The 274,916-nt window shown below is 38.8% G+C and overlaps 1 protein-coding gene across 2 annotated transcripts; it reads left to right on the top strand.

The window, feature by feature from the left end:
* The first annotated feature begins 31,796 nt into the window (after positions 1-31,796).
* On the top strand, positions 31,797-201,599 carry Teh1 (tipE homolog 1 phospholipid transfer protein). Of its 2 annotated transcripts, XM_083124785.1 has the most exons (3): positions 31,797-32,572; positions 88,117-88,146; positions 201,299-201,599. In XM_083124785.1, the coding sequence occupies exons 1-3, from the start codon at positions 31,797-31,799 to the stop codon at positions 201,360-201,362; spliced, it is 870 nt and encodes a 289-aa protein (XP_082980911.1). In that variant the 3' UTR covers positions 201,363-201,599. The 2 variants fall into 2 exon arrangements, with proteins under 2 accessions (XP_082980911.1, XP_082980912.1); XM_083124786.1 differs by lacking the exons at positions 88,117-88,146; positions 201,299-201,599 and adding an exon at positions 72,463-72,547.
* The last annotated feature ends 73,317 nt before the right edge of the window (positions 201,600-274,916 follow it).

The following is a 274,916-nucleotide window of genomic DNA, read 5'->3' as shown; positions in this document are numbered from 1 at the left end:
AAATCAACTCATGCATATTCTTCATGTACGTACGCTTGGTAACAAGAAACAGTATTTTTTTTTCTCTTCAAGAAATTGTTTTCAATTTTTTGCTAGGTGACCCAACAGGAGTGGACGAAATAGCTTATTTATTCAAACTGGAAGCTTGCTTTTTTTCAACAATGGAAAACACATTATTTCCAGTAAAATATCGACTCAACTACCTAGAATGGCTACCACGGGCTTGGTGACTGAATACTAAAAACTATCGAGCGACTTACTTCACAGCAGTGTCACTTAGTTTCAACAAGAACAGTTCAAGGCTTCCCGGGTGTCCTGCAAGGTTCGGCATTTATTTTTTTAATAGCAAGCAGATGAACTGGCCTTACAATATGAAGACCCCTCTCACTGTGTCGGTTGCAGTTATTTTCTGGTAATTTTGTCTTGCCGATGGCGTTGTCGCTTTGTAATCATACTTGGAAGTTATTTTTTTTATTTTGCTTTTCGCGACATGTTCGACTAATCGTGACAATACGTTTCAACCTTTCTGCATAAACGTTGAAACGTTTCAACAAATAAACGTTGAAACGTTTCAACAAATAAACGTTGAAACGTTTATGCAGAAAGGTTGAAACGTATTGTCACGATTAGTCGAACATGTCGCGAAAAGCAAAATAAAAAAAATAACTTCCAAGTATGATTACAAAGCGACAACGCCATCGGCAAGACATAATTACCAGAAAATAACTGCAACCGACACAGTGAGAGGGGTCTTCATATTGTAAGGCCAGTTCATCTGCTTGCTATTAAAAAAATAAATGCCGAACCTTGCAGGACACCCGGGAAGCCTTGAACTGTTCTTGTTGAAACTAAGTGACACTGCTGTGAAGTAAGTCGCTCGATAGTTTTTAGTATTCAGTCACCAAGCCCGTGGTAGCCATTCTAGGTAGTTGAGTCGATATTTTACTGGAAATAATGTGTTTTCCATTGTTGAAAAAAAGCAAGCTTCCAGTTTGAATAAATAAGCTATTTCGTCCACTCCTGTTGGGTCACCTAGCAAAAAATTGAAAACAATTTCTTGAAGAGAAAAAAAATACTGTTTCTTGTTACCAAGCGTACGTACATGAAGAATATGCATGAGTTGATTTATTTATTTCTTCTTCTCTCTTTCCGAAGGCATACGCGCTTCTTATTCAAGAACCGGAATATTTGTGCCTTTCAAATCGAATTTAAGGAGGGAGTTCCATGACAAACATCTACTGAAGTTTTTAAGATGAGCCCCGCAGAGTTTTTTGCATGTCCTCTCCCAAGTTAGTGTCTCGTACTTGTGTTTTCGGTTTCCAGTGTGGACAGGTTAGAAGCAAGTGTAGTGAATAAGAATCCCTCGGACCTAATCCTTAATATATATAATATTGTCATTATTATCCTGCTGAAAATAATGTTATGATAGCCGTCGCCATTTCAGAGTGGCAAATGTTTAACTCTATTAATTCTTGAATTTTATTTTAGGTTAGGCATATTCAACAAATTCTTTTTTGATTACAATGCAACAATATTTTACATTTCAACGTTTTTGTAGCCGTCTAAACATTTGAGAAAACCTTTTTTTGGTTACCAAGATAATAGAAGAAGAAGAGAGAGAGTGATTGAATAATTTTGAGAACTTCTTAATATTGGACAGTGTAACCACTATGTTGTCGATGGAAACGAGGCAAGAACAACATTACCACTATGCTATCGGGGTGAACAGCATTTTTCCATTATCATTTGTGTCCACACACAAAACTTCGTGTCTGTCTGCATCCATACCTAGATCGAGAAATTCAAACCATGCCTCAGCCCCTTGTGTCTTATTTAATTTTTTACACTCATCAAAATATGTGCTTAATAAAATGCCTCAATCGCACGAGCTATGGCATCCTCTGTAAGCATCCAAGCAACCACATGTATAAATTATAGTCTCCCACACATAATACTCTTTCATGTCCAAATAGATTCGCTTCCTCCACCATCAGGGCAGTGGGAGCTCGTGTACCATGAGGGGTTGAATAGACCTAAAAAAAATCGGTTGGGATGGAAAAAAAAATAGATAGAAATCTTTCTCAGATCAGAATAGCCTTGTATTTGCTGTCCTCGGGTTTAAGAAGCCTAGTTACTTAGTTGGTTGTTTCCCCCCTGCACCTTTTCAATTTTTGAATAATCACTTGTTAGTTATGAACGCACCGTTGACATCTTGTCTGATTATTTATGTGTTTGGGTTGAGGCTCCGTATTTGCTCGCAACATTTATTTTCTTCTTTTTCTTGTTATATGATTTTTACATTAGAAACAACAGATTTCCATTAACAGTATTTCATGTTATGGAAACATTTAAGTCTATACGCCATCGGAGGTGGGATTGCAACCTACGTCATCCGACAAAAATCAGAATCTGTATTGTAACATTTAATTGCTCAGGTCATTTTTAAATATGTACAGCTATAGATAAACATTGTAACTTGAGCCCTCAGAGTCGTAGACCGGCAAAAATACACCTCTGTTAATCGCCTCGTGTGGGGAAGAGAGACAATTGTAGTTGTTGGTGTAATGCACTTCGAAGCAGACGTGTCCCACTTTTTCAATTTCATCAAAACAACCATTATTCATCCTCATCGTTGCCATTAGCCAAAATAGCCTCGCGTTACAATTTTCGTAGTGATCTCCGTTCGCCTCTTGGCTTTTCGTAGATTAACAAAAATCGTCTGAAGTTTGAACTCTCATCGTCAGTCCATATGACAATGCTTGCTGTTTAACTAACAGTATTCGAATCTCTGAGGGGCCGGGGCATTCCGCATTTACCTTTGCTAGAAAACACAGTGCAATAAATATTCTTTTTAAGTTATGCAATAATTTTGACATTATATTCATGTCCATTCCCCAAGACTAGATTTATATACACAACCAACTCGCTCTTGCAATATATTATCTGACGCGACATTGTGAAAAGTTCTCGTATGTTCGCGAAACAGGAAATACACGTCATAGCTTCCGTGAATCGAAAGCAAGGTTACTGGGGCACGCAAAATACCGTAAGAAGTATTATATATTCCAAATGCAGGCATCATCATTTTTCTCTTGCACAAATAGAATAATCGGGCTGAATTTCCAGTCTAAAACCACCATGTTCTGGCAGCAAGTATCAAAAACTTGTGGTAATTTTATTATATGATAGGAGGTGAGTGAAATGGTTGTTGCAAGTTATCTTTTAAACCCAGTACGTGTGTAGGAAAAACTGCGTATAAGCTGTCTGTGTGTCAGGTGGTCGTGTCGTTCGCTAGTTGTATGTCACAGCTTAACCCGTACTAGGTAATATTTTTACATGAGGTAAGTTGTCATTTCAGTATAATGTTTTCAGAATTGCTTTTCGATAATGTTCGGTACTTAATTTAATCAATTGTTAGACAAAGCCTCTAGCTGTAGAGCCTATTTGCAAAAAAAATAAGTTTGGTAACACTACTCGTCGAAAGCAGCTCAAACAGTGTTGCTAGCTGTAGGTTAATTTTCCCCGTTATACAATTGCAAGAGGTGAGTTGCTTATAGCCTATCTGGAAGGCTTGGTGTGTGTGTGTCCATGGCTTATGTCGTAGGTTAATAAAATTTGCAATAGATTTTGTGTGTTGGCAACCGTCAGCCCTTACATGTGATATAGCAGCCTTACTTATTGTAAGACATAGTGTGTATGTATGAGTGGGGGAGGTTAGTTTAGTTCACGATAGATCGACCTGTCACGCTATGACCAATTTCTGCTTTTGAGTCACCTGTAAGGCTATATGTGGGTAGGTGAGGGAGCTTAGTTTAATTCACAATAGATCACATTTTAAATTTGCTCACTCTCTCTGTGTCTGTGTGTCATCAGGCGGTCGTGTCGATCGCTAGTTGTATGTCACAGATTAACCTAGGTACTTCAAAAAATAAAATTGTGTGTATCTCATGTCGAACTAGAAACAAAAAAATCAAACATTAAGCATGCATGCAGATTAATTAAGCTGTAAATTTAAAATTTGGCCTCCCCCAAATCGCATTTCATACATACATACATACATAGGACCCGTGGCCCACCTCCCAAGAGGTTTGGTTAGCATGCAATAGATCAGTATGCAATTTAATATTCTTGTCTAGTACGTTGTACTTTTTTGCAGTGCAGGTGTATCCCGGTGTCAGGCTGGTGAAAAAAAATAACATTCAACCGAGTAGACAAATAGTAGTGTTCAAGTTCAGAAGATTCAACAAATACCTGTCTGCTGCTTTAAACATTCATTTGATTAGTTAACCACTCACCACGTGGTCATACACCACACCACATATTACACCTCTCTAAGACGTGGTGCAGACACCAAATACACTACATGACACCCAAAATCAACAAGATAGGTTGCACCGTGTAACCAACTAAACGCGTGAGTGTAGTCAAAAAATGTAGCAAACTAGACGAAGCTATTGAATCAAAATAATCACGTGGCATTTTTTGAATCTGACTTCACCCACCCCTTTTTTTTTAATCCTTAATCGCAACAATAATTAACCAACTTTTTAAGTTTACTCTATGCACAGATAGATTAATCGGAGGACTGGGCATACAGTTTAAAATAGAATCGGAATCCAGTAGGTATCGAACCCAGAACCCTTTGATTACAACATGACAACTTATCGACAAGAGGAGATATTTTTTTTGGTGACGTGGAGTACTTTATCTTTCGAGGAGTCAACATTATTTCTTACTCAGTCGTCATATAACATAAACACACGCAAACATTCACATGTGCTTTTATTATTTTGTGTTCGTTAAGTACAAGTATATTCTTACATAAATTATTGTTTAATTTAATAAATTGTAAACTCGGAGCCTGCTATACTAACACTCCTTCTGTCTATTGAAAGCAAATGTTGCGTGCATGCGGAAATAACACAGAAAAAAATTGCAGATGGAAGCAATTTAAAATCACTGGGGCAAGGTCAGTATTACGAGAGCGTAAAAACACGTGCTTTCATTCAACTTCGACAAATAAGAATGAATGTGTGCATACAGAACACATATGCTTTCTTTTCACAGTTGTAAAATCATATAAATTGTGCATGAAGTAAGTTGCGGGAAGGCTCTCTCTTTTATGTCTGTGTATATGTTGTACAATTAGGTACAAGTATTGTACAATTAGGTACAAATTGTTGTACAATTATTTTCCCCAGTTGTCCAGTTGGAGTTGGGGGGGCATAACACTGGTATTATTTGTAATCACAGTGCTTACTCATGTATTTTGTTTAATATTTTATTTCAAATTCACTGTCAGAAACTAGTGTTGTTAGTTTCTGCATGTAGGTTTATTTACTCTGTTGGTTGTCACTGTCAAGTTTTTAGTATTCGTACAGCATAAAAAGCTATAACCCCCCTCTCAAAATATATACATTGTATACGCCAAGATGCCCAATAGCCTGGCAACACATCATGAAAAAACATGCCAAGAAGACCCAGTGGGTTTATAAGTCAGTGCTGCCAATTCCTATTTGTAGGTTAGCTTAGCCAGTGAAAGATCATATAGTAGAATTTTTGTAGAGTGGGTGTTTGCGAGTTCCACGACGCCTTGCCCGAGGATACTCTATGCAGTGTCATCCTGATTGCAGAGAAGTCCTTCGCCTACGACGTGAAGAACGAGAGGGTCACAGAGCAGTTTTAAAATTCATAAAAAATTGCCACATACTAAAAATCAACATCCAACACATTTTAGGTTATATAAAATTTGTGAAAACCTTATAATACTAAAATATTAAAACAAACAGAGTCCCTTGTAGGTTAGTTCGGTGCGTAAATAAAAAAATGATAGGTTAAGTTATATCACTTAGGATCGTAAAAAAAATTAAAAAATCGTAAAAAAAAGGATAGGTTAAGTTGTATCACGTAAGATCGTGATATACCTACCAAGTATAAATGGAAAAAATGAGTGCAGTGAAAATTTGTACTAAAACATCGCTAAACGCTATAACATCGACAAAAAATTGTCAAAATATGTCAAAAACTTATATTCGATTGATAAAAAAAAATACCTACAAAATATGATCCTCAAATGATGACGTTCAAACAGTGCATAAATAAAAAAAATGATAGGTTAAGTTATATCACTTAGGATCGTAAAAAAATTAAATAATCGTAAAAAAAGGATAGGTTAAGTTGTATCACGTAAGATCATAATATACCTACCAAGTATGAGTGGAAAAAAAATGAGTATAGTGAAAATTTGTACTAAAACATCGCTAAACGCTAAAACATCGACAAAAAATTGTCAAAATATGTCAAAAAGTGATATTCAATTGATAAAAAAAGAGGATACCTACAAAGTATTGCGTTGAAACAACTAATATACACAATATAATACAATGTTAACATATGTAATTTGGACAATTCCAATATTGCAACCCCTACATAAATAGGTTTATCAAACTTGATCTTTGTTTTCTTCATGTTGAAAAGTGCCATGTGCTCATCATAAATTCTTCTATAATTGAAGTTGGGCTTTGCAACCAATTTTTTGCTCAGGCTGGGGTCAGTAATTATTTTAACATCGGTATGTTTTCTGACATTTTCAATTGTTTTGCCATATACAGAATTCACCATCAATTTAAACAAGCCCTTATCAAATTGGCTCTTTGCAGATGTTCGAAGCTCTGTGTTTGTATCAATGTATGGTTTCAACCATTTTGAGTGCCTGAACCTCAAAACTTTGCCAATTTTGGTCACTTGGACACCATGATGCATCAGGAACTGGAGGTTTTTGTAATATATGACATAGCCCTGTTTCGGCTCTAGAGTCATCATGAGCTTCTTCTGTTTAGAGCCAGGTGAGCACTGAACCTCAGGAATTGGGGACAGATCAGAAAATTTATTGTGCAAATCATCAGGAATTGTCAGATCAACCTCTAAGAAGAGGCCATAGTCACTGTCATCAAAATCCTGAAGATCTTCAATGTTGAAATCTTCAACCCACTCAAGCCCTGCATATGGCAGTTTATCCATCATGGCATGACCATAGAGGCTGTTTGCATCTACATAGAGTATATAATTTGATGGCCGTGCTGGATCATAATCGGGAATATATTTGTTATTTGCTCTGGCATATCTCTGAGAACATTGCACCATGCCTCCTCTTATACATTTCTCCATAAACAGATACTTATCTTGATCGTGGATCAGATCCAATTGCATTTTAGTGTTCAAAAACGTTGCGGCCCATGCTAGGCCCGGGGCACTGTAAAAATATAATGGATCCAGTCCATAATTTTGCATGCAAGATTTTCTGAATGTCTGTATTATATCTGCTAAGAGGGTGACATCAAGTTTCAAATATGCCATGTGATAATCACCAAATGTCTGGCAATTTAAATTGTTCCACATCAACTTGGCATGGTGATAATCTTCATCAGTGATTCCAGATCCTCTGATTCTACTGTAAAACGCTTCTTGTGGAGGCAGGGAACACTCATCAAATTTAGAAAAATCTGTGACATAGTCATATGGATATACACCCTTCCGCCTAATTAATTTCAGGTCCTGATTTGGAAACATGGCACGTGTGATTTTGAATTGATCATCAGATAATTGATTTGCCAGTGTAGCCAGGCTAGCAGGTAAAAATCTGTAAGAATCAAGAAATCTTATGTGAATAGGAACACCATCAACTTTAATTATCTTGCTAATGGATATATATTTCTCATCATTTTCAGCTAAAATATTTAAATTCTGCTTCTCAAACCCCTCGTACCTGATTAAATGATGATAATCATAATTGGATGCTCCATGGCAAAATATGGGGATAAATCTTGGTCTCTTGATCTTAATATTGCAGCTTTTACACAGGGCCATTAAGAATTTACCATCTGTATGAGAATGGTGATGAACCTTGATATTTGTATCTGAAAATTCACAATCACATACCGGGCATTTTTCTGCTTTGTTGAAATCTTCAATCTGATCCTCTGTTAAAGGCAACATAGGCTTTGATATTAATAAGATGTTAGATGCTATGTCACGGCACACATTTTCTATTCTATGTTTAAATTTTTTGATGGCATTTGGTCCCACGTATGAATATTTTTTAATAACAACACCATCCTGTACAACCACACAACAAAAGCTGGAAGGTTCATGTTGCTGGTATGGTGTAATTGAAGATTCTTCTGGATCTGGATTGCAGAATGCAAGAGGTTTGAGGTTCGATTCAAAATCACAGGCAATATATACTGGGTGTTCCAACAAGGCTTCAAACTTTTTGAATTTGCAATTTTCACTTGGATTGGGCATCACCATATGAACAGGTTTATGGTTCCCACAATATTTCAGATGCTCAATTAACTTGTTTTTAGCAATTTCTGCATTTTTTTCACGAACCCCATTTACCATTTTTTGACCATCAAATACAGTTAAACATCTTCTGCACAACTTGAATATTGTATTGGATTTGTCTAGTTGTGTTCTCACTAAAGCTTCAAGATTATGTATCAGAGTGTAATGATTTGTGCCATCCCCCTCAATTAAGAGCAGATCAATCGGAACAGCAGATTCATCATCAAGTGTACTGATTCTGAGAGGTGCTATCGGGCAATTGCCAGTGGAACAAATAAATACATTAATAGATAATTGTTTGCCATTGATGTGCCTGGCCTTTTTTTCAAATTTATCAATATTCTGAACAGACATTGGATATTCTAAACCCTCCATTGCATCGTCAAAATCGTGTTCATGTTGTTTGTAATAAGTTATTCTCTCAGGATGCCTTGAAACTGGATACAGAGCAGCTAAAATACACCACAAAAAGCATTTCTGGTCATTATTTTTTATATTAACCACGGCTTGTTTGTTTTTGATATTGGCAGGTAATGGCAGATATGTAGAACCTTTTAATGGGCTGAATTCAGAAATATTAACATATAACTTGTGCGGAGAGCCGCATAGGCTCCATCCAGACTCTTTTGCCGCAAATTCAGAGTGTTTCATATTCAATTGATTTATCAAGCTGCTTATTATTGTGTCTGAATTTGCATTTGAATAAACCGGTACAGTTTCTGTTATGTGGGGCTGTGTAAATTTTGTGCCATTTGGTTTCTTATATTGTGTAAACAATTTGAGGGAGAGCTTATAAGAGCCATTTTGTGCATTGAGAATTGCCTGGAGATCAGAATTTCTACTGTTCAAAAAATTCTTAATGTCACATCTTGGCTCTGATTTAAAACAGTGATCCCTTAATTGGCCGTTAAAACTGCTACGGATGGGTTCATAGCGTGGCTGCTTTGCTGCTCTGGCATTAACAGGTGCTTCGTGCTTTCTTTTCAGACCAGATGTAGATGGTTGTGTTCATGATTGTGCAGAGCAAGTATCTTTATGTGTATATGTGAAATATTGCATGTTATATTTTCTATGGCATTTGGGGCATATTTTTGTGGGAGTTCTGTATTTGTCTGGGTTACAAATTTTTTGGTGCTTGGCCCAATTGGGGCTGGATATATTTTTATTGCATTGATTACAATGTTTTTGATTCGGCATTTTTGTTGTTGTTTATTATATACAATTTCCTGGGTTTCAATTCAAAACTTTATACTGAATAAAAAATATCAGTTGGGTTCAACACTGTGCTGTGTATGTGTGTGTATGTGTATATGTGTGTATACACTTAATATTTTTGGCTTTGGTATTTATATACAATTTCTTGGGGTTCAAATCAAAACTCTATGCTGGATAAAAATATCAGGTGGATTCAACACTGTGCTGTGTATGTGTGTGTATGTGTATATGTGTGTATACACTTAATATTTTTGGCTTTGGTATTTATATACAATTTCTTGGGGTTCAAATCAAAACTCTATGCTGGATAAAAATATCAGGTGGATTCAACACTGTGCTGTGTATGTGTGTGTATGTGTATATGTGTGTATACACTTAATATTTTTGGCTTTGGTATTTATATACAATTTCTTGGGGTTCAAATCAAAACTCTATGCTGGATAAAAATATCAGGTGGATTCAACACTGTGCTGTGTATGTGTGTGTATGTGTATATGTGTGTATACACTTAATATTTTTGGCTTTGGTATTTATATACAATTTCTTGGGGTTCAAATCAAAACTCTATGCTGGATAAAAATATCAGGTGGATTCAACACTGTGCTGTGTATGTGTGTGTATGTGTATATGTGTGTATGTGTACGTGTGTATGTGTGTGTGTATGTATATGTGTATGTGTGTATGTGTGTTGATATTTTTGGCTTTGGTATTTATATACAATTTCTTGGGGTTCAAATGAAAACTCTATGCTGGATAAAAAAAAGCAGAAATAGGGCACAACTTGGCCACAAGTAGACCGGAAGTAGACCGGAAGTGGACCGGAAGTAGACCGGAAGTAGACCGGAAGTGGACCGGAAGTAGACCGGAAGTGGACCGGAAGTGGACCGGAAGTAGACCGGAAGCGGACCGGAAGTAGACCGGAAGTAGACCGGAAGTGGACCGGAAGTAGACCGGAAGTAAATATGTGTGGGTGGGTGTGGGTGTGTGTAGGTGGGTGTGTATGGGTATGGGTATCTGAGGGGGTTCATACTTTCTGAGGGGGGTCATACTTTCTCATGGAATCCATGAGGGTTTTTTTACAAAAATCTTGGATTAGACGGGGTTCCACACTTGAGCAAAAAGCTCATATGGGCATGTTGAGCTTGTTTTAAGTGTGGCCAAAGCTGCTTGAGGGGGGTTCATACTTTCTGGTCCTGGTTATAGTATCAATACCACTACTCATATACTTTACACGCACACGCGCGCACACGAACACACAAAACACAAACACAGATACTTGCAGTAACACGTATCTCGTAATCCCTGAGTATTTGTTCTATATTTTTGCCAAGAAATCGCTGTATTCGCCCTCTCTATTAGCATTCATGTTAATTGGATAATATCCATTATCTAGTGCTTTTATCTGAACAACGTTTCGAGAGCACCTCCCGAAAATGTATAATCAGGGTGAGTTACAAGTCAGGTTACATAGGAAGTTTCTTTCTGTGAGTGAAGGAAGCTGCTGACAAAGGACGAAAGGGTTGAGGTAATTTTTCTGATTGGCCCCCTCGATCTCCAGACCTGACACCAATGGATTATTTCCCTTAGGGTAATTTAAAGGCGGTTGTCTCCTCAGCTAAGATTTAGAACATCCAGCATCTGAATGAAAGCATTGCGTAATGTGCAGACATGATTATGCCGGACGTTCTGCAAAAGGCTCTGGTGAACTGGAAACGTCGCGTGCACAAATGTATTGATGTTCAAGGCGCACACATTGAAGATATATTATAAATCCCTATGTAACCTGACTTCTGACTCACCCTGTACTTTGAAAAAACAATGTTGCTAGGTGCCAGAACGTGAGAGGATACAAGGTCTTGACAATTTTAAAAGGGAAATCGGGATCGAATGTCAGTTCGTTAGGTACTTTTTGGTACCCAAGTCGCTTGTGGGTCTCTACGATGGCGTAGTGGTAACGTCGCCGCATTTTAATCAAGGTGTCTTGGGTTCGATGCCCGGTGGAGGCGCATTGTGTTTCGCATCCCACTTTAAACTGTAGGTCGAGTCCCGATTAGTCTAGCTGGGCATACAGTAGTCGTACAACAAAAAACTCAAACTGCAAGTCGCTGGTGAAAGCGAAAGCAAATAGACTGTGTCAAGTTTCGATCTGCCACACAAATCCTTCTTCTTCGCCGTTAACAAAGATGTACTTGCGGCTGTGGGTCAGGAAAAAGAAACATGCTAACATCCGTTCACCGCAAACGGCTTATTATTCATCAGAGATCAAATTAACATTTTCACCAATTAGATGAAACGTGCTCGCATGTGTCAAGGTCGTCCTGTTGACGTGGGACTTCCAGGTGGAGAGAAAGAGAGAGCTTGTATATTCAGACTTCGACACGAACGTCCTCCCTCCTCTCCCAATCCTTTGGGGAGGGCTTGGGAGGCATGAATGATTAAGGACCAGCGAGGACAAACCAAAAAAGTGCCGAGGCCGTATCCTTTCGCAGAAGTGTTCAGGAGAAATCAATACTCGGCAGATGGACGAACAGGTGTCAAACGATGGTCTACAACACCCATTCGATTTGAGTGACCATATGCGGATAAAATTTTATCAGGATATCAGATAATTTTCTATCCGAATTTCTATCCGGATATCCGTTATCCGAATTTTGTGGCCATCAATAATTTGAAGTGGTTGTAGTTTGACAGACACAGTAGCCGTAGTGGTTAAGTCGGTAGGGCGTCTGACTGCCACGCGGGAGACCACGGTTCGATTCTCGGAGTGGATGATCCTGTACGAATTCTATTCTTGTTTTCAGTGTCTCCAGAGAAGACAATAGTGAAGACGTCGATGACAAACATGACAGCGATGAGAGGGACGAACTCTTTGATTCAGATATGTCTTTTGTTTTGATTTGATTTGATTTGATTTGATTTAGTTTATTTTACTTCGCGTTTTGTGCCTCTTGGCTAATTTGCGAAGATGGGGATGAGTGATGAAATGATGAAATTGATGAATGGACATTCACAAACAACCAAGCCCGACCGGGATTCGAACCCGGGACCCTTGGCGTCGCAGCGCGATGTGCTAACCACTCGGCCACAGGGTCGGGCATATGTCTTTTGTGGTGTGTTGTTTTTTTGTGGTGTGTTGCCTACAGGTGTGCATTACACTAGTGACAATCTCATTTAGTTTGTGAACAGAACGAGGCACGTGAAAACAATAGCCTGCCTTAATATTATAATGAAGTTATGCACCAAATTCCAGCTTGTTATGAATTATAGTTTCCTTATTTCGTGAAAATTTTCATTGTCCGCCATTTTTCAATGTGGCGGGCTTAGCGTAAGAGAGATCGCTGAAAGCTTTTGGTATGTTCTTACTAATGTTACTAAGATGTTATATACCAAATTTCAGCTTGGTATGAATTATAGTTGCCTTATTTCGTGAAAAATTTCATTGACCGCCATGTTTCAATATGGCGGGCTTAGCGTACGGGTGAACATCGGGAACTTTTGATATGATGTTAATAATGCTATAAAGACGCTACATACCAAATTTCAGCTTGTTATAATTTAGTTTCTTTATGTTTCCTACTTTGACCACTATATTAGCAAGAATATAATTTTGCAGTGAAATGAACGTAGCACAACACAATCTAGAAGAAAGAATTGAACGAATGCCTGCTAAAAACATGGCAGCGGGTCCCTTATGTGTCTACGATTGCGTGAAATCGTCTCCTTTGAGTCAACATCCAAGTCGCCAAGAGCGCTTCTCCAAGCAATAAGAGACGTGTCATGTATTGCAAAAAGAAGAAAAAAAGGAGGGGAGAAAGAAAAATCTCCACTTCCGGTTTCTAGGGTTCATCGACCTCAACAAGCTGTGCGAGCAGATTTTTTTCCTGCAACCCTCTCCCTCCCCCTTCAGCGAACACCCTGTGGTGAAGTGGGAGGGGGAGAGACAAACACTGAGTCCTCTCTCGTTGATGAGAACACTCGAGGACAGTTAGCGGGTTCGGATCGGGTTGCTCCTCCTCGCCCAATCGACGTCATCGTGTCTGTTTACACGGAGGACTCACGGTGGCGCAATTTGACACTTAGCCAGCTAAGAAATGCGAAAAGGGGACATGCGGTGCAGACAATAACATATAGTGGAGAAATTGTGAGATTCTATATGCATATATACAGGGTGAGCATAAAGTCTTGCCCTGATTTACAAACTTTTATTGCTAAAGAACTATGCTAGATACAGATATGCGGTTTGTTGGAAATGGTAGCTTAACTCATAACATTTTGTTATCAGTGCACTTCAGTACACTTCGACATGTGCTCCCTTTGTTACCCTTAGAACGTCTAGGCGATACTCAATTTCTCTCCATGTCTTTGTCAACATATCTATAGCATCCCGTATTCGTGTCTGAAGAGTTTGCATATCAGGAACTGGTGAACTAAACACTGTGTCCTTAACGTAACCCCATAAAAAAAAGTCAAGAGGTGTAATGTCCGGCGAACGCGGTGGCCATGATATGGGACCGTCTCTACCGATCCATCTGTCTGGCAAGGTGTCATGCAAGAACTGGCGAACAGTTAACTCCCAGTGTGGCGGTGCACCATCTTGTTGAAACACTACCCATGGTTGAAATTCCTGTAACTGAGGCGCAACGTTAAAAAAATCATAATCAGGGAAAGACTTTATGCTCACCCTATATATATATATATATATATACACACTGTACCTTCTTCTCTGGCAGTACGCAACGATACGCCATACCGGCACCTACTTGTAGGTGTTTATGAACATACAACAATGTTATGAATAGCTATGCTGAACACAAGAACAAATCAACTTGAAAAAAAGCTCTCTGTCTGTCTGTGTGTGTGTATGTGTGTGTGTGTGTGTGTGTGTGTGAGAGAGAGAGAGAGAGAGAGAGAGAGAGAGAGAGAGAGAGAGAGGACTGAGCCCATCAGGTTGGAAATTATTTATACCCATACCTTTCCTGCATATTGTTCATTCACAGGGCCCGCAAAAATGCTGAGCGACACTTTCGCAGTCCAATTATTCTGAAAGCTATGCAAAATTCGAAGTTTCCATTGATTTTCTAACAATATTTTATGCTAAAACTATATTTTGTGATTGCATTACAGGTATTTTTAAATTCCGATGTGAACATCTTGAACATCTTCAAGTAAAACTCTGCTAAATTGATGCTTATAATGGAAGTGGAATATTCACCCACCAATATGAATCCTTTGTATAACGTTTAATTGTTACAATCTTCAAGCATGGGTATCGGTAAGAGTATCGGTATCGGTTTAAAGTGGTATCGGCTCAGCCGATACATAGAAGTGGTTGATTCTGTTACATGTCAACAAATGAAATAAATGTCCACATTATTGAAGATTTAACCTGGATGCCAATTAAAATCTGAATATAGCATTATGTACAGTCACCGGTAATAAAAATCGGACAACTATATTCAGAAATACTCGCTTCCCTGTTGCCTAACTCTACAGCGATAAGTCGATTTTATTAGCAATTTTTTTTGCCGGTTACTGTACATACATGATATATTATATTACATGCCTATATGCAGTCACACATCAAAAATATATCAGTTCTGACACCATAGAAAAGATTTCAGACCGAAGCGACACGTGTGCAGACGGAATTAATCACAGGTACTCACTGTGCGAATTAAGCTTTTTGATTGATTGATTTGGTTTATTTTACTTCGATTTTCTGCCACTTTTGGCTAATCGCGAAGATGGGGATGAGTTATGATCTGATGAAATTGATTAATGGACATTCACAAACACCCATATCCAGGCCGGGATTCGAAACCGGGACCACTGGCTTCGTAGCGCGATGTGCTAACCACTCCGCACGGAGGTCGGCTTAAGCTGCTTCCTTTGCCGGGGGAGGGGGTATGAACTCAGTGGGGCATTTGTGGTTTCATTTTGGGAGGTACATTTGAGGAGGGGGGGGTGATATGCAAATTTATATCTATGTTACCAATCAGTATATCGGTATACTCTTGCCTTGCGGTTCTGAATAACTTAGAATTTTGGTTAAGCTAGGCCATTAAATCTTGTAAATACATTTACACGTAATTTAGAAATACTATATTTACATTCTAATAAACCCAAACTCATACAAAAAACGAATTATATAACTTCATAGTAACATCGAAAACTTGACAAAATTGCTATTGCCAAGTTCAAATTTAACGTCAGTCTAACTTACCTACAAGTTTCTTGTGAACACTTTAATAGATGAAAAATATGAGCACTAACCCATGAAAAATTAAGTGGAAAACAACGTGCTGTTGTCTCGGTTCTGTGAGATTGACCAGTTCTAGAATAGGGTCCTTCTTTAATCCACAATGCTGCATAATTTTCGAGAGGAAAATTGACGAGTACCTGGAAAGTAAGGCATTTCTTGTATGGAGTGGTCGGCGTATTCCCCCGACCTTAATCCCACTGAAAATCTTTGGGATGGACTAGGGCGTGCTGTCTCTGCACGTTTACCTCCTCCAGCCAGTCTCAGAGAGTTGAAAACTGCCGTAATGGAGGAATGGCCATTGCTCGCATCTGCGATGGTTGATCACCTCATTTAAAGCATGGAAAATCGTACATACCATATTACTGTAAGTTTTGTTTGGTTTGTTTGCCTTTGAACATCATTATGTTAATGACCAAAATTGTGACGTCATCATATAACATACTAAAGGTAAACATTTTCTTTCATCTCTGTACACAATTCTTATTTTATTTAATGCATAAACACATTTGCTACCTTCATGTGCAATTTTGTGTTAATCAAAGCTTTACTTTTACATTTTTGTTAATTTTACCATCGCGTGCTTAACTTTTGGAAGCGTGTTTACTTGATGACTGGATCATTAATTGACACAAATGATTTATTAATTAATTTATTATTGTTACATAGTTAATAATTGTTACACAATATGTTTTAAATTCCATTTTCTTAGAGGGGGATAAAAACATCTCTGACGGGGATAAACATAATTTTCTTTTGCCGGGGATAAATCTTTTTTGGGGGGAGGGGATCCGCGGCATCCCGCCGTTAATTCGCATACTGACGATGTTCAACGTGTCTTTTCTTTCTGGACATAATTCACAATCCACAAATATGCGCAACGTCGGATATTCACGAATCAGACTACCAACATGTGATCTTAATCGAAAACCACTAATTTACATTCGCTCGAGGTCGCATGAAGATCAGTTTTCCGGTTTTCGTGTTACACGTCATTCCGACATTCAATTATGATCCACGCAGAACGAGATAGGCTTATCTGGCACAAAGGTGTGAACAGTTCAGAGAAGGAACAAAACAAAACAACCCCTGCATTAGGTGATATTAGATTATATGAAAAATACACAAAACTTAGATCAATAGATTGAAGGTCATTATTGTGTTTAGTTGATATTATTTTACTTGTTATTGTATAAATAATGTTTAATAATATTCACAGCGTTTGATTTGATAATGTTTCTATATTTATGACAATGTATTGGTATAATACGATATGAAGTACACGATGTACACTATTATTTTTATAAGCAATATAATGCTGTAGAAGGCTTTCAGCAGTATTGAGCATTTAAAATAAAGCAATATCAATAATTTTTATAATCAGTTATCCCAATTCATGAATGAATGACCTAGCCAGCTAATTTCTTCGACAAGTTGTTTCTATTCCCTGACTATGGCGGCGCCACTGAGTGTACTCTTTTTTTTCATTAATAGTTTCCGTCTGTAGTAAAATTATCCAGTTTCGAGCATCTAGAAACCAAGGCTCTGACAAGTAAGGGAGGAAGCATATGAACCTACCCACTCTCCTTAGAATGCACAGAATAATTCAGAAAAAATAGAAAATGAATCACGAAACTTTCATGTGTTACTTAAAGAAAGAAGTTCAAATGATGCTTTGATGCAGGCAGTATACAACAGAAGGTAGATACAGGGAGCGAATTATCCTTTATAAAAGTTAAAGTCGATGTGCATTTTATGGAACATATATACGGACAGGATTTCAAAGAAAATATATGAGCAAAATTTCTCTCGCTCGATATTTCACCTTGGAACGCATGGTAAACAATATTGTTGCATTCAAACGAAAGCGGGTTGGCATACAGTGTTACCATAAATTCAGTCTTTCAAGAATGATTTCCTACAATTGAGTTTTTCTGAACAAGGAAAAGAACACTTGAATAGAATAACAGTTTTGATGGGAAAAAGGCGTCAGAACAAAAAACAGAAGTTAGTTCCTGTGGATCTGCATTGCGTACGGATCATTTAAAGATGTGCGTGCACCTGAATGTCATGTGAATGTAAATGTATCGCGATCGTGTAGAAGCAATTCAATTGCGTGCAGTCATTTTATTAAATTATGATTACAGTTCGTTAGTGGAATCGCTCCTTTCCAAGACTTTTGGGTGCGTTGCGCCACGTCATGAATATGTATGCATGAATTTTGAATTTTCCATTGTGCGAGGGCGGTGCAGTTGAAAGTTGTGTACAAATCTCCTAGTGACGGCTGAATCTTCTGGATCACTTCCAATGATGCTGCTCTAGGAATCTCCGGTATCTCTCGGAGTCTCGGATAGATGAATTCCTCTGGAGGTAAGAACCAGCATATTTGTCGTTTCAAGTAACCCACAGGAAGATTATCGTGGAAGGATACGAGCTTATGCTGGTTACATAACAAAAGAAATGTTAATCATCTTCTGGGGATTGGATATTAATCCATCCTTGATGTTTTGCTCATACTCTTTGTGAAATTAATTCATAGATGACAAAATTACCATTCCCTTTGATTGAAGAGTTTGTTAATAGTAAAAGTTAGGCGTCAAGTGAACAGACTTAGACCATTGAATTTCAGAAAGAGAATTAAAGATGCATATGCAAAATGATCTTATAAAATCTGCTTTGAATGTCATACTTGGTGTCCTTCAGAAGTCACCTGGCCAGGTTTATGTAAAGTTCTTTGGTTGAGAATCTTCATTTAAAAGTATATTTTTAGAGGATAATTAAATAATATATCACCTAAATTGCACATCCTTCATGCCATCAATTATGTTCACTATAAGTATGTTCTCTTTTATATGAGTGTTCCGTTTAAATCTCCTTAATTTCAATTAATTACTGTGAACGAAGTACGATGAATTGTGAAATTACTGTAACACCAAATGAAAGGCTAGATCTTTAAGTTTTGTTTTCATGACTTGAAGTTGTCTTTTTGCTCACTACGCAGCGCCACGGTCGCATAAATAAAAATGGCGACTGTTCAACAACGCGCAGGCATTGGTGTGGTATGCTGTGATAAAATCTGTGTTTGCAACGCAACGAAATTTCAGACGAGTGTACGGAGGAGTTGCACCTGATGCTAAATCAATTAGGCTGTGGTTTAGTAAGTTTCTAACAACCGGCAGAGTCCTAAAACAATCTGGTGGAGCTCGCCGTCGTGTGTCAGAGGAAAAGGTGGAAGAAATTCGACCTGATCTCACTCCGCTGGACTTCTTCCTCTGGGGTTACGTCATGGATCGTGTGTTTTCGACTCCAGTGAATAACATCCCAGAGTTAAGAACCCACAGAGGTGATACGATTGCAACAGTAACAGTGGACATGTTGGAGAGAACATGGCAAGAAGTTGAATACAGACTGGATATTGTTCGTGCTACCAATGGGGCACATGTGGAGGTGTATTACTGTGTGGAAAATAAAATTTATGAGTTTCTCTTCAATTCTCTGAAATTTCATTGCTTTATCATTCATACTTTCTTTTCTACGATTAATTGAAATTATGGAGATTTGAACGGAACACCCGGTATATTTTCTTTACGTTAGACCTTCTCTTCAGAAGCGTTTAATAATTGTTTTAATAAAAAGTAGAATTTATTCTTAAGCCTACATAGAGACCATGAATATCGTATCGCGAATAATTCAATAACTTACGAGGTTATCAATTTTGTAACAGTCAGAAATTCTATGTTCTCCTAATTCATTTCTTCACTATACATCTTATTAAGATCGGAAAGCATAGGCGTAACTTGCAAGGGGACTGGGGCACAGATCGCACCCAGGATAGATACTCATTTTCAGTTGCACAATATCTTGAACATTGCACAGTGTATGGCAATGTATACACTTTAGCTGAATGGTATTTTTCTGCAATGAGACATTTGAAAATTTGGCTAAGGTCAAGCATGAGGCAAGATACCATTGAACATATAATGGGAGATTGTAGTGAACTGCAAAGAATTCTTCAGGAGAGGAAAAAGAAAAAGAAAAAAAGCACTTATGTAATTTGTGTAATATCTTAGTTTTTTCCCACGGAACGAATCGCAATTGCTTCTTAGTGCTTTGCCTTGCAACATTATAATTTGTTCATTACCATGAACACTGGATTACCCAATAATAACACACTATAATTATACCTTATTTATCCGAAACAAGAAATGTGTTCTTTAATGCAACCATTTAGTGTATTTATTCCTTTCATAAAAGTAACACACGATGTAAACACAATACCACTTCCTTTGAATATGATGAGGATCACCTGTTTTCCAGGGGCAATGGCCATGATGATTTTCATAACGGATAAAAGCATGAATAATATTTGCCCCAGTTAGCCCACGTTTTGTTCATTAATTTTTATTCACGCGTGTGGTGGCGATAGATCTTCGCACGAATCAGTGTGACGTAATTTTTCAGTAGTCAATGCCCAATCAATATTAGCCTGCCTGTTGTGGATTATTATGTAGTAATGTTAAATATTTATGATAATACAAGGCTATTGTAAATGATCTTCCCGATTTCAAAGTTTAATAACTGACGTTTATTTATTCACAATGGCATGCAACTTATGTTAAATGAAAGAATAACTCAAACAGTTTTTTTTTTACATACATACGTGTTATGTTCCATGTCAAAGGTGCTCAATATGAGTGCCTTTTGTAATTCGGCACACATCAATCCGATAGTCAAATTCTTGCCACACTCTTCCCAACATCTCAGAGTCAATGGACGCAACTGCTTCTTGGATGCGTACTCCAAGTTCAGGTAAGTTGTTAGGTAGGGGTGGCTCACACACTTGGTTCTTAACATAACCCTACAAAAAAGTCGCACGGGGTGATATCTGGCGAACGGGGAGGGGGGGGGGCAAGGAAGCAGAACCTGATCCTCACAACTAGCTCGTCCTATCCATTGATTTGGTAACCTTCTGTTGAGTTCCCTCCTGACATCCCGGTGCTAATGTGGGAGTGCCCCGTCCTGCTGGAAAATAAAATTTTCCATGTCCTCTACCAGCTGCGGGAAGAGCCATGTCTGCAGCATGTGAAGGTAGGAAAGTCCGTTTACAGTGTCCTCCTCGAAGAACATAGGGCCATACACCTTGTTACAGGTAACCGCACAAAACATGTTCACCTTGGGGGAATCACGGACGTGTTCTTCGTAAACATGGGGATTTTCCAAAGCCCAGATCCTCACATTTTATAAGTTTACTTTCCCCGAAAGGTGGAAGGTAGCTTTATCACTGAAGACAACCAACTCAATGAAACCACCTCTTTCCATAAGGTTTTGCATAGCAACGCAGAACTCAAGTCTCTTATCCTTGTCTGTAGGTTTAAGCACCTCCAAAAATTTCAATTGGTAAGGTTAAAATTTCAAACGTTTTCGCAGAATCTTCCACACTGTTGTTTGCTTCAAGTTCAATTCTCTGCTTTTACAAACCGTTGATTTTTTGGGGCTTCTGACGAAAGTCGCACGCACACGCTCAACTGTTTCATCACTAACTCCTGGCCGGCCTGTTGATTTCCTTTTGCAGATACACCCACTTTCTTTAAATTGTCTGTACCACTTCCGAATTGAGTGCGCACTTGGTGGATCATACCCGAACTTCGTCCTAAAACTTCGTTGCACACAAATAACTGCCTGTTGTACATGAAATTCCAGGACACAAAATGCTCTCCTGTCTACATTTGAAGCCATCTTGATTTACTGTCGCCCTAGCGGCGGAATGCGTAACTAAACATCAACTTTGCCAGACAGTAAAACTTTTTGAGTTTTTACTTTCATTTAAAGTTGCATGTCATTGTGAATAAATAAACGTGAGTTATAAACTTTGAAATCGGGAACATTACATTACAGTTGTGTTCTACTTAAACTTAACATTGTAATTTTGAGTTCGTTCATGTTGCACATGGTCAACTGTTTAGTGTGTCAAAGACAATCAGTATCAGAAGGTCAAGTGGGTATAGAAGAATTCGAGAAAAATACCGATGCTGTCTTTAAAAACGTTGTAAGTGGTTGTACAAGGAATTAACATTTTATTAAGGTTAAGTCGAGTTTTACTTACCACGGCTTGCGATAATCATCGTCTTTTACTCACGATATTAGGAGCGAATGGATAATTCCTAAAGCAGACGTGGAGGTACATAACAATATAACATACTGCGACAAAACTAAGGAAATGATAGTATTACTTACCAACATGAAGCCATCCATTTTCGCCCTGTTTCATCTATTGGTGCAGTCTTCCTTGTGGAACACTTGTCCCATCCCATTGGCTGATCAAAAATCTAAAACATTAGAGAAATTAATAATCAGGAATGTATTTTAAGACAAAGCCTTATAATACGACATAAAAAATATAATGGAAGTTGGGTAATGCACCAAATCTTTATATGGAAAAGGATATCCACTGGGAAAAAGATGTTTGAAACGGACCACAAGAGAAACAAATTTTAAATATGGTCAAATGTTAAAAAATAATTAGGCACCAGCTCCATTTCCTCAGGAGCCAGCATTTGTTTTTTGTTTTTCAAATATGGGCCAAGAAAGCCATTAATCCAACTAAGATAAGCTATGAAATGTGATCTTAGAACATTTAATTTTTTACTTAATACAATATTGGATTAAAAGTAATTAATTCTTGCACGAGAGGGGCCTTCCTAAAGAAGTCTCGATCTGTAACAGCATGAATAATATGAAATACATTCTAATATATGGCCGACACTAACATATTGATGCAAATTCTAAAATTCGGCCAGCTACAGTGTAAAAATTTAAAATGGCGTATTTATTATTCTGATTTCGTGACGAATTATAGCACACATTGCACTCGATATTTTTTAAAAAGGTAATGGAAATTTCTGTAAACGAACTCGAATTATTTTAAAAAATGAATTAGAACTGAATTTTAAAATACATGCGCGAGGTGAAAAATTTCAAGGCTCTGTATATAAACACACACACAACACTATATATACCGGGTGGTCCATTTATAATGATTGTATGGAATATCGCATGCAGAATGCATCCAATCGAAAAATTGCACAGAATAAAAGTTTGATACTTTTGAGGGGGTAAGTCAATGCCGCAAAAATTTCGTCGCCACCACCCACCCCTTAGGGGGGTGGGGGGTAAATTTGAAATCTCAAATGGAACACCCCCATTCGTTTTACATATTTGGATTCCGTGTTGAAAAAGAAGATTTTTTGTTTGAAAAATTTTGTAAAAAGATTGCAAACTTCTAACATTTATAAACATTTGGTAGTTTCAGATTCATTTTGTTCCCTTTATGTAATAACGGTTTTGGTTTCCGTTGAGAACATTGCATAAACGAATTTTATTCAAAAAATGTGTGCAAGGAATTCGATAAAAGAAAATTGTTTGCAATTTATATTTTTTTGTGTAACAATAATAATATTAATTTGTTCCAACTCTTTGGTTTCAAGGAACAATTTCATATGAACAACATTACTCACTACTCCATTCAGGCTCAAGCCATGTTGGACTCAAAGTTTCCTGGTCTATGGATACGACGTGGAGGACCCGTTTCTTGGCCAGCTCGTTCACCCGATCTCACGTCGCCTGATTTCTGCCTTTGGGGACTACTTAAAGAAAATTGTTACCACGAAGTTCCAACAACGCCAGAAAACATGCGGCATGAATTATTATGCTTGTGCCTCTATCACTCCTGACATTTTGGGACGAACAGTGTGGAGCTTCAGACACCGTGTTTCGAAATGCATTGAAGAGAACGGTCATCATTTTGAACATTTGCTCCTTTAAACATTTATTTGTGTACCTCAAATGAAAACTAATTTGTAGGAAGATACTTAATTTTGTTGTTCATATGAAATTGTTCCTTGAAACCAAAGAGTTGGAACAAATTAATATTATTTATTGTTACACAAGAACATAAATTGCAAACAATTTTCTTTTGCCGAATTCTTTGCACACATTTTTTGAATAAAATTCGTTTATGTAATGTTCTCAACGGAAACCAAAACCGTTATTACATAAAGGGAACAAAATGAATCTGAAACTACCAAATGTTTATAAATGTTAGAAGTTTGCAATTTTTTTACAAAATTTTTCAAACAAAAAATTCTTCTTTTTCAACACGGAATCCAAAAATGTAAAACGAATGGGGGTGTTCCATTTGAAATTTCACATTTACCCCCCACCCTAAGGGGTGGGTGGCGGCGACGAATTTTTTGCGGCATTGACTTACACCCTCAATAGTATCAAACTTTTATTCTGTGCAATTTTTCGATTGGATGCATTCTGCATGCGATATTCCATACTATCATTATAAATGGACCACCCGGTATATGCATGCAGGAATCATCTGATATAACCTAAAAAAGTTCGTCACTCATCCTCATCTTCGCGATTAACCAAAAGTGACAGAAAAGCGAAGTAAAATAAACCAAATCAATAACTTACCTAAAATATGGGGAGGTCGCGACCTTCACATAGATCTGGGTTTGGATCTAGTGCCGACTTAAAATATCCTTGGTTTCTACAAGTATGTGAAAGTGACATGGAAGAAATCAAAACAGATCTTCGTGCTAACGTCTTGCCTACGTCAATTATGATGAAACCGATCACTTTCATTCCCCGATCAAATACATTGTCGTGACAGCTGCAGTAGCAAAAGAAAAAGGGAGGGGGGGGCGATTTATGCATAGGACCAAAAGTTCTCTGGGCGTGTCAGTTCACGTTTTCGGAAGCTTCTCCAATGCGAATTTCAGACGACTTTTCCAATGCTGATAGCGGCCGGTTCTTCCAAGCACCGCACTTGTTCGTGATTTTGTTAGCTGGCGCATGTTTTCCTAGATGATTATCAAGTAATAAGGGAAGGTTCGAGATATCGACACCGTGATCTCCAGCAAGTGTTGCCAGCCTCTATGGGAAGTTACTCTTTGTGCTAGCGTGACACACTGGAAATACAAGGATCTTGGGCCCGATCCAGTGCTATTTGCTTACGTATTTCTTGCAGATATCACAAGAGATATACAAAAGCGACGTAAAAATACAAATACCCACAGAAGAATGATGTCAGCATTAAATATCTTAGCAAGGGTGTCGATTGGTTGATTGATTTGGTTTATTTTATTTATTTATTTATAAAACCTTCACACTACAGGCAAATGCCCATTTATAGTGTTGTACATACCATAATTACGAGTAATTGACATAAACAAATAATTCGTACATGACTCTCTCATGACATGAATATATAAAATTGTATATAAGATGGATACATAACTCTGTGATTACATAAATATAAGTTATATATATACACACACAAACAAACGTATATACGTGTACCATTGTTATTAAGTTATATAATGACTCTATATATATACATATATATATATATATATATAAGTATATAATGTTGCCTAAACAACAAGATAATTGCACAGATTTACATTGTACGAGTATTTAAAATATTTGAGAGAGGACACAGACTTTGAATGAAGTTAAGGCATTGAGATAAAAATTAGAGTAAACAATTCAGTGATTAACGTATTTGCTCGTCATCTTTCATATTACATTGAGAAGATGAATATAGTAGTAAATACATGAAAATAAGATAAAAATACAAAAGGTTGACTTAAAAATATATAATGTTATATAGTTAATAATGTTTGTGGTATTATGCACATTGTGTGAGTATCCTGTTTGATCTACTCGTGATTACGGAACTATTACGTGTTCTGTTACATCATAGTATTTTGCGCTTTTCTGAAGTAGGTCTGGCGGTCGAATTTAAATTTTAGGGTGCTTAGAAAGATGTCCACTGGGTACCTTGATTTTGTAACTTCGTTAAATGATTTACACATTCTTCGAATTGAAGCTGCATCTCCAGATTTCGTTTGGGCTCTGGAAATTTGGAATAGGTCTTTACGCGGCCTTACTTTGCTGTGCGGCACGTAAAAATTAATTTTCGAAAGAAGACGTTCGGAGTCTATTTTATTTGTGAGAAATTTGTGCAGAAAAAGTAATTCATGGATCTGTTGCTTTTCTGCAACTTTTGGTTAATCGCGAAGATTTGATGAAATTGATGAAGAGCACTCACAAAGAACACCCATGTCAGGCTCAGGGATTCGAACCCGGGATTTCTGACGTCGTAGCACGAGGTGTTAACCACAACCCAAGGGAGGCAGGCTTGTCCAGAGAGTACCGAATGGTTTCTGATGAAATAGAATTCACTAATGCGAGTGTCAAAATACCGAAAAGAATATATAAAAGACTCGCGCACCTTCGACGTGGCCTTCGCCACATCTCGTGCACTCGCCAACATGGTCCGCTTATTTGAAAAGTTTTGAACGTAATGTTATGTGTGTACGGACTCTAATATGGTACAAATATTCAGAATGTTTTAATTGTCTATTTTCTTAATAATAAACTGGGTTAGTAAAAACCGCTTCAAGATAGTTAGTTATCTACACTAAATTGGAGAAGCAATATTTACGTCTATGTCGTTTTCACATTTTTCAAAGTTATTGAAAAACAATTGTTTTCCGTCATTCCCCTCAAATTCCTACCTCTTCTCTGTAATAAATTCTGATGCTCATGTTTTGAAATTCGAAAAGTCTGGCATAATTACCTTAGAGTATTTTTGGGGGTGAAAATAAACTTTCTTTAAGTTCCCCAGCAACGTCCGTTTCTATGGACAACAAACAACACGACAAGCTCTAAAGAATTGTTTGTTATCATACCTAAACATTTAGCTAAAACAAGCACAATGTAGATATTTTCGCATTGAATATAACAATGTATACGCAACTCTATCTGGACTGAATCTTCTTTTCATGTAGATGTCAGTCTTGTTTGAGGCATCTTTTCAAAACCAGGAGTTCATTCACCTGTGTGTGATCTGTGAGAAATGTAATGTAGCTAGACAATAAAGAATTGAAGGAAACAATGTGTGCTGCAAAAAATGCCCGTGGAAACAGTTGCTAAGGACGTGATAAAAGGGCATTTTCACCCTTAAGGAAGGGCAAAGTGAGCGATTTCTTAATTTTCTCGGCCTTTTGGGACGATTTCATGGGGGGGGGGGTCGTAATCGGGCATTTTTCGCCTCCGGGGCTTCCTTCATGGAGAACATTTATGTCAGTGAGTCAGTGAGTGGTGGGATTGAGGCTTTATATATATTGGACTCGCGTACTTTCGACGTGGCCTTTGGCCACGTCTTGTACGCTCGCATGCATGATCTTCGGCCACGTTGGGGGCGTAATCATGTTATAGTAGATGGGGTAAAATGTCTGCATGTTTTATTGGATGAAGCCAAACAAGTGTATAAGTTCGCTAATTTGAAAAGTTTAGAAAGTAACGTTATGTCTGTATGGGCTCTAATAAGGTACAAATGTTCAAAATATTATTGTCTATTTTCCTAATAATAAACTGAGTAACTAATAACAGTTTCAAGATAATTAATTGGATGTTTTGCAATTAAACGAATTCAATAGCGACACTAAATTGGAAATGCAATATTTACTACGTCTTTTGTCATTTTCACATTTTTAAACGTAATTGGATAATAACTGTTTTCCGTCATTCCCCTCAAATTCCTATCTTGCCTCTGTAGTAAATTCTGACACTCGTATTTTGAAATTCGAAAAGTCTAGCATAATTCCCTTACAGTAGTTCTCGGGGTGAAAATAAACTTTCTTTAAATTCCCTAGCAACGTCCGTTTCCATGGTGAACAACAAGCACGGCAAACTCTCTAAATAATTGTTTGTTATTATACCTCTAAACATTTAATTAAAACAACCACGATGTAAATATGTTCGCATTGAGTTTACCAATATATACTTTTCGCTTATTTGGAAAGTTTTGAACGTAACTCTGTGTGTGTACGTGCTCTAATATGGTACAAATATACAAAATATTCAAAATTGTCTATTTTCTTAATAATAACGTGAGTAAGCAATAACCGTTTCAATATAGTTAGTTAGATTTCTTGTATAAACGAATTCAAGAGCGACATTAAATTGAGAAAACAATATTTACGTCTTTTGCCATTTTCACATTTGTAAACATAATAGAATTTTTTTTGTTTTTCGTCATTTCCATCAAATTCCTACCTCTCCTCTGTAATAAATTCTGACACTCATATTTTGAAATACGAAAAGTCTAGCATAATTCCCTTACAGTAGTTTTCGGGGTGAAGATAAACGTTCTTTAAGTTCCCTAGCAACGTCCGTTTCCATGGACAACAACAAGCACGGCAAACTCTCTAAGTAATTGTTTGTTATTATACCTCTAAACTTTTAGTTAAAACAACCACGATGTAGATAATATTTTCGCATTGAGTTTACCAATTTATATGTAATTGTATCTGGGCTGAAACTCCTTATTATGTAGATGTCACCCTTGTTTGAGCCAGAGCCACCTTTTCAAAGCCAGGAGTTGATTCATCCGTGTGCTATTGATCTGTGATAAATATAATGTAGGTCTATCTCGACAATTAAGTATTTAAGGAAACAATGTGTGCTGCAAAAAATGCCCGTGGCAACGGTTGCTAAGGACGTGAAAAAAGGGCATTTTCACCCTTAAAAAAGGGCCAATGAAGGGATTTCTTAATTTTCTCGGTCTTTTGGGACGATTTCATGGGGGTCGTAATCTGGCATTTTTGGCCTTCATGGAGAATTTTTATGTCAGTGAGTCAGTAAGTGATGGGATTGGGGCTTTATATATATTGGACTCGCGTACTTTCGACGTGGCCAAAGGCCAGGTCTTGTACGCTCGCATGTGTGACCTCTGGCCACGTTTTGGGCGTAATCATATTATAGTTGGGGTAAAATGTCTGCATGTTGTATTGGATGAAGGGGAACAAGTGTTTAAATTCGCTAATTTGAAAAGTTTAGAAAGTAACTCTATGTGTGTATGGCCTATAATAAGGTACAATTATTCAAAACAGTATTGTCTAACTTCTTGATAAAAAAGTGAGTAAGGAATAACCGTATGTTTTGCATAAACAAATTCAATAGCGACACTAAATTGTAAATGCAATATTTACGTCTTTTGTCATTTTCACATTTTTAAACTTAATTGGATAATAATTGTTTTTCGTCATTCCCCTCAAATTCCTACCTTGCCCCTGTAATAAATTCTGACGCTCGTATTTTGAAATACGAAATGTCTAGTATAATTCACTTACAGTAGTTTTCGGGGTGAAAGTAAACTTTCCTTAAGTTCCCTAGCAACGTCCGTTTCCATGGACAACAACAAGAACAGCAAGCTCTAAGGAATTGCATGCCATTATACCCCCTCAACATTTAGTTAAAACAACCACGATGTAGATAATATTTTCGCATTGAGTTTACCAATGTATATGTAATTGTATCTGGGCTGATACTCCTTATTATGTAGATGTCACCCTTGTTTGAGCCACCTTTTCAAAGCCAGGAGTTGATTCATCTGTGTATTGTAGATCTGTGAGAACTGTATAATGTATCTCGACAATTCTTTCGACGTGGCCTTTGGCCACGTCTCGTACGCTCGCCGACGGTGGCCGAGAACGTTGAGTGTTCGGCTCATAATCTCGCCAATCGAAATCCAGGGTTGCACTCCTGCCCTGGGCGTTTCTGTATTTCTGACTCTCCATTCATCAATTTCAACAAAACATAATTTATCCTTGTCTTTGCAATTAAACAAAAATTGCAGAAAAAACTATATGAAATAAATAACATGCAAAACAAATTTTAGTCCTACGCTGTCACAATTATGTTTGCCTCCCTTCTGCATCAGAAGCAAAATTTTGATTATTTTTCCCTAGATGATTGATTGAGTTGATGTTGTAAGTCCACTTTATGCACAGTAAGGCTAATTGGGACTGGACCTACAGTTTAAAGTGGAATCCGAACCACTATGTGCCTCCGCCGGGTATCGAACCCGTGACTCCTTGATTACAAGGCGACGACGCTGCGACTGCGCCATCGGGGAGGCCCTTTTACCCTAGATAAGTTGAATTGAAACTTCACCTATCCTCTCATCTTCAGGTTACAGGTGGTGGGGATGTAACCTACCACTGGCCTGTAATTATACTACAAATCTAATGCGCTTACCTGCACCGCTCCTCTCAAATTCTGTACAAATTTTTGTTTCATTTATTCTATTTTTGAGGACAGGGACTAAATGTGATTCAATTTTACACTGAAATGACTGTACTGTCGCAGGTTTGATCCCCACCACCCGCAAATATAAATTGATTTACCTGAAGACGAGAGAAGAGGTGCCCTATAAAAACGTAGTGTTAGAATAAGTACAGTTAGAAGCACTTGACAATAGATAAGGTCCAATTAACATTGCGTGCCATTTGCTAATGTAGAGCAATTGTTACTAACATTTAGAAATAATTTGACACTGTGGTCTTTCAAATTATCGTATTCCAGTAATTTATGAGAGTGTAGGTTCACAGATTTTATTCAATATCAAATTTGGCGGAGATTTTGCATCAGTTTTTTCGTCAGTGTGATTGATTGGTGAAGCTAGTTTTCAGTCCACTTCATGCACGAATCTAGGCCTACAGTGGAATCCGAGCCACTTTGTGCCTCAACCGGGTATCGAAACCAGGACCCTTCCGTTACCACCACGGCATTGCATTTGTATTCATATTTTCACTTTTGGCTAATACCAACACCAACATGAAGTAAAGGGACACAGCTATATTTGAACATCAAATGATATGATGTTGTCTAAGTATTATTGTGAAGGGGTGAACTTTTGTGAATACTAACAAATGTCAACCTCCCTTCCACGTAGTAACCCCTGGACTGCATTTTGCGGGCTAACGAGGCTCTTGCGTCATAGTCAGTATAATCTTCTGTTTTTTTTTTGTTTTTTTTGTTGTGTCGTCATTTTATGTTTGTGACTTTCCCTTCACCCAATTCATCCCTATCGTCGTGATTAACCAAAAGTGGCAGAAAAGCGACGTAAAATAAGCTAAATCAAAGGAATCTTCGTTATATTTTATTTTATAAAATTAACGATGAAAATTCACAAATGTTAACGTTGGCGAGATTCTTCTAAACACGTTTTTGTCATTGAAAGTTACAGCCTCCCCGATGGCGTAGTGGTAACGTGATTGCGTTGTAATCAAGGGACCCTGGGTTCGATATCCGGTGCATGCACATTGCATAGTGGTTAGGATCCCACTTTGATGTAGGTTCAGTCCCGATTAGCCTATCCGTGCATAAAGTGGACTTAAAACAACAATTCAAACCAAGCAATTCAAATCGTTGAAACTTACACAGAAGGTAAGAAACATCAGTGACAATAGTGCGTACAATGACCTTGAGCCGCGGTGGTCTAGTCGGTAAGGCGTCTGTGACCCGGGTTCGATTCTGGGCGTGGGTGATATAAGGTCGGAATTGTTTGGCTTTGTCTCTACGCAAAAGCGGCTCTGGGACTCACCAAGCCTCAAATCAATGGGTACCTAGAGGCAACCCTGGGGGGTAAAGTCGGCCGATCCGTGGTGCTGTTTACATCGCTTAAAAAATGGCCGAGATCGAGAATGTGTGGAGACCTACCACCACAACCTCTAAATGTGCTTTCATGGCACGGTGCTACATGCACGGGAAACTTTACCTTGCCTTTACAATAACCTTGCAGTCTTCTGAGAAATCGGTACAGAAATATCATCACAGCTGTGTCCTCTTTCAATACTGTAACAGGGTAACAACTGAAAGTTTAGAACAATTTTCCGATAATATTCGACGGTTGGCAACCCTGACGATGAAGGGGGAGAAAGAGAGAGAAGACTCTCCAGCGTAAATGGACTTCTATGAATGAACACCAGATGTCTCGCGTCGGAACCTGCGCAGCCACGACACGTGCCCCGACCGCCCGAGCGGCGTTCAGTCTTTGTTGCCCGTGGCGGGAAGCTGGGATGGTGAATCCCTTCCGCGCCGCCGTCTTTACGTCATGAGGAGCAGCAGCTCTGAGCTGCTGCTTGAGCAGCAGGAGCTCCGGAAGAGAAAGTTGCTGGAACTCACCCAGAAGAAACCGAAACCTCCCAAGAGAACTTGTCGCCAGAGGATCTGGTTCTACACCACGTCCTTCTTCGCCCTATGTCTCGTCGGCGCCAGTTCCTCTTTGCTCTTTCTGGTGCCGCTGTACGTGGACCCAGCCGTGTCCACCATACTCGCGGACTTCCATCCGGAGCCTGTGACCTGCATCACCTCCAGAAGAGACGATCTTCTCGGGATATTCAACTGCACGTGGAGCTCCTGCAGGGAAGGCTGCACCAGCGACGTCTACCGTTGCATCCACGTATTCGTCAACTACTCCTTCCACCCCTTCGCTGGCTACGCCACGCCGTCGACCACCCCCAACCCTCCGACCACAACCGAGGACGTCCTCTCCATGAGCCTGGAGGACGCCATGAACTACCCCTGGAACGTTTCCTACGCGGTTCTCCTCGTCAACATCAAAGGGTGTGGATACCCGCCCGAGATCCACTGCGATAACTTCACGGACCTTTACGGTGTGGAGGGTATGGTCTTCCCTTGTTACTATAGTCGGGAGAACAACAGCATTGTGTTGACCAAATACGACCACGAGGAACAAGTTATGTATATTGTCCATTATTTCGTTGTGCCGTTTATAGTCACTGTGTTATCGTCGGTGGTTCTATGCGTTATGCACTGCGACTACCACTGCCGGCGAAGACGAAGAAGGACAAAAGTTGAAGACATGAGGTAAGTTACAACAATTGTTCCATTATTGTCGCAACAATACATATTTATAATGTTACAGTCCTTGTTCCCGTATATTTTACGTAATGTTATGTAGCCAAACGTGGGGGAGGCATTTTGAGGGGGACGTTCTTCTGCCACCTCAAAAAACACTGCTTTAATTTGAATTTATCCGTTGCTTTGACTACCCTGCAGCAGCCTTAATTGCAATTATTCAGTTCATTGAAAGTTAAGGTCACTGAAATTAGGCCCATATATACTGGCACCAAAACCATGGATCTGCAAATTTTGATTCTTTCACATAGTGCAGTTTGTCACTACTTTTTGTTGATATATTCCTATGCCATAACATCCATAAGTAGGTACAGTCACCGGCAATAGAAATGGGACATCTAGATTCTGAAATACTCTCTTTCCTGCAAGGCGTTAGGTGTGTTGCCTAACTATACGGCGGTGACAGAATTTGTCATTGAAAATTTGTTATTAAAAGTCCACTTATCGCCGTAGAATTAGGCAACACACCAAACACCTTGCAGGAAAGAAGCTATTTCAAGATCTAGGTGTCCCATTTTTATTGCCGATGAGTGTACATATTCTAGCGATGACAACATTTATCCAAGTGTAAAACGAGTTTTTTTCTGGTACCTTGAATATTAAAATGCTTCATCTCAGAAGTAAGATTTGCACATTCGTGGTTTTAGCAATGGTGTGACAATAGGTGAAATATGTAATTTTAGGTTTACCACTCATTTTACGAAGTGAGGTGTGGCCCTTGTAACTAATAATGGCGAAGTCCCTACGAATTTCTGAAAAGAAATTATTATTGTTGTAATCTAAGACGGAATAAAATTCTGTTGTCAGAAAACACTAGAAAAACGTGGAGAAGAGGGATACAAACATTTTTTTTTTCAGAAGTAAAATGATGATATTATTGGCCATAATGTACATCAGTAGAGCAGTCAAAAATGGAGGAGGCGAGTTAGGCAGGGGCACCAGACAATTTCTGCCCGTCCATATTTCTCAAGACGGGCATATAATATCCTATATGTCAATCTTGCCTACCGCATTCTTTGTCTGGTCTACTGATTTCCATTATGGCCAAGCTACCTTTAGCTTTTTCTGAAGAGTTTTTTGTATCCTACGCTGATTATGGCCCCTTTTGTCCCTTATTGAAACCATTCCTGATTCAAATCCAGACCACGCCGACTGAATCTTCTCCTTTCTTAAGCCCCTCCAGGCAAATGCTGAGATAATACCTTTAAAGTGGGGCTCGGACGTTTCCATTCCACCAATATCTTTCCCCCTTCCTCTCCACTTTTTTTTCGTCCAACTGTTCACGGTTTTCACAATGGCCACAAACAGGTGACGTTAAAAGAACTAGTTCACAAACTAATCAATTCCTCTTAACGAAGTTCGAATCTACGTTCTCTCTAAATGACTTGCGCTAAATTAGTGATGTCCGGCATATCTTTATGTTCCCTTCCATTCCAGCTTTTTCACATGAACTTTATAAATTTTCGCCGTTGTAAATTCCATAAATACGTAAAAGTGAAGAAAACTGTGCACATTTAAATTAAGAACGTAAGACATATGAAAATAAAACACCCTGTGATGCAAACCGCGTTTAGAGGCTCAAAGCCTGCGTGGTCATAACATAATTTACCATGGTCGCTATTGTCTGACTTTCGAGACCAGAGTCAGCTACTGTTGCTTACAAATTGCTCGCTCATTTGTTTTCGCGATGCTGTGTCAACACCGAAATTTTGGATTGGACCCGTGGCCTCTCGCACCAAAGACGAGAACACTAACCATTACGTTACACGGGAACTAACATATCGAATATTTGTTACTTTAATTTGATAATTTGGTGTTTTAAGTTCACTTTATGCACAGTAAGGCTAATCGGGACTGGACCTACAGTTTAAAGTGGAATCCGAACCACTATGTGTCTCCACCGGGTATCGAATCCGGGACCCCTTGATTACAAGGCGACGACACTACCACTGCGCCATCGGGAAGCCCTAATATTTGTTACTAATCATGATCTTCTTTGTGTGTTCCCGCAGTTACCGTGGTATCGAACCTGGGACTCATTCAAAAGATTATTGAAATTCAAATATGAAATTTATTTAGAAAGTAATAATTTATGTCCATAAAATTGCCGATTTTAATATCCATTATTATGTTATGGTACAAAATTAGATTATATATAGGTGTTAGCGCACATGAGTAAAAGTTCACGAACTTTTCAAAAAAATTGAAACTTCATAAGAATGGCATGTATTCCTTAGGCGGGTTTGGTGCGAGGAACATTCAGCCGCTAACAGTCACTAAAACTAATTGCTAAGGGTTTTAAACCTGGTACTCCTAACATAACAATTCCTCTTAGTTCTAATAATGCATACGTGGTTATGTTAGGAGCGCCAGAATTAGATCTCTTAGCAATTAATTTTAGTGACTTATCAGCTGGATGTGCTCCGCACCAGAACCTTCCATATGTACTGTTGTAGTACAAATATGGAAACAAAGATGTCACCAATGTTTCTTATTAAAGAACAAAACAAAAGATTCTTCATTTATCATTTACTTTAACTGCCTTTCAAAAGATGTGTTGGGAATTTTTCTTCATCGCAGATAATATCTAAGAGTCTACTAATTAGCCTGTGCGATGTTCTGCATTTTATGTTTGGTCTTAAATGTTTAAAATGCGTGATAAGTTTGGTATATTGTTTAGATTTCAGGTACATCTACCGTAAATGTGGATATTTTGAAACAGATGGTCACAATTTTCTTAAAAAAAGAAAAAACAACATATCCGATATACTTAAAAGCAGAAGCAAATAGAAATACTTGGCCATTTGGTCTTCCCGACAGCACAGTGGTTAATTATACTTTAAACCTTGTAATGTAGGGGGTCTGTTGTCGATTTCACGTGCGAGCACTTCACATTAGTCGGGTTCCAAGTTGAAACGGTAGGCCTTTCTTGGGCTAGATTATAAGTCGATCGCTTTATGCATCACCAGTAACTGGATTTGAATTTAAATCCGCATCTATGAATTCGAGTTGAAACTTCAGGTTACGGGAACCCAAAAGATCTGAACTAGTAATATTACTCCATTGCAGATATTGTAGCAACTTATACACAGGAATCTTGTCACTTTCACGACAGTAGAAGGCACCTTTATCTAAAAATACTAAATTTGAATTATAAATGTATATTTTAATTTCTCTAAGGTGTATCTAAATTTGTCGAATCTTGCTCACAATGCGTTATTCAAATAATTTAGTATGTATTTTAGAGCCTTTTTATATTTTCTATACCCATCTTGTATTACTTTCACTTGTACTTGTGAAAGACTCTAAACTCGAATAACCAGATATATTTAGTAATTTTCTTAATACTATAACAAGATATAATACCCGATCCTCAGGATACAGGTGCATATTATACAGTACGTACAAAACAAAAAAACACACACACACATTAGTGTTTGGAAGAAAATGTTATTTTTTTACTTGAAAAGCAAAAATAACGAAATTGAAGCAAACAGCAAAAACAAAAATATCAGAGTTTTATATAAAGGTGTAAATGAATTTAGAAAGGGGTGGCAACCTAAAGTAAACTTCATAAAATATAAAGATGGTGATTTTCTAGCTGACCCAAGCGATATTCTAAATAGATGGAAGAACTACTTTAATGACCTTTTAAATGTTCATGTAGGAGATAAATCAGAAGTAAATGAAGTGCACACAGCAGAACCTTTAGTTCCAGAACCTAACTTGACTGAAGTTGAAGATGCTATTAAAAGGCTAAAGAATAACAAAGCACCTGACATTGATTTAATACCAGCTGAGTTAATTAAATATGGTGGAAATTCTTTAATATGTCAAATTCATAAATCAATTTGTTTAATATGGAATAAAAAGAGATTCCTCAACAGTGGAAAGAATCCATAATTGTTCCTGTGTTTAAAAAAGGTGATAAAATGAATTGCAATAATTACCGTGGAATTTCTCTACTCTCAACAACATATAAAATATTATCTAACATTCTTTTAACAAGACTAACCCCATATGCTAATGAAATTATAGGTGATTATCAATGTGGATTTAAACGTAACAGACCAACTACAGATCAAATTTTTCACATCAGACAGACACTTGAAAAAAAGTGGGAATATAATCAAAATGTCCATCAGCTATTCATTGATTTCAAAAAAGCATATGATTCGGTCAAAAGAGATAAATTATATAATATATTAGTAGAGTTTGGAATACCTAAGAAGCTTGTTAGTATGATAAAAATATGCACCAGTGAAACAGAAAGTAAAATTCGTGTGGGTATTAATATGTCTGACAAATTTACAATTCATGATGGATTAAAACAAGGAGATGCATTATCTCCATTGCTCTTTAATTTTGCCTTAGAATATGTTGTTGGGAAGGTAAAAGAAACTAACGAAGGACTAAAATTAAGCGGTGTGACTCAGTTGTTAGCATATGCAGATGATGTAGACTTATTAGGGGATGATATAAATACAATTAAGAATAATGCTAAAGTATTTTTCAAAACTGCTAAAGAGATAGGTTTGGAAGTTAACAAAGAGAAAACTAAATATATGCTTACAGGCCGAAACCAAGTGTTAGGTAATAATCAAAATCTAATTATTGATAATAACTCGTTTGAACCAGTTTCCAAATTCAAATACTTAGGAGTAATATTAACAAATGAAAATTATATTAAAGAGGAAATAAAAAGTAGGCTTAATTCAGGAAATGCATTTTACTTCTCTCTTCATAAACTTTTGTCTTCTCGTTTAATATCTAAGAAACTAAAAGTTAAAATATACAAAACAGTAATTTTGCTTGTAGTATTATATGGATGTGAAACTTGGTCCCTTACACTGAAAGAGGAACATAAATTGAGAGTATTTGAAAATAAGATCCTTAGGAAAATCTTTGGACCTAAAAGGGATGAGGAGACAGGTGAATGGAGAAGGTTACATAATTTAGAACTACATAATTTGTATTCATGTCCAGATATTATTAGAATAATTAAATCAAGAAGACTTAGGTGGGCAGGCCATGTGGCACGAATGGGAGAGGAAAGAGGAGTTTACAGGATTCTTGTTGGGAAACCTGATGGTAAGAGACCTGTAGGAAGGCCAAGACGAAGATGGAGGGACAACGTTGAGATGGACCTAAGGGAAATTGGTAGGGATGGAAAAGAGTATATAGATCTTGCTCAAGGTAGGGAAAGATGGACGGCCTGTGTTGCTGCAGCCATGAACCTTCGGGTTTAAGAAGGCTAGAGAGTTAGTTAGTTAGTTAAGAAAATGTTATTTGTAACGCAGTTAAAAGTAACAGTAACTTCTTCTGAGGATTTTTAACTAGCTAGTTTTAGAAGTATCTGCAACAGAGTTACTTTTGAAATTACTTCTATTATTATATTACTTTATAGTTACTTTGCGACACTTACATTCTTAACTTGAACATTTCAAATGTGGGGGAACAGCTAAATTTGGCAACTCTCTTTCCAAGTATGTCTCTTTTCTGTATCTTAAGGTGAAATATATTTTTGTGGCATCGTCTAAGGCAAGGAAGCATGTGAATAGGTGTATAGAGAGATTTATTGATTGATTTAGTTTATTTTACTTAGCGTTTTGTGCCTCTTGGCTAATTTGCGAAGATGGAGATGAGTGATGAAATGATGAAATTGATGAATGGACATTCACAAACAACCAAGCCCGACCGGGATTTGAACCCGGGACCCTCGGCGTCGCAGCGCGCTGTGCTAACCACTCGGCCACAGGGTCGGGCGTGTATAGAGAGAGAAAAGGAAGGAAGAGAAGAGGGGGTGGAAACTAAATCAGCACAAAGAATTACTTTCCATGCATACTTAATACAAATTAAATATTAGATTAGAAAGATACAGGATTTGAATAAAACGTCTGAGCGAAACACTGAAAAAGTCTTAACCCTCAAAGGACTACAAGATCAAAAAATTCAGTTTGAGAACAATTTACACACACCCACACACAATTATTTATATATATATATATAAAAGGTAAAGTGTTCCCCTGTGCTTATCACCACGCCATGAAGGCGTATAGGGGGTGTGGGGGTAACGCCCCACACTTTCTTGATCCGGTCGTGAGTGGGGGTGATGTGATCAGCATCACGCCCCTGACCGCCTTTACCCCCCAGGGTTTCCCCCAGGTACCCATGTTATTTGACGCTGGGTGGGCGCCGGGGCCGCTTCCAACGTTAGAAAAGTTCCTGGATTTGAACCGGCCGGGGATCGAACCCGGCACCTTGAGCATGGTAGTCAGACGCGTTACCGACTGAGCCACCGCGGCCACCATATATATATATACTTTAAGCTCATAGTGTTCAGTTTGAAAACAATTTACACACACACACATACATATAAAGTCTTCGTGAAACTGCGGCCTGGTAAATTACGTATTTTCTTAGAAGTCGATGGCCCGATTCCAACAATTTTAGTTGTGAATACCTAATTACTCTTAACATGAAACATTAACATGTACCCTTGAAATTAAATATTTTTTTTAGATTTGTTCCAAATTGATTTGATAAGATCCAAACCTCTACGGGTGTCCAGCGGGTATCGAACCCGGAACATCTTGATTACGAGGAAACGACACCACTGCTACCCTATTGGATAGGCCAAAAACTAAACGTTAATAAATAATTATTATTGCATAATCCTGAAGAGTAATAGTTCAAATGTGTGTGTAGACTTGTTTAAAAAATTAGATTCAAATTTATTGTCAACTAGTGGATTTTCTAGTTTCTTCAGGCCAACATTATTTAAATAATTTGGTAGTGTAGATTTTTATTATCTTAGAATATTTCCACTACAAAATAGTTGCCAATGAAAATTACTGGCAAAATAAAATAGGAATTTTAGGAGAGCGTCTCGCAGCCCGGTAACGGATCGCGGCTCGGCGGTTGAGTAGCACCGCTGGAGAGCATAACTCTCTTAGAAAATTAAAGCTTTCGGTGACTGGTCGATATTATTGAACAAGCCATCGGAGTAAAAAAGGCCGAGGAATGATGTTGCTAAGGGAGCGAGCTACCTAAGGGCCTCTGAGCAAAACCACGTTAAGGATTTGTAATATGTCTTGAGGGTAATACGCTGTTAAAATTAGTGTTAAGAACGATTATGTAAATCAAATAAATTAAGATAATATTTCAATACTAACGGATAGGTACAAAATCCAATACACAATCCTATCACTAATATAAATTCTATAAGAACCCACTAGCGTGTCGTCATCTTCACTCAGCATATACGCTGATCGACCAACCAATCTTGATAACATTTACGCTTAGGGAAGGTAAGGGGGTAACCCTTTACGAAGACACCAAATTTTCAACCTCACTTCCAAGAAGTACACAATTGACGGCATTTTTGCAGACTAACGAGGCTCTGGCGACTGGACTGACGGCCAGTATAATCCTCTGTGGGACCGGTGTTGTGTGTTGTCCCTTTGTGTTTGTGAGTGTTCTTTCATCAATGTCATGATATCACCATTCATCCTCATCTTCGCAATTAGCCAAAAGTGGCAGAAAAGCGAAGTAAAATAAAACAAATCAATCAACTTACCCTTAGATGTGGCAAAATGGCCCTTGGTTGCAATAGAAACGTTTCTACCTTCACTTTCGAAAAGTTATTGAGTTACCAAAAAGTTCCCTTTATAATATAGCCAAAGATAAAGGTCGTTTGTTCTGTTTCATCCAATCAGCGAAGGTGTTCAAGTAATTGTCTCACCTGCATAGTTTTGTCATTTCATGCCTCTAATATGCTAAACCCTAAATTGAACCATCTGTTAAAATTATAAAATATTACTTATATAATAAACAGAGAACGTGTTTTAAATTGTTTTCAAAAGTCAATCTTTGTTTCAAGTACATTTTATGCTCAGATAGGCTAATCGCGACTGGAATCAAAGTTTAAAATGGAGTCCGAACCACTGAATGTTTGCCACACCAGGAATCGAAGCCGGGACAGTGCGACACTGTTAGCCACTGGATTTTCAGTAACAGTAGCAACTTATTATATTTTGCTGTTTTATTTATAGATGCGAATCTGAATAAGATTAACGACATGCATTTGCCAATACACGCTTTCTTTGTTCCGTTAAGGCATATTTTATCTCTTTTAAGATAATCGTATGCTCTTAGGTCTATAAAGAATATACCTTTTCTGTGGTATAACCTTCAATGCATCCGGGCGAAAGTGTCTGGAGTATAATTTGACGTCACATATCTGACACCCACCACTACGTTCTCCGAGGCTACTATATTCATGCATTCTACTTCAATGTCCAAAAAATTCACTACATTTTTAGTAATCCCGAAAAATAAAATTCCGGTATTTTTGTGAACTTCAGGCTTCACCTAGATAGGTGACTGAGTGCGTTAACTCGTCGACTTCCGATCTTGTCACAGGAGTTCCACTGTTCGAGCACAGGCCTAGGCATGATAGTTTCTTGTGAGTGTCCCTTCATCGATTTCATCTATTCATCCTTATCGTCTCGATCACCAAAAAGTGGCACAAAAGCGACGCTAAATAACAATAATACAAATGACAAATTTACACAGATTTTCTCATTGCAATTGGCGAGAACGAATGATAAAAAAGCCCAAAAATTACATCTATAGCTTTTTTCCAGTCTTACGGCGGCCGCTCTATATGCTGGCAAGGGAAGTGGGGAGCGGGGAAGCGACCAATCCAGCGCGATAAGAAACGCAGCAGCCTGTAGAATTAGGTGCACGTAGTAATAGACGTCGTAAATCTCGGCGTCACCACCGTTGTCTGGTTGGTCTGCTGCGTATTCCACGCTCCCTACTTCCCTTGCCAGCATCTATACTCTGTCTCAGCTAACTGTGGAGCAGGCAAACGAAAACAAGTCTCTGCGTAAGTAGTGACGCGAGACAGCCCCACCAATGAACGCATGAGAGAAACGGAATTGCGTGGAGTGGGGGGTAAGCGACTGCAGTTACCAGCCTTCCCAGCAGCGTGTACCGCATCGCTCTGGCCACTCGATTTCCCTCGCTTCTCTGACGCTATGCGCGGCCTTGCTCCACAGTTAGCTGGGGTAGAGTATAGAGCGCCCGCCGTAAGAGTAGAAAATACCAATAAGAAAGAAAGAATATTCAACAAAATGCTATAAAGTGAAGAATCACCTTGCGCCTGACCTTCTATGCAACCCAACGAGCAGTAAAGTTAATTGGGTTGCATAGACCACAGGTTACAGAGTTTAGCTGACGTGAATTTTTATCACTTGACGATGTTTCTACGATAAATAAGTTATCTAACGACCGAGACACAAAAACGAATTTGCTTTTCGTCTTTAGCATTTAAATACAAACTAAAAAGCAGAGGAAACTTGTTGGCAAATTTGCTACTTTATTCAGATTGTTCAAAATAACAATGTTCTGTTGACACAACACGAGAAGAGAAAATACGTACTTTATTAAACCTTAGCAGTCATTTCCTGAACAGCATATTCTAAATTAAATGGGGTGTAAGGGGTGCTCCTTCCACGTAGTGCACCCAATAGTAAACCTCACTTCCACGTAGTACACCCTGGACTGGACTAACGAGGGTCTGGCGACTGGCCCCATGACCAGTATAATTTTGTTTGTGTTGTCCTGTGTTTTGTCCTTATTTGTGCTGAGTGCTCCTCTACAGCCTCAGCTTTTAACGAAAGTCAGAAGATTTTAATATTTTATGATTTTAGTTCTACAACGTTAGAGTTGTTATGTGTAACGATAAGAGGCTGGACCCCGTATAATGTGACGGGTGCAAAATAGCCTTAGTGCTGACGCACCCAAAATTTTAAATTCAAATTCAAATCTAAATTAAATGATTTCAGAGGAATGAATTACCACGGAATTTTTCCCATGGTGGAACACAAAGCCAGACGCCACTGAAATATTTATATTAAAGACAGAGGTTATAAAGTTCAGTTAAGTTTGTAGTTCTGACCTAAATCAACAAGTGGCAAGTCAATTTCGAAATAAGAGAGGAAAAGGTGGCAATATGGAACCTCATTTTGTTTGTGAGTTATTTTGTCTGAACTGTAAGCTCAAATTTTAAATTCCTGGTATGCTGATCTTCAATATTCTATTGGCTACCTATTCCAAATTTGAATGTACAATATTCCAGTTACAAGTAATCCAGATGGAAAAATTATTGAGGACAAGTAGTCATCACATCCAAAAGATGCTTGTAATATGAACCCTTCAATTTTGTGAAGTAGAGCGTATAGGAAATTTTTAAAAATTAAAAAAATAAAGATAATTTTGGAAGAGTATTTTATGTTTAATGAACAAAGTTATGTAGGCTATTATAAATATTTAACGCATACAATAGATGATAGAAAATAATGAACCAAAGCGTAGTCAATTCTGATTTTTTAAATCTGTCTTAAAACGTTGCACATATATGCATCCCTGTCAGCACAGAAGCATATAAACAAAACTTTCTAAACCCGGTTCCATATTACCAGCACTATGAGAGTCCATAATACAAACATTGCATCTTACCATTCAAACGAACGACACTAAATATATGTAAACAGGTTTAAGTGTGTGGTTCTAAACATCACTTGTAAACCATCAAAAATTGCAGACAAACGAGGTTTTTTGTACCCTTCCTAAGGTTTGAAATTCGACGAAAGACAAAAGCGCTTCTCGAACACCCGTCATTGCACAAATGGTGAATGTAGCGTTCCTATGACCTTCAGGGCAAACTAATGAAGAAGTGACAAGTGTCATCACTAGAGTGCAGCAGCGTCTACTTCAGGGGTTCCATATTATCAGCAGGTTTGCACATACAATCTTTTCATCTATGGTCTATTCTTTATTGATCTAAAGAGAGCATACGATTATCTTAAAAGAGATAAAATATGCCTTAACGGAACAAATTAAAGGGCGTATATGCAAATGCATGTATGTTAATCTTATTCAGATTCGCATCTATAAATAAAATAGCAAAATATAATAAGTTCCTACTGTTACTGAAAATCCAGTGGCTAACAGTGTCGCACTCTCCCGGCTTCGATTCCTGGTGTGGTAAAGGTTCAGTTGTTCGGATCCCATTTCAAACTTTGATTTCAGTCACGATTAGCCTATCTGAACATAAAATGTACTTTAAACAAAGATTGACTTTTGAAAATAATTTCAACCACGTTCTCTGTTTATTATATAAGTAATATTTTATATTTTTAACAGATTGTTCAATGTAGGGTTTAGCATATTAGAGGCATGAAATGACAAAACTATGCAGGTGAGACATTTACTTGAACACCTTCACCGATTGGATGAAACAGAACAAACAACCTTGAAATAAAATGTATAAAATACTTCACTAATTGTGATACATTTGTAAGAATGAAAAAAATCTCTTTTACGAATGTCGCTCAATAATAATGTTAGGTTAGCCGCAACGGAGTGGATGGCACGACAAATAATGGAAGTAAACAAATGAAGTGTCCTTAACGGTACCATCTCAACGTTCGCGTGAATAGATTAAGGAAAACCGCTGCCACAATAGCTCAAAGGAGGAAAAGGAAGAGCTTGGAAATACTTCCAGGAAACATGGAATAAATTCTATTTTCAACTCCAGCGGCGCACGGAGGAGTAATGCAGTTAGATGATCCGGCCAGACGAACGGAATCGACTCAGTACACACTTCCATCTCGTGGATCTTAACGAACCGTGACCAATTTGCAAAATATGGCAACGCATTCCGAATGCACTGAATGCGAACGGTATACGTTTGCAGATAACAAGCCTGTCTGCGATTTCCTTCCAATTAGCTAACAAGCGAGGACAAGAGGAAACGGGCTCCTCAATTCGAGCTTCAAGGAGCGCCGCGCGAACTCTGAACTCGTTACGTGTAGTTAATTAGTAGATCCCCCTCAGACTCCTCTTCTCATTAACAGATTGAAGCCGAATCGTCGTTTCGCAACTGCATCTCGCTTGACGACGACAAAACATGAAAACAGGGACTACAGCAGTTCTTGTATACTCTTAGTATAAGATTCTTGCAATCTTGGAGAATATTATCTGTCAGATAAATTTCTTTAACAGCATCCTGTCTTCGACACATGCAGAATAAATTTATAACTGCACCTTAATTTTAGAGGCAGGATTCAGATACCCATGTTTTAACACATCATTTCTCGTACAGTCGTGACCATCGACGCAAGTACGCATGGGCCAATTGGACGAGTTCAATCTAGTATTTGCACATAAGATTGCGCATTTCTTATTTTTTTAAAAAAATATCTTCTTAAACACCATACTTTTTGAAGAAGCGATATTTTTAACTCGATTTGCCAAAGAAGTGATATTAATCCACATTTTAGTAACTGTCTCACATGTTTTGCGTTCTTGGGGTCGAGTGTTTCATTGAGAAAATCACGTTATTAGGCACATAAATGGAACAAAGGGGGAATAAATACACTGTGCAATCTCAGGAGCTTTTACTCTAAGTTCTTACAGTCGATGAATTTTTTCACATGCGAAATAGATTAGCTCCTAAATTCAATTCGATAGACTATGTTACATTTCGAGAAGGTATCACAGGTCCGATTCCTCGTTGGGGTGAGTCATATGTGTAGGTCGATTGGTTAAGTGTCTCCGAGGGATGTCGCCTCTATCAATGCACTTGAAGGGGCAGAACGTGATGATCATCATGGAGACCTTATCTATGACCAAGTTTGAGAATATGGAAAGTAATTAGAAAACTAAAGAAGAGTATCCGCGTTTGGCGGCGATGTCTAAAAATGGCCCCCAATTTTGATTCACGCGAATTATGAGGTGGTCCTGTCCTGTATCCACAAATCATTCATAGAGTTTGGGTAAAGAGTGTGCCAAGTTTCATGCTCGCATCATGAAAACTCACAACATTTGTCACCTACCTGCAGAACTGCTAAATTTTCCATCTGTTTTAAATATTAGGTATAGTTCTGGACAAACTTATAGAAACTCACACCTTACCTTCCTAACAATGTTGACGAGACGTATGGTCACCACAAGTCCAATCAGTGTGAGGAATTCTTGTAAAGAGTTGCACGTGAGCATGTCTTGGCCACATACGTCGTCAATTGTGTGAGAGAGGTAAGGGCAGAGTATATTTAAGTTTGTCCAGAACTGTAGTTCAGGAAGACATTAAGCCTACTATTGATATATAGTAAAACGTTGTTGTCAAAGCATAATTAAATATCTGAGGTTTTTTTTCACAGCGTAATATAATTGTGTTTAAAACACACTATATACTGCAAATTTACTTATGTGATTATTTGGACTTCTGCCACTTTTGTCTAATTGCGAAGATGAGGATGAGTGATGATATGACGAAACTGATGAAGATACAGTCACAAAGAACACCTATGCTCAAGCCTGGATTCGAACCAGGAACCTCTAGCATCGTTACGCGCTGTGCAAAGTCGGTGCAAGTATGCTTTTTGTACCAGTAAATGCTTGTGCAACACTGAGTAATTCATGATATAATTATTCTGCTATTTTATGATCTAGGACATGCAGTTACTGAAAAGTATTTTTTTGCAGTCAAGCATGTAATGAAGTACACTGCAAACGATAGTGACAAAAATGTCAAACTAGATCATTCAAGGACTGAATAAACACCGTGGCACAGATTGTTAATCATCTTCTGCGACAGAACCCGAAATGGAATCCCTTTGTAAGCAAGTTCTTGCGGGAAACTTTGAAACAAAATAAACAGAACCAGTTGCAAGGCCGCTCCCTATATTACAACGCTAAAGTTCTCTTCAATCCAGTGGTTTCGAATTGCAGAAAATTCTCCTCCCAGTCACGAGTTGTCATCCGCAGATATTTGAAAACTCTCCAAACTCCAGACAGTTTGTTGCGCTCTGAGAAAATTTGCACGCACTTGGAAACATTCGCGAAACTCAAACAGCATGTTTGCAAATAAGTAGGCGAGACGGCCGTCATCTTTGTCCTCAATAAGCGCCGCATCCTCGGACGAAGTTTCGTAGAATTTCAATCATGCTAGGCTAACAAGGCGATAAAGTGGGGCAAGCAACTACAGACAGAACGGAAAATGTTAGCCTTTGACAACTGGACAACGTGACTGCATAGCATTCAGCGCAATATTCTGTAACAGCGTATACATCAAAATAAAAAATCCAAAAATTCTTCACATTTTCGTGACTTTTCTTTGACACTGTTTTTTGTTTTTCTTAACTTGTATTTAATCGACACCTTCTTAGGTAAAGTTCAAAATTAACAATTAAGAAAATACATATTTTTATTCAATGAAAACTCTTACCAAAAGGTCGGTTAAAAGGAAAACTGAAGTTGTACTTTAACAAGAGAATTATAATTGCTTTTTCTATTAAAGACTTGACTGCATTTGGAAGACTAGCGAGCCTCTGGTATCTGAACTCACGGCCAGTATAATCTTCTGTGGGGCTCGTGTTGCCGTTCCTTCATCCAATTCAACTTTCCACTATTCATCTTCATCTTCGCGATTAGCAAAAAAGTGTATAAAAACGAAAGTAAAATAAACTAAATCAATCATTGTGATAGCAAAAATTCTTGAGCAAAAATATAACGTCTTCACTTCTTGACCTGGCTCTTGATTTCTTTACTTTTCTTGACACTCATGACTTTCTTAACTGGTAGGCATCCTCTGTAACCTCACCATATTCTTGTGAAGAGCTCTAAATGAAAAAAAAATAAAACATTTACTAATACGCTTAAACTTGCTACAATTCCTTAAACTACATTCCTGGGCGTCAGAGTAGAACACAGATCTTACAGATACACATATTCTGATTACAAGTAGAAAACACGTAACGCGCCAGAAAAACAAGGGAAAGAAGACTTTTGTTCAGAAGGGCAGACACATTTAATATGCCCATATATTTTAAAAAGTCATATTTTGGATAATAAATCTAATATCTAATATCTATCGGTTATGGAGGCGAGAGTCCAGACGCCAGTGCCTCGCTAGCCTGAAAAATGCAGACCAGGGTGTAATACGTAGAAGGGAGGTTGACACTTGGATATCTTTGGAAAAGGTCACCCTTTACACCCCTTGTGTCAGTTTTGAAAGCTGTTACGCCCCCATATAATTTAAAAATATAATGTTAAATATAAATACAAATACTTGTCATATAAAATTATGACGTTATAATTTGGTTGATGCAATTTTGTAATCCATTCCGATGGTTATTGACTAACCTTGAAAGTTTCAGTGTGATGTAAGTTGATTTAAAATGTGTGATTTTGTTCGTGTAATGAAGCAAAGATTATAAAGATTAATACAGCTTTTCCGTGAACAAGAATTTGAGTTGTGAGTGCAGATTGGGTGGAATTATTATCGGCGGAAGTTTTATGGAGTCCTGACTGTGTGATATTCTTTACAAAAGGCCTTAAATTCATCCCACGTCTGAGGTTGCCTCAAAGGCTGAAACGTCATCTGCACGAAGGAGGAAGAGTAAGTTTATTTACAGTGATAAAAACAGAAAACACAATATTCCATGGATGAATACTATATTTCCATTTGGCCCAAACCAAAATCAATTATCTCAAATGTTAATTTGATTTCAAAGTACGCCTTTTGTCTTGACGTCAGCAGGCCGGTTTTGCAGAGGTCCTACCATCCCGATTATTGTATCAGAAAAAGTCCTTACTTTGGTCGTAAACACGAGGAGAAAAATCGACAAGCGGCCGCAGATATGTAATGGGGTTTCATGGAAAGATCTCGTCCGAAGAGTAATGCCACGGAGCGGCTTCCCGTCACGAACCTCCAGGCGCTCTTATCTCTGTAATTCCGCCTCGATCTCTCGCCAGGGGACGCTAATGATGCTTCTTTGACTTTTCGCCCGGTCGATGGCAACGGAGCAAACCGCAAAATTATAAAGTAGTTCACGATAACACAGCGTGTACTGCAGAAGCAAAGTCGTAATTCTGTAGTAATATAAAATAAAAAGAAGATAAGTTATGTCCCAAATAAGAATCCTCAAACGCGTTTCGTGTTCGGCTCGCGATCTTTAAAGTGAAGGTTCTCGGTTCGTGAATTTGTTTTTCAATCGAATTTATTAAGTTATTACGAAGATATAACGTGTGTCCATTTATTGTCTCGTGTATTTAAATACACTTATTTAAGTCGATAGAGAAGAAAAGCAATGGAAGAAAATGGTTAATGAATGAATGAATGAATTAAAACTTTTGGTGCATCAGCAGATATGGCCATTTTGAACCCTTCAATGTATAGAGGTTAATATCCCCTTATCTAAAATCCTTACCTGAGAGTTTAAACAGGGGTGTAAAATCACCTTGAGAAAGCTTGTAAAGGGGTCAGCACAGGATATACACAACACATTAACAAGGTAAGGAAGGACTTGAAACTTCCTCAGAAATACTGATAGAGGCCAGTTCTTCTCAAAAAGCTAAAGACAGTTAAAATACCGTCGTCATCTCCCAACAGCGATGATAAACAGTTGGAAAGATTAAATGAAAGAAAATGGTTAAAAATGCAAGGAAGGGTCAACCGTTAGCCAGAGCGACTGACAAAACAGTTCAAACTAGCAACTAAATATTGCAACTCCATCCTTGTATAGGTCCGTTTATCCGCGAACTACAACAGAAATACAAAACTTCTTTGAGCTACAATAAAGACATGTTTTTCCCCTTTGAACAGAATCAGATTTGTGATTATTGCAAATATAATGGTCGTTAGAGTGGCGGCCATTTGGAGGGTATGGGGGGCATTTACCCTCCAAACTATTTGCCCCCACATTCTAAGCTGTGTCTACCAAGAGAAAATAAACCTACCTTACCTACCACCCAATCGCTTTAAACTGATTAGTATCTATGAATCCAGGGATCCTAGGTTTGAAACCTGATAAGGTATTTTATTCTTTCATTTTTTCCCCATCAATTCACTATTCATCCTCATAGTTGCGATTAACCTGGAAAAGCGACATCATACAAAATATGCAAGAAAAGGTTAGATGTTCCAACTTAAAACCTAAAAGCTTTAATATTCGGATAAGTCAGATGCATTATAGTAGAGCATATTAAATATGTGATACATCTAGGTTCTTGGCTGACACTACAGCTGTCAAGGAATATTTCTTTTTGGTAAATGCATTTTTGTAGGTCCTGAAGTTTCAATGCCTGTAAATTTGAATTCGAAAAGAAACCTTTACACTCATCATTAAATTGTTCAATTTACATTCATTCTTGATGATTAAGGTCGCCGCTCTCTTTATGAAATCATGGGTGATTATTTCGTTGAGCTTTTGCCTGGGCGCGCATGGGGGTCGACGTGCAAGAGAATATTTTATCGAATTTTCCGTTCGTCTCGGGAAATAAAAATATATCCTGGAAGTCGTTCTGTGTTTCTTTGTCTGCCAGTTTTGACGCGGAGAGGAGGGTTTGGGAAAGTTTTTATTGAGGTTTTATTGCACGAGGTGCTTCCTGGTTGGACGGGGAGCTGTTACCATTTTCTCACAAGCCAGGTGAAATGTTCGACAGGGACGATAATGAATTACGTATCCTCGCCGGCGTAAAATAGGGTTTAATCTCGGGAATGCTCTTTCATATGGTTCACCCAAGATGAGAAAAACTAGTCCAAACTTACGAACCAAAGTGGATAGTCATTTGTTTAAAGAAAATTGTTACTTAGTGTCTTTTTTTGCCACTTTTCGTCAATCATGATGATGATGATGATTGGCTTGCTATATTTTACTTCGCTTTTGTGCCACTTTTAGCTAGTCGCGAAGATGAGGATGAGTGATGATGTGACACTCACAGCGAACACCCATTCTCAGGCCGGAATTCGAACTCGGGATGCCTATCGCCTCAGCCTGCTGTGCTATAGACAGCCATTTTGTTTTATCCTCTCGCTTACCCTTCAACTTGCGACCGAGTGCCCCCGTATTACCATATATGTAACTTCCCTCCCTTGCGTTGTTGTCAAAAAAATCAACAACGTTAAATATTGCGTATACTTTCACGGTGTACGGTTTTTCTTTTCATGATGACGCAAACATTTGGCACTGAATAACGGCGACGTCGGCGTGTTGAACAACGCCGCACATTTCGGCAACGCAGGGGCAGGATTACAGTGGAAGCAGCTGATTGCATCGCCACGCTCCTTTCGCTCGCGTACGGTTGAAAACTCGAAGAGGGATGATAATATTTTAACAGAACTATTACTTCTTCTTCTTCCTGTTGCAGGTCTGGGTAACTAAAGTCCATTCTGCGACTAGAAAAACTGATAATTCCATAGGCAATATGGTCTTCCTAAATTTATTTTTACCTTTGACCTGTAACTTAATAATTTTCGAGGCAAACGGCTATCTGGCATCTTCATAACATCTTAATTCCACTTTAATGATATTTCAAAATTTCTTCAACCATTGATTCGACCTTCCATTCGTTTCGGAAATTAGAAACCAGACAGATATTAAGATGACAAAATTATATTTCACTTGAAAAAAATTCAAAATCGGGACATGACCTACAATTCAAAGTGTGATTTGAACCAGGGATTGAAATCTGGACCTCTTGATTACAACTACGTTCGTATTTTGTTTTTTTCAGTCGAATTATTGCTTCAGCCTATTTCCGAAGAAAGCTGTTTAAGTTCCAAACTTTCAAAACTATCGCCATGATTTGATTTTAAATCCTACATTAGCCAACATCCGTACTGGAATGTTTAGCGTACCGTCCTACGAAACTCAAGGATCACAGGTTCCAAATAGGTTGGGACAATTTTAGAAAATTCTGACTGTAGGAAGCATTTTTGAGGAAAAGCGGGCAAACAACATTTTCTGAATGTATTTGATGTGCTGATTACAAATATTTTGTTTGCCACTCTCGAATTTGGTGTTATATGTTTCAAATCTCTAAAAAACAAAATGACGGCCATACGAAATGAGTTCCAAATAACTCTTGAAGGAGCAGAAACAAAATAGTGTTTTTGGTGTCAAACATTATGTTTTTGGGCATGCTGAATCCAAATATTATGTTTTATAATCTGAAATTTTAAGGTATGTGCTCCAAATCGCTAAAAAACAAAATGGCTGCCATACGAAATGAGTTCCAAATAACTTTTGAAGGAGCAGAAACAAAATAGTGTTCTTGGTGTCAAACATTATGTTTTTGGGCATGCTGAATCCAAATATTATGTTTTATAATCTGAAATTTTAAGCTATGTGCCCCAAATCGCTAAAAAACAAAATGGCGGCCATACGAAATGAGTTCCTATTAACGTTTGAAGGAGCAGAAATAAAATAGTGATCTTGGTGTCAAACATTATGTTTTTGGGTATGCTGAATCCAAATATTATGTTTTCTAATCTGAAATTTTATGCTGTTTGTTCCAAATCGCTAAAAAACAAAATGGCGGCTACGTGCATCCATGCAATGTTTCGTATCCATACTTTTGAACTAGGAATAAAACAGTGTAACAGTAGGTTTTTAATACAGGAAAAAGTATAGAACATTGCTAAAGTAAACATGCAAAATAATAATATTATTCAAAGGATAAGACCATATTGAAATGTTAACAGTACCAGGGTATGATAAATCCGCACGTTATCCTTATTCAACCTTATTTTGCCTACAAAAATAGTATAACATTTTTCTAGTCACGGATATTTATGCACTCCTTAGTGCCAGTATCTGCACATTTGCAAGCTGCAGTACATACAAGCTGGCCTTTCCTGCAGGAACATGTAGCGGATATACAACCACCCAAACATCCACAGGTGACAATGTCGTAGCAGGATTGTGGAATTGGTGGCAGCGATTGAAGTTTTGGAACGAGCTGTCCATCAACCATTTTCCATCCCAAGATAGTAGGTGGTGGTAACACAGGTTTTGGTATGACCGACTGCCTTCATACCATGGCTTGATAGTGGGCCCTTTGTACATGTAACCATAGAGCATCGGTAGTGGGGGGCAGTGCTTGTGGTGTTTTTCCTTTGCTGAACAGCTTTACATTCGTCAACACCAAGATTTAGTAGATCATTATTATTAGTGTTAAATATTTTCCATGCTGTCTTCTTACTGATCCCAGCAATGTAGGATACTGTGTCGCATCCTGTTATGGCGTGGAATGGGATGAGAGCTTCGAAGACAGGATCCGTAAATGAAAGCTTCTGCCTGACTTCATGTACTGGAATGTATTATTATTATTATTATTATTATTATTATTATTATTATTATTGATGTTCCTGCTCGCAACCACAATTTCGTACATCTAATCTTGTGAATAACGCTACCAATTGCACTAATACATCTGCATCACGTGCTGAGACAACAATGTTATCAGCACCAGAATGAAGACAGTGAAGTACAATGCGCGTGTCCGCCTCTTCGTGGTTTGCCTGCAATCCTTCAATAGATAAATCACGATTGTTTGTTCGTACGTCATCCTCCTTGTGAAATCCACCGGAAACCACAAATATTTTGTCTTCAGGAGCATTGTTGATCAAATGATTAGAGAGAAAACAGACCAAATCTTTTTTATTCTCCGAGTTAGCAAGAAAGTCACTGAATTTGTTGGGGATTGGCACGGATCCATTTTTTATTACTCTCCTTACTAAATGAGCATGTTTCAAGCGCCTATCCCTTGTTCCAGCCTTCATTGAAGTTGCGTTATACCGATCGAAGGTGACATCAGTCCTCTTAAAGCTTCTTCCCATAGAAAGAACAAGGTTAAGAAATACATCTGCCAATTGACCAAAGTTTAAAAACTCCTGCAGGCTTTCCAAGTGCAACAACTAATGCTTGACCATCTATTATAAGGCATGACGCAGACGGAATTGATATATCAGGTGGACAAATTACATCCTTGGTCATCACATCAGCTAGAATGGCTTTGTTTCCTGTTCTCAGACAGGGAGATTGGAATTGGCATTAGATCATGACACAAAATACGATTTAGATCCGCATTACCACATGCCACATAGGCAGTTACGAGGCGCTGGAGAATATTCCTGTCAGTTTTCAAAATGGTTTCCTTGCCACTTACTACCAATTTAACTTCATAGAGGGACTTGAAGGTCTTTGCATTTGACTTATGTAGAGGATCACTTAACTTGACTTGTGTGTGACTTTTACCAGGGACCATCATCCTTTCCTTCACGAAGGTGTCTAGCTTTAACTGGCCCAGTGTTTCAGCTTTGAGGAGAGTATCTTGAATATCTGAAGTAGCTAAATCCATTGTTTGTGGCAATGTTCGGGAGGAACTGATAAGAAACATCTTAAGATGGCTCACAGGTGCAGGTCTTTTCAAATTTATAAGTGGACCCATGGTTCTATGTTTCTATCATTCTGAAATAAAGTAATATATATATATATATATATATTATAGGTTTAGTCATTTTTGTGGTTCTTTTATTTAAAAAAGAGGAAAAAACTACAACAATTTTGAAAAATGATTAGATAACATAATATTTGGATTCAGCATACCGAAAAACATAATGATTGACACCAAGATCACTATTTTCTTTCTGCTCCTTCAAAAGTTATTTGGAGTTCATTTCGTATGGCCGCCATTTTGTTTTTTTAGCGATTTGGAGCACATAGCTTAGCTTAAAATTTCAGATTAGAAAACATAATATTTGGATTCAGCAAGCCCAAAAACATAATGTTTGACACCAAGATCACTATTTTCTTTCTGCTCCTTCAAACGTTATTAGGACCTCATTTCGTATTGGCGCCATTTTGTTTTTTTTTAGCGATTTGGAGCAAATAACTTAAAATCTCAGAGTACAAAACATAATATTTGGATTCATCATACCCAAAAACATAATGTTTGACACCAAGATCACTATTTTCTTTCTGCTCCTTTAAAAGTTATTAGGACCTCATTTAGTATTGCCGCCATTTTGTTTTTTTAGCGATTTGGAGCACATAGCTTAAAATTTCAGATTAGAAAACATAATATTTGGATTCAGCAAGCCCAAAAACATAATGTTAGACACCAAGATCACTATTTTCTTTCTGCTCCTTCAAAAGTTATTTGGAGCTCATTTCGTATGGCCGCCATTTTGTTTTTTAGCGATTTGAAGCACATAACATCAAAATCGAGAGTGGCAAACAAAATATTCGGAATCAGCACATCAATTACATTCAGAAAATGTTGTTTGTCAGCTTTTCCTCAAAAATGCTTCCTACACTTTTTACAGCCACATTTCTGAGAATTTGCACCAGGCTAAAACCTAGGCAAGCCATTTTGTATGAGGATGAACGATGATTAGATGAAATTGATGAAGTTTCGTTCAATCTGGTAGATGGCATGACAATCGCTTATATGAATTCAATTCTGGAGACAAACTGTTCATTATAAGAAAACGTAATAATTGAATGAGTGAATGAGTTCAAGTTTTTCGGTGCGTCGGCACGTATGACCAGTTTGCAGCCTTCAAAGCATCTTCTTATCTAAAACCCTTAACTATTTAAAAAGGGAGTATAAAGAGCTATAAATGCAAGGTAGTAAAGGGACCTGCACAGAACATACACAGCTCATTAGAACAGTGGCGTACCAAGGATTTTGGAAATGGGGGTTACATATATCAGGTGGTTATAATTAAAGTGACGGTGTTCAGAGTGGTACAGCACGGGCTGTAATGAGAGTAGCAGTCTGAAACTTCGTAGATATGCTAATGAAGCAATGCGCTCGCGAATTATGAAAAAAAAAAATAGTTCCAATTCTCGCCACCAGGGTAAAAAATGGCGCTGTAAGCAGTCAAAACTTGGTATAGTTACAGGAAAAACACTATAAATCGCAGAAAACAATACTCTTTGTAATAAAATATCGCTACAATTTCACTATTCGAATTACATGAACATTACTAAAGGAAAAAGCAACAAGCGTCACCAACAACAACCAGGGAGCTCACACAATGGTTAGGCAATTTCACCGACTTTGACGTCAGAGTTATGGAAATTTCCACGTTTTGACTGCTTACAGCGCCGTTTTTTACCCTGGTGGCGAGAATTGGAACTATTTTTTTTTTTTTTTTTCATAATTCGCGAGCGCATTGCTTCATTAGCATATCTACGAAGTTTCAGACTGTTACTCTCATTACAGCCCGTGCTGTACCACTCTGAACACCGTCACTTTAATTATAACCACCTGGTACATTTTTTAGTAGTTAATCTTCATTTTGTCATTTATTCCTGAGCTTAGCGTTATCTTTTATTAATACTTGGCCATGGGGGTTTATGACCCCCCCTTGGGCACGCCATTGCATGAGAAAAGTAACGATATACTAAAGACTTCCTCAGAAAGTGTAAGAGGCCCGCTCTTCTCAAATAGCTAAGAACATATGTTAAAATACTATCACATCTCTCAACAGGATTACATTAGAAAAGTGCGTTTTTTGTACAGGATTCGTCCTGTAAATTGCGTTCTTATTGAGATGACTTCAGTGAGAGTCAGAAAAATATCACACAGACTACTCTTCTCTGAATTATGAATACTAACAAAACTTCTGTGAGTCATCAAACTCCATACCTCTTTGGAGCCTACCGCTTCAATTAGAGGCCGGAAACGAAGTTCTGGACGGCGAGGGAAAGTTAAGATGAAATTGCAGTAATCTACGAAACGACTTTAGCTGACTTTCAAGTAAATTACCAACGAGTGCTCGAGACACTTCGAAACTTCGTTTTGGATAAGGTGTAAGGAAGTGACTAGCTTTAGTTCTCAAGATCGCGTTCTCTTTTGATTAGATCACTCAACTTCCTCGTCTGGTTAAGTAACCGTGCGACCTATTTACACTTACCTCAAGTCTTCAACCCTTTAAGTCCCCTTAGTTCAATTACGTTGATTAACCAGGTATAATTGATTCTTTTAATGGCTCAAATTGTTCATCCCTTTTGTAAGTCAATCAAGAAGTCTCAAGGAAAAACTTGCGCATTTCATAACCAAAACTTTGGCATACATATGACAATTTAAGTTGAAACAGATAAAAAAGAAAACCTACTCATGAACGGATTCCAAAGGTTATAGTGCACCTTCACTTCACCAAAAGCTCTTTCTTCAATGCTAGTATATAAGCGACCAGGTCTGGGTTATATGCAGGATGAAATGCTTGTAATCTTAGAAATTCATATGCTGAATATTTTCTTCAATTTTGATAATTTTGCGTTGCATTTATATTGGGAATGCATCTGTTGGGAAAGGTTCTGCCGGGGAAATTTTATGCTGGGAAAGGATCAACCGGGAAAGGCTCTGTAGGAGAAAGACTCTGTCTGGGAAAGGCTCTGTCAGCGAGAGACTCTACCGGGAAAGGTTTATTCGGGGAAAGGCTCTGTCAGGAAGAGCCCTACCGGGAAAGGCTCTGTCGGAGAAAGGTTCTGCGAAGAAAGGATCAACCGGGAAAGGCTCTGTTAGGGAAAGACACTGTCGGGAAAGGCTCTGCGAAGAATGGCTCTACCGGGAAAGGCTCTGTCGGAGAATTACTGTCAGGAAAAATCTCTGTCGCGGAAAGGCTCTGCCGGGAAAGGCTCTGTCAGGGAAAGGCTCTACCGGTAAAAGCTCTGTCGAGGAAAGGCTTTCTCGGGAAGGGCTCTATCGGGAAAAGGCTCTACCGGGAAAGGCTCTGTCGGGGAAAGGCTCTACCGGGAAAGACTCTGTCGGGGAAAGGCTCTACCGGGAAAGACTCTGTCGGGGAAAGGCTCTACCGGGAAAGACTCTGTCGGGGAAAGGCTCTGCCGGGAAAGGCTCTGTCAGGGAAAGGCTCTACCGGTATAAGCTCTGTCGAGGAAAGGCTTTCTCGGGAAGGGCTCTATCGGGAAAAGGCTCTACCGGGAAAGGCTCTACCGGGAAAGACTCTGTCGGGGAAAGGCTCTGCCGGGAAAGGCTCTGTCAGGGAAAGGCTCTACCGGGAAAGACTCTGTCGGGGAAAGGCTCTACCGGGAAATACTCTGTCGGGGAAAGCTCTGTCGTGGAAAGGCTCTAGCGGGAAAGGCTCTACCGGGAAAGGCTTTGTTGGGGAAAGTCTGTACCGGTAAAAGCTCTGTCGGGAAAAGGCTCTAGCGGGAAAGGCTCTACCGGGAAAGCCTCTGTCGGGGAAAGTCTCTACCGGGAAAAGCTCTGGAGGGGAAAGGCTCTACCGGGAAAGTCTCTGTCGGTAAAAGGCTCTACCGGGAAAATCTCTGTCGGGGAAAGGCTCTGTCAGGGAAAGGCTCTACCGGTAAAAGCTCTGTCGAGGAAAGGCTTTCTCGGGAAGGGCTCTATCGGGAAAAGGCTCTACCGGGAAAGGCTCTGTCGGGGAAAGTCTCTACCGGTAAAAGCTCTGCAGAGTTAAGGCTCTATCGGGGAAAGGCTCTATCTGAAAATACACTGCGGGGAAAGGTTCTGCCGGGAAACACCCTGCAGAGAAAGACCCATGGTCAAACTGAGGATTACCCAGACATAAAGTCTGCCATTAGAGGAACGAACAGTTAAGTCATTACGCACAAAATCATTTCCCGCTGTAGACCACAGCCACAGCGAACAACACAGAAACATCTCCCATCAAGCGCAAGTACAGCGGACGACACCCGAGCCAATCCTCCCCCACTCTTCCACTTGTGGATCCGGTCTCCGCTTTCACTTTAGGCCACCCGCTTGCCTGCGTGATAAGTAACTTTGTCGGGGGCCATTTTTCGAGCCGAAACGACGGAATGGGACGAAGGGCGGTCGGGCCTTAGCGCCGATTCTCAAGGAAGAATTAAGGGTCCCCGCCTCACCAAGGGAGCAGTACGTCTTGCTCTATGTCACTTGATCCCTCCTCCACTTCGGCTCTCGCAAGCCCGAGACACACTACCCCAGAAGTTGCGAGGCTCCAAAAGTCAGTGAATTGTTTATATGTGGGCCAGCCGGCGGCATTACAACATTCCAGTGGTTTTTTGTCTACTTTCAGGGCAATAAATCCAATGCTCTTCTCCAGCCAAAGTAATCTACGTCAGCCTTCATCACAAGGCGAATTAAATCTGCCAATCTACGTCGTGCGGTGGCTAACGTATTGCTCTTGGAACCTGGAGTCCTCGGCTAGAATCTTCCATCAGACGCGTTAATATCATCATAATTAATATCGATGGAAAGAAACTGGTCTCTGTAATATTCGGTTTGACGTTGTATCAGTTTCACTCAATGGCGGAGTAGTTATCACAGCAAGTTACGACGCCAGGGGTCCCGGATTCGAATCCCGGCATGGTCATGGGTGTTCTTTATGAGTGTCCCTTTATCAATTTCATCATATCATCACTCATCTTCATCTTCGCGATTAGACAAAAGTGGAAGAATAGCGAAATAAAATAAGCCACATCAATCATTTAACCATTGGGGTATAAGGGGTGTCCAAGAATTTTATTTCAGGGGGACTCATCACTTATAAGCTGTCGTCATCTGAAGGCGAAAAAATGGGCGTAGAAGCCCTGAATATGAATTTCTCAGTATATTACAACTTATTATGCAAGATGTTTAATCCGCTGTGGAACTAAAATTAATTGCCACTATACACTATTAAAATTAGATTTCGGGGGAGCTTCAGCCGCCTGAGACCCTCCTGGCTAGGTGCCTGGGTGACCTTCGCAGAATGCTCCCAAAAGTCAACCTCTCTTCCACTTAGCATACCCCGGTATTGCAGGACAACGAGGCTATGGCGTCTGGACCGACAGTCTGTAGGGCTGTGTTTTGTTCTTATATGTGACGAGCAGCATTTTTTAACCTAGTAAGGTGAATTTAGTTCTTAGAGGAAATTGTTGATTTTAGCTATGGTTGATTTGCTTTATTTTACTTCGCTTTTTGTGCCACTTTTGGCTAATTTGCGAAGACGAGGATGAGTGATCACATGATGAAATTGTTGAATGGACACTCACAAACATCCATGCCCAGGGCGGGATCCGAACCCGGGACCCCTGGCGTCGTAGCGCGCTGTGCGACGTGCTAACCAATCCGCCACGGCGCCCGGCTAATTTTAGCTATGGCAAGGTACTTTGGCCCATATAATATGACGGGTGCAAATAGCCTAAGTACTGACGCACACAAAAGTTATATTTTAATCTACTTTCTCATTGTATTATTGTAAATATAAGTTTTCTTTCTCATGTCTATTCTTGTATTAAGGGTCACGAAACAGGCCTAACCATTCTATTCTATAAACTGCGCAAGTGGAAAAGTTCAAAAAATATAACAGTTTCTAAATAAACAACAACAAATCTTGCTACAAGAGGAGTTGCAGTTTTTCCTTGCAAGTTCGAAATTTCGATGTGAGCTCTTTGAACCAGTCTTGAAAACTTTTTCCTTGGTTCAAATTAATTTATTGATTTGTTGTTTTAAGTCCATCTTATGCACAGATACGCTAAACGGAACTGGACCTACAGTTTAAAGTTGGATCCGAATCACTCTGCAATGTGCCTGCACCATGTTCCTTAGTTCAAGGGGGAAATTCCAATAGGATGGCTACACTGCTTATTTTTGTTCCTAGGCCGTGGCGTGTTTCTTTAAGCGACCGGAAATTACGTCAGCAGGCGATTGAGATTCAAAATCGATTCTCTTGGGTGGGAAGGCTCGAAGGGATAATCTTGGATTGCCTGAAAGCCCTTGCCTTAGATAGCAACCTCTTCACTTTAAGGTGTCAAAGAAAGGGACGACCTAGACCTATAGGTGGCGCCTCGTGAGGAAAGTAGTATAACACATAAAATTCAAACAGTGCTTAAAAGGAGACGAGAGGATACTTGTCGGAGACATGTCTGGTGAATGTAAGATTTAGGGAAGCTTTCAGACCGAAACGACAAGCGTCGCGGTCCCCATCCAGTCTGTACGAAAGCATTCACTGCGCATGCGGTACTAACAGACAGAGACAACACAATGCACTATATTCAGAAAACGACCCAGTCTGAGTCACATGCAAAGCTTGTCGTGTCACTCATTACGGGAGGCTGCATTCATTTCTGAAGACTGAAGACGTGAGGCGCCGGCCGCCGTGGCGGAGTGGTTAGCATGTCGCACAGCGCGCTACGACGCCAGGGGTCCCGGTCTCGAATCCCGGCTTGGGCATGGATGTTTGTGAGTATCCATTCATCAATTTCATCATATCATCACTATCTTCGTAAATTAGCCAAAAGTGTCACCAAAAGCGAAGTAAACTCAATCAATCAATCCATGAATCAATCTACGTGAGGCTTGTCGTCTGTCACGTGTCGCTTTAGTATGAAAACTACCTTACAGAAGCGAGACACTACTTGCCCAGAGACTCCAGCGATTCCCGAACAGAGTGTAATATCCATTAACAGGGTATTCTGTATTGCGAATTGCATTAAACAAATATACTAAAATTCATACTATTTAGCCATGCAACTTTCAACAAACCGATGCAAAATGTGCAATGCAAATTGTAATGCATTATTTGATTGAAAATAAATAGTACAATTAAACTGAAGGTACCAGTATGAACAATTCGAACAGTCATACGCTCAAGCAGGAGCTAAAATCTTATGGACTCATGTCTCTCTCCTATATGTTGAACTGAACTGAATGTACACACATTATCACAAAGAAACACCCATGCCCGCAACAGGACGTGAACCAGAGTGTCTGTAACAAGATTGTGAGTCCAGTATGATCATACGTACAGTCTGAGACTTTGTTTATTGATTGGTTTTTGTTATTTAGCGTCTCTTTTCCTCCACTTTTGGCTAATCACGACAAACAGGATGAGTGACGATGTAACGAAATTGATGAAGGGACACTCACAAAGAACATTCATGTCCAGGCCGGGATTTGAACCGGAATCCCTGGCGCGCTGTGCTAACTACTCCACCACAAAGTGGATCTGAATTGAAAATTCCTACTTGAGAATGTTGGCATTCTTTCTCCACACCGAAGTCACTTGACATTTTTGTATTCGCTTTCCCATTGAAATTTCGAACAATCCCAAGTCTTAACCACGCCAATCCTATTCAACCATTTCCTCCATTCCGGATTATTATGTACAGTTCTTTAGTAGATAAATACTTCACACACGAAAGCAAAGTCTTTAAACAATTTGCTCCCTTTGGAACAATGATGGGGCTGCCTTAAAACGCAAATAGTTCCATCCGGGTGTTAACGTAAATGAGGGTTTAATTTAGGGTGAAATCCATACATTTGCCATATGCTATTTCACAGACGTCTCGCGCACAACTTCGCCCATTGAGAGTGATATTGAATTACCAGAACATTATCTGCGTAGACTTCTGTTGCACATATCGTCAGTGTATGTATTTTCTGTGGATGAAGCATGAATTGATTTGCTGAATTGTGGGCATTTTTATACAAGCAAGTTTATTTGTTGCCGCTTTCAGCTGAAGTGTGTCTATTTCATTTGGCTTTCAAAATGTCTGGGTTGAGGCGGGGTAAATATATTTGTCCTGAATGGTTCAGTGGGTCTTGTAAATGGATCCAAGGGAAAACTAGCCAACTCGTGCTAATATGCAGTTACGATACAGCTTCACACTGACAAATAAGACTGCATTGAAAGATAATTGCATTAGAATGTATTGTTTAGCGTAAACCGAGCAGAATTGGAATGCATTGGAGATCAGATACAACATCTAAGTCTGATCTGGCGATGGAGAAGATCTGACAGTTTTTGCAACGAATTGAGCTCTACATCCCCTGTTTGGGTGGCGCTTCGTCGACAGAGATGAACAATATTGGCCAGGCCCCTCCCTCAAAGAAGGACAAATATTCAGTTATTTTCGTTAATATTGTCAATATTGCATGCATCGATTCGATTCTTTGAGTACTTCCTTTATATGCTGTATCGACTCGAATTCAAGACGCGGCAGGCTCGTGGAGAAGACAAAGAAAAAACGAAAGCACGAAAAATGGCTCAATAAGGTGAGAGTGGCATTCCCAATGATGTCATCACAGTACGCTGATTATTTCAGGATCCTAAAATAGCCAGCTGAAATCACAGGCATTTATGAGGTGTTAATCAAACGATCTGATTATTTGGTCTTATCCCCTAATATCAAGCCTTGTCTGCTAAGAAATAATGTACGTTGTCAGAAGACGTCATTCGCCTGCTCGACCAAACAGCCTACCTAACTATCAATCGGACATTCGTGAAAATATTTCCACTGCAATCTGTACCAGGCATCTGTGAAGCAACGCCGCGCATAACGGTAGAGACAGGGAGAAAGCGAGTGGACGCAGCAAAGCAGTACGCGCTGCTGCAAACGGCTGATAGATGCAGCCGCGTCGCCCCATGCACTCACTTTCCCCTGTTACGCGTTCATTGGTCGAGCCCTCTCGAGTTGCGCAGAGGACTCGCTTTCGTTCGCTTGCTCCAAAGATTCCCGGGACACAGTGTAGGCTACAGGCGTCTGGAAGGAATCGTCCCTGTCTGTTGAGAAATTCTGCTGCTTCCTTGTGAGTAATCGGGTGGAATTCATTTTCCAATTCGGTAACTCAGATTCGACCATAAGCCATGGAACAGGGGCAAATTCCTTTGAACGCCGTTCCGACGGAAGCCATCGGCTGCGGATGTTTGCCCGGCGGTTGGACGAGAGCCTACGTCAATCAAGCGCGGTATCCGGTTTCTCACGAAACGGGAAACCCAATCGCCTAGAATACGAGGCGAGAGACAGGGTGGAGGAGAAAGAAGAAAGACAGAAATGGAAGAATAGTGAGAGAAAGCAAAAAAGGGGAGACTCGTAGGCAAAGGAAGGAAGGATGTGAAAGGAAGAAAAGGGAGAAGTGTTAGAATGAGAAGAGGGCGAAGAGAGAAACAAAGATAAAGGATTCTCAAAAGACAAACAAGGACTGGATCTACACCGAAGACCTAACCCTTGGTTGCAAGGCGACGGTGTCACCACTACTTCATCAGGAAGCCCTAGAGGAAAAGGACAGAGGATTGAAAATAAGAGGAAGGGAAGAAATGGGGGGAAAAGGCAGACTGAACGAAAGAAGGAAAGATGTGAATGAAGAAAGAACAGAAAGACAGAAAAGGGAGGGTGAGAGAATGAGAAACTAAAGATGAAAGCACTAGATAAGGTGGTGTAAGAATGATTGATTGATTTGCTTTACTTTATTTCGCTTTTGTACCAGTTTTGGCTAATTTGCGAAGATGGGGATGATTGATAATATATTGAAATTGATGAATGGACACTCACTCCAGGCGCGATGTGCTAACCACTCCGCCACGGGGGCCGCCGGGCAAAAGATAAGGAAAGGATGCTGAAGGCGTGCATGATCGTAAAAACAGCTGCACAGTTAAATATTTAGGAAAACATTTCTCGGCGAGGCAAACAAGAGAAGCAAAAAAAAAAGTAAAGTGTTCCCCTGTGGATAGCACCACGCCATGAAGGCGTATAGGGGGTGTGGGGGTAACGCCACGCACTTTCTTGATCCAGTCGTGAGTGGGGGTGATGTGATCAGCATCACGACCCTGACCGCCTTTACCCCCCAGGGTTTCCCCCAGGTACCCATGTTATTCGACGCTGGGTGTGCGCCGGGGCAGCTTCCACCGTTAGAAAAGTTCCCGGATTTGAACCGGCCGGGGGATCGAACCCGGGACCTTTAGCATGGTAGTCAGACGCGTTACCGACTGAGCCACCGCGGCCACAAAAACAAGAGAAGCATATTAACTTTCATTGTTGTTTAATATAATGTGGCCGCGTCTGCTATTACAATATCTCCAATCTCCCGGAAGTCCCGAATTACAAGACATTAGTTACTCGAAAACGTGCAAGCATTGAAACTAATGCAGAAAATTCCTTCATAAGGCAAAATATACTCGTATATGAAAATTAATCCTTGAAATTGCTTTCGTCTTTTCAACCAATTTGGCACTTTGGGGAACTACGAGACCGTTATCAATCTTGGTGAGCTGATTGACAAAAATTTCAACCGGAAATATACTGATGTCAGGGGGGATAAAAAAGCATTCTTTTATTTAAAAAAATAATTATTGAATATTTGTTTAAATTTAAATCGGACATTTTTTTATTTAAATCGATTTTTCATTTTTTTAAAAAAAAGATATGCTTAAAATTGCTTGCATGGATTTTGGCACCATACATATAAATATGTTTTTGTTGGGTTTTTTTTACATAGAAAAGCTTTTTCTAGTGAACTGCTCTGTAAAATATTTGAACAGTTTGATTGAAGCAAATAAAAAGTGATATGTAAATATACATTTTTCAGATACATTTTCCATATATGAACTTGTTAATGAAAATATAATAATTTCAGTAACGTTCCTTCCAGTGAAAATAAAACATTGTGGATGTACTCTATAATTGTAACTTAATATTTTTCCGAATATTTGTAGCTGAATTTTGGCAATTTTTATAATGATAGTTTGCAAATTGTCAGTCGCCATTTTCATTTGCTGTTTAATGATAATGACACTATTTACGGTTTAACATGATCAGTATTTTGTATATTTTTCTACAAAAAATATTTGCTTATTTTGCCTAAAAAAATTATTGACTTTTAAATCAAGATAAATTTAAGTGTATTTAGAGTTTACATATTACATTTCCTTTCGTATGAGCTTCACCCCATCAGTACATATATTTGGTTCCCTTATCCTTTCTTCGAGCCTAATAAACACCATTAAATGATTACGAGATTAATAAAATTTCACCAAAAGTGATTCTGATATCTAGAAAATCCTTATCTACATTATTCTACAAATTAATATTAAAGTGATTTAAATCACGATTTAAATCAACCTGGTTTAAATCGATCCACCTTTACTGATGTTGTATCAATTACGCTATATATTAACATATTTCCGCTAACAGAGATCAAAATACATATTTTGCACATTAATAAATAGCAATTATTCTTATTAGTATAATATTTTTTGAATAAAGTACAAGAAAGGTCTATGAAGTCTGGAATGCTACAAACAACATAATATTTTACATTTAGTATTCTTGTAGGACATTAAAAATTATTAACAGTTTCAACTGAACACAATTTTAAAACTTTTTGTTTATTATTGGATTGTGTATGTTCAGTTTCCTGATTTTCTCCTTATCATTGTTGTTTTACGATTGTTTATGTTGTTTATGCTTACCAGCCTAGTAATCGTGCGAATTTGTTTATGTCAAATTTAGTCAATGCTACCAAATTTGTTTTAGTAATCGTGCACATTTGTTTGTATGAAATTTATTAAATTTTACTAAATTTGTTTTTAGTAAGCATGCAAATTTTGTTTCAAATTTACTCAATGCTACCAAATTTGTTTCTTAGTAATCGTGAACATTTTTTTGTATGAAATTTATTCAATTTTACTAAATTTGTTTCAGTAAGCATGCAAATTTTGTTTCAAATTTAATAAATGCTACCAAATTTGTTTCTTAGTAATCGTGCACATTTGTTTGTATGAAATTTATTGAATTTTACTAAATTTGTTTTTAGTAAGCATGCAAATTTTGTTTCAAATTTAGTAAATGCTACCAAATTTGCTTTTTAGTAATCGTGCCCATTTCTTTGTATGAAATTTAGCAAATTTGTTATTTATGTTAACGAGCCAATATTTGTTTTAGTAATAGTGCTTGGTCATTTCCCTAAAGTCACCAAGTAATTTGGTCAAAATTACCAAATATCGTCAATATTTTTCTTCTTTTCTTTACTTGAGGCTACTAAAATGGTTAACCAAACGTGCTTTAGTAATGTAAATTGTAATAGAAATTCAATTTAATAAATAAAACGTTATGGAGATTTTTTAAATCAGATTTTTCAAGTATTTTGTGGCAACGGAAGTAAATAATTCTAAATATGCCAACTTGAAAACGAGCCTTGACAGTTTTCTGTATTTTCCACTCCAAACCATGACCAATATCATCTTGAAACTCGGCAAACATAGTTGCGTATAGATTTATGTCAGCCTCGCATAAGTTACGAGGGTTTCCTCCACACCCGTCCCCTCGGTGCCAAGAAGGCAAAGCAGGAATTGATCGCAGAAGCGACTGCGAATTATTTATGGGCGTACTGCGAGCGCCCAATGGGCTTCATTCTTTAATGTTCGTGTCCCACAAGTCCCATTATATGTCAGACGGTTCTTGCAAGGAGCCTAGAGAACATGGTGGCAGTTTCTTCCCCTCAATATGCATGTCTTCGAGTAAGGAGTTGCCACCAAAGGGAAGACAAACTCTCTTTCTTTCGCTCCTCCCTCCCCCTCTCTTTCCATTTGAAAGCCGCTTTTCTGTATTTGTAGATGTTGGTACACACTCTCTGCTTCCGCTGTTCACTTGAAAGTAACAGTGCGTGTTTCAGAATCAGGACTGAAACTTTCAGCCCGAAGTTCTAAAACTTTCATACAAGCAGCCTTCGTATGATTGACACGCAATACAGGATGACTCAAAAGTCACGCATGCGACAATTCCACCAGTGTCGAAACAATCATGTAGGCTTGTATTTATGTTCCGTAGAATTCTGGACACTGTGTCCGGAATTCGCCTGTCCCTACTCTTTACAATGTGCACATTGAATTTCAGGTATCCTTAAACCGTAATACCCAGTGGATTTAAGTCAGGTGATCGAGGAGCCCATTCCACTGATCGCTTGCAACCAATCCAGTGCTGAGACTTTTGGACCACCCTGTACCTCTCACTTCACATAATAAAAACATACGCGCGTTTCCATTCTGCATGGCGTCTGACTGCTACGCGGGAGACTCGAGTTCGATTCCTGGGGTGGATGATTTCAGCAATTCCCTCCATGGAGTGGTTTAAAAATTCATACCCTGACTAAGATACCAAGCTTAATTTTCGTGCGAGGGATAAAAAATAATGGTGGCTGCTATGGACACATATATCCTCTATCATGATCACCAGGTCACCGTAATTTATATATGAAAGTTATAAAAACAACGAAATTCAGCAATTAATTAATATTTTTCCTACATCAAATTTAAATAATTTAATGGCTCAATTAGATATTCTGTTACAGTACAACGAAGTTAGAGCTTTAAGATTTAAAGTTGTACACCCAACGACATAAGTAATAGTAGGAAAATTATCCACTCAGTATGTTATCCACAATATGATGATCATGAATTGAAATAAAAACGTCAATAGAAAGAGGTAGACGTTTATTCAGAATTTTTCATCCATGGGCTGTAAGCCAAAGTGACCATAAAGTGTTTCTTTGTGAAAAAAATTAAAGGGATGTTGAGGAAATTTGGGTGGTTAGGGGTGTGTGGGTAAATTACTGTGCAAAGGACATCTACTTTGCATCAACAGAATTCTATTCCTTAAAGCAACACAGCATGCGGAATAAGAAATCATGAAAATAATGATGGACAATATGTCTACTATCATCTTTGCCGTTGATTGTACCAGAATATATGGAAGACACCTACATGTCAAACTTTACCCTCCCTTCCACGCAGTACATCCTGGACTGCATTTTGCAGACTAGCGAGGTTATGGCGTCTCACAGCCAGTATAATACTCCGGGCGTTTGTGTTGTGTCGTCCATGTATGTTTGTGATTGTCCTGTCATCCATTTCATCTTCGTCACCATTCCTACTCATCTTCGCGATTAGTCAAAAGTGGCCGAAAAGAGAAGTACAATAAAACAAATCAATCAATCAGAATATGTAGGACAATTTAAGCAACATGCATTTTACACAATAGAACATACAGGAAAAATGGCTACTGATTGCACTTGCGATCACTGCAGTAGCTCACACTGCAACACTTCAAAGGGGCTGTATTCCTTTCTAAGATCTACCACGAAGAAGACTATCGATTGGAGGAGATAGTCGCATTATTTCACGTCGACCTCGCGTGATTGTACTCGGCTGGGGCTTCCTTCTCTTTTATTTCCCTCCCGATGGCGGGTCGACGCCATGATGGTCACGTGACGTCACCCGTGAATGTTTTTTCCCGATGACTCTGCCCCTGGCGGGAAGATTCTAATGCTACTACATCTCTCTTCGTGGCCTTAACATGGCTTCTAATTGAACGGTTGCAGTCAAAGGACGTTTCTGTGGCGTATGTGAAGTCATATTTGATTGATTGATTTGCTTTATTTTACTTCGCTTTTTGTGCGACTTTTGGCTAATTTGCGAAGATGGGGATGAGTGATGATATGATGAAATTGATGAATGGATACTCACAAACACCCATGCCCTGGCCGGGATTCGAACCCGGGACCCCTGGGGACGTAACGCGATATGCTAACCACTCCGCCACGGGGGCGGCTGAAGTCACTATATGAAAATGAGTGTTGTGCATTTTGTAAAGTGCAAATGGGTTTGCAACGATCGTGTTTGCTGTTTAAAACAGTCAAGGTCCGTCATCCGTTACGAAGGCTGGCATTTCGGGGGGGGATCAGCTTTGAAACTACCATTCTGACAATGTACCGGGTGGGCCATAAGTCAGTTGTCACTAGCAATCGTTAGGCTTTGTTTTGCCTAGCGTAGTGGAAGTCAATTGGGAACTTGGCTAGTGCGTATCACGCATAAGTCAGTCGACACTAGCAGTTATTGGAGTCTCGTGTGAGGTTCTGTGTGACACTGATTGTTTGTTTTGTGGTGTTTGTATTTGTTGTTATTGCACCAAATGCATTTTTGACAACTGACTTATGACCCACCCGGTAGTATGCGATTTCCGTAAGTCTGGCCTCCCTGATCGCGCTGTGGTAGTGTCGTCGCCTTGTAATCAAGGGGTCCCCAGTTCGATACCCGGTGGAGGCACAAGTAGTTGGATCCCGCTTGAAACTGTAGGTCCAGTTCCGATTAGCCTTACTGTGCATAAAGTGGACTTAAAACACCAAATCAATCAATCAATCTTCCTTATCTTCGCAATTAGTTAAAAGTGGCATATATACGAAGTAAAATATAACCAATCTCAATTCCACCTAACATGTTCATGAGGAATACAGGCTGGCGAGGTGTACCGACTGGATCCACAATCGGAATAATACTATGTGAGGTTGTGTCCTGTGTCTTGGTCTTCTGTACTGAATGGTACTCTATACACTTGGCTTTATGGTTTTATCCAACACCCACCTCATCTCTTTTTCACACGTGCACGCAGATAGGCCTTACAACACCACAGCGCCGGCCTTTGTGGTGGAGTGGTTAGTCAATCTCGAAGATGAGGATGAGTGATGATATGATGAAATAGATGATAGGACACCCACAAAGAACACCCATGCTCAGGCCGGGATTTGAACCCGGGACCTCTGGAGTCGTAGCGCCATGCGCTAACCACTCCGCAACGGAGTCCGGAGAGAGGACCATAGACGGGAAGGGACAAGACAGTATGGGAACCGTCAGTGTCGTTCCCTGTTTATGGAGAACCTTTCACATCGAAAGTACCCCTCAGAGGCATTGGTGCATGTAAGGACAACGAAGTTAGTAATAAGTTGTGTACACTTGTAAGTTTCATTGTATCGTCTGCAAATATGGTGTGTAAAGAAACAAACTGCCGGAGTACTATCGTGAGGTGAGTGTACTTTACAAAATACAATATGTTGACATCGCACATAACATATAATTCTAGCATTCACTTTGGGCGACTTACTTACGGTTGGTTGATTTGGTGTTTTAAGTCCACTTTATGCACAGTAAGGCTAATCGGGACTGGACCTACAGTTTAAAGTGAAATCCGAACTACTTGTGCCTCCACCGGGTATCGAACCCGGGACCCCTTGATTACAAGGCGACGACGCTACCCGCGAAGATAAGGAAGAAATGATGGCATTGATGAAGGGACACTCACAAAGAACACTCATGCCCACGCCGGGATTTGAACTCCTCCCCCCCCCATGTCTCGTAGTGCGCTGTGCTAACCACTCCGCCACGGAGGCCGACAACTGAGATTAGTATTTCCTTTACACACAATGAAATCGAAACGAGTTGGCATCACTGCTATTCTCAGTATTATTTCCTCATAGTTGGCAACACTGTCCCTTTTGGTCTTCCCGCTTGGTATGGAAGAGTCATAAAGTGCTCAAATCCGAATGAAACAAAGCCGGTCGTGTTTGCACCGTCATGATTGCAGTAGTGGAGAGTCTCCTTGCTCCTTGGAAGATGCTGCAAAGTGGAGAGAAGATGAGATGCTTTAGCATCTTGCTCTCGGAGATGAAGATCGCAAGATGTTGGCACTCTCAAGGAATGCGAAGTGAAGCATGCTACAGAAATTGTATTCGTGAATATTGATTCGCTCCTGCTCGAGTGATAAGTTTAGAATCCTCGCCTGTCTGCTAATGTCTCTGTAGCATGAAAGGATCTCGCAAAGGCGTTGGATTTTTTGTTATTAGGGATACATAATCATGTTTTTTGAGGGAGGGTTGTCTTGAGAAAATATGGCACGAGATCACAAAAGGAAGCACGAAAATTGTACCAAGAAGTTGTAATAAAATCCACATTGTGTGAGCAGCCTAATGATGGAAGAGGGATCCTTAATAAAGCTTGATGGAGTTTCAGTGTTGAATCCAGATACTTTCTTCTGGTACGAACATGAAACTTCAAGGGGAAATGACATAGACACCAAATTATACATAATACTAATAAACAGAACACCATTATTATTAAATCGCCCCTTACCTCTGATGTGTAATTATAATAAATTAGTGCAAATTTCGATAAGACAGCTCAAGCACATAACCACCATTCTACAGGAATGTCTTGACTAACTAACAGATTAAAAACCTGCAATAATGGAAGCTTACATTACACCAGCCCTGCCGGACGATAACTTAAATTTGTTTATTATTTTGCCTTGAAATAATAAAAGGGATTAAATCAGTGCTTATTATTACGAAAAAGCCAGAAAAAGCACGTTCTACGTTAAATTAAAGTAAATGAAAGTAAACATCGTTGCCAAATTTCTTAGTTGTTGTCCATGTTCTAGGTTATTGAAATTTTTGGCGGGGGTGAATATTATATTTCCGGAGAGAATTCCCCCCACTCCACCCGCCGGGCCAACTCCTGCATTCAACGCTGGTTTAAAATCATGTGGGTTCCAATAAAATAAAAAGTTATTCAAGTCCCACCATCAAGAGACATAACGGAATTAAGTTTCTTAACAGTTTCTTCTTTGTTTCATGTACTCGTATATAAAATCACAATTTGTTTAAGGATTGGTTCCTTAAATGAATTAAATACGCCTCTGTCGGCGTCCGTTGAGTCAATATTAACTTACACAACAACGTTTGCAGAAAACTAATATGTTAGAGGCATCAGATATGACGTAATCAATATGGCGACAGGAAGAATTGCTTCCAAGATGATATCTTCTCACCGTTTGGAATAAAGCTTAATTTTTTAAAAAAATATTCACTACCAAAAAAATATACACGTTTTCTCTGTTTGTTAATCCTTCTCTTGGGATATTTTTGCCATTTCGTGATACGAGTATTTGACTCCTAGATAACTTCAAAGGAAATGGAATTGATCAGTGAAATCAAAAACATTAATTTCATGCTTTTATGTACGGTAGATGTCACCTTCAACTGAACGTCTTTCACTGGGTAACTTATCAATTATCTAATACTTTTTGTAAGTTGTGAGAATATATAAATCAATAACTTTTGTATATTAATTTAATTCTGGATGTAAATTCTCGCTCACAATTTCCATCTTCTAAATCTTACGTAGATTTTACTGTAACTTCCTTCCATCTACAGTGTATTTTTCTATATATATTATAAATCAATATAGATTGTGTTATGTTAATATTTTTCGGTTGGAATATGTTTTGACCATTATGTAACATCTTTAAGTTATTATTTTTATTCTTCATAGCGCATAATAATATTTCTAAGGCATATTTAGAAAAGTAATGTATATTTCGTCATTTTAATGCATACTTTCTTTCGTATTTTGCCATTTTTAGCGAATATGGGTCCTAGCGCTTCTAATCGAGCAAAATAAAGCGTGAAAAAATGGTTAAAGCTTAACGGAGGACATGTGGAAGACTGACACGCTCCAATGGAGTCTCATGCGGGATTTCAAAGGTCTGTTTCTCAAGTTTTCGTGAGTTGTTTGTGTACACTTTAAATGTCTATTGATTCTCTACAAGCAAACAAACACAACTTAATTGTAAGTTTATTTAATATACGTACATTCGTTCATACTCTAGTCCGTACTAGTCTATATTTAATGCTAAGTAAGTCTTGAATAAATTTATGTCACCTCTTTTCTTGCTACGCAGTTCGAAACAGCGCTACACGAACTTAGCCATTCGGGTAAATTAGTGGCTATATAACTCTTCTCAAGGTCACTCGAGACGCCAATAGACCAGAAGTGTGCTGCAAGTAGTCGTTTGCGTCATCTTGTAGAGCAAGGAAGTCGATAACATTTTCTTGTCGAACATTCTTACTCAACATTCTTGAGCCTACATGTAAAAGATATGTTGCCTTTATTACTTGTTCGCCGACGCGCAAGTCCCAGGGAAAAATTGAAGCTTTTCGCGTTTTGTCGGCCAGTTTGATCACTTGCCTTATTTAGTAGCAGGGTGCGAAATCCTGAGGGAACAGGGGGAGGGGGTTCCCCCAACCAACAATTTTGTTATAAAAATCCGGGGAGAGGGGTTCTTGTTACAACAACAAAGGTAAGCAATTAGTTTAGACTTCAAATACATTTTACTAAGGATAATATAGGAAAAACACACCAAAGAACGAAGGATATGTGTATGTTTGTGCTTGTGAGTGTTGCATGTTTTCTATCGCTCTCGCTCTCTATCTCTCTCTCTCTCTCTCTCTCTCTCTCATTCAAGAGACTAATAACAATGTATGCACAAAAAAGTAAAACAAGAATGCAAGACGAATGCAAGTATGACATCAATTTATACTAAATATAAAATCAAGCAAGAATTAATCAAGAACTTATATACAGGGTTATTATAAATGAAAGACCCATTTTCAAAACGTCATAGGTAGGGAAGTACAGATCCAAATTAAACAAGCTATATACCAATGGAAAGAGGAAGGTTCAAAGTTTCTGGCGGGCAGCGGCCGGCGGGCTGTGGTGGTTGCGGAAGCGGCCGGTAGAGTTCGCGAGAGGACCGTCTCTGTCAGCAGATATGCTTACGCGTGTGTGGAACGAGTTTGGCTACCGCGTCGATGTTTGCCGTGCAGCCAATGGTGGCCACATTGAACAATTATAACAGTTACAAACATTGTGGTAACAAACTTTGAACCTTCCTCTTTCCATTGGTATATAGCTTGTTCACTTTGGATTTCTACCTCAATAAATATGATGTTTTGAAAATGGGCCCATCATTTATAATAACCCTGTATAATAAAATAATTTCAACTATTTTGTAATTTACTGATATTAATAACCAGTTTGTAAAGGAATTTGTTTGCTACTATGTCAATATCTGATGTATTTAAAAGTAACCAATGAATTATCGCGCTACGACGCTAGGGGTCCCGGGTTCGAATCCTGGCCTGGGCATGGATGTTTCCGAGTGTCCATTCATCAATTTCATCATATCATCACTGAACCCCATCTTCGCAAATTAGTCAAAAGTGGCACAAAAAGCGAAGTAAAATAAAGCAAATCAAATCAAATCAAATATATATTGTTTTGTATGGCCCACGAGTCTTCAATGATTTCACACCCTGCTTAGTAGTGAAACAATTTCCTCTTTTCCTTGTCCAATGAGCAGTTCGGCATAATTCGATTGTTTTTAATAGAATTTTCTATTTCTCCGTATTTAATAGCCTTTAATTGTTCTTAGCGAAAGTGAAAACTGTCCTCATTAATTATAAAAAACGTTAATACGAGTGCATCGCAATTCCGTTGTATAAATTACACAGTACTATAGATGACCATATAGTTTTGCATAAAGTGCTCATTCATTTAATTTCTGCGCTCGAATAATGAAAATTTGCATTGATGTTACATAATGCCACTTTTCTGCCACTTCCTGATAATCGCGACAATGGGGATGCGTGATGCTTAAATAAAATTGATGCAGGGAAATTTACAAAGAATGCCCATTTCCAGGACGGGACTCAAAACCAGGGAACCTCCGTTGCTAGATCGAAAGTCGATTATTTAACGTACTCGGCCACCTTGTCGGATATTTGGATATTGAAAAAAAGACTCGCGTCTGTTCTGCAGTATGTACACACACTTGCATAGTATCAACTTATATCTGGATTTAGAACAAGTGAATGGAAACCATAGATCTTTTGTTTTTCTTTAAATATGTCTTATGAAAATCACCATTGTGATTGGTGGATAAAGAGATTTGACCTACATTCTCAGCGTCCGAAAATTTGCTTCAACATAATGATTATTCGGACAGCAGTTGGCAGGCATGGAATGAGAGAGAGAGAGAGAGAGAGAGAGAGAGAGATAGAGAAAGAAGAGTTAATAAAAGTATTGTCCTTTCCTCTGTGACCTCATTATTATGGAACCACTGACTAGCTACCCTTCATGTCTCTTTTGTGCAATTTCCGCTAGAGCGAGAAAGAAAGAGTTATAGAAAAATAGAGAAAAAGAAGAGAACAAAAATAGAGAAAAGAAAACAACAAAAATGGAAGAAAGAAAGGAAAGGGGTAGAAAGAAAAGAGAGAACAGAAAGAGAGGAATAGGAAAATAGAAGACAGAAAAGAGAGATGAAAGAAAGGAAAGAGATAGAAAAATAGAAGGAAGAAAAGAGAGAAAAAGAAATAATGGAAAGGGATAGAAAAATGGAAGATAGAAAAGAGAGAAAAAGAAAGGAAAGATAGAAAATAGAAGAAATAAAAGAGAGAAAAAGAAAGAAAGGAAAGAGATAGAAAAAATAGAAGAGAAAAAGAAAGAAAGAGATAGAAAATAGATGAAAGAAAAGAGAGAAAAGAAAGAACGGGATAGAAAAATAGAAGAAAGAAAAGAGAGAAAAAGAAAGAAAGGAAGGAAAGAAATAGGACAATAGAAGAAAGATAGAAAAATATAACTATTTTTTTAAATTTCTCATCGGGAATCGAACACGGGACACTCCATCGCGAGGAGTATGTGGTAGTTACCCACAAATAAACTCTTACTGAATGTTGTGCAATCGCTTGGCTTGACAGCACTGGAGGATATGAAACCGTATTAATTCCCAGGTAAATCTTACTGCGAAGGAGCATTCTTGACGTCACTATGCATCTTCAACGACCAGACCGCTTCGGGAAATTAGCCTTCGATTCGAGCCCCAGATTGATTTTTCATCTTCGGACTCTCGAAGTAATTTCTTTGATTGGCTTCGTCGGCGAAGGATGACAACTCGGGTGACCTTCCGACGACGCTGTTCCTCGAGACCTGCGAACTATCGATTCACACGTAACGATGGAGAATCGATCCGAATTAAGGACGAGCTGCTTCGATACGCAACTTTACGACGGTGACTTCGCTGTTTTGACATCGCTGGGGTTGTCAGGACCAATTTCCACACATTCCGGGTCAACCTCGAAATCTATGGCGAAAAAGAAGTTGCTGCGATGGTATGGAAAGATTACTGTAATACCAACAGTTATCGACATAAAACATCGTACTTTCTCCTTTTTTAATCAGAGAATCTACCAAACATACTCACGTAAGCATATAGAAACGAGATTATGCTAGGATTAATTTTTCGATCGAATCTGAGTAGATATGGGCGCACACAGAAATTTCCCAGAGGAAACTCCCTTTCAATTTGGCATGTTTAATAAAATGTCATTAGAAGAAACGTTTTAAAGTTGAGAGAAAACGAAAGACATGAATAAAGCGGTACAGAATGACAGAAATAAGGAGAATTGAAAAAGATAGAGAGAGAGAAAGGGATATATAAAGAAATGTTACAGACAGAGAGTGAGAAAGAACGAAAAGTGGAAAGTATGAGAAAGGCAAGCGATACAGTGAATGAGAGAAAGAGAGAGGAACAAAAGTGAGGAGGTGAGAGAAAGGGAGAAAGTAAGGCACAGAGAGAGAGAGAGAAAGAAAGACAGAAAGAGAGATAATAAGAAAAAATAGAGAGAGAGAGAGAAAGGTAGAAATTAAGACAGAGAGAGAGAGAGGAGAAACAATAGTGCGGAGGCGAGAGAAAGCAAAGCATAGCTAGATAGAAAGAGAGAGAGAGACAGGCAAAGAGGGAGAGGAGAAACAATAGTGAGAAGGTGAGAGAAAGCAAAGTATAGATTGATAGAAAAAAGAGAGATAGAGAAAGAAAGAGATAGAGAAAGGGAGAAAGCAAGGCACACAAAGAGAAACAGAGAAACCAAAGTGAGGAGGCGAGATAAATGCAGAAAGCAATGCACAGATAGAGGGAGAGAGAGAGAATTGACGAAGCGAGAAATAGACAGATAGAGAAGGGGAAAGTGAAGAAGAAGTTTAAGAAAAAAACGAGAGAAAACATGGGAAAAGAAATGACAAAATGGTCAAGTATAATGGAAGTAAGAATGAACATGGAGATACTAAACGTTTGGGGAAAAGTTCAAAAGCTAGAAAAAATACAGGGAAAGGTAAAAGAGATAAGGGAGGGACATTTGAACATTTTTTCCTTATTCCAATAGAAGGAGTGTCAAGTTTTAATGGATTCTGCGTTTCTGTACGAGGATTGTAAAAATGTAAAAATGTACTTGTAAAATGAACGCACACAAGGAACACTCTTACTGAGGCAAGGACTGGAACCTGGAACCTTCTGCAGCGAGATCTGGAGTCGAGTGAGACGGCGACTGTCTTCTGAATCAAGCATCTAGACATGACGTTCATAAAACATGTAGAGAATAAGAAATACACTTCGTAATTGTTTGAGAATTTCTGACATTGCAACTGAAAGTACTTTGAATGAATGAATGACTTATTTTACTTCGCCTTTCTGCCACTTTTGGCTAATTGCGAAGATGGGTATGAAAAGTGATAACATGAAATTGATGAAAGGACAATCACAAACACACGTGGAAAGGAAATAAGCCCCACGGAGGTATACACTGCCTGCGAGTACAGAGTTTGCAAGAAAGCAGTCCAGCTGAAAATTCTACGGCGACAACTTTCTGGAGGGGGCGTGCCCCTTTTTCCACGTACGAGCGACAGAATCGACAGGAATAGACATTTCCTGATTCTAATCCTTCTGGAACACCATCTTCATTAAAAATTGTCGTATTCAATTAGTGGCTGCGACTTCTTGTAATCCCCTGCGGGGGTTCTCGCGTTTCAGAACACGAGCATATCGGTTGCCGAAGGAAAAGAGAGAGAGAGAGAGAGAGAGAGAGAGAGAGAGAGAGAGAGAGAGAGAGAGAGAATATCTGGGGCGGGTCCAGGCAACCATCTGTTGCCGAGAGACACCAGTTGCTACGGGTCACGTGATTTATCCCGACGACGAGGATGCTGCGATGGAAGAATTTCGCCTACGCACTCTTTCGGGATAATCAGCGTTGCCAACTACTAAAAAAATATCGCTAGTTCTCAATATTTTTTATGATTTACAAGTGTTTGGAAGGAACAGTTATTTTTTTCAAGCAATGATACCAAAAAGACGTGTAACTTCAATCACCAATCAAGAAGAACTATTAAATCGTAATGGGATGGAGGCTACCCTTTGAATAGTTATCAGTAATTGTCAGTTATTTCATGTTATCCCCTGTATTTCAAATACTCCTTTGTAGCTTTTAGTAGTAATTAACAAAATTACGGTTTTGAAAAAGATTATAAATATAATTTTGATTTTCATACATACAAGGTGGGACATAAATCATTTGACACTAGGAGTTATTGACCTCTTCAAGACTTCAAGAGTCCGATTTATCATTATAATAACAAATGTTATTCTGTGGCATTCCGTATTTCTACTTCTAATTTAACTTAGCACATCCATCTTTGTTTGGACGGTTGTATGTGCATGTACTTCGATCCAGTGTTTTTGAATGTGGAATTTTGGCAAATGTGATTGAAGAAAGGGCTGAGCCGATACCACTTTGAACCGATAACGATGCCGATACTCTTACCGATTCCCACCGATAGTTGAAAATTGCAATAATTAAAATTTGTTCAAAATATTGATCAATATTGGTGTGTAAATATTCTTCTACAATTATATGCGTCAATTTACCAAGAAATTTGCTTTAGAATGTTTAAGAATTACATCAGAATATTAAAATAGATATTATGTAATCACAAAAAACAGTTTTTCATACAAAATTGGTGCAAAATAAGAAGAAAGTTTGCATTTTGCATAATTTACAGGATAATTATACTTCACGAAAGTGCCGCGTGGCATTTTTGCGGACCCTGTGAAAGACGAATATGCAGGAAAAGTATCTATCGGCTGATATCGGTAGATGAATTGCAACCAATACTTTCCGATACCGATACATCAGCATCGGCTCAGCCCTATAATTATTATTTCGTTCAGTGTTTTTACTAGTATGTGAGGTACGCGTATATATGAACGAATAGCAGTGATAGCAGTGTATATACCTATGGGATTCGATAATAAATTCTATGGTTTTCCCACGTCTGAGCTAGTCTCAGAATTGGTCGATTCAGCCTCAGTATTCGCCGCTGAGGGAAGGAAGGGCCATTTTTCTATTGCCTACACACCGATGAAACGTCACAAGTATCATTTCTTCATCACAAACGCCAAACTTTGTAGCAATCCTGAGCAGCGTTCACTCTGTTGACTGGGTTGTGCTTTCACAACAAACCATACGAAACTCGCGGGTCTCATGCTTCCCTAAGCAGTCCTCATTGCTTGATTTCTGCCACTTTTGGCTAATGATGAGATGATGATAAGTGATGATAATACGAAGGGACACTAACAGGCCAGGCCGGATTCGAACTTGGGACCCCCAGCGTGGTAACGCTGTGCTAACCTCTCCGCCACGGGACCCTTAATTGCGACAACTTTGCTGTACCTATGAGTGTAGGTAGTACTGATGGGTTACTTGTGTGTGTAGGTAGGTTAATGCCGTATTTTTTATATATTTAATTAATTAATGTCCTCAACAGTAACCTCCAATTACAGAAGGCATATAAACATACACACATAGTGGTTTATACACAAAAAAGAACAACGGATTATGGATAAAGGTAGTGTTAATTGCTTACATACGGGTGTTGGTAGCAGGAACGGCGCTACAGGGGGGCCGAATCCCCCCAAACAGGTCTCAGATCCCCTGTAGCCCCCTACATTTTTGTAGTACGATAGACGCATTTCGACCGAAACTTAGTAAGTAGAAGTTTACGTTTTCCATTGGCTGTGCATCAAGTGCATTTACTAGTTCGGTTATAATTTATAATTACTTCATTAGGACTCGTTCTAGAATAAAGGGGGCAGCTGGAGATACACCAGGGTAACAGTGGTTACTAAGAAATTGGCCAATCTTGCTACGAAATCTGCTGCTTGCCTGGTAGATGGACGTATTCAGTGGCTATAAGGTAGTTTATTATTATTATTATTATTATTATTATTATTATTATTATTATTATTGTTGTTGTTGACGTATACAGTAGCATCTATAAATCGTATTACTGTACTTCAGAATAGGTCTAACTGATGTTAGTTTTATAAGTAGGACGACGTTCAAAATCTAAAGAAGCGTTATGTTTCTTTTCTGTTTGTTAGTTCGTCATTCGAGTACCGACAATTGCGTGAATGCTTGTTATCTCATTGGTTTCATCGTTATTTCTACCTTGATCGTTGCAAATATTCTAGAGGGAGATAAACGATGTTAAAGTATCAAAGAGTACACAAACGACCCAATTCTTAAAGGTTAAGAATTAGACAGATTAAAATTGGGCTCCCAGCCCTAATAGTCTAGCGATAAAACTGCTGCCTTGATATCAACGAACCCCGGGTTCGATCCCCGTTGGAGGTAACATTCCATTAAGTGGTTCGGATTTCACTAGAAGCTGTAGCTCTCGTGCCGACTAGCCTCTGTGCATATACTGGACCATAATACAAATTCAATTAGCTAATCATTTCAATACGGTGCGAAAATGAGCACGCTTGGGCAATTTTGTTGCTCGCAGTCCTAGTCCTACATGTTACTTAATTTTCATTTGCTTGGTTGGAAAAAAATCTGCAGTGCCTACAAGTGGCAAAATTTGATTCCGTGCAGGAGAATCGATATTTAAAGCACATCTAAAACTATTGGTCCAATTGTGATCGGTATTTATGCATAATATATTCTGAAATAAAATTATAATCTTGAGCAGTTACTTTCACTAATCAAAATGCCCAGTGCAAAAGTTGCAACTATATTCATTCCTTTTATTGTCAATGTATTTGTCTCCTAGTGGAGGTAAATTTGTAGTGAAGATATGTTTGTTACTTGAGAGTGGCGCCTCCAAAGTGGACAATATTTCTCGCATCCCCCCCCCCCCCATTTTTAGCCCTAAGTTCTGAATTCCAGTCGTTGAACAAGAAAATATAAGATAACATCTTTCATAATATTATTTCATCATGGTTGAGAAAATGATATCATTAACACACTTTTTATTTCAAGGGTGGTATTGCTTGTTTGATGCATACTTTATTAAGTTAGTATCCCTTTTCTGAAGTACGAAAAGCTGCAATCTTTCGCAGCTTCCTGATGTGATTTGGACGGTTTAGAGTTATGGTAAACTATGAGACAGAAAGGAATTTAAAATGAAGACCCTTCAGCAGCTGATTGAAATAATTGAAACAATTAAAATTGCCTTTCACGAACTTGTTAAACTTTGTCTTATTGAACTCGCATCAACGGCTGCTTGCGGCAGATCAGAGGTTACCTTCGTAATAGAATTGGTAACGAGAGGTTGAGTGCTCCGTCTATTCTGTCATTTGAGAAGGAGCTTGTAAAATCTTTGGATTTAAACATGGTTGTAGCTGCTCATAAAAACAGACGTATCTTATCCTAGTTTCTTGCCATGGTTCATTTTCTCATCTTAGCAAGAAAGTACTCACACTCTGACTCTACATAGAAATAGTGTTACGTGTAGTACCTAGGTATTTATACGTATATCCAGCGAGTTGATAATGAATGTAGTTTTATGGTGAATTTTGTACGGTTCGTCTGGATAGTAAGTCTATGATATTATTACATTCAATAATGACTTAGGAAAACAATACAATTATTGCATTTTATGTGACAATGGATTCGTGCCTAAAACTACTTTTGTATATGATAAAACAAAATGCAACATTTCAGTGATTTATCTTTGAATTTGTCTAAAATATATCACCAGTAAAATTATACCGTAGTAAAGTATTAAGTAAATACCTTTTAGCCAGCATTAGTTAGCCCTCCGAGAATTTGACTCTGAAATCTGTAGCCCCCCACTTATTTCAGGCTAGCGCCGTCACAGTAGGTAGTATTATTGGCGTATTTACGGGCGTATGCACTATTTATGGTTGACTTACGAATGTAGGAAGTGTTTGTTAATGGCGTATTACGGACATATGTAGTTTTAGTGTCGTACTTGCCGACGTGGTAGCGTTAATGGCACATTTTCGGTTGTAGTATTGAAGGCGTACTTATGAGTATATGTAGCATTAGGAAACTTTTGCTTTTGACATAGAATTTTCCTCTGTCACATAGTTGTCAGCGTAACGCACCATGAAGCCAGATATCACAGCTTCGAACCGTGGGCATGACGTAATATATTCGATGTATTCGACAAGAAAATGGAAAAAGGTATACGTACCTGTCTCTGCATAGCAGCTGAAGTTCTGCAAAGAATGGTTATGGTCGTGACTGTACAAAGAGTCCGACTCGCGACTCGCTTCAACACGTTCTTGCTAAAATCGTATTTCTCTCTCTCTCTCTCTCTCTCTCTCTCTCTCTTTCTGCAGTGCTCGTAACTGACTGGCCACTGACCCCCGTTCTCCCAGACATTTATTCCAATCGAATTTACTCAATAATGCCGACTCAGTTACCTGTAGTCTCTTCCTTGATTGCGATTGTTTACACCTGTTTACAACGATGGCGATCAAGAAAGCTTAGCAATGTCTGAACAAGGCGTTCCTCAGATATTTCCTGTCTGGAAACGTGATGGCTAAATGTATGGGATTTGGAGTTCTTTGTACTTAATATTTTCAATGTTTTTATAGATTGTTACGGATAGGTTCGTGGGAGGGACATGTATATGAAGGTTATTATTAGTAGAACAAAACAAAAAACAAATTTTGAACAAGTAATATATTTAATTGAAAACTATACGTAAGTCCGAAACATTCACATACATTGCAGCTCGACACAAAATGCTAGTAACAGAATATAGTATCTGTCTATGGTTTCTCATCATCTAGCCAAGAAACTTCGCCAGATCCAGTAGTCATACACTAATACCTAGGCAGTATCAGTATTGATTCTCTGAATTTAAATACATAGAAGAAGTTAAGAACTCTGTTTAACATGACTGATTTAAACCATGATAAAATCTACAATAAAGATGGCAACAGTGCATGACAATTTTGAACTTGCAAGTTGGAAACACTGACCTATTCCGAACCTTTTTTGCCTTGTATAAAGAGCACTTGCCAAGCGCCCGAGTTCTTGTTTTCGGAGCAGACTCCCAGGAAACGACGGTCAACAAGATTTCTTTAAAAATTTCCGATGCGACGAGGGGAATCAATGGAGACGTAAATGGTGTAGCCCGCACCCAGCTCCCTCCCTCCTCCCCACCTTACCCTATTTGTACGTCCAGTTTGGCCTAAAACAAAGCAGAATCGATGTTGAATCTAAAGAGAGGTCTAAAACCTTTCACGGATGACCTAGTTTCTCGAGAACTTTCATCCTATTAGGTCATGAAATTTGAAATGTTCACGTCAGCGTAATTCCCACCGACTTGGCATCCTTAAGAAGGTTTCGCCACAGCGCCACAACCGAGTACTTCACACAACACTCCAACCACCAAAACCTACAGAATGTACTTCTGGTCCGGTTCATTTAGACATATTTTGGGGCAAATCTGGACAAAATAACAAAATCGAAGTATATCTGAAGTAATCCTGAAAATTCCCAAGATTTCCCGCTCCGAGAAAATACGCCATCTTGAGAAAACCTTAGCCATGTTAGATTACATGCATCATGTTTTTAACTGTATTTCTTATACTAGTCAGCGTTGAGACTTAATTTTTAAAAAAAAAACACATTATTTTGTACATTATACTCTATATAAAAGGTTATTGCCAAAAAGCTGTTTTTTATAGTTAGAAAATCAGTGCAAAGTAAACCGTAATCTTAACTGTAACTCTTCTGCAAATAATAATAATAAAATATGTACAGCAGGTGTCCCAGGTTCGAATCCCGGCCTAGCATGGGTGTTCTTTGCGAATGTCCCTTCATCAATTTCACCATATCGTCACTCATCCTTATCTTCGCGATTAGCTAAAGTGGCAGAAAAGCGAAGTAAAATAAACCAACTGAAACAAAACCAATAATAATAATTGATTGATTTGCTTTATTTTACTTCGCTTTTTGTGCTACTTTTGACTAATTTGCGAAGATGAGGATGAGTGATGATATGATGAAATTGATGAATGGACACTCACAAACATCCATGCCCAGAACGGGATTCGAACCCGGGATCCCTGGCGTCGTAGCGCAATGTGCTAACCACTCCGCCACGGTGGGCGGCCCAATAGTAATAACATTATTAATAAATAAGTGTGGTCATTTTCCCATAATTTCAAAATAAAACTTTTAAAAAAATTAGTGGCCAAAAAAGTAAATTTAATTCGAAAATAACATTTGAACATACGTTTTGTTTTGTTATCAATTCTGTCCAAGATAAAACCTACCTGTACTAGACTTTTCATTTGGTATGGGTTGCGATGAAAACTTCCCTGATGGCGTAGTGGTAATGTCGTCACCCTGTAATTACCTTCCTCACCTCTTCACAAAGTGTTGATAATTTCACTGTTTTCATTTCCAAAATACAAAGATAACAATACCACGTGGTGTTGCTAATTTTAGTGTTTGATTTACCAAATAGTAATAATAATAATATAAAATAATAATAATAATGAATGCTGCAGCAATAGTAGCCTACTTACAGTCCCACTTGGCAACACGAATGAAAGCCACGTTTTCCAGCAGTCCTTTCCTGTCCTATTGAGCTACCTCACCATCAAGGGTTAAACATTCAACACTAGCAAGACTGATTCAAGGTCAGATCTACAGTTATATTGGTGGATTAGTATAACTGTTCTATGCCTGAAGAACAGCCCATTTCTGCTCGTGACTGTACAATCAACGACATATACTGCCTTTCAATTTTCGCGGTAAGCATTCTACCATAATTACCTATATTCGAAGATCAACAGCAATTTGTATACATCTGTGGTATCAGTACAAATCAGCGATTGAAGCTATATAAAAAATGAACACCGATTTATCATAAACCACACGACGTAAATACCGTAAGGATAATTAGAATTGTTTGTTGTAACAACAAATACAATTAATAATATTTCACGTTAAAATCACCTTCAAACCGTGTAAAGACAATGAACCTTGCAATTACTGAAATACTAATATTTTCATTGTTAAAAATGGAACGGCCATTCGTTGACTCGAAATGATGGCATTTCATCGCCATGCTTATCTACAGGAAAAATAATGCCATGCCTAACTCTGTTCATTAGCTTGATTACATTATGTCAATCACAACGAATACCCATGAAATGTTTTCTCCCCCATGTTTTTAAAAAATTCGTGTTTAAACGAAAGCTTCTGTTTTTCGATAGTTTAACAATTCTTTAAAATCTTGACACTGAGCTCATGTAAATATTCTTACAGTTATCATCACTAGTGCATTTTTACACTGAAATATTAATCAGAAGTGTTTGTACCAATCTGGTCGAAATGGCACCAGTAGGATTGATTTCGGTTTGTCTATAAAGTTTTGACAGGGTCCTGGAAAAAAAATTTTCGTCCTACATTTTACTGACATTTTGAACTCTGTGTCTTGTCGGAACTAAATGATTCTGTACGGGGGGGGGGGGGGGAAGGCTTTAAAAGTTCGTTCCCGTTTTATTTGGTGCCAATGTATAATATTTGTCTGTTTGTTTCAGTATGTCACATATACACAACCTTGATTTTACAAAAGGACAAATGAAGCGCATTTTTTGAGACGGGTACAAGAAAACATTTTACTCTTTTAAAGATTTTTAAAAGATTACTATATAAGACTAACCCTTACGACTAATCAGTGATGTATGTCTACACGTTAAAAAGGATTATCTACATTTAGACTAATCAACATCAAGGGCGTCCGCAGGATTTTTTCTCAGGGAGAATAGAGTCACAGAAACTTTTATTATTATTATTAATATTGCTATTATTACTGCTATTACTGTATCTATTTTTGTTGTTCTTATAATTATTATTACATTACTATTACTACTACTACTACTTATGATTGATTGGTTTGTTGTTTTAAGTCCACTTTATGCACAGTAAGGCTAATTGGGACTGGACCTACAGTTTAAAGTGGGATCCGAACCACTATGTGCCTCCACCGGGTATCGAACCCGGGACCACTTGATTACAAGGAGACGACGCTACCACTGCGCCATCGGCGAGGCTCGTCCTATACTACTACTTATGTCTTTGTAAATTACATACATTTGTAATTTCCATATTCTGTATATCTATATACAATTTGCGTAACTGCATACTTAACATTAATTCATGTAGGACAAGAATCTGTTTTGTATAGTTAGATTATCAGTGTAAAATAGACTGTAAGCTTAAACGTAACCATATTTCAAATAATAATAATAATAGTTGCTGTAACTTACGGCCTGTAAGTCGCAGAAAACAATACTTTTTGATATAAAATATCGCTACAATTTCACCATTTGAATTAGATGAACTCTTCCCAGAAATCTCAGGGGGGGGGGGGCTCAACATGGTCAACATGATCAACATGATGACGAGGGTTAGCTTAACAATGTACGTTGTACAAATGCAATGGAATTTATCCTGCGTTTCAATTGAAGTACATTGTGCTCTTCTTTACAATTACAAAGAATTCTCTTGCAGTGTCAAACAGAACATATCAAATATTCTACTGATTGGTTGTAAATGTACTACTCTCGTCTCACAATTGCCACGTGCTTATAATTTGCCTTGTCCCAACAATCGATGCTTGGAGGAGAATTCAAGAATGTGTTGGTCGATTACGTGTAGACAACGCAATGCACTTCAACAACATTAAGCTCCCTAAATGTTGCATGGTTTCAGACCACTTAAAGTCTTCATCTAGCTACATATGACGGTTTACTATTATTATGCTCCATTTATAAGTTTCTCGCGAGCAATTTCGCATACATAAGCAATTAAGATCTGTATTTATATTGATTTGTGTTTTCTCTTTGAATATACAATTAAGTGATACTGTGAGATCCAGGTTTACATTCTATCATGTTTCAGAGATTCAGATACGTACACATTTAAAAAGCAATATTTTCTGAACTACTAATTGTTTTGTTACCACATTTATTACATACATACACAGGGTTTTTTTTGGTGGTACGTAAAGGTATACCGCTCTAGCATCTTTTTGTAGGTAAAAATAAAGCTAATAATATTTTACTTTACTTAAAGATGTATGTATGTATTGGTGTGTGACTACATGACTGCACAATCACTTATGAACATACCACAATATCTTGAGAAGTTGTTATGATGAACACAATAAGGGACCAATTTGAAGAGTATCGAAACCTTTCTTCCCTGAAAAAGTACTGTGTGTGCGTGTGTATTATTTTATATAAATGTATAATATACACATACAGCTCTTCAGGGTGAGTCAAAAGTCAGGTTACCTAGGAAGTTTTCCTTGTCTCGTTAATTGTCCCTGAATGGTTAAATGTCCAGTTTCCTGGTGCATGGATCGGTCGCCGTGGTCCCGTTGTGTGGCCGCCGCGGTCTCCAGACCAAAGGATTTTTTTTCCTTTGGAGTCATTTAAAGACGCTCGTCTGCTCAGTTAAGATTCAGAACATCCAGCATCTAAAGGAACTCATTGCGTAATGTGCAGACATGATCATGCCGGACGTTCTGAAAAAGGTTCTGGAGAACTGGAAACGTCCGTGCACAAACGCATTGATGTTCAAGATGCACACATTGAAGGTATACTATAAATCCCTATGTAACCTGACTTTTGACTCACCCTGTAGATCAAAATATGTATGACTGCATCTGGTAAGTTGTTTTTAATTTTTTTATCGATTCAAACATTTGATTATGTGTATATTATCTCTTCACAAGCTCGGAAAGACTAACAATATTATTTTAACATAACATGTTTCGTTATTACTGAGGTAAGTAGTTGAAATGCAAATACATAGTTTTCTTACATGAGTGTATTAATGTTAAATGCATGTGTGTGTGTAGATTTTATTTGGCTGGTATACAAACTTCACAAGATAACATTATGACATGAAACAGTCATAACATTGTGTTAGTTTTTATTAAGTGTTTTTGTAACTTTGTTTATGGTGTCTTGAATATATTAAGACATCATTCAGTGTTGTGATCACATGATAAAATTCCCTGCCACGAGCTTTAAACGTGTGTGTTTTTCTTTTGTTCGTTTCAGTGTGCCAAGAAAGATTAAAATTGACGATAAGTAAGTGTTGCATGGTCGAGTTTCTTCTTCTCCCTCCACTTTTCGAAATTTGCATTTTATCATTTTTGCACGGTAACACTTGCACCATTCATCACCACTGTGCATACCTACATATGGTCACTTGGTAGAGTAGCTCATTCTATCTGCAAACGATCACACACACATTAGAATGAAGTATTGCACGCTCTAGAAACACTTCATTATCACTACCAATCACCACACCTCAATATTGTAAATGGCATTTCATGACTGGGAGATTAACTACAGTATATACATGTTGAAGTTGCTTAATCTTCTGCATTGCGTGGTTGTCTTGCTCTATGCTGTGGTCTTAATCTCTCAGTTATAAAGTAAACACCACACCCTTCCTCAAAAATATATGATAGATTATGTAAATCTTAGAGGAATACTTATTGGTGCATATTTACCATACACTGTTTTAAAAAATTGTGTTAAAGCGACAGTGAGGACAAAGTTTGGTCAACGTTTAACCTCAGTGGTGTTAAAATACCACAGATCAATGGTTAAAATCAGCACCATATTACAAATGTGGTGTGGACCTATTGGGATCACCCTCTATGTAGCTTTAACACTTGTTTTTACAGTGTACTTATTAATGTAAATTAATCAGCTGAATTTACCAAAAGTATGTTTTCTTTACATTGGCAGAACAACGTGTAAAATATATATTTCTTGCTGACTTTTAGTTACCATTAACATTACTTATACGGTAACATAACAAAAGAGGAAAGTTACCAAAAAGGGTGGAATTTAAATGATTTTCTTTAATGTTTATGGTTATTAAAGAAAACTAAATGGTACTACAAGAATAGTACCTCTCCTATCTTTGAAATATACTTTTCTTTTAAAAAAAGGAACTAATGTATTCAAAACTAACTCCATGTAGCTAGTGGCGTGTCCACAAATTGCGTAGGGGTGGTCACCTAATAACCTTTACAGTTTGACCTATAATTTGTCACCTCTTCCATCATTTGACGTTCATTTTTTTCAGGGAAGCAGGGCCAAAGTTCTTTGAGCTTGAGTATTTTGCAATTGATAATTGATGCTTCCCTCAATTTACATAACTTTGTCAAATGCTTTAATGAAATCTAAAATTGCCAATTATCCCAGCACTCAGTTCTGTGTAAAAGTTGAAAGAGAATTGTAATTGTGGTACTTGAATTTAAAAAAATCTCGTATAGAATTCTTCGTAACACAAATAAGTTTTATTATTTTCATAAATATTTTTTTTAAAAAATAGAATGCATTTAGGGACGGATATTCCAGGAATTTATGTGCGAAATTACTATAATTGTAAGGAAAAGCTACAATTTCTTTTGTTGCACAACATTTCACAATCGTTTCCATATCCTAATGTTCTTCTTTTGAACTGAGGCATAGAGTCCACAAGGACTCCTATCCCATGTTTCCTTATTCATAGGAAATGTGTTTGCTCTCTGTTGTATAGTTATTGGCTTTTAAAACAGTGACATACTACTTTAACACTTGAAAACGCGTATGGACACCATTTCAGTGCGGTAGTGACGCAGAGTTCCTTTTACATTGTTTAAAAATATTAAGACGGGTTGACGTGTTGCTAGGGTCCGTGGCGGAGTGTTTCATTGTGTTATTTCTCTTATCTATTTCTTCAGTATTCGTCACCATCGCTGCGAGAAACCTTCAGAAATCACCAAAGATTCAAAGGCAAATTAGGACCTGGAAAAAAGGCCATGCAATATGCAATAGCATTAGAAACAGTTTACAATTAAGTTGCGATATAGTACTGTGAGAAATGTTTCCGTCACAAGCAGGTCTCGGTGTTGCGGAAGGAACAAGCTAAAGATGATGAATCTCGAAGCGCAACTGCTATTGTCTGAAGTTCGTAGCTTCCGAGAGTCCTTGTAAAGTGTATATTGACTGTTGGAATGAAATATTGCTTTCGTATCGACGTTACCGTGAGGAAACGACAAGGTTAGAAAATCTCTTCCTCCCTCTCTGACCCATTTAGCTTCTTATTCGTCTCTTTCACGCTGCATATCTCTGTCGATGCACCCCCCCCCCCTTTCTCACTTCGTCTCGGTCGCTCTCTTTCTACATATTTCTCCCATCGTCTCTTCCTTTCTCTGTCTCTGTTTCCATCTCATTGTCTCTGACCATTTCTCTCTCTTTGTGCCTTCATTTTCTGTCTCACACATTCTCTGTGTATATACATCTCTCTCTCTCTCCTTTTCTACTTGTTTCTCTTTCCTTTAGTGTTTGTCTCTGTATCTCTTTCCCAATATTTCTATCTCTTTGTGCCTTTCTTTCGCCAGTCTGTATCTCTCCCTCCCTTTCTCCTTGCTCCTCTCCTTCTATCCCTCTTTTCGCCATTCTGCATCTCTCCCTCCTTTCTCGTCTTCTTGTCTCTCTTTTCGCCATTCTGTATCTCTCCATCCTTCTCTCCTTGCTTCTCTTCTTCTGTCTCTCTTTTTACCATTCTGCATCTCTCCCTCCTTTCTCATCATCTTGTCTCTCTTTTCACTATTCTGTATTTCTTCCTGCTTTTCCCCCATGTTCCTCTTCTTCTGTACTTTTTTTTCGGGATTCCGTATCTCTCCCTCCTTCTCTCCTTGCTCCTCTTCTTGTCTCTCTTTTCGCCATTCTGCATCTCTCCCTCCTTTCTCCTCTTCTTGTCTCTCTCTTCGCCCTCCTTCTCTCCTTGTTTCTCTTCTTCTGTCTCTCTTTTCACCATTCTGTATTTCTCCCTGCTTTTCCCCATGCTCCTCTTCTTCTGTATCTCTTTCCGCCATTCTGTATCTCTCCCTCCTTTTCTTTACCTCTGTAAATCTCCGTCTTTCTCTGCCCTATCTATATTTTTCTCTGTTTGATTCACACACTCTCTCTCTCTCTCTCTCTCTTGCCGTCGGTGCATGCTGCCAAAGGATTCTGGCAGCAATCAACGAGAGGTAATCTCACAGAAGCCCCGAGGCTCGTGGACCGATCGCTACAAATCGAGTTGTCACCGACGCTAATTTTCCACTCGTGAGAGACCCCCATTGCTACATTCCGCACATCCCTTCCTGTCTACCGCTCACTTTGTGCCGACTGCACCTCCATGCCCTTTACGTCCTGTTACGTAAAACTGCTGAAAAAAAAGCGTTATAACACCTTTCCGGTCCGTAACAAGATTACATAACTGGTTTCCTAACTAGGGAATGTATCGAATAAAATACAGGTAGGAACAGGAGTTGCATTCGAATCTCTGGAATACCTTGCCATTCAGTAGCGTAAATAACACGCTCTGCATCCCCCGCAACTTTCAGTTGTGTTCCGCTACCCTTTTCTTTAAAAAAAAAGCTCTCTTTTCTAAAATATTAATTCACGCCTACATTAGGTGTATACAAATATGACAATACATACATGTAATTTAAATCAATGTAAAAACTGGCACGGAAGGTTAAGACAACAAACTGTGAAAAATATGTTTTTATTATATTATAATTACATACAGTGTGGTATTTGTAGGTGGATGGGGGAATTCTCCCCTCTGGATATTTGTCCCCCACCTCTCTGCTTGATAAATTGTATCCCTGGGGGGAATGATATTTTGGGGGCAAACAATAAATTAGTGGCAAATTACTCTGTCAGACAACTGGAAGCTCTAATACGAGTAGGTGAACACAGATGTTGCCTCAAGCGCTGCTCCATTCTTGGAACTTTCAAACAAGTAGCCAGGGTTGAAGACCACCTCCCCTCTTCCCTTTTCATTGTCCACGGAATTTGGCAGGAAAATGCCACCGCAATCAATGTGAAAGTTACAAATTAGTTGTCACGTGACTCGAACTTGTCACTACAGAACGTCTGTATTTGTATAAGTGGAACAATAGTGCACGAAGATAGCTTACATGGAATTTTTGACGTGAGCGCGATAGCCCTTTACGAAGTAGTTTTTTAAAGAACAAGTGTGCTCTTTTTTAGAACAATGAACTAGATTTCTTTGTAAAGCTAGAATGTTAGTGGAAAAAGTTAGTATTACGAGTTCCAGACTGCAATATCAGGAATCTGCCTTCAAAATGAACGAAATCTGGTGGTGGTGAAGGCTGTGTTGATCAAAGGATGGGTTCTGAAAATTTGCAAGTGGATCTGCACAAGAAGGCAGGGGTATTAAAGTGGCGAGTTCCTTTTGATTGTTGGTTGCCTGGGAAAAAATTAACAAATGAAAAATTACACGGCCATGGCTTGATATATTTGGTGATGTTCACATTACATTATCTTTCAACATCACTGAAGTAAAACACATGGGCCGGTCCCCGTGGCGGAGTGGTTAGCACATTGTGTTACGACGCCAAGGGTCCCGGGTTGGAATCCCGGCCTGGGCATGGGTGTTTGTGAGTGTTCATTCATCAATTTAATCATATCGTCACTCATCCTCCTCTTCGCCATTAGCCAAAAGTGGCAGAAAAATGAAGTAAAATAAACGAAGTCAATCAATCAAACTACAACCTTGGTGACAATGAAGTTCGACCAGAAAGGAATACGTGATTAAATGCACAGAGGCATAGGCGGTGAAATGGGTGATCCGCAGAAGTGACGCATGTGTGTAAGAGGAGGCGTGTGAGCAGGCAAGAATCGTGATCCCAGCATGTTGCACCCAAGGTCACGTAAAGAACGAAAACGGGGAACAATACGCGTGACATTGAACTCCGATCAGGCACCAGACCCATATGGAAAATTCCAGATAGTGGCGCATTCGACGGAAGCATGACGTCACGGACACGATAAGGGAGTCCGCCGTATATAAGCGCGTGCTGTGCACCGAGGAACTGCAGTGCATCATCACCATGGCCAGGGGCAAACCTATTGACAACACCGTGAGGAGAAGAGTGGTGGAGTTGCAACGGGACGGACTCAGTGAACGGGAAATAGGGCGCCAACTGAACTTACCCAAGTCAACCGTCCACTGCATCATCAAACACCACCAAAATACGGGTACTACAGAGCCAGGTAAGGCCCCCGGTCGAAAACGCCTGCTGAGCGTGTGTGACCTACGGGTATTTAGGCGCTATATCCAGACCAACAATCATGTTTCTGTGGCCGAATTACGACTGTGGACTCGAGAACGCTTTCACATTGAAGTGTCAACCAGAGCCATTCGCCGTTACCTACAGCGATGCGGTTACCGAGTGTACAAGGCGAAACGTAAACCCTTCCTTTCCATGTTGAACAAAGGCAATCGACTACGGTGGGCACAAATGTACCGGGGATGGACATTTCGGCAGTGGAACAGGGTTTTGTGGACGGACGAATCCATTTTCAATGTTGTGTACGGGAAAATACGGAAAACAGTCATTTGTCGGAAGGAGGAACAGAATGAAGCAAAATGTTATGCACGTCGGGTACAGAAACCTGCGTCAGTGATGGTATGGGGATGCATGACGGCATCTGGGGTTGGCCCACTACACGTCTGTGAGGGCATTGTGAATGCACACGCCTATACACGCATACAGGAGCGGCATCTTCCCACAGTGCGAAGGCACATGTTCCACAGGCGGCGTCTCATCTTTCAACACGACAATGCCAGGGCTCATACAGCGCGGCTGACAAGAGAATGGTTGACTCGCCATCACGTGCGAACTCTGCCATGGCCACCATCGAGTCCCGACCTCTCGCCCATTGAGAATGTGTGGCGTGTTCTTAAGCGACGTGTGCAACAGAGGGGACCCACGACAGTGGCTGCTCTTATCGCCTGCCTGCAAGAGGAATGGCACCGCATCGATGTGGAATACCTTGAACGACTAGTCCGCAGCATGCCCCGACGCATTGCCACAGTTATTCGCCGACGGGGCGGCGTCACACCATGGTAAACAGGATCCCCTCTAACAGTGGTCGAACTTCAATGTCACGTGTAGATGGACGAAAATGTTTTATTTTGTGTGGACACCATACATTGCTGCGTTGCAGCGGAAATTTATGTTTTCCTTTGTTCCATGTAGCCTGCTGAATAAAATATGTTCAGCATATGCATGTGTTCTCCTTCTTTCACAACGCACTCCTATATTTGTGACTGGTTGAACTTCATTGTCACTAAGGTTGTAAAACACATTGGCGAGTTGGAATGTGGTATCCTTTGTTGGAAATATTTTCCAGTTTGAGCATGCATTGTCAAGTTGGTAGCTAAACACATTTATAAAATATAATGACTAAATGTACAGAAGAATCGATATTGAATTAATTCTCTTGATCAGTTCCGTAACAATTGATTATGAAATTACGTACACAATGATGGGCATTAGATATATAATAGTGGTCATCGCTATTGTATTGTATTCAAGGAGCGTCAGACTAACTAGCCGTCACTTGGCGGGGGCACTCGCTCACATAAAAAAAACCGAGCTAATGGAACTTGTGTTAACCTCCTGGGACCTGAGAAGCAAGTTAATGAGTAATTTTTATGTTTTCGCAAATGTAACCGTAATTTAGCATAGTCGTCTTAGGCCCTATTTTTATCGGGTGGAAAACTTTTTGATTCTAACCCCCCCCCGCCCTAAAGTTGTGTCGAAGTTCGATTCAGATCCCCAAAAGTTAGGTCCAGACTATAGATTTCTGGGGATGGGTCTCAAAATCTCACTTTAAAAATTGGAGGCTCAGTCACGATTAGCTGTTCTGATCATAATGTGGACTTGGCCATTTTTTTTTGTCAAGATACAAATTTAAATCGGCAATTTTTAGCAATTACTTAAAATATGTTTTGTTCAAAGCTCTTTCTTTTTTTTTAAAAAAAAGTTGAGTGTCATAAAACGAAGTGTGGAGTGACCCAATTTACCATTTAAAATTGTTGATATAGCCCCGCCCCTCTGCAACTCCTCTCCTCTTGACGGCCACAAACATATGTGTATGTAGCTACACACACACAGCATATAAGGCATTATCTCATGCTGACTTTAGAGTCTAGACAGTATAATCCTCTACGTCTCTTGTTTCCCCTTTAATACCAAAGAAGTGAGACGAGGATTGTCTTATCGGCGCAGTGGATGATCATATATTAGGTACTTAAAGTATACAATTTAGACTTAATATTTCGTTAACCCAATCTTTATTACAAAACATATTAGTACTTATACTTTCCAAATATAAATAATTCAACAGAAATGTATATGGATTATCTCCCAGTTAACATAGTTTAATATGTCCCATTTGATAGTCAGCAGTCAGTAAGTAAAGGCTACACGAGTCCAGAGCTAATCGCAGCCCAGTCCAAAACCCCCCACAGCCAACCTGACCCGGAGCAATCCACCTAAAAAAATCTAAACTAAAACAATTTCCTTTTCTTGCACTTTTAAGAACTCAAAATAAATCAATGGACTTTAGGTAAATTACACCCGGCCATGAGGGCCTATAAAGGGTGATAGACTGTAATGCAATATACTCAGCCTGTCCAGCCAGTGTCCAGTACGTCTGAAGTCTCTCGTAGTCGGCAAGGATCTGCCACGCTAAACTTCTCGCTCGACCAGCGCAGAAGCCCAGCCAATGGCAGAACCTTCCAGAGTCACCTGTCTGTTGAGTCTCCATCCGTCATTCATGAGCAGTATTACACTATGGGCTTACAATGATGGAAGCAAATTCTTTTTCTAATTTGGTCAAGTCCAATTTTCGAGCCCGATCGCTTTGGATGCTTAACAGCGTCAGTCCAGTCAATCTCACTCTTGCCATTATGCTTTTCAAGTAATTTTTTATCAATTTAGCTTGGAAAACTACCTCTCAGCTGATGATGACGTCAAGGGTCAAATACAGCATATAAACAATGCATACGTCAGGAATGCTACTAGCCAGAATTTTATTTTCTATCAACGTTGCTGATGTTCGACATGTTTCTTCTTTTGATTTTAATTGTCACTACATTCCGAAAATAAACAATTTCTGTAGCTGTAGTGCAAGATGCACCTTTCCAGATATTTCTCCCAGAAATTAGTAGCGGATTCAACTAACTGTCTGTCGGTGTTTTTCGTTAGGGCAGTGGGGCTTAAAAAGATGGAGCTTTCTTAGTTTCATACTCTGAAATCTATCGTTTGCTTGATTTACTAGAATATCTAAAGCACGGTAGAAAAGCGCATTTTCTTGACTGAAGTAATCAATGACTTGAACTATTCAGCTAATGAAGGTTTTCTTCTAATCTGGTAATTCACTTTCTAGTTTTCTAACGAATAGCATTTTCTGTTTGCAGTTGTAGGGGCATAAAAATATATGTTTGGTTGAAAATATATTTTAATGCCGAATGGAAAACTTTTGCTACTCGTCTTTCTTAATTTATTATTCTTATTGCCCCCACGAAGAGGCATGCTCTCTATCTCTGTTATCTCTGCTCTTGAGTAAAAGTAAAGCATAGATTTTTCCGACGTATTTTCGAAGACGTTTACACAAATAAAATGCAATAAACGACCATCGAGGGGAACAATGGAGTTAAGAAACCTCAAAAATGGTTAAAGTATAATTAAAACCTACAAATATATCTTTAAATAATTAATAAAGCCCCCATAGGCTTATATAAATGCAGAAAAAACACTGTTTTCTGGTCCTAACTGAAGTGAAAGGGGCCACCAGTATATTTAGCACCATATTTAAGGTTTCATAAAGTTTTGAGACCTGGATCCCAATGATGTCGCGAGAGAATTTTGGTCTAGAGAGCTCAAGGCTGAACGAATTATTTTAAGGCTCCTGTACGATAGCTTTGGCTGCTAAAATTCTTTCTTTTTCTCCCTCTCATTCTTTCTAGCTTTCCATCTCTCTCCGTTCTATCTCTCTCTCTCTCTCTCTCTCTCTCTCTCTCTCTCTGTTCCTATTGTCTTTCTTCCTTTATTTTCCTCCTCTTTTCTTCTGTTTCTCTCTTCCCTTCTTCCTTTCTTGCTCTCTTTCTATATATATATATATATATATATATATACCTGTCTTTTTCCATCTATCTCCGACTTCTTTTCTTTCTCTTCTCTCTTCTTTGCGAGAGATGTTTCTTCTATCTTTCTTACCTTCCTCCTCTACCCCTCTCTCCTTGTGTGATATTCTGTTTCTTATTTCTTTCTTTTCTTCTTTCTCTGACTCTCTTTCTCTCTTCCATGATATAAACACATTTTTTCATTTCGGTCTTCCATTATCTCCCTTCATATCTCATTATCCCTCTGTGTGTTTGAAAATTTCTCATATGAGCTCTTTGGGAGGTTTTAAATAGTTCATGGTGGGATGGAGCCCTCCATCGGCCCTCGGTTGCGACGCCTCTGCCTCCAACCAGGCATAGTCTGTGATCGCAGACACAATTAATATACCGGTACACCTAAATATTACATATAAATTGCGTGGGTGGAGTAAAAGTTCATTTCTGTACCAAAGCTGTGTTGAATCGGGGGTCTACGCCACATTCAATCCCATAACGTCATCAGTGATGCATCTCATTTCCTCTCGCTCTCTTGTTCCGCAACAATCCACCCTTACCGGGTCGCTTCTAGCAGGAAAAACCCAAATAAACAACTTAATAGGCTCCTTAGTCCTTGGTTCCCATCCCGTTCCTCACCAGAGCGCTCGGAACCAAAGAATCAATTCACAGGCAAGAACTTACTGAATTAATGTTGCAGGGTGATGGCTGAAAACTCGCAGAATGGGCTTTATACACTTATTTACAATTCAACAAAACAAGGCTCGGATTCTTCCAATAATTCTCTAATTTACATATCTCTAACTTGAGCTCCACGGCAGAACTGCCAAGTGGAAGCTAAGCATCGGCGGAACCGCCTCGGGATGCTCTTTCTCATGGGAGGCCACTGGAGACCAAAGATCACTCTCCCTTACTATCCAGTTCATAAACACACTCTGTCCTGTCCTCTGTCAGAGGCCATATTTATACTTCCTCCCTCGTCGCATGGGGGAGGGCTGAAAGTTCAAATCTTATTGGCTTTTTTAAACTACACTGAACCATGGAAGAAACCCAAGCATACAGAGTTATACACAAAACACAAAAAAGAAACAAAAAACAGTGACACTCTCTCCCTCTCTCAAGTACCCTTACGTTCGACTACCAAGTTCTGCAACAGCTTGAAGACAAAACACCCCATCGTCCCATTAACAATGAGGACACCCATTTCAGATAAACAGAAACAGAACGTATTGTTACTGGTGAAGCCCTCGCGAGAATCACGCCCTGGACGTTGTACAACAATCGGCCTCCTTTCAGCTTCCGCCACTCGACATTTCCGCCCTTTGTGACGTCACAAACAGGACTCTTGCGAGACTAGGTCAGGAATTTCATTTCGACGTTTACAGCTGAATCGCAAAGAAGGAATGGGAGCAGGATATTGTTAGTAATACAATCCTGCATACGGTTGGTCCCGAGATAACGGCCGAAAGTAGGTTGTCTTTCTCCTCTGGAAAAGAGAGCCAGAAAGGGAAGTCAGCTAGTGTGAATGCTAGAAATAAGCAGCTTCCCCTTGTGCTAGTTCAAGTTCTTCTATTCCTAAAGGGAAGTTCATGTGTCCGCCATCGGTGTGTCCTTTCTCATAGTCAGTACTTCATTTTTAACCTTTATTTATATTCTTCCCTGTACACTCTTCTCCCTTTCAATTCTATCCACCTTTTGTTCTATCTTTCCTTTCTCACTCGTGGGCCTCCGTGGCGGAGTGGTTAGCACAGAGCGCTACGACACCAGGGGTCCTGGTTTCTAATCCCTGCATGTGCATTCGTGCTTGCGAGCTTCCTCTCATCAATTTCACCATAGCCATCGATCCTCATCTTCGCGATAAGCCAAAAGTGGCAGAAAAGCGAGGTAAAATACTTGTAAACCAACACTTCCATTCTTCATTACTTCTCCATGCCTGTTTCCCTATCATCCCCATTTCTTCCTTCATTATCGTTCTCTCTTAAAGCGTTTCTTTCTAGTATTCTGTATTGAAACACATTTATTAATTAGTTTTTTCTCTTTTTGTTATAAAACGTTCTCCATTTCCTGTATTTTCTTTTGAACACATTTCTTTCTTTCCTGCCTCTTTCACTTACAAGTATTTTCTCTTCTCTCTCTCTTTCTTTCCTATAACTTTTCTATCACTTTCTCTCACATCTCTCTCCTTTTTCCTTTACCTTCAGTCTCTTCCTTCTATATCGAGTTTCTATATTATCTATTCCTTCTTATCTATCATTTACCTGTCACTTAGTGGGCTCCTCGATGGCGCAGTGGTATCGTCATCGCCTTGTAATCAAGGGGTCCCGGGTTCGATATCCGGTGGAGCCACATAGTAGTTCGGATCCCACTTTAAACTGTATGTCCAGTTCCAATTAGCCTTACTGTGGATAAAGTGGACTTAAAACACCAAATAAATCAATCGGTCACTTAGTAACGCATGAATAGTGAACGCCTTATTTCGCAGATCGGAGGGAAAACTTCTATTCCGGTGGAAATGTCGCTTCTTACTTAAGTTTGAAATCTGTGTGACACTTGTCGGTTGTCTGGTTGATGTGAAAGCTCCCTCACAGGTGTGACATTACTTTAAGACTAACCCCCGTATATTTTTTTAAAAAAAATATTTTCCCCTTTCGAACAAATTAGCCCTGAAACTCTTCCTACCTTCTCTCACTGAAGAGATAAGTGAGGATGACAATTCTCAAAGAGAAACTGAAGAAGGAATTCACTTAGGGAATGGATTAATTAAAGAAAGGTCCTGAGCAATGCAAAGCCCGCCTTTATATTTCAGTCGCAGCCCTCCCTTTCCCGCTTAAGTTTCAATTTTGCGTGGATCCCCACAACGTGGAACCGTGGACCAGGTCATGAATTCCTCTCTTTCTAGGTTTACAAACAAGAGATCTAGGGCGTATGGAGAGGATCCTCCAGCAAAAGGTTTGGGGAGGGAGAGTTTTATTACGTCTGGCAAGAGGAAGGTGAGAAGAATCGATTCAAAGTCTAGACCGAGGACAGATGTCAACTGAAATACGAGAAACACTTTTTACCTTGGATTGCAGATAAAGTGCCTTCACGTCCAGCATACTGCTTACATTATCCCCACAGAGAGAAATCTTTTACTGCAGGAATCAAAGTGGTTTAATTTTGGGGTGTATAAGTACTGAACTTACTAAATCATGAAATGACCATGCTCGTCTATCACATCTAAGGATGTGCAGAACATTTAAACAATGTAGAGTTAGAACGGTAATATTTTTTGGAAAGGAGCATTCACATTCAGCATAATCTAACAGAAATTGAGATTTTGGCTATATACAAGGCACGTACTGAAATTCGTGAGCCTTGTTCGATTACTCTCAGGCCTTGACCATTTCGGTTGAAACCACACGTTTGGCAGGTTGTACACTACATAAACCACATGCTGACGTTTGCACACTATCGCTGTCAGTGCTGTCGGTAGGCGAAAAATGGCTTCCACAGACAGTTCGTTTCATCAACGTGCTGTCGTGGAATTTGTCGTTAGTGAAAACGTTGGAGCTGCAGAAATTCATCAGCGTTTACAGAATTTCTATGGAGATGCCTGCATGGGTTACAGTACAGTGAAAAATTTGGGTGAAACATTTTAGAGATTGTAACAGGCATTGCTGATAAGCCTCGTAGTGGCAGACCGAAAACATCTTCCAAACAAACACGTTCGACCATCTGCTCCCCATACAGCTGGGCGCACAGTACAGAAAATTGACAAAATGAGCTTGGAGCTAATGTCCCACCCTCCCTACAACCCAGACCTAGCTCCGTCCGACTTTCACTTGTTTGCTCCGTCGAAGAACAGCATTCAGGGTACCAAGTGTGACAACGATGACGAGGTGAAGGATGAGGTTCGCCGGTGGTTACGTCTTGCCGAAACGGACTTCTACAAGAGTGGTATTTTTTTAGTTGCCACTAGGGTGGCGCAAATGTGTTGACCGATCTGGATGTTATGTGGAAAAGTAACAGGAAGGTCCAAATTCTGTATTACCATAGGTAGAATAAAAATAGTGGTTTCCGACTTTGAGTAATATCACTTGGCTCATTACTTTTCATTTCGACGGAGACCGTAACGGGAATGAAGTAGTCGAAAGGGAGAGTCCATTCCCTGCCTCCCCCCCCCCCCTTTGGGGTGTGAATCAGATATTCGAAAAGGAAGTGCAATTTCAGTGTTTTGAACATGATATTCTTTCCGTATATGCGAGGGGGGTATCAAAAAGTAGTGATCCTTAGGTAAAATTATTAAATATATGTGAATGAAATTTTGCCAGTATAATCATTGACGTCTATGTACATCATAGATCATAGTGTAAATACCGTGTTAATATGTCGTGTATTATCTAAGGTATCTGTGTGCTGGGCACCCCGCCTGCTAACTCCACTCAACAGGGCACACACGATGCGATCAGTCTAGGCAGATGCTAACACTGTTGCATCACGACGAAGATGATTTTTTAAGTCGTTTGGTAATTATGGACGAATGACAGATGACGTCATTCACGAGGTCGAACAGTGGTTTTCAATGCAACCTGCGAACTTCTACAATGAAAGCCTACGGAGGGTTCAGAAACGCTGGGAGAAATGTGTGAATTTGGAAGGTGACTACGAAGAGAAGTCTTAATTACCACAACATAACATCAAGTTTCTCGGGTAGTTATTTCATGGTGATGAACACAACTTTTTGATATCCCCTCGTATGATTCTGGATGGGTGTGACGTAACAAGCATTGTTGCTCCACTGATAAGGGTGACCTCCATAGAGCACCCTTCAGAATTATGAAATAGTATCACCGTCCTTAGGCTAAACGCGACGATGAGGATGAATAGTGATTAGAAGAAATTGATGCAGGACACCCATAAAAGAACGACCATGCCAGGATTTGAACCCCGTACTGAGCTTGTCAAGTGGTCTGATCTCACCACCGAAATTCCCAGGTTTGAGTCCCGACATTGGACTTTGTAAGTGTCCCTTTATCAGTTTCATCTAATCACAACTCATCCACATCGTCACGATTAGATATAAGTAGCAGAAAATCGGCGCTAAGTAACACAGACACGGATAGGACTCGAACCTATTACCTATCATAGGGTTGCTATATTTCATAAGTTAAAATCCGGGACGCTGCTGACCGGAAGCCTTTTGAGGAGAACGGAGGGGGAAGGGGGCTGAACCCGACAAAGTAGTATGCATGTACATCATAATTATTATGGACTATACACTGAAACTGTCGTTGGATACCTTAAGATTGCAAGGACAATTTTCAAATGGCGCAGAGGAAAAGACAAACAAGGTTGCTTTATTTGTAATATTATTAGTGCTATTAATAATTTTGTGGGACAAATCACAGATTTATACCAATTGTTATTGAAACCACAACTCATAAATCCTTTATCGATTGATTAATAAAAATTATATGTACAAGAATCATTAGGTAACTGGGCCTCCCCCATGGCGCAGTGGTAGCGTCATTGCCTTGTAATCAAGGGGTCCCGGGTTCGATACCCGGTGGAGGCACAAGTGGTTCGGATCCCACTTTAAACTGTAGGTCCAGTCCCGATTAGCCTTACTGTGCATAAAGTGGACTTAAAACAGCAACTCAAACCATTAGGTAACTGAAAAGTAAGTAATGGTCTCTTAAACCACAAAATAGACTTCTAGCCTAATTTTAGAAGACACCTCAGTCACAAGAATTCAAGACTTAAAAGAATTATCAGAAAACTAGTTTGTACCTTACACAACATATTCATGTACAGGAATGTAAGTGATATATAACGAAATTCATGAAAGTATATGCCTAGTTTTGCTTTCTCACTCAATTCCGGGACATTATGCGTCCCTACAATATTTCTTGAGGCACCGGGACGTATAACAACCATAACCTATTATCGTCGGTGGCGAGAACTCAACGCTATTGGCCCATGAGGTGCGTAACCTAATTCTCATACGTGAAATTCTGAAGTTTCGTCGTCGCAAAGAAGTAAAAATAGAATGCTGGGGCTCATTTTCCTCTTCAAAGAATACTTGAACGTTCAGTTTCCTCAACGGCTAGAGAGCCGGCTATTGCGCAACAGAAAGCCATATCAGAAAACATAACACTGGGGGATGGCACGTAGACAATATTTATCCTTCTGCCTTTCCATCATGACAGCTGGCGACCTCTGCTCTTTGACAAGCACCTCTGATTGGTTAAACTGGAATTCACCTTGAAAATCAATTTCGCAATGTACGTTAAATAAAATATGGGCTCTCCTCAACTCCCAAGTCGATTGTTTCTGCCCGCGAGAGCTCGATATGAGGTGTGTGTGTGTACTAAGAGGTGAGATATTTCGATGTTCATTGTGGGTACTTGGTAAGAATTCGCTCAATCAAATATAAAAAGCATGAAAGATTTCAGTAGGTTTCGCATTGAAATAAAGTACCAAATCCCGGTATGGGTGTTCCTTGTGAGTGTCCCTTACCAATTTCATCGTACCTGCACTCATTCGCATCTTCGCGATTAGCCAAAAGTAGCAGAAAAGCGATGTAAACTAAACCAAATCAATGAATCAACTAATATCAAGATGAGAACGAGATTAGACCCTTCAAGACTAATCGAAAGGCAAACTTTGTCTCTGAGTTTCTTGTTCAAGATGAGTAAATTAGCACGTAAGAAATAATATAATTTCTTTGTAGCTGACACCACTGAAAAGTAGTACTTATTTGGGAAAAACTTAGGAACCTCTAACAGCTCTATCTTTTCAATAATGCTTCAACTTGTTTAAAAAAAATATTAATTAAATATAGAGATCCACTAGCAATGGCGTACGCAGGATTTTCTTTCGGGAGGGGCTAGAAATACAGCATAAGTCAAAATGACGTTCCCGATTTCAGTGTCTATTTATTTCATTGTAATGATACGTAAATGACTGAGATTACACACACAGATTGAAAAACTCAAAAAGTTTTTCCTGGCATATTATAAATGTTCTTTCTGCTATGGCTGCAGTGATGCGCTCACGAAATTCCACCAATGTTGTAGCAAGGGGTGGCACAAAAACTCAATCCTTGATGAAACAACATAGGAAAAAAATTACATGGGGTGAGATCTGTGGATCGTGGTTGCCATTTCATTAAGTCTTGACGTGGACCCTGACATGCTAGGAAGAGTGTGATAGGAGCTTGATTATAGACTAGATGTGTGTCGTGTAACACGTGGATCGCACATTTGTTTCGCTATTTCCTTTTATTTCTGTTTCAGTTATTTTACTTCGCTTTTCTTCTACCACTCGTGTTAATCGTGTCGGTGAGGAAGAATTATAAACTCGTGAAATGGACAATGGTACAAAAAATATATGTCTCTCCCACGGTTCAAATCTGTGACCACAAAATATTGTCTTATTTTTAAAATTTACGCCAAATATGGTTTGTCACCTAGCAGTTTTCGCTCGTCTCTTTCTCCAGGCCTTCCATGGCGTCTCCGATGGCGTAGTGGTAACGTCTTCGCCATGTAACCAAAGGCTTCCGAATTCTATACCAGATAGAAGGACATGTGGTTCGGATCCCACTGTAATCTGTAGGTCCAGTGCATAAACTGGACTTAAACAATTAGCGTGTGGGATGTTGTCTGTGATGAGAACCATCATTTCAGTGAACCTTCTTGACAATGACTCTGCCGCTTCCGTGGCGGAGTGGTTACCACATCGCGCTACGACGCCAAGGGTCCCAGGTTCGAATCCCGGCCTGGGCATGGATGTTTGTGGGTTTCCATTCATCAATTTCATCATATTATTACTCATCCCCATCTTCGCAAATTAGCCAAAAGGGGCACAAAAAGGAAGTAAAATAAACCAAGTCAATCAGTCAATTGACAATGACTCTAATAATACTGGAAAGAATATTTCCTTACGAGCAGCTCTTGTTAAGAAACCAGTTCCTAAAATTTTCTTCTGGAGGCCTCGTAGCACCCAGCTGTTTGTTGTGGCAGGGGCATGAGTCATGTGACTCGTGCTATCAATGTTCAATCTTCCCGAGAACTCGGATCCACCAGCCAAACGTAAGCGAATATTTTGTTATTTGGGTTGTATAAACAACAGGCTTTAAGACGTTACGAAATTCTAGGTCCCGTGGCCCAGGTAATTCTTTCTCTGACTGTACACACAATTGTCAACCTCACTTCCACGTAGAACACCTTGGACTGCATTTTGTGCTGAGTGCCTCTTTACAGCCTCAGCTTTTAACCGAAGTCAGAATATTTTAATATTTTAGTTACAACACAACGTTACATTTATGTTATTTTAGTTCTGTTTAAGTCAGAATATTTTAGTCTTTCAACGTTATAGTTATGTTATTAGTAGGGCTCGGAAGTTGAAGACCTATAAATAGCCAAAAAAAGACCTATAAAATGGCCTAAAAATATCAAAAAAAGGACGTATACATGTGATCCAAATTAATTAATAACTTCAGTTCTAATTACATATTTAATGAATAAAAAAATAAAAAATTCTAGTGATATGGAACACACAGTGCGAGAAAACTATATGAATGAAATGCATCTTCTCTCAGACATTATACATATTTTTTAGATTAACATAATTTGAAAAATCATATTAGAAGAATCATATTTGGCCTAACCACACTAGGGTTACAGAAATAGGACTTCGGATCCTATTTCAGTCGTGCAAAAATGTTTTTCTCTCGTTTCAGGGATGGTTCAAATATATATATATATATATATATATATATATATATATTATTTCTTTACTACAGAAAGGATGTTTAAGAGGTGATGAACTGATGATAATTCGAATTGAGAATGGGCAGTAAAAACGTATTCGAAAGAAGGTGAAGTTGCAAAAAAAAAAGCCGTTAAAACCTAAAAAAGGACTAATAAGTCCAAAAAAACGCCGAAAAAGGCAAAAAAGGACAAATAAATCGCACCTTTTTCTGGCCTACAATGACCCAAAATTAACATATATTATGTTGGGCCTCGTCTTCGGATACTAGGAAAAAAGAAAATAATATTTCCTCACTTCCGAGCCCTAGTTATTTGTTTCATTTTAGATTAGGTAAGGGGCTGGACCCCGTATAGCGTGACGGGTGCAAAATTGCCTAAGTGCTGACGATCACCCAAAATTAAAATAAAATCTCTCTCTAAAAAATAGCCAAATGTAGAAAAAGTGACGCTAAGTAGCAAAAATACACTGCAATGATAGTCCCAATGATTTAGGTAATTTTCTAGGATGATTGTTTTAGGTTAGGTCTATTATTCCTCATATCTCTGGAGGGTCCGCCAGAAGATGTACACCTAACGTTCTCGCTTTTGTAATCAAGGGATCCCGGTTTTCCTAAACTGTAGGTACAGTCCTAATTAGCCTATTTGTCCATAAAGTTGACATTAAACAAAAGCTCTGACTCATATTTCTAGTTATTCACAGAAGCATACCCGAGAAAGACTTTTTAACGACGTTACAAATTATTGGCAGATGCTCACCCCGTTACATTCCGACGTTACAACGACCGGACGTTAGTGAGAAGAAATGGGAAAATTTACGAGCGTGACCGCGGGTTCCAATTGGTCGGCCTGGGACGAGACATGATTCACGGCCCTCTCACACCTCACCGACACACTCCCGTTCCCACAGGCAGATCAATACGTCCGTCCCATACAAATTCCCCTCCCCTTCCCGACGTTAGAACCACGGGGTTACGTAATACAATCACAATTCTCACGCTGCTTTCAAACTCTATGTCTAGCCATAAAAAACGTTTGTAGGAAGCTAATCCTTTCGGCTTCGATTTATATGATCTAAAGACTTTACAAGTACAGAAGGGTGTATTTATGCCCAAGAAATTAGCAAAACTTACCTAAAAAATTTATTAAAAGGCTAAGAATTACAACGTATACCTCTTGAAAAACATTTTTACAAAATTATTATTTTGTTGTGCAGTCGAGTATCCTATAGAGTGGGGTGCACAAATACTCAGCAAATTGTCAAAGTTTATTCTCTTTATTTTACGTAACGAGAACTTAAAGAATTGAAACCAAACGCCAAAAAAGCTGCTGAGAAACAATACTTCAGCAGTGGCGTGCCTAAAGGGGGTTGGTGGGGGTCATAACCTACATTGGCCTAGTATTCCTAAAACATGAATGCCAAAGGCAAGGAAAGATTACAAAATGAAGATTAAACTACTAAAAAAGTATACGTAAAACCCCCCTTTCCAAAAATCCCGGGCACGCCACTGTGCACCACTTTAGGTGAAGTCACCTGGAATGTGTGAATAAAATTAATGAAAACATGGGCAATTTGCCGAAAAATATTGTGCGTCGCACTGTACAACACATTGTCAACCTATAAAGAGAAGATATAAACTGTATTAATATTTTTGGCGGTCAGAATATAAGAAAGATGTTGTGCTTCTGCATAATTAAGTTCTGGAACATTTTAACTGCTGTAATTAATAACTACTTTTCTTATATCAAGACACCGATTCTATTATGACGCATAATTAAGTTCTGGAACATTTCAACTGCTGTAATAAAGACGCCAATTCTATTATGACGTAATTGTATAATCTTATCAAATAATTATTGACTAACCTGAAGATTCTTGTTTACTAGGAGAATGATGTTTAGACGTTATAAGGTGCTCGATTAAAGATTGTGCCAACTTCCTGCCAATGCGGAGAAGCTAATCAAACACTTAAACATTTATTTTTTGAATGTCTCTTAAGACAACACCGAGACTCTTTATATAAAAACTTACAACATGCACAGGTTCCATTTCCGATATCCTTATCTACATTAATATCTGAACCTCACATTGCAGGTATTTGGATTCTTAATAGTTTCTCTATAAAACATAGGTTTACAATCTAAACAGCCAATTTATATCAATAAGACCTCGTTGTGCGAGCAGAATGGACTACAACAAAGTCTTTAGTGTTTCGAAGAAACTAAATGATATTCAACAACAGTTTGGAATATCTGAATTCAGCAACTTTGGCTAGAAATCGCAAATGCGGTGAGAAGCAAGAATAAAGAAGGAGAAGAAGGTTATAAGGTGTGCGTATTCTGATCCAAAAGATAGATATGGGAAAAACTGCTAAGCGGTAATCCGAAATAAAAAAATAATAAAAAATGATCTGATCCAAAGATGTAACGTTTGTTTTTTGTGGAATTTTGGCAAGTGTACTTGATGAAATGTAACTATCTGCCTTAGTGGTTTTGTTTTTTAATGCAAATTATATGAAACTAACTCAATGGAACCTATATTTAGTGTTGATTGACAGGATGACTGTTAACTTCTTGTCATGCTCCGCGAAACGAGTGAAGGAATATTTTTACTGTGATAAAGACGGATAACACTGTTTCATTGCTTCAGCAATTGTTCTAACCTAATTTGGGTGTGCTGATTTCAAATCTGAAGTTCGTTTTTTTTCTGTAAGCTCTAGTGTTTGCAATTCAACATTTTAATGTTTTAACCTTCATATTAAATTTTCAAAATGCAATTCGACATTTTAAAGTTGGATGCCATCTTGGATACCGTCTTGGCGAAGATATTCTTCATTTATTCACAAAAACGGGTAGGAGGTGCACCAGAATATGCATTACAATTAGAAAACATGGCAAAATGAAAGCACTTTTTCGAAGTTTTAAACATATATTCAATATAGTGAAATATGAATATAAATTTTAACTTTTTTCTTTAAACTAACATGTAGGGTAACATCGGTGAATAACGCCAGGCGGGAAACAACGCCATTTCAAAGTTTCAACTCTGAAAGCATGGACGCATGTAAAGTTAAGGGGTGACTCACCATTGTGCGATAAACAATGGTGCCTGGTAGCATTGCTGATAAGAACGGTTGCCATTGTCGAGCCGTCATTTAAGAGAAACACTTTGAACAGTGTAGACGTTTGAGTTGCGTTTCGAGGGAAAAGGGTCCACATTTTCATCGCGCCGACAAAGATGAGTGTTTTTCTATTGTAGAATTAGATTTTAAATGTTAACAATGTTGTACGTACACAAGACGTTTATTACATAAGAAAATTATGTGTGTACGGTTTTCATGGTCGGTGTCATAAGTTTAGAACAGTTGGTTAAACTGCAATCTGTTGTTTCGGGAAATAACGCCATCATTGTGTCGGGGAATAACGCCACTCAATTTAACCTCAAATTTAAGGAAATGTTGATTTCGAAAATAGGTTTATTCTTGCTCAGTTACTTTCGAGGCGTACAGATATTTATTCTCGGTTAATTTCCTCTTTCAGATGGCGAGAAAATGTAGAAATATACAGGCCAAATGGTCAGTAGATGACTTTAGGCAAGCTATGGCAGCCGTCAAACAAGAAATGAAGATAGCATGTGCTGCACGTTTGTTCCAAATTCCTCGCAGAACTTTGAGGGACTGGGTATCGCGAAAAGACAAAAAAGACATGCTTTTTCTAATAACTTACTACAGTAATTATTTTTCCTAGTACAGTTTAGTAAAGAAAATGTTAATGTTTTATTTGTAATTAAGATAATGTGAATGTTTTACTTGTAATTAAGAACATGGCGTTATTACCCGACAGGTCTGGAAATAACGCCATTTTGCATTAACACAGAATTTCGTATTTTATTGCTTTCATTATAACAGTGCAATCAATATTTTATTATTACACAATACAGAAAAGTTCATTCTCCTAAACATGTAAGATTCATGATCCTAACAATAAAAATGTATGAGTTATAGAACAAAATGACCAATTGGTGGCGTTATTCACCGAAGTTACCCTATGTCTTCACACAGAAAGCAGGTAATGTAAAAAAAAAAATAGATATGCATGGCATGCAAAGTTCAAAGACGTTCTATTCAGACAAGAATTTGCACTTGTAGATCTTATGTTTGTGATAATTTTCAGGGAAATCTCATTGATGACCCAGCATTAATCTGCCATCATATTCTTCCTGCATCGCCCTTGATAGCATTCTTCCATCGTTTTCAGGTCTTAATGAAAGCGCTCTTCCTGTTCATCGCTAACAATTCCAAAGCTTTCGGGGAATTGATCAAGGAGACTGTTCAGGAAATAGATCTTTACACTCATGTTGCACCCAAAATAGCGAAAAGCCAACAAGATTCAACCACAACTTCATAAGTTGTCCGCCATTTTGTTTCAAATAAAGTTTTTCTTTACTGCCGAAAACAGCCACGTTGTCTTCTCTTGTTCTTTTTCATGACAAATTCCTCGTCACATGCAAGGATACGAATTTGAGGTCCATCGAACACACCTGCTTGGATCTTCTCGAAAGACAAAGCGGGGAAAGGAAACTACTTATATTTGGAAACAACAATCACCATCCGTATTCAATGTCTTCACGAACTGATTCATCAAGTCAAGCTTGATATGGGGATAATGACCCTGTCTCGGCTGACAATTAGTTCATTCACAATTTTTTGGCATTGCTGCTTCCTTCTGTGCCCAGTGTTTCTCTCAAGCATGGATACTTCGTGAAGCCTTTCTGCTCTGATCATTTCGAAATCGACACAAAATGATCCATTTGTGCTCGTGATATTTGAGTAAGTCAATATAATTTTTTATGTGATTATGTTCTTGCAAATGCATTGAGTGGTCAAATGCAACAGCTTCACACTTTGTGGAAGTGTGCTTAGAGCTGTCGAAATATAATATACACTTTTTGGACTATACGAGATAACACCTAATTAGCTGAGAAGACCTGGGATATCATCCATAGAAATCTGGTTCCGCTTTAAGAAATATGACTCTTTGGTCAACAGTGCAGTATCTTTTTTTTTTCTTGTAGCCTGGAGGCTAATAACTCCGCTGCTTTCTTATGTTTACTTGAAGAAGCCATAATTTGACACAAAAAACTGAAAAGGATGTGTTTTCATCTGTGTCTAGGGTAGATCTAAGCATCGTTGTCAACCTATCCGCAGTATAAGTACCAATGCCCATTTCCGCAAAAGTAAAAATTTCAAATTTCATGATAATTAGAGCATGTACAGGAAAACCAATATCAGATTTGAAATCAGCATTGAAAAAAATATTCAGAAACAGTTGAAAAATATAATGGAACAGAAAATGATAAAAAAAATGTTCTCCAGTGTAATATAACGCCTTAACAACAATTAGTTACATGAGAAGTGCACAACCTAACTTACCCCTCATTTTATAATTACAATTATATTAACATAAAGTTTATACCATTCTTTAAATAAAAAAGAAGTACAAGTGTACTCTTACACTTGACATGCAAAACACTGGCATCCAGCTTAAAATGTTATTTATATTTTCCTATCACACAATAATCTTGTTCACTACTATTGACACATACTACAGACAATAACTGTTAATTTAACCGTTAAGTCCGTTGCTCATTTTTTACGATTACTTATTTCAAAATAAATTTGTTACTTTATCGGAATTAACCAAAGTAACAGAGAAGCAACGTAAAATAACAGAAATAGAAAACAAAGTTGCGTTTACTCGAAATCAGTAACTGTGTGTCTCCCCTGTCAATACATGCCTTTTAAGCACTAAACTATTCAGTCTATGTTATAAAAATCTATGTTGTTAAGAATTAGTGTTGAATCTTTTCTCTAAAGATTGTTAGATTTCTTGCCATAAAAATGTTAATGTTAATGTTACAATAGGTAATGAATTGTTTAACTTAAATCAGAGAAAAATGCTGAAACTATGGAAATATAAAACAACTATGTAGTAACCATGGTAAATTGTAAACAAAATTATGATATAAAAGAGCTAGACTTTTGTAAGCCTACGGGACATTCTCCTGGTTGCCGAAAGGCTGATGGTTCAGTGGACGTTGGGTAATATCTTGCTTCAATCTTCGGGTTGGCTGGTGTCCTTGTACTCCATTTGGCAGATATTCCACAAACCCAACTCTGAATAAGACGTTCTCCTGCATCATCAAAAAGACCAGGGTTATTAACTTCGGTACAACTAATAGGTTTGGACCTACAAGTTGTATCGGGTGAATTGTCTGTTTGAAAAGTTTTTGTATATCATCGGATGTTTAAATAAATCTTCGAGTAAAAGATCTTAATGATCTTTCATTTGAAACCTACATAGGTGATAATTAAAAATAAATCCTGCACCACAGACATCGCAAGGGCTTGGTCCTACTAACCCTTAGAAGCCTTTGAGAAGTCCGATAAAAGGGTTGTAACCGACTAACATAAAGCCCTAAAGGCAGAAGGTGCGTGTCAACTGTTACTCACAATGGTCTACGTGTGTTTACGTTAAGGTCCATTTTATGCACAGATAGGCTAGTCGGGACTGTACCTACAGCTTAAAGTGGGATCCGGATCTTTATGTACCTCCACCATGTATCGAATACGAAGCCTCTAGATTACAAGGCAGCGACGTTATAACTAAAATCCGTTCCAGCTAACTCTAGACCTGGCGAACGAGAACAAGTATCTGCGCAAGTAGTGACGCGAGACGGCTCCACCAATGAACAGCGAGAGAAACGGGATTGTGTAATGGGCGACGGGAGTTACCCGATTTCCTCATTCGCTCTGTCAGCGTTGCAAACTTTTGAAAAGGATAATACCGAACGCACATGGCAAACGAACCGTATTTTTGTCTCCAGGTCCGTGCGATTGGTTTATAAATTTCTTAGAGAAATATTAGGGATACAACTGCAAGAGCAAATTTTGACAAGCCGTGCATTTAGCGTACGGACTAAGGTCTGGACCGTACGGTTGGCAACACTGCGCTTTCGTCACTCGATTTTCCTCCTCCTCTGATGATGATATGCGCGGCCCTGCTCTACAGTTAGCTGGGACAGGTTATACTTCATCGGGGAAATCCATGTGTGTGTGTGTAATTCGTCCGTTTGTACAGTCACGGGCACTATTGGATTGCGAGAATCCAACTGACGTTCAATGGAAACGACCGAACTAAGAAGTGCCCATGATGGTACCACATTGAGTTAATCCAGTCAATACAGGGAAACAATGTTTACTCTTACTGAAACTAAATCGTAAATACATTACGTAAAAAAAACAAGCGAATTTCTGCTTTCGCATTGACACAACTTGCATAGAAACAAAAGTTATACATTGTCGTATTTCGTCCATATTTTGGGAGCAACGACACGCTAGCCACATAAATTCCTATAATTCTCCCTTTATCGCCTTTCGGATTCGTGTCCAATGAGATCATCAATGTCCGTCACGTGATATATTGACTTTTAATGATGCCGCGGCAGCCATTACATCTGGAAATGATTACGACATAGCCCGTCTTCATGCATAGGAAAATGAGTCCACATAAATTACTTATCCTCACAGCGGATTTCCAATATTATCATTAATATTCACAATGGCGTATTTCCAAGAATCATAAAAACATATATATCTTATGTTTCCGTATCAGTTTGACACAATTATGTTCATAAAAGTTTTTTTTATAAATATAATTCATTACAGTATTATGGTGAAATATGGTGGGAGTAGATTATATTAGGTTGTGACAATGAACTAATGGTAGACTCGTAACACAAAAAATCACTCACAGATGGTGCAAATTCCCTTTGTCCATCTTTCCGAGGTAATAAAGCGGTACAACTCACTAAAAAGAAAGGTACAATCATAAATTCTCAACTACGTCATATATCTTCAGAACTAGCAATATATGTCTGCAGATGTTTTAGCATTATGTTCGGGATTTATTTCCCTTTCGTCTCGAATTTCCATGAAAAATCCCGCCTGTAAGGGGATATTTCCCTCGGTTGCAATATCGATGGAAGCCAAACCAGTCTAAATACATAACAAGGACGCAAGATAAGATTGCCAGTAGTGCCAAGCTCAAGTAAATTGAGAGAGATGTAAAGGGGATGGGAGAGAAAGACCACGGCCTACTCACGAACTAAAGTGAATAGTCATTTGTTTTCTCTCGTTTAGCACAGAGAATTATACTGGCGGAGAGTCCTGACGCCAGAGCCTCGTTAGTTTGCACAATGTAGTACAGGGTGTACTACGTCGATATTTGGACCCCTTCAGAAAGAATCACCCCTTACACCGAAGATCGAATTGGAGAAAAGTAAACGGGATATGTGGATACAAAAATAATTCCATTGAATTAGGCTATTTTACGTCGCTTTTCTGCCACTTTTGGCTAATCGTAACGAATGGGGATCGACACAACATGAGCTCCACTGGGGATTACCCTGTCTGTTGGCCCAGACGCCAAGAAAATATAGCGCAGGAAGGGCAAGAGGAGGAAAGACGGAAGAATAAAGAAGAAATAAAAATATGACAATCTAGCGGAGCTTAGGAAAGATTATAAGGATGCACCATACCGGGATTAAGAGTCGAACCCTCAATGTGCTCGTTCACCAAGGCGGCAAAAATGAGTAACAAATAGCAGATATGAAAAGAACTACCCTTTAAGATACTTAAAACGCGATAACATGGACACATCGTTGCAAGAGTTCTGCATGAATTTCAGCAGACAAAAGCATCTTGAGTGCTAATCCATCTCTGCAAGTAAAGAAACGGTTCCTAGCTAGCAACAAAGGCGTGATGGAAAGACCACGATGGAAGCGCCTCCAGCGATTTCAATTAAAACAGATGTTCCACTAAGATAAGATCCGTGTACTGTGAATCCTCACGGATATTCACATCGCCATGAGCTAATTTCTCATTTCACGAAGGATCAAAGTTGTTCTTGAAAGGAAAATCTGTTTCCAAAATTCTTAACATGAAAACCCGAATTCGTTGTTCTGAGGGATTGTGTATTAAATTAGGCTATAAATGTATGTGAAACGTAAAAGTTAAATGGTTGATATCGCCACCGAAGTTACCGTGTTCGAATCCTGCTCTGGGCAGGGATGCTTTTTTGTGAGTGTCCTTTCTTCATCACTCATCGTCGAGATTAGCCAAAAGTGGCAGAAAAACGGCGTAAAATAATAAAAATACAAACATAAAAGCTGTTTGAATGAATTGTTGGAAGTCTACTTTATGCACAGTTGGTTAATCGAGACTGGACCTACAGTTTAAAGTGGGATTCGAACGACTGTGCCTCCACCGGGTATCGAACCTGGGACCCCTTGATTACAAGGCTTCGACGTTACCACTACGCCATCGGCGAGGTCCTCGTAAAAGTTGTTATTTGAGTAATTTCAGCCTTATTCTTCTGTGTTGCACCATGTCATAAATCCATGGACGTATGTACACATAAATAATGTAAATAATGGGTGTATATATTACAACCAGTACCCATTTTTACTTTGGAAAGTCAAAGATTCATAAGAAGAAAAAACAGAATTCTGTTCAGAAATTTATGAATTAAAGGAGAGTATAACAAAATACTTGTCAAAAGAAAAAGGAAATAATAAAAATGCCATATCTGGTATAGGAACTTCGTCCGATTCTTTGAAACATAACAAACAAAATTCCATAGATTTAACAGAGAAAAATTGCACCTGAATACACGTTCGTTTACACTTTGCTCTCTTGTCCTCTAATACGACATGAATATTGAATAAATTAGAACAGTGCACAGCATCAGAAGCGGAAGGATGGTACACTTTAATAGTTATATTGTAATTGTTGCTATTTATTTATTAATAATAAACAATTTTAAATTGTAATGATTTTTTTTCTATAAATAATTTTGATACAAATATTAGCTTGATATTGACCTCATTAAATATGTTCTGACAAGACCTTTACATACCACCATGGTCGGCTCCAGGTACCCATTGAGTAATAAGAGGCTGAGTGATACTTAGAGACGCTATGCAGGAACAGACGCTATGCAGGAACAAAAATCTACAGGTTTTCTGCCTATACGTACACGTACTATATAGAAATCCATGTGTGTATATAATCCAGTGCACTTCAATATAACCCCATAAAATTAATAACATAACGAGATTTCTTGAGGAGTATTCATAAAGTGTTTCTAAATGTATTTTGAACATTCTCGCTCCTGGGAAAGGTGACATTTTGAAAATCCGGTCAGTTATGCCGAATGTTATGCGTCCGTTTCGTCACTTGAAATTATTACTTCCACTGCTTTTACCTAAAGACTTGACTTTTACAAAAAAACTATTCCTAACATTATACCGAACATAAAAAAGAAAATCATAACTTTTTCTCATAATTTCAGAACTATTTTAATAAGTGGGATATCAAATTATTACTTGTTGGAGAATACATGTTCAAAGGGGAAATGTTAACATTTCACTTTATATCGATTTTTCAGAACGCCTTTTTTTAAAATTCATAACTACCGAGGAACAAATCAGATATTTCACATTTTGTAAGAGGTATAGCATACACGACAGGGCGCTATCTAGCAAATACTCCTACAAATATCCGGAGAGAAATGAAAGCGAACAACTTAGCGTTACTCCCAAATGCTCCTATTGAATCCAAGCTTTATAATTTGTAATATAGTTCGTCTGCGTTAGTCGAGACCATCGACACAAGTGCGCATGCTCTGACTGGCATTTCATGCTAATAAAAACCCCAGGTTGTGTGTAATTAATGCATACCAATATAGGGTGCGGTTGGATACGTTGAACCCTCGCAATAAATGCGGTCATGGTCAGGGACCATTGTTCGTTCCCATCCGAATCCCCTGATCTCTTTCATGTATATGCAAACCGAGGAACATAAGGACTGGTCGACGGTGTCGCAATCTCGCGGCTGATCGCAGCATCTCTAACGGGTGGGCCGGGGGGAGTAGGCTAATTAACCTCCTCTTCAGAGAAACTCCAGCTGACGCTGTGGAGATACAGACCTCCCGCTGATTTGTATTCATTTCTTTGTGAGTGTATTTTTTCCTCGCCCTTGTGCAAGCCTCTGGACTTCCAGTGGCATAGGAGGGGGGAATGTAGGTCACTGAAGATGCGGATAACTTCTCTTCTCTTGAAGATCATCTCTTCGATGATCTCTCAGACTTAGGTCAAATCCGTGGATTCGCAAAATCTTCCGATGATCCGAAATGAATTCTTGAAAGCATCGTTTCTTTCGAAGATGCTGCAATTCTTTGAAACATTTATAAAGCAACGAAAATCATTGACAGGAATCAATCGCAGTTGCCTTTTTAAAACTAACAAGTATTACTGTTTACGAAATCGTCACGTACTCTGTTTGAAAAGCAACTCTTGATACTGTTCGACCGGGAAAGACGAGCCTGTCTGGAAAGCAGGAATCTAAACGCTAAAGGTGAAGTAGGTAGCAAACACGCGTGAAATGATGCTGTTTCAGATCTGTATTTCGTGTTCATAGGTTTTTGTTTGTTATTTTAAATACGAAAACTGCGACGTTACTACAGTATGCTTGAAATTACCCTGTTCTGTCACTAGGAGGAAATTTCCATGGAACCTTTTTCCAAGGACGCGTCCACTTTGGTATTGGACTCGTCCAATTGGACATTATCCATTGTCTAGTGCTTTTAACTGTACTTATTCTAACACTACGTTTCGAGAGAATGTAGGTGAACAAATTTATTTTTTCACCAGTGGTGGGGATCGAACCTACGACAGGCCTCTGATTTTTACTACAAATCCGGTTTCGCTAACCAACTACTCCAAGGCAAAAATGTTACCGCTAGTATCTACGAAAATAGGTACTCAAAATGAAAACTGAAGTATATTCCTAGAAAAAGAGGGAGAGAGAAGTAGTAATAGAATAAGGGTGTGAGAGAAAGAAGAAGAAGAGAGAAAGAAAGGGAACGGGAGAAATAATGGAAGAAAGAAATAGAAGACAGCCAAATGAAATAGTGTGAAAGAGACAAAAGGAAAAGAGAGAAAGCAATAAAAAGAGAGAATAGAAGAAGAAAGAGAGGGAGAAAGATATACCGAATAAAGTGGAAAATGAAGAGAGAAAGACAGCGAGAGAAAGAGAGAATATAATGAAAGATAGACGGATAGAAGGCAGTGAGAAAGACAGAGTGAAAGAAGAGATACAGAAGGCAGCAAAACAAAGAGCGAGAATAGAATGGAAGGGGAGGAGGAGGAAAGGAGGGGGTAGAAGTATAGTGAAAGAAAAAGCAATGCAAAGGGAGATAAAAGTGAAAGAGAGAGGGAGAGAAGGAGTGAAAAAGAATGAGAACGGCATCAAATCAGAGAGAGAATAGAGCCAGGGAGGAAGTTGGGAGGGAGGGAGAGAAATATAAACATAGAGTGCAAGAGAGAGAGAGAGAAAGAGCGAAAGAAGAGAGAATAGTTGAAAGGCAGAGATATAGAAGAAAGAGAAACAGAATAACTTAAAAAGAAAGTTTGCGAGGTCATCACGCAAAGCGTAGACGTAAGGTGTAACATGAAGCCTACCGCAGAGTTTATTCACGGGTTGCCCTTCGTACAAGTTTTCTCACTCCTCACTGCCTGGAGATCTATTGAAGGCCCACCGAACTCCTTGTAAAACGCAAGCCCCTGAAAATATTAGAGCGATCTATCAAGATCCTTTCTGTACCTGATCTGGCAGTTACTCCGACACTGAGTAAGCTGAAAAGTTTTAAAATACGTAAGAAGTAAATATATAGCCCAGGAACGCCTTGCATAGAACTCCCTTTAGCTTATTCAAGTGTATCAGGTTAAAACTCAATACTTGCAAAGCAAAATACACAGAACGTGCCATTGCACGCAATTTTAAATGGTGACAGCATAATCCACTTTCAGACTCTGACAGATAAGTACGTAAATGTCAGTGGCAACACTACATCAATGCTACATGTTTTCACACACACGATATGTTTTTTTTTCTGAAGTTCATGGCGTTTGAATTAGGCCCCAAAGAACAACGATCCAAAGAAGAGTTGTTCGTCTCCACTACATGCGGTTGAAATTTTGGAGGGGTTGTACATTGACACTCTGCGCATATAAAAATTGTTACAAGTGCCTTTACGACCTTTTCCCCATTCTGAAACCAGAGTATACAACCCACAAACTTTCACAGCGTATACACGTCAATAAACTTCTCTCTGAGGCCTTCTTTCTAGGCTGCAGACAATCACAAAATTACATTTTTATACCCAGTGTGTATGGAAGACATAGACAGAAATTCAGGGTTGGCAGTGAAGTATGTTTTGTACGAGAAGATAACACAAAATAAATATACTCTGTTCCTCTTAGAGGGAGGCTAAGAAGATCTTACCACGAAAAGAAGAGTATTTCCGTTGATATCTGCATTGGTATCACCGAAGAATTCCTGTGCCCACTCAATTACCAACAGAGTAATGCCTACAAAATTTCCTTTCCACGAACTGCAGCCTTCCTTGGCATTGTTTTAAGAGTGTAGTTTTGATTTGATTTGTTATTTTAAGTCCACTTTATGCACAGTAAGGCTAATCGGGACTGGACCTACAGTTTAAAGTGGGATCCGAACCACTTGTGCCTCCACCGGGTATCGAACCCGGGACCCCTTGATTACAAGGCGAAGACGTTACCACTGCGCCATCGGGGAGGCCCTAGAGTGTAGTTACGAAAATCGTAGAAAATATTCATATGTAATTCTCCTGTTATATGGAGCTAGTTTTGGTTTGTGTCGATTTCAGGCGTTTGTTCTTCGAAAGCTGAAGGTACAACAGAAATAGTGACTCCAGAGATAGAGGACCACTCTAACAGGAAAATAAAAAAAAAAAAACAGAGTGATAAGAACCAAGAGAATGAGAAAGAGAAGATCAATTTACCCACAGATGAAGCTAGAGGTTAGGGTAGAGATTGGGAGAGTTTGAAACGAGAGAAAGAAGCAGGTAAAACGTCAGAGCAAGATCAGGAGAGTAAAAGGGAGAGACAGACAGGCAAAGAGAAAGAACGGTAGAAAGAGACGAATAGCAAGATAGAGAGAGGAAGAAAGAAAGGTATACTTAGAGGAAAGAAAGGAGTAAGAGATAGAGATTAAAACAAGATAAGGAGAGGCAGAAAGAGAATGAGTAGTAGATGGGATAAAGAGTAAGAGAAAAAGACATGAGAAAATAGAAGGAAAGGTAGAAAGAGATGAAGAGGAGGATAGGGAGAAGGTAGACACACAGGAGAAGGAAGAGTGGCAGGAATAGATAGAAAAGACAAGATAAGAAGAGAGAAAGGCGGACATAGGGGAAAGAGAAGATTGACACAAGAAGATAAAGATCAAGATAGGTGAAATGAAGAAAGTAAGGCCAAGACATGAAAGAGATGAAAAACCAAGACTGATAGAAGGAAGAAGGCAGACTTAAGATAAAAGAGAGCTAAGAGAGAGAGGGAGTACGTGTGAGCGTAAAACTTATACGACGTCTGCACCGTCCATAGATATGAATAGCATATTTAAAAGCAGAATTCAGTACAGCAACAGAAGATATCGTATAAATCTCTAAGGGATTACAATCAAGAATAACAATGCAGAACGTTACTGAAAACCTCCAAAGGTTTACATGTCGTGACAAATCCAATTAAGTACCACTTATGTGATTGAACACTGAAGCATGATTCTTATCAGGCTTGCACGCTGACATGGGAAGTGCATTATGCGTTTCGCCTGGTAAACTTAACCATATAAATTGCAACGTAGCATGTCCCGTTAGAAGACGGTCACGAGTTATCTTAATGGCAAGGAAATCACATTAACCCCAAGTGCCTTGGAGATGTACGCCGTTAAAACGACCTCCTTATAAATTTCTTCCATCTGATAAGAAGTATAGATTACACCATCACAAGCTACTTTATGCAATTGTTGGTGGATGTGTAGTGACAAAGCCAGACGGAGGGTCAGGGGTGGACACTTAAAGCCTGACCGGCCAAAGAATGAACTTTTCGCCTCCAGTGGTCGGAGTTTCAAGGGAGGAAAGCGGTGTTGCTGCGCGCCTCAATTTTGTACAGTCGCACACGACACCTTTTGCTGTCAACATGAACCCTTCGCTCGCATTTCAGGGAGAGGCAGGGAATCGGAGACCCATTCGCTTGCTACGCGCCGGGAACCATTTGGCTTCGCCGTGCTTGGCCTTGTTTGTTGACGGTGCCACATGTTTCGAAAACGACTCGAAACAAAAAAACAAATTGCAACACAGAATACCACGAGAATTTCCCACCACCACGGCAACTGGAGAAAGCCGATTGGTTCAGCGGTTCATGTGACCCTCGCCGAACAGGCTGCTCTGTGCCTCCTTACTCACTTTTCATGGACCGACCATTGATGTGTCATATCTTCTTCAACCTTTCATGAAATCGTGTCCTTCCGTTTCACCTTATCCAATTTCGCCTTATTGCGTTCTCACCTCCCCCAAATAGAATTTCAAATGATTTATGTAACACGAACTTTCTAAGGCGAAACGGGACATCCCATTTCGCCTTATCCTGTTTGGCCGTACACACAAAAATTTCCCACCTGGGAATATTATCGACTTGAAGGGAGCGCAGAGCTTGTGATGTTGCCTACCTTTTCTCCCATTGTCCTGTCGGTTAGGTTAGGTTAGGTTAATAATACATTAACAATAATGACCCTTCATGTCGATAATGTTCCCTGGTGGGAATTGTTTTGTGTTTAAGGCGAAATGGGATGTCCCGTTTCGCCTTAGAAAGTTAGTGTCACATAAATCACGCAAAATTATATTAGGGTAAAAACGCGATAAGGCGAAACGGGCCGTAATCCATGAAATAAAGTCCTTACAATAATAGGTCAATAAGGAAAATACGATTAGGTAATACAGGGTAGCAGTACATTAACAACTAAGACAGAATCGTCACTTTTTATACTTTGTACAATTTTTCTCCACAATATACAAAATGAGATACTATTTACAGACCCAACGATTTTGACCTGTGTGGATAAGGTTCGAATATAGTTCTCGATCTTTAGACACCATCCGACAAATAATGCATAACATTTGGGCGCTAGAGTTGACAAACTAGTCATGTTGGCGTTAACTTTTCCATCATATCTGTCCGAGAATTACATAGTCACCAAAATTTGCGACTATATTGATTCAGTTATGCCTCAAACTCAAGACTGCAGTCGCATTATCCTACCGGATAAGCAGATGACTGATATCATTAATCGAAAGATCCTAGGTTCGAGTCCTCGTCATTGTAAAATATAGTGTGTCCCAATAAAAGCGACGGATTTAATATGCTTAAGAAAATACTGTATAGTTACAAAATGGCAAATAATTTTAAATCATGACAACGGGTAAATGTTCCGATTTAAGAATGAAAGATGATATTCGGCATATGTCTCCCACGACAATCTGTGCAGGACATCACTCTTTCGTTGAAATTTATAATCACTTTTTCACATACTTGCTCATAGCTGTTGCTGATAACACGTTCAATTTCCTTCTTGAGTTCTGTTCGGGGTTTGTTTGCGTAGACCGTTCATTTCAGAAACCCCCAAAGAAAGTAGTCGTAAGGGGTAAGGTCACTTGACCTAGCTGGCCAGTTCTGGTCATCATTGCGAGAGAAGACATGGATTTCTCACGCAGCAAGGCAATCGTCTCGTGAGAGGTGTGGCAGGTAGCGCCATCTTGTTGAAACCACATGCGTTCAATATCAATTTCGTTCAAATGCGGCCACAAAAAACTGCTAACCATATTGCGGTACCATTCTCCATTAACTGGCACGACATTTCCATTCCTCGTCTTGAAAAAAGTACGGCCCTGTCCCTCTATCAGCCCAACATCCATATCACACGGTCACTCGTTGTGGATGCAATAGTGTCTCTTGGATTTCTCGAGGATTTTCTGTTGCCCAAATGCGACAGTTTTGTTTGTTGACGAAATGTGCTTCGTCACTGAACAATATCTTCATCCACCAGTTGCATTTCCAAAACCCATTCAACAAACTGTCTCCGTTGCAAGTGATCATTTGGTTTCAATTCCTGAGTTAACTGAATTTTAAAGGCATGCATGTACAGATCTTCCGTGAGAACGCGAGTCGTGGAACTTTTAGAAATATATCTAACTGTTGTGAACGACGCCGAATGGATTTTTTTGGACTCGCAATAACATGCACAATGGCGATGTTCTCAACAGACCAGCTAGATCGAGAGCGCGGTTAATGGCTGCTGTCGAACTTGTTTCCTTAAATTTCTTGATAACTTGCGAACTGTACTCTCACTAGGTGTACTTTCAAGTCCAAGGATTGCACGAAGCTTCCTAACAATCTATGCATAACACTCGCCATTCTTGTAATGAGTTTTCACTCTCAAAACTCATTGTTCCTTTGTGTAACGCTCCATGTCAACTAAGCTGCAACAATCACTGATAAAGGAACTTGTAAGAACAGTGCTGCCAACCCAACCACAAGACATGTTAAGTAACTCAAACTTGGCATTCTTAAATCGGAACATTTGTCCGTTGTAATGATGTAAAAATATTTGTCATTCCTTTAAGCATATTAAATCCGTTGCTTTTGATGGGACACCCTTTAGAAGAAAAACAAGAGAAAAAATTATCTCTCGAAAATTAGTTCTACAATAAAAAAAATGTAGCTTTACACGGTCCACATTATCCGTTACAATTTAACTCTTAACTAGTGGCGCGGGGGTAAATTTGACCCCCAGGTAGGTTGGTTGCCCACTGTGCTAGCTTATCTAGTGCCTTCCTAAAACAGTCTGATTCAATTGTCGAGGTCATTTCCTTCATTTTGTGTGTAATTGCAGCAAGGCGAAGCTGTTCCAAAGTTGATGGGGGTCAAATTTACCCCCACGCGACTAGTTACGTATGTGATTTTTTGTTGTTATTTTTTTTAGAACTTTCGCTTACTGTGCTTTGTGAGTGAAATATTTTAACAGTTTTTACTTGATCTGTGTTGTGAGACCGTGTTTTAAAGTGAATTATTAATTTTTCTAAGAAATCGTTCAAAAGCTCGTAGTATGAAAGACAGAAGGAGCGTATACGGTGGCTGATGGAGGACATTTCGAACCTAGTTCATTTGAACTGCTTCAAGATGAATAATTGACTCCAAATCAGATCATGATGTAGAATATCATGTTACTGAGTGAGAACACTATACTAATTCATATATACAATGTACTAATTCTAAGACAAATCATGATGATGAGAATGATATCCCGGATGAAGATGAAACTTATTTCCTGGGGAAAGACAAAATAACTTGATGGAAAGAAGCTCCCTGCTCATGTTATAATGTTCACAAAAGATGTATGAACATTGTTTTACGTCTTTCTGGATCACTTGCAACTGCAAAAAATGCCAAATCTGCTATCGAGGATTTTCACTTTTCATAGATGACCCTACTGTGAGAATCATTGTGGAAACTACCAATGCGTACGTAGAAATTATACGGGGATGTTCTGTAAGGGAAAGAAATGCCAATTTGCCGATAAAGATGAAGTTTTATACACAAGACAAGTTTATTTGACATAATATATTATCAAAGAAAATAATACAATGGTCCCGTATAGTTAGTTGTGTAAGACAATAGAGATTTTGAAAATTGATATGTATTGGAACTTCAATTTTTTCAAGGGAAAACGTAATAAAAATATATATTTGTATTTCTTTAAAAAATGGATATTGCTAAATTTACACAAATATTTGAAGTGTATACAATACAAAAAAATTTTTTTATTGCTTATTCCACACTTTCCTCATTATTATCATTAGATTTAACTATTGCAAGAAAAGGTTTGGATATGTTGAAAATGCAATGTCTGGCGATATATTTTTTTAAAAATTAATTGCACCTCTTTTCTATATTCAAAACTACTTTAAGTTCTTGAAAATAGTCAATTTAATCGTATAAAAGTATTTTTGGTGCATATGAATCTTTCTTGATTACAAATAATATTTTATATTTGGGGGTCAAATTTACCCCCACGGGCCTACTTAAGGTGGTGAAAGAGGTGCGCTTGGTTAAAGTTTAATGAAAGTTGGAAAAAGATTATTATTATCATTGATATTTGTCGCGTTGTGACACGCCCTAAGGTGATATATCCCCAAAACAAGAGTGGTAGTTTCCGTAACTGCTAATTTCAAGTTATTTCTCGTGGGAACAAGAGGCTTAGGTGAGTTTGCACTTTACACTGAATATTTGAACAATTCTACGAGCAGAGATAATGACTTGAGAGATTAACTGTCTCGCCTGAAGGTGCAGATGCAACATAAAGTTTAATGAGTGACATCTGGTGGTAGTTTTTGGAAGTATGCTCCAGTAGCCTCTAGCCGTACCCTAATGTACAGCGAGGACAAAGTCGTGGAATTATTGACATGCGCTATACTTCCAAATAACGTAAAGTGCTGTGCGGGTTTTCTAAAAGTAAGGAATTGAAGTCAAACGGATTGTATCCTGTGGCAGGGCCGCCGACTTGTCAAAATTATTGGGGGTCTCTGATCACTGAAATAAATTAATGAATGACTCACTCCTTCCCTTTTTAAGTTTTGGCCTCAGTGTTCGGAATCTCGTAAAAGCCCATGAATTCCTCAAAAATATCAAAATTTTCATTTACAGTTCGAATGCAAAATGTCAATTGTTCACGGATGGATATGTCACAAGTTTCGTCAACCATAATAGCAAAATATTCCCGACTTTTAATATCTGCTACCACGGAGCGCAAAACAGATCTCCCTAATATATCAATGATCTCGTTCTGAATGTCATGTGAGAGCCATTTGTCCCGAACGTCCTATCCACTCTCCTAGTTCATGCACATCTTCATTTGAAACTCTTTTTGGTAAAAATGTTAACAATACTCATAATTATATACTTAGTATATAGTAATAAGTCATATGTTTTGCTGTCTCTGGTCATACCCCCCCCCCCCAAGATGATGGTTTACCGGTCTCAGCCCCCCAAAGTTGATGGTCTAGAACATTTCAAATGTGTATTAAAAGTTAAGTTCATGTGGCACAATTCAGAGTAAACTGTACAAGAGAAATAATACATTAGATTCTCTTCAGCAACATTATTTTGGGGGCTCTGCCCCAACATCGATAACATTGGGGGGGGGGGCTCGAGCCCCACAAGCCCCATGGAGTCGGCGCCTTTGTCCTGTGGTGTAATGATTTCGCAACAGCGCTGGCCATGGTAACGCCATCGTCTTGTCAAGGAGTTCCGGATTAGGGATGGCCAAAAAAATCCGGATTCCGGAAAATTTGAAATCCGGATTCGGAAAATATACTATCCGGATTTCGAAGCGAGAAGAATTACGTAGGCAAGACATGTTCTGCAAGGGTAACGGATTACAGAGGGAAAACGGATTTTGATCCATATTTTCAATAATTGTCTCATGGATTTAACAATATACTATAATCTACCAACACAATGTCAGACTGCCTTCCACATAGTACACCCTGGACTGCATTTAGCAGACTAACGAGACTAGGGCGTCTGGACTCACAGCCAGTACAATCTTACGTGGAGCTTTTTTGTGGATTTGTGGTCTGCCCATGTGTGTTTGTGATTGTCCTTTCGTCTGCTTCATCTTATCACAATTCATCCTCATCTTCGCGATTAGCCAAAAGTGGAAGAGAAACGAAGTTAAAAACAACAAATATATCAAATCAATTAATGTAATACGTCATTCAACTAATAAAGTATGGGCTATGATAAATGTCTTCTTAATTTAAAGGGATAAGATAAAATATCCCCTGTACGGTCACAGACACTTCTGGGTTCTAACGATTCCATTAACTTTCAATGGAATCGTTACAACCCAGAAGTGTTCATGACTGTACAAAGCGAAGTACATACTGAGCAATTGAAGGGCGTCAGGAAAGGAACACATAAATGAGAGAAGTAGGGAGGCCATATCAAGATTCACACAGGAAAGATAGATTGATTGAGTTGGTGGTTTAAAGTCCACTTTATGCACAGTAAGGCTAATCGGGACTGGACCTACAGTTTAAACAACAGGAAAGATAGGAATGATTGCCAAGAGGTTTTGCAACAGGTGATGAAATCGGTTATTTTCGCTACTTTTCTAGACTGGAGGGGATAGAAAGAATTTTAATTAGAAGATCTGGTGAATGGATTACCCGTGCACGCAGATGTGTCTTTTAAAACACAGACAGAGGGGGGACGGGGGTAATACAAGCAGAGAAACATGGTGGAAGGGAAATATAAGACGTACAACAGCAATGAGAAAAGATGAAAGAAATACAATGTAGTTCGGGAGAGGGCGAGGGAATATCTGTGTGTGAAACTCAAACTTCGGCCAAAATTTTCTGATGCCGCGCATGAAAGAAGCCGACTGCCCTTAGTAATATAGTAGATTCCCCTTATTTTATGAAATGACTGCACTACTTTATGTTTTCATTTTTGACCATAAAATAATTGGTACAGGTTAACAAAAAGTTGGTACATGAGATCAGTTCCGCAAGAATCAGATGTAATCTGAATATTTTTTTGTACGTATGATACGAGAGCAGCGATGGCGCCAGTATTAATCATGTAGGTGTGCTGAGGGGGCGCGGAATGAAATTTTAGGGGTGTGATGTTGAAAATATAGAAAACGTGCATTCTTTAGCCATTACACCAAATACCAATGAACATTTAAGAGGCTTTTATGAAAATATGCCAATGAAACTGAAGACTACTAGTGACTTGATTCAGTTCTGTTTGTTGTGGCCACTACAAGCGCATGTTTTGTAATTATATACGAACAAAGCTTGTTTATGCGGGCCAATGACCGTATACTGTGTCATAGAAAACAAAAATAACTTCTTAACAAAAAAAATAATGGTGGAAGAAAGACAACAGCCACTAATAATTGTAGAGACTTGCAACGTCCCCCCTCAAAAACTACACAACTCACTGGGGTTACGCAGAGCCCTACACAAGGTGCTACACAAAGCTCTACAAGCGGGAGGAGCGAGGCAAAGTCTTACCCATACATTAAATCAATCGGAGAACACAGACTCTAGATATCTCAGGGTTTGTTGGGTGTAACGTAAACAACATTGAAGCTCGAAATGAAAAGCATGAATATCCTTTTTAAAGTGAGAACTAAAATCATTTATATATTTATTACTCAAACAGTGAATACAAGGTATCTATAGAAATATAGTGCAAAATGGTAAACAGTTCGACCCCCGGGCAAAGCATTGACCCGATAACAAACGTATTACATGACAAATTGATCTGCAATACATTTTCTCTAGTGGTTGCATACAATTTTATCCCGGTTAGACGTGCCTAAAAGTATATCTTTATTTCAGTTATTTACCATACCAGTTTGATCCAAATATCCAAAGTTATATCTCAGATGGGAACATTTTGCTCTCATGCCACGTGACTACAACTTAGAAACCAATACCAATAATACTAACCTTATCTCAGATGGGAACAGCGCACTACTCAACTTTATCTCACTTATGGCTTCCCACTTGATTCAACTACACGTGTTCAATAATATACTAGTAATTACCCTGGTCACGTAACTATTAAAACCCAATTAACAATTAAAATGGTCCCACGTGATTAAATAAAGGAAACCCATGTGCCTAAACAAACAACAACCACGTGACCAATTAAACGGCGCCCTCTATCAAAACTACAAAAGAGGGGGCGGGCGAAATGGAAGATAGAGAAAAACAGGGTGCACAGAGTCCGCGGGTACCCCTTTTGACGTGAGCCGGGAACTGACGAGCGTCAATCGGTACCTCCGAACGAATCGTCACGGACGGTGCACGGGAACCTGGCAGGAGACTTGTCCGAGGTTTGCACCTGGAACCAGGTTCTAGGGGGAGAACCGGTCGGGGGCTGTCCCGGGTTTGCACCTAGGAACCGGTTCGTACGGGACTCATTCATTTCAGTTCCTTGGTCGGGGACTTCCCGGGGCTTGAACCAGGAAACCAAGGTTCTGTTGAAGAAGGGACCCGGTCGGGGACTATTCTAAGGTTTGAACCTGGAACCGGGCCAGCTAGGGAGTACACCACTTGGAGTAGATCTGGCCGGGGACTTATCCCTAGACCGTGGTCTTGGGGACAAGATCTTCCGATCCTTCCGCAGTTGGCATCTGGCAGTCAACTGAGCTCTAGGATAATAAACCTTTTCCGAGCAAGGCCTCATCTCCAGGAAGCCATCAACTCGCGGCAAGCCACGGCACCTAGCGACCTGTTGAGGGAGATGAGTGAAGGCAAAATGGATAATAAACCTTTACCTGCTCCCACAAAAATAGGCAATACTGTAATTAGGCAGGAGAGTTCAATGAACTAATCCATCTCTAACTACGCACTGGTAATGATCAGGCTGGAAAGTTCATACGAACTAACCGATCACTGATCGAACTCTTGTGAGTGTTTTTTTTTATTTGACGTCAGGATTTGTGTATCCCAGCATATTGTTTATTTAACATTAACTGGAATCGACAATAATTTACAATATTGTTACAATAATTACTTTTCTTTACATCAATATTTTACAAAAACTAACGCAACTGTCGCGTTAGTACAATTTACAATGTTCCCAGAAAATCCCCAAAATCTACTCACTACTACATATATATGAACATTCACAATCACAATCATTACATTAACCTGATTGTCATTTTATTTCTTTGGTTTATATAAACAGTCATGGACGGGGACGTGAAACCCTCTCTACTCTGGGTTTTATTTGACCTATAGCTTGCACTAATGGGTTTGGATGCATCGTAATCCGCCTCCACAGGTTATCCCTGGCAACATGTAGTAAATCTTCAATCCTGGGCTGGTCCATGTCTTCGTGGAGTTGTTGTATACGTGTCGCTAACGGGTAATGTTCAATGTATCTGAGTGCTCTGTTTTGTACATATTGCAATTTCTGTAAATGTGTTTTAGCGGCCTGTAACCATGTAGGGCCGGCATATAATAATATAGGTCTAATCATCATTTGATACAGATGGAGTCTTGTTTCAATTGACAACGCTGGTGATCTTAGTAGAGGCATGAGGTATCCTGTTCTTTGTCTTGCCCTTCTTGCCACCTCATCTAGATGTGGGCCAAAAGTCAGTCTTGTATCAAGGCTTATTCCTAGGTACTTTATCTTATTGACCGTAGGGACTGGCGTCTGGAATATTTGGAGTTTGATTTTCTCCCTAGCTCCACTCGATGCAAAAACTACGGTATTGCTTTTTGTTGGATTTATTTTTATTTTCCATTTTTGAGTCCATTTTATTAATTCTGGCACATACTTCTTAAATCGTTTTTCGCAAGTGGACAGTAATTTTGCATGTACTAACAATGCAGTATCATCTGCATATGTTGCTAGTAATCCTTCTTTTGGATATGGAATATCTGCCGTATATAATGAGTATAACGTAGGGGAAAGGACAGAGCCTTGAGGCACCCCTGCTTCAATAGATCCGGAAGTAGATTTCTGCCCTTGCACAGTTACTATAAACTTTCTGTTTTGCAGATAATTCATCATAACTTTTAAGTAGCACTGAGGTAGCGGAAGTTGTTGTAATTTGAGCATTAGTCCACCGTGCCATACTCTATCAAATGCTTGCTGCACGTCCAGAAATAAACCAGCGACACGATGAACAGCAATATAGTCAATGACTCTGACAAGTTGTTCGGTAGTACCATGATTTTTCCGAAAGCCAAATTGGAGGGTTTGGTATTAGCTGATGTTGGTCTATAATAGCTGAGAGACATTGGCACAACACCGATTCGAAAAGCTTACTAACATGAGATAATAGACTTATAGGCCTATAGTTTGTCTTCTCGTGCGGATTCTTTCCCATTTTTAGAATAGCTATTATCTTAGCCAGTTTCCGTTGTGTTGGAAAATAGCCCAGTCGTATAATGTTAGTAAAAAGTTTGGCAAGATACACAAACCCCTTTCTTGTGAGATTCTGAAGTGCCGCAGGTGGAATACCATCTAGACCAGGTGCTGCTTTCGGTTCTAGCTTCTTTGTCAGCCTTTGGACTTCGCGAGGTGTTACGTGTGGAGCATCAAGAGTCGATGGAAATTGTAGAAGTTGGTCGTATGTATTTTGCACCTCTTGCTCTGTTTCTTGATCAGTAAGTTCTGCATTAAGTTTGAAATGCGTTTGGAATTGGTCTGCAAGAATTTCCGCTATTTCCTGAGGATTCACTATAGGTCCTTCGGGAGAATTTAATGAATTCAACGTCGGCTTATCTCTTGCATTGAGAGTGCGCGCTAACTTCCAAAATTGCCTATCTTGTGGTTCCAGTTTTCGTAGACGTTCATCCCATTGGGAGGTCCGCTCTCTTACTAGGAAAGTATGTAATTCTTTGGCAAGCAACCTCCATTCGTAAAGATGGTGTGGTGATTGAGTTCTATACCAGCGACGTCGGGCCCATCGTGTCAAACAAAGTAAAATTTCCAGTACTGGAGAAGTGTTTGACGTAGGTAAAGTAGACATGGTAATCGTTGTTCGGCTCCAAGATGTTTTAATAACCTCTGTAAAGTTGTTTACGGCTTCATCGATCTCCTCAGCCGTATTCATTGATTGATGGAGGTTCAGTCTCATATGTGATTGCCGGCGAAAAACATTCCAATCTGTTTTGGGTTCCTGTAGTGCCTGGAACATATGATGGTAGATGCCCTGGGCGATAGCTGCGATAACAGGGAGATGATCCGAGGTAAGAGCGTCTTCAACATGTGGTGCAGTACTAATGCCTACTCCTTTGTTCAAAAGTACGTCTAAAACATCAGGTATTCCTCTACCCCTAGTAGAGAGTAGGGTCCAGTGGAGCAGATATAGAAAATTCAGTATCTGGAAGCGCTTGCAGTAGAACATTTCCAGACGGGTTAGATATTCTGGAATGCCATATAGGATGCTTGGAATTAAGATCGCCTCCTGGCTCAAAGTGCTTATTGTGATTTTAAATTAAGCTCTGTGTATTTGGAAGATATGCCTCGTCTCGTAGCTGGAGACTGATCGAAAATACCAAGACAATTGCCGGAAGACAGAAACTCAATTTTTTTAATACGAACACGAACAATGGAAACTAGCCGCGGCACCCTGTATGTACATATATTTCAAGTTTGAAATAATTAAAATAAGCTGTTGTCAGAACACCCACACCGTTAAGTCCGAATTCGCGGTGTAGGTGGAGTTGCAGGGGAGAGGTGGAAGGTGATGCAAGTATACGCAGTAACTCGCAGTAGCCCTACGCTTCGGCTACTGTTTTTTTTTTCACTTTGTAAAGGCTTTACTTATTGAATAGACGACCTAAAATTTAATGCTACTTGAACATTTTATCAATTACACTGCATTTAAGATAGCGTAAAATAATAAGTTACATTTCCATGTTTTCTATTGGATTAAGTATTCTGTAAGTACAGAAAACTATGATGTCTGCTTGAGGCTTGCCTTGTTTTTTCCTACTGTTCGGTGACTAACATTCGAGCTGACATCTGGCGGGAGAAATGGCAATTGTATCACTTGGCAACCTTTCGATTTGGGATGATTGACAAGAAAGCGACAGGAAAACGGAGTGGTTGCGGATTTCGACACAGCCATGCCTGTTGCATGTACACTCCAGTTTACATAAAGTGGCAGCACCTACCTTTCTGAAGGTTACGTCTTTCTCCGGCAGGTCTGCTGGTGTCTAAAATCCAAGAAGACCTCGTGCCTGTAACGTGAAAAAGAAAATATCATTATAATTTGTAGATATTTTGGATAGCTTAATATTATATATCATAGAGAATGCATATAGTTTTGAGAAAGGAAAAATAATTATTGGACATCTAGTAAGTTGTAAGCAGACCGAAAGAGTTTAACGCACCAACTCTCCTATAAAAGTGTAATGAGTGATTTCCAGAATTCAGCAGTGTGTGCATTTATACAGGTGAAATAAAAATTACTCCAAAATAGGGCGAAATCTGGAAAATTTCCTCCTGATATTGAAAGGGTTGTATTTTTCCGTTTAGTATAAATAAAAGTCAGCGTAAAAAAGGTAAAGCTATCCTCTGTGCATAAAGGCACAGGGGGGGGGGGTACGGAAGTAGGGCTTCACACGTTCTTGATCTAGGCCAAAATGAAACCGCTGTGACCAACACCACATTGGCCGCCTTTATTCTCACGAGTTGCTCACAGGTACCCATTGGTTAGTGGTTGGGTGAACCCCAGACAGTCACTATAAGCAGGAGCATTGTCAGAAAAAAATCCCATCATAAGAAATACTCACCCCGGGTATCGAACCCGAGTCTCCCACCCTATGTCCACATCAACCCATCTTTTGTGTATGCCACCATTCGCCACAGGCACTGGCGTACCTAGGATTTTTTTCGGGAGGGCTTAATTGTAAAGGTGCATAGTGAATAGCTGCTTTCTCAGGGGGTGGCATACACATAAAGATATTACGTATATTTATTACTTTCTACTTTCAAAAATAGCAGTATGCTACATAGCTGCGTTAGCTCGAGCATAGCTTCGAAGTACGAAAAAAAGTGTAGTGTTTGAAGCACAATTAAAATATATGCACTTATTTCTGGGAGTGAAAACCAATATTCGAAATCTGTCAACAGCGGTAGAAGTATCTGAAAAATGGAGTGTGAAATCTCTCAATTACCTCATCGGAAAGCCTTGAACATCTCAACGACTCCCTGATTCGAACCGACGTCCCATGCATCAGACTGAGGCAGGCGTCGATCCATATCGAACGGACAGCACTTCAATAGCTGCAATTACATTTCAGCGTGGGATTACTCGAGGAATGGCATCGTGGATAGTTTTTTTTTTTTCTCTCAAAATCTGCTTCTGTACCTTTGGAAAATTAATGTAAATGCGGAAAGTAATCCTTCCCAGGCCAGTGCATGTCAAAATCTTTTGTTGCGATCACACACGCGCAAGGTGAAAGGAAAGAAGGACAAGAATAAGAAGAGGGGAAATGATAGAGAGAAACGAGAAAAGAAAGGAAAAGAAACTTGTAGAGAGATAATAAATGAACTAAAGGAAGCGAGCGAGAGGGAAATTAGATAGTGAAAGAAAACCGAAAGAGAGAGTAAAAGAGAGAGACAGACAAGAGAAAAAGAAAATGAGGGAGATGAAGCGAGAGAAGATAGTAATGCAAGAAAGAGAGAGAGAGAGAGAGAGAGAGAGAGAGAGAGAGAAGGTAAGAATGGGAGAAAGAGAGAGAAGGTACGAATGGAAGAAAGAGACAGAGAGAGATAGAGAGAGAAGGTAAGAATGGGAGAAAGAGAGAGAAGGTACGATTGGAAGAAAAAAGGAGAGAGAAGGTTAGAATGTAAGAAAGAGAGTGGAAGTACGAATGAAAGAAAAAGAGAGAAGGTAAGAATGGGAGAAAGAGCGCGAAGTTAGGAATGAGAGAGAGAGAGAGAGAGAGAGAGAAAGTACGAATGGAAGAAAAAGAGAGAAAGAGAGAGAGAAGGTAAGAATGGAAGAAAGAGAGAGAAGGTACGAATGGAAGAAAAAGAGAGAGAGAAGTTAAGAATGGGAGAAAGAGCGAAGTTAGGAATGGGAGAAAGAGAGAGAGAGAGAGAGAGAGAGAGAGAGAGAGAGAGAGAGAGAGAGAGAGAGAAGGAAAAACTGGGAGAAAGAGTGAATTTAGGAATGGGAGAAAGAGAGAGAGAGAGAAGGTACGAATGGAAGAAAAAGAGAGAGAGAGAAGGTAAGAATGGGAGGAAGGGAGAGAAGGTAGGAATGGGAGAAAGAGAGAGAATGTAGGAATGGGAGAAGTTAAGGATTGGAGAAAGGGCGAAGTTAGGAATGGGATAGAGAGAGAGAGAGACGAATGAAGACAAAAAGAAAGAAAGATAAGAAAAGGGCACATCCAGCTGCTAACAGTTTGCAAAATCGGTTTCTCAAACTTGCTGATAACACGAAACTTTACCCTCTTAACCAACTTACAAGCATTATTTTCACAATTACAATTCTAATAATTCGTACGTTGTTAGGAGGCCAGGTTTAGGGTTGTTAGAAACCCATTTTCGCGAAGTGTTAGCAGCTGGATGTGCCTCTCACCCGATCCAATACAATCGTAATCAATTATGGACAAACAAGTGACATCGACTCATCCGACAAAGAAAAGAAGACAGGTGCGTGCGTCGGGTCGTACGGGACAATTAATCTCTCCCGATGCGACTCCAACCGAATGGGAATATGTTAAGTAGAAGTCAGAGGCAAATACTACGTAATACGCACATTATATATGCAATCAGATAGTCCAGTCTCGACACGCAAACATGTCAACGATAAGAGCCACCCACAGGGACACGCGAATCTCCACACACTCCTGTTTGACCTAACCTCTTTAGCAAACAGTAAGTGAATGAACGAACAAGGCATGTAACACCCACACACGGTTCACGTGTGTGCCACATTTTAGTGCTGGTCCGATAAAGGATTTGTCGTGAAATAAATTTCCTTCTTCGCCGTTGATAAGACCGTGGCGCTGGCATGAAATTTACAACGACATGGTATGTAAAGGGAACAAGGCGCATTCATTGTAGAAATGACTCTCCTTTGTTGAAGTCAAGCTCAACGTGACTTTTAAGAGGATTCTTCTCAGGAAAAAGCTTCATTGTTTGACTTTGCATGCGTTTTACAGTCGCAATTAATCTTTGCGAGCTAGTTAGGGTTGTAAATGTCACCAGATGGCAGCATGTACTAAAAAAATGACAATGGAATTTAAAATATTAATATCTCTTCTATATGTGTACTACTTCCGTCCTCATTTTCAGTTCGATTACGGTAATAAAATAATATCATCCTGATTCTTGAAATCAAATGGAAAATATAAATTATTTCTCATAGTTTCTAACTTCCCTATAATAGTCCAGTCAAATTAGTGTTTATATTAGGCATTCCAAAAATGAAATACTAGAGCATGTAGTACTATCTAAGTGGTATTTCTGAGATATGACGTCATCAATATGGCCGCGTCCGAATTTGTAGTTCAATCTTTAAATGTGTGTAACTTCTCACAGGATAGAGATAAAACCTTCGTTTTTGCACCCAAATGAAAAAAAAATCGATTGGGCAATTTCAGCTCAATAAGTTCTAGTCTACCTTCGACAATCTCGCATGTTCCGATTACCATACGTTGGACATCTTTATTTATGCCAAATGATACTTGTATTTTTCATTATTAAACACCAAGATTTGGATCTACACCCTCTAAATCGACACATTTCACACACTTGCATATGGGCATGATTTTTTTTTCGGTGCGAGGGTTGGAATTGCAAAGGCTAATATTACATTGATGTGTTCTAGTGAGATGGCGTTATAGACAACATGCCAGTACAGGCCAATGGCGGCTCGTGGTCTGACTTTATGGGCGTGCACTTCTGCATCGCGTCTAGGAGAAGTGTTTTATAACCCTTTCAAATACTCGCTCTTTTCTTTTGCGTCCATAATGATGCTAAATGTATTGGTAACCCAAGTTATGAACACCTTTTACTGAAAAATGAGGCTATGGAGAGTTTTATTTCATAAATTTTTTTTTTTTACAAATTTGAAATACCGCGGCGAATTTTCCGTCGATCAGGAAAATAGCGATGTTATTGGGTATAGATAATTCAACATTCGATAACCTGACAAAATCACTATAAACATAGAAATGCCGATCTACAATATTCAATTTTATTTTCGATTTGCAAAATATTTAGTAAAAACTTTCCCCTTCGCTCCACTGATAAATGTGAACAAGAATAATTAAATTTGCATACATGAAACAAGCAAGATCGGGCGACTACGCAGGGTGCCAAACCGGGGCATCCTCCTTGATTAGAGCCAAATCCAAAGCGTGAATTTATTTTTAGTCCACTTTATGCACAGAAAAGCAAATAGAGACAGACGATCTACAATTTAAAGAGGGGTCCAACCACTATGTCCCTCCACCGGCTGCGTGGCTATTTGTTTCTAAAACAGTTGGATTTATTGCTGACAAGAATTAATTGAAGTTACTGCTGACTAACTTAATAAGTATATTGCAAAATCATCTAAGCTCAGAGATTATCGTTGTTTTGATGTCATTATGTAGGTATTAAAGAAACACATACTACAATAAACGTGTTCTTTAACAGCATTATAGTATTTTTAAAATAAGGCTTTTATTTTTCGTCATTAAAATCGTAAATATATAACATGTTTAAGGTTTATATTGGAGGAATGTTGAAAATAGGGGGAGCCAAAATTCCATCTCGCCGGGTGAAAATTTTATCTTGAGCCACTCCTGCAAATAAGGTAGCCGATCCAACGACCACATGCAGAAAATCAGTTGTAATCTCTCTAGCAGTTGTTTATTTCTAACGACAGACTGACCAAACCAACAAACTCAAGCGAAATCAAGAGAATAATAAAAAAAAATATTAAAGAAAATAACAGTACTCACACAGTCCACACTAACCTTCTTCCTACTTCATAATTTGTCTTTCCCTTCCGCCTTAGCTGTCGTATTACTGCAGTCGCTGCGGTCTTTGTACGACTAGCTAAATTCCCTCCAAATATTCAGCAACGTTAAATATTACGTATCTGCTTCCGCTATGTATAGTTTCCCCCTTTCTTCATGCTCACTTTGCAATGAAAGAGGAACGAGCTTTTGGTAGTGGAACAATTTTTCCACACGATGGAAAGAGCTGACTGATCCACGTCTCCACCCCCCTCCCTCCCCTGCATTGGGGGTGGATAATTCGACTACAGCGCCACAAAGACAGTTTATTTTGGCCAAGCAAAGGCAATGCAAGACATTGTTTAAAGCACGCGTTTGGCTTTCAGTTCTCCTCCCTTCCCTCCTGTCTTCTTCGCTGCACCTGTCATGCTCGGAACAGGGTGGGCGAAGATACCATATAAATGTCCCTCTTCCAAAAAAAAAAAAATCCTTCGATTTACAGTGATGCGCAGGGCTAGAATTTTCATGACTTATCATCTTTTTTTCGTAAGGGTGATGTGTTCCCAAACATATAGAAATTCATATTATGAAGAAACTAATTACGTTAAGGCGCTTTTGATCCGTTTGAGATGTCAGAAAAGTAAACCATTATATACAAGAGGTTAATGTACGTATCTCCGAGCAGCTTGTTGTAATACAAGCAGAAAAGATGTAAGTTTCCAGTGAGTGGAGGTTTACAGACTTGAGCCACACGGCGGCGCTAATATGCATGGTAACAAAGGTGGTGATCACGTCACAACAGCGCACACAATACGTCGTATGGAATGCGAAATTTTCGAGTATTACATGCATCTTACTGCCGCCACGCAGCTGAATTCAATAAACCTCCACTCACACGAAACTTACATCCTTTGCTCACGGATATCTACATTAACCTCTTGTAGATAACGATTTATTTTTCTGACGTCTCAAACGTATCACCCGGTAATACAGCAAAGGATTCCCAAAGATAATTTAGGTTGTATTGTATGTTTTGCACATTTGAGTACAAAGAAACAAATTGATGCAGTACCGGTAATTACCCTTTAGTGATATTATATAAGAAATAAGACTTCCTTGCCCAAGATCCACCTGTGAAAAGCAAAGGGGTGGGTTGCTGTGTCATGTAGCCAATATTTTCGCCAAGATTTCTACCCAGAGCCTAGAGCAAGACGAGATATTGACTAGACACCCAACGCCATGACCCGAATGCCATCCCCTTAGATGACATGAAAACAAATTCCTTGGATACCCGCACGTAATTGGAAACTTAACAAGTTGCTAACAGGCAAAACTTTGTTAAGTGCTTCCTCTGTATTCATGTGTCTGTCACATTAAGCTCTCTCCCTAACCCCGTTTCTCGTCTCCTAAATTTCGCATTTTTCTTAGTTTCCGTTTTCTGCCGCTAGGGGGACAAGACATGCATCTTTAGCATGCACGGAATGTTAATATGAAGCTTTTGAAAAATAATAATTAGACATGCATAAAGCATTCGTGTAGTTCATGAAGAACTGGATGAGTCTTCTGCGAGGCAATTTTCAGCCTCGCATATTTTGATTCATTTGAAACTTGGCATAATGAAAGGAGCCACCTGACGTAGGAACCTGTGCAATGTTGTAGATCCAAATCTTTGGAATTTCCGAAATTACAGGGGTTCAAAATGAGCGATTTCGAGCAATTGTTTCACCATCTTGTTAATTTTAAATTGCAACCAGAATAGAAGTGATGCAGACGCCGTTGGAAAGGTCTGAAGAGCTCTTTCAAGAATTAAGGTGGTGTAAACAAAATTTTGGTAACAATTTTCTGAAAAATTGTTTTTTTCCAAAAAAATATATGTCATAGATATGCGAAAGGGATCCGGAGTTACGTTAGATTTAGATTAGATTAAGATTTAGATAACATATTTGGATAGATATATTCCTCTAACTCAAAAGTAAAAATCTAACACAAAATACAAATATAAACACAATATTGTTTGAATTAACATACGTGAACTTGATATTTACATTTCCAGTTCTTAGAAATACAGGGTGATTAAAAAAATATGGTCCTATAGAAAACTCAATTATTAGTACACAGTGTGAAAAATGGAAGGAGCTTTACCGTGTGACCGGGCTACTCCCAGATAAAATAGCTTTGACTTTCCTCATCATGTCTCGGGTACGGCTAGTGGCAAGTCTTGCCTTTTGGAATTAATCCCAGACTGACCTTTCCTTTCTATTTAGCACAGTACTAATCCATTTCGTTTATATGGAAAACTTTCGCTTCTATGACAGCAGAATAACTAAAATTTGCAATTGTAAGGTAGCCTTCCCCAAATTTCTGTTTGCTTCGGCACAATTGCAGCTGATCCTGCGTGAATGCTTGGCAGAAGTACTGCCAACTGTCTTATATATCTTCAAATTGCTGACTTTGATACGCAGACAGCAGCGCCACAATCACACTTACAATTTGTTTCCAGAGATCATAAGCTAATATCCGTATCGGGGAAGTCTTTCACTCCACCAAACTTCATCTTCGTAGCTCATGTGGTTCCTGAAATATTGATAGTTCTAGCTGCAACGTAAATAGTCCTAGACAGGGATAGAGAAGGAAGTAGAGACAGTGGAAAGAACAGAAAAATAAAAAAGAAATTTGAGAGAGAAAAAAGAACAGACAGAAAAAGAAGGAAAGATAAAAGAGGAAAAGAAAAAAATACAAAGAGAGAGAGAAATGGAAAAGATCAAAGCAACGAAGGAAAGAAAGAAAAGAGAGGAAATGGGGAAAGCGTGAAAGAAACAGAAAAATAAAAAGTGAAATAGGGAGAGAGAAAGAATAAAAGATAGGAGAAAAGATAGATAAAATGAAAAGAAAGAGAGAAAATAAAGAATGAAAGAAAGGACAATGAGTGAAGGAAAGACAAAGATAAATAAAATGAAAATGGGAGCGATAGATAAATAAAAATGAAAGAAAGGAGAAAGATCAATTAAATAAAAGTGAAAGAGAGAGAAAAAGAAAGAAAGAAAGAAAGGAGAAGAGAGTGATTTGATTTGATTTGATTTGATTTAGTTTATTTTACTTCGCGTTTTGTGCCTCTTGGCTAATTTGCGAAGATGGGGATGAGTGATGAAATGATGAAATTGATGAATGGACATTCACAAACAACCAAGCCCGACCGGGAATCGAACCCGGGACCCTTGGCGTCGCAGCGAAGAGAGTGATACAAAGGGAAAGATAAATAAAGTTAAGTGTGAGAGAAATATAAATAAAAATGAAAGATATGAGAAAAATAAAGTAAAAGTAAAAGAGAGAAAAGTAAAGAATGAAAGAAAGAAGAGAGTGAAGGAGAGAGGAAGAGAAATAAAGTGAAAGTGAAAGAGATAGATCAATAAAATGAAAGATAAGAGATAAGAATGAAAGCAGGAAAACAGAGAAATAAAGAATGGGGAGTAATTTTAGTAAGTATGAATCACTGATTCATTCACCCTTGAACGAACCAACCAAAACAAAGTTCCCAGGGTAAAGAAGTGGAAGAACGTGTTGCTGTGCGAAAGACCTTTTATGGGAAGAAACTTAATGTCATCAGATGAAAATTCTAAACAAGTTGCCTCTTTGTCGAGCGGGTTCGTTTGCACTCGGTAATTAAAATTCCATACAAGGAGTTCTCGGCAAACACGAAGTTACTTACGGACGCGGAAAGATACGATGCAAATTGCCTGCTTAATCTTCCACGGCGTGTGATTTAAGCGGGTCCCCTTGCGACACCATATTCTTAAAGAAGAAAGACTTCGCAAGCAAGACGGTGCTGCTGCTGCTGAATTTCAATTAGTGCCATAAGAACTTCAAAGCACCCATGGGAATTGAGTAAAAATACATGCTTATGCACTGCATTTGTGTCATTATTAGAGCATCAGACTTCCGCACAAATGAGGTTATTAAAACTAGGTTAAGAACTCCATTATGAAGCTCAAGATTGTTGTAAACAATATCCATATTGAATTTGAAATTTGCTATAATACACTGCCATCTATATAATGCATCACGAATGTTGATATGGAACATTGAAAGATTAAATTTTAAACGAAATCTTACAATACAAATGTGTTTGATAAAGAAAGGTTGAAGGAGGTACCTTATGCTAGCCACTACAGCAAGAAGGGCGGTCAAAATTATCAAAGGGGTCTTGGAGTGTGAAAACGGTGCCTTTTACAAATTTTTGCAGGCGTAAGTGCTATTTAAGAAGCACAAAGAACACTTTTAAGAATACATTTGGAACATCATGTTCACTTTCTTTGCATCATGACGTAATTGTGTGTGTCATTCCCGTGGGTGCATTTTTGTCATGTTTGCTAAGGATCTCTCTATTTCTCTCTTCCTCTCTTTATTCATTTCTTTTTTGCATTCTCTTTCATCCTTTTCATTTGTTTTTCTGTTTTACTTCTACATTGTTTCGCTGTATCTTCACTCTTTCCTTGTTCTCTATATTTTTGTTCTCTTTCTTTCCTCACATTTTCATCTTCCTCTCGTTCTTCCTTTCTTCTTCTTTCTCTCTTTCTCGTACGTTCTATCATATTCTCTCTATAATTTCTCTCTCTCTCATTATTCCGTTGAGTGTGTGTTATTCTTCCTCTACTATGAATGATTCTGAAAGCTTGAGGATATTTGGGTTGGCTAGAGCAAATCTTTACCCAGCCAATGACGGCGCCCCTGATGGGTGCGTATTTATTATAAAAACACAGTGATTCATGTATTTATTTAGCCATTACAAAACTGCCCTGATTATTATTAATAACAGTATTTCTTATTTATAGTGAGGTTTGTGACGTCTTGCTCAATTTCGATGTTGTTTGGAACAATCCGTCACAACCCATTATTTATTTTGGAAGTACGTGCTTTTTTTCCTGGCTATCTCCCTGTAAAAAGAAATAAATAACACACCCTCCACAAAAGAAAATGCTTACAATATGTGTGTATATATATATATATATATATATATATATATATATATATATATATATATATATATATTAAGTTTCTCAACCACGGGTGGCTGCGGTGCTGTAGGGAGAAAACCAAAAGGATCTGACAATCAAAATGGGCACAAGTCAAAACTACTAATCCCAGTTTTACTTTTTTTTTTGGTATTAAATAGTGCGTCGCTCCAAGATCTTGCATATACCGCCAGCTGGTCCGGAGTTTTATAGCGGGCTCGTCTAGTCCCACTCCCGACGAACTGACGTGTATATGAGAAACCAAAAATACAACTCCCCTTTTTTGTGACCCTTTGCCAAAATATATATATATATATATATATATATATATAATAAATCTGCTACGCAAGAAATTATACTGGAAGGGGTGAAGTTATCTTAAACAGCGCCCAGCGCTTTGCGTAATTACATGAATAGTAAGGTTAGATATTTTCTCAAAATACTTTTTATTTTGCTTAACAAGTGCAGAGTATTTGATTTGTTACAACTGTATTAACAATGTGTTCATTTAAATAAGTCGTTTCTTACCAGAAAAAACAGTTACCAATTACCCCCCCCCCTTCTTGACAGATTTTCACAAAAACATTTTTTACAATGACGATCCACGTCATAGATTCATTTTTACTTTGGATTCCCACTATCTCTTGCATCACTTATACTACCAAAACTAAGTCCATGATCATTCCCTTCTTTTGACTACATATATACTTTGGAGGAATTAGACCCCGGCGATAGGAATTATTATCAAAAAAAAAAATGAAGTTACGATCTTTTTCCAAAAATGTTTAAGTAAAAAAAAAAGGAAGATGAAAGATAAAAAAAAATGTCTATTAAGGTAACGCGATAAAACTAAACCATTCTTGTAATAATACTTAACTCCATATCCGCAAGGTTTCCACGTTCTAGTCAAGGCTCACAGGTGTACCGGAAGATAACAGCTGAGTCACGCCACTTTGACTCAGCCAGCTATCACGCCGTGGAACACCGTTGCTGGAGTTGCTGTTATCGGAATCGGCCCGGGGAGAACACTGGTTCGCTCAACGAGGAAAAAACTTCTACCCCGAGAAGGTCGGTAGGTGGCAGTCTCGTCGCCCCCCAGGTTTCTTGGGAAAACAAACGAAGTTTCTCCGCGAATTGACAATCCCACGCATCGGTCTAATTCCTCTATACAGGGTGGGCCGAAGAATGTGGCGAAACGGGATATACAAGTCCCGATTCACCACAACCTCCCCCACCTTCGAAAAAAAAAACCTCAGGCACCAAATAGCAAACAATACACTTGTACCAAGGAAAGCCAAAAAAGGCGTATAAACCCATATCTATATAGCATGTATCCTCAAAAAAACTTTTTTTTTGTTCGATTTTTCAATTTTTTCCAATATTTTGTTAGATCCCGATTAGCCCAATTAAAAAAATAAGATGAAACAAGATACAATAAATAATGGAATACATATCCAATAAATATGAAAAGAGGCATAAGTGGAACCATTAATATAAAGTAGGTGAGACCAAAAAAATACTAAGGCAGAAATGTAGCTAAATGAGCACAATAATATGCTAATATATACGATGAATGAAAATGAAGCAAGGCCTTGCGAACACATAATGAGGCTGAAAACTGACACTTGGACGAAAACATGATGATACTAACAAAAACTAAATGCTTAATATATACTCTGATTAAAATATAATCGTCCTGGAGCAAGAACAAAAGGAAAAACTCGAAGGGAGAACAACAAATTGTGGCAAAATACCTAGGTTCACACATATATATATAGATATATATTATATCATCAAAGTAGCACGATCCACCTGAAAAGGAAAATAAGTGTCCAGTTCACCGTAAAGTTTCTGCATGAATGACATCCCAGAACTATCCAGCGGTGACCACCAAACACTGCCACAGGGTCGGCATTCAAGTCCCAAAAATTCCACACCATGGTGAATCCATCGAAGGATGAATAAATTAACAGTATCTGCCTTTCCATCATCTTCGCGCATTCCGCAGCAAAGGTAAATAAATATGGAAGTCCAGCGTCATCTTGCGAACAAAACAACGTGGAGCAACGCTCAGAAGAACATGAAGGGTGCTGGAAATCTAGTCAAGCTTCGACCAAACCATGTCGAAGGAAACAAGACAACAATACACTTTCCAAAACACCATACTGAAGATCGCAACGACGAAGATGCGAAAATTCGTCATACAAGAACCAGGGCAAAAATTTGTATAGTAGCAGTGCCCAAAAGCACAAAATAAGGTGGATCACCACCACGATCGAAGCACTAAATATTCACTTGTGTGACTCCAAGGAGAGTACGAGCCAAAATTCACACAAAAAAAAACACAGGCGTTCCTCAAGACATACCTGAATTCCCAAAAAAATCATCTGTTTGGTGCAATCCATGAACATCAAAGTACAGTTGCAGTGGGAGATCCAGAAATCCAGTCTAGATCCAAACATGCAATATCCATGCAGTATACCAGGAATCAGGGGGCGTACAGATGTACTGAAGAAAAATCCATAACAGCGACGAGAAGCAGGTGGAAACAGAAGGCGCAGCGTAGCATGCAGAATCTAGTGGCACTGGTCACTGACAACCGGTTGATAAGCCACATCAACAATTAAATTCTCCAGGAAATGTACATGCAAAAAATAAAATAACCAAAATTACTAATTAGAAAAGGGAAGAAGGAAGAAAAGATATAGAACAGATAGAGAAAAAATACATATATACACACTGGAAAACAATATTGAAGAGATAAAGGTGACAAGATTCTACAGCGCAAGACATACAAGTTAACAAAACTGCTCTTATCGTCGAACATTTTGGGGTGGTTCATTAGGCATACGAACTCTACAAGTAGCCTGTACATGTCCCCATTTCGAACAGCGACGGCACTGAACATTACGCCTAGACATACCATTTACATTACAATTACCGCCTCTAAAATTGGTGCCTGAACCCAATTGATTATTTGAAGTCGTCGCCATTAACCTATGTGTATTTGTATTCATATTCATATTCCTATTCCTTTCATCCGATGGCGGAGCGCTATAAAATTTTCGCTCCATGAGAGAATTATCCTCAGAAAAGGGTAAATTGAAAAGACAAGCAGCCACATCTGAACCAGCTTCGGAAAGAACATCATCCAAAACATTCTCATCCCGAGAATGATAAGCCTTAAGGTGCATAACATGCATTTTTCGAAGATAGACCTCAGTTTCTGGGTCAACTAAGAGGGCAGTAACTGGCCCTAAAAATTTTAGAATCTTTGCGGGACCAGCCCAACGTTCCATTAACTTAGCAGCAACATAATTTAAGGCATTACTTTTTGGAAAGACCTTGTATAAAACCAGATCACCCGGTTTAAATTTAACAGATTGACGTTGAGGATCATATCTGGCTTTCCTTTTATGCCAAGCCTTAACTAAATTTTGAAAAACTTCAGCCCAAAGGGTAGCTCTATCTTGAGTAGGGTTAGCGCCTAAATCATCCTCACCATGGAGTTCCCAATGGAAACCAAGCGGTCCCTCAAGATCCCTTCCAAACAAGATTTTAGCCGGCGAAGTTTTAGTGCTTTCATGGACGCCATTATTAAAGGCAAAGGCAATTTGTTGGAGAGTTGTATCCCACTTTCGATGATCAGCCGAATGATAACAGATAAGGGAAGACTTTAAATTGCGGATGAACCGTTCAGCAAGTGAGGGATTTGGATAATGAACACTAGTGTATATGTGCTTTACAGACTGTTCAAAAAGAAAAGTATTAAAAATACTAGAACGGAAGTAAGACGCGTTGTCAGAAACTAATTCACAAGGACTTCCAAATGAAAGAAATAAGGTACGTAATTTCTCAATAACTTTTGCAGAAGTAGCAGCACGTAGGGGAGAAAGAGACACCCATTTTGAAAAACTATCGACTACTACTAGAATATAAACGTTGCCTTTTGCAGAACGCACCAAGGGGCCCACAAGATCAATGTAAAGCCTTCTCCAAGGGTGACGGATAATCTCTGAAGATAAATAACCCGAAGGTTTTCCCACTGCCAACTTGGCACGTTGACAAAGATTACAAGATTGAACATAGTTGCGAATATCAGCCTGTGCTCCTTCCCACCAAAAGAGAGACATAATTTTACGCATAGTTTTGGCTATACCAAGATGAGCTCCACCTAATGGAAAATCATGATAACGACATATAATGTGCTGTAACATTTTAGGAAGAACAATACAAGCATGATTAACTCGAGGGGGCTTCCATACTAACAAATTCTTATAAATAGCACTTTCACTTGCTGACCCGCCAAGAGATCATCTCTAATCCTCTTTAACACAGGATCATGAAGTTGAAGATCAACTATATCTGATGTAGAGAAAGGAATAAGTGCTAATTTGAAAGCAGAACAAACCAGATGAGAAGAACTGCTTAAATGCGAGGGACATAATTGAAATTCTTCAGGGGAATGTATCCTGGACAGACAATCCGCCACTGGGTTTTGTTTGGAAGTAATATGCTGAGTCTGAAAGGTAAAACGCGAAAGGTACAATATCCAACGTCCAAACTTGCCATACTGGTCTGGATGTTGCAATAACCAGGATAAAGCCTGGTTATCAGTCTGAAGAATAAATGGTTTACATGTAAGGTAGGTTTCAAACTTTTTAAACCCAAAAACGATAGCACTACATTCCGCCTCATAGATGGATTGGCGGCGTTCCAAAGGGGTACGCTTCCTGGACGCAAAGGCTATAGGACGCAAGGATCCATCCGAGTCCCGTTGGTGCAACACAGCGCCTAACGCAAGCCCAGAAGCGTCACACTGCAAAACAAAATCCTTAGAAAAATCTGGCAAGGCAAGAACAGTATGGTCGATGAAACTCTGTTTTAAACGCTGGAACTTAACATTATCTTCTTCAGTCCAAACAAAATGGACATCCTTTTTTCGCTTATCAGATAAGAAAGCTGTAAGATCAGAATATGCAGGAATAAATTTACTGAAGTAACCCAGTAAACCAAGTACTTTCATTGTTCCTTTGACTGATTTTGGAGGCGGTAACTCTTGGATGGCCGCAACGCGGTCTGGATCCATCACAAGTTGTCCCTGCTGAATAATATATCCCAAATATTTAATACGTGGTGACATCCAAACACTCTTGGAGGGGTTAACTGTTAAGCCAGCCTCTCGAAAGGCCTGGAGAACAAGGGTTAGATGTTGCAAATGAGACTCCTTATCAGGGGAAAAGATAAGGACATCGTCCGAATATGTAACTAGAAATTGATATTTAAATTTACCTAGCACTTCATCCAAGGCTCTACCCAGCAACTGGGTACCCAAATTGATCCCAAATGGAACCCTGGTGTAGCGATAAAGACCCCACGGGGTACAAAACGCAGTAACATCCCTACTAGCTTCATCCAGTTCCAACTGATGGAACGATTTGTTGAGATCCAAAACAGAAAAAATGGACGCATTTTGCAAATGTTGTAAAAGCAAATCAATGCGCGGAAGTGGAAATGCGTCATAAGAGATCAAGTTATTAAGAGCTTTATAATTGCAAACCAAACGTTTGGATCCATCCTGTTTATCAATCAAAAAACACGGGGAAGCGTAAGCCGACCGAGAAGGTTCCACAATATTCTCACGAATCAAGTCATCTATGGCTTCACGCATAAGCGTAAGTTGATTCGGATTTAATTCATAAGGACGAGAACGGATAGGTATATCAGACTTAAGAGGGATATGAACTGGACCAAGACGACATTTACCCACTCTGTCTGTAACCACATCATCAAACAAGGCAAAGAGTTTATTTAATCTAACACTAAAAACATCTAATTGCAAAGAACAAGATTCATTAACAGGGATAGCATTCTGTGAAGTAGGATGCACCGAAGTACAAAATGGAACGCCCTCATTCCAGTAGGGGAACGAAATTAAATTATCGGAAAATGAAACTGAAACATTATGAGACACCAAAAAATCACTTCCCAAAATTAAATGAAAAGGGAGATCATCAGCAATCCAAACAACCCATTTCCAGGACAAGAAATCGATTTTAAGGGGGACAAGCACTTTTTCTTTTAGTGTCAAAAGGCCATTACGAACATCTCGTAAAATAAGAAAACTAGGTGTAGGCTGGGGTAAACTAGAACTCAAGGTCTCGAAAAATGCCCGTGACATTAAAGAAATGGAGCTCCCGGTATCCAATAAGGTACGAACAGAGCGACCACATACGTCTGAAATAACTACAGGGCAAAAGGGGACCAAAGGGTCAGAAGAAAAACGAGAACGGCGGGGTAGTGAATCAGTGCCTCCAGCACCTTTTTTCTCTAAAGGGAAGGTATTATTAAAGGAAATATCAGAACTCACATTAGGATTACGGTCATCAACAATTGTAGGAAAGGAAAATCCCGAATTTGTGGAATTGAATTCAATATTGAGGCAAGTAGTAGGGGCGTGTTCAAACAATTTACTGGGGGGAGAGTAAGCAATAGACCTTTTTTGTTTAATTTTACATTTTGAATAAGCTGCTTTATTGGGGGGGGTTGGGTTTGATAAACCGGCTCCAAGAATTCCTTCATTTAATTCAATAGTCCAAATATTACGCGCAATATCTAGAAATGCTTTTAAAGAGGTAGGTTTCTGTTGTCCTAGAAGGCGTGAGCGAGTATCTGTAGACAAATTATTTAGTATTTCCTCAAGAAGGCGTTTTTCGCTCCAAGCCAATTCCAAAACTCTAGTAGCTTCAATGATCTCAAGAATATATGAATATAAGCTTTCCGCTTGTTGTTGATTTCTCGAGACATAAGCTGTAATTGTCTTGCAAGGCATTGCGTGTGACCAGGCGCTGCCAAAGAGCGCATTTAAAAATTGGCCAAGGATACTTGTTTTGAAGGAAATCCAACCAACAGGATCGCAATATGCCCGTAGTATGAGGTAGACATTCTAAAAGGATGGATTCCGTATCAAAAATATTTAATTTAATTACTTTTTCAACAGTCAAAAGGAAATGAAACAATTGACGAAAATCCATACCATCAATGTACTTTAAATCCTGCAGTAAATGCAAAACTGTATTGTAACGTAGTTGGTGTTGCACCTCCGAAAGGTCACCATTAGACAAGGGCTGTTTAACAAAATCTAAAAAGGGACTAAGTTTAGGATTAAGTAAATGCGGTGATTGCTGCAGTGGCGAACTCTGAAAGGCCACCGGTGAAGGGGCAGGAGGGGGCGTGTCAACAATTGGACTTTGAGGTATGGTATCTAAAGATCTACTAAAACGCTTGGTACCAGCCAAGGTAGTGGTCATCTGAAAACTAAAGGTACTGGATTCAAAAATATGAGCCATAATAATAAGGAAACGAAATGAACTGAAATTTAAACAATTTAAAACCCTGAAAAAAAAATCTTAATAATCAAAGATAGTGGGTGTAGGAAAATTCTGCAATTCGGCAAGGCAATACATTTAAGTTAGCAACAAATGCCTAATAAATTCAATTCCCCCAAAAAATTTCACTGCAAACCTGTTTAACAGAACTAAACGCAGTTGGTCAAAGGCGGAAGTCCAACACTGGAGCGAAAGCACCTCGGGAAACGTGGCATTGCCTGCTACCATATAGTTTGTGACGTCTTGCTCAATTTCGATGTTGTTTGGAACAATCCGTCACAACCCATTATTTATTTTGGAAGTACGTGCTTTTTTTTCCTGGCTATCTCCCTGTAAAAAGAAATAAATAACACACCCTCCACAAAAGAAAATGCTTACAATATATATATATATATATATATATATATATATATATATATATATATTAAGTTTCTCAACCACGGGTGGCTGCGGTGCTGTAGGGAGAAAACCAAAAGGATCTGACAATCAAAATGGGCACAAGTCAAAACTACTAATCCCAGTTTTACTTTTTTTTTTGGTATTAAATAGTGCGTCGCTCCAAGATCTTGCATATACCGCCAGCTGGTCCGGAGTTTTATAGCGGGCTCGTCTAGTCCCACTCCCGACGAACTGACGTGTATATGAGAAACCAAAAATACAACTCCCCTTTTTTGTGACCCTTTGCCAAAATATATATATATATATATATATATATATATATAATAAATCTGCTACGCAAGAAATTATACTGGAAGGGGTGAAGTTATCTTAAACAGCGCCCAGCGCTTTGCGTAATTACATGAATAGTAAGATTAGATATTTTCTCAAAATACTTTTTATTTTGCTTAACAAGTGCAGAGTATTTGATTTGTTACAACTGTATTAACAATGTGTTCTCATTTAAATAAGTCGTTTCTTACCAGAAAAAACAGTTACCAATTACCCCCCCCCCTTCTTGACAGATTTTCACAAAAACATTTTTTACAATGACGATCCACGTCATAGATTCATTTTTACTTTGGATTCCCACTATCTCTTGCATCACTTATACTACCAAAACTAAGTCCATGATCATTCCCTTCTTTTGACTACATATATACTTTGGAGGAATTAGACCCCGGCGATAGGAATTATTATCAAAAAAAAAATGAAGTTACGATCTTTTTCCAAAAATGTTTAAGTAAAAAAAAAAGGAAGATGAAAGATAAAAAAAATGTCTATTAAGGTAACGCGATAAAACTAAACCATTCTTGTAATAATACTTAACTCCATATCCGCAAGGTTTCCACGTTCTAGTCAAGGCTCACAGGTGTACCGGAAGATAACAGCTGAGTCACGCCACTTTGACTCAGCCAGCTATCACGCCGTGGAACACCGTTGCTGGAGTTGCTGTTATCGGAATCGGCCCGGGGAGAACACTGGTTCGCTCAACGAGGAAAAAACTTCTACCCCGAGAAGGTCGGTAGGTGGCAGTCTCGTCGCCCCCCAGGTTTCTTGGGAAAACAAACGAAGTTTCTCCGCGAATTGACAATCCCACGCATCGGTCTAATTCCTCTATACAGGGTGGGCCGAAGAATGTGGCGAAACGGGATATACAAGTCCCGATTCACCACAGGTTGTACTTATGCTTTCATTATTGTTATTTTTTTGCCTTATAGACATTAACAATATTGATTCAGCTTTTTTACTTTTTGCTGTAATCCACTTTATACACCGAGAGGCTAATCGGAACTGCATCTACAGTTTAAAGTAGGTTCCGAACCACTATGTGGCCCCACCGATTGTCGAACACGCGATCCCTTGATTACAAGGGCACAACGTTAGCACTACGCCATCTGGGGGCCTCCATTAGAAGTATAATGTTAATACTCATCTAAGATATTACATTATAACAGTGTATAATTAATAGAATAGGAAAAAACAAAAGTAATTTACAGATGCAATTAGCTATGAAGAACAAAAATTTAAAAAATCTCGATTTGTTTTAAAATTGTTTTGGAGTGTAAATTAATAACACTATATTTATATTAGGGATAGGATTACACTTTGGACATATCTAAAGCTAGCCCAGGCGTGTAAACTGATCTATTTAGCGCAATATCTACTACAGCAAACATAATTTCATATGGATTAATATATTATGTTTGTTTTTACTATTTGAAATGAACATTGAGGTGCTGACGTGAATACAAGGATGCCCGAGCACCCTCTCGAGCACCCTTGGGACCGTCTACGATCAAGTATAATTACAGTCAGAAGCAGAATTTGTGCCAGCGTGGATGAACTTGTCTGGCTGTTAAACATTACGGCTAACTGCGATGCACTCTTGCTCCTAACTGTACAAACCAGATCTTGCGTATCGCATGTTGAAATACCAGTTCGCTGCATGAAAAACTAGGATGAAACGTTCCCATACTAGCAGAAGTCTGAACTTCATTCTTTGAGATCTGTGGAATGTCTGTGTGAATATAGATCCAGCTAATAGATCAATACATGAGGGAGCATTCCTTTTTCCGAATAGCAGTTTTTCAAGTTGTTGTTCACCGCGTACGTTCAAAACTTGCAATTTGAAACCGACGGTTTACATTTCTTTCTACTGTATTTGCATTTTATTTGTCAACATATCCCCCCCGTTTCCCTCAGTGTGCATAACTTGCTGTTACATTTTGCCCCTAGACTGTTAATTTGTTTATGTAATCGTTTCAGTTATCTTGGATATTAGGATAATAACAGAACCAGTGGCGCACACACGATTTTATTTGGGGGGAACTAAACCTGGAGCTGACTAATATTATCAATACTCCTATGTCAACTATAGGAAAAAAATGTAAACTTTCAGGTTGTAAATTGTTTGCTATCCACCCCTAAATGTGTGAGTGAGAGTATGTCTGTGCGTTGACAGATTGCTCTCTTCGGGGAAGTCCATTAGACCTTTATACCGTGGAACCAAATTGGTTCTTGGGAATTTTCCTTGCGTCACCGAAAAATCGAGCAGAAAATTGTGAAGCAATGACCTTGTTTAATTGTGAGTTTATTCTGTAAAGTTCCCCAAATAGTAGAAAATGTGCGTGAAAAAGTGTGTAAATTAGTTCACATCATGCTTTCCAGGTGGCAGCGCAATGCAAGAGTGTGTAACATCTGCCAGAAGCACGTAAGCCATACTCATTATGAAATTATAACGTATGTACTAGGATTCATAGATGGTCAGGAAAGTCCGTAGATCGCAAAATAAGGGGTTCCCGAAATATGGAACCCTATCAGGTTTCTTGATTTTAAAATCTCACATGTCCCAAAATCAAAAGCGAGGCGAGGAGTGCAAAACTCCTGCTCGAGAAAAGTGCTTGCTACACCTACACGAGCACGTCAGCTGGGTGCAAGTCTACTAACTTGGCCACGACCAATCAGTAGCACCATACGCTCTGCAAAGTTTTACCCATCATGCTAACCTTTCCTCCAGCGGTGGTATGAGACTCTATTTCACTCAGGGATCGGGAATAAGTACACTGTCCAACGTTAGAGAAAGTTTAATGAATGTAGCTGGATACACTTATGCAACTATAAACGTTGTAAGTTTAGCACACGCCCGTGTAGGATATTACACTCACTTGGCCAATATATTGCCACACAATGGGGGGAGAATGGCTTCTGCAAACTGCCGTAAACTGGGAACAGATACACTGCTGCGCTGTCCTCTGGGGTCGTATCCTTAGCTCCAACAAACGTCAGGAAGTGCAGTCCTTTGCTAGCGCCGACTTCTATAGCTGCAGGCTTTTACAGGGAACTGTTGGCTTTCGGGGAACAAAGGGGCATCTATTAGGGTCACCCTCACGATAACCGTAGTATTTCACTGACCTGTAATTTACCTTCTGGGCAGTTGCCTAGAAACCCCACACCACACTACCCTGGCGGGGTGCCGCAGGTTGATAGGGGGAGGAAGCCTCTCGCAACAAGCGGAGCGGGTCCTCTCACTCTAAAGTGGAGTTTTTCTCTCTCGCCAATAAGCGGAGTGGGTATCTCTCACTCGAAAGTGGAGTGGGTTCTCTTGCCAAAGGCAGAGGTCAACCTCTCTCGCTGGAAGGCGGAGTGCGGCTTTTCTCGGGTGCTTGGCCTCTCGCAAGAGCGGAGTGCACCTTCCTTCCTTCCTTCCTTCTTTAAGAAGCTTGGCCTCTCGCAAGAGCGGAGTGCTCCTTTCTTCCGGGTCAGTTGGTAAGAGAGATCTTATCGTGAGCCGACCTGAAAGCCAACTGAAGAAAATCTGCTCCGCGGCTGGTTATATAGCCTCGGTTCAGGTAGCGCCTCTAGCGCCGTTCACGCGAACTACGTGGAACCGTGCTAGAGCAGGCAAGGCCATCTCTACGGCAGACGATTGAACTACGTGCTCAAGGCACAAACGATAAATACATATTATTATATTAAACGTGTGCTAAACGTTAATATACAATTATAAGAAATATTACATATTCTTTGCGACCACGCAGGGCCTTATTAAGAGAACAATAATAAATCACTACTGATAAACAAAATTATCAAAGCAGGTATTAACACATGTAACATTGAACAAGTAAATAAAATAACTTTGAACCTAATAACAATGGTTACATATACATCGAGTAAATAAACATTAGCGTTACTAATGAGAATGATCTCTCAGGATCATTACAAATGCCCCTCTCCTGGGGAAAAATTTTGAAGAAATTTAAGTTCAAGTTCTTAATTCAAATTCCAAATTTCTGAAAAATTTTTTTGAACACTTAACACACATTTATCTCCCCTAGTATTTCACTTCTCCGTCCGGGGGAACACTGAAATAGGCGCAGATTATCGAAGTTCACTCGATCCACACTTTGCTTCGTCTTGGGATGAACCAGCAAAGCAGTGTTGTTTCGAAGGTCAGTGGCAATGAAAGGGCCGATGAACACCTCGAAAAGCTTAGCTATAGTTCTAGTCTTTCTAGAGCTAAGCTTGTGATTCCTCACTAACACTAAGTCATTTTCGCGTAATTCCCGGGCATGTCCTTTAGTTTTAAACTTGCGTTTTTCACACTTTCTTCTCTCACGGGTCTTAGCGAGGAATAACTTTTGGTTCCAATTGGTAATTTGGGCGTCAGCTTCGTCATTGGGCCAGGTGAAATGGTCCAGCACTTCATTGGGCACCGGTCGGTTAAAGAATAATTCCGAAGGAGCATATCCAGTAACTTCTGACACAGAATTGTTCAGCAACCATGAAATGTCTGTTAAATGTTTTGACCAACGCTGATGTTCACTATGGCAAAACAGTCTAAGCAGTCTGACTATTTCTTGGTTCATTCTCTCTATGGAGTTACTACTGGGGTGGTAAGCTGTAGTGAAGAAATATTTGATTTGCTTGCCGTCAAGGTATTCCTTCCATATGTGTGACGTAAACTGAGTCCCTCTGTCGGATAAGATGGCTTTTACTTTAGGGAAATGTGTAAAGAAACCTCTTTCCATTACATTTACTACTTCTCTGGCAGTTCCACGACGTAATGGATAAACTGATACGAACTTGGTACCTACATCCACAAGGGATAGTATATACTGATAACCTTGTGAGATAGGTAATTGACCTATTAAATCAATTGACAATAGTTCATGAGGCTCCTTTTGACTAATGTGGAGTTTTTCCTTAAGAATGCCCAACTTATCCATTTTAGTTTTAGCACAAGTAAGACAGTCTCTGATATGCCTAGCTATATCTTGCTTTAACTTTGGCCAAAAGTATCGAAGTTTAACCCTTTTAAGAGTTTTTCCCAACCCAAAATGTCCTTGCTCATCATGGTTGTCTTTTATAACTTTGGTTTTAAATTGCTCAGGAACACATAATTTCCACGAAATTTCGTCACCAGAAGTCTTTCTGAACAATAAGTTCCCATGAACTTGGTATAATTTTCGTAACTTGGCCTCTAAAGGAGAGTCTTCTTGGGAATTTTGGTTTAGAAGCTTAATGATAGGCTGACAAAAATTATCAGTTTCTTGTGCTTTGGTCCAATTCTCAGCATTCTCTAGCTCTTCTCGTTCTTCCCATATGTAATTTACATGAAAAAACTTGGGATTCTCTTCTATATGGTTATCCTCTGCTGGATACCTACTGAGTACATCGGGAATTACATTATCCTTTCCTTTAATGTAAATTATTTCGAAAGAGTAAGATTGTAATTTTAATGACCACCTAGTAAGGCGACAGTTCCAGTTCTTGGAATTTTGTAGCCAAATTAGACCTCTATGATCTGTGTAGATTTTAAAGTGTCTTCCTTTTAAATAAATTTCAAATTTATTTACACCAAATAATATTGCCAAGCATTCTAACTCGTGAATAGAATAGTGCATCTCATTATCCTTTAGCTTTCGGCTAGCATATTGGATGACGGCTTTTTCACTTCCTTCTTCTTGAAACAGTATACAACCAAGACCTTTAGTAGAGGCATCACTCTGAATGCAAAATTCTTGGTTCAGATTAGGTTGAGCTAAGGCTGAGGCACCAACTAATTCTTCTTTGAGCTGGTTAAAAGCTGTTTCTTGATCTTGATTCCAAGTCCATGTACAAGCCTTGGATAATAGCTTCACTAGTGGTTCTGCCTTTGCCGAAAAGTTTTTAATAAACTTCCTTCGCCAGTTAGCCAATCCCAAAAATTTTCTAACGTCTTTCCTACATTTAGGTTGAGGGAACTTAAGGATGGCTTCGTTTTTCTTGGGATCTACCTTAATTGTGTCTCCAGAGATGAGATGTCCGAGATATACTAGTTCTCCCTTTACGAAATCACATTTTCGTAATTTAACTTTGAGACCCACTTCTTCCAATCTATGGAGGACCTTTTCAATATGACTCAAATGAGATTGAAAATCTGCATCAAAAATTAGAAGATCATCAATGTATACAGTTAGATATTCTTCAGTCTCGGGGCCAAAAACTTTATGCATTACCGAAACAAAAGTTGAAACAGCATTAGACAGGCCATAAGGCATCTTCAAAAATTCGTATTGCCGACCTTTATAAGAAAAGGCAGTATACTTTCTGCACTCAGGTTTTAAAGGAATTTGTAGATATCCAGAGGACAGGTCCAAACTGGTAAAATATCGAGAACCTTTGAATCTTTGAAGACTCTCGTCAATGGGTGGAACTGAACTTTTTGGTATAATCATGATAGCATTAAGCTGCCGAAAATCTAAACACGGTCTTACGCTTCCGTCAGGCTTATCGACAACCAGTAAAGGATTCAGGTAGGGAGAGACGGAAGGTTGTATGATATTCCACGTCTTCCATAGATTTAATTCTTTTTCCAAAGGCTTTCTCTTGGAAAGTGGTACCGGATATGGAGCCCGGTGGACAGGTTCAGAAGTTTTCAACATAATTTCACATTCAGCAGTTTCCATCGTTCCTGGTCTTTCAGAAAACACCTCTAAATAGCGTAGCAACACTTCAAACAACCCCTGCTTTTGGGAATCATTCAATATATTTATAGCTTCGACCTTCTCTTTGAGGTCCTCAGGGCTATTCATCCATTCATCATCCTCTTCTTGGATTCTTTGGACGTAGCGTACTATATCTATATTTAAGGGATTTCCCTCTTCATGTTCAGGAGTCCTTCCGAAGTATAAAATAACTTTATTATCTTTGAAGCTAATCTCAGCTTCATGCTGCTTAAGAAAAGGCATTCCTAATAGAAGGTCCGTTCCGAAACCTCTGAGGATAAACACTTCTGTGCTGAAATTCATTCCACCAATTTCCAATTCAACACTACGACTTCCATAAACTCGTTTCCTGTGACTTCCAGAGAAATCAACCAACCTTACCTCTGGTACTTTTTGAATTCGTATTCCTGGAACTTTTTCCACTAACTTAGTCCACACCGAATGACTAAGGATTGAGCACTCACTACCTGTGTCAATAACACAATTCACCAAAATGTCCATTAGTTTGGCCTGAATAATAGGAGATCTGTATTTAGTTCTGGACTCACGTGCAGATTTCAACTCTTGTTGTAACCAACTTTCTTCTGTCTCTGTTAACTGGAAATTAACTTGTAACTCTTGAACATCTCTTGTAGTTGAAATTAGTCGCTCCTTCGAAGCCCCTTGCCTAAATGGGAACGAAGCAAGAAGACAAGGTCCTAGTTTGTTTGACAATATTGGGACCTTTGATTCTGATGGAACTCACGAGCCGTATCAATAGCTTCCTCCTGTTCAGATGTCAGGTCATCTCTTATCTCAGGAGGCCTTTCCAAGTTTCGAGGAGGATTTGGTCTAGTAGAATTAGGAACATCAGAGTTTTGGTTATTTTCTCTAGGTCCTGGTGACCTGCTACCTTGGTTACGGTTTATTAGGAAAGCATTTCTCTGACCAACATTTCGAGTATTACTATATCGTGCACCCCCACTATTATATCTCCAAGCCCTACCATTAGTGCCTTCTCTTCCAGTAGGTCTAGATTCGATGTTTCTTACCTTAAAATTTTTAGCTCCATTAACTTCCTTTACTCGTGAATCCTCTTTGTTTTTCCAAGGCTCTGGTTCATCGTAGATGTCAAAGTCTTTCAAAAACTGAGTTAGTTCATACACTGTCCTAGGAGCATGGGCTAGACAAAGGCTTCTCATCCGATAAGACAATTGTCCAATAATTAAGTTAAGAACTTCACTTTCACTGAAATTCTCCGCCAGATTCCTGTATGCAGCGTAAACACTCCAAGCAAAGCTTTCCATGTTTTCATACACCAATCGAGAATACTTTCGATTTCTGACAGCCGCCAATTGCCTTTGTTTAGCTTTCTTAGAGGCAAACTCCTCTCTGAACCTATCACAGAAATCTGTATAATCAACAAAGTTATCCATGTTGCCGGCTAACCAATGTTCTGCCTTTCCAGTAAAAACTCGGGGAAGTAATTCAAGCCGATAGTGTTCTGGTACCTGCATGAGCTCGAAGCTAACATTGAGCTCTCGGAGATATTTCTCAGCAGATTGTGCTTCTATATCGCCTTTAAATTTAGGTATATGAGCGATATCTGCCATTCTGGGCATCTTAAAGTGCGACTTTCGCCTTGGAGGGAATTCATCTGAACTATCACCATCACGAGGTCTCTTTCTCCGTTCTAGTCGGTCTTTATCTGTAATACAGAATGGGTTTCGCACTGTAGCTGGGAATTCAAATGATTCTGCTTCGGGATTTAAGCTTCTATCTGGAGTCACTATAGGAGAACTTATCCCATGAGTAAGCTCAGGTTGAATTTTTAAATTTTGGAACTGCACCTGCAAGTCGTCCACTCTTCTAACAAATAGCCCAGTTTGTTCTTGTAATTCCCGTCTTAAGCTTACTTCCAGTTTCTGATTTTGTACTTGAAGATTTTTAATCTTATCTACAGTTGTCCTCTCAACTTCATCCCGAAGAGTGGAAGTGGCAACCTCAATAACTTCATGCTGCTTTTGGACTTCTCTTTCTATGACTTCAGTTCTGTCATTTAACACTTGAACAGAAGCCTGAATGGACTCTACTGTGTTTTCAATATTTCTCACCTTCTCCTCATGAAGTTCACTATTCTTTTCTCTCTCAGCTAAAGCTTGGGCCAGCTCCAAGTAAGAACCGATTTGTTTAATGATTTCACTTTGCCAAGATCTTAAAGGTTCTACAGCTTCACTAACATACTCTTTTAACTTTACAGTTATTTTTCCCATTTCCTCCTGTAATTCTCCTCTACGCTTTTTATCTTCTTCCTCCTTCTCTTGATTTCTCTTTTCTTCTAGACTTTCAACTAATTTCTGAAACATCTCCAAGTCTTCTTGTCTTCTAGCTTCCGACTCTTTTCTTTCAAGTTCTCTTTTTTCTTCAAATTCTCGCTTCTCAAGTTCTCTTTTTTCTTCAAATTCTATCTTCTCAAGTTCTCTTTTCTCTTCCTGAATCTGCATTATAGTTTTAAGCTCTTGCAGCTCTTGCTTTCTTTCAGCAGCTTCTAGGAGTCTTTTCTCTTCTACTGCAGCCATTTCTTTTTTTCGCTGTTTCTCTTCCTCAATCTTTTCATTTTTCCTTTCCTCTTTATCCTTCATCAACCAGTCTAGTAAACCTTGAGCTACTGGAGTCTGAGCAGAGAAACTTGGCTGTGGATCGGAGGTTACGGAAGGCATTGATAAACACGTCTGACACAAAAGTTCACCTTCAGTTATATTAGTCATCTCTTTACCTTCACAGTGCCAATGGAAATTTTTATGACACTGGCTACACTGGAATGAGTCTTTTCGCTCTCCCTGGTTCCTACAGCAAGCAAATTCAGTCTCTACCTCCATTGTCTTCTTAGATCTGCTTCGTAGAGCCTTCCCTGCTTTATCACTGTCCATGGTTTCACGTAAGTTCTCCACTTTAAAAGCGGCAAAATACTTTGAAAGGGTGCTTCCAGCTGTTTAACACAACCACTAGTATTTCCGATAACAGTTCACACTAGTATTGCACTTGCCAGTAATGTAAACAGTTCGGGTATATTCACTTCGGGCCCCACGGTGTAAGCGCCAAATAACTTTGCAAAACTCCTGCTCGAGAAAAGTGCTTGCTACACCTACACGAGCACGTCAGCTGGGTGCAAGTCTACTAACTTGGCCACGACCAATCAGTAGCACCATACGCTCTGCAAAGTTTTACCCATCATGCTAACCTTTCCTCCAGCGGTGGTATGAGACTCTATTTCACTCAGGGATCGGGAATAAGTACACTGTCCAACGTTAGAGAAAGTTTAATGAATGTAGCTGGATACACTTATGCAACTATAAACGTTGTAAGTTTAGCACACGCCCGTGTAGGATATTACACTCACTTGGCCAATATATTGCCACACAATGGGGGGAGAATGGCTTCTGCAAACTGCCGTAAACTGGGAACAGATACACTGCTGCGCTGTCCTCTGGGGTCGTATCCTTAGCTCCAACAAACGTCAGGAAGTGCAGTCCTTTGCTAGCGCCGACTTCTATAGCTGCAGGCTTTTACAGGGAACTGTTGGCTTTCGGGGAACAAAGGGGCATCTATTAGGGTCACCCTCACGATAACCGTAGTATTTCACTGACCTGTAATTTACCTTCTGGGCAGTTGCCTAGAAACCCCACACCACACTACCCTGGCGGGGTGCCGCAGGTTGATAGGGGGAGGAAGCCTCTCGCAACAAGCGGAGCGGGTCCTCTCACTCTAAAGTGGAGTTTTTCTCTCTCGCCAATAAGCGGAGTGGGTATCTCTCACTCGAAAGTGGAGTGGGTTCTCTTGCCAAAGGCAGAGGTCAACCTCTCTCGCTGGAAGGCGGAGTGCGGCTTTTCTCGGGTGCTTGGCCTCTCGCAAGAGCGGAGTGCACCTTCCTTCCTTCCTTCCTTCTTTAAGAAGCTTGGCCTCTCGCAAGAGCGGAGTGCTCCTTTCTTCCGGGTCAGTTGGTAAGAGAGATCTTATCGTGAGCCGACCTGAAAGCCAACTGAAGAAAATCTGCTCCGCGGCTGGTTATATAGCCTCGGTTCAGGTAGCGCCTCTAGCGCCGTTCACGCGAACTACGTGGAACCGTGCTAGAGCAGGCAAGGCCATCTCTACGGCAGACGATTGAACTACGTGCTCAAGGCACAAACGATAAATACATATTATTATATTAAACGTGTGCTAAACGTTAATATACAATTATAAGAAATATTACATATTCTTTGCGACCACGCAGGGCCTTATTAAGAGAACAATAATAAATCACTACTGATAAACAAAATTATCAAAGCAGGTATTAACACATGTAACATTGAACAAGTAAATAAAATAACTTTGAACCTAATAACAATGGTTACATATACATCGAGTAAATAAACATTAGCGTTACTAATGAGAATGATCTCTCAGGATCATTACAGGAGATATTTCTTCCCGATTCTTTCCAGTACCAAAATTTCGAGATCCCACTGTCAACTAGTGATTTGCAAAACCTTAAAATTTTTAATGACATTTTTCCCGTCACCAGTTGCTCAGACTCTCTCTTATGATAGTCTTTTATTTTTTTAATAAACATTTTAGTTGATTTAAAGTTTAAGAAATTGTTTGCTTTACAATTTAACTCCATCTCTGGGTAATATTATAAGAATATTGCGATTTAAATGAAGTTAAGTGTACAAATAAAGCTAATTCTACAGGTTTTGTTTTCAGCATAGTAGAATGCATAAGTATTGCCAAGAAAATTGTCCATCATCATATTTACACTCTTCGCTTTAAGCAGAGGTTTAAGAATTGAAGCAAAACTCCAAACAAGTTGCTGGAAACCTCGGCACCAACATACGTAAAGATCCTTTGAAACGTAGCACGCACCAGAAAAATTAATGAAAATGGTCATGGACAATTTGCCGAGAAATACTTGTGCATCCCACTGTACTACTATTTGGCGGACATTTCAGGAAGGGTGCGCCCTTGATCATACATCCTGCCCGTGGTGATTAACTTAGACGAATAGGGAAGGGACGTGAACTAGAAAAATACAAAAGGATTTGTTGGCTAGACCTGCTTCAGACTTTCCAGAAGAACTGAAATGGACACACGAGTTGCTTTGAAGAGTCTTTATCTTGCCTTCTCCAACAGTCGAGTTCTGAGTGGTGTGGCTCAGGGCGGATCAAAACGCTTCTCTATATGTCTTATCGCCATAGAACACTCTGAAGACTTAGGCATGGAGAGTTCACCGCTAACTTCTCACCAAGAACCGGTCAAGAGAAAGAGTTCACCGCTAAATTATTGGGTCTCCAAGGAGGGCTACTTCTCGATGAAATGTCCACATCTTAAGATTTTCACGAGTGACTAAACCAATGCTACTCTTGAAGTCATTTCAGTTGAAAGTTGATCACGGCAATTCCATGTGTGGAATTTATAATGTTCTGTTTGCCTTGTGGAAGGTGGCGCAATTCGCGATTAAAATTACCACCTGAGCGCTAATGTCGCTTCTAATGTGGCCGCTCTAAGTAGAATAATTCTTTGTTTACATTCAGCAGTAGTACAAAATAGCAGCGTGTTGTCATGACTGGTATGGTAGAAAACGTTTAAATTACGCAATATTTTTAAATATTGCGAATGCGATGTGAATTCCAGGTACTCGAACAAACGTGAAGCTGTACTGAGAACGAAGCATTTAATTATGATACGCAAAAATAACACGGAAAATGCAGACGAAACTATGCATACGCACTGGTTGTCCGAAGTGCTGTATCATCTGCACGTCATGTTGTAACTGGGGTTCTCGAAAATTATTTGAAAATAAAGGAATTGAAATTGATCTGTACTTGAAAAGCTGGGACAGGAGAAAATTGCGAACATATAGTTGCAGTTCTTTCTCGAAAGAGAAAGGCTGGTTTAATAATAATATTCACGATTTCATGACCAGGCTATACTCACTGAAAAAGGACATCGTACTGGATGAAACAGTAACATTAGCATGTCCACTTTTTTTTCTGGTTACATTTGACATTAATTCATTCTCAAACTATTTTCATCTTCCCTCTTAATCGACTTGCACCTGTTCCAAATTTCACACATACGTAATACCGGTAATACATGGACGCATTGGGTAAGCCACTTCATGATTTTTCGAAGGAAAAAAGCTTTATTTATAAAGTACAATTTAAAACTTCACTTTCATGGTAATATATATTTATCTCTCGAAAAATAAAGTAAGCAGACTCTTGCATTCTTCGTAATTTCCTTGCCGAATTACAGTGTTATACCCCCATACCAATCTTCTGTCAATTACCTTTTCCCTGATTTATTAACAAATTTCATTTTGTTGATTCCACGGGGTGGAAACACATGAAAACTTTTAATTTGTTCTGACCCATAAAACGATTTAGAGCAGAAAAAAAACTGAACAGTAGACCTTACTCTCTCGCACATTTCCCATGCTTTAAACGACTTCAACACAACGTATCCTACATAAAGTAGTTCCTGAAAATCCCACCAGATGGCATATGGTTAATTTTAATCGCAAATAGTTTTAGAGGAAATGTTCATATATCCGTAAGTAGGAATGGGTGTAAGGGGTGACCCTTTTCAGACACACCCAAATGTCATCCTCTCCTCCACTAGTACACTGATTTCTACCAGACGAACGAGTCTCTGGCGTCCGGACTCAGACAGTATAATCCCTTGTGGCGTTTTTGTTGTGTGCTGTTTTATGTGATTGTGATTGTCCTTTCATCATCCTCATTTTCGATATTAGCCAAAAATGGCAGAAAAGCTAAATAAAATACAGGAAATTATTCAATTAATCATATAATAATTCCTTGTATTATTAGAAGAAATAAATCAAAGGGTCATGTGTGTGACACACACGCAAGGAGGATAAGAAAGTTTACACGGTTTGAAAACTTTGTCTTAAGTGCTGAACTGCGTTGTAAGATTATACAGCAAAAATTGTTTGCCCCGAGACAAAAAGACGAATCAAGGTGATTCCATCTCTTAATAAGCCTTTGCGGACACACTGTATGGGAAAATCAAGTGTGCGAAGTGGAAATTGTTAGGTGGTTGATGTTTCCTTGAGCCTTGGGGGCAGCTGGGGGTCCCTGTGTAATTCCCCTAGCTGAGGCTGAGGATATCATCCCCCTTCTAGCACTGGAAATATCAGGAACACATGGAGAGGAGCTTTGTTCCTGCGATGACAACGCCACCACAGGACAAGTAGGCAACACGCTCGGTTCGGTTGTATAGGAAAAACGGCCATTAATCATCGTGACGGTTTCCACGCGAACAGAATTTGGGTCGTGATGTTCGAGTTAAAGAGTCCTGCGCCAATCAATAGCGGCTTGCAAAAACCTTATCCATAAACTAACTTTCTTGTTTTAGCGAAGAAAGTGAAACCTACTTTCTCTGTCTTTGATGTTCTCGAAGAAGCAGTAAGAGCCATCTATGAGTCATTCATAGAAGTTTTGTTTAGAAATGGAATACTGCTTTTTGTTGCTAAAAAAACTCATTAAAAACAGTATCCAAATTATAAACCGCTTAGTTTAGGTTATGCAGGAGGTTACATTTCTATTCATGAACTGCTGTCTTCTCATTTCTTGAAGGATCTTGTCTAGATACCAAATCCACCTAGGGCCTCCCCATGGCGCAGTGGTAGCGTCTTTGCCTTGTAATCAAGGGGTCCCGGGTTCGATACCCGGTGGAGGCACAAGTGGTTCGGATCCCACTTTAAACTGTAGGTCCAGTCCCGATTAGCCTTACTGTGCATAAAGTGGACTTAAAACACCAACTCAAACCAAACCAAATCCACCTAGAGGTACTCGTTCATTTCCCATTCTCCCTGCTTCAGTATCGGCGTCAGACTAGGCGTGGATCACGGGTAGGGATATAGGGGAATGCTAGGTTTTTATATATACGCACATTATTATGCCTAGTGTTTTTGAAGACCCGAATGTTCTATCTTTATCACCAAGTTTCACAGGCTAGAGAATATATTTTAAAGTCCATTTTACGCTTCTGATAGGCTAATTGAAACTGGACCTACAGTCCAATATGCCTTCAAAGGGGGTTGAACCAGAGATTATTTGATAACACTAGGGAACAGCCATGTTGTATCCTGTTAGCGAATATGCGTGCTGATTTCGGATTTACCACTCATTTTTCTCCACCACGTACCATTTTCGAGATACGCGTGACGTCATATTTGACTTTATACCGACTTTACTTCGGTTGTCGTTGGGAGATCAAAACCGCCCACGTGCCTCACATGGTACATGTCATAGTTGTGCTGTAACACTAAGAGAATCGTTGAATGGGGTTCATTCAATGCTTTTTGGTGTATCTATGATATGGCTTGAACCAAGTTACCACATGGCAGACTGTTATTTTTGACGCACTGTAATGCGTGGCTATTTCTCGAAGAATGAAAGCATGTGTATATGCCGATGTGTCGAAGTCGGTAGCACATAGTGAGGGATTCCCAATTCTTAAATCAGTAACCACTACAGTGGAATTGAACATTTCTCGTGACCAGGAAGGCTCTTTCAAATATAAAAGATAGTGTTAGATAGAAAAAGATAGGTAGATTACTATTTTGCACGATACATTTCAAACTTTTATTTTATCTGGAAATTAATTGAATAACATCGCCCGATGTCGTGCACCTGGTACTGGACTCTGACACGACAAATGTTGCCAGTACACTTCGTATTTTTTAAAAATAGATATATATATTTTTTAATATGGCATAATTAACAGATTAACACCATTTACCTTTCTTTACTTTCTATGCATAGAATGCATAAAAATGTATCGTTCTTTTATCAGTTCGATAAATACCTATTGAGATCATCGACACACATCAAAAGTTATTGCAAGCGACTCCAAATCTGTCTTTTATCCATTTTTTCTTTCCTTCGTACAATTTTTTTTTTACACCTTATAAGCTTTTATTCCATACTGAACGTTCATGCAGAGAATTATTTTCGTTTTAATTTTAAAGAATATCCATATAGATAAAGTTAATAACTAATACAAGGTTCATGTCTCTATCGTTTTTTGTACAAAAGTTAAGAACGTTCAAAGTCTCTGCTCCGTGACTTTTGGGACACCCTGTATATCTCGGAAATGTGACGTGATACACAAATTTTGAGACTTTCTCTGAATTCCTCGCACCAAAATTAGTAAAGAACACGTCATTTCATCCAGGATACAGGAAAAAAGTTGAAATTTGTTGCAACATCCTCGCGGTACACGGTCGTCGACGTAGACATGCACCTTAGCTCGGCGAGCGCGTTGCGGAGGACGACAACATTTCCTATTGTGCATAAATTTACCCATAATGCTAACTGTCTCTTCAGCGGAGAGATGAGACTGCATAGTTCTCAGGGATCGGGTGTTAAAAGAGCTTCTCCAAAGATTTCAGATGAAATGGGACCAATAGCTTTTACCTCAACAGAACAACAGGTGATGAAAGTTTATATGCCAGTTTATTTCCTTAACAAAATAATAATAATATATATATATATACACGTTTAAAAAAAACTACCCAGGGTTAACAATAATAAGTACCTTGATAAGCTTACTAAAATTATACTATACATATATACAAGTGGGGAAACGGAAAAACACATTTCTTACTTCTTTCTTACAAAGCAACCGAGATACTTTCCCATTATTAGGAGGGAGTAAGCCGAAACTAAATATTATAAGGACCTTTTATCTCTTTCACCAGAAGGTGGAGTTTAACTTCTCTATGGTGCTTGGACGGTCGCCTAAGAGGAGAGCACCTTCTCTCGCCCGAAAGCAGAGCAGAAATTCTCCTCGTTGCTCGGACTCTCGCATAAGCATAGGCGGAGTGTAACTAACTTACCAGCCAGGCCTACGCCTTTATATAAGGTCGGCGATGCTAGCGTAAGCGAGCGGAAAAATATTGAACTACATATATTAACATTAAATAGTTACAAAAGTTGATTATACATAGAGGTGGATCCGTCTTTACTTTTGACGATCCGAGTTCGTTACAATCTTGAACTAACAAAATTTACAATGAACAGTTACAAAACTTGATCATAGAAGCTAACAAAATTAGAGGTGGATCCGTCTTTACTTTTGACGATCCGAGTTCGTTACAATCTTCAACTAACAAAATTTACAATGAACAGTTACAAAACTTGATTATAGAAGCTAACAAACTTAGAGGTGGATCCGTCTTTACTTGTGACGATCCGGGGTCGTTACATTGTTCCCTAGTGTAATAGACTTTTCTTTTTTATTCACTTGACTGCTCACGTAAGATCGTTCAGATTGCCGTGGCTATGGGAGGAATTACTTTGACATATAATAAGGACCCTCTATTCCAGTCCTGGGTCCTCATGTTTGAAAAACAATTCTTTCTAGACAAGCTTGAACAGGAACTCTGCTTGATTCATCTATGCAAGTATATATTAGAATTGATTCTCGGAGGTACCTGATCGACGTTCACCCCTCCCAGTTGTAACTTCTGGATCCGCCACTGCGCCAAACCTGGTGTAGGGGGGCCACTGGATGACTGACAAAGATATGTTTGGGACACATCTTAAAATAAAAATGTATTTACTTTGCTAGTAAGTGATCAAAACAAGGATTTGTTACCCAATAATAGGAAGTTTGAATATTGGAGTAGGGATAAATTATACAAATTCAAAGGGACTCCCCAATTGCTTATTGATAACGTCGCCTTGTAATAAATGGGTCCCGAGTTCGATATCCGGTGCAGGCACGTTGTACAGTGTAGGTCCAGTCCCGATTAGCCTGCCTGTGCATATAGTGGACTTAAAACAACGATTCAATTCAAATGTTACATGGAAAACGTGTCAAATCTTAGAACCGATATTGTGACACGTACACAATAATAATAATAATAATAAATAATTAACAGTATAATGTGTTAATGGAAAGTGTGGTCAAATATTATAATGCTGAAAATATCCGTGAGCCAGAGATCAGTAGAGTGCGCTTCGAAACTAGAGATTCTGTGTTTTGAATCTTTTAAGGTTTTCCCATCCCATTCATCATTATGTAGGGTAAAGTAAGGTATTTTGGTGGGATAGGTTATTTGGTGATAATTGTTCTAACGTATGCCACAGCATAAATTATGCAATATATTAGATCTTCTCAAATGCATCATCATGATGAGCACCGCGAGTCATCATCTCATGTAATGCATAGGTTATGCTGTGGCATACGTTACAACAATTACCACCAAATAATCTATCCCACCAAGTTACCTTACTTTATCCGATACATTTTTCATTATGGCCGGAATGGCTAGCACACCACGCTACGATGCCAGGAGTCCCGAGTTCGAATCCCGGTCTAGACATCGGTGTGCTTTGTAACTCATCTTCACGCTTAGCCAAAAGTACGTTGCAGGAAAAGCGAAGGAAAATAAACCGAAAAAATAATTTTATTTTTATTATGAAATTTGCGTACTACATTTTTAACATGTCGGTCAGCCTGTTTTTGAGTGGTTCGTGGCCGCTTTTATCATCTTGGGGTATCTGGAGGGTAAAAAATAAAACTACGCCAATGAAAACGATACAGATAAATTATTGCGATAAACAAATGAGTCGTGCCGTGCCGTCCAGATTATGTTATCAAAACGTGACCCGAAATGCATTTCGTGCATTTCGGTCGGTGTACCGTTCGCGGAGTTGCCATTTTTCAGCTGAAAGATGGATCACAGGTTCGCAGAATAGGCTCGGCTTCAAAGGTCATTTTGGCCTCGAAAATTACACGACGCTTGCTATTCAGCACAGCGACAGCCTACAGATATGTATCTGGGTGATTTAAACCATGGTTGTAGACGCGGCAAACTTGACATCTAGCTGTACGATAACATCCCGTTTCGCCTAATAACTTAATCAGAACAACATTATTTATTACGCCATTTTTAGGCGAAACAGGAATTTCCGTTTCGCCTAATAAAGACGACTTAGGTGGGCCGACAACGCGAATGGTAGAGAAAAGAAGAGTTTACAGGATTCTTTATGGGAAACTTGATAGTAAGAGACCTGTAGGAAGACCAAGACAGAGATGGAGATATAGCGTTGAGATGGACCTAAAAGTAATCGGTAAAGATGAAAAAAATTTGATTGATCTTGCCCAGGGTAGGGACAGAAGGAAGGCTTGTGTTGCTGCAGCCATAAACCTTCGGATTTAAGATGGCTAGAGAGTTAGTTACTTAGTTAGCTAATCAAGTTGGAAGAGAAATTTTTTAAAGTGAAGGAAATTTGCATTTGTTAATAGTATGTTCGCTAGGTATAGGATTTGTGTGCGTATTAAGAATGTGCAATATCCTCCACTTAAATGCCTAGCTTGTCACAAGTCGTCGCGAAGTTATTCTGCTACTACTTAGCCTATGTCTGGAACAAGTTACTCAATTTTAATTCTCAATACAAGGCTTACTGGGTAATACCACAACACGAATTTAAAATATTAGACAATGTTGTTTAATCACATATATACCAACCATCATACACATGTAAGCTCACAATCAATAGAAATATACAGATTTATGTCTGTTTCTTTTGATTAGATAGTTCATGCCTAAAAGGTTGAAGGAAATTTAGATTATAATTCACTAAATCACAAGTACATTCAGAATAAACGTTCTACAATTTCACAAATCACGAAAGTTTACACACGTAATTAATCCCGTTCATTTGCGTACCGCCAAAAAACTCGAAAAACTATGCTGTCTCAGTTTCAATTCGTCGTCGACATTTTTTTGGCTCAGACCGTCTATTTCTTAACGATTTCTAGCCATAGGTGCCGAGATATAGTAATATTATAAATGTTCCAAGACACTGATATCGTTCGCTTTCTTCAGGAAGTAATGTCCTTCATTATCACTTTTTGAATGCTGTTGTCCTTCTCATTCCGTGACATTACGAGATCTTGTTCTATGCGCTGAGTGAGTATGTATACATTGCAATGTTGTGTTTTCGGCCATAGCTACAGTATATAGTATCCACATGACCGCAGTACGAGGTTCGGAGATGAATATGCATATGGGAAAGTGGATTCCTATACAGAGTAGTTCCGTAATTCGCTGCACTATTTGACTCTCGCTGCACTCGCATGTCTACCCAGTGCAGCATCGACTCGTCTACTTCGTTGATTTGATGTCAAGTAGAGTATTTGGTGTCTACGCCGTTTGCAATACGTTCTGGAGCTGTGTAATGTGTGGTGCATGCTAACTAATCAAATTAATGTTTAAGGCAGCAGATAGGCATTTGTTGAGTTTTCCGAACTTGAACATCGCTTTTCGTCTACTTGGTTGAACGTCATTTCCTTGCACCAGCTCAGTGGCGCAACCACAGGCGGGCATTGCCCCCCCCCCTCAACCTTGGACTGAAATGAGTTCTAGGGGGGCAAACATTGACGGCCAAGTGTACCTGCAGGGGACAATTACCGCCCACTTAAAATTTTCTTGCTCGCTTCGCTTGCAATGCCTGCTTTCCTGAGCACTGTGGCAACATAATGAAAAAAGCATCACCACTACCCCGGTTGTTGCCATTCGCCAGAGCCTCGTTACCCTGAAATAATGTAATTTCCAAAGAAAAGGAGATTCTTCCAGATAGGAGTACCCTTTAGAACATCCCCAATCCCCAGCACTAGTTCATCAATTGGTTGATTGATTATTATGTTAGGGGCACTTCAGTACAAAGGCTGTTTCTGCCCGTCACGCAATGCGGGATTAAACCCCTTAAGTAAATCAAAACTGAGGACAGGCCCCCTAACAAGAGAATACACTCTCTGTTAAAAACTTCCTTACTCATTTTTTTAAAAACTAATTCATTTATTTACTACTAAACAAGAACTAAAATTATACTGTCTGTGAGGACTAAAAATCTCCTTACTCAGGCTGTAAACTGAGCGTGTAAAGAGGCACCGAGTCTGGAGCAAGCGAACGAAAAGAAGTCTGCGGAAGGAGTGACGCGAGACGGCTTCGTCAACGAATACGTGAGAGGGAACGGGATTTCATGGAGGGGGAAAGCGACTGCAGCAGCATGTAATGTTTCGCTCTGCCCACTCGATTTCTCCCCCTTTGCTGCCGCCATGCGCGGCCTTGCTCCACAGATTCCGTGGGCAGACGCCAGAGCTTAGTTTGCCTGCAAGAAGCAGTTACCGCGGTGCACTACGTGGAAGTGAGGTTGAATTTTGGGTGCCTTAACAGAAGGTCACCCGTTGCACGTCCCAGCACTAGTTCACTAGGACGTGACAACGAGCAAGATGAAATAGCGTTACCACTTCGATGGTTCGCTTGGAGAAAGGTATAATTGTATTCAGCACCGGGACAACACGAAGAATGGCACCGCATGAATTATTAACGGCCGTTTCAACAGCTATGTAACCAGACAACCATGCCGTGTCAGGGGGCCATTCTCTTAAGAGTTCGTGTGATTGCCGATTCTGAAGATATGCATCGGGGTCCTGCTTGTTTCGACACATGTCGTTCGGTTGACAGAACTCGCACACACACGAAGACGGGACCCGTAACTTCATCTACCACGTGCATGAGAAGCAAACACACACACACGACACCATGCACTGTAAGTAGCGTGACATGCTTACCGTGTGATTGGGCTGATTGTTCACTTTCCGATTGTGACAATTGATTGGGGTAGGTAATGAACTCGTGACCGAAAGGGACTTTCAGGCAATCAAGATAAATGGCGTTCTGATTAAGGAACAATAGCATGTTGGCAACCTTGAAGGGGGCGTAAGAAGGTAATGTAATTAATAATAGTGTTTGTGTCTCCTGCTCTCGGCCTTTAGGAAGAAAATAACTCTGGGAGCGAATTTACCCCGGATCCCTCCCCGATTTTTGTAATATTTCGCATACCCACTTATTGAGGCCTCCTAATCACGAATTTGAAGTTAAAATTTGGGGGTCACGTGCAGAAAATGCAAAATAAGCGAAATTGAGTGGTCCGCGATCGGAACAGAAAGCCTGGATTTCTCCACGAAAACAATTGTTATTTCAATATTTTACGTTTTAGAACGAAATTTTAACTATGTTTACCTAACCTTACCGTGAATGGTTTGTGGGGCTATGCGTGAATGGTTTCTGGGGCACCGTAAAAAAATGCCAGTTTCGTAGCACTTGAGCGACAAATTTTAACTACAGAAGTGTCCTAAATTATTGATTATGTGAAATATGAACGAATGTCCTGTATTATTAATATGTACCCAACTAAAAGTTACTAAAAAACTTACGATAGAAAGAACTTTATTTCCTACCTTCAAAGTCGCCATCTTCCTCATACCACGCAGATTACTGAACAAGTGAACGCTACGTTCAACAAACATGGTTTCCATGCTTGTATATGGAGAACGATCGCGGTAATTGAAAAGCTTATTTTACAACTTCTACACGTCAATTAACAATTTCAACACGTCACCCCCACATGTTAACCTCAGATACTTCATTGGGACTACGTATTTCGTGAATATAAGAACTGGGATAGAAATTACGGAAGGGTCCGGTATTGTAAATTCTTACCGAACTCTGCATTAAGAAACCAATGTGATTATCTTAAAGTTAGTGAAACGCTTCTTGCAAAGTGATATTAACGTATTTGAGATGAAGTCATAACATGGTATGTACATTTCTCCCAATACTCTATAAAATTGAATCCTTCATTATATTGGTAGTTACGAGACAAGATCTGGCACAATCCTGCATCGTTCCCAGTCTCAAGGGGTCCCGGATAGCCGGAGGAGGCACATTACGCGGTGGTTCGGATCCCACTTTAAACTGTAGGTCCAGTCCCAGTTAGCCTATGTGTGCATAAAGTGAACTTTAAAAAACCTTAAAACACAACTCGGTCTCGTATCCAGTTCTAAATACCCGTCTTATCGCCAGTCCAGAGTTGCAATGCTCGCAGTCTCGTCTTGATTTTCGAAATTATGCCTGTCCCGTTTTCTGTTTGGCCTCACGTTGCAAATGCCTGTCTCGTTATTGGTCTCAATTTTCAAATTCCAGTATAGTTCTCCGTCTCGAATCAAGTTGTAAATTCCTGGTTTGTTCTCGACTTCGTCTAGTAAGCAGGAACATGTATTGCTTAGGATATCACTTTTAAAAATTATTATACTATTTTTATTACACGAACAGGTAAGACGACGGCATAAGAATAGAGATCAGCACGTATTCATTATCTAGTTTACGTGTAGTTAAGATTGCTAACATTTTTATAAAAACAACTGTCCCGGCAGCGAAATTAATGTCAAATAGATGCAGAATTCGATTTTTATTTAATAATAAAAGAAATGTTAGATCCAGTTGGCAAAAAATAAAGTTACTGATTAATAGTTTATGCATATTATCATAAATAGTAGTGTGCAAGCATAAATCTTTGGTACTGCCCTTCAAAGCCGCATGATCCCAATATAATCCTTACCTTCCAATAAGTTCAAAGGAAATTAATAACATCGATTACACAATAAACGCTAAAGAAGCATATTTTCATTAATTAATGTTAATACTTGGTAAGTCATTCGGAAGGGGTCCGGACCTCGTGACCCTCCCCCCTAAATACGTTCGTACTAAGGGAGAATTCACAACGAAGGGACACGCGACACGAGAGTTTCACACCAAAGAGACACGCGGCAAGCGACACTTGTTTCTTGCTCAGTTCGCATGATGATATCGATATAATTTCATAAATCAGATTTTTAGTCAAGGTAAAAAAGGTAAAGTGCTCCCCTGTGCTTAGCACCACGCCATGAAGGGGGTAACGCCCCACATTAATCAGTTTTTTAGTCACCCGAGAAAAAACGTAACAAGAGACATTGTTACATGCAAATCGCGTTTTAAAATTTGAGGAAGTTATTGAAACTCGGGAGATGCATGTTGTGCATGAGAAACGGAGAAATAATACGCACTGATCTCAAACTATGTACGCTATACTTTCCAGTCTGGATAAGGCGAAGACCTAAACACTAGAGAAATGGTTCTCAACCTTCGTGGAACATTGTCCCGGTATTTTTTCTTTAAGTCAATGCCCTTAGCCCAAGAATTTTCCTCGTAAATACCTTTCCAGTATTTGAGATTTTATGCATGAATTAACATGTACCCATGAAATTAAATATTGATAAATAAATTTGACGTGATTAAAAATACTAATAATAGGTAGCTGGATTACGAGTAGGATTGTTGACAATTATAAAAATATGAATGACGAAGTGTTAACGTCGTCTCCTTGTGATTAAGTGACCTCGTGTTTGATATCCAGTGGAGGCATATAGTGGCAGGGGTTCCACTATAAACTGTAGGTCCAGTCCTAATTGGTCTATTTCTGCATAAAATGGACTTAAAAAAAGAAAACTCACAACTCAAATATTATATTTGGATTGTGTTATTTGTCAACGAATTTCATCAGAACCTTTCGCAGCTCAGTATAGTTGATAGGAGGGCCCGGCGGTTGAGAAAAAATGCACTAGAGTACTTTACCACGTTGACTGATCTATTTTGGACTAGCGTGCCTCTATGTGCTGGCTGTTTCAAACAAAAGCAGTGACGTCATAAATGCCCAATACAATATGTTGAAGGCAAATTACAGCTGATAACTGCATAAAAAACTTGATAGAGCGAAAAGAACGTTGTGTTTAAATCTTAAAACATTGTACATATCGATACCTTATTATATCAAAAAATTAGAGGTTGAAACACGTTGTAAGGCCTACGGTTGAGCTCTCTAAAAATAGCTCGTTGGGGTGACGTATTCACTGCGCATACGCGAACAACAAACTGAGGCAACTCGATGCACGGTATTGAGAAAACGACACAGTCCAAGAGGCACGTACGCGACATGCGACACGTGCAGCTTGCCGTGTTTCTTCGGTTCAATTGATTACTGAGTGTTTGCTTGCAAGCGACACGTGTCTCTGGCAGCGTGTCTTATTTCGCGTGTCTCTTCGGTGTGAATTCTCCCTAAGACTTGAGCAGGACGAGAAAATCCTGTGCCGCTGTAGTCGAATTTTCAACCAGAGGTGAGGGAGAGTGGGTGATGCAATCAGCTGCTTGCATGCTCCTGCGTTGCCAAAATGTGATGCGTTCTTGTACACATAACCGTAATCTTTATTCCGTGTGAAGTGGTTGTAATATCATGAAGAGGGAAACCATACGCAACGAACGCAGTGACGTGATATTTAATGTTGTTGAACTTCTTCGCAGCCAAGCAAGGGAGGGAAGTTACATGTAAACATGGCACAAGCGAAGGAGAAGCCAGAGTAAACAAATGACTGTCCACTTTAGTTCGCCGGAGCTTTTCTCTTCTTGATTGATTTAAACATAACGCACCTGAACCCAATATGGCCTACCTAAGGTTTGCAATTGTTTCTAATGGTGTACAAAGTCAGAAATGTAAAAGTAATTGCAAGATTCAAAAGAGGGAACACTTCTGGACGTTTACTGAAAATTAGAGCTAATTCCAATTAATAGGATGGATGTAAGGAAGATTTTATTAAAAAGTTACGTTTAGGCCATATTGGGTACATATGTACTCAATATGGCATAGTAATATATTTTGTTCTTTCACATCTAACAATGCAACAGAAATTGTAAAGAAAGTACCACAATGTTGTTTATATAGGTATATAAATATACTGGTACACTTACATTTTATTTACATAATGACATAGCCTATGAGAGTTGCACAAAGAAATAACATTGTTTACAAACGAATATACAAGGGAGTGACATGTCACAATTTGTTACCAGAAGACCAGGGGTTACACATAACAGTCTGGGCAAATGAAAGGTCCTTTATCATACTTAGTGAGATTCACACACCACGTGAACAAGAGTAACAAATGTCATATTTGCGCATGTTTTTCACGATATGTTCCTATGTAGGCCATATTGAGTTTACTTTACATGGTGTTCTTATTTCCTTTGTTATAAACAATACTTTAGATTAAAGTCTAAACTAAGTACATTGTTGTAAAGTACAAATTATAAGTTATCATAATGTGGACTAGAGATATAAACATCTATCACTTAAAAGATGCAGTAAGTATGTAATAACTTACATATGCAATATTAGATCATGTAGAACATAATGACGAGGTCCAGCTATTTCGCTTCTTTGTTCTCAAGTTACTGTAGTATAGGTACAGCCAACATGTTCAATTACGTCATTCGGACAATTTAAACGACATACTAGCGTCATCTGTTGATTTAACCATGTAACTACTTGGTTTGGTTTGATTTGGTTTGGTGTTTAAGTCCACTGTGTGCACAGTAAGGCTAATCGGGACTGGACCTACAGTTTAAAGTGGGATCCGAACCACTATGTGCCTCCACCGGGTATCGAACCCGGGACCCCTTGATTACAAGGCAACGACGCTACCATTGAGCAATCGGTAACTACTTGGAAACAGCAAATAGGCTATATTGGGTACTAGGCCATATTGGGTTCAGGTACCTATTACGTAAATTTAACCTATTCTCGATCCCATAAAACGCATGCTTGTGTAGTGCATAGTGCATATAACGCTGTTCCGTATGGTATCAAAATTTTTTAATCTATGCCTAGGCTTCAAATATGATATAATATTACACGATGCCATTTTAATATGTACTGAGTTATAACACAAACATGACATGAAGTATTATGCTTCCGATGATGAGTAACAACGAAAAAAAATAGTTTCGACCTCCGTGACGAAGTGGTTAGCACAGCGCTCTATGTCCCGAGGCTTATTTAATGAAGTAATTAATATAATAATTAATGATGTATTAATAAGTATGTCAATTACTTGTATAATCCTTGTGATTAATAAATATAAATTCATTCTGACTTTTAGATGTTGGTAATCGAACAAACTTACCAATTCGGGTTCCAATCCCGGCCAGAGTATTTGTTCTTACCATCATCAATTTCATCATATCTTCATCTTCATCCTGGCGATTAACCAAAAGTGGCAGAAAAGCGACGTTGAATAACAAAAACCAAATAGAAAAAATGATATCTAGTTTCAGAATAGTTTCCAGATTAATTGGAAAAGTTCCTCTGGGGCAGTCTATCATGGGAGTTTCAGGGCTAGAAAAATAACAGTATAAAAACCAGCATTGTAAAAACAATTGGCATTTCTAACATCCGCTAATATGCCCTCGAGTTGGATGATGGATTTGCTAACTTGCTCTGCTGGGTGCGATCAGAAAAAGACTGCGGGCAGTAAATATTTCATACGTTCCTGCAGGCCAGCTCTATAATACCTTTCTCCAAGTGCTTTTCTCCATCTCAGATTTATTTCCCAAGCATTGCTCCGCATACTACCCTTTCGTGCAAAGCATTGTGGGCCTGCAATACGAACTGGATACCATGTCAAGGTTCCTAGCTGCTAAGTTTCAAGGCACGAAAGCCTGCTTAATCCATGCTGCTACCACGTGACTCCTATGGTTTGAGTTGTAGGCAATGAACTTCTTGTGCAATGAACGAAGCAGTGGTTTTATGGAAACTGATAATTCAGTTTTCTGATAAACGGACTAGCGTATCATATCCACCAATCTTGTAATTCTGCGCACAGTCGCACAACTTCTGTATTAGAGTTCAAGTGTATAATCTATAACGATTTGTTGTTGTAACAAGAAGCACGTTAAACTTCTTTTCGTTCGCTCAATCTCACAATCTCTCTAACATCTCCAGTTTTAAGACCACTGTTATTCACTTCCTCCATTTTATCCGTATTTTTCTGTTTCTCACTCTGTCTTCAAAAAAAATAGTTTTTTGGGGTATCATTATCTCTTTATATGTCCTTTCTATCCTGTCTCTCTCTCTCCCTCTTTTTCATTGCTTCTATCTTTTACTTCTCGTCCTGTTTCTATTTCGTTCTTCTCTCTCTCTTGATATGAATGCTACTATACTATATTTAATATATAAAACAGTGTGTAGTTTACATTTATCACTTCACATATTCAGAGTTGAAATACATCTACAAACACAAGTCATATGTATTACGGGATATACTAATCTAGAAAAATTGAACTTTGAACTTCTCTTCTTCCCTTCATTGGCCTTGCTTTTTACTCCACATATTTATGATTAATATCATCCAATCATCATTTATCCTCACCGTTGCGATTATCCAAAAGTGGCAGAAAAGTGATGTAAAAATCTAAATCAATTAATCGATTTTGTAATTGTATTCATTTTATTTTATGTCGCTTTTCTGCCACTCGCGGTGATGAAATTATTGAAGGGACACTGACAAAGAACGCCCATTCCCTGGTGGTGCGTCGAACCCGGGACCTTCTATCTCCACATACCCGGCTAATATTAATAATAATGTAGCAATAAAATAGTATGTTCATACAATTATAGTAACTTTTTTTTATCAACGGACTGGCCTCTCCCCTTACAAAAATTCCTGGCAATGGCCGTGACTACAGAGATACAACGAAGTATTCGGCCAGTAAAAATGCTTCATATTGAAGCAAGGAATGAGAACAGATTGAATAAAAAAAAATGTCTACTCTAAGCCAATGTCTTCTTCAAGGGTGCTACGTCACAGCTTATATTGCGCTGACTTGACTCCCTCAGATCTGGTGAAGTGTGGAGCAGTAAACAAATTCCAGCAACGACGCAAAAGTGGGCAAAGGCTTTCTTCGTGGCTTGTGGAAAGAAGAATCGTCCCGGAATCCTGTTTTGCTCGCGTGAGGGAAAAGGAACGTATAATCAGGAGGAAATAAATTGGGAATGAAAGCCGTGAGATATAATCATGCAAAAAAGTAGGTCAAGACTGGAAGATAATTTGGGTCAACTTCCCCTTTCCTTTCAAGCAGCATTAAATCATTATGTTTCGACAAATTAGTCGACTTTTGTTTTCGTAATTTTGACGAAAGTTGAGAAGTTAGGTTTACAATGTTGTTTTGTGTAAAATATATATACTTATACCCTGTCCCGGCTGTCTCTGGAGTAAGGCCTCCCATAGCCGCAAAGAAGGGAGGGAATCGAGGTGCCAAGGCTGGTAACTGCAATCGCCCCCCTTTCTTTCATTGTTGCAGCCTTCTCGAGTCACTACCTGCACAGAGACTTGTTTTTGATCGCTTACACCAGAGACATACGGAAGAAGGTATACTTGATTTTATTTTTAACCCTTACTTACTATGGACGTTGATAGAATCACACAACTACTATGGAGGGGTCTGTCAGACTCGTTTGGCTTTGAGCTGTGAACTACCGGTAGCTATTTTGCTATTTTCAAGTTATGATGCGTTTCACGTGACTTGACATGGTTATAGAAGAATATTATAAAGCAGTTATTAATGTTTTGTTAAACAAATGTAACGTAAAGAGTAAGAAAATCAGTAAAAATTTACAACAATGGCTCCTTTATTTTTTTGAAATTCCAAATTCTTAAAATTCCTACATTATTTTCTTGACAGAAGATAGGAAAGTTCAATGTAACACAATATTTAGCTGAAATTGAAAATGAGTTATGAGCCATTCCAAATACAACGTAACAGAAGACACAGGTAGCTTCTGACAAACCGTTCGCCGAAGACAGAATTCAGTAAGATTTGAAAAAACAAATCCCCGTTGTTTTTGTAATACGCTTCCAAAGCCAGCTGTGCCCTGTTCTACGACTTCATCATAACTAAATGGTAAAGCAGGCTCTGCAAGATGGCGGTAGTCACGTGTTATCTATGACGCAGCAACTAGTTATATCCAGTGTTGCAAAATCGCATTGAAGCACCCTGTATTTCAACTTGGGACGAGAACGAGACGGGTGCTTACAAATCGATGCGAGATCAAAGACGAGTAGTGCATTTAACGAGTCTCGACTCGACACCACCCCTACTATTCACGACGCTAAACAAGCACATTAGACACACTTCCTGAATTAATATCTTATTAATTCCTGTCATTAACAAGACATGTTTATTCTCTAACCTTATCTCGACATGCCAAAGCATTTCCTGGTAATTGATTCCCTGGAATCCGCCAACCACCCACAAAGACGACCGATAAGTACACAATGGTAGAACGACTCTAAGGTTGCCAACCCCTGGAACCAAAGTTTCTTGCCTGCCAGAAGATGGAACAGAGACAACAATATTTCTTACTACGTGTCAGTGTAACTCAATCTGCCTCTGGGAATCGCCGATAAGGTTATTTCACGTCATGTCACACTATATCAGCTCTCTGGGCTTTGTTTTCAGAGGTAAAGGAAAGCACTCAGTGCTGCAACCTTTTAAGTGTAGTGTTGCAATCTGTACAGCTAAAATTACCTACGGCGTATTGGATAAGGTGGCTAGTTATACATAACATATGGTAAGGTCAAGAGCGTGTCGGAGGAAGGTGTTCAACAAGACGTCCTCTTTTACCCGGACATGTCCACTTTTTCGGGTCATAAAAATGGTTTGGGCGGGTTTTTAGGAAAACGGGGAAATGTTCTCCTTTTTGGGGGATAGACTACTGACTCAACTTCAAGATTCGTAACAAAATTTTATATTTGTAAATAATTGTTAATATTGTTTGTGTTCAATTTAAAAGTAAGGAAATACAACACTCTCAGTTGCAAGTGCAAAGACAAAGTTTTCTTGCAACAAAGAAAAATTCAAAGGAAGCCGCGGATTCCTTTGATTTTAGTTTCATGACATATAAATATATATGTGTATAATATACAAACACATACACTTTTCTGTAAAATATTTGTGAAATCTAAAAGTTTCCTCCTTTTTAATGTTTGTTATCTGGTAACCCTAGCAAAATACATTCTAACTAATAATATTAATAACAAAGCATGGAAATTAGTGTTTAATTTTCAAAGCTGTTCCATCTTGTTAACACACATAAGCTGTATATATACATGCACTGTGCTAACCATCCCGCTACGCAGTACGGCTTGGTTTGTTATGGTGTTCATCAAAATATCGATAAGTACTAAAGAGTTGTGGTGTGTTCACATGCACATTTCTTTGGTTAAAATAAAATGTTATTACCTATAAAAATGTGCCGGTACGGTGTACCGTTGCGTACCGCCAGAAAAAAAACACTGCGTGTGTGCATGGGCGTATTTAATGGGGGGTTCAAGGGGTTCACCCCCCTTTGGTTCAGTAATATTACCTGATCTATCCGCTTGTTCATAAAAATGTCTTCGGACTTATTTTATTCTCATAAATTAGAGACGTATAGGACGGGATGCGGATGGGAAGGAAATTACTTAATTCCACACACCAGATGGGACAGCAGACCAAATGTCTGCAATTTCCTGATAGTTTACTGGAATTTCTGCGATAAGAAACTGCATTGGGACTGTCAATCAGTTATAATTTTTTCCCCTCGAGTCTTCTTAAAGGAATTTGGTTTTTAAGAACGCAGTGCAAGAAAACCAGGGAAACACCATAACATTCTCAAGTTGTTTGGCACCAGATGGACAGAAAAGTATCAACAGTAAGTAGCGTGACTTGTGGAACTTTATTCACTAATTGTAGAAACTTCACAATTTACTAGTAGAAGAGAAATATTTCAGCAAGCTCTTCAGTTTCTTCACTGTGTAACCTGTGGGGAGTTTGAAATATCTCCACTAGTTCTAACCAAATTGTTTTTATGCAGTTCAAGATTATATTGGACACTTCAAAAGGTGGACTGTTCAGTACTGTGAACATGTCAGTATTCTAAAAGAGTTATTTAAAAAAAAAAAAATAAGAGAGAGTTCTGAGAACTTTATTGAAATTTAGTCCAAAACAGAGAAACTACTTACAGACGATGATGAAGAAATGAAGAGGCCTAGAACACCCAGCCGTCAAATCTGAGGAAATAATGCACCAGCTGAGAGCACAAAAGAATATTTCAACGTAAACCTTCGTTGTCCATTTCTGGATAATTTTGAAGTGGAACTGGACTCATGCTTCTCTGAACACAGTCAACGCATTTCAAAATTGAAACAACTTATTCCAAACATGTGAAATGGCTATCCCTCATTCATTGGAACAGTGTGTCAAAATTTTGGATGGCCTGGTTGATAGATTGGATTTTGATAGCATACCTAGGGCTACTATACGTCCCAGATTTTCCGGGACAATCCCGGAATGATATCATTTGTCCTGGTGTCCCGAATAGTTTCATCGGGATGCAAAAATGTTCTGGAATCGGGTGGGAAAGAAGAAATGATTAAGACCTTAACTTTATTTATATTTAAATGAGTAATATTAAAATGCTAATTTTACTAAACAATCTAACTGTACATTGAACCTCTCCCTTTCGATAATACAAGAGTTATCGAGTTACAAGAAGATACTGAAAAGATATTTGACTTCACGATGGCGCCGCAGTCTGCTAGCAGCACTGAATTTCAGTTGCAAAATCTCTTCCATTGCATAGTAAGCCCTTTACTATAAACAGTCAGTGCTTGGGCGCCCGCAGTGTTCAGTCCGCAGTTCTAAAATAAAGTTTCGACACTGTGAGATAGCAGCTTAGTAAAGGAATTTCAATATTAATGATTTACTTCGAAGTGGATTTCTGTTGTTTTTTTTAGAAGTGTAAAAATATGATAATGGATATGTACATACACACAACTTTGTCGGGTTCAGAAACCCCCCCCCCCCCGCCCCGCTCTCCAACAAGCTTCCGGTTAGCAGTGTACCGGATTTTCACTTATGAAATATAGCAACCCTAATCATAACAAAAGTTTAACCCCCTTCCCTTACGTGAACTATATACACCCATCTGTGTATGTTTTGTGTGTGTGTGTGGTGGTGGTGAAACCCTTGTCTCAGAAGTATAGGAGCAGGAAGGTAGTGTTTGTAGGGTGATATGCGGGATTCCCCATCTGGTTGCAACGTTTTAGCCATTGGAGGCATTTTGTAATGCAATATCCTTATGATACTGAATCAAGTTACTACAAGCTTGGTAAACCCGCCGCTGAACTGAAGAGCGAGAAGCGATACAGTAGCCTTGTGAGAGGGGTAGAGAGAAGAGAAGCTGAAGGCTTCATCGATCGCGTTCCTGCAGTGGGAAACCTCTCATCTGATCCATGAGTAATAATGCATCGTGGTATTGCAATGAGTATACAACCCACTCTTGCTGCAGACTGCGAATTTTCGAACGTTATCTTGCTGACGTCACTCCTCTTTCCCATCAACCATCCGCGTTAACTTCCGGTCGTCTCTCTTATTAGCATCAACGTGCGTTGCGTGTTCCGCCCACGCACCCTGCAAAACGAAAACAAACGAGCCAACAACCACAGGTCCTCAGAAAAACGGTTCAACGTCCCGAGAAACGGTTCGCCTGCTGTGACGGTGGCCACGCGAGGAGACTGCCGAAAAAACCCACAACGTGGGAGGCAGACCCATTCAAACGGTTTCCCGGAATTAACCCACCCGTGGGGATTCCCCGCTGGGACCGCTCTTATTACATTCTTGTGGAAGCAGCGGAATGTCACCGGAAGATCAAAAGAATGTTTTGTTTCCTCGAGCCACGAACGTTGAATCTGTCTCAGCATCTCCAAAAGATCTGGGAGAGAATTGCGATTCATCTTATGTAACCCTTCCCACAGAGACGTACTAGCGCTCAGGGCAGGATTGTGAAATTGCATCCTTTCATTCAGATTTCCGGGATATATTAATAATTTATGCACTTTTATGTTTATTTTCCTTCCATGCTACGTACAGTGGAGTGCCGAGAGAAGGATTGGTAGAAATCTTACCCCGTTGCTTTTCCGGCCACACCCCAAAAAAGCAGGAAAAGATGACAAAATATAGCACTGACTGTTGAAACAAAGAGAGGACCTAATTCTCTTATGAAATCTCTAGAGATCACCATGAAGATTACATTTCAATGATCGAACCTCCCAGATGGCATAGTGGTAACATCGTCGACTTGCAATCAAGGGGTCCCGGGTACGATGTCCGGTAGAGGCACGTAGTGGCTTGGATACCACTTTTAAACCGTTGTCTAGATATTCGCAATATTTAATAGGTTTACGTAGACACGAAACTTTTGCGAATAACTAGACAACAGAATAAGCAAACCACACGAACGTTCACGGGAATGCTCTAGAAGAAATTCTAAGTAGATATAATTTAACAGAATTTAGAATATCATAGCTGTTTTCCGAAAGTAGATGAAATTTTGAAAAAGGAGTCTACCAAAGTTTTAGTCGAGCCTTAACATGAAGTGAGCCAACTGTTGAAAAACATTGGGCGGTCTTAAGCACTTGAAATGACGTTTGTGACGGAGTAGTTAGCACAGTGCGCTACGACAGTAGTGTTATTTGTGATAATATAAACCCGAGAAAGTATGAGCCCCCCTCAGGCAGATTTGGCTACACTTAAACCTAGATCAAGATGTGCATATGAGCTTATTGCTCAAGTGTGGTACTCTGTCTAATCCAAGATTTTTGTAAAAATGCCCTCGGGAATTTCCCGTGAAAGTATGAGCCCCCTCAGATTGATTTGCCTACACTTACAAAAGCTACATCTGTGAGATTGTTGTCCATAAGCTTGTTAAGAATATGGCCCTCTTGATATTTTTTTTGGCTACACTTAAAACTAAGCCAAAAATGCTCATAAGAGCCACCTACACCCACATACACCCACACCCACCCACACATATTTACTTCCGGTCCACTTCCGGTTTAAGTTCAATTGGGCACCAGGCTCAACTTGCATATCTAGTACGAAGACAATGTAATATGCAGAGGTTTTCTAGAATTGCTCTGTGACTCTCTCATTTCTTACATCATAAACATATGATTTTTCACCTATAAGAATAACATTACATATAGTGTCATCAGGGAGTGTATCGTGGAATTGACAGATAATTTTAATGTTTGTCCTGTCATTAACCACAACTTGTTTTCTTTTTGAAGTGTTGATGACAAACATGGGTCTCTGTGCTTTGAATTCATCTGGTGTGTAATACATGTCAGTATTGCCAGTGGTGACCCTTTTGTATGCTGTAAATGCCTCGTATAATTTAAGGAAATCATCCTTGGACATGTTTAAATTATAATTTTCTCTGGGGAACACCTCATTTCTGCCATTTTTAAGATATATGTTCTTGATGTTGCAGCTATCAAATTTACTTGAATTTTTTTCCTGATTATTGTGTCTTCCAGTCTGAAACAGTACCACCACAAAATCTGGCATGTCGTATTGTATACTGGAGAATGAATTTGTAGCATCAAACTCATAATAGCTACCAGTGGCAGGCTTCTGCACACATTGATATGTATAAAATTGTATAAAATCTGTGGATTTTTTATTATATCTGCTTTGAATTTAAGAGCATAACTGGCTTCATATTCAACAACCAGGATTCTTAGCTCCATAGTCTGAATAATGCACTTGCCCTCATCAGGTAGGGTATTAGGCAGAGCTTCCCCAGTGGAGTTTAATGTACTGTACCTCATCAAAGCATTATTATCATTGGCAGCTCTTCTAAATGTGATTCTTAAACCACCCTTCCACATAATATCTTTGTAATCTGAGAAGAATCCTGGCAACAGGCGCATAGGGAACAGCACTGTGTGGCTCTTGGATAATATTTTATCACCAGCCTCAAATCCACCTATTTTGTAGTAAGAAGCCTCGGTCTTGGATAATTTTAGTGTGGCCAAAGCTGTAGAGGTAATGCCGGGGTAATCTACTCTGTTTATAACAACACCATGTTTTCTGATCTCAATTTCAGAGAACAGATGTGGCACAAAATTGTCTACCAATCTTATATTTGAATTTGCCGGATAATCTGTACCATCGAGCTTTACAACATCAAATTTGATGTATAGATCTGCTCTGTGGGGGTGTATAAAGCCATCCCCTACATCAAGATCAACCTCAATCTCCGTGTTGGGTTGATTTAAATTTGCAAAGGTCCTCCTTTTTGGGGGGAATGATTGTAACTCATAACTCTCAATATTTTCCATTTTTTTTGTATGTATTTTTATTTAAATATTAATTTCTATGATTGCAGTTGTTGTGGCTCCAGCAAAATCAACTAATTCTTCTTTTTCATTAGTGACCATCAACTCAATGTAATCTATTCCGTTATGGCACACAGGAAAATATAATGTTGGGGATGGAGTGTAGATGATTGGCTCCATAAATTCAGAGTTAGGTTTGAATGTTGCAATGATGCCAGTTTGTTTGTGAGTGCCTATGCCATTTGATTTGGTGATCATACCCTCGGCCACATTACAGTGAATATTTAGAGTCTCTATGGCTAAGAATTTAGGTATATTAATAGCAGTGTGTTTCATGGCTGGTTCAAGTTTTGTGTTGTTCTCAAAGCCTAACAGCTCTCCTATAGTACCCAGATCCACTGTTTCTGTAGCAGACACAATCTCTACTCTGTGAGTGACAGAATTTTGAGTTAACACTATACCTCTGGGTAACTGAGCATTTAAAGTAGACAGATTATATTGCCCTGGAGTGATAACAATTTTTTGATCACCAACTGCAATTGTGTTGTTGTGGTGTGTAATATTAGGGATCAAGTACATGCCATAAAATGCTCTGAGAGCTATTGTTTTGGGATACACTATATCATCATGTAATCTGAGTTTCAATATTGAATTTTGGCTGGTGAGATGAAATACCCCCATGATGCTTCAGATACCACAGGGCTTTTTGAAAATCTTCAATTGATGGTTTATTTATTTGAGACAGATATCTAAGAACAGATAAACACAGATGTCCACAATTAACATCTTTGAAATTTTGAACACGGGCATTATTGTAATAAAGATTAGTTGATTTTAGATATTTTACTAAATTTTCAGGTGGAACACCTCCAAATGAATCAAACACAAATGCCTCATCTTTTAAATATTTCAGATAACAGATCCAGTGAGTGCCCTGATTTTTGTACTTATCCAAATTAACTATGCCACACTCTTTGTTGAGTGGTTGTTCTGGTAAAGAATCAGACATGTACACACCTCTAAAATTTTTGATGCCCAGTGGCTTAATTAAAGCTTCAATATCTTGGTTTGTAAGCGGCTCTTGTTTTTTTAAAACTTATTCATGGCTCTCTTAACACCTTTGCCTTGTTTTTCCATAGCCAGATTATGGCGCTTCAATTCATCTAATTCTGACTTATTCTTCCTGGCATCTATTACTGTTTTTGCTATAGCAGCTGATCCCCCAGCCAAGCTCCCAACAGCCCCCAAAGCTGCTAAGATGGCCGGGATAGTAAATATGAAGCCCCCTGTATGCAATTTTTTTCTAGATTGCTGTAATTTTTTTAATTGGGGGGTGCTAAGTAATAATTTCATACCATGGCCCTTGGCAAGACAAGAACTTTTCTTCTTGCGCTGCTTTTTGGTTAAAAGACTATCAATAGTTTTAAGAGATTTAAGACCTGCATAAGGTATCTGATACATAACACCCTTGGCTTTCATCCTAGGTTTATTATATATATATTCACAACCCCCACCCCAGTTTTTGTTTAGTGTTCATAGCTATGGTGGTCCCCAATGCTGCTATTCTCTCACTTAAAGAAGCATCTTTGCTTACAAATCTACCAAATGCAGCCTCTTCTAATTTCTTGTCTGCAACATGTCTCTTGTCAAGATCAGTATGTGTGTTGTATGCTATGTCATGGTCTCTACAAGCAGCATCTAGGGGATTAACACCAGGGTCCCCTCTATTTAATCTATGGTCTAATTTTGTACCGGGACCACAATACTGATAGCCTGGAATGTGTAGTTCAAATGGCAGCTTGTTTATAATGTCATTAACCAGCCCCCGACCCTCAGAGATATTCCAAAATTTAGGTGGTAGAGTATTAATAATTTTTATAAGATATCCAATGCCGTTAGTGTCATTCACTATAAAATTAGACAATTTTGTGCTTATCATGTCCATAATTCCAACCTTTTCATTATAAAAATTGTGGTTGCCAGCATTTTCCTCCCCAGCTATCACCAGCAACCTATCTACAAGTTTCCTGACATCATTAACCCACACAAATTCTTTAGGCAGGGTGTTGTATTGTTTGATCCCACTACCTGTCTTGATCTGTGACCATATGGGCTTGATTAAGTTGTTGTATTTTGCTCCACTGCTAGACTTGACTCTTTTTTGTGTGGGATCATTGTTCTGGTATAGAGCATCTGATTTTATTAATATTTCTTTGTAATGCTCATAGTCTTGATCTGTATAGCTGCCAGGTCTCTTCCTAGTCATCAGTTCCCACAATCCAGGTTTGCCAGGGTACTTAACAAAAGCACATTTTTCTCCAAGATGAGATTCTGAATATACAATTATATCATCTCCCATAAATGTTACTCTGAAATTGCCAATTCTATGTATGATGCTACCATCACGCTCTGTGTCAGCATATAAGCCAAAGACCTCATCTTTTTTGTCTTTAGGTGTGCTTAAATATTTTTGAGCAAGAAGACCCAATTCAATAGGATCCTGAGTAGCTTCAATTCTTCGAGGAGCAACAGGGCTAGGTGTATGAATACTAGAAAGTGGGGTGATTGGATAATCTAATATGTTCCTTGCAGCTACAGGTACAAGCTCTGTGATCAAATTTTGATTTTGCTCTGTAACAGTTTTGATATTTTTACCTAATTCACTAATAGCATCAATAATAGGTTGTTCTGTTTGCTTGTGTTGTTCATAGATTCCTCGGTTCTCTGATTTCCATCCCTTAAATCTTTTTACAAGATAATCTCTTAATTTAAGATCATCAATGATTGGCCTTTTCATGGTTATTTATATATGTTTCAATGTCTAGAAAATTGTTGATTTTATTTCTGTATTTGCCACTATTGGGTTTCCTTGTCATATCAATTGTGACAAACCCATAACTGTCCTGGTTCCAGCACCTACTGCAAAACTTGGAAAAATCATTGTAGCTCAAGTCCCCACCTACATATTCATCAAGTATGTGTTTGAGGTTGGTATGATCTTGATGAAACACACATATAAAATTGCTGTTGTCTCGGATCAGCTGCTTTGGAATTTTAGAAAAAGTCTGTGCCAGGTAGAAACAATCAATGTTTTTGTGCCGCCCCTGTGTAAAGAAATTTCTAACCTTGTTTTGATTATCCAGTATAATGTCATCAAACACAACAACAGAGTTATCAAGACATTCATGGAGTGGCTTAACATCTGATTCAAAAGTGGCTATATCCAGTCCATCATATAGCTTCATCAGCTGCTGATATTTTAATTGTTCCAAGCTCTTAGAGAAGACATACAAGTGCCTGTTTTCCCATTCTAACCAGTTAGGTGCCAATAAAAAATTATCAATCATTAGTGTAGTTTTACCACAAGCCGATGGCCCAACAATAAGACATCTAATATTATCAGGCAGCAGCATTCCATTTCTCTTATTCTGCTGTTCAGGCTCTGGCAGCCTTTTTATAACATCCCAGGTGTTCATAGTATCACTTTGTCTGCCTCGATCCAGCTGTGTTCTGGGAGACCTAGCCATTTGACAAGTACCTTGTTGCCTTTTCTGCGGATGATTTTTTCTATGAGATATGTGTCAGGCTGCTTAGTTTTGCTGAGTTCTTCTTCATAGAATCTGCCTTTGAGAATTTCTCCTCGGTGATCTTTTATTATATATGTGTATCGGGTCCCAGGTTTAATTTGAACCACTGTAAATAATTCAGTGCTCCAGTTTCTGGTAAAGCCTCTTTTGAATAAGTGCTTATATTTGCTGATTCTTACTTGATCACCAATCTTGTATTTGGCTTTTCTTGTTGTTGGCTGGTATCTAGGATAATAAACAGTGCTGATCAATTTTTGCTCATCAGATGAAGTTACCTCAGAGGGTTTCATGTTGATTGTGGAATGGACCGAGTTGTTTTATTTATGTAGAAGTTCTGGAAGAATTGTAAGCCATTTATAATTACCTTGAAGTGTAAATTGTTTATACATATGATTTTTTAGGGTTTTGTTGAATCTTTCTACAATTGAGGCCTTGAGATCACTGTAACTCGAGTAATGTTGTATTGACTGGCTTTTAATAAATTGTTGGAACACAGAATTATAGAATTCTTTGCCATTATCTGTTTGCAAATAGCGCGGTGATCTTCCACTCTGATTGATGATTGTCCTGAAGGCTTCTGTAACACATTTTCCAGTCTTGGATTTGAGTGGCACAGCCCAGGCAAATTTTGAAAATGTATCTATGACAGTGAGTAGATACTTGAAGCCCTTGTTGATCTTGTCTAAGTTTTTCAGCTGTCCACTTGCCATCTCAACCAAGTCACACTGCCATAAATCATCTATGCCTTTTGTAACCACTGGCAGTCTCTTATAATTATGTCTGGCTTGTCTGTGTAATTCATCAACAATAATTTTTCTAGACATAGTATGTAAACAAGAATATTGCAACTATGGGGTGTTCAGCAGCTGATACTACAGGATTTTCTAAATACAGTTTGTCTCCAATTTGTATATTAAATTCCAGAGAGCCATCATCTTCAGCATAAGATGTCTCTAATGTATTGGGATCTGTAAAATCCTCTAACTCTACACTGGTGATTTTTGCTTTGTTATCAGCATTTGTTATTGATAAGGTAGGGTAGTGGTGTGCCTGTGGTTGTAGCCAATATTTGATCTTGATTGGTCTAAGTGTGCCCCCAACAAAAAATTGGTAATAAAATTGTGCAGGGGACAGCATATATATTTTGCCTCCTGGTGTAAATGGTGAATCATATTCTTTGTTGGGGATACTGTACAATTCAAGAATTACTGTATGTTTAGGATTCTCGATTAGGCCAGTTATTTCTTTTTCTGCTGTAAGCAATCTACTTGTTACAGATTCAAGGTGCTCATTGATAGTCCTAACAACATCATCATGGCATGGCTTGATCTTTATGTCCACAACAAGTTTCTTGTATTGTTGCACAATCTCTTGTAGCTGGGTGGCAAAAACAGACAAAGCATTTGCTTGATTGGATTCCATGGTCCTTAGCTGTTGCTTGATATTAGCTACAATTTGCTGTAAATTTTCAACAACTACCAATTTTGAATTTTGAGCAGTAAGATCATGGACTTGTCTTCTGATATCCTCAAACAGGGCATGCAGTTCATTAATATGTTGATTAGTTGGTAGAGTGGCCACTGTCTGAGTAAGTTGTTTGATCTCTGTCTGGATATTCTTGATATCTTCTGATATCAATATGCGATTCACTGCTCTCTTTATATTTTTAAGTTCCTGTGATGTAGGCAGATTTGATACAGTATTCTGCAAAGATTCAAGTGCCAATTTCACATCATTTAATTCAGAAGCATCAACCACATCACGCATAGCATCTTGGAGCAGGGTTATGTCTGCCTTAGTGGGTGTTGATTGTTGTAAAATTTCAAGCTTTGTTTGGATATCATAGATCAAGTGATGAAAATGAGATAGCTCAGATTCAGTGTTGAGGTTTTCAAGTTTTGTGATCTGTTGCTGGACACTGACAAGGGTGTCTACAATACCAGGCAAGCGGGATTCTAGAGATTCTTGTACATTTGTCAAATCACTTTGCACTGCTGCTATTGTACCCTCAATATGGGTTATGGTACTTTGAATTTTTCCAAAATCTTCATATGTTTCAAGTTGCAGCTTAATGTTGGCAACACTCCGAGTTATAGCACTCAAAGCATCAGAAGATGGCAAGTTGTTCATAAAATTTTCAAGTGTCTCAATTTTTTTCTTTAACCTCGGCTATGGCATTGTTTAGAGGGCCCAGATTAGGAATCTCCAGTGATTGAATCTGTTCTTTTAGAGTGGAAATCACTAGATCAAAATCCTCTTGTGATTTTATGCTTTTGACAATTGTTTGGAGCTGTGTCTGGACATTATTTATCTGCTCTTCCAGTTGTTGTTTCAATTGCTCAGAGTTTGTAGCCTGAGTCTTAAATTTGGCTTGAAGAGCTGCTACAGCTTCCTCTAAATTTTGAAAATTATCCAATGTGGCCAAGTCAGTATATTTTTGAAGCAGCAATTTGAGTTCTGAGTCCATTTTAAGAAGAGGGTCCATGCATTGTGATTGTAAATTTGTAATTTCTAGTTGAAGACTGGCATTGAGTGTGGTTTGTAAAGCTTGTAAATCACTTCTTAATTTCTTGACTCTGACATCAAGCTTCAGAATTTCATCACTGTGATCTTCATGTCTTGTATGGCCAAATATATCATTAGGCATTTTGATTTAGTGGTTATTTATTATTGAATATCTAATTCTTAATTCTATAAAAAAAGGTATAAGCTTGTCATAGGATCCAGGGACCTCAATATATAAGCAGTCACCAGCAGAAACAGTATATACAGTGCCAGAAATCATGTTTGAGTGCTTAATTCTATAAATATTTCTCCCTATTGAAATCTTGGCATTACCCTCGGGGGTTGTAATAAATTGTAATTGACCACCTACAGGTAATTGGTAATAATTTAAATTATTGTTAAATATGTACAATATTTTACCTGTTTTATCATCAACATCTGTAAGTATGCTGTTCAGATGAATAATTAACAAAGCACTTAGTTTAGATATTATATCAGAAGAGGGTGCTGGTGTTGGCAGGTCCATAATAGCCTGTTTTTTGAACCCAAATAAGTTCATAGGCATGTTTATTTATTTCAAATCATGCTCTGTAATTGGGCATTGATTACCACTTCTCAAGTCACAATGACCCCATGGTAGAGTATGTATGCCACATGATAAAATACATCTCTTATCATCATGTGGGTCCAGAGCCACTTTTCTTACAACATTTGTAGTCAACAAGTGATCCACACTCTTGATTCTGCATTCTGATGTTCTTATTAAACTCTGTGATTTGAGACAATTTTTGTAATCTTCAAATTGGAGCTATTTGTCTACATTTACTCTGCCAATGCCCTTGGCTTTCTTTGCAACAGCACCACTACATGTTTCAAAGCTGTACATCTTGGCCCTTAACCCAGCAAATGCCGCAATAACATCACCAAGTGTCTCATCTTTTAACTTGCCAGGCACCTTTTTGTTGTGGGGTTGAATCTTTGTATGTTCACTGGTATCAAAATATTCAAGCAATGCAGGCTGTGACATATCTTGATAGACATCTTCTGTCTGAATATCAAGAATAAAACTATCTGTGTCCAGGTACATCAATTTTACACAATCACCATAAATAGGCTTCAACACATCATAATACAATTTTAACATGTGTAATTTGGCCAATTCCAATATCACAGCCCCTACATAAATAGGCTTATCAAACTTAATCTTTGTTTTTTTCATGTTGAAGAGTGCCATATGTTCATCATAAATTCTTCTGTAGTTGAAATTAGGCTTTGCAATCATTTTTTGCTCAGGCTGGGGTCAGTAATTAATTTAACATCAGTATGTTTTCTGACATTCTCTATGGTTTTGCCATACACTGAATTGACCATCAATTTAAACATGGTCTTATCAAATTGGCTCATTGCAGATGTTCGAAGCTCTGTGTTTGTATCAATATATGGCTTCAACCATCTTGAGTGCCTGAACCTTAAGACTTTGAAAACTTTGCTCACTTGAACACCATGATTCATTAGGAACTGGAGGTTTTTGTAATATATGACATAATCCTGTTTTGGCTCCAGAGTCATCATTAGCTTCTTCTGTTTAGAGCCAGGTGAACACTTAACCTCAGGAATTGGGGGCAGATCAGAAAATTCTTGTGTAAATCATCAGGAATTGTCAGATCAACTTCTAAGAACAGGCCATAGTCACTGTCATCAAAATCCTGAAGATCTTCAATATTGAAATCTTCAACCCACTCAAGCCCTGCATATGGCAATTTATCCATCATAGCATAACCATACAGGCTGTTGGCATCTACATACAGTATATAATTTGATGGCAGTGCTGGATCATAATTGAGAATATACTTGTTATTTGCTCTGGCATATCTCTGAGAACATTGCACCATGCCTCCTCTTATACATTGCTCCATAAAGAGATACATGTCCTGATCCTGGATCAGATCCAATTGCATTTTAGTATTCAAAAACATTGCAGACCATGCTAGGCCTGGTGCACTGTAGAAATACATTGGATCCAGCTTATAATTTTCCATGGAAGATTTTCTAAATGCCTGAAGTATATCAGCTAAGAGGGTTACATCAAGTTTTAAATATGCCTTGTGATAATAACCAAATGTCTGGCATTTTAAATTGTTCCACATCAACTGGGCATGGTGATAAGCATCATCAGTGATTCCAGATGCTCTGAGTTTGCTGTAGAACTCTTGTTGTGGTGGCAGAGAACACTCATCAAATTTAGAAAAACCTGTAACATAATCATATGGATATACACCCTTCCGCCTAATTAATTTGAGGTCCTGATTTGGAAACAAAGCACATGTGATTTTGAATTGATCATCAGATAATTGATTGGCCAGTGTAGCCAGGCTAGCAGACAGAATTCTGTAGGAATCAAGAAATCTTAAGTGAATGGGAACACCATTAACTTTAATTATTTTGCTAATAGCTATATATTTCTCATTATTTTCTGCTAAAATATTTAAATTCTGCTTGTCAAACCCCTCGTACCTGATGAGATGATGAAAATCATAATTGGATGCACCATGGCAAAATATAGGGACAAATTTTGGTCTCTGGATCTTAATATTACAGTTATTACACAGGCCATTAAAAATTTACCATTTGTATGGGAATGGTGTTTCACCTTGATATTTGTATCTGAAAATTCACAATCACATACCGGGCATTTTCCTGCATTGTTGAAATCTTCAATCTGTTTCTCTGTTAAAGGCAACATGGGTTTTGATTTTAATAAGACATTAGATGCTATGTCATGGCACTCATTTTCTATTCTATGTGCAAATTCTTTGATGGCATCTGCTCCCAGGTATAAATATTCTTTATTAACCACACCATCCTGTACAATCACATAATAAAAACTAGAAGGTTCATGTAACTGGTATGGTGTAATTGAAGATTCATCAGGATCTGGGCTGCATAATGCAAGGGGTTTGAGGTTTGATTCAAAATCACAGACTATATATGCTGGGTGTTCCAACAAGGCTTCAAAGTTTTTGAATCTGGCATTTTCACTTGGACTAGGCATCACCATATGAACAGGTTTATGGTTGCCACAGTATTTTAAATGTTCAATTAACTTGTTTTTAGCAATTTCTGTATTCTGTTCACAAACACCATTCACCATTTTTTTATACCATCAAATACAGTTAAACATCTTCTACACAACTTGAATATTGTCTTAGATTTGTCTAGTTGTTTTCTGACTAAAGCTTCAAGATTATGTATCAGAGTGTAATGGTGTGTGCCATCCTCTTCAATTAAGAGCAGATCAATCGGAATAGCAGAATCATCATCAAGTGTACTGATTCTGAGAGGTACTATCAAACAATTGCCACGGCCAGTAGAACAAATAAATACATTAATAGATAATTGTTTACCATTGATATCCCTGGCCTTTTTTTTCAAATTTATCAATATTCTGAACAGACATTGGATATTCTAAGCCCTCCATTGCATCATCAAAATCATGTTCATGTTGTTTATAATAAGTTATTCTCTCAGGATGCCTTAAAACTGGAAACAAAGCAGCTAAAATACACCACAGAAAGCATTTCTCATCATTATTTTCTATGTTAACCACGGCTCTTTTGTTTTTAATATTGGCAGGTAATGGCAGATATGTAGATCCTTGTAATGAGCTGAATTCAGAAATATTAACATAGAGCTTGTGTGAAGATCCGCATAGGCTCCATCCTGACTCTTTTGCAGCAAATTCAGAGTGTTTAATATTCAATTGCTCTATCAAACTGCTTATTAATTTGTCTAAATTTGCATTTGAATATACAGCTACAGTTTCTGTTATGTGGGGCTGTGTAAATTTGGTGCCATTTGATTTCTTATATTGTGTAAACAATTTGAGGGATAGCTTATAAGAGCCATTTTGTGCATTTAGAATTGCCTGCACATCAGAATTTATACTGTTCAAAAAATTCTTAATATCACATCTTGGCTCTGATACAAACCGGTAATCCCTAAGTTGGCCAGCAAAACTGCTATGGATGGGTTCATAGCGTGGCTGCTTTGCTGCTCTAGCATTAACAGGTGCTTCATGCTTCCTTTTCAGAACAGATGAAGATGGTTGTGGGGGCAATGTTGATGACTGCGCAGAACAAGTATCTATATGTTTATATGTTAAATATTCCATGCTATATTTTCTATGGCATTTAGGGCATATTTTAGTGGGAGTTCTGCATTTGTCTGGATTACAATTCTTTTGATGCTTAGCCCAATTGGGGCTGGATATATTCTTATTGCATTGATTACAATGTTTTTGATTTGGCATTTTTATTATTGGTTTATTATATAAAATTTCTTGGGGTTCAAATCAAAATTTTATACTTAATAAAAAATATCAGTTGGGTTCAGCAGTGTGCTTTGTATATTTAGTGTGTGTGTGTGTGTGTGTGTTTGTGTGTTAATATTTTTGGCTTTGGTATTTATATAAAATTTCTTGGGGTTCAAATCAAAACTCTATACTTAATAAACCTATGACAGGTTGTATAAAGCTGATAGCCTACATGCACAAAGGTAGAATAAGTACAGAAGCACTGCCCTAGCACAAATGCATGTTTACACAGGCATGTCCTAGAAAAACAATTACCTAATACCATGTGTTATGTATAACAAATTGGGGCAGATATAAAACCTTTGTTCAATATATTACAAATATGTTTGATATGAATAATAAAAAATTCTGTCTATTAAATCAAATAGATTTGTAATTCAATTTATATAAATTTGCAATATTTTTGTGTTTAAAAAATATGAGGAGCACTGCAACAACATACCCTTACTCTTCAACAACTCTCACAATACTGGCTGATATGCAATGCAAAATCTCTTTATATAACCTAAGCACGGACCGCATTGAAAACATCTGAAACAATAAGCCAATCAGAATATAACACATCATCACATTATGTCATAACCAACCAATCAGAAAACAACACATGCCTAATAATTTATTGCATAATATTGGGTAATAATTTGTTGCAAAACATGATGCAATAGAAATAAACCAGAAATAGGCCACAAGTGGGCCACAAGTGGACCGGAAGTGGGTAAACCGGAAGTGGACCGGAAGTGGACCGGAAGTAAACCGGAAGTGGACCGGAAGTAAACCGGAAGTGAACCGGAAGTAAATAACAGTTGGGCTGAAAAGTTCGTAGGCTAACATAGTAAAAAATATTTTTTGACAAAATTCGATTTTATTATTCAATATAGTTGCCTTTGAGGGCGATACAACGATTATAGCGGTCATACAATTTTTCGATGCCATTTTTATAGTACGATTTCTCTTTAGCCTCAAAATAGGCCTCAGTTTCGGCGATTACCTCTTCATCAGTGCTAAATTTCTTAAAGCGAGCATTCTTTTAAGGTCTGCAAACAGGAAAAAGTCACTGGGGGCCAGATCTGGAGAATATGGTGGATGGGGAAGCAATTTGTAGTCTAATTCATATAATTTTGCCATCGTTTTCATTGATTTGTGACACGGTGCATTGTCTTGATGAAACAGTACTTTTTTCTTCTTCAAATGGGGCCGTTTTTTCGTGATTTCATCCTATAAACGCTCCAACAACGCTATGTAATAATCTCAGCTATCTCGATCAACTTCACTTTACGATCATTTAAAATTATTTTGTGGACTTTTTTGATGTTTTTGTTGGTAACAGCCTCATTTCGCCTCGTTTAAATTTAGCAAACCACTTCTCAACGGTTGATTTTCCTGGTGCAGAGTCCGAATAATGTTTATCAAGCCAAGCCTTGGCTTCAACAGTATTTTTTTTCGCCAAAAAGCAATGCTTCATTAACACACGAAATTCTTTTTTATCCATTTTTTCACAGTAACAAAAGTTGCTTCACTCACAATGCTGTATCTCACGAACTAATTATCCGGCAGCTGTGAAATTTATAAACGTATCTTTTGAAGGTTAGTACTACGTAAAAATCACATGGATTTAATTCTAGTAACGCCATCTATGAGTCAGCCTACGAACTTTTCATCCCAACTGTTATGTGTGGGTGGGTGTGGGTGTATGTGGCTCTTATGAGCATTTTTGGCTTAGTTTTAAGTGTAGCCAAAAAAAATATCAAGAGGGCCATATTTTTAACAAGCTTATGGACAACAATCTCACAGATGTAGCTTTTGTAAGTGTAGGTAAATCAATCTGAAGGGGCTCATACTTTCACGGGAAATTCCCGAGGGCATTTTTACAAAAATCTTGGATTAGACAGAGTACCACACTTGAGCAATAAGCTCATATGCACATCTTGATCTAGGTTTAAGTGTAGCCAAATCTGCCTGAGGAGGGCTCATACTTTCTCGGGTTTATATTATCACAAATAACACTACTTACGACGTCAGTTGTCGCGGGTTCGAATCCCTGCCTGGGCATGGGTGTTCTTTGCGAGTGTCCCTTCATGATCATTTCGTCACTCATCTTCATCGTCCACATTAGCTAAAAGAGGCAGAAAAGCGACGCTAAATAACAAAAATAAAATTAAACGCTTGAGTTAGAAATTCACAAAAAATCTCATAAATCCTGCCTTCCACGTATCCATGGGCGTAACTTGGGACCTAATTTTGACGGGTCAGAATTAAACTGGGCCAAATTTCGAGGTTTAGATCAACAATAGACCAAGTCTTTGTATTAAGAATGATATTAGAGAAACGTTTTGAACACAATTTTAACATACATCAATTATGTGTTGACTTTCAATAAGCATTTGACTGTATACAAAGAGACAAACTCTATAAGATAATGAGAGATATTGATATCCCAGAAAAAAATAGTAAAATTGACAGAAATGACCTTAAGAAATTCGAAATGCAAAATTAGAATACAAAACCAACTATCCGAAGAAATTTAAATTGCGAAAGGACTACGACAAGGGGGATAGCCTCTCCACACTGCTGTTTAACATAAGTTTAGGACATGTAATTAGAAAGATTGAAATAAATCCTAGAGGAACCATCTTAAATAGGACAATACAATACCTTGCATTTGCTGATGACGTTGCGTTACTTAAGCACACCACCAAAAGCACTAGAAGATGCCCTGAAATAATTACAAGAAGGTGGACACGAGATTGGACTGGAAATAAACCAGGATAAGACAAAATACATGATAACAACAAGAAACAAGATCAGGTATCAAACTATAAATGAGTTCGAAACACACAGTCAAACGTTTGAGCGAGTTGGAAACTTCAAATATCTAGGTTCAACAATAACAGAAGATAATAACATTGCCGAAGAGGTAAAATCAAGAATAAGAGCAGGCAACAGAAGCTATTATGCATTTGGAAATATATTAAAATCCTCACAACTGAACCGAAAGCTGAAACTAAGACTGTACAGAACCATAATGAGACCAATAGTGATGTATGGATCTTAAACCTTGTGTCTGACAAGAAAGAAAGAAAAATGCTAGATATATGGGAGAGGAAGGTTTCACGTAAGATATATATGAACTAACCAATGAATACGACATCTGGAGAATCAGGACAAACGAAGAACTAGCTACACTTTACCAGAACCCAAGTGTAACAAGTGAAATAAGAGCCAAACGCCTTAGTTGGCTGGGGCACGTAGAAAGGATGCGACCAGACAGCAGTATATAAGATCTACCAAGGGAAACAAGAAGACAAGAGGGGTGTTGGCAGACCCAGGAAGAGATGGCTCGACCAGGTGGAAGAAGACCTTAAACGAATGGGCATAAAAGGATGGAGAACTAGAGTAGCCAGCTATCACCAGAGCCGTTGAGTAAGTAAGTAATTTCGAGGAGCTAGAATTAAACTGGGCCTAATTTTGAGGGGACAGTATTAAACCTGGGACTTAACATTTTTGGGAAGAGACTCGAAAAGTTTTCCATCCCATAAAAACAGCGTCCAGGATTATTTGCTAAATAACTGTGACGTTTGCGAAATCACAAATATTACTATTTATTACGTTGCTCCTCAGGGCCCCTAACTTGTAAATATTTAATAAACCCGAAAATTTTAGAGGGCAAGTGCCCCCCTTGCCCCCACCAAGTTACACCTATGCATGTATCATGATGATAATACACACCAACAATACATCCTTACTATTTTTTTAAAAAATCTGTTATTTTCTGATTTCAATAAGTATTCTACCTCGACTCACATTAACAAATACAATAATAATAACACGACAAATCGTGCAACAGCTCATTTTTCTGCAAAAAATCATAAACGATAACTTTGAAGCTATATTCGTCGTCAAAGCTAGATTTACACGTCTCTTCAACGACCAAGAAAGCAACTGTTCTACCTCCAACGCAGTGGAACCAATGGAAGAGCAATATCTCCAATTTGGAACATGTGTAGAGTATCTAAACACATTACTAAAAGCGAAAACAGCGTGGACAATTTTCCCGACTTCAACATTGAGAGGACAAGACTGAAACACATTGAATAAAATAAAATTTGCAATTGACATATTCTTTTAATTGAGTATTTACTTTTATGTATTGCATTGGTATATTATATATAAAGTTTTATTATTGTATAATGAACGCCCTAACTAAAATGTCGAAAAATAATTAGCTCTTCACAGGAATACTGTTGAAAACGCAATTATAAGTTTGTAATTAGTTCATTTTTTAAATTCTACTTTTAGATTAAAATGTGTCCACTGCAAACTATCTTGTATTAATATTATTTATTACTATGAATCATGGGCGTATATAAGAGGAGGGTTTAACGGGTCCAAAACCCCTCCCATAGATAAACATTTTGCACTAGTTGTGTAATAGAATAAACGTCTCAAAATTGGTCAAAACACTACATTAGTTGAAAAGATTTTAAATATTAATATCACAGACACAAAAGTAGGTTTTTAGATATAAAGCCTAACTCTAATAAAGGTAAATATAAAAACAATATTTTTATGTAATATTTATATCCAAATTCTTTAGAAGGAAAATGTTATTGATTATAATTTTAAATTGTTTATTAATAATAAGTATGTAGTAACAATTAAAGCATAACTATTGTAATTACTATTTAACCCCCACACATTTTTTTTCTACAGCCATGCTGTGAATGATTGTGCCTAACATTTTGGTTGTCACTCAGTGTTGCTAACCATTTGTGTTTCTTCTTTCCAGAGAAGTTACTGTGACGAGGGTTGACGTGTTGAGTCCGCGGGCGGGTTCTTCCAGGCCTCTATGACATAGGGAGGAAACGGTCGAGAGTCACCTGACGTCATCCCAATCCAGTGAACTCTGATGCCGCGAACTCTTGGAAACGGTGCATTTCCTCAGCTAGTGTTTCCACCTTGTGACAGGTACAGTGACTGGTGGGGGGAAGGGTAGCCGGGCAATAAGACTGCCGGCAGAGAGGTATAAACCTTTTTCTTCGGTGAAAAATCGAATCGTTCTGCTTCTGCATGGAAGACTTGGGGCTAGCAATAAGCTTCTCGTGGTACTCTTTTCACAGGTGTTTTCTATTGTTCTTAATTTCTGCTGTAACAAGCAGAAAAAACGTACGTCAATTTGACGCGAGGATTGGATTGTTGACTATTGTTGGATCTCGTTTCACAGTTCAGAGAGAAAATTATTTTAAGTGGAAATTCTGAACCATGAAGTACTATTACAAAAACGGCCATCGAATTAAAACCAAAACTTAAAAATATAGTGGGGAGAAATATGAAACAGTTCTTCCTATAAGCGAATAGTTGACGTTGTATTTTATATGAGTGTGTTGAAAATAAAGTTTCGTATTGTTACAAAGAAGAAGAAATGCTTTAGTGACAGTCTAAATGTATGGCTGTACCCGATACTTCCATGCCATGTTTTTTGTACGTGTTAGGCTATTAGTAATTTGTAACATTAAAAAAATATATTTCAGTAATTTCGTAGAACAAAGAACACTGTGAAGGCAGTGTTGAATATTGCATACTTTCATATGTTTTAAAGAAATATGTTTTGTACAAAATGCATTAGCAAACGTGCTGATTTTGTTTCATCTGGATTTCAGAGAGATTCGTGAAAGTTCTTGCTGTAACATATCTTAGCATAACACTTCTGCAATATATCTACTGCATGAATATTTGGAGGCATTCATTAGCAAAATTATATATTAGAATTTACAAATAATAGAAAACAAAACAGAAATTGCATCATTCTTGTTTCTTTCAAATGCATTTTCAGTCCAAATGGTTTTGAACAGTGTATAATAAATGTACATGGAACATCATAACAATACTAAATATAACATTTACACTACATAATAAGATCATGTGAAATTTTAGACTGTTCGGGAAAAAGCACTACTGTAAAAAAATGCAATTTTACAGTAGTCAGTTATTTATGCTAATTATTTTAATAGTAAAGTTACGGAAATGGTATACATATTGGATTATTACTGTTTAGAATCATTACACATGGCCAATATAAAATTATACTGATAATATTTTATTTCATTGATTTAGTGTGACTTAAATGAAACCAACAGAAATTGCAGTTTGTGACTAATGTGCCTTTTCCCGAACACCCAAGAATTAGTATTGATTAGTGTCAATTGTGCATAAGTTATTACAAAATATAAGCACGGAAATGTGATTTTATGACAAATGTAATTGAAAATGCACACTATACTTCGTTTATAAACTTTATTCATTTTAAGGTAAGAGAGTAAGAACGTTTTCAATTTGTTGATGATCTATTCTGTTCTACATGGTTGCCACTGTCAGTTACGCATCAATTGCATTCTTGATAAATTAATAAACTATATTTTCGCAAACCCAGTCACTTCAAAGACAGATATGTTGCAGATGTTTATGTATCATTACTTTCATACTCTCTGTATCCTGTGACACGCGTTCATGTTCACGAGCCAAGCACATCTAGCTTTATATAGCAGCACGTTATGCATGAAGCTTATGATCAATACAGACAGACATATTTAAAATATGCGACAACAATAGAAACACGCAAAGAGAAGTTCTATATTTACCTGACATTCTTCTGATACTAAGTAAAAATGTACATCGATTGCATCATATTGATTGATTGACTTGGTGTTTTAAGTCCACTTTATGCACAGTAAGGCTAATCGGGACTGGACCTACAGTTTAAAGTGGGATCCGAAACACTATGTACTTCCACCGGGTATCGAACCCGGGACCCCTTGATTACAAGGCAACGACGCTACCACTGCGCCATCAGGGAGGCCCTGCATCATATTGAGTACACGCTGATATATATTTTCTGTAATTGTTCAATATTGAAGTAAAATTCCCCTTGTACCAACGTTGTCCTTGGTACAATACGTAATATTAAATTGATTTTGAAAGAAAATGAACATTCCCTAGTACAAAAGTTTCAGTGCCATTGCAGTGACTTAGCGTACTCTAAGGCAACTTGAAAAAAAAATACTAATTTATAAACATAAGCTTTGGCACGTAATGCGGCCGGAAAAGATAATAGTAGACAAACTGTCAGTCACCAATTTCATCAAATTTTGAATTTGAGGGTCATGCTGTCTAACCAAGGAGAGAAAGAACGCAGTCAATTCGCGAACTAAAGTGAACAGTCATTTGTTTACTCTTGCAGTCACCGCAGACTAAAATGTTCGTTCCCTTAGCTTGTATCCATTTATGATACAAAAAACGGGTAATAAAGGTGATGTTTTGAAGAACGCCGAACATTTTGGGGCAGAATTAAATGGCAAGCAGCTGATTGCATCACCTACGCTCCGATCGTTCGCTTGGGGTTGAAATATCGACGACAGCGCCAGAGGGTTCTTTTTTATCTTTTGGTTATAGCAGCATTCCATATAAAAACGTCAACAAACTGGGGAAAACATCAGATTCACCATACTCTCAACACACTCATTTAAAAAAAAACATTATTTTGTAGACAGCCAAAGCTGTCCTAATTACCATCGTACATGGTGGAAGTGAAGGGCAGGTCATACACACCACAGTATGCAGATCAAAAAGCGATATGCAATTTGTCTACTACTGTCTTAGCCGCCGTTCTACATCAAAGCGACAATGCTATTCTTATAGCTATTTTTACACCACATATTTTTTATAGTGCGATGCACAAGTATTGTTCGGCAAATTGTCCATGACTATTTTCATTAATTTTTCTCTTGTATCCTACATGTTTTTAAGGAATGGATTTTTACGAATGCCGTTTCAGATATTGTTCTCTGGTTGTTTGGCATTTTGTCTCAATTCTTGACGCTCTCATTGCGTAAAACAAAGAGAATAAACATGGTGATGGACAATTTGTCGCTAATACTTATGCTTCCCACTCTACAATTACAAAGTAAATTGGTATTTGTAATTTTGCATCCACCAATAATGTTGTTGAATTGGCGAAATATCGTGCAGCGTTCGAATTGAACAAAATGTACAACATGCATACCTAGGTAGATAAGAGAACGCATGAAATTTATTTATTTATTCAAGTTCAGATATTTGTTAAGTGTTGTGACCTAACCAGTGATGTGCGTATACACGTAAACAACGATATAATCTACATTCTACACATAGACTATTTTATACACGTAGATGACGTAATCTATGTAAAGAACATGGCGAAAGGTGATAACTTAGCAAAGGGCGCTGTGGAAGTAAAACAAAATTATACTACGTATCAGTTGGTAACGTGTGAGAAGAACCTTTCATAGTCTTCCTTGCAAATTCTAACAATTTTTCACCTAGGAAAAGCATAACATAGGAAACATTCTAGTGTTTTATGAGAAAAATATTACTTTTACCTCACGACTGCCATCTGTTGCTTTTCATTGCATACAATTTATCTTTCGTAGTTGATGATAGAAGAGAAGATAAATTTTTTTGTAAATATGATTTTTGTCAGTTAATTAGGAACTAATATAGTTTAAAATGCCACTTTCCTTTCATGAAATCCTTGAAAATTAATTTTAATGTACTTTAGATTGTCTACGTAGTCTATGTAAACTACAACCCAATGTAATCTACGCGTAGATTACGTGTAGACAACACATGTAGACGTAAACTTATAGTATACGGCACATCACTGGACCTAACCTAGCAAAATCAATTCAAACTGCTTTATTACAAAATCAATAGTAAGAAAAGTGTATTATTTAAGATATGTTTAAGAGCCATCAACAGTTTGTATTAAAATATACATTTATATACAAACCACAGTTTCACTAAAAAAACATGTCACTTGAGAACAGTTATAACTCTTCAGTCTTAAAATTAAGTTACAGTACTGAGAATAATGAATAATAAAATAATAATTACCGCAGTACAGCCAACCGCAAGAAAATAGTAAGCAAATTGTCCATTGATATTTTCATTATTCTACATCCTGTGTTGTTTTAAAATGTGAAATTCTATTTCGAGCGAAGAAGATGTTATCCTGCCTGTTGACTTCTAAAATTTTAATGCATGACCAACGCGTTGCGATGGGTGTACATACAAGTATTATATTCTCGCTCTCTCAGTTGGAACGATTTAGAAATGTCGAGTCTCGGAAAGCAAATCCAAAGACGGAAAAGTTAATTTCAATAAACAGAAAATGCTGTAATGTGAAAGTGAAAAGTGTAGCTCAGTTGAAAAAAGTTGTACGATAATACTTAGTTACGTGATTATGTGATTAAGTACATATTAAAATTCAACTGTGTTTGTTCATTTCACATACCGGTTTGTTTTGTTTTGTTACAAAATTGACGACTTGTCTAAACTTTATAGTCCTAAGAATTTGCACGTCTAGAAGTAATATAAAAATAATATATTAAAATAGCATTGATGTTTGTACTAAACTATGAAAAATGACCCCGAGTTGAAGTTCAAATACATTTTAGAGGAAAAGTAAAATGAAAAGTTTACGGTCACATTAATAATAAAAGTCTGATTATTACTTTCAAAGTGCATGTTGGAAATAACTAGGCAAAGGCTAACAAATTCCATGTCTTATCTCTTGACCTAGTAGGATGGAAATTCGATACCGTCAGCCGAACCATTGTTGAATGAATTATAGTTAGCTGGTCTCCCTCCGATGTGCACATCTTGTAACAGCAGATGCGACTTTGAGCGACATGCTACGTTCCCGCAGTTTGGACGTTCGTTTTCGTGGCAAAGTGTTTCCAAGGACAGTTTCTCTCCTTCTTTATGACGTAATCAATTTGCATATACACGGCTGGCATAAGCAAAGTTGTCGTTTCAAACATTCTCCTTGAAATTTGCATTCTCTGGAGGTTCAAGCACGTTAAGGTTAAGTAATTATCTCGCGATAAGTAAAAACAACAATTGAATATCACAGATGTCATATTCGAAACTCTATCGTGCGATGTGCAAGTCTGGCCTTTTCAAGAAGTTGCTGAAATTTTACTTTCAATGAAGGCCACGGGTAGGAAAAGATTGTTTATAATACTTGTTTACACCAGCAAAGTTTGCAAATATATTTCAAACTTTGTTGATGAATGTTCTTTAAAAACCAAATTGTGGACAAAAAGTATCAAACATTGATGATGAGTACGCAACCGTTGTTGTTAAACAGCTTAAAGGTTGCGTTTATGAAAAAGAGTTTGAACCAGGGAGTCGTAACGTAACGAAATGGAACGGTATTTTCAATTACGGTTTCCGTTACGTTACAACCAGAAACAGAATAACTTTTTTCGTGAACAGAAACGTTACCTCAGGTATATGAACATTACGTTACAGGTGTGCATAACGGTACCGAACCATAACTGATCTCTAAAGGAGTAGGTCTTCACGTGACACTTTAACGTTACATCCATTGCCGGCACCCAGTAACGTTACAGGGTAAGAAAGAGGTTCGTCACGTATTGACTAGTAACTTTAGTGTGTGTGGAAAGTGATAGTAACGTTACAATTAACCAGTAACTTAATTGAGGTCACGGTTGTAAAAACGTTACACTCCTTTTCTCAAAGCAACAACGTTATTTATAGCTGGTATGATACAGACGTTCCGATGTGCAATACCGTGTCCGATGCCGTGTTCCGGAGAGAATAACATAGGTCTCTCGTATAATTGTGCTCGTTACTTTTGTAACGTTACAGTTCTTTTCCTCCACAAAAGTCTGTTTCGAAAAAGTGATACACATATCCGTTACGAATAGCAAATACCGTTATCGAAGGCGTTTTCGAAGAAGCCTCATAATTATGATCGGCAGCATACTAACATTACAGTACTTTGACCCCTTGAAAGTCACTAAGTTATAATACGTATTTTCGTTTTGGATGTCAGTGAAAAAATTAAATTGTAAAACAAAACGTTTGAAAACATCCGTAAACAAGATTCGGCGTGACAAAAGTTCTGGTTATTGGAATTTACTTATTAACTATGTATTTATCACAAATATATTTCTTTTCTGCATACTTAATCGCTTTATGTGAATTTGTTCTAATTTGATTAGTTATGCAAGATGAATTTTAACATGTACGTTCACTTTATACGATAGCAAAGCAAACGTTTGTTGAGGGAAAACGTTTATATCTATCTCATCTCTCTCTCTCTCTCTCTCTCTCTCTCTCTGTTTACATGTGTTACATCATTTTTTTTAAAAAAAAATACAGTTGTTTGGCGATGAGAATGATTCGTGCTTAGATTAAGTTGCTGAAGGACGAAACATAAAGGACCAACCATGGTCGAGCCAAAAAATCATCCGTGCCAATCGTTCGTCCACCTAAGCGAGAGGCAAGCTTTCTCCTATCGGAAGACCAAAAATAATTGCTTGTTGCGCGACCTTGAGAAGGCGAACCGAACTGATAGCAGCAGCACCACGCAAAATCGGAAAATCTGAATCCTGAAACTTTGTACACGTGACTTTCGATCACGAAGCATCCGAGTAGACAACGCCTTGGGGCGATATGAAAGGCACTTTTGGCAAGTAGAAAATGCGTAGAAACGAAATGTTAGATGGAATTGTTGTACGAAACAAACGAAACCGCGTTTGTGCAACTGGTCTGTAGCTAGACAGGGCCATTGGACTCTCAAGAAGGCAAGAATTGTATGGAAAGTGATTCTTAAAACTAAGCGAATAAAATGACAGTATATTTTATCATTTACAAGGGCCCTCATCCGCTTACAATTTTGAAAATTACTTTCAGTAATTCTTGTCTTCTTGGACAGGAGGTGCATTAAACTTTTTGGTGTAGAAACAGACAGAATGCCCGCCTACCTACCACGTTTGAAAGAAGGTCATAGACAGACAAGAAAGTAATTTTCAAGAACGCAAGAACGGCAGTCGACATGGATATTGAGCAACGTGTGACTGAGAAATACAATCGGAACAAAGGACAAGATTATTCAAGAAACAGTAATTTTATAAAACTTCCTATAATTAACTCAAACTCAGTTCATCCTTTTATCCTCTTTTGTTTGTTATACTTTTGTATTATTCATGTTTTATATCGCTTTTCTGCCACTTGTAGATAATCGCGACTATGAAGATGAATGATGATCATATTAAATCTATGAAGGGATGTTATAAAAAAAACAGCCATGCCCAGATGTCTACTCGAACTTGAAATGTTTGGTACGTACCGAGTGTATGAATGGATTACTAAACGACTTCGGCCTTCGAGGCTACGGTTTCAGTTGCAACATGCAGTATAATTACGTTTCTACTACTCTGAATTGACCAAAGCATGTGGTATGTATCCTTCATTTTACTTAAAAAGCCCCCTTTATACATGAGATACTACAAATAGTTTCAGGCATACCCTTGAATTCTGATTGCCTGGCACTTTTTTTTTTAACTAAGTAATGAAGTGACGTTTATATTCATATTAGGCCTACGACTAGCTCGAACTAAAAACTCTTGTGAAATACTGTGTATATGTTATCCTTGTGAAGTGAGGAACTTCATATTTTGCTAAGAAAATATGTATGAAAAATTATATTTGTAGCTACTACTTGAAGAATTCAAATTATTATTATGATGGAATTTCAACTTACGTACAATCTGCATATAATGTGTTATCGGAGAGGAGTTTTTGTCTCGCAGTCAATTTATTTTTAGTTGAGGAACTCGAGAGTAAGCTGGAAATATATAATGACCCACGTTGTGGTGTGCTGTTCGATTAATCAGAATTGGAGTGAGAGAAATCTGTAGTTAAGTTCATTCAACACGTCAATTTGTAACTGTGAATGCAAGTTTTCTTTGATTTAGCAGGAAATCAGTCTGCTATTGTTGTAAGTAATAAATGGAAATATATATATTTTCTGCTCGAGTAGGAATCCGCAGCCGTTATCCAATCAATCAGTTTCTCTGTGTGAAACTTCTGTCTAGGAAAGCTACATACAATTTGCTTTTAATAACAGCAGCTTCAAAATAACCTATCCATTCTTGTCATGCCAAGTAATGTTTGATTTTGATTTGTTATATTTAAATTTGGTTTTATGCCAGTTTTGGCTAATCGCGAAGACGAGGATGGGTGATGAAATGGCAAAATTGATGAAAGGACATCACAAAGAAAATAATGCACAGGCTGTGATCCGAACTCGGAACCTGTGGCGTCGTATTGCACTGTGCTAACCACTCCGCCACGGAGCTCTGCAAAATAATGTTTGACCATACATTGTTCATGAAATAAAAACATAACATATACAGTGGCTCACATTAGTAATCAAATACGTAGCATCTTGCTGCATTCCTTCACAATATTTGAAAATTAACAACATGTACATAAATATAAACGATGGTGAAATATTTATACGCATTTCTTAAAGTTATATGTAACTTTTTTTAAAAAAATTTGGGTGCGTCAGCACTTACAGCCGGGAAGAAATAACCTGGCAGTAACGTCACTCCCTGCTAAGTCAGCGTTGCCAACTACTATGAAAGGAACCATAGCACGAGTAAGAGTACGAGCAGCAAGAATCGCGGTGCAAACTACCAATCTTCAATTTAATGTTAGCACTGCTAGATGTTTATTTTATGTTTGTTTATTTTAATTATTTCATATAATTCGGCTTTCAGCAAACCTTCTGCATGCGGAATATTGTGAGATGATAGCCACGACTTCATTTCGTCCTTCTGCTGTTTGATGTTGGGATTTTTTTCAGTAACTTGTTGTGGTATGGAGGATTGTCACACACAATAACAAGTTTGGGGGCAGATTGAAAAGAAGCTGTTCTTCGAACCACAACATAAAATGGTTAGCGTTCATCTCCCCATGATAGTCACCAGAAGTTGTTTTTGAAAGGAACACTAACTTCGCCCCTCCACAAATCCACTTTCACCACCGGCATGCACAATAATAAACCTGGGACCCTTTCCTGTTGGCACTTTTAACCCCCCGCCCCCCGAATCTTTGGAATCCAGCCAAACTTTGGGGACAGTGTGGTGTGTGTTCACGAAACTTTCATCCATATAAATGAAAGACCGGCGGTTTGCTCTGTGCGCAGTTCTTTAACTTCACGCAAAAATGATCGCCGCAACGCAACGATGCTGTTTCGTTCAAGGAGTAGCTTCCTGCTGTTTACGCTGTGCTTTTTTAAATCTGAATCCTAATTTTCTTATGATCATACGCAACGACCAACGCGAAACCTTAAAATTAACATTTTCTTGCAGTTCCTTCATCAGTTTATGTATGGTGACAACAATGCCTTTCGTGTATTAAACAATGGATTGTTTGGCGCACGACTGCTTCATCAAAAGAATCCAGATTTGTGACACGTTGCCCGCCGTTGAAAAAGATTTCCCGCTCGCAATCGCAACACTTTTGTGTTTCTTCTTCAAAATTCTCCACATAGATCTTTCACTGACACCTGTCGCCACGGGCGTTCTGTGAACAGCTGTGGTTTTGTTTTCATCGCAATCAAAGTACTTATACACATTGAAAACTATTTCTCTTGTATCGCTGTGCAAGGGCTTACCTTTCTTTACTCCACTGCTCATTGTACAACAATGACAAAACCAACCAAAAAACCCTCCCTAACAAAGAAACAAAATAGCCTGCAATCCCTCGCTCGTAGCTGCGGTTTGTTAGACTAATTAGCAGTGTGGGGGTTTGCACGCCTGCATCACCCCTCTCGGAATGATTTCGATTGGTTTGCACGCCACCTTGTCGTCCGCTCTAGCGAATGAGCCTTCGCTTCTGGAAGGAGAGGTGAAGGTGGGAGATGACGTCACTGCCAAGCTATTTCTTCTGCGCTGTAGGCTATTTTGCACCCGCCACGTTATACGGGGTGCAGCCCCTTACCATAACAAATAACATAACTGTAATGTCGCATAACTGAAATATTAACATATTCTGACTTAGGTTAAAAGCTGAGGCTGTAAAGAGGCACTCAGCGCATATGACAGAAAGCAGGAGAACACACAGAATTATACTGGCCATAGGGCCAGTCGCCAGAGTCTCGTTAGTCTGGAAAGAGCAGTCCAGGGCGTACTACGTGGAATGAAGTTGAGGATTGGATGTAATACGTGGAAGGTCACCCCTTACACCCCTGTTACGTTTAAATATTTGAAAATAGTTATTTATGTTTGGGTGTGAAAAAAGAGATCACTTTATTATTCAGACAAATCGTGAAAGCCTTCTGTTTCTGTTAAGCTACGTTTCCATTCTGACAAGTTCCAGACCCATGACGCGCAACATGTGCAGGCGCATGTTGCGCGTCATTCAGTGCACTGTTTCCAATTCAAAACTACTTCTGCAAAATACGCCTACAACAGCACCGGAGTGCAGGACTTGAGTGTAGCGTTGTTCCATTGTGCTTTAGAGTAGTCAGTGTTTCTTCTCTTGTATTGTAATAATTTGGTAGTGATTTAACTTGTGTAAAGATGAACAATACAACTATGGCGGGTTTTGTGGTTATGGCAGGCGCGTACCATGAACTTGTAAAAATAAGAGGCGAAAACGACCTAGATGGTGGATTAGAAGTTTTCTAGCGAAAAGAAATTCGGAAGGAGCATATAACTCGTTGATGAGAGACTTACGTCTTCAAAGTGGATACGAAAACTTTGTAAGAATGACTGTAAGTGATTTTGCATTGTTATTAAATCTTGTTGGACCACAGATTGTAGTCGCGTCGTCTGTTTCTACTCTAGTGCGCATGCCCCAGGAACTTGCTGCAGGCTGTTTCCATTGTCCGCGGCGCATGTTGTGCGTCTTAATTGTTGGGGCAATTTTGTCCCCGGCACTTGCGCCGCGGCATGTTGCAGACAATTTCCATTTCAACAAATGCTTGGCACATGCAGCGTCGCATGCCCGCGGCAAATTTGTGGTAATAGAAACGAGGCTTTACATCGTTTTTTTTTACTGGTCAACTACAGTGCGGGGAAGGAACAATTGATGCTACTTCCTGACTACATTTGTTACCAGTAGCTGCATTGCTCCCTGACTGAAGTACGAGAAAAATGGGTAACAAAAACAAAAATACAACATTTGACGAATGGCAGCTATTTATTTTTACCGTACCTAACCAAAGGGTACAGGGAAATTGAAAATGTTAAGTAGTATATGTAAGCGTACCGTGGGTGATGCAATAAAACGTAATGACAAGCAAAATGAGGTAGATTCCGTATCTCAGAAAATTCAACCAAGAGAAATCGGAGAATGAAATGAAGGAGCTTCAGTATAAAAAATCAAGACCCTTTCCTCATCCCGACCCCCTTTCCAAACCAAGAGCTCCGAAAGCAGCTGTGCAACTTGGAGTAGGCATTGGGACTGCTGTACGGTTCAGTAGCGTTTCGTCCGAAAGCGAAATTTCTAGAAAAATGCTACAGTTCGTCTGCGACGGTTTAATGAGTTGCGTTTTGTTCGATCCTGGCTGATGATGAGTCACACCTTGACTAACCACTGGCAGCGATGGAATTGGTGACTAGTATACCTCGGTTTACAACTTTTAAAACTACATTGCATAGACAGCGGAGTGCAGACTCAAGACAAATTGTCGAGAGAGAGGTCCCGGGTTCGATACCCGGTGGACGCACAAGTGGTTCGGATCCCACTTTAAACTGTAGGTCCAATCCCTATTAGCCTTAATGTGCATAAAGTGGACTTAAAACAACAAATCAAATCAAAACAAATCGTCGAGAGGAAGTGAACTTGGATCTAGAAATTTTAGTCATGGCTGATGGCAACACTTTCTTACTATCTGTCAACTACGAAGGTGAGATTTGCAATTTCCAGAGGGAAAGAAATATTAAAACAAAAAAATATATATTTTCTTCGATGGAGCATTTAAGAGTGTTAGCAAGAGTTTGCTTCATTAAACACTATTAGGATGGTAGCCCTCGGACGAAACGCTACTTGGTCAGGTAACCGTAAGTTGCCTGTTCCTGGAATTCGGACGCGAAACGCTGCGCCAGGTGCTGTACACCTGGCGGTTCAGAAAGCGAAGATGAGCATGAGCGACGAATGCTGAAACTGACGAAGGGACACTCACAGAGAACACTCATGTGCAGATCGGGATTCGAAACCGGGACCCCTGGCGTCGTAGTGCGCTGTGCTAACCACTCTGCCACGTAATATTTTTTATTTACTCATTTATAGCTACTTCCTTTTAAACTAACTAACTAACTCTCTAGCTTTCTTAAACCCGAAGGTTCATGGCTGCAGCAACACAGGCCTTCCATCTGTCCCTATATTGAGCAAGATCTATATACTCTTTTCCATCCCTACCGATTTCCTTTAGGTCCATGTCAACGTTGTCCCTCCATCTTCGTCTTGGCCTTCCTACAGGTCTCCTACCATCAGGTTTCCCAACAAGAATCCTGTAAACTCCTCTTTCCTCTCCCATTCGTGCCACATGGCCTGCCCACCTAAGTCTTCTTGATTTAATTATTCTAATAACATCTGGACATGAATACAAATTATGTAGTTCTAAATTATGTAACCTTCTCCACTCACCTGTCTCCTCATCCCTTTTAGGTCCAAATATTTTCCTAAGAACCTTATTTTCAAATACTCTCAATTTATGTTCCTCTTTCAATGTAAGGGACCAAGTTTCACACCCATTTAATACGAGCACTACATACAAAATTACTGTTTTGTATATTTTAACTTTTAGTTTCTTAGTTATTAAACTAGAAGACAAAAGTTTATGAAGAGAGAAGTAACTTGCATTTCCTGAATTAAGCCTACTCTTTATTTCCTCTTTAATATAATTTTCATTGGTTAATATTACTCCTAAGTATTTGAATTTGGAAACTGGTTCAAACGAGTTGTTATCAATAATTATATTTTGATTATTACCTAACACTTGGTTTCGGCCTGTAAGCATATATTTAGTTTTCTCTTTGTTAACTTCCAAACCTATGTCTTTAGCAGTTTTGAAAAGTATTTTAGCATTATTCTTAATTGTATTTATATCATCCCCTAATAAGTCTACATCATCTGCATATGCTAACAACTGAGTCACACCATTTAATTTTAGTCCTTCGTTAGTTTCTGTTACCTTCCTGACAGCATATTCTAAGGCAAAATTAAAGAGCAATGGATATAATGCATCTCCTTGTTTTAACCCATCATGAATTGTAAATTTGTCAGACACATAAATACCCACACGAATTTTACTTTCTGTTTCACTGGTGCATACTTGTATCATATTAACAAGCTTCTTAGGTATTCCAAATTCGACTAATATATTATATAATTTATCTCTTTTGACCGAATCATATGCTTTTTTGAAATCAATGAATACCTGATGGACATTTTGATTATATTCCCACTTTATTCAAGTGACTTCCTTTTACCTACGCTAAAAAAAGAAATTTTAAAAAATGAATATTAGTCTTTTTTTCAACATGTCCATTGAGAATGTAAATGGTCTGTCCCTTTTTTATTTTGTCAGGAAACCTTTAAAGTTTGACATTATAGTTCTTGGACTTTTGTCGCCATTGCACTGAAAGTTTACATCATTGCAAAGGTTGATATATCTATCTACCAGATAGAACACTGGAATTGAATGAGATTAGGTAGTTGTTCTGTAATGGAGATAACACAATTCCATTATAACTTTGTCATTCGGTAAAATAATCGATTACTTTGATTTCACTATTATTCAAAATGTATCTATCTGTTAAAAGCAAAAGTAAGAACCGAAGTCCACCATCCCAGCAACACTACTACTTCTAAGCAGCTCCCACAATTGACTGAGGTTAGAATGAAAGTTTGTCTTGTTTTAACCTTTTGACGCCCAAGACCTTTTTCACAAGTAAGCCTCTGGGTACCGAGCCGATTTTGAGCAAAATGCAGAGTTTCAATTAAATAAGTGTAGATCGGAAGCTAATTGTCCTAGAGAGATGAGTGATATACCGTTGTACGCGGAATGAACCAGAGATTCAGACTATATGAAATTTTTGCAAATATGTGGCGAGGGGGAGGGGGCTAACTCTCAAAATTCCAAAATTTCGGGATAAAAATTGTGTTCCCCACCCTCCCCTCAAGCATGTTCATGCAATAATTAACATATATTATTATAGCTAAAATGCAATTGCGCGATATATATAATTTTTGGTTGACTTTCCTTTTCCAGGTGGTTCGTGCCCTTGCCTTTTTTTCGGACATTCATGCAAAGGTTCTATTTTTATTTCGCGTCTACCACTTTCGGTTAATCGCGATGATAAAGGATGTGATAGGTGATGGAAGTGGTATAAAGACAAATGACCCATCCATATTTTCTAATCCGACATTAGACTTCGCAGTCTATTACGCTAACTAATTTGCCACGGGATCGGCTTCTTCGTGTTTGTCTACTCATCAAATGATTGATTAGTTATTCAAACTATATAGGTAGGAAAGCTATATAACATAACGAAACAGAAAAAAAATCCACTTGACGTCTTCTAGTACTATCATCAGCCTACAATTTCATGCTCTCAAATCCACACAGAAAACTTCTTGTGGCATTAGTTTTACGGAATGGCCTTGGGGAATAAAGATCGCCCATTTCCTGGTTCAGCTCGAAACAATCAGGTGCCTTATCGAAGCTGCTGTTGAGCACGCAGGGTTTCTAACCTACTTCGCCGTAATTCAGTTGTTGTATGTATTGTAGAGCCAACCGCAGATTAAATAGGAGGAAAAATACTTTTTCCGACGGAAAATAAGTTGGCAATGCTACGAACACTGAGGCATTCTTGATAAGACGCCTGAGGAGGGTCGAGAAAACTTTCCTGAAAAAGCGCAACCCCAGTATCGAAGGTCATGCTACACGTGGATTGGCAACTTTCGGGAGCATGCTGTCTGTCTACACAATTCTACCCAAATACCTGTTTGAAAATGAATCTTCTGCTCGCATTTTATTTTTCAAATGTAGTTCTGACATTGTAGTCATTTTGCAATTATTTTTATTTGTTCTTATTTTGCTTTGCTTTTGTCACTTTTATAATTAATCGAAACTATGAAGATGGATGATAAATAGATGAAATTGATGAAGAGACACCTAAAAAAGATATTTACAGACCAGGACTCGAACCCGGGACCTAAAGTGGATAGGTTGGGGGGGGGGGGACCGTCAATAACTCCCGGTCACGAACTGGCTTATAATGTTTGTAATTTCTCAGGAGTATTTTTTGTTCTGTTCATGCATAATGCCTGCTTTCGGAAACTTAATTTATAAGTGACACACTTCGTTCGGTGGGGACAAGCCACGAATTGTTTGAGAGGAGGGACACATCTCATTCATATACTAGATACAATCATGGACTATACTTGAAATGGCCTCCCCGATGGCGCAGTGGTTGCGTCGTCGCCTAGTAATCAAGGGGTCCCGGGTTCGATACCCGGTGGAGGCACAAGTGGTTCGGATTCCACTTCAAACTGAAGGTTCAGTCCCGATTGGCCTTACTGTGCATAAAGTGGACTCAAAACACCAAATCAATCAATCATATACTTGAAAAATGACGTGCTAAACACTACTTTCGGAGATCAGATGGACATGGCAATTTTGATATACAAGATGCACTTTTTCTACTTAGATTGTTTATGTCCAAATTGTATCCTAATAGATAATCTCGCAACAACGCAAAATGTTTAAATTGACTCGAATTCACAATGACTCATATACAGTGTGTTTATAAATGAACGGTGCGGCTTCAAAAATTAATAATAAATCTATTTATTACCTTACACGGACAAAACTTACACCGTAATCAGCAGCAACTGTCCAAGTTTATATAACTTTTTTTAAAATTGGTATAAAGATAGAAATCGAGAGGGGGCAATTGCCCCTCTGTGCCCCCTTGCAGGTGCTCTTGCCGTCTGGAAGAAATAGTGCACGAAAGACGTGAAAACTAAATCCATCTTGAGTATCCTTTTGTCTTGCTACTCTTAGATTCTGCAACCTTTCTTTCTATAGTCCAATGTTTGCCTTCCTTACCTCCTAGAATTGATTTCTGTACAAGTTTGAGGGCTAATCTATCCTGCCCCCTGTGGTTGTGCCACAACACCTTCTTCCGCCGTTGTTCCTTTGTGAACTTTCATCGGCTTCAAAATACTTCATTTTCTTCAAGAGCATAATATCGTTTAATAACCGGCGATATGATTCCTCTACCCTAAATTTCTGGAATAAAGTATAATAATATAAGGGCATGGAAATCTGGAAGGGGGGCGAGGATGGCCACCTCTCCCCTTTAGAAAACGAATGTCAGCTAAAAGTATATATTTCACACGTATAATTTGATTTGTCATACTAATTTACATTAATTATTATAATGGGGATGCAGGAATGCGATAATTTCGAATTCAAGTGGTGTTTCTTGAGGGGGCAACACTATTATCGGGTTAATATGCAATTGCATATGGCATATTTCTCTGATGTCCATGACGAGGGGGGCATTTTACCCCTCCCCTTGCACCCCGTGCGCACGCCTATTGCTACTCCTTTCTACACTAGTTGGAAGCTTTATTCAGTTTCGAGCCAAAAATGTAATTTAATATCAAATCAGGGTTGTTAAACGTCCACGAACCCATAAATTCTAATGGGTTCTATTGGGTTCCGCAACAAGACTGGAAACTTTTTTATCGCACAGTTTAAATTCGGTCCAAGTTGCGTATTCTTTCATTTCAATATGGAACTTAGACCGTCTTTTAATTGATCCGGAAAGAAGGTCCCTTTGCCGTATTTCAATTGATCAGGAGAAAAGGTCCCTGGAACGATCTGAAATACATAAAAAGGCTCTTTACGGTCCAGATCCATTTATGCTTGCTAATATTCCCTGCTGAACCGGAATTGAATTGATTTAAAATTCCTGACCCTTTAACAACCCTGGTTGAAATTCATTTTTTTTACAAACAACCATATTTTTCACGGCTATTTCACATTAATCCCATACGATATACTGAGTTATTTTTCGCAATGTTCCAATGAAAGGTAAGAGATTTTGGCTATTCCTTTTTCTTCCGTGATGTTAAATAGATTATATTCGTCACGCGCCTATAACGTTACTAGCTAACATTTGTGAATTGTTCTTTCCTTGTAACGTTAACATCTACCATACTGAATTTATTTACGTTCCTTATGTAGATGGTATGTACCCAACTGCATTTTGTTCCGTTCCGCTACAGTGGTTTACATTTTGTTACATTCCTATGTAACGTTAATTAACCATATTGCCTTTCACTTCATTCCGTTACGGAGGATTGCATTCATTACGTTCCTATGTATACCGTTATTTACTACCATGTTGCATTTCGTTACGTTTTTTTGTAACGCTAGTATATACCATATTGCATTTCGTTACTACGTTCCTTGTAACTTGTAACGGTAGTATATACCATATTGCATATTACGTTATGTTCCAATGTGCTCATTTCGTTCCGTTCCTTTATAACGTTAATATCTACCACAATACATTTTGTTACGTTCCTTGTAACGTCAGTCTATAACATATTGCATTTCGTTACGTTACATGGGTACCAGCAGTGGAACCATACTTTTCCTCCTACAAAATGGAACGTACCGTGTAACGCAAATTGGGTACGTTACGACTCCCTGGTTTGAACTCTATATTTACGAAAAAAGAGTGGAAGATTTATTGTAAAGGTTTTTGTTAGGAACATCTTCCAAGCTATGTTCACAAACAGCTTGCAAACGTTACATGCGAGCAGCACGTTAGTTTGTTTCTGGATAATTTGCAAGTTTATTTACGAATGACTTGAAAACATTGTTCACGATCAACTTGCAATCTTTGTTTACGAGCAATTTGCAATCTCTTTTTAAGAGCAACTTGCAATCTTTGTTTAGGAGAAACTTGCAAATGTTATTTACGAGGAATTGCAAACTTTGTTTACAAAATTATTACAAAAGTCGGCACTTCCGCCGTGTTTTATTCTACCGTAGCTCATTTAACATCTTATGCATGGATCTTAATTATTATGCAGATGATATAAATAAAAGTTATATATGCTCGGTTCGGCTGCTTATACATACAAATTGCAGAACCTGTCAATTCAGATCCGGCTGTTAGGTGGTACCTTTCCACCGGATAAGGTAAGCAATGGAATTCGTAAGTTTTACAATCCAAACCGAGAACATCATCTTCTGTCTGCAATACCACACTCGTTTCTAATAAAACACTAAAAATAGTGACTAAGGCAGTATTTATTACATAATAACACACAATAAACGTAATGCTTCCACCCTCTAACAGGGTCTTCTACCATGAAATATTTTTATATATAAGAGAACTGAGTCGCTTTCTCTTAAATCCCCAATTGCCTGTCCCTACGACTGAATTTATTCAGAATATGTAAAAAAAAAAAATACGAAGTCATTAACATGGCCGGAATTCCTACGAAACGAAAGCGAACTGAATCCCAAGGCTCTGGAAAATAATATAAACGATCGTCTTTTGTTATTTCAGCTACGGACTCAAGTTTTTTTAACTGACCTGACCAAGGCTCGGAGAAAGGGAGGTGAAACCTTCATCTAGTATTTCTGACGTCAATTTGTTCGCGTGCTGGAACGAAGGATACCCCCTCCCTCCCTTTCATGACTATACCATGTAAGCGTTTGGAAGATCGAATTCTGGAACGGGGGGAGGCAAGGCCCTTTGTAGAACGTAAGATGTAGGCCGGAGACCTATACCGTAGGACCTTTCCCAGTAGTCACCAGTGTGCATCAGACTTGTGTAGCAAAAATGACGTCAGGGCGCGGTTGAATGTGGAACACCTCATGTTGAAACAAATGAAGACTTGATTTCGAAGGAGTATGTCTTTTCGCGCTTAAATAGATATTTAATGAAAATTGCATCATCTCACGTGCCGATATCCAATTTTACATGTTTACTACAACAGCCACGTATCTAGAAATATATGCCTGGAGAGATCCTTACACAATGTCTCACATGTAATAATTATAAAAATAAATTCAATTAATAGTAGGTAGAGCCGACCTCGTGGCGGAGTGGTTATCACAGCGCGCTAAAACGGTACCGAATTCGAATCCCGGCCTGTGTATGGGTGTTCTTTGTGAGAGTCCTTTCATCAATTTCATCATATCATCACTCATCCTCATCCTGGTGATTAATCAAAAGTGGCAGAAAAGCGAAGTAAAATCAGTCTCAATCATAATAGTTAGAATAATTATAATTTGATGACAACTTGAATTAATATATTTTATTATTAAAAATAATATGTGTAGTAACATTATTAATACATTTAAAAATAAAACGATGGTGTAAAATACGAGGGTTAAGTCATAAGTCATGGCAACTATTTTTTTTCTCGCAAACCGGGGACAACACGAAAAATCTAAGATGTACGTTTGAAAGTGTATGGAATGTACCTTTGAATGAAGTCACCAGATGAAGTCTGGATGCAGGAGACTGTTGTAGGGAAGAGCCAGAACACATGATATTGGACAACAGTGGTTTATTATGAGGCAGATCGGCAGTTGACACTCTGCCCTGTTTGAAGGCCTCCACCCACCTCGCCACTGTTCGATACGGCATACATAGCATGCACACCCAGAGCATCCCGTAGCTCTGTATGGCATTCCCGTGCATTTCTGCCGCGGAGAACTGCTATTTTAACGTACGAACGTTGCTCCTGCTTCATGACCTCCATTTTCGAACGCTGTCACTCACTAACTGAACTTGGGTGTGTGCTTACTACCCCACCGTTGTTCACATACACCATCTGGTGGCTTCTTTCCAAAGTACATTCCATACACTTTCAAACGTATATCTTAGATTTTTCGTATTATCCCCTGTCCGCTAGAAAAAAAAAATAGTTGCCATGACTTATGACTTAACCCACGTACGTCAAAATATAACACCATGCCATTCATTATCAACATATTTCTAGACCAGATCGCAAAAGGTTTTATTTAAAAGCTGTTCTACGAAGGAAATAAATGTCAAAATAAATAGAAAAATGCAAGATTTTAAGACAACGAAAAGTTGTTATTTCCAATTGATGTAAGTGAAGTACCTGTTATTTTCATTTAATTTTCGTGCACGCTGTCAACAAAAAACAAAATGATTCCAATCGAATTTTATATTCATACAAGTTAGGGGAAATAAATTAACTTCATGTATAACAAACGGTATTTTAGAGCTGAAACACCCAACAATAAAATGTTATTTTTAAAAAACATTTCATTTTAGTAATTTGCAATAATCCCCCCTCTCTTTAAATACGCCCTTGCACTATAAGTACAACTGATGTTCTTTTCAAAGACAATAATAACGAATGAGGTATTTCCTACATGTCGCAGCAGAACACGTGAAACATTGATGACCCAGTTTATTTGACCTCAGTGTGGTGTAATCGGCAAGACATTCCAGGCTATAATATTGCCTACAGAACGGATATTAAGAATCAAAACACTTTTCAAAGCACAAGACGCATAGCCCACGCCAGTTCTGTAGGTTGGCGAAAAATGATGTCATGATTTAATCTGGTGACAGCTCTGGTGGACATTGATAAATTCTGGAACGCTGAAGCGTGAATCTGTGATGAATCAGTCTGCGCACTGGTGAATTCTGGAAAACGGTCATAGTATGACGTCCGTATGATTTTTTTCCAGGGAGGGACAAGGAAGGTTTTCTCATCGAAAACTACTCCTTCAATTTGAAGTCATCATGCTCCTACAACGCGCTCATAATAATTGACAAAAATGTGTGTGAAATATAAACTTTTGAGTTGACTATAAATTTTCAGGGTGGCGTACCCCTTTTCGGACGTCCAGGATACTAAGTTAAATTGCTGACTGGTATACGACGAACTAATAGAACAGCCAATCAGCCAATCGACAAACAATGTATGAATATCTATCCGTTCGCTAACTCGACTAATATACGTAAGCATACATGCGTGAACATAAACAAACACTACCGCCCCTTGTTTCCACATACAAAAGGTCATCGCCCCCTTACTTCCACACGGTAACGTAATACCATAACAATAGAGAAATCATTGCTTTAAGTATGGAAAAATCAGAAAAAAGGAATTGTGAAATATTTATTACTTACTTTGTAAGTTGCCCATCAGTACGTCACAGCCCAAGTGGTTGTTCCCTCTGTGCTTTCTTTTGGCCAACAGCAGCACTGGCCTAATCATACCGTTGTAATGGTTCATTTGCAGTGCGCATAAGTACAAATTCTTGTAAAATGGCCTGGAATACAAAAGAACACGCATTTTCAATGCGATGCAAGGTATATCAATAGTAATAATATAATTAACATACTAGAGGGAGGAAACTAGATTTAGTGTCATTTATCTGTTGAAGAAGAATGAAGAAGACTGTATTGGGGTAAAGCCAGACGCCACTCTATGCGCAGATATAATAATCGGGACTTGACCTACAGTTTAAAGTGGGATCCGAACCACTATGTGCCTCCATCTGGTCTCGAACTCGGGACCCCTTGATTATACTTTTACTCGATGTTTCTGCTATAACTATAGGATGCAATACGTATGTTCCGGGGAGGGTCAGTGGATTGCATTATGCTACATTAAATGCATTTCTGTCAATAAATAACCATTTTGCTTAAGTACTCGCTGTTACCCAACTACTCTAGCGCATTATACCGGGTGTTTCATGAAGAATTGAAATGTTACAATCATTTGTTGCGTTAATGTTGCGAGGAACGCAAACAGTTTGTGCGTGTATGTTTTGTTAAGCTGACAGTCAGGCCCGTACCCAGGATTTTTTTGAGGGAGGGGCCAGATCTGTGTTTATGAAATATACAGTGGCGGCTATTTGGGGCGATCTGGGAGCAAATGCCCCCGACTTTTTTGACAATTTTTTCCCCCGTACTATGGCCTCTTAATGCTTGTCCACCAGGAAAAAATAACTCTCCTTGCCCCCTCCCCTTCCCCACTTGTGACACCAAATCGCCGATACTGGTCAGAATTATTCGGATAGTTCTGAGTTTCGCAAATTAAAAATATTTTTAAATTTCCTTTATTTTCTTATACCAAACCAGCGAACCGCCACGATAATTCTACGTATGTTCAGAAAATATTTATAAATTAAATTATATGTCTTAGCAATTATTATTACAATAGAGAATTCTTAATGTGGAAGGTTCAAAGCGGGCTATGGTTAACCAAAAAGAGAGAGAGAGATTTTCGCCTGGTAGCTATTAGCGACGATTGGGTGCCAAAACTGGGAGGCAAGGAAAATTTACTTTCTCTCAGTAGACGAAGTTTGAGTTTTTGTTTTTAGGCCCATTTTCTGCACAGATAAACTAATTGGAACTGGACCTACAGTTTAAAGTGGGATCCGAACCACTATGTGTCTGGGTAGACAAGGCTTAGCATTCATATGCCATAGTGCAAGAGCAAAAGTGGAAGTACTAGGGGAGGGTAGGCGACTGACCCCATGCCCCTCCAATGGCCGCCACTACTGGTAGCCTAGCATCAATGGTTATAAAACTAAAAGTACCCAGTTTTCCAGACTGCAGGCTTCTGGAGACTGCCTCTCTACACAACAAAAACATTCATTTATTCGAGGTCAAAATTGAAATTTTTACAAGTTTGAAAAATTTGTCGATGTTATTTTCGTAGCTTCTTATAGGTCCACATTTAAAAGTTTCATGGCTCGTGGGGGGCCATGGCCCCTCCCCTGGGTACGGGCCTGCTGAGAGTTCATATCCCTGTCGCTATAGGCGACACTCAAAGTACCCACATCCCTCACAGTGTTATGTGCAATGTTTGGTCTCCAAGATCACCGGACCTTACACCGTGTGACTTCTTTTTGTGGAGTTTCATGAAAGACACGATGCCGCTTGACATAGCAGCCCTAAGGGAGCGTATCATTACAGCGATTGACGCTATCAACAGGCCAATGTTGATGGAAGTGTGGCAAGAACTAGACTATCATGTCGATGTGTGCCATGTCACCCATAGTGCACACATTGAACATTTGTAGGTGTCTAAAAAAACAAAAAAACTGAGTTCCTTGTTCGTTCTGAACTGGTTTCATTAACGTAAGATCAATTGTTTACTCCCAACGAATTTTTGTAACCCCTCAATTATTCATGAAACACCCGGTATAGTCGTGGCTTGATATTTAATTTCACGATTCGTATGTCACGTTTGCACATTTATAGTCTTTCGTTCCCCCAACTCTCCACGAACACTCGGCCCCCACCCGCTCCCCCCTATCCTTATGCATGGGCTGGGCCTTGACATTTGGGGACGACGGCATTTCCCAGCCTCCGCTGACATTCGTACGATACCCTCTCGCCCAGATCGTCTCCTTCAGTCGCTGGGGGGCACAGACGGTCTCTCCACCATCACTCTGTCATGCAATTTTCAACGGTCTAAAACAGAAGAGGGTGATTCGCGATCAAATGTTTATCTTTGCTTTGTTAATATTCTTGCACCCACTGTTTAGGCCTCCCCGATGGCGCAGTGGTAGCGTCGTCGCCTTGTAATCAAGGGGTCCTGGGTTCTATACCCAGTGGAGGCACATAGTGGTTCGGATTCCACTATAAATTGTAGGTCCAGTCCCGATTAGCCTTTCTGTGCATAGAGCGGACTTAGAACAAAAACTCAAAAAAACTAAAGCGCCCACTGTTTAACTGACACGTTCATTGGTCATCAGTAGGGCCCAGAACTTTATGTCCTATAAAACAATCTGGTGGAGCTCGCCGTCGTGTGTCAGAGGAAAAGGTGGAAGATATTCGAGCGGGGTTTCCATACCAAATTCTTTACGACGCGGCTTATCATCTGGCTTCAATTGTTGCACAATCTGCACTTTATACGGATACAACCGAAGCCGCTTGTGCAGAACTCCATGCATTGTTGTTGGAGGCACATTGAATTGCCTAGATGCCTGGAGGATGCATTTACTTGGGTTTCTCTAAAACCCCGCTAGAATTTCTTCCACCTTTTCCTCTGACACACGACGGCGAGCTCCACCAGATTGTTTTAGCACACTGCCGGTTGTTAGAAACTTACTAAACCGCAGCCTAATTGATTTAGCATCAGGTGCAACTCCTCCCTACACTCGTCTGAAATTTCGTTGCGTTGCAATCACAGATTTTGTCTCAGCATACCACACCACTGCCTGCGCGCGTTGTTCAACACTCGCCATTTCTATTTATGCGACCGTGGCGCTGCGTAGTGAGCAAACGGACAACTTCAAGTCATGAAAACAAAACTTGAAGATCTGGCCTTTCATTTGGTGTTACAGTTATTTCACAATTCACCGTACTTCGTTCACAGTAATTTATTGAAATTAGGGAGATTTGAACGGAACACCCGGTATGTTTGTAATTATGTTATAAAAATGGGAAAATATGTCATGAAAAATGCAGAAATATTCCCAGTAAAGCCAATAATATGCACAACAATAGTTTTGAATTTCTCATTATACAGGATGTCAGTGTCTTCCAGGGAAGATTGACTAGTGTGGGGTATTAAATCAAGTCAGAATCCCTTTAACCGAAGAATTCAGTGGAAAATACTGAAAATATTGTGAGGTTCACTGCAATTATCCGAAGTTTCATTTATTATTACGTCAGATTTACACCTTTGTGGAAACTAAAGCATAATTGACAGCTTCCCACAAAAAAGGGGGGGTATTATTGTTCTGTTCTAGTTGGTAAGAAAAGACTTCATCTTCTTAATTTCCTTATTCTGCCATCGATAATATGAACTATCCGTTGCGCTAAAGGTACGAGAATTTTTTTAAAAAATAACCGATTCTATGCAAGATAATTACGAAATTAAGCAGAAATATTTCTTATTACGAGAAAATTGAAGAAATATGTTGTAAAAACGCGAAATTCGTAAAATATGTTAAAATATGCCTTATCAAGTTCGTCTACTTCGGCTGATTTTCATCAGATATGTAAAGATCTCACCCCATTATTTGATCCGATGTCAAATAAAAAATAAGGCTATAACATAAAGTCCCAGGCCCTAGTCATCAGTCATCACACAAAGTTTAATTCGTGATTAAATAAAATGAAAGTCCAAAATATGATAGCCAAATTTCCTGATTAAATAAAGTGAAAGCAACCTCCAAAATATAATAGACAAATTTCAAGATTAAATAAAATGAAGGTACACTTCAACCACATCATCAAATAAATATGTATTTTGACATTCACACTGTTGCTGTGTGATCGAAACAAGGATTTATTGAAACATAATAAGAATTTTAAATTTTGGAGTAAATATTATACAAGTTCCAATGTTGCATTTAAAGTGTGTTGAATTTTGAGTTCAAAGATCGGCTACGAAATAAGAGACCCTGGGTTTGAATCTTGAAATGTTTTGCGTCATATTTATCATTATCTGTATCATAAGCGTACTCAGACTTTCTCGGGGGAGGGAGGGGGAGGCAAACAAACCATTTTTTTCCAGGGATACAACAAAACTTTTTCCAGGGAGGAAGCAAACAACACTTTTGCCAGAAAGGGAATTGCTTCATTTTGAATTATTTGATTTGATTGATTGATTTGCTTTATTTTACTTCGCTTTTTCTGCCACGTTTGGCTAATTTGCGAAGATTGGGATGAGTCATGATAAGATGAAATTGATGAATGAACACTCACAAACATCCATGTCCAGGATATGATTCGAACCCGGGACCCCTGGCGTTGTAGCGCGATGTGCTAACCACTCCTCCACGGGAGCCGGCTGAATTATTTGAAAAGAGAATAACATTTATTTTACTTTCCACGTTAAAGAGCGCAATGAACAGAATGAGCAAGCATTATCATCATTTGTTTATCAGGAGGCAAGTGCCCCCATTGCTCCCGGTTCGACACGATGATGGAGTAGAGTCCCATAATTCTAGGTGGACTGCCTCGAATTACAGAAAACTCGGACTATATGGAATAACCGAAAATCGGAAAAGGCAAATTAAAAAACAACAACAATGTAACAAAAACTACGTGTATGAAAAATAATGCAACATACTTAAAAAAAATGGTCAAGTCTGTTCTGCTTCAGGCCGTTGCATTATTTCCAAGTATCACGCCATTGTCTGAATAACAGATTGCCAGTTGGTGTTGCCTATGGATGTTGTTCTGCGTAGCATTGTCGCCTCCACCGCAACGAAGATTTTCTTTTCTTAGTTTTTTTAAACCTCGGATTACACGAAACATCGCATTATCGAGGATCTACTGTATTTTCATTTTTCATTATAGCACTAAATTTTCCTATTACATTTTGACAGGGCGGGCCGTGGCCACCTCTGGCCCCCTTGGCACCGCCCCGGAGTAGAAGGGATAGAAGAGAAAAGAGGAACAGAGACATACGAAAGAAAAAAAAATCGATAGCGAAAAAGGGAGAAGTTACATGTTTGTGTAACACACGTGTTTTACACGAACAGAATCTCTTCAACGATGAAAGTTAACGTCAGCAACAATCCACAACAGAAGGAAATGAACTCATGAGGAGTAACAACTTCCTTACTTCCGAGCAAGGCCGCCATCTTTAAAATTGATTTGGTTCGTACACCGTAATTGCCTCTAACGTGAAATCCCAATCAATATTTGGAAAACGTCTAATGAGCATGATTGTCCTCTTGTTTGAGGGGGGAGGGAGTGCGGAGGGTACTTCTAGTGCCCTCCCTTCTTCAAGGACTGCTTCAGAAAGATTCAAATCGATATTGGAACTCCCTGCCATTCGTCCTTGCAGTAAACAATGAGTTCATTATTGGAGTATTGTTAACTCTTGCCCTTTCCCCGTCCGCTTCAAGTACATTTTAAATTTCTTCTCTATCTGGCACTTTCACGTCTATTTTCGCCCATCTATAAGAAGCTGGATTGATTTTTTTTAGCACGTGTGCATATATATACACACACACATGGTTTCTATGTGGTGTCAGTGGCGGTGATGGAGTTCCAAAACCGGGGCAAGGCGGCAAAATTGGGGGGCAAAGACAGTATATTTCCCTTTGTAGATAAGATTTAGCATAGTGTGGGGGCAAAAGTGGGTGTCGCATATATTTTTTCCTTATGAATGCGTAGCTAGAGTGATGATGTGATGACACTCACAAAGAACACCCTTGCCCAGGCCGGGATTCGAACCCGGGACCCCTGGCGTCGTATCGCGTTGTGCTAATCACTTCCCCACGAAGGCCGGTATGTCAAATTCATGTTACTTATATTTGAGAATGACGTAATTATAAGGACTACTGGTACTTCCCATTGCTTACACACAGCTTCGGGTCGTGATTGCAGATTGCGCATCTTACTGCCACGCAGAGGATACGGGTTCGATTCCCGGGTAGGGAGTTTCCCGTTAATGCCTCTGCAAGAGCTGCTCTGAAGCTCACTCGGCCCTAATCAATGAGTGCACAGGGGCAACACTGGGCGGTCGAAGCACGGTACCGATCACATCACCATCAGTATAGCCGAGATGGAGAATGTGTAGAACGCTCCTTCCACAGCACCCAGTGCCTCTATACTAATAGTGTATTGGATTACGTTCTCGCCTTGTAATCAAAGGTCCACGGGTACGATTCTCGTTTGAAACAGAGGAAGGAAAACAAAGAGAGAGAGAAACATGGAGGAAAAAATATGTTGAGAGAGAGAGAAACAGATGAAGAAAGGAAAAGATAGAAACAGAATGAGAAAGAGTAATGTAAAGAAACGGATAGAGAGGAAAGAGAAACGAATACAGAGAAAGAAAACAGGGGAAGGAAGGAAGAGAACAGAGGAAGAGAGAAAAAGAGTAATGTATGGAAATAGATACAGAGCAAGAAAGTAACAAAGAGAGAGATAGAGAAAGATACAGAAAGAAATAAAGAGAAATAAACAGAGGAATAGAGAAACAAAGAGAAAGAAAAGAGGAGGAAAGAAACAAAGAGAGAGAGGAGAGAGAAAAACAGGAAGGATGAAAAATAAAGAAAGTTGTAGAAAGAAACAAAGAGAGATAAACAGTGGAATAAAGAAACAAAGAGAGAAACCGAGGAAGGAAACACAAAGATAGAAAGAGACAAGTAAAAGAAAGAAGAGAGAGAAGAAAGGGAAATAGAGGAAGGAAGAGAGAGAAGCAGATAATGAAAGAGAGTAATGTAAAGAAACAGAAATACAAAGAAAGAGAGAGAAACAGGGAAAAAGACAAGCAAACAAAAAAGAGAAAGACGGAATCATGATCACCGTCCACCTTGAACCTAGCGACTTCACTGGGCAAGTTGGAAGTCTTCAATGACTGAGGTTCAACTGAGGATCGTGAATGGAGAGCCCTATGGAAAAAAGGGTTGGGGTTTTTCAACAACGGTAACGTTCTACCACCGCCCTTTTCGCATTAGCCCTTGTGCGTAGTACATCCGAAGGCCCTTAACACGCGCCCACTCGCATCGCATCGCATTGCATGGACCCGTGACGTCAGCTGGGCCGCGCAGACATCAATCTCTCTCCAGAATCGTTGAAGAGTTAAGGAAAGAACAGAAACAGCTTGATGGTCTTCGAGACACAGACGCAATTATCTAAAAGAGGGAACTCGAGGAGAAGAGGGGGCGTGATGGAAAAGGGGGGGCTTAATCATGGCGAATGAAGGGCGACCAGATCGATTGGCGAGAATTCAAGAAGATGTGGCTGACCTCATTGGAGACACAAGGCTTCAGAGATTCTCCCAGGGAAAATACACATCTATATGTAGAACGCCCCCCCCCCCTAACCAGCATCCTTAAACAATCTTCCATTCTTATTTATTGTTATCATTTCCAGCCCTTGTTTCCTCCAGAGGTTAGTACACTTGAACCCATTTGAAAGATCATTACAATACAGAGTAATTCAAAAAAGTTCATCCAATTTCAGATGGCCATATGTTTTGCACTTACAACGGCAAAGTAGTAAATGGTGCATCAATAAAAGGGAAAACTAACAAAATTTATTATTTCTCCACTAGATGTGCTTTCAGCATGCAGTATAAATGGAAATGGACGAGGTAAACCTTTCTGTTGGATCCGTTGCCTCCCAGGTCATCCGATGTAACTCCCTGTGACTTTTTCTAGCTACGTTAAAGACGCCGTAAGCAGGCCACCATTGCCCACAACTACGTACGAACTTAAAAATCGCATTGTTACAGCCTGTAACTGTTAAGTCAGCCTTAGACTGTCGTCGCCACGTTGTTTGAGGTTTTAAGGGAATTACTATAGAGTACTTATGAGGTATGATATGAAATTTTGTGGGTTTTCCTCTACATTCACGTAACATGCTGTGACTTTCCAAATTCAAAATTTATGGCTACTTTAAATCCGATGATTATTTTTTAATTACCCTGTATTTTCATCCTAAACGAAATAGTCCAACATCTTTCTGAGAATAATCTGTTCCTACTAGGAGCGTGGTGAATCGTGTATTAGGTAACTGTTAGAGACAATAGTTCAATAACAACTAGCAATGTATCTGTCCCTATGCATATCAATTGGGACTATTGTTTTCATAAAACGCTTATTTTGAACTCAAATAATGTAATCGGATATTTTTAATTATATTTTTTGTTCGTTCAAAATTATGCCCCTTAAAATTATATTCGTTTCGGCTTTCTTAAAAACTCATTCATTACGTTAATTTGTTGCCCGTGCTTTTTTTTTTTCATTTCCAAACTGAAGTTTTACTCTAAATAATTGATTGATTGATTTGCTTTATTTTACTTTGCTTTTTGTGCCACTTTTGGCTAATTTGCGAAGATGGGGATGAATGGACACTCACAAATATCCATGCCCAGGCCGGGATTCGAACCCGGGACCCCTGGCGTCGTAGCGCGATGTGCTAAACACTCCGCCACGGGAGTCGACCGGCTCACTCTAAATAAGGAGACCATGATTTTTCAAGATCAGCACTGTTTGTGCCACAGAGTAGTTTGCGAACATTGACTATATTGATCATTATTTCTAGATAACATTAAAATTTTAGCTCGTATTTTGGAACAAATTATAATTATACACTGTTTTTATAACATGCCAGAAAGTAACCACATTTGAAAAGTTAACCGAGCTACAGTTACTCATTCCGAAAATTAACTGGGTTCTGGTTATTCATTCCGAACAGTGGTTCAAGTTATTCATTTCAAATCGTAACCAAGATATAATTATTCAAATCACAAAGTAACCAAGTTACGGTTATTCATTTCAAAGAGTAACTGAGTTACAGTTATTCATTTCAAAAAGTAACCGAGTTAAAGTTATTCATTTAAAAAAGTAACGAGTTACAGTTATTCATTTAAAAAAACTAACGAGTTACAGTTATTCGTTTCAAAAAAGTAACCGAGTTACAGTTATTCATTTCAAAAAGTAACCTAATTACAGTTATTAATTTTTAAAAATAACTTAGTTGCAGCTACTCATTTCAAAAAGTAACTGAGTAACTATAACTAAAGTTACTCGAAAATATAATTGTTACTTCCAAACACTGCTGTCTACAATATTCAGAGAAAATATGGCATGGTACTCCTGTCCTAAGAAGCTCATTCAGACAGACCTAGAGGCAATTTCGAAATGAGCGGGAAGGGGGGGGGGGGGGCGGTGATAATTAGAAAGACTGAGACATGTTGATTCTTGTGAATGGGGTTAGCATTGCAAAAGGAATACAAGATTAAACCTGAGTGTGAAAGAGACTGGTGACGTCATAGGGTGCGTCCGGAGTCGCAACGTCTGTGAGGCCACACCCAAGAGACGGCCGTCTTGCGAGAGAATCAAACTTGCGCTCCCGACGTGAAAGAAGACGCCAGAGTTTCCAACTCTAACGTGTCGAACTGAATTTTTGTTACTTTTATATACGTCGTAGTTCTGTTTCTATACTTAAAGGATATAACATTTTAGCACTTAATTTAGAAAAATGCATTAAGTTCCTCAAATTTGCAGCTTTATAACTTTTTTCATCAACAAAATGGAGCCATTTGTAGCGTAAAAACTTTCACTATTTTAGTGAATAGTTTTCACGTGAGGTTGCAAGACTTGCAGCAGCATCAACAAAATTGTTAAAGAACCTCATTTCGAGAAGATTTGATGTTTGTTATTTAACTTCGCATTTCTGCCACTTTTGGCTAATCGCGACGTTGGGGATACATGATGATATGATGAAATTGAGGAAGGGACAGTCACACTCAACACTCATACTCAGGCAGATATTCGAACCCTAGCCTCCCTGTCGTCCTAGCACGCTATGCTAACCACTCCACCAAGGAAGTCGGCGATATCGATAGGAATATGTAAGCACTGAAACAGCAAACATTATATTAACCTACGCAAGATTTATTTTCCGCAATAACCAGCAAAATATATAAATATTTACACATCTCAGTACCTAGATCTCCCAGGTTCGAACCCTCGTCATGTACCGCTATGTTGTTTCCATCGCCATTCATCCTCATCGTCGCGATTAACCCAAAAGTTAGAAGAGATTAACCAAAAAGAGGAGAAAAGAAATAACAATTTCGCATCCCAACACACCCTGGATTCATACAATATATCAAAGGGAAATTAAAGAATTCAAAATTTCACAGAGATTAAACAAATTCTGGGGAACTGACACATTTTGTAAGACTATTCACAATGTCAAAACACAGGATGGGAATTTATGGCGAATGGCAGCTATTCCTGACAACAATGGTAAATTTCCCCCCCTGCCAAAGATGGCTTTATACCCACTATAACAAAACATTTTTAACTTTAGTAACAAATATTTCCCAAATGCAAACTTGATTATAATGTAATAAGTTTTTGCTTCCTCAAACGTCATTAGGCACAGTCACTGATATAACATAAAACTTTGTATAGTGTGTAGATATGTTAATATCAAGAAATACTAAACGATATTTTATAGTTTTACCATCATTACCCAATATGGAGTAAAATGTCCTGTCAGGAACGGATGCATCTTTACAAGGTCTTCCTTTTCCACGTTATTTTGAACTTCCTTTTGTGTTGCTGGGACTGGACCTACAGTTTTAAAGTGAGTTCCGAAACGTTATGTGGCTCCACCGCGTATCGAACCGGGGACCCCTTGATTCAGGCCCGGAACCAGAAATGTATTTCGGAGGGGGCTCATCCCTTATCAGCAACCGCCATCTAAACGCGAAAAATTCGGTGATAGAAGAAAAGAAGATACATTTCTCAATGCATTACAACATTATACGAAGGTGCTTAATCCTGCGAATGAAGTAAAATTACTTAACACTATACTATTTAAATTAAATATTTAAATGATTTGGGGGTCTGGCTTCAGCCCCCTGAGTTACGTGCCTGCCTTGATTGCAAGATGATGTTACCTCTACGCCATCAGGGAGTTTCTTTTGTGTCTCCCCTATGTTTTTCTTCTTATTTTACGTCGCTTTTCTGCAACTCTCTGGCCAATCGCGACGACACATGATCAGATGATTTTTGTATTTTTTATTATATTTAACGACGCTTTTCTGCCACTTTTGACTATTTGCGACGATGACGATGAGTGATATGGTGAAATTTATGAAGGGACACTCATAAAGAGCACCCAGCCAGGATTCGAACCCGTGATCAGTGGCGTCGTAGCGCGTTGTGCTAACCACTCCTCCACGGATATCGGCTGATGATCAGATTAAATTGATTAAAGGACATTTACAAAGAACATCAGGATTCGAAATATACCCTGTCGCAGCTAATCTCTGTAGCTAGAGAACTAAAACAAGTCTCTGCGCAAGTAGTGACGCGAGACGGCTCCACCAATGAACACGTGATAGGGAACGGGATTGCGTGGAGGGGTGAAAGCGACTGCAGTTACCAGCCTTTGAGCAGCGTGTACTGTTTCGTTCTGCCCACTCAGAGACAAGCACCTTGTTTAGTTCTCCCTCTCTTCAGAGAATGTGAACTCCACGATCCTAGGAACACATAAAAAGAAAATTTAACCGTTTGGATGGCTGAGCACGTCGAGTGTTCGACTCTCAATCTCGCTTCATGGGTTTCAGTCCGACAAGAGCTCATCGTAGCGATTAACCTATAAGTACAAAAAGCTAAAAATTCGAAACGCGGTTAAAATAAACGTACCTCCAATTTATATAAAAGCTTTCCAGGACACCAGAAAAAAAAGACTCTTAAAGCAGCTGAACAGTGCAAAACCGTGGAAGGCAATTACCAGAAATTTCCAGTCATCGGATATGAAGATATGATGAATGCGTTTTTGAAAGGGAGGCAGAGGGAAATTAATTAAATTGGCAAATGTTTCTCGTCAAAGAACTTGGAAAGGTTGAGGATGTGAAAGCCGGATGGAAAGGGGGGGGGAGAAGACTTGAACAGTCGCGCAGACGCCGACAGTTCAGATATTCACCGTCAGGTGGTCCCCTATTGATCAGCTGGGAAAGTGGGGGGAAGGTCTCACAAGATCCAACGTGATAGCTGTCATGTTGGCCCGAGGAAATCGAGGTCTGTGGGAAGACCAAACATGAATGTTATATAACTCCGATGTGGAATCAATCTGTTTCTTCTAACCCCGCCCCTCCCTCTCCCTTCGGTCGTTCTCTGCAAGAAGTGGTTTTGTTTCTAGATTTGAAAAGGTCTTCTTAATCCGATACTGTCATATTTACTCGACTCCTCAGTTGGAGATGTAATTCCTTCTCATCGGAAAGGTGGCAGTACTATACGAGTCTTCACATACAAACAATAGGTTCTCTTTATTAAGGTACACTCATAGTAAATTCAACAACAGGGAAAAAATATAAGGGGTATACAGGGTGTCTCATAAGCAATAGCGCAAACTGACACAGGTGAAAGTACACGATAATAGAAGCAAAAAAGTCTAAGTAAACATGGGTCTGCAAACGAGCCGTTTTCGAGATAATTGCGATTGTGTGGTTACAAGCCGCCACTGACTTCATTGCTTGTAAACGTCGTCCTAGTTGGTAAAATGCTAATAATGTGTGCGAATGTGTGGTTAGAAGCCGTCGCAATTGCATTTTGTAAACACCTAGTGCTTTACTCCTTGCGCGTTCCGAGGTTTGCTCTTTGTTTACAAAACAGAACATTTCCGAGAGGTGACGTTCTATGGATACAATCAGGCCACAGTCTAATCGTACTGTGGGAGTCACGTCAGTCGTGCTGTCCTGCGTAGTGCAAATGGAACCTTACAGCAACGAAGAGTACATTTTACCAACTAGGACGACGTTTACAAACAATGAAGTCAGTGGCGGCTTGTAATCACACATTTGCGATTATCTCGAAAACGGCTCGTTTGCAGACCCATGTTTACTCAGACTTTTTTGCTTCTATTATCGTGTAGTTTCACCTGTGTCAGTTTGCGCAATTACTTTTGAGACACCCTGTATACCCAACGAGGTAGCAAAGGCAGCGTTTCTCCATTTGAAATTCACCTGACATTTGTCAATTTAGTTTGCGCAGGTACTTTGTTTGACAGATATTTTGTAGTGAAAATATTCTGAGAAGAATTATATTCTTGAATGAGACGAAAGCTCACATGCAGATCACCTATAAAAGAAAGTTATTTACCAGTAAAGCTGTTGTTATCGTTGAACCGACAGTACCGAGGTCTCACCTCTGGTCTAAACAAGTGTTCTCAACCTCCGGGCCGAGGCCCGGTACTGGGCCCTGGCGTCAATTACACCGGTCCGCGAGAGGTTCTCCTGAAGTTTGCGACTTGCCGGAGCCTGTAAAGATGAGCCTTCGTTCGGGTTTCACCAATGATAAAGAGGAAATTCTTTCTCGCCAAAAATCAAAGCCGCAGATAACGGACTGCCACCCGTGGAGAAAACAAGAAAGACAGAAAGAGAAAGGAAAGGGAAGAAAGAATGGAAAAAGGAGGAGAAGAGAAGAAGAGAAAAGAAAGGGGAGAAGAAACGAAAGAGGAGAAAACAAGAAAGGCAAGAAGAAAAAGGAAGGGAAGAGAGAATGGGGAAAAGTAGAAGCAGAGAAAAGAAAGGGGAGAGAAAAGGAAAGAGGAGAATAAAAGAAAGACAAATAGGAAAGGAAAGAGAGAATGGGAAAAGGAGGAGCAAAGAAGAGAAAAGAAAGGGGAGAGGAAAGGAAAGAGGAGAAAACAAGAAAGACAAAAAGAAAAAGGATAAATAAATAGTGCAGAAAGAAAGAAAATATGAATGAAAAATAGAGGAAGAAAAGACAGAGAAAGGATCCAAGACAGAAAGAGATAAGAATAAAGAAAGAATAAATTATGAGGGCAAGAGTCTTAGCAGCCATCACTACCAACTAGGAGCTCACTTGAAAGAAAATGTCTGCCAACACCTCTCCTCTGAAACGAGAGATCCAGTATAAACCGTTCACTTAATAATATTTGAAAATCCCTCTTCACTCGTAAAGGTCGTGCTTTTAAGGAGATATTAAAGTTTTTATAACTCAGAAACGCGTTTGAATGTATTCAGTAGCGTAACGACTTCTGAGATACGTGACGTGATGTCGTTCATTTCTTAACCCTTTCAACCAAATGTTTGAAATCTTGGGGAACCAAATGCCTTAGTTGCTCGCCTTTAACTCTCTTGATGTAATGTTAAAATGTTGACCTTCAGAGTCAAATAAAAAGGCTAGTGCATTTGGATTTGGCGTGCCGAGGCGAGGCCGAGAGGGACTTGTCGATATCGAAAATCGAGACGAGAACGAGACAGACCTTTCGAAACCTATCGAGACTAAGAGAGACAGTCCGAGTATATCGATCTCGTTCTCGATTTTGGTTATGAATATTTGAAACACTAACTTAAAACCATATTTGCTTTACTCTAACAATTCTTAAGGCACCCGAACCGTATAAGTGTTTTTTTTTTGTGAGCCTGTGCTGCGTGGTTGCATGAATCCAGGATAAACTTTCGTTTTTCGAGGGTCCACAGCGTCGAAACGAAGCGTTAAACAGAAAAATGTTATTGAGAAAAGTTGTTTGCCTTAATAACCTCTGTACGCTGTGAAAGTATGTGCGCTGACACCTTATATAGGTTGTTAACACAACAAATATTTCGAGACAAAACCGAAAACGAGACATACATTTACACTTCAATCCCTGAAGATGAGAGTGAAGTTAGTTCTCGGAAACCTATCCGGAAATCAGCTGGTTGATACCCCGAGGAAACCTCTCCACCATTCGCCACCACGAAAGCGTCAAGTATTATTTTATATATTTACAATTCCATACGAAATCTAGATCCTGCCACGCCACATCTCGTCTCGATATAATCCCTATAGGTAACGCAGAGCATGACATGGGTGTATCCAGAGGGGGGGGGGCAAGGGAGTTATATATCACCCCCCCATTCATCCTGAAAATCGAGTGGTAAAAATTTTCATTCTGCTGTAACACAACGTTCAAACTTTTCAAAGGTACTGCTTAAATATAAAGTATTTATGTTTTGCCAGTATTAACGTTTCATTATCAACTGACATTGATAGGCAGTTTCAATTTCCGATCGGAACGGCATAGTCCTTTCTCTAATAAATCAATATCCCTTAATTTAAGTTTCTTTTAGGCGTGTGCTTAAGACGTGAATGCACATCTAAAACACGAAATAGGGAAATCCGAATTAACCACGACAGCATGGACATGTAACATTTCAAAGTTTTTCAACACTTTCATTTCGGAAATACAAATAATTCTATTTCTTAATGGGACACTTTCGAGTATTTTTATGTAAGACAATTATTTATCACAATAATTATACGGGTAGACTAGAATTCACGCGCTCGCTCTCACACACACATACAAAGAGAGAGATGGAAAGCCATAAAATAAGGAAATAGAGAGACACGGTAAGAATGAAAAAGAAAGAGGAATGGAGTAAGAAAGAGATAGAAAAGAAAAAAATGAAAGAAATGGAATAATAAAGGGGAAACGTGAAATGGAGGAAGATAAAAGAAAGAAGAAACAATACGAAATGTCAAAGTTTCTGCTGAGTCAACTTTATTCACAGATAGGCTAATCGGGACTGGGCCTACAGTTTAAAGTGAGATCCGAATCACTATGTACCTCCACTGGGTATCGAACCCGGGAACCCTTGATTACATGACACTATCGTTACAGAAAGAGGAAGAGGTACAAGAACAGAGTAAGAAAGAGGAAAGGGATAAAGAATCAGAAGGAAAAGAAATAATAAAACAAAAGAATGAATGAACTAGAGAAAGGAAGAGACAAGAGTGAAAGGGAAATAGAGAATATATAAGGAGAGAGAGAATGAGATAAAAGAACAGAGCAGGTAAGAAAGAATGGAATAGAGAAACAGTACGAAAGAAATAAAAAAAAACAGAAATAGAGAGAAAGATACAGAGTAGGAATTAAAGAGGTAGAGAGAGAGAAAAAGAGTAAAACAGAAAGATCTGGGGAATGAATGATACAGAGAGGAAGAAAGATAAAGAAAAATAAAGAAACAAAATATATAAAAGAAAGAATCAAAGGGTAGAAAGAGACGTAATCGGAAAGAAAGAGCTAGATAGAGAGAGAGAGAGGAAGAAAAAGATAAAAGGGTAATTGGTAACAGAAGCAGAACCTACACGACTGTAAACTGAGACCGTCCAATGAAAATTCTCTAGCGACACCCCTGTTAAAGCTACCCCATACGTATATAAACCTATCCTCTTTATGATTTGTAGCACTGCTGCCTGCATACATGAAAAATATCGTAAATGTAAAGATTCCTATCTTACGATAACGGTACTTGATGGGTAAAAGCCACGTTCATGTCAAGCCTAGGATTCAACATTAATTCCTCCTAGAAACATACACACGCCTAGCCCTTTCGGCTGATATCTTCCTGTAACGGCAATAGCGCGCGAGAGTTGGAGCTTTACGAGGTTGATAACAAGGAAGTCAGGTGACTAGGAAGGAGGCCACACGTGGCTCTCAGGTGGGTGGAGGGCCGGGCTACACGTGGCAGGTCAATAAAAGAGGGAGAGATCACGTGGCTCCGGTAAATATTGCTGTCGGGCTTTCAGACGGGGTGGGATAAGACGTCTGCGTATTCTCAAGGTTGTTGGGGGTTGCTTGAAACTCTGCGGCTAAGATAATCGTTTTCAGCTTTATAAAGCAAGTTTATGTATTGAGTAGTGTACTATAGGCGAAGTTATGAGTAGTAGGTCCTTATCCTACCAGGTTCCTTATCTCAAATTGATACACGTGCCCTTCTCCATCATCCCTGAAACTTTGTATCATCAGCCCGGAAACACCCTGTATTTCGAATGTGAAAATGTAGGCAAAACTCCATTTCTCGTAAACAAATCTACATGTAATGTAGCATGGTTAGCATTGCATAATCATATGTATAAACATAGGATTTCGTCATGAACCACCAGCAAAATTTGACACTGTACAGAGAACATTAAGGCAAACAAGTTTTGCTAGTTGTCTTGTTTCGACGCTACGAACGCTCGAAAAATATATTTTATGATGTTCGTTTTAGTTTTTGTATGCATAGAGAGGCTAATCGGGACTGGCTGACTGATTTGGTTTATTTTACCTCGCTTTTCTGCCACTTTTGGCTAATCGCAAAGATGAGGATGAGTGATGGTATGATGTAACTGATGAAGGGACACTCACAAAGAACATCTATGCCCAGGCCGCGATTCGAACTTGCGACCCATAGATCGTAGCCTATGTGCTAACCATTGCACCACGAAGGTCGGCACAGGCAGGTTTGTCCTATCTTGACGTGGGACAAAATTGGAAATGCTACCACTGCTGTAGTCCAAAGAACCATTGGCGGATTTAGCGGGAGGGGCACGGATACACGAAAACGTTAAAACTTCGCAGATAAAAGAAGATCGGGCTCCCGTGTCCACGACTCAAGCTGGCATATATATACGGTCAGGAATGATAGTACCAGTTTGGGTCCCAGGTAGCACCATTAATCAGTGAGAAACTGAACGTCGCCATTGGACCCGCCATCTCCGTTTTGGACGACTTTTCCCTAAGGGCGAAGTTTCAGTAGACAATATGCAAATTAGAAAAATTGTGTATATACTCGTATAAGATATGAGCAAGACACATTGCCTTACCCTGATATATAGGGAGTTAGAAAAAATGCACATAAGACAACCTCAGAACATGAAGACACGTTCGTTCCATAATTTCTTGAGGAAGTTCCTGAAACGTTGCAGAAACAAATCATAATCCTCAGCAGATAATCCGAACGTTTATCTTTTCTATATAGTTCGGATTCCAAGAAACAAGCAAGGAAAGTAAAAGTAAAGCAACTTTCATCCTTGTTTAATTAAAGTTTGGAACGAATTTTGTTTCTCCAGTTTTCCTGAAGGATTTACGACAACTTGCGGTTTATGGATCGGTCTCACGACAAAGTTCCAACGATTAACTGGCTCTGTGGGACTTGTAAAGACTTTCCATGGACAGGAAAGTAAAAAGACACAAGAAATTTCCGAATTCATAAAAAAAAAAAAAAAGTTTTCTAAATCAGGAATCGCAGCGTGTATTAGCAATGTATAGATTTGGTTCAGCTCCAGGGTGGCTACTCTAGGTTCACGAATAAATTCAAGTATAATTCCTGGTTTTCAAGGAGAAAGTTCCAAAAATTCAAGGCTACAAGCAGATGTTTTCTCTATTTCAACCTTACCAATTACTGCCTCTCACTCCCCCCCCCCCACACACACAAATACAGTACATTAACAATATAAAGAGTCCTTGTGATTCCGATGTATAAGAACCAGAATTTTTGTGTGTATATATATATATGTGTGTGTGTGTGTGTGTGTGTGTGTGTGTGTACATAAAATAAATAATTTACGGTGCGGTGTTTACATTTGCCATTTTACATACTGAGACTCGAAATGTATCTACAAACAAATATTACAGGAGATGCTAATTTACGAAAATGTCAATTGTATAAGAATTTCAAACTTAAATTTACCTAATCAAATTAAAGATATCTTATCTTGCAATAATCTTCCGTCGGTCAGATAGATTATTGTTCGGCAAAGGACACTAACGAAGCAAACAGATTGAGAGAATTTTGATTTATTTTCCACGCAGCTTTCTTTTCTCTCCCTTCCTCGATAAAACTACTACTATAAGCTAAAACACAAATATCTTAATAATATAAAGGGTCTATGTGATTCCAACATCCAAACTAAAAACTAACTAACTAACTCCCTAGCCTTCTTAAACCCGAAAGTTCATGGCTGCAGCAACACAGGCCTTCCATCTTTCCCTATCTTGAGCAAGTTCTATATACTCTTTTCCATCCCTACCAATTTCCCTTAGGTCCATCTCAACGGTGTCCCTCCATCTTCGTCTTGGCCTTCCTACAGGTCTCTTACCATCAGGTTTCCCAACAAGAATCCTGTGAACTCCTCTTTCCTCTCCCATTCGTGCCACATGGCCTGCCCACCTAAGTCTTCTTGATTTAATTATTCTAATAATATCTGGACATGAATACAAATTATGTAATCTTCTCCACTCACCTGTCTCCTCATCCCTTTTAGATCCAAAGATTTTCCTAAGGATCTTATTTTCAAATACTCTCAATTTATGTTCCTCTTTCAATGTAAGGGACCAAGTTTCATATCCATATAATACTACAGGCAAAATTACTGTTTTGTATATTTTAACTTTTAGTTTCTTAGATATTAAACGAGAAGACAAAAGTTTATGAAGAGAGAAGTAACATGCATTTCCTGAATTAAGCCTACTTTTTATTTCCTCTTTAATATAATTTTCATTTGTTAATATTACTCCTAAGTATTTGAATTTGGAAACTGGTGCAAACCAGTTGTTATCAATAATTAGATTTTGATTATTACCTAACACTTGGTTTCGGCCTGTATGCATATATTTAGTTTTCTCTTTGTTAACTTCCAAACCTATCTCTTTAGCAGTTTTGAAAAAAATTTTAGGATTATTCTTAATTGTATTCACATCATCCCCCAGTAAGTCTACATCATCTGCATATGCTAACAACTGAGTCACACCATTTAATTTTAGTCCTTCTTTAGTTTCTTTTACCTTCCTAACAGCATATTCTAAGGCAAAATTAAAGAGCAATGGAGATAATGCATCTCCCTGTTTTAACCCATCATGAATTCCAACATCCAAAAATTATAATTCAATTAAACGGTATACGTAATATAATTAAAATATTAATTTAAGGTGCTGAGTTTCTATTTCTGAGCGGGCGGGGAGAAAGTGCCAGGATAAACGTACTGATACTACTACTAATAATAATAGTGTTAATAATAATTTTATTATAACACTATTATTATCATTATTAATTTGTTTTATTTTACTTCGCTTCTTGTACCACGTTTGGCTAATTTGCGAAGATGGAGATGAGTGATATGATTGCTGGGACTTCTAAACAGCCAATTAATTTGTCATGGGTGTTACATTTTCCCTCCCTTTTTGAACTGTAAAGTTAGTAAGACTTACTTCTCCTTTCCCAATTGCAACAGAAACAGAAGTAGTACATTAACAATTTCCTGCAGCCAAATTCACATGAACTAAAATAAAAACCTTAGAGAAATTGAAGGAAACATTCTGTCAAGGGTGTTACCAAATTTGTTAACTGTCTTTACAGATGGAAAGCTTGAAATTAAAAACTCTGGTCCCTGAATGAACATTATGCATTAAAATGTATAATGTGTTATGTACACAAAAAACAAAGTCAATCCTCAACGTTTTTACTTTTGAAAATATTCTTAAATTCAATATCAAAAAAAAAAAAACATCATGTTTCTTACTGTACTTTTACGAGTGTTACGAATGATCTAATGGTGAAATATAACACAATCTAGCAATTTTACCCTACCTTGTTCTAACTGAATCTAATCCTCTGTCATTGTTTTAAATTTCTCAAACGTGTCTTATCAGAACTGCTGAAAAGAGCTTGACCTTGAACTCTATATTCTGGTATTAAGTGCAAGAGCAACACGAAATCTGCAACAAAAATCAATGTTGCCATAAATCCGCGCAAAATGTCTAATTACCGTCTACAAAGTTCCCTTTTCCGATTTCTTCTACCCAGCACCCACAAGAAAGAAAAAAGAAAAACAAGCATTAAGATCTATATCAGTACACACGTTATGTAATATTTCTACATGGAAGTTAGCGTGACATCAATCGAGGTCTTACGCCGCGTTTGGATATTCGGTTCATGTCCTCATGAAACCTTAGTTCGGAAAATACCGCTAGAAGTCCATGATAAGAAGGTGATTTTGTCCAAATCCTATAATCTGGCTACATTGATAGGCAACGTAATTTCTTGCCGTCCTACTTCCCAAGATTGTTTATCCAGCATGATAGTCGATTTTTAAATTCAAACCTGCAACTTTAAGCGTTTAAGTATATTGTTACTACGTGGATGAATGTTTCACGTTTACGTCGATAATGCAGATAATTTATTAAGAAAGATTGAAACGGAATTCTTTTAACATAAAATTTGCTTAGATAATATTTGCAAAATGAGATTAGTTTTTTAGATTTTTCTGTGGCAAAGAGCATGGATTTGAGAAGACTTATTTTGAGCAAGAATTTCAAACAAGAATGTTTCAAATACATTATATTTACATTAATATATATTCGGAAAAAGGAACAAATTTTCTCTGCTATCAAGCGATAGATTCAATAATATGGATAAATAAAATATTTATTAATCTCTGGCACACCTATCCATTGCCCTACAAACTAAAGATCTACAATTACGTGTGAAATATTATGCTAGTAATGTGTATACAACGTTCAAGAATATTTTTGAGTTATGCACATTTATTAAATAATAAAAAAATCTTCTATTCGCGAGAAATTACAGCAGATGTTCATGTATACTCCTGTTCACATAAAGTAGCACATTTTATAAGGTTGGACAGTTGAAGTATGCGCCACTTTATCTGAACAGGAGTGTACATCTGTTAAGTTATGTCTATTAACAGTTCAAACTCACTTTTTAATTACTGTTAGGTAAATAGTACCATTAAAAATGTTTAAAAAGAAAATTTCAGGCACCTCTATATTTTGTACAGATCGTCACTGCACATAATGACACTTTATTTAAAATTTATGTTGTAATGTTCTTTGAAAACATTGATAACAGCAACTAGGTTAACATGGTGTGGTTTGATTTTTAATAAATTATCTTTAGATATCATTTCCCTGCAATGGCACTGAGAAATCAGGATTTTTCCCTTATGTGAATGTATCTTAAAATAATTAACATTACTATATGATCATGTATTTAATATAAATTTACCAACAATGCCAGAATGTTGTCAAATTGCAATGCTATAATATTATAATGTAATAATATACAATGTTATATGCAGAGCTGTGTGTATATATACTAATCATAACTGTGCGAGGAATCTAATATACAACTAGCCTTGCTGTCTGCTTTAAGATATTTCCCTTGTAACAGAATATAACATATAAATTTAAGAATTGCCAGTTTTACAAAGCATAATCGCCGAATACTTGTCAAAGCAGCAAGAGTTCACAAAATGAAACAGGAAGTGGTTCACTAGTTCAATATTAGTAACACATGAACCGAATATGTGCTCAAGATTCATCTCAAATGTGCATCGAATATGAACTTTGAAGCTATTGGTACAAGTGTGATTGCATAACATACTAGATCGATGTATGCATAAATGATGAATGTTTGTCCCCTGATGAAAACGTACCAGCTTTTGCCCAAACTAAGAATCAATTGTTGTGTAAACTGCAACAATAATAGAAAGCCAGGAACAATGTGAACTATTTCTGTTCTTTTCGTGTACTCTTTCCGCCTCAAAAAACGAAGAATTATTGGGTTAACTGCCTACAGTTAATCGAATAGTTAATAGAGTTAATTCTGAGTAACTGCTCGTGCACAAATAAATATGTTGGTATTATTGAAAGGATTATAATATTTGCAAATTTATGATTGAAACCAAATCTGATAACTTGAACACAGTGAAGAATTGTTGATTATATTGTTGCTCTATTCAAATATTTAACAAAAAACATGTTAGTAATGTGGATACATTATGTTAAAGAACTTTATTTTAAACATGGAATTGGTATTATGAATTAAAACTCTCTCTATATATTCAGAAATATTTACATTTGTGTATTGTTGTACTCACACAATGTGCCTGGTGTTATATTCGTGCTTCACTGTAAATTGTAAAAAAATGAGAAAAAAATAGTATCATGTTGTTGGCAATAAAGGACCTGTCAAGAGAGATGCGCGCATGCGCCAACAGCAAGAAAATTGAAGCTAAAATTTCCAATAGCTATGCCCACAGCTACTTAATTCACAGCACCAAATTATTCGACAATATATTTTAAATTGCCTTAAGATGTCTGCACTACTATGAAATGGTAATTACAATGATATTTTTATAGATAATATTTAACAAAAAGAGGGGAATCGTATTGTTAATACAAATGCATCAATTATCATATTCATAAAATTCAAAGATGGAATTGTGATACTGTTTAATGTTTCAGAGAAGAACTTCTCTTCGAGAATGCTATAATGTATTAATCATATAAATGCTACTGTAAAATAAATTATGTAAGTAAATTTAAAAATGTATTAACTTGAAATGTGTATCTAGATAAATCGAGGTGAGATTGTATGGTATAGATTGAACATTTGTTTGTATTGAAATGACTCAATTGGTTTTCGTCAGTTTGCACACAGAACTCAAAATGCATCAATTAACTGCCAAAGTTACACGTGTAATTTTGGTTTCTTAGAAAAAATCTCGTCTGATCTCATTGATGCATTCTACTGTATCACACGGAACATCAGTTGATAAAAGCATCCTTTGATGCATTCCTGTGTATATTCTGATACACAAAGTGCATTAGTACCAGTTTATGTACTTTGATATGTTACTTGATTCCACATATTGACAACATATTTTGGGTTATGTGGGTATGGAATATACATGTGAAATGTGCACAGAAAACATATTTACTCGTGACAGAAAAAATATAAAGACATACTCTCAATATAAACAAATAATGAACTCTTTAGTTGATTTAAAGCTGAAGTCTCTAGTAACAAAAGTTCCATTCTAAGTTTTAGAACATATTTGTTATTCCGCAATTTGTGTTTTGTGAAACAATATTTTTTCCCTATCCGGAATTAGTGTTAAGGCAGAGTTAGCAAAGGTAAATGTACTTCATTTATGTATTTGTTCATATAAAACGAGTTAAGAAGCTCATGCCGAAATAAATGTATCATAACGTGATTCATATTACATATAATTATAGATACACATAGATAATATAAATAATACCATTTTAGGCTTAATTTACCCAATTTTAACAGTAACACTATCAACCATTTCTGACAAAGATTGTAACAATGTCAATTGTATCTTCTTACAGGATCTCTTGCTATGGTAAATTTAACTAGGACGAAGCTTCATATCATATACTCATGTAAATGTGTAAATGTTATATTATATAGACAAGTATTAACATATTATGATAATGCTATCCCCAAATTGCAGCCAGGACTGTTGTAATATTTCAATGAAGTAGAAGTTAAAAAGAGACACTGCATGTTCGGTTGAAAGTTTTTGAAAGTTTGTATTATATTTTTGCAAAAAAATAGGCAAAATAAAAATACATAAAAATACTGGTTGATCTTCTTTCTTTAATTGTGCTAGTAAGTTTAGATGCCAAACGTTTGATACAACTTGGGACCTAACTTTGGGGAGGCAAAATCAAAAAGTTTTCGGACCATAAAATTATCATTCAAGACTATTTTACTGTTACATTTGTAAAATCATAAAAAATATTCGTTACTTTGCTCCTTAGGTTCCAGGAGGTAACAATCTTGCCCCCGCCAAGTTACGCCTATGATCACAGTGTATCTTTGTTCATTATTTTCTTTGTATTTTAGGTGTTTATCGTCGCTCTTCTGCCTATTTGCGCTCATTGTGACGATGTGGATGAATGCTGATGTAATTCTATTGGGTTACGCTGCAGGACTAGAACCATTTTTCTCGCACAATTTAAATTCGGTACAAATTGCGTATTGTTTCATTGAAAAAAGGTTCCAGTACCGTATTTAAATTGAGCCGGATAAAAGGTTCCTGGACCGAATTGAAATACTTTACAGATAAAAAGGTTCTTTACGGTCCATAACACATTCACGATTGCTGATTTTCTCTCCTGGACCGGAATTGAATTTATTTAAAATTCCTGGACCTTTAACACCCTGGTTCATACATTTTATGTAATATGCCTGGGAGACATGGTAAGAACTGGCTTTCCAAAACAAATTACATGCAAATTATTTATAACTGAAAGCGATTAGAAATATATACATATATAGTCACGGACAATGCTGGGTTGTAACTGCACAATTGAAAGTCAATGGGTTTTGTTGCAACCCAACTGCCCGTGACTGTCGATACTAATATAGCTATGAACAATGGCGCAGGAACGGGAGATTTGGGGGTACAGTTAATGTACTACAGTGTAACCCACAAATATTTGGAAGGAGGGTGCACTACCCCTTAAATCTATTGATCCAAACTGTACCCTTTTTACTCCACCAAATAATTTGACAGACGCAAGATGCTGCGGTTCAAAGAATCTATTTTTTTGCAGGTAAACGCAGAACTTTTCTTTTGTCCACATTATCACACCATACAAGGGAATCAAAACCACCGCTAACCTATTATACTACCTTGTGGTACTAGTTATCTCACTTGATCTGTGATCTCGAAGATCTTTATAAGGTAATAAAAACCGTTCTTAAGTAAGTGCAAAACGATTGAATTAACCCTAGAGCTTATTTGTTCCTGTTAACTTTAAATTAGCAATAATATTGTTTAATTCAAAATTATTTTGTGAATATTGTTTTTCTTTTCATAGACAGTACAGTGGGATTCATGAGTATTACCGTGCAAATTGTCAATCACCATGTTCATGCACTTTATTTTAACCAATAAGATCTTCAAGAATTAAAAGAAAACTCAAAACAAGATGTTGACAACTTCTGCACAAGCATACATAAAAATTAATCGCTTAAAACACACAGAATTTATGAGAAATATTAATGATAATAGTCATGGTCAATTTGCACGGTAATACTCATGAATCCCACTGCACATGATTATGCAAATTTATTTTAAAAATTAATAAATTTAATCATTTATCAATGTGCTCGTAAACATTTTTACTAAATCGTAGTTAATTTAAATGATTCTAATTTAATGATTTTTTGTTGTTTCATTGCGAATGTGTATCTCGTTTTCTTCTTTTTTCTTTTTCCCGTCTTCCTCTGGCATCTTTATTTATCTTTCCTCTTTTTGTTTTCTCTCTTTCTATTATTTCGCTTATTTTCTCTTCTTCCCTTTCTCGAACATATTTTATTTATCTCTATTGTTTCTTTTATTTATTCCTCTCTCTTATGTATAAAAGTTATATTTTGTACTTCTACAAAATTTCTCAGCGGCAGTTAAATGTGAAAGTTTTTGTATTCTCTTGTTTTCAAGCCGACTTTCGTTGTGGAATGGTTAGTGCAGCGGGCTACGACGCCAGGAGTCCCGGGTTCGAATGAGTGGCCCTTCATCAATGTCATCATATCATCATCCATCCTCATCTTCCCGATGGCAGAAAAGCGAAGTAAAATAAACCAAATCAACCAATCATCAAATCAACATTATCGAGATCCAGTTTTTAAGTCCACTTTATGCACAGATAGGCTAATCCGGACTGGACTTACAGTTTAAAGTGGGATTCGAACCACTATGTGCATCCACCAGATATCAAACCAGGGATCTTTTGATTACAAGGCAACAACGCTACCACTACGCTACAGAGGAGACCGGGGGTCCAGTGGAGCCCAAAGTATTGTCACGGATTGGGGTTCAGAGGTCAAATGCCCCTTGTCCCAAGGTCCGGTACGCCACTGCCAGAAGATCGTCGCAAAAGTCAAAACACGTCTCTGCGTAATTTACACGCAAGAAGTTACGAAATGTGACAGCTAACAACGGTCCGATCATCGACCACACGTCAGTCTAACGAAAGCCAAAGGTCTATTTTCGAATCGCCAGCCGGCACCGCAAAGACTAGTATCTTCGTGCTCAGCACGTGGACAACCTCAAATATTCACAGCATATCAGACCCGTGGCCCTTTAATTCCTGAAACAGAGTCACGACAACGGTCGCCTCACCCTGGGAACCCAGAGAAAAAAACAAAGGAATCCGATTGAAGAGAATGTATCGCGTGCCCTGTCAGATACTCGTGGTGTTTTATGCAAAGGAAGACCGTCTTCTGGATGTTGATGTGTTGTACGAAAGACTGTTCATTTGTTTCTATCGGATCGGTTTCCCTAGAAATGTTTAAATATTGCACAAGACAGGTTCTCGTCCTCCAATGCTGCTGCATCAATACTCAGTGGCGTATTAGAATCTGATACGATGGGGGGGGGGAGATGAAAACCAGGGGTGTAGTGGAGCCAGGGCGGGCCAGGGCGGGCCAGGGCGCCGCCCTGGTACTTTTTTTTTAACCCCTGGGACCGCCCTGGTTCTTTATTTTTGTAACAACTATTTTCTCCTTTAAATGTCTATCTTAAAATATATGTAGGCCTATATCGAAAACATATTAACTGATATAATAAAAATACATCTACTCTGTTTTGAAACTAAGAGGCCAGTAAAGCAACCGTTATTTAGGTGAAAGAATCAATCAGCTGGCTGCATTGTGTCGACAATGGAAGTTAAGCCCGACGCCGCCAGCATTTTCGCTCTCAACAATGGATTTTAGTTGCGATTAGACGGTGAAGCATAAAAAAGGGAGAATTTGTTGCTGACTCTCACTTGCGTCTGTTCTTTTGTTTTTAGCATTTGCGTTGTGAGTTTCGAGGTGATTAAAACGTTTTTTCGGTCGCGCTCTGATTTTCTATTCGAAATTAAAAGAAGTTGTGAGAACAAGGTTACAAATTATTTCCAATTCCAAAAAGTACAAAAACAGAAAATAAAACTGTGAGTGACAATGGTAGTGATTCTGCAGTACTGGCTGTACATAGTGTTAATCCGAGTGTATCACACACAACACCAGCAACAACAACAACCTCAGAAACGGCAACAACAACAGCGACATTCCAACATGAAGCCAATACAGGTAATGTTTCGTGTTCTGATTTTCCCTCTACATGGTCTGAGCAACAGTGGTTGGAGCGTAAGCAAAAACATACATGGTTGATAGCAAGAAATGGGTATTTAGGGTGTGATGATTGTTGCTCGGTAGGTTATTTAGGGCCTGATAAAAGCAGGAATTATCATCAAGTAAGGAATGGGTTAAGTGTCAAGTTTCATTTAATCGCACCAGCTATCTGTAGCACGTCAGAAGGTAACACAAATTCTTGCTGAATCTAAAAAACAGAAATTTGAAAATGCTACTTTAAAACAGAGGAGCATTTGATTGATGCGACAGAAAAGTCTTCAATACTTCATGCTATTTAGCTAAGAAGGTTAGACCATTTAGTGATCATAAGGATCTAATCAATTTGCAAAGGAAAAACGGTCTTCATGTGGGGTTAACTATTCATTCTCGTTATAGTAGTACCTAAATAATTAAACACATATCATCTAAAATGAAGAAGAGATTAAGTTCCTAAGACAATAAATCTTCTCTCCTATTAGACGAATCAACAACTCTCAGCAGGGAATCAGTTTTAATCCTGTACATTAAAACCACCCTAAATGGTAAAGACGAAATAGTTTTTCTTGATTTAGTAACTATCAGTGATCAAAAGCAAACACAATAGCCAATTAAATTTTAAATTGTCTGTATTCTTATGGCTTAACAGACACGTTTCTTCGGAAAAATCTCATTTGCATTGCTTGTGATGGGGCAAATGGTCTACTGGAATTGTAAAACTTCTTAAGGACAAGTTACAACAACCAAATATTATTGTATGGCACTGTCTTAATCATCGATTCGAACTGTCTGTCCACGATTCTATTGCTGACTTTCAAAAGTTTCATCGACACGTTGTACGCTTTATTCAATCACCAAAACAAATGAATGAATAGTCGTAGCTTCTTTAAGTGTACAATTACACAAAATTGACAGAGTGTTAGATTCGCGGTAAGTTCCAAGTAGCTTTAGATCAGTTTCTGCAGTATGGGATGCGTATGTAGCATTGGTGACTTTCTTTGAAACTACTGCCAATGATGGTGCTAGATCACTGAATGAAATAAATAAATTACATGGTATGTTATTACGCATGGAATCAAGAGAGTTTTTAAAGGATCTAGCTTTGATGTAGTCACGGACACTTCTGTGTTGTAGCAACGCTATTGACTTTCAATGGGATCATTACAACCCAGAAGTGTCCGTGACTGTACGATGTATTGGAAGAGTTGGCAAATTTGTCTTTGCAACTGCAGGAGAGAAAAGTTACTGTAACCCGCGCTGATAAATTAATCAGAAGAAGTATCAGAATTATTGTAACGTTCAAAGAAAACCCAGGACAAAGAGGTAATGAAAGCTTCGGAGAGCATGACTTACTCAGGACTTTACTTAAAAAGTATCAAGAAAATAGTTTGCATAAACAGACTGCAGTTCCTTACAAGTATTGTCAACAATCTCAATTCCCGTTGTTTCAACACTGTTGCATCATGTCGTAGCAAAACTGAGAGTGCTAAAGAAGAATGTGAATTGTATAATAAACTGCTGGTGGATTTTGAACTTCTAAATCCTGACATGTGGCCGAAGGACTGTGAAAATAATCTGAGGTACGGCGAAGAGAGTGTAATGAGAATGTGTTCATATTCGTCTTCCTAATGCAAGGACAATAGTAAATGGTTTCCGGGAATACTTAGACGAAGGAAGAAAGAAAGTTCCGAACACCCTGCTTCCCTTAACAAGCTTTAAATACATTGTTCTTATTTTTCGCTGCTACAATTATTACTTTAACCTTTGATTTATCCTCCATTTCGTAGTTTTTTAATTATTAATATGCAAGTTGCATATCAAAATGTTCTTGTATTTTTATAAACCAAATTGGAATTCGGAATTTGCTGCATTATGGAAGAAATTGGAAGGTTACGGTAATATTTATTCAATGTATGAAATACTACTGTGCAGTGAATATGTCTCGAAACAGGCGCGTTAGTGACACGAAGATATATATTATAAGAAAACACCGAAGGGAAAGGACCGCCATGGTACTATTTATTTTACCACTACACCGCTGGTGAAAACAATGAATTCTTGCGCCGAACTAATTCATAGATGCTCGGGATTGATAAGTGGATGGGTAGGGGCGGCTAAGGCCAGGGCGCCGTCCTCAAGGGGCGCTAAAACCTTATTTCTGACCATAAGCGTGACTATTTGTTTGCTTCAAAGAAAGGCTACTGGACCTGCGGTTTAAAGTGGGATCCGAATCACTATGGGTCTCCACTGGGTGCGTGGTTATTTGTTTTGAAAAGAGTTGGATTTATTGTGAGAAGAATTAATTTAAGTTACTTCTGTATAACATAATATGTATATTGCAAAATCATGTAGCAACTTAAGCTAATAGATTACTGTTGTTTTTATATCATTATGTAGGTATTGAATAAATACATACCTACAATAAACGTGTTCTTAAACAGTAACATTAGTAACAGTGAAATACTTAAGTATGCTAATATTTTTCGTCATTAAAAATGTAAATATACAACATGGTCATGTTTTTATTGGATCAAGGTGGAACGTAAGAGAACCAGGGTAGAAATATTGAGGGGCCGCAGGGTGGAAAGTGGGAAATCGCCAAAAAAAATTAAAAAATCTCGCAAGGGTGAAAATTTTAGCTTCAGCTGACCTTGCGAATGGGTGAGAGTGAGGTCCAGCCTTTTGCCCTCATACACAGTTTACACGATTAATTGATTGATTAAGTCCACTTTATGCAAAGTCAGGCTAATCGGGATTGGACCTACAGTTTAAAGTTGGATCCGAACCACTATGTGCTTCCACCGGGTATCGAACCCGGGACACCTTGATTATAAGGCGACGACGTTACCACAACGCCATCGGGGAGGTCCTGATTCATTGTTTGGTGGACTAAGTATCACTCCCATCCCACAGACAGAGTGAATGAATGAATGAGTTAAAATTTTTGGGTTCATTGGCATGTATGGTCATTTTGCACCCTTAAAAGTATACGAGGAAAAATCCTCCTATGAAAAACCCTTACCCTAGAGCCCCTTGAGGAAGGTTGCTAGTGCAAGGCTGTAAAGGAAACTGCGCATTGAAAAGGTAAGGAGAAAATCAGAAACGGTGTAAGAGGTCTGCTCCTCTCAAAATGCTAAAAACATTTGTTAAATGAAAAATATTGATGAAGGGACACTCACAAAGAACACCCATTCCCTGGCCGGGAATCGAACCCGGGAACTTCGGTGTCGATATTGAAAGTCAATAAAGAGAGAACGAGAGAGAAAGGACGAAAATGGAGAGAAATATAGAATCTCTGTGGCAATGAGCACCGAAGCAGCGCCCACTTGGAAAATATTCTTCCACCCTTTGAACCCAAAAGAAAGAAATTATAATTTCTCTAGCATTTCTCTCTATTTTCCTCCCTTTTTATCACTCATTTCTCTCCACCCCGTTGTTCCTCAACTTCTCTATCTTTTCTTTCTATCTTACTTTTTCCTTTCCTTTTTCTGTTTATCTTTCCTTATTTTGACCTGTCTTCTTTATGTCAATTTTTGTCCCAATATTTTTTTATCTTTTTCCCTCTATGCATTTTTAACTTTCCCTCCCTATGTGCACGCGTGTGTGTGCCCGTGTGGGCAGGGTTCGTACTCCAAAATAAATAATTCTGAAAATTCCTCATGCAGGGCCAGTGTCGGCGATTGGGTTCCAGAACTAGGTGGGGGGGCAATGTGCCAAAACTGGTGGGGGCAAGGACAGTTTACTATCCCTTGGTAGATAAATCTAGCATTGTGCGGGGGCAACTGTCCCCCTTCGCCCCCCTAATCGCCGCCACTGTGCAGGGCTATTTGGGTGGTAAGAAGGCTAGGCTACAGCCCACTCTCTTCCCCCTCGTGGCAACGCCCTTGGTTTCTAGCTTTGTTCTCATCAGTGAGAAGGGAAGCATATACTGAAATGTAACAGCTAGCTAGGGTACAAAGGAAAGATAGAGCGAGCGCACGACATGGCAACGTTCTCCATTCAGTGTTGCCTAGTCAAATGGTCAATGCCATTGTTGGGTCGCACATATTACAAAGGGAAGGCATGCAGAACCACACTATCAATTAATCTCCGAGCAAATTGAGTTGCCATTAGCCCCATCTAGTTCGCTGAATTTTTTGACTCTCTCTGCACTCACTCGTCTGGTTGGTTACACGGTGCAACACCGACTCGTCTACTTCGTTCATTTCGTGTCAAGTAGTGTACTTAGTGTCTGCACCGTTTGCACTGCGTTCTGGAGTGGTGTAGCGTGTGGTGCTAACTAATCAAATTAACGTTTAAAGCTGCAGACAGGCATTTGTTGAATCCGCCTTCATGGTTGAACGCCAATTCCTCGCAGGCGAACTAGATGGGGCTATTAGTTCGATTTGGCAACAGCGCGAATACCGCAAGCCGCCAAGTTTCATGCGCACGACTATAGTTAGCTAGAATGTTGATCAGGGAGCGGAACGGATGCATTTCTAACTTTGCAGGTAAGTCAGTGGCCATCTTGTAGCCAATCTAATTGCGCAACGTAGCTATTACGGCTATCACCTTGTAATCCAAGGTTGGATTCTCAACAGAACCACATTTCAGTTACACAGAATCGCAATTTCTGTACTTGCACCAACCTTTAGGCATGTAATATAGTTGTCGGCGAGTCAGCGCATCCATTTCTGAAACACAATAGCATCACCGCAGAGCCCACATTCAATTTTTCGAAAAAAAATGAGGGGGAGGAGAGAGGGTGGGTTCAGTTGCTGCAATGGCACAGCAGGCTTGCGTGTGGAAAGGCAGCTCGAACAGAAGATGGATGACTGTGAAAACAGCCTTCGGTCGGTGTATTGATTCTGGGTCTAGGAGGACATAAGAAAGAAGGGGAAGAGAAATCAAGCCGTGCAGAATAAGGGACAAAGTAGCTTTAGAAAATGTTTCTTAGATCTTTGTGGTGCATGCAGGAGAGACATTTTTATATGTCCAATATAAAGTTTTATTTTGGAGAAAGTTATACCCAATTAGAAAGGAAGATGTCTTTGCAGTTACTAAATGTTGGATGGGTTTGGTTAATTTACTCCGCTTTTCTGTCACTTATGGCTAGTCGCGAAGATGAGGATGAGTGATGATATGATGAAACTGACGAAGGGGCACTCACGAAGAACGCCCATACAAATGCCGGCATTCGAACCCAGGACATCTGGAATCGTAGCGCGTTGTGCTACCCACTTCACCATTTAGGTCGGAGCAGTTACTAAAGTAGACTGAGGAATGGCTCTTTTTGTGGACTTCTGTTTACTTTGCTTTTCTGCCACTGTTGGCTAATCGCGACGATGAGGGTGAAATGGCTATAACATTTAACTGATAAAGGCGCAGCCAACGCAAAAAGAATACTAGTCAAACTGTCTATAATATTCATTCATTTTGTTTTTGACAATGTTGGTTGATTGAATTAGGTTATTTTACATTGCTTTTCTGCAATTTTTGGTAAATCGCGACGATGAAGATGATTGACGATATGATGAAATAGATGAAGGGACAGTCGCAATGGACACCCATTTTGAAACCGGGATTCGAACAAGGAAACCCTCATTTGACAATGTGCGGTTGAAAACTGAAAGAAAACCAACAATAAGCAGAAAACGACTTCTGCTTCAGGATAAACACAAAACAAAAGACACGTTACATTTTAAAAGTAATATTGTTACTTTACGTAACAAGTTACTTTCCACATTCGTAACAAAATTACAAATGGTGGTTTTACTTTTGCCCGAAACCATTATTTAGTAGGACTAGGATTTTAATGTCCAATAATAATGTACCATAAAATCCTTTTAAAAAAATGCAATAATTTCCCTGAAAAAGCATGAAAAATGGTCTATAAAATTTTCAAAATGATCTTGTACACCCAATGGCAAAAGAAACAGTAGGCGAATTGTCCACCACCATTTTCATTCGGTCTGTATTACACAATGTGATGACAATGAATTGAAATAATGACGTCAATAAGCAGAGAACAATGCCTGCTTCGAAACAACATAGTTTCATTCCTTAAAACAACACAGGATGTAGAATAAAGAAGTAATGAAAAAAGCGGTGGACAATTTGCCTAACATTATCTTTGTCGTTGACTGTACAACAAACTTACATGTTCGTTTCACCAGTCCTACATAGTAATGCAACAAACAACATACATAGGTGGTGAAAGCAAAGTAACAGTCTCCTAACAACGACACTTCAACACTCAGAAGCTTCTTTTACACCTTTACAAACAGAAGCATACCTGAAGTAAGCTATGACACCAGCTTGCATATCCCTTGGTAGTTCTTCAGTAGAGAAATTTTCTCCAGACACAACATCAGCAATTGAACATAGCGTGCTAAACCTTTCATTTTTGTTCAAAACCAGAATCACTATCTTGTCAACTTACTTTCCAACTTTCTCATCAACTTTTCCTAAGTCACTCTTTCACTAGGTTTCTTTGCTTCGGAAGGAAAGATTTACAAGATATCATTGAACCGAACGTAGTTGTTTTGAAACTATCATACTGGCAAGAAACAAGTGGGTTGCTTTTAAAGAAAATAAACAAAAATACTAAAAATGTTTCTACCTCGTGAAAACATTAAAAAACAAAGATAAGGTTTTAAAAATTGTGTAAAAATGTAAGGTAACTCGGGCGAATAACGCCAATTGAAGAAACAACGCCAGGTGAATTCGCTAGATGGCATATACAGTATGTGCATTACTAGCAAGTAAGCCACGTGCTGGGTTTATGCTGACTGCGCGCCATTCTTCCCAGTGTGTTTGCTGTTAGTGGTAAAGACGACTATTCAGAGGCGCTGATGTAAAATTTAGAAGGTGAATTTAGTGTGCTGAAGTTTGTTGTTCGCGTTAGAAGTTCGCACTTTGTATTATTTTTGTATCTGGGTGCTTATGTTTTCCAAACATTATACTAACTAATTCTCTTTGTTTTGAAGAAGATGTAAAATGTATTCCGAAAGAGGAACATGCGTATTTAGGGTAATAGCGTCAACTTCAATTTGGGGTAACAACGCCAAGTTTGCTATTGTTTTTATTGTTATGTCTTCAACATTAACACTTGTTGCTTCGCTTTCGGAATGTGTCGGACTTAGAAAGCATGACAGAGAAAAATTTGTGTGCCGTATGTGGAGCTAATTTGAAATCATAAGCACATTCTTTTCCCTGTACTATCACGGTCGTACAGATTTTTTTTACTTGTATTTATTCCAATTTTAATTCAATTCATTTCAATTCTTTCATTCATTTTCTTTTTTTTTGTTTCATTTTCTCACTTAAAGTTATAGATGTCAAGAGTCACAAAAAAATGTAACACTAATGTAAAGAATAAATCGCCTTCAGAAAATTGATTGTGTTTTCGTGTATTATATATTTATTTTATATTTATATTATATTTTACGTTGCACTTTACGTAGGCTCTTCTACCTAGTAGTACAATGAATAGTGCTTCAGTGTGTATAAAGTCAGTAATACCATTTATCTAATTTAATAGGAAACTTTTAAAGTATGGCTTTTTTACCCCTACACATGTGGTTATTACCCAGATATGTGGGTAATAACACCAAAAACGACCTTTTTACAAAAAAGCTCTCACATGATTTACTATTTGAAATAAAAATACCGTATTTTTTTGTTGCTAGCGGAAAGATTTCTAAATTGAATTTTCCAGTTTTTACATTGCCAAATATTTTTAAAAAGACAGGAAAAATCGAGGAAGCTTAGCATGGCGTTATTACCCCGAGTTACCTTACTAAAATGACTTGAAACACCATAAAATACAATGTTCTCCAAAATCGACAACAAAATACACAAAATGCTCTCCAAGGCAGAATTTGTGTGAATGTTTTTCTAAAGAAGACCCTGTTAGAGTGTAATCGTTGTGTTTATATTGTGCTATTTTACATTAAATTCTGCCTTGGTCATTATTTTGTGTGTTTTATTCAACATGGAAAAAAGGCTTAATAGTGTTAAAAATCGACAAAAATGAAAAAAGAAAAACAATTGAAAATGCTGTGTTTGCCTCCTCCTGTTATGAAACGCATGAATATCCAACTCAGCAATGTATTGGGCTTTCCAAAAAAAAAAAAATGCAAATGCATAAAACATCTCAGCCTTATTAATTAGTATAGTGACTGATAATGATGATAACGTACACATGCATGCATTTGGGATTTACCATATGCAGATATGGTTCAGTTGAAATTTATTTTGTTTATATTGCAAAGTAACAGCAACGCGCTGCGTAATTTCCAGTAACTTCCCCCAATTCTGTAAAGCAACCCACTTTTGTATTCATCATTATATACAATCAGAATGAAATTTGGAACTACCCCACCTCATTTTCCTTCGCACCACACAAAAATAACATGCAAAATACATCCGCCATGAAATTTGGGCTTTACTGCTTGACTGAACTCATAAACACTGGTTTGCTGAGGGACAAAAAATAATGAAAAAAGAGGGATTTAATTACGGTTACAAAAATATCACCGAGTTGCGTTTAATGACATTATCTCCATGCGTGCACTTGTGATCGAAACTCATTACATACGTTTGCTACAAAATGAAACATACGCTTACAATTATCGTGGCTGGAAGATTATAGAAGTCTCACAATAATGAGAAAATTCTGAAAAGTTTGCGATGTACAGTAAAGACAATCGGGCCTTATCTACCTCACAATCTTGAGGTGCAGCCACCAAATGTCCCTTCAATGTTGCCAACTCTTGTTGACATGTTCTGGCCACACCAAGCAGACTGATTGATTGATTTGATTTATTTCACTTCGCATTTCTTCCACTTTTGGCTAATCGCGAAGATGAGGATGAGTGATGATATGATTAAATTGATTCACAAAGAATACCCATGTTGCTGTCATATAGGGCAATGAAACTAGGTTGGTACGTTAAGAAATGTCTTAATATTCTTTGTTAACACAGAAACAATAGCAGTTTGCCAAAAAATGCTTCGGACCCCCTTACCGCTCCATCCGCAAACAAGAAAATCTAGAGAAACGAACGCTCTTTTAGTCTAAATGTGGTTTTGTGTGGTATTTATATATAATGTGAATGCTCTCCAGAAAATATTCCTATCCCCCTGGAGCATGGGCGTCGGAAGGGGGATCAAACGGGTCGGTGGACCCCCCCTGGTAATTGACACATTCTTCATTTAAGGATACAAGAAAGCCGAAAGTTTGTAACTCTCATTGTTAAGAACAGAAATAAAGTTCATTTAGTTAGTATTCGAACAGAATAATCAAAGTAAAAATGCATTGGATCGAAAACATTGAGTGAAAAATACAGGAACAAGGTTATATTCCACCATTTCATCCAATGAACAAATGGTTTCACAGTTTTCAAAATTCTAATAATTACAGTTGTAGGTGAGAGGCCACACAACACACTTTATAATAAAACATCTTTAACATTGAAAGCCGTTTCTTGACAAAGACGTGCAAAGGTTAATATCAAAATGCATTCGGATACGAACTACATAAAATGCAAATGAAATAATGGAAAATAATTGTGTTGTAATTCACTCGATTGGTGGATCGAGTCTCCTCATTTACATAATAATAATAATTATTAATTCGAATAAAATTTATTTTGTTAATTTGTAATATTTAGTATTGTATAATAACATTTATATTCTACTATTCAACTCTTATTATTAACCCGACCCGACTTGAAAAAATTCTGGCGACGTCCATGCCCCGTAGCTCCCTACTATATTTTCCCTGGCGCCCTCACTGACTAGAGTTTAACACTCGTTTAAAAATTGAACTTCTTGAATCAGACAATCTCTTGGTTAAAAGACGACAGCTTTCATCCAACAATCATCAAGACTCTATAGAATGGTTAAGAACCTTGACACAAGATGGCGAGGTAGTTTTGTTAAGGTAAGCATGTATAACTTGTGTCTTTATAAGACGTAAATATTACTTTGTTAACATTATTTATTGTTGGTTTTTATAAGATGTTGTTCAACTTGAACTATGATAATGAAATGATAACGAGTGAGGAATTTTATATACTTTTACGAACATACATACACATTAATTACTCCAGTACTTAAAGAATTTAACACACTCTTTTCACGTCAAGGAATTTACCAGAAAAACAACCACACCTAGGACAACGGTTCTGGACGATGGCAACCAGCTTACCTACGACCCACAAGAACAGGCAAACCTAATGGCCACACACTGGGAACACACTCTTTTCACGTCAAGGAATTTACCAGAAGGACAACCACACCTAGGACAACAGTACTGGACGATGGCAACCAGCTTACCTACGACCCACAAGAACAGGCAAACCTAATGGCCACACACTGGGAAAGATACTTCACACTGCACCCAGAACCACAAGATCAGCAATTCACAAAAACAATAGAAAAAGAAACTGCAACACTACTGCACAGCCTACCAGCCACGAAACTAGAACTTACCACACCCAGGGAACCCTACGCCGCGATCAAAAAGTTATCCAACTATAAAGTGTCTGGACTAGACAGAATCACACCCGAAATGTTGAAGAAGCTACCACGAAAAGCTCTGGTCTTCATCACGAAGTTATTCAACGCCATATTGTTGACAGACAATTTTCTCGATCAATGGAAAACATAAAAAAACTGCGCCATCCTGAAAGCAGGGAAGAACCCAAGATTGCCCAAGAGCTACAGACCCATAAGCCTACTATCACACCTGAGTAAAGCTATGGAACGAATAATACTAAGAATAATAAAGCAACAAGTGGAGGAAGCGAAGCTACTGACAACATTTCAATTTGGGTTTAGGAAAGCCCACAGCACAACAACGCAACTCACCAGAGTAGTGGACCATCTGACAACCAAGTTTAACAGGAAAACTACACCCTTGGCGTGTTTCTAGACGTAGAGAGTGCATTCGATAGGGTATGGACTCATCAGAAAACTGTTCCACATGCCCATCAAGGACACCGACTCTCATCTGATAGCCACCAGCTACCTAGAAGAAAGAACATTCATCTCGACCTTGCAGGGAGCCTCAACATTGGCTAGAAGCATCAAGGCAGGAGTGCCAAAAGGTCCTACAGCACAGCGGACATACCAGTAGCTTCATAATGCTTCCCAGCACTCTTCGCTGATGATGCAGCATTCTTTGCATCACGCAGACTACTAAAAGGATGCTACAAGAAACTCAATAGGCAACTCCAAGAGTTCCAGACATGGTCGACCAAATGGTACATTAAACCAACGCCACCAAGAGCACAGTAGTAATCTTTGCCCGCAGAAGACAAGAACAGAAAACACTGGAATTATTTGGACAGCAAATACCTCACGCAACCACAGCAAAATTCCTAGGACTTACATTGGATGCCTGGCTTGCATTCAAAAGCTATGTAACGGAAATGCAACACAAAGGAAACCAACGCATAGGGGGACTATACGCAATGTTCAGAAACCTCCAACTGACACTAGCTACGAGGATATCACTCTATAAAACAACGATAAGACCAGCCATACTATACGCCATACCAGCGTGGCATCACTACAATAGGAAAACTACAAGTCATCCAAAACAAGGCAGCAAGGATAATAAGTGGCAATGACAGATACACAACAAATATCCAAATACAGGAAAACCTGGAGATAGATTCAATAGAAGAGGTTATCACACGAGAACAGCCAAATTCTGAAAACAGCCTCAGAAGGCACTGCAATTCTGCAGTCAACTCAATTGGTACAGCGGCCATCTTCAAACTCACACATTGAACCCCTCAACCACAATGAGCACTTAAACAACTAAGAGAAGACCAACACCTCGAGCGACAGTAGCAGAGGAAAAGAAATCAAGACAACAAAAACGACGATAGAAAGGGGGAACATTCAAATAGGAGTCACTGAAACGGCACTCCCACATCAACAAACAAGAAAAACCAGTCAGTCAGTACGGACCGAACTTCGGTTCAAGTGTTAAGGTTATCCAGTTAGTTGGCGCTGAACTGGCTACCTGCCCGGATGTGATGGCTGCCTGACTGACTGATTGACTTGTTTGGAGGAATAGGACATGTTCTAATTGCTACTGGCTCTGCTCGACTGGATTCTGTGGAACAGCCAATCAGAGCAAAGTTTGGGCATGTGAAGATAATCTGTGATTTTGCAAAGGGGAGTTTTTTGTCTGTGGTTTCTGAGTGTTAGCTGTGTTTGTTTTTGTTTCTCGATAAAAAAAAAGGAAAGAGATGACGTGTAGTGCATTCGTGTTCAGTTCATTAATATTTAGGTATTTATGCAAAGCGATGAGATGTGTACGTGACAAATAAAATTAGCCGAAAATGAAAATACTTATTATTACAGGTGTATTAAATTAAATGTTTGATTTTTTAAAAAAATTGTGAAAATCCTGCGAATCTCGTGTATGAATATTGAATATGCACACCCGAGTTAATTAAAAAGCTTGTTCGGTACGCATTGATTACTATTTTTTTTCGAGCCAATCTCTAGTCCATACTTTTCTTTTTTAATAAAAGCACAAAGCAGTAATTCTCCTACAACATTCTTCAAATAGCTCGTCCATCTTTACAGTACAGATTGTCTGCTCTGCGCAATGTCTTATGGGAACAAAAGTCGATCGACAAGTACGCGGTAACAAGTATCATGCGAGGCGAAAACTAGCAAATGGGTAGCCAGTCCAGCGCCAACTAGGTCATTCCTACTGGAAATCCAGTTCCGTGTGATTCAGGCTTTAGACCACGTCATATTCTTTCAGGTTTGTAGTTCCATAGGTTTGTGCTGTGTTGAGTGAGAACAAACTCTTTTATATATTAAGCTAAACATTAATTACTCCAGTACTTAGATCGGAATATTCATGACATCATTAGCTGACGTGTTATTATTCTGCTTATTATTCACATCTGAATTCTAACTACAATTTCCACTTTCCTTTTGGGGTCAGAGCTGCGTGCGTGTTCTACAGCAATTACTCTTTAAATTAAATTCCCTTACGACAAAGATCTCTGCATAGAAATCTCGTGTTGTTACCAAGTTGCGAGACTTGTGCACGAATACAAAGCAAGAGAATGCAATTGCATAATGCAAAAAAAAAAAAATGCTTGAAAGTAGATGTTGGTTGTAAGAAAAATATGCAAGTTTGTAACGTAAACATGTAATTACCATAGTGAAAGTATTCCTTTGAATGTACCAAGTTTTTAGATTCAAAATACATATATTCAGTTGTTGAAAATTGTCGCGCAATCTTAGTATATTTAATGCACACATGAGGTGTAAGAGGGGGACCGCTGAAAGCAGTCAATTGTCAGCCTCTCTTCCACGTAGTACACCTTCGGCTAAAATTTTGCAGGCTAACAAGCAGCGGGTTCAAGTTATATAGGCTTGTGGGGCTGAAGACTTCCCAAGAATTTTTACATATTAGTTTATAAATTAAGTCCTTGCGCTTACGTAAACAAAACGTTTCGTCATTATTGTACCTAAATAATTCTCACATCCAGAGGCATGTAACCGGTGTTACCGCAGGTAACAGCAACATGTAAAGAAATTAAAAATATTTTTCAATAAAATAACAACATTGTTAAATATGTTAATATTGCAGAGGACATTTTTTCTGCAGCCGACAAAAGCGAACAGACAGGCCGTTCCGCTACCGTCAAGAGGTAACAAGACGAAAGATAAGGGCGCCAACGCAAAGGATTAGCGGGGAAAGACTTAGAGGCAAGTGTGCTAGGGGGTTATTCATATGCCTGTTAGGGGCCCAGTTGCCGGTCCGTTCTACCGGATGAGCAAGTGTTGTCACATTGGATTTCCAGAAAAGAGCTAAATTCCGCCTAAAACGAGGATACCATTTCTCTGAAGCAACAAGAGCTAGACTGCAAACCCAAAGCTGGATTTAACTACAACTGAGACCGTTTACGTAATAGACGAAAAGATAAGTACCTGGTGCGATTCGTGATTTGGACAAACCTTGCTGCAAAAAACTAAGTTGGCAACAGTAGTACGTACATTTGGACTTCCCTTCCACCGCTGGAGGAGGGGAATTCTGTCGTCTGCTCACCGCAGAAACGTCAAACTGACCCGAATGTGTGGTTCCTCTTCCCCTTTCCTCCTCTTTGCAAAGAAACAGAGATGGTTGACAAGGCTCGACCACTATTCACTGGATTTTCGCGGCAACTCTTTCTAGGAGTGATTGTGGCTAAATCATTGAGCGGATTGCAAAAATAAGAACGTAATGAACAAAAATCTAGATGAAAGACATCTATTTTTTTGGAGGGGGTGCGGTGTAGGGTGAAGATGATAACGTCTAATGGCCGGTAACACTTTTGAAAAAGTCACGCCACGCCACTGCTCACAACTCAATTACTGACAATGTTTTTTCAAAATATTTCATACAAATTTGTTACATCCCAAATCTGTTGTATTTCAGTCACCAATAGTATTTACACTATCTATGGTCACATCGGTACCAAATATATAGATTGTCAATGACACTGGTATCAATCAATTATATTGGGCGGCGAGAGGTTCTGCTGAAAGTGGTTCACAAATAACATAATCGTAATTTCATATTTGAGTTGTTTGTTTTTAAAGTCCACTTTATGCACAAATAGTTTACAGTTTAAGGTGTGATCCTCACTACCATGTGCTTCCGCCGATTATCGAACCCGGGATAAATTGATTACAATACGACGACGTTATCACTACGCCACCCATGTTTTTATATTTATCAGCAACATAATAGAACTATTACTCTTTGTGATTATGCCAGAATTTATTTATCAATACTTAATTTCAAGGGTACATGGTAATCCATTTTAAATACTGGAAAGGGATTTACGAGGAAAATTCTTGTGATCGCAGCATCAACTTTTGAAAAAAGAATTTACCGGTTCACGGTCTCACGAAGGATGAGAACCACTGCGCTAGTGTTTAGGTCTTTCCGTTATCCAGGTTGGAAAGGAAAGGGAAAAGTCTAGCGAATATAGTTTGAGGTCAGTGCACATTATTTCTTCGTTTTCTCTTGGACAACATTCCTCTCCCGAGTTTCAATAACTTACACAAACATGATTTACATGTAGAAATGTCTATTCTTGCGTTTTTTTGCTGTGACTAGTAAATTGATTAGTGCAATTATATCGGTATTATCACCATCAGCCAATGACAGCATCACGCGAACTGAGCAGAGAAACAAATGTCGCTTGCAGCTTCGGTGTGGAACTCTCTTGTCGCCTGTCGCTTCGGTGTGAGATCTCCCTAACACGCATGGATAGGACATAACAAAAGTTCCACAAAGGGTCATACTGACCGCGGGTCCAGGCGCCAGAACCTAGTTGGCCTGTAAAATTACAGTTACAGGCGCGTACTACATGGTGTAACGAAGAGTCACCTTTTACCTACCGATCCTCAGTCTAGTAATTACAATAAATTCGGGTCTTGAGGAACCACACGAAAGTGAAAGGGCCGACCTCTGTGGCGGAGAACGATACGAAGTCAGAGGCCCCGGGTTCGATCCCCTGGACATGGGTGTTCTATGTGATTGTCCCTTCATGTAGGGTTATCAGATGACAAACTCTAAAAAAGAGGACATTTTTAGATTTCACAAAAGATCTTACAGAAGTGTTACAATACTCGACCACTCTCTTAATGGCAAAGCGGGATAATATTATTCATACAATTAAATTATTACATTATCGATTACGAAAATACTAATGCAGTGTTTCAGGTCAACATCTATTGTACAATTGCAATTAAAATTGATATATGTAGTATTTCATCACATTTTAATTTAAAAAAACCGGACTCAATGACCGAGTGGTTAGCACATCGCGCTGCGACGCTAGGGGTCCAGGGTTCGAATCCCGCTCGGGCATGGTTGTTTGTAAATGTCCATTTCATCCTCATCCCATGGAAGGCAATGGCAAACCACCGTGGGTTTACCTTGCCCAGCGACCTTCCGGTCAACAGACCTGCCTTCCGGCAGACAACTCATCAGCATCATCATTTTTTTAAAAAAAAGACAAAACTAGACTCAGAATTTTTGTCTTCGGTATAATTATTATTATTATATGTTGTGAAACTTTGTCACAATATTAACAATTATTTACAAATATAAAATTTTGTTTCGAATCTTGAAGTCGAAGCAGTTCTCTAAACCCAAAAAAGAGGACATTTTCCCATTTTCATGAAAACCCACCCGGACCATTTTTAGGACCCGAAAAGAGGGCATGTCAGGGTAAAAGAGGACGTCTGGTAACCCTGCCTTCATGAACATCATTATATCACTCATCCTCACCTTCGCGATTAGCCAAAAGTTGAAGAAGAGTTACGCTGATTAACAGAAATCAAAACAACGAAAGTGAAGGGGATCCAAGACGTATTTGTCCAAAGCATTAACGTTCGCAAAAACGAAAATAAAAGACACCCTTGCAGAATGCATGTGAGCCTCACATGCGAAATCGCACGCTTGTGAAATGTCGAGGTCACGGGACCATTTTGAGTGCGTGCACCCACACACGCATCTCACGCTAGTGTGTGAATGGCGACACGCTCGCGTCACGAGACTACAACCGTTTTCCGGAATACCGGAAGCAAGCTCGCACATGACTTCTCGGTTCCACGTAGTGGCGAGGGAGTTGGAGATCATAATTCCCCCGTGCCATCATGATATTGATTTGACTTTGCACGGGAGGTGACCTTGAAAGTGAAACTGTTCACGCAACGCTGCGTTTTTAACTAGGTGTAGACACGACTGACTCTCCCTAGGTCGACAGTGCCTTCGCCATGTGTTTCCAGCATTTGAACGTCCTGGACTGTCGAAAAACCTCATTCGAAGCCCGCTATATGCAGATATATGCTCATTGGGACTGGCCTACAGTACAAACATTCTGTGACCCAACTTATACAGTGACTCAAAAAAGTATGCAACTCACCACAGGCCTCCCATGGAAACATCTACAACAAGCAGAAAAGAAACGAAGATGGATGCACATGTGCACAGAAGTTTAGTGCATACTATTGAGGTACAAAGTACACAGAAAAGAAACAGCTTTAGTAGTTGACAGAAGGAGTACAGAAAAACAAAATACAAGATTCATAATTCGAACTCAAAAAAGTATTCAACTGTAATACTTGCGGCATAAAATATTAGGTGTGTGTGACATCCTTAATACCTGCTTGGACCCCCTTTCCTCTTGATGATTTCCTGCAACCGTTGTGGGACTGATTTCAGCAAGGTATCTCTTGTTTGTTGGGTAATCTGCCACCATTCGTCCAACAAAACGCGCTTGAGGTATTCTTTGTTGATAATGTGGGGTTTCTGGATTATTTCTTCGAAAATATGCCAGCATTCTCGATAGGATTAAAGTCTTGCGATTGGGGAGCTATTTGTATCCAGCGTGGGGTTGTACAATAACCAGAGCTTGGTGTTGAGGGCTGAATGTTTCGGGTCATTGTCCTGGGTGAGGGTGTAGTCACCTGTAAGCCCCATGATGTTCACTGAGTTGGGTAGGTGCACCTTCAAAATGTTGATGTAACGTGTGTGGTCCATTGTACCATTATTGAAACACAAATCCCCAACACCATTGGCACTCATACAGCCCTACACCATTACCCATCCCTCACCGTATTTTGTTGTAACTGTGAGATTTTCCTCATCTAGTTCACAATTCTTCTATCGCCACACAATCAAGTGCCCATCTAACGTTCATTTGTTATTCTTTCTTGTAATGTTATGGAATTGTAATGAAATTTGAGCCTATGGGCATCAGATGGGCACATGATTGTGTGGCGATAGAAGAATTGTGAACTAGGTGAGGAAAATCTCATAGTTACAACAAAATACGGTGAGGGATGGGTAATGGTGTAGGGCTGTATGAGTGCCAATGGTGTTGGGGATTTGTGTTTCAATAATGGTACAATGGACCACACACGTTACATCAACATTTTGAAGGTGCACCTACCCAACTCAGTGAACATCATGGGGCTTACAGGTGACTACACCCTCACCCAGGACAATGACCCGAAACATTCAGCCCTCAACACCAAGCTCTGGTTATTGTACAACCCCACGCTGGATACAAATAGCTCCCCAATCGCAAGACTTTAATCCTATCGAGAATGCTGGCATATTTTCGAAGAAATAATCCAGAAACCCCACATTATCAACAAAGAATACCTCAAGCGCGTTTTGTTGGACGAATGGTGGCAGATTACCCAACAAACAAGAGATACCTTGCTGAAATCAGTCCCACAACGGTTGCAGGAAATCATCAAGAGGAAAGGGGGTCCAAGCAGGAATTAAGGATGTCACACACACCTAATATTTTATGCCGCAAGTATTACAGTTGAATACTTTTTTGAGTTCGAATTATGAATCTTGTATTTTGTTTTTCTGTACTCCTTCTGTCAACTATTAAAGCTGTTTCTTTTCTGTGTACTTTGTACCTCAATAGTATGCACTAAACTTCTGTGCACATGTACTTCCATCTTCGTTCCTTTTCTGCTTGTTGTAGATGTTTCCGTGTGAAGCCTGTGGTGAGTTGAATACTTTTTTGAGTTACTGTATGGAGCCGTGAGGACCGAACTCACCCAATAATTCACCACGCTATTATTATATATTTGTTATCGCGATTCGTGGTGAACCAGTCAATATCCAATTAAAAAAATAAGTAAGGATGTATTGTTGGTGTGCATTAAACTCGGCGAGTGCCTGATAATTTATGTAAAGTGGGATGCATATGTATTACCATGCAAATTATACATCGCCACATTAACTCACTTTATTTTATCCAATGAAACCCTCCCTTCCATATATCATGATATTAAGAAAGCTGTATAACTGTGAATGTTTAAAAGTTGTTGATTTTGATTACCTTTGTTTAGTAGGAAGTAATGTCTTGTGTTAAAAATGCATACTGAGTTTGAAACGGATTATTTCAAGTGAAAAAATAGCTTAAGAAGTATACGAGTAAACTATGTTTTTAGTTCTTGCAACGTTAACTTGTATAATATTATGGAAAGACTCACTTGAGCGCTAAGAACTTGAAATTCAAGTTTTTAAATTGTGTAATTTAAAAGTTTGCTCATCGTTCACGTAATGTATGAAATAGAGACCCAGTGCAATGTACAGTTGCATCTGTTAAGTCAATTTTATGCACAGATATACTAATCGCGAATGGACTTTTTTTTTTGCTTAAAGTGGAATCCGAACCAATACATGGCTCCACTGAATATCGAAGCTGGGACCCCTTGATTACAAGGCGACAGCACTACGCAGTACATCAGAATTCGCCTATTATAAGATATATCTAGAAACAGTGCAGATTTTGGTTTAGCTATACCGTTTAAACAATTTCTGCGTTTGGTACAAGTAATGGGTACAAATCAAAGTTTTAAAACTCAAACCTTTAATCCTTTTCATGTAATCTATATTTCTATTTCCGTTATTTAAGTCACTTTTCTACCTCATCACGACGAGTGCCCGGGACCCGTTGATTACCAAGCGACGACGTAACCACTTCGCCATCGGGGAGACCAAGGCGGATAAACTGATACTCGCAAAGAAACATTCACGCCCCAGTCTGGGTTCACCCGGTAGCCAAATCGTGAATCGACTACAGGAGCTCAGTCACTAAGGGTTAAAACACCAAGCTAATGAACCCGTGCAAGTTACATGCAATGAGCATTTTCTACGACATGATGCATACCTTCAGAAGTCTTCATTATCGCGACAATCTAAGGAGCCAGGTAGTAGAACTGGATAACTGCCAATCAGTCCAATTGTACGTACAAGAATTTTTGCTAGTTGTTATGGACTTCACACAAACATCTTCCCATTGCAGAACACGATTCACTCTTTTCATTCCCTTTTACCACTCGAATGGCACTATCAGCAACACCATAGTCGACATTAACCAAAGGTATGGTTGGACGATAATATCTCGAGACAACGACAAGTTAAACCAATCGGAAATTTTAATTTCTCGTGTCTACCACGCAAAAACGGCCGGCACCACGTTGGATTTGAGCTAGGAACACATCTTCCTGTAGACCACAGGAAGCTACGTCATCAACCCACGTTAGATCCACGTGAGAAAGTCAAGCAAATTGAAGGTCAGAAAACGGCATAGAGTCTATCATTGAAAACAGGCAAAGAGTGCATGGTAACATGGCCAACTCGTTAAATATAAATTAAGGACCATTTTGAAGTATTTACTATATAGTTAAGATCATTAAAAAATTGTATAAAAGAAGCTGTCCTACCAAAGACATAAATGTAAAATAATAATAATAATAAATAATTATTTATTGAATACCAAAAAAGATTAGGTCAAGCTGATGAAAAGTAAGTTTCTGATCATTATTGTTGTGCGTATTATTAGTAGTAACTAGTAGGGTGGTACGCATAAATATTCTCAGGCGCTGTCAACGCAAAGCTGTATAATCACATGTAAGTTCTGTGGAAATAAAGAGAGTTCGTTCGGGGGGGGGAGTCCCCTCTAAATACGGTCTTCTCCTGAGGCTTTCTCCGTGTTCCTCTGTCATTTATTCTTTCTCTAGTTTCTATCCCTCCCTCTCCAGCTTTCTCTCCTTATTTTTTTATCTCTCTCCTCTTTTCTTTTTATTATTTCTATAATGTCTATCGCTCCCTCTTCTCTTTTCCTATTTCGCTGTCTTATTCTTTCTTCATTTTTATCTCTCCTTCACTCACCCTGTTTCTCTGTCTGTTGTCCTCTCTCTCTTTGTTTTTCTTTCTCTTATTCGTTCCCTAGTTTCTATCTCCCCCTCTTAAACTTTCTCCCCACGTCTCTCTTTCTATCTCTCTCACTGCTCTCTTTTTATTGTCTCTCTAGTTTCTATCCTCTTCTCTCACTTTTATTCTTGCTCCAGTTTCTATCCCACATTCTCTCTCCCTATTTCTATATATTTCTATCTCTCTATCTCTCTCTCTCCATCTCTCTGTATGTATGTGTTTCCTTCCCACTCTATTATTCATTCTCCGTTCCTATCCCAACCTATCTCTAGCTTTCTCTTCATTGTTTCTCTTTGTATTATTCTTTAGTTTCTATCCCCCTATCTCTCCTCTATGCTTCCTCTCTACATCTCATTCTGTTTCTCTCTTCCATCCTGTCTCTTCTCTCGCTTTCCCCTTTCTACAAGATGAACCGTAGAAGTTCGTGCGAGGCTCCTCAGAAATCGAACTAATGCGATTTTCATTTTCCAGTCGGTTACGAAGCAATTAGATTACGGAACGTCGCCATCCCGTCTCAGATGAGAAGGGAAGTGAGACTCTTCCGTTGACTGGAGATGAGAATCGAGATGTTTGCATCCTCTCCTTTTGAGTTTCCCGGAAACGAGAGTTCGAGCTCCAGTACTCAGAAGAGAGTTCTCCGAGCCAACAACGGGAGAACTACTTGGAAAATTTCTCAGGAAATGTTTCCGCAGTTTGAGAAAGAGTTTGTTTACGAGGATTTTTCTACATTTGAGATTTCATTCTTTCAAGTGAATAAGTATTTGTACTTTTATTCTGCTTTATTCTAACTTCGAGTTGATTTCCGTCACTTCTGACTGATCGTGACGATGAGGATGAAGATCATAAGATGAAGTTTATGAAAGTAAATTCAGAAAGCAATACTCAGATTCAAACCGGGACTCGAACCCATACCGAAAGTTATGCCGATCACAATGCATTCGGAGGCAGGGTTTTATATGCATTTTAAAACAATACTAACTCATTTTACTGTTCTGTTCATTACTGTTGTCCCCTGGTTGAATATATAAACTGAAGTGTTAAGTGTTGATACCAGATATTACATACAAAAATAGGGATAATGAAATGAAAAGAGAGAATGAGAGAGGAAGAAAAAGCTAGAAAGAAAGAAATAGCTGAGAAGCACAATAAAGAAAGAGAGAAAGAAGTATAGAAGGGAAATATTGAGAGAGGGGACATAAAGAAACACAATTATGGAAGAAAGAAAAATTGGAAGGAACAGGAAGATAGAGAAAGAGATAGACAGAAAGTGATTTTGTATTTCCATTGTATTTTTGTAATTTTATATCGTTTTACTGTCGTTTTTGGCTAATTGCTACGATGAGAAGGAGTAATGAAATGGGTGAAAGGACACCCACAAAGAACTCCCATACCCAGCCTAGGACTCGATCCCGGGGACTTAGGTGACACATCGAAAGAAAGAGATGAAGAAACAGAGAAAGAAATACATAAAACGAGAGAGAGAGAAAGAGAGAGAGAGAAATAGGGAAAATAAAAGAGGATATTACGTAATTTTTTATGCAAACCCCCCTTTGTTTCTTCTCGTATTTCTATCGATCGGCCTATCTCCCTTCCTCACCCTTCTTTTTCTTATCTATTTTCCCCCCTCTCTCTCTCTTTGACTCTCTTCCATGTTTCTATTTTTCTGTCTCTTTCCGCTTTTGATTTTTCTCTCTTTTGTTTCTGTCCCTTTTTCTTTTCTCGTTTCTTTACCACTCTCTTTCTCTCTATTCCTCCCTCCGTTTCATCCTTTCTACCTTTCTCAAACCCTACTTCTTCCTCCTTGTTGCTCCCTCTACCTGTTTCCAACTTTCTTATCAAGCATTCCCCTTCTACGTATCATTCACTGTAATAGTAGAACTGGGGGGGGGGGAGGCAAGAAGGTGTCATCTCTGTGCGTGTAAGGCGAGCATAAAGATCATTGAAGAAGCGAAATCACGTCCTCGGTGACGCAAGCCATCACCAGAAAAGCCCTTTTTGCAGCGGATCTCTCGTGCTGATAATTGAATGGCGATCTCCCCCCCCCCATACGCCATTCTCCCTGCTCCGCCCGCCCTCGCACTTTGGGCCTCTTCCTGCCACGTTGCCGAATTTCCAGGCGGGAGGAGCGACCTTTGGGCGGCACCTACCATCTCAAAGGACACACCCATTTCCCGTAATTTCCTGAATTCCTGATAGTTCCTTCTCTTCCTGATTCAAACTCATAAAGGGAATCGTTTCTAATGACAGCGCTTCTGCTCGTAGGTGGGAAGTTTTAACTCGTGCTAAATTTCCAACATGGGTCACGACCTTTTGGATGAACTACAAGACGTACACTGATGAAATGCAGTGACCTGAAGATTGATTGATATTATGGGCATTTCAGGTCATTGGCTGGTAAGCCCATAAGCGTCTGATATGCAAATTGCTTATTATCGCAACTGGATCCATGAAACCGAAAATCGGCGACACAGACATTGCAAATTCCTTAAACATGACGAATACGCAAGTACGATAAAAATTTGACGGTAATACTATCAGAACAGCTTGTCGCCACAGTTGTGTGAGTCAGTGCCTGGCTGACGAATTGATTCTCACCACTTTATGTACAGATAGGCTAATCGGGACTGGCCCTACAGATTAAAGTAGGATCCAAACCATTATGTGTCTCGACCGAGTATCGAACCCAGGACCTTCAACGGTCGGATTACATCGGAGAAGCCTTTAGTTACTTGTATTCATGTTACGTGGCCATAGAAAACCTTGTATTTACCATGGATCAAAAATGAAATAACTATATCCAACCTTCGTGACGGAGTGGTTAGCACAGCGCGCTATGACGCCAGAAGTCCCGGGTTAGAATCCCGGCCGGGGCATGGGTGTTCTTTGTGAGTGCCCACTTGATGAATTTCATCACATCATTACTCATCCTCGTCGTCGCGATTAGCCAAAAGTGACAGAAAAGAGACGCTAAATAACAAAAACCAAATCGAACGAAACCGCTTTAACGTGTAGTATTTTTCAAGTTGGGAGTGTATAACATTTGTAATGGGCCGAAACACAAACAATTAATTGGGGGGTGGAGGGGGGGTTGAATCCTTGAAGGTGGAAACTGTAACCTTCAAGTTACACAGGGTCCACATCAAACATGCACAAAAAGTCAGTACTATCATTTTAGCATGTTTACCAATGGAAATGATCTGCGAGTGCTGATATATCGTGAGTCGCTGAGGAAACCGAAGAAATGAAATGTGTACACAACTTGTGATCACCCAGCATTAGCGTGCAGTTGAATTTGCTTGTAAAGTCATACATTACAACTCTTAAAAGCGAAGTAACGACCCTGATATGCAAAACAATATCGTCATGCTCTCCTTCCCTGCAATCATGACCGAGCCAGGGTCTGGCACCACTGCCGAAAGTGGGGGAGGAAGTGGGGGAGGCAGAATTGAGGAAAGAGGTCAAGAGTTCTACCGCGATCCACTTTGTGAGAAGGCAACGCAGTGAGTTTCTTATCTCGACTTAT

Source organism: Lepisma saccharinum, chromosome 6 (genome assembly GCF_977018435.1).
Source record: "Lepisma saccharinum chromosome 6, izLepSacc3.1, whole genome shotgun sequence".
NCBI lineage: Eukaryota > Metazoa > Arthropoda > Insecta > Zygentoma > Lepismatidae > Lepisma > Lepisma saccharinum.
Note: the sequence above shows the minus strand (reverse complement) of the source record. Positions and strands in the feature narration are given on the sequence as shown.

Coding starts and splice junctions, on each gene's coding strand:
- Teh1 (XM_083124785.1), top strand. CDS start 31,797: ATGAGGAGCAGCAGCTCTGAGCTGCTGCTTGAGCAGCAGGAGCTCCGG. Junction 32,573..88,116: donor ACAAAAGTTGAAGACATGAG/GTAAGTTACAAC, acceptor TGTTCGTTTCAG/TGTGCCAAGAAAGATTAAAA. Junction 88,147..201,298: donor AAGATTAAAATTGACGATAA/GTAAGTGTTGCA, acceptor TCTTCTTTCCAG/AGAAGTTACTGTGACGAGGG.